Source organism: Bufo bufo, chromosome 1 (assembly GCF_905171765.1).
Source record: "Bufo bufo chromosome 1, aBufBuf1.1, whole genome shotgun sequence".
Classification (NCBI taxonomy): Eukaryota; Metazoa; Chordata; class Amphibia; order Anura; family Bufonidae; genus Bufo; species Bufo bufo.
In genome coordinates, this window is record NC_053389.1 from 405,995,972 (window position 1) to 406,267,921 (window position 271,950).

At 43.6% G+C, this 271,950-nt stretch overlaps 1 protein-coding gene across 2 annotated transcripts; it reads left to right on the forward strand.

Annotated features, from left to right (window-relative positions):
• Nucleotides 1–55,687: 55,687 nt before the first annotated feature.
• On the forward strand, nucleotides 55,688–195,985 carry SH3RF2 (SH3 domain containing ring finger 2). 2 transcript variants are annotated; one of them, XM_040406127.1, is made up of 10 exons: nucleotides 55,688–55,770; nucleotides 63,169–63,603; nucleotides 136,908–137,177; nucleotides 143,632–143,727; nucleotides 144,635–144,955; nucleotides 164,472–164,569; nucleotides 165,446–165,616; nucleotides 187,599–187,825; nucleotides 193,243–193,586; nucleotides 194,544–195,985. In XM_040406127.1, exons 2-10 carry the CDS (start codon nucleotides 63,223–63,225, stop codon nucleotides 194,865–194,867), a joined length of 2,232 nt encoding a protein of 743 aa, XP_040262061.1. In that variant the 5' UTR covers nucleotides 55,688–55,770; nucleotides 63,169–63,222; the 3' UTR covers nucleotides 194,868–195,985. The 2 variants fall into 2 exon arrangements, with proteins under 2 accessions (XP_040262061.1, XP_040262069.1); XM_040406135.1 differs by having other exon boundaries at nucleotides 194,547–195,985.
• The last annotated feature ends 75,965 nt before the right edge of the window (nucleotides 195,986–271,950 follow it).

Sequence of the window (271,950 nt, forward strand, 5' to 3'; positions counted from 1 at the left end):
TGGGGGAGTTGCGGCCTGCCTTGACTTTCCAGGACACCAACATGCAGCGGAGTGTGTCACCTGAAGAACATCTCATTATTTAAGGTAAGACTAAATTATCAGACTCATACATGAATAACCCACAGTTTGACAATATATAGCATTTTGGTCTATGGCCTGCGTATTCCGAACATTACCTGTTCTATGTATAAGTACGTAATAGTAGTACACATGTATTATACAGTACAGACCAAAAGTTTGGACACACCTTCTCATTCAAAGAGTTTTCTTTATTTTCATGACTATGAAGGCATCAAAACTATGAATTAACACATGTGGAATTATATACATAACAAACAAGTGTGAAACAACTGAAAATATGTCATATTCTAGGTTCTTCAAAGTAGCCACCTTTTGCTTTGATTACTGCTTTGCACACTCTTGGCATTCTCTTGATGAGCTTCAAGAGGTAGTCCCCTGAAATGGGGAAAAACATGATTTTCATGCAGGACAATGCTCCATCACACGAGTCCAAGTACTCCACAGCGTGGCTGGCAAGAAAGGGTATAAAAGAAGAAAATCTAATGACATGGCCTCCTTGTTCACCTGATCTGAACCCCATTGAGAACCTGTGGTCCATCATCAAATGTGAGATTTACAAGGAGGGAAAACAGTACACCTCTTTGAACAGTGTCTGGGAGGCTGTGGTTGCTGCTGCACGCAATGTTGATGGTGAACAGATCAAAACACTGACAGAATCCATGGATGGCAGGCTTTTGAGTGTCCTTGCAAAGAAAGGTGGCTATATTGGTCACTGATTTGTTTTTGTTTTGTTTTTGAATGTCAGAAATGTATATTTGTGAATGTTGAGATGTTATATTGGTTTCACTGGTAAAAATAAATAATTGAAATGGGTATATATTTGTTTTTTGTTAAGTTGCCTAATAATTATGCACAGTAATAGTCACCTGCACACACAGATATCCCCCTAAAATAGCTAAAACTAAAAACAAACTAAAAACTACTTCCAAAAATATTCAGCTTTGATATTATTGAGTTTTTTGGGTTCATTGAGAACATGGTTGTTGTTCAATAATAAAATTAATCCTCAAAAATACAACTTGCCTAATAATTCTGCGCTCCCTGTATGCACCTATGAGGCAACACCTGATGAAGACGCCCAAGTAGATAGGTCGGCATCTAAAAGAGACCCTTTTCACCTTGGAAGATCAGGATCTGCTGGACTGAGCGTGAGAGAGTTATTTTAGGATTATTTTATGTCCCCTCTAGGTTATGTCCCTTTCCAGCAGCAGTACTCAACACGTGGAAGGTTGTAATTGCCAGATATTTATTTTTGTAATTTTTTTACAACCTGGATGGTGTTTTTTAGTTAGTTTTTGTATTTTTTAGTTAGGGACTCGCAACATAATGAGGACCCTTGACGTGGGTTGCGAGCTTACATATTTTGCTGACATATATTGTTTAGAACACTATATATGAAATGAAATATGTACTAATACCTCATTACTATAATGTTCAAATTTTAGAACTATATGTATACCAGTATAAGCATCATAGCAGGGCCGATCCTACACGGGGTGCAGTGGGTGCCCCGCACCCCAGCGCTGCGGCCCTGGTGACAAGTGGGGGCGGCCGCGGCCGGCGGCAGGGCAGAGCAGGAGATGAGCGCCTCCATTGCGGAAGCGCTCATCTCCATAGTCATCTGTATTGCCGTCCTCAGGACGGCAATACAGATGCCTGTCTGTGCTGCGGCAGAGGAGGGAGAGGTGTGTCCCCTCCTGTTCCTCTGATAGGCTGCCGGCTTAGTATAAGTGTATTATTTTTTTTAATTTTTTTATATAGGTACAATACTGGGCTGGCACATGATAAGGGGGGCTACTGGGCTGGCACATAAGGGGGGCTACTGGGCTGGCACATAAGGGGGGACTACTGGGCTGGGCTGGCACATGATAAGGGGGGCTACTGGGCTGGCACATGATAAGGGGGGACTACTGGGCTGGCACATGATAAGGGGGGACTACTGGGCTGGCACATGATAAGGGGGGACTACTGGGCTGGCACATGATAAGGGGGGCTACTGGCACATGATATGGGGGGCTACTGGCACATGATATGGGGGCACTCTGGCTACTGGCACATGATATGGGGGCACTCTGGCTACTGGCACATGATAATGGGGGGGATCTGGCTACTGGCACATGATATGGGGGGGGGCTCTGGCTACTGGCACATGATAAGGGGGGGGCTCTGGCTACTGGCACATGATATGGGGGGCTACTGGCACATGATAAGGGGGGCTACTGGCACATGATAAGGGGGCTACTGGCACATGATAAGGGGGTCTACTGGCACATGATAAGGGGGGCTACTGGCACATAGGGGGGCTACTGGCACATAAGGGGGGCTACTGGCACATGATATGGGGGCTCTGGCTACTGGCACATGATATGGGGGGGCTCTGGCTACTGGCACATGATGGTGGGGGGGCTCTTATTTCTGGCACATGATTGGGGGCACTCTGGCTACTGGCACATGATATGGGGGCACTCTGGCTACTGGCACATGATATGGGGGCACTCTGGCTACTGGCACATGATATGGGGGGCTCTGGCTACTGACACATGATATGGGGGGGGCTCTGGCTACTGACATGATATGGGGGGGCTCTGGCTACTGGCACATGATGGTGGGGGGGCTCTTATTACTGGCACATGATTGGGGGCATCTATGGGGGCACATCTTACTGCAGATTATTGGGGGGCACTATAGGGGCATCTACTGAGGCTAAAAAAGAAGATATTTTATATGGGGGCTCTGTATAGGGGCATTTTATACTGGGACACATTATGGTGGGTACTATGGGGAAGGGGGGGGGGCACTATGGGGGTCATCTACGGGGGCACTGAGAAGGGGTATTTTATATTGGCACATTATGGGAACATTAGCTCAACTGGGGGCATTACAAATGTTTTGCATATTATAAGGAGAATTATTACTACTGGGGGAGCATTATGGTGGGCTTTATTACTCCCCCATGGTATGACCCCCTAGTAGCAGCACCAGCCTCTCCCTGCTCTGCTATCCCTCTGCCCTTTCTCCAAATCCTTATTATGAAATCTTTCTCATTAGGTTAAAGCACAACATCAGCTCCGCCGAGCCCCCGGCCAAAGTGTTGAAGTGGCGTCCGAGATCCCCAAGGGCCAAGTCAAGTAACTGTAAGTTTTTATGGGGGTTCTACAAAAGAGCTATCGTGGGGCAAAGTTCATATTCGTGTTTACACACGTGTTTTAAAATGAATGCTTTCTCCTATTATAAACAAGTAAATAATGACGCAATGCTGTGGGGCTGGTGTGCAACTTTTTCCAGGGCTGGTTTTTATCCCCAGTCCGGCCCTGGCCGAGCGAGCCGCCGGGACTTTTTTTTTTTTTACTTTTTTTTTTTTTACTTTTTTTTTTTTTTAAGCCGAGCAGCCGAGCCGCCGATTCGTGGGGCTGAAGTTGTTGCCATAGAAACATTGTAAAGGGGAGGAGTTAGTAAGATAACCACGCCCATGTGGGGGCGCCAGAAATATTTCTGCACCCAGGCGCCTGTGACCCTAGGATCGGCCCTGCATCATAGTTAATAAAGTTAGTTGACCTCATTAATAATTCATCAACACTATCATTACATGTGTCATGTCAATAAACTCCATCTGTATTGTGTTTACTAACGTGTGCATAATGGACATTATACTCACTGATATTTTGGTGGCAGATATGTATTCTAAATAAATATATGTTAAATACATTTTAAAAATTGATTAACCACTTCACGACTGCTATAGCACGTATATAAACGTTATGGCAGCTCTTTAACCACCTCCGGACCGCCTAACGCAGGATCGCGTTCCGGAGGTGGCAGCGCTGCGCACAGTCACGCATATACGCGTCATCTCGCGATGGCCGAGATTTCCTGTGAACGCACGCACACAGGCGCGCGCGCTCACAGGAACGGAAGGTAAGAGAGTTGATCTCCAGCCTGCCAGCGGCGATCGTTCGCTGGCAGGCTGGAGATGTGTTTTTTTTAACCCCTAACAGGTATATTAGACGCTGTTTTGATAACAGCGTCTAATATACCTGCTACCTGGTCCTCTGGTGGTCCCCTTTGTTTGGATCGACCACCAGAGGACACAGGTAGCTCAGTAAAGTAGCACCAAGCACCACTACACTACACTACACCCCCCCCCCCCCGTCACTTATTAACCCCTTATTAGCCCCTGATCACCCCTGATCACCCCATATAGACTCCCTTATCACCCCCCTGTCATTGATTACCCCCCTGTCATTGATCACCCCCCTGTAAAGCTCCATTCAGATGTCCGCATGATTTTTACGGATCCACTGATAGATGGATCGGATCCGCAAAACGCATCCGGACGTCTGAATGAAGCCTTACAGGGGCATGATCAATGACTGTGGTGATCACCCTATATAGACTCCCTGATCACCCCCCTGTCATTGATTACCCCCCTGTAAAGCTCCATTCAGACGTCCGCATGATTTTTACGGATCCACTGATAGATGGATCGGATCCGCAAAACGCATCCGGACGTCTGAATGAAGCCTTACAGGGGCATGATCAATGACTGTGGTGATCACCCCATATAGACTCCCTGATCACCCCCCTGTAAAGCTCCATTCAGATGTCCGCATGATTTTTACGGATGCACTGATAGATGTATCCGATCCGCAAAACGCATCCGGACGTCTGAATGAAGCCTTACAGGGGCATGATCAATGACTGTAGTGATCACCCCATATAGACTCCCTGATCACCCCCCTGTAAAGCTCCATTCAGATGTCCGCATGATTTTTACGGATGCACTGATAGATGGATCCGATCCGCAAAACGCATCCGGACGTCTGAATGAAGCCTTACAGGGGCATGATCAATGACTGTGGTGATCACCCCCCTGTCATTGATTACCCCCCTGTAAAGCTCCATTCAGATGTCCGCATGATTTTTACGGATGCACTGATAGATGGATCGGATCCGCAAAACGCATCCGGACGTCTGAATGAAGCCTTACAGGGGCATGATCAATGACTGTGGTGATCACCCCATATAGACTCCCTGATCACCCCCCCGTAAAGCGCCATTCAGATGTCCGCATGATTTTTACGGATGCACTGATAGATGGATCCGATCCGCAAAACGCATCCGGACGTCTGAATGAAGCCTTACAGGGGCATGATCAATGACTGTGGTGATCACCCCCCTGTCATTGATCAACCCCCTGTAAAGCTCCATTCAGATGTCCGCATGATTTTTACGGATGCACTGATTGATGGATCGGATCCGCAAAACGTATCCGGACGTCTGAATGAAGCCTTACAGGGGCGTGATCAATGACTGTGGTGATCACCCCATATAGACTCCCTGATCACCCCCCTGTCATTGATTACCCCCCTGTCATTGATTACCCCCCTGTAAAGCTCCATTCAGACGTCCGCATGATTTTTACGGATCCACTGATAGATGGATCGGATCCGCAAAACGCATCCGGACGTCTGAATGAAGCCTTACAGGGGCGTGATCAATGACTGTGGTGATCACCCCATATAGACTCCCTGATCACCCCCCTGTCATTGATTACCCCCCTGTAAAGCTCCATTCAGATGTCCGCATGATTTTTACGGATGCACTGATAGATGGATCGGATCCGCAAAACGCATACGGACGTCTGAATGAAGCCTTACAGGGGCGTGATCAATGACTGTGGTGATCACCCCATATAGACTCCCTGATCACCCCCCTGTCATTGATTACCCCCCTGTAAAGCTCCATTCAGATGTCCGCATGATTTTTACGGATCCACTGATAGATGGATCGGATCCACAAAACGCATACGGACGTCTGAATGAAGCCTTACAGGGGCATGATCAATGACTGTGGTTATCACCCCATATAGACTCCCTGATCACCCCCCTGTCATTGATCAACCCCCTGTCATTGATCACCCCCCTGTCATTGATCACCCCCCTGTCATTGATCACCCCCCTGTAAGGCTCCATTCAGACATTTTTTTGGCCCAAGTTAGCGGAATTTTTTTATTTTTTTCTTACAAAGTCTCATATTCCACTAAGGCCTCATGCACACGAACGTTTTTTTTCATGGTCCGCAAAAACAGGGTCCGTAGGTCCGTGATCCGTGACCGTTTTTTCATCCGTGGGTCTTCCTTGATTTTTGGCGGATCCACGGACATGAAAAAAAAGTCATTTTGGTGTCCGCCTGGCCGTGCGGAGCCAAACGGATCCGTCCTGAATTACAATGCAAGTCAATGGGGACGGATCCGTTTGACGTTGACACAATATGGTGCCATTTCAAACGGATCCGTCCCCATTGACTTTCAATGTAAAGTCCGGAGTCCCTTTTATACCATCAGATCGGAGTTTTCTCCAATCCGATGGTATATTTTAACTTGAAGCGTCCCCATCACCATGGGAACGCCTCTATGTTAGAATATACTGTCGGATATGAGTTAGATCGTGAAACCTCATTTCCGACAGTATATTCTAACACAGAGGCGTTCCCATGGTGATGGGGACGCTTCTAGTTAGAATATACTACAAACTGTGTACATGACTGCCCCCTGCTGCCTAGCAGCATCCGATCTCTTACAGGGGGCCGTGATCAGCACAATTAACCCCTCAGGTGCCGCACCTGAAGGGGTTAATTGTACTATCATATCCCCCTGTAAGAGATCAGGGCTGCCAGGCAGCAGGGGGCAGACCCCCCCTCCCCAGTTTAAATATCATTGGTGGCACAGTGTGCGCCCCCCCCCCTTCCTCCCTCTATTGTAATAATTCGTTGGTGGCACAGTGTGCCCCCCCCCCCGCCCCCCCCCTTCCTCCCTCTATTGTAATAATTCGTTGGTGGCACAGTGTGCGCCCCCCCCCCCCCTTCCTCCCTCTATTGTAATAAATCGTTGGTGGCAATCATTGGCCCCCCTCCCTCTATAGCATTAACAACATTGGTGGCCAGTGTGCGGCCTCCCATCTTGCGCCCCCCCCCCCCCCCCCGATCATTGGTGGCAGCGGCAATAGTACAAGATTCATACTTACCTGGGAGCTGTGATGTTCGTCTCCGGCCGGGAGCTCCTCCTACTGGTAAGTGACGGTTCATTTAGCAATGCGCCGCACAGACCTGTCACTGTCACTTACCAGTAGGTGGAGCTCCCGGCCGGACACGAACATCGCAGCAGCAGGTAAGTATGAATCTTCTACTATTGTACTATTGCTAAGTAACCATGGCAACGAGGACTGTAGTAGCGTCCTGGTTGCCATGGTTACCGATCGGAGCCCCAGCGATTAAACTGGGACTCCGATCGGAACTCCGCTGCCACCAATGATGGGGGGGGGGGAGATGGGAGGCCGCACACTGGCCACCAACTTCGGATCCGTCTGTATAAAAACTAACCTACGGCCACGGATCACGGACACGGATGCCAATCTTGTGTGCATCCGTGTTCTTTCACGGACCCATTGACTTGAATGGGTCCGTGAACCGTTGGCCGTGAAAAAAATAGGACAGGTCATATTTTTTTCACGGCCAGGAAACACGGATCACGGATGCGGCTGCAAAACGGTGCATTTTCCGATTTTTCCACGGACCCATTGAAAGTCAATGGGTCCGCGAAAAAAAACGGAAAACAGCACAACGGCCACGGGTGCACACAACGGTCGTGTGCATGAGGCCTAACTTGTGTCAAAAAATAAAATCTCACATGAACTCACCATACCCCTCACGGAAACCAAATGCGTAAAATTTTTTAGACATTTATATTCCAGACTTCTTCTCACGCTTTAGGGCCCCTAGAATGCCAGGGCAGTATAAATACCCCACATGTGACCCCATTTCGGAAAGAAGACACCCCCAGGTATTCCGTGAGGGGCATATTGAGTCCATGAAAGATTGAAATTTTTGTCCCAGGTTAGCGGAACGGGAGACTTTGTGAGAAAAAATTAAAAATATCAATTTCCGCTAACTTGTGCCAAAAAAAAAAAATTTCTATGAACTCGCCATGCCCCTCATTGAATACCTTGGAGTGTCTTCTTTCCAAAATGGGGTCACATGTGGGGTATTTATACTGCCCTGGCATTCTAGGGGCCCCAAAGCGTGAGAAGAAGTCTGGTATCCAAATGTCTAAAAATGCCCTCCTAAAAGGAATTTGGGCACCTTTGCGCATCTAGGCTGCAAAAAAGTGTCACACATCTGGTATCGCCGTACTCAGGAGAAGGTGGGGAATGTGTTTTGGGGTGTCATTTTACATATACCCATGCTGGGTGAGAGAAATATCTTGGTCAAATGCCAACTTTGTATAAAAAAATGGGAAAAGTTGTCTTTTGCCAAGATATTTCTCTCACCCAGCAAGGGTATATGTAAAATGACACCCCAAAACACATTCCCCAACTTCTCCTGAATACGGCGATACCACATGTGTGACACTTTTTTGCAGCCTAGGTGGGCAAAGGGGCCCACATTCCAAAGAGCACCTTTAGGATTTCACAGGTCATTTACCTACTTACCACACATTAGGGCCCCTGGAAAATGCCAGGGCAGTATAACTACCCCACAAATGACCCCATTTCGGAAAGTACACACCCTAAGGTATTCGCTGATGGGCATAGTGAGTTCATAGAACTTTTTATTTTTTGTCACAAGTACGCGGAAAATGATGATTTTTTTTTTTTTTTTTTTTTCTTACAAAGTCTCATATTCCACTAACTTGTGACAAAAAATAAAAACTTCTATGAACTCACTATGCCCATCACGAAATACCTTGGGGTCTCTTCTTTCCAAAATGGGGTCACTTGTGGGGTAGTTATACTGCCCTGGCATTCTAGGGGCCCAAATGTGTGGTAAGGAGTTTGAAATCAAATTCTGTAAAAAATGACCTGTGAAATCCGAAAGGTGCTCTTTGGAATATGGGCCCCTTTGCCCACCTAGGCTGCAAAAAAGTGTCACACATCTGGTATCTCTGTACTCAGGAGAAGGTGGGGAATGTGTTTTGGGGTGTCATTTTACATATACCCATGCTGGGTGAGAGAAATATCTTGGCAAAAGACAACTTTTCCCATTTTTTTATACAAAGTTGGCATTTGACCAAGATATTTATCTCACCCAGCATGGGTATATGTAAAATGACACCCCAAAACACATTCCCCACCTTCTCCTGAGTACGGAGATACCAGATGTGTGACACTTTTTTGCAGCCTAGGTGGGCAAAGGGGCCCAAATTCCAAAGAGCACCTTTCGGATTTCACAGGTCATTTTTTACAGAATTTAATTTCAAACTCCTTACCACACATTTGGGCCCCTAGAATGCCAGGGCAGTATAACTACCCCACAAGTGACCCCATTTTGGAAAGAAGAGACCCCAAGGTATTCGCTGATGGGCATAGTGAGTTCATGGAAGTTTTTATTTTTTGTCACAAGTTAGTGGAATATGAGACTTTGTATGAAAAAAAAAAAAAAAAAAAATCATCATTTTCCACTAACTTGTGACAAAAAATAAAAAATTCTAGGAACTTGCAATGCCCCTCACGGAATACCTTGGGGTGTCTTCTTTCCAAAATGGGGTCACTTGTGGGGTAGTTATACTGCCCTGGCATTCTAGGGGCCCAAATGTGTGGTAAGGAGTTTGAAATCAAATTCTGTAAAAAATGACCTGTGAAATCCGAAAGGTGCTCTTTGGAATGTGGGCCCCTTTGCCCACCTAGGCTGCAAAAAAGTGTCACACATCTGGTATTGCCGTACTCAGGAGAAGGTGGGGAATGTGTTTTGGGGTGTCATTTTACATATACCCATGCTGGGTGAGAGAAATATCTTGGCAAAAGACAACTTTTCCCATTTTTTTATACAAAGTTGGCATTTGACCAAGATATTTATCTCACCCAGCATGGGTATATGTAAAAAGACACCCCAAAACACATTCCTCAACTTCTCCTGAATACAGAGATACCAGATGTGTGACACTTTTTTGCAGCCTAGGTGGGCAAAGGGGCCCATATTCCAAAGAGCACCTTTCGGATTTCACAGGTAATTTTTTACAGAATTTGATTTCAAACTCCTTACCACACATTTGGGCCCCTAGAATGCCAGGGCAGTATAACTACCCCACAAGTGACCCCATTTTGGAAAGAAGAGACCCCAAGGTATTTCGTGATGGGCATAGTGAGTTCATAGAAGTTTTTATTTTTTGTCACAAGTTAGTGGAATATGAGACTTTGTAAGAAAAAAAAAAAAAAAAAAAAATCATCATTTTCCGCGTACTTGTGACAAAAAATAAAAAGTTCTATGAACTCACTATGCCCATCAGCGAATACCTTAGGGTGTGTACTTTCCGAAATGGGGTCATTTGTGGGGTGTTTGTACTGTCTGGCCATTGTAGAACCTCAGGAAACATGACAGGTGCTCAGAAAGTCAGAGCTGCTTCAAAAAGCGGAAAATTCACATTTTTGTACCATAGTTTGTAAACGCTATAACTTTTACCCAAACCATTTTTTTTTACCCAAACATTTTTTTTTTATCAAAGACATGTAGAACTATAAATTTAGAGCAAAATTTCTATATGGATCTCTTTTTTTTTTGCAAAATTTTACAACTGAAAGTGAAAAATGTCATTTTTTTGCAAAAAAATCGTTAAATTTCGATTAATAACAAAAAAAGTAAAAATGTCAGCAGCAATGAAATACCACCAAATGAAAGCTCTATTAGTGAGAAGAAAAGGAGGTAAAATTCATTTGGGTGGTAAGTTGCATGACCGAGCAATAAACGGTGAAAGTAGTGTAGGTCAGAAGTGTAAAAAGTGGCCTGGTCTTTCAGGGTGTTTAAGCACTGGGGGCTGAGGTGGTTAATATTTTTTTATAAAAAAATTTATGATATAAAAGTGGTATACTGGTATAAGTGGTGAATAAAACAATATAAATTTGGCATCGCTATAACTGTATCAACCCACAAAATAAAAGTATCTTATCGAATGTACCACATGGAGAACCCCATAAAAATTTTTTTAAAAAACACTGGCAGAATTGTTAACCTACTTCACCTCATTAAAAAATTTCATAAAAAGCTATTAAAAAGTCATATGTATCAAAATATGGTATCATTAAAAACTACAGCCCATCCCGCAAAAAATGAGCCCCACACAGCTCGGTCAAGCAAAATATTAAAAAGCTATGGCCCTTAAAATCTATTTTACCAAATTCCACGTTAGAAAATGCAGATGCCGCTCCTTTCCTTTTGAATTCTGCCGTCTGCCCATACAGCAGTTTACGACCACATATGGAGTGTTGCCGTATTCAGGAGAAAATGGGTAAAAAATTATGGGGTGCATTTGCTCCTGTTATTCCTTGTTAAAATGAACAACTTGGCCTTAAGGGACTTTTCTTTTAAAAAAAATATAATTTTTCATTTTAACAGTGAAGTGTTTCTAAATATTATGAAAGGCCTGTGAGGTCAAAGTGGTCAGTTATCCCCTCAATGAGTTGTTTGAGGGGTGTAGTTTCCAAAATGGGGTCACTTTTTGGGGGTTTCTGCTGTAGGGGTGCCCTAGCGTGCCTTCAAATATGACACGACACCCAAAAGCCATTTCAGCAAAATCTGCTCTCCAAAAACCATATGTTGCTTCTTTCCTTCTGAACCCTGCTGTGTGCCCATACAGCTGTTTACGAACATTATTGGGGTGTTTTTGTAAACTGCAGAATCAGGGTAATAAATATTGAGGTTCATTTTGCTGTTATCCCTTGCTGTGTTATAGGAAAAATTGGATTAAGATGTAAAATCTGCACAAAAACTGAAAATTTTAAATTTCACCTCAATTTTCCTTTAATTCTTGTGGAACACCTAAAGGGTTAACATAGTTTGTAAAACCAGTTTTGAATAATTTCAGGGGTGTAGTTTCTAAAATGGGGTCACCTTTGAGTGGTTTCTGAAAGGAATCCATGTTCTTTATTATGTCAAAACCAATTCTGCTTTTTGCTGAAGTTTTGTTTCTCTGTTAAGAAGTAACTCTGATTGCTGTGAAACTAATAACTGTAAGGTTTCTATTCTCTGTAACCCTGAATCTTATCTCTTTGGCACTACTCCCGGACAATATTCCTAATATGGAAGTTCCGTTTTTGTTTCTATTTCTCTGACTGTAGAATGAAACGTGTTAATATGATAGGTTAAATACATAACTTACGATGATATGCTAATAAAGAGGGTAAAGCCCCCTCTATATAACCTGTGTGCATTAAAAATAAACCTCAGAGTGTTCATTCAGTACATCACTGTTGTGTCTTTTATTACCTACTGAGTGAAGCGCTCTCCTGACGTCAGAAAGGGACTCAAACCAAGCCGATACTAGAAGTTTGGTGCCAGGGGTACCAAGTGGGACGCTGTGATTCCTATCAGTTTCTATTATATAAGGACCTCAAAGTGACTTCAGAACTGAATTAGTCCTTGAAAAAGTCGGTTTTGAAAATTTTCTAGAAAATTGCTTCTTAAATTCTAAGCCTTCTAACGTCCTAAAAAAAATAAAATGTAATTTTCAAAATTATGCCAACATAAAGTAGACATATAGGGAATCTTAAGTAAAAACTATCTAATGAGGTATCACTATCTGCCTTTAACCCCTTAAGGACTCAGCCCTATTTCACCTTAAGGACTTGGCCATTTTTTGCAAATCTGACCAGTGTCACTTTAAGTGCTGTTAACTTTAAAACGCTTTGACTTATCCAGGCCATTCTGAGAGTTTTTTTTGTCACATATTGTACTTCATGACACTGGTAAAATGAAGTAAAAAATAATCTTTTTTATTTATAAAAAAATACCAAATTTACCAAAAATTTGTAAAAAAATTTGCAAATTTCCAAGTTTCAATTTCTCTACTTCTATAATACATAGTAATACCTCCAAAAATAGTTTTTACTTTACATTCCCCATATGTCTACTGCATGTTTGGATCAATTTGGGAATGATATTTTATTTTTGGGGGATGTTACAAGGCTTAGAAGTTTAGAAGAAAATCTTGACATTTTTTAGAAATTTTCAAAAACCCACTTTTTAGGGACCAGTTCAGGTCTGAAGTCACTTTGTGAGGCTTACATAACATAAACCACCCGAAAATGACCCCATTCTAGAAACTACACCCCTCAAGGTATTCAAAACAGATTTTACAAACTTTGTTAACCCTTTAGGTGTTGCACAAGAGTTATTGGCAAATGAAGATGAAATTTGAGAATTTAAATTTTTTGGCAAATTTTCCATTTTAATCCATTTTTTCCAGTAACAAAGCAAGGGTTAACAGCCAAACAAAATGCTATATTTATTGCTCCGATTCTGTAGTTTGCAGAAACACCCCATATGTGGCCGTAAACTACTGTACGGGCACACAGTAGGGCGTAGAGGGAAAGGTGTGCCGTATGGTTTTTGGAAGGCAGATTTTGCTGGACTGTTTTTTTTTTGACACCATGTCCCATTTGAAGCCCCCCTGATGCACCCCTAGAGTAGAAACTCCCAAAAAGTGACCCCATTTTAGAAACTACGGAATAGGGTCGAAGTTTTGTTGGTACCAGTTTAGGGTACATATGATTTTTGGTTGCTCTATATTACACTTTTTATGAGGCAAGGTAACAAGAAATAACTTTTTGGGCACCGTTTTGTTTTTATTTACAACATTCATCTGACAGGTTAGATGATGTGGTATTTTTATAGAGCAGGTTGTCACGGACAACGATACCTAATATGTATACAATTTTTTTATTTATGTAAGTTTTACACATGTTTTAGTGTCTCCATAGTCTGAGAGCCATAGTTTTTTCAGGTTTTGGGCGATTATCTTAGGTAGGGTCTCATTTTTTGTGGGATGAGATGACGATTTGATTGGCACTATTTTGGGGGGCATATGACTTTTTGATCGCTTGCTATTACACTTTTTGTGACGTAAGATGACAAAAAATGGCTTTTTCTACACCGTTTTTATTTCTATTTTTTTACGGTGTTCACCTGAGGGGTTAGGTCATGTGATATTTTTATAGAGCCGGTCTATACGGACGCGGCGATACCTAATATGTATACTTTTTTTTAATTTATGTAAGTTTTACACAATGATTTCATTTTTGAAAAAAAAAAAACATGTTTTAGTGTTTCCATAGTCTAAGAGCCATAGTTTTTTCAGTTTTTGGGCAATTATCTTGGGTAGGGTATGATTTTTGCGGGATGAGATGGCGGTTTGATTGGTACTATTTTGGCGTACATGTGACTTTTTTGATCACTTTTATTACCTTTTTTGGGAAGTAAGGTGGGCAAAATTTCAATTTCCTCATAGTTTTAATTTTTTTTAATTTTTATGGCGTTCACCGTGCGGGGAAAGTAACATTACCGTTTTATAGATCAGGTCGTTATGGACGCGGCGATACCTAATATGTGTAGTGTATTTTTTTATTTTTATTCAGTGATAAATGTTTTTTTTTATCTTTACTTTTTTCACTTTTTTTTTCATTTTTTTGACACAGACCCACTTGGTTCTTGCAGATCCAGTGGGTCTGATGTCTGTATAATACAGTACAGTACCCTGTATAGTGTATTGTACTGTATTTTACTTACACTTTGTCTGAACAGATCTATGCCTTTAGCACAGATCTGTTCAGCACCAGGGACAGCAGGATGCCTGAGAAGGCGTCCTGTTGACATGGGAACCTTCCCCGTCTGCCACAACTGAGCAGACGGGGAAGGAGGGGCGCTCCCTCCCTCTGTGACCCCATCCTGTCTGGGGGCTGCAAAGGCACAGCAGCCCCCCGATGGGAGAGGGAGGGAGCTCCCTGACTGTTAACCCTTTCCATACAGTGGTCCATACGGACCGCGGTATGGAAAGGGTTAAACGGCTGACATCACAGCACAGATGTCAGCCGTTTTTACCAGAGTGTCAGCAATGTGCTGACACTCTGGTATAACCACTGGACACCAATGAATATTCTAGAGGAGGCGGGCGGGGGATCGCGATCCCGCCTGCCGCACCACCCGCCTCCCGCACCGCCTGCAACTCAGAGGGGGTGAAATAAACTTTATTTTGGGCATTTTAAAGTTTGATCCCCGCGGTCAGGAACCGCGGGGATCAGAAACTGCAGAATTGGCCTGAGGTTTGCTGCGATCGCCGATACGGGGGGGGGTCATATAACCCATCCCCCCCCCCCCCCCCGGCGTTGTGACAGGTTGCCCTCTGAATGATTTCAGCGGGCATCCTGTTCCGATTTAACCCTGCAGCGCTGCAATCTCGTTTTAAACTCATGACGTACCAGTATGTCATGGGTCCTTAAGGACTCGGGAAACATGCCGTACCGGTACGTCATGCGTCCCTAAGGGGTTAAGGCGTAGAAATTCTAATTTAGAAAATTTGTATTTTTTCGAAATTTTCTGTGAATTTGGGATTTTTATAATAAAAAGGTAAAACATATTGCCCCAAATTTGCCCCTAACATCAAGTACGAGATGTCACGAGAAACAATCTCAGAATGGTTTAGATAAATATAAGCATTCCAAAGTTAATAACACATAAAGTGACACATGTCAGATTTGCAAAATTAGATGTCACGAAGGTGAAAAATGGCTTGGTCTTGAAAGGGTTAATAGTGTTTTTAAGAAATGGTATATTTGTGTGTGTAAATTTTTGAAAAATCATGTTTAGATTGTAAGTGTCTTTTGGCTATATTTATGTAGTTTAAACATTTCAAAATATTTAATGTGTTTGTCCTACATAAATATCATTATGAACTGTATATAATAAAGAAAACAAACAATAAAATGCACGAAAATAAAAATTTGTTTATTTATACAGAGAGTCGTCAACTTAACTTATTTCTAAGGTAACACATAAAATAAACAATAAATATAAATAAATAAAAATTACAAGATTGAAAAAACGCCCAAGTGGCGATGGTGAACCCTGAAACTGAGTCCCATGGTAGGTGGTTTGTGATGCGGGCTCTCAGTGTTGAGATGGGTCTGGTTATGATGTGGAGGGGACAGGCTGGGCATATGAGGTCTCGCCATGATAGATTTGCCCATATGGCCGTCTTTGTGGGGCATAATGTTCCCTTGGAGGAGGGTATTGTGTCGGCCGCTCAGAAACCGGGGGAGTTGGCATTGGCCGAGGGCCAGTAAGGTGCCAATGGGTGCGCCAATTCTCAAGTGCCACAAATATTTCTGTGGCCATTCCTATAGCGGCTTGCATTCGCAACAATTGTTCTGGAGGCAGGTTCCTCAAATGAGGCGCCAGAGTCCTGCCGTACAGCTCAAAGTGGTCTTCTTGGCGGCCTCTAGACAAATAGTCTAGGACCTGTGTATTTGCCCAATGCTTCGGCTGTAGGTATATGGCGTTTTCTGCGGCATTGTAAGGTAAAAGTGGGGGGGTAATCCACTCCCGAGGCTGCGGGATGAGAGGCCACTGTGGTGCGAGGTCCTTCACCACTCTGAAGGAGGTTGGGAAGATGGAATCTACTCCTCGCACGTACTTGAGTGGTGCAGAGTGCCCTCTTCTGTTTCCCCCTCAAGGTTGTCCTCCGTTCTTCACAAAAATAACAGAACATGGAAATTAATTTTTTTACAAAATTAGTTAAGTCATATATTACTATCATCAACAAACAACATTTAGCACATTCACTAACCAACATACACTGCTCAAAAAAATAAAGGGAACACAAAAATAACACATCCTAGATCTGAATTAATTAAATATTCTTCTGAAATACTTTGTTCTTTACATAGTTGAATGTGCTGACAACAAAATCACACACAAAAAAAAATGGAAATCAAATTTTTTAACCCATGGAGGTCTGGATTTGGAGTCACCCTCAAAATTAAAGTGGAAAAACACACTACAGGCTGATCCAACTTTGATGTAATGTCCTTAAAACAAGTCAAAATCAGGCTCAGTAGTGTGTGTGGCCTCCACGTGCTGTATGACCTCCCTACAACGCCTGTGCATGCTCCTGATGAGGTGGCGGACGGTCTCCTGAGGGATTTCCTCCCAGACCTGGACTAAAGCATCTGCCAACTCCTGGACAGTCTGTGGTGCAACGTGACGTTGGTGGATAGAGCGAGACATGATGTCCCAGATGTGCTCAATTGGATTCAGGTCTGGGGAACGGGCGGGCCAGTCCATAGCATCAATGCCTTCGTCTTGCAGGAACTGCTGACACACTCCAGCCACATGAGGTCTAGCATTGTCTTTCATTAGGAGGAACCCAGGGCCAACCGCACCAGCATATGGTCTCACAAGGGGTCTGAGGATCTCATCTCGGTGCCTAATGGCAGTCAGGCTATCTCTGGCGAGCACATGGAGGGCTGTGCGGCCCTCCAAAGTAATGCCACCCCACACCATTACTGACCTAATGCCAAATCGGTCATGCTGGAGGATGTTGCAGGCAGCAGAACGTTCTCCACGGCATCTCCAGACTCTGTCACGTCTGTCACATGTGCTCAGTGTGAACCTGCTTTCATCTATGAAGAGCACAGGGCGCCAGTGGCGAATTTGCCAATCTTGGTGTTTTCTGGCAAATGCCAAACGTCCTGCACGGTGTTGGGCTGTAAGCACAACCCCCACCTGTGGATGTCGGGCCCTCATATCACCCTCATGGAGTCTGTTTCTGACCGTTTGAGCAGATACTTGCACATTTGTGGCCTGCTGGAGATCATTTTGCAGGGCTCTGGCAGTGCTCCTCCTGTTCCTCCTTGCACAAAGGCGGAGGTAGCGGTCCTGCTGCTGGGTTGTTGCCCTCCTACGGCCTCCTCCACGTCTCCTGATGTACTGGCCTGTCTCCTGGTAGCGCCTCCATGCTCTGGACGCTACGCTGACAGACAAAGCAAACCTTCTTGCCACAGCTCGCATTGATGTGCCATCCTGGATAAGCTGCACTACCTGAGCCACTTGTGTGGGTTATAGACTCCGTCTCATGCTACAACTAGAGTGAAAGCACCGCCAGCATTCAAAAGTGACCAAAACATCAGCCATGAAGCATAGGAACTGAGAATTGGTCTGTGGTCACCACCTGCAGAACCACTCCTTTATTGGGGGTTTCTTGCTAATTGACTATAATTTCCATCTGTTGTCTATCCCATTTGCACAACAGCATGTGAAATTGATTGTCACTCAGTGTTGCTTCCTAAGTGGACAGTTTGATTTTACAGAAGTGTGATTGACTTGGAGTTACATTGTGTTGTTTAAGTGTTCCCTTTATTTTTTTGAGCAGTGTATTACATATGTGGTCATGTTGCAACATTGGGGAAATTAGAAGTGTCATAGCTGGCCATAGCAAATAATCAAATTCCAAATTGTAATGTTGGTCACCTACTTTTGCAAATGAAAGGAGGAATCTGCTTGGTTGCTATCGGCAACTATGACATTTCTAATTTACAAACATTGTTTATTAACCCCTTCAACCCCGGGCCTGTTTTAACCTTCCTGCTCAGGCCATTTTTTCCAAATCTAACATGTGTCACTTTATGTGGTGTTAACTATAAAACGCTTTTACTTATACAGGCCATTCTGAGATTGTTTTCTCGTCACATATCGTACTTCATGACAGTGGTAAAAATGAGTAAAAAAAAACAACTTTTTTAATCATAAGAAAATATCAAATTTACCAAAAATTGGGAAAAATGTGCAAATTTCCACATTTCAATTTCTCTACTTTTATAATAGATAGTAATACCTCCAAAAATACCTCCAAAAAATTACTTTACATTCCCCATATGTCTACTTCATGTTTGGATCATTTTGAAAATTAAATTTTATTTTTTGGGGATGTTAGAAGGCTTAGAAGTTTGGAAGCAAATCTTGAAATTTTTCGGAAAATTTCCAAAACCCACTTTTTAAGGACCTGTTCAGGTCTGAAGTCACTTTGTGAGACTTACATAATAGAAACCACCCAAAAATGACCCAATTTTATAAACTACACCCCTCAAGGTATACAAAACTGATTTTACAAACTTTGTTAACCCTGTAGGTGTTCCACAAGAATTAATGGAAAATGGAGATGAAATTTCTGAAATTCACTTTTTTGGCAGATTTGACATTTTAATCCATTTTTTCCAGTAGCAAAGCAAGGGTTAACAGCCAAATAAAACTCAATATTTATTACCCTGATTCTGCGGTTTACAGAAACACCCCAAATGTGATCGTAAACTGCTGTACGGGCACACGGCAGGGCGCAGTAAGAAAGGAACGCCATATGGTTTTTGGAAACAAATTTAGCTGAACTGGTTTTTAGATGCCATGTCCCATTTGAAGCCCCCCTGATGCACCCCTACAGTAGAAACTCAAAAAAGTGACCACATTTTGGAAACTAAGGGATAAGGTGCCAGTTTTATTGTTACTATTTTGGGGTACATATGATTTTTAATTGCTCTATATTACGTTTTTTGTGATGCAAGGTAACCAAACAATTTATGTTTTGGCATCGTTTTTTGTTTTTTTTTACAGCGTAGGTTTTTTTTACAGGGATTAGGACATGTGACTTCTTTATAGATCAGATCGTTACGCACGTGGCAAGACCTAATATGTCTACTTTTTCTTATATTTTAAGTTTTACACAATAGTAGCATTTTTGAAACCGAAATAATGATATTTTAGTGTCTCCATAGTCTGAGAGCCATAGCTTTTTTATTTTTTGACCGATTCTCTTAGGTAGGGTCTCATTTTTTGCGGGATGAGGTGACAGTCTGGTACTATTTTGGGGGGGCATACGCTCTGGTACTATTTTGGGGGGGGCATACGCCTTTTTGATCACTTGCTGTTGAAATTTTAGTGATATAATGTGCCAAAAATTGCTTTTTTTTTTTACACAGTTTTTTTTTTTTTTTTTTTACAGTGTTCAACTGAGTGGTTAGGTCATGTAATATTTTTATAGAGCTGGTTGTTACGGACGTGGTGATACCTAATATGTATACTTTTTTATTTTATTCACTTTGGCACAATAATAGTAGTTTTAAAGTAAAAAATAATTATATTTTAGTGTCTCCATTGTCTGAGAGTGATATCTTTTTTATCCAATTCCCTTAGGTAGGGTCCAATTTTTTGCGGGATGAGGTGACGGTCTGATGATTGCTACTATTTTGGGGAGCATATGCCTTTTTGATCGCTTGGTGTTGCACTTTTTGTGATGTAAGGTGACAAAAATGGCTTTTTTATTTTACACATTTTTTATTTATTTTTTTATGGTGTTTATCGGACAGGGTGGATCATGTGATATATTTATAGAACTGATCATTACGGACGCGGCGATACCTGATATGTGTTTTTTTTTTTTTTCTGTTTTTTATTATAAAATAAGGGGAAAGCAGCGTTTTTTTTTCTTTTTTACTTTATTAATTTTATTACTCTATTAATTTTATTAAAAACACTTTTTTACTTTACTTTTTTTATTTACTTTATTTATGATGTTCACTTTTGGGGGTCTGATGCCCTCTGCAATGCATTACAATACATCTGAGTCATACACTAACAGGTTGCCTAGGGGACCCAGCCTGAGGCTGGATCTCCTCGGCACCCGTAGAAGGCAGGTTGTGTTGCATCGGGTCCCAGCCACAGCAGCGCGGGGACTCGATGCGATCACTCTCCCCACACAAACCCCTTTTATGTCGCGGTCAGTGCGGACCGTGGCATAGAAGGAGCTAATCCGCCGGCATCGGCTTTTACAGTGATGCCGGCGGATACAGCAGGACTGCCGGGCCCCTGCAGTGATCGCGTGCGCACTGCTCCGGTGCCCGTGCGATCACTATGACGTACTATTACGTCAAATTGCGGGAACGCAGTGGTTCCCATGACCTAGTAGTACATCATAGGTTGGGAAGGGGTTAAATTACCAACATAGTCAACATACAGTGTATATTGATAAACATGTAGTGGTCATTGTTTAGAATTAACTCACAGACGCAGTTCCATGAGATGTTCCCGAAACATGTAGGGTCTTTTCTTTGGTGGGCCGGACCCACTGAGGCCTTGGTGATGCATTTCTTTGCGGAACTGGTCCCTGCAGCTCCGCCAACGATTCTTGACTTCACCCACTTTTTAAAATAATACAACAAAGGAAAATTTACCCCAAAAAATATCCTAGGGAGGGCAGGTGCTATGCTAGGTAGGACAATATATGACACGTGCTATGCTAGGGAGGACAACGTATGACATGTGCTATGCTACGGAGGACAGCGTATGACATGTGCAATGCTAGAGAGGACAACGTATGACGTGCTATGCTAGGGAGGACAGCATATGACATATGCTATGCTAGGGAGGACAACATAAGACATATGCTGTGCTAGGGAGGACAATGTATGACATGTGCTATAGGTAGTAGCTCAAAATTAGGCAGTCACAGAAGAAACGTCAATACAAGGCGTCTCATGACGAACCAGCTTTTGAATAGAAACAAAGAAAACAGACATAGAAGTGCCAGCGCCACTCTCTACGCAATCAGGGTGGAAAAATAATGGTGGCCCAAGAGACCCGGACAACAAGCCTCCGGGTGGAAAGATAAGATATTCAAACAGTACAAAGAAAATACCGTGGTGGTAATGGTGATATAATTAAAATACTTTGGATATACCAAATGAATAAATAAGAAATGTATAAAAGTAATTAAAACCATGTAACACGTACTTTAAAATTATACTTAAAACAATCCAGAGTAAAACCCTGGTTGACTCACTTCAAGATGATAAACAGCACGTGGGTCAGCACCTCTTCATCAATCGTTTTATTGCAATAGTTAGAGGCTTATTATTGCAATAAAACGATTGATGAAGAGGTGCTGACCCACTTGCCGTTTATCATCTTCATGGTACGATTGGAGCGCTGACGTCAATCTTCAATACACTACAGGTGATCCCGGCTGGGGGGTCTTGCCCCAGGTGTCTTGAGCATTATCCTGGTGGCAAACCCCCCTGTGAAGTGAGTCAACCAGGGTTTTACTCTGGATTGTTTTTAAAGGGTTTCTATCACTTCGTATGACATAATTAGTTGTCAGACACTAGCGATCTGCTAGTGTCTGCTCTGGCCAACCATCCTACTATAATCACTTGTGGGGCAGCGGTTTTGCTAAAAAACTAGCGGTCAGACCTTCAATGCGCATGCGCGGCTGTATTCGGCGCATGCGCATTGAATGTCTGACCGCTCCGAGCTGAGACATCTCAAATGCGCCGAATACAGCCGCGCACGGCGCATGCGCGAGAACTCGTCCGCTGCGTCACACGGAGGAGGACATGGGCGGGCTGGAGGGACGCGCTGGGCGGCGGCTGTGTATGAAGGTAGACGGAGCCTCTAGGTGCTAATGACGCCCACATAGCACCTAGAGGCTCATTAGCATATTTATAAAAGTTAGTTTTTTAGCAAAACCGCTGCCCCACAAGTGATTATAGTAGGATGGTTGGCCAGAGCAGACACTAGCAGATCGCTAGTGTCTGACAACTAATTATGTCATACGAAGTGATAGAAACCCTTTAAGTACGTGTTACATGGTTTTAATTTAATATCAATGATTGTGTAATTATCTAATTATTTATTTAATTACTTTTATACATTTCTTATTTATTCATTTGGTATATCCAAAGTATTTTAATTATATCACCATTACCACCACGGTTACTTTGTACTGTTTGGATATCTCACCTTTCCACCCGGAGGCTTGTTGTCCGGGTCTCTTGGGCCACGATTATTTTTTCCACCCTGATTGCGTAGAGAGTGGTGCTGGCACTTCTATGTCTGTTTTCTTTGTTTCTATTCAAAAGCTGGTTCATCATGAGATGCCTTGTATTGACGTTTCAGCTGTGACTGCCTAATTTTGAGCTACTACCTGTTCACCAAGTGTTTAGCCTCGCTAGCACTAATCACAGCTGCCTTCACTATCTTTCACAATTCCTTTTCCCTTTTCTCTTTCATCTTTTTTTTCCCACTTCCATCACCTTTGGCACCTCTGGTTTAACACTACCTTTGGGCTACATCCTACCCTAGGTAGTTTTTGTTAACCTCATCCTCCTTTTTTTTTTTCTTCTTTTTTTTTTTACATATCCACTGACATGTGCTATATGCCAGGTAGGACAACAAATGACATGTGCTATGTTAGGGAGGACAACGTATGACATGTGCTATGCTAGGGAGAACAGCAAGGATCACACATGTATAGATTGGCCACTTACCTAAACTCTGGCGACCCTGGTCTTTAGTTTTGGCCCATACACTTGCAAACAGCTCCTGGGTAATTTCCAACCATGCGGCATCTTTTTTGTAGCGGTCGTCATATTCCCTAGACCTTGTGTCCCAAATGCAGTGTGTAAAGGGGGAATATTAATTACCAATATTTATGCAAATATCAATAATTAATATTCATAAATAGGAGGAGTCATCTAGTGATGACTCCGCCGATTTATACCTTAAGTAAAGAATAATACTTTCACCTTATTTTACGCTAATCACTAAACTAGCTGCATGCGCCTTACTTAACTAACTACCGCTAGTAACCACACGTTACACAGTAGGTACAAATAACACACAGTATTTATTAACACCTACAGTACACAGCGCACGCAATGCACTACCAATACAGTACTAAAAATACAGTACTATATACACTATTCAATCCCAAGTTCCACCCACAAACTAACTATACAATACACTTACATACATAAGCAGCCCACCCAACCTGGCTCTAAACTATCCCTATGAACGAAGGGTTAATGGTGGCGCTGCAAGAGTAAATGCAGGCCACAGACACAGGGTTACAGGGGTACAGCAGGGATTAATACAGAATAGGGAGCAGGGATGCTCCTACAGGGTTAGGGTAGGGGATTGGTGGTAATTGTTGGGGATGGATGGGATAGGGATCCTTAGGTACCTAGACATCCAGCTTCCTCCAACCTGCCCTTCACCGTAACCCACTCCTCCATCCACAGGATACACCGTCTTCTTCTTCTCGCGGGAACTTTCTTGACATCTTTTGCTTCCGTCTTTCAGTATCAGCCCCTCCTACTGTCGTTTTTTCCGGACTTCCGGAGTGGCTTGACCCTCACAGAACAAGCCTTTCTTTCAGGGAACCATGTTCCGGTGTCGGCCACCCCCAATGAGTTTGAAGTGACCACACCCCCACTGTCTCTCGGTATTAATGCCGATCTTCAGGTGTCGTCCACCCCCAAGGAATCTGGAGCGTTTTCACCCTCACAATCTCAGTATCCGACTGCGCCAACTTTCTTTAAGCAAGACTTCCAACTTTTCTAGTTCCATCTTGATTGAAGGATGGGTGCGGTTCTCCCATGAACAGATAAGTAGGTCTTTACAAGGCAGGTCAGATTTTTCATTAAGTGAGGTGATGTCATGGTACCTAAATTCTAACTGCGGGAAATACCTCCGTCACACTACACCTTCAGCCCTTCCCTTATGAACGTCACCGTTCCAGGGTTCAAAGTGACAAATGGCACCTGTCCCTATTGTGCCCTAATCTTATCCCCATTCATTCAAAACACATCATATATGTACAGTTCCCCTCCACAACCCACCTAAACCCAAGGACATTTATGTACAATACTATGAGGTCTCAAGAAGGCATAGGGTGTACCTCCTAAAACCTCATATGAACCAGTTCAATATCCATTACATGGGGTCTCAGGATAAATTGGAGATTTTCCATCCTGAATTCCCCCCCCCCCCCACATGAATTGTCCTGTCCTTTGGATCTTTTTAGGCTTCAGGACTTTGGTAAAATCAAGTCCTGAGCCTCCGGCGGTTGTGTTCGTGAAGTGCTGTCTGGTTCTGGCTTAGTTGGTCCGCTAGTCTCTTGACCCTCTGGTACATCCACCACAGTCCTAAGTACATGAGTCCAACCAGAACCAGAAGCACTATCACCGGGTGTATCAGTAAATTGAAAAATGAGGTTGCCTTAGGACTGTATCCAAAAAGGCTCTCCCACCATGAAAGAGTCCTTGTCCAATGCTGTGGCAACCGCGGTAATTTTCGTCCGGTCATGGGTAAGTCGGATGGTGGCCTGTTTCTCCGTCTCCCGAAGATGTTTCTTCCTCTTGGCTGAAGTCCAACAGGAGCTGTTTAAGTTCTTTGCCGAAGCCAAGAGGAATCTTCTGGAGTCACACAGGCACATCGGGGCGAATGTCGAGTCTTCTTTCCGGGGTAATTGGGGTTCTTCCTTGCTGCTCTGCGACGTCCAGACCTAGAACGGGACTAAGGGTACATTACGCTCCGGGGAGGAGTACTCTTCGCTCGGTACAATTAAGTCCATAAATTGTATACGATCCATTTCTCCCTTGGTACCAACACCAATACTCCTGTCCCAAGTATTTTAAAGAGGACGAGGGTATTGGGTTGGCCTTCATCTCACAGGTCCCCTCAGTGTTCCAACACTGGTGCCTAAGCACCCAATCCCGACTACCCTGACAGAGGATGGCATCCTCTTTCAACCAACATCCCTCAGTGTCAAACAAAGAAGGATTGCCTTCTTCATAGGTTAGAACGCTCGAGGGGAGCTGGGGATGAAGTACCGTTTGGTTGTTCATCACCGTTCCTAGATTGATGGCACTGTATCCCTGTCTAAAGCGACCGGACACAGGTGCCAAGGACGAAGCAGTGCAGGTTAAATTTCGACATCCATGCCACTGAACCACCCACCAGTTGGTATGATTGATGGCGAAAGGAGAGATCAGTGGACTTATTCGCTGACGGAGGTTGAATGGGAAGTGGCCGCTGTGTAACGCTGAGACAATATGTTTAAGGTTGTCCGAGAGTTCGCTTTGGACCTGCGTACACGCCAGAGCAAGCTGAGCCCGATCCTGCTCACCCAAGAGACCCACAACTAACCTCCTAAACTTCTCACGTATAGCAGAAGATAGAGAGGTAGTGGCATCTATGTGCAAATGCTGTAAACGTTCTAAGAGGTGGTTTACATCAAGCTGGGTCTTGAATCCTTCCCCGGCATGTCGCGCAACCTCCCCAAGCTTACTTTTCAGGACTTCCATATCCATAGTGTTCAGGGTGCCCACTCCCAAAGCACCTCCGCCAAGTCCCATAGCCACTAGATCTCTCCTCCCCCTGTTCTTCCTATGTCCGGAGTCATCTTTTCTTACCTCTTGCCCCGCCTCTATCCAACCTCTTACCATGTCTATTTGGTTCCTAACAAACTCCTCACACCTGTGATCCCAATGGTCAACTCGGAAGTCATCTACGGAAATTCTCCAGGTAAACAGGATAAATTTGGCATCCGTGATGATCTTCCAGGGGGATGACAATTGAGGAGCTATAGGATCTGCCAATTGATGGATAGGGGCAGTGCAAGAGTCCGAATGTGGTTTTACCGGTTGGAGATCTTCTGTATCGTAGGGGACCCTCACCACTGTTACACAGATCTGCCCCCTTCCTTTGAACGGATACCACTGATCGTTTTCTCCAGCCTGTAACACTAGCTTCCCTACAGGTTTGGTTTGGGACAGATAGACCCACTGAGTAAAGGTCCAGCATCCTTCGTCTACTCCCTCGCAAAAAGGCCACTTACACGAACCATCTATATTGATGTCAAAGTTAATATCTCTGCCCCTGGGGTCTTTCCAATCGGAAGACCCATACCTACCCCGGTATTCTTCAGTCATAGGGGTACCATCCATACATACATCAACCGTAGGGGTATCTACCCCGTTGCACACCAAATCCCACCTCCAGGGATTAGTGTCTAACATCACCATCTGGGTTTCTTGCTCCCAGTGGGCATAGGTGACAAAATAGTATCCTGTCACCTCAGGAACACAGTTGTCTCTCATGATTGTGATCATGAAAGACCGTATGGATGGAGATCCCTTTAACTGAACATACCTAGGGTCCTTGGCATCGGTCCGTACCTTTAAAACTGTGACTCGATATAAGCCTTTCAGTTTTACCGGACCACTCTAATCGTTCCAAATGGCCTGACCAGAGTCACTGCAGTTTAACTTTAACATCATTATACTAGTTCGTGGACACATGTCCCTGAACATAACTGGATTCCCTGGTGATAATCATCTGGGAATCCCTCAACATGCAATAAGCCTTCAGGGTGCCTTTTACTGGAATGGGCATATCAAAATACGTCCTAACCTTTAACCTGTCCTGGCTATCCTTCCCCAGGAAGGTAGCCTTCAGGATGTACCAACCGCTGTACTCTGCCCCAGTAACATCTTCAGGACTCAGCATTCCCTCATTGGTACACAACACCGTAGTAGTGTTGGCTCTCACTTGCTGGTAAGAGTGCAAGTGTGGGTCCCTAGATACCCATCTTAAGGATTTGATAGGTGTAGGGTCCGAGTCATGAAAATGTCTGAATTCCTTGAGACAGAGGGCGTGTAAGTCATGTTGTATGGCAGACACATTCTTCACCGGGGTATAATGCTGAATTACACCGTTGGCAAAACCCTCTCTCTGGAAACCATACAGATACCACTGACCCGATGTAAAGGTGAAGTTCTCGTATGGTTTCCGGATTTTGCCACCCAAACATTAAGGTCCATTAAGTGATATGTTGGCCATACCAATGTTAGTCCCCAGGCTCTCCCCTGAAGAGGCCGATCCTGCCATCAACATGCTTACCACCAGTGTCACAAGCTGGAGACGTATCCCGTTCTGAGGACGCCTAGCTCTTCCCTGGCCATGTGGTCCCATGGCATATCTCCCTCTTGTGTTCTGAAATTAGATGGAGTGTGATAAGTGTAATGGATTCGCCATCGACCCACCAAGCCCTTTCCTCCCTCCCTTCACCCAACTCGGAACGGTATGCGTTATTGAGTTAGGGAGGTCCGGGTGGCCTTGACCTGGTCGATGTGAATCCACAAGACTTCCTGCCGGCTACGGGATTTATTTTTGTTTGTGATTGGCCTTTGTACCTTCAGCATGGTGTCTCCCATTACTTCAAGGACCTTGTAGGGTCCTTCCAAGTTTGCCTCCCATGGGCCAGCCCGACGGAAGACTTTCACCATCACCATTTCTCTTACAGCGGGCATTGGTGTTTCCCCCTGTAGATACGGTTTGTGCAACCGTATCGCTGCATGAGGCAGTAACTCCTTCAGGTTCTGTTGAACCTGTTGGAGAAACATGTCTCTGGTGATGGCATTCTTCGTGGATTCCGACACTTGGGGTTCGTTAGGCAGACATAGGGGCATCTTACGTCCGGTCATAAGTTCAAACGGGGAGATACCGGTACTGGAGGCCTCGGTGGCTCGAATACCCATTAGCACGGCTGGAAGATAGGTTACCCAAGAGGAACCCTTCTCCAACAGTGCCTTGGAAAGCCGGGTTTTGATGGTCCGGTTCCTCCGCTCCACGATGCCCGGTGATAAGGCACATGAAACCTTTGCTTTATGTCTAAGAGACCACAAAGCGCTTTCATTACCTGAAATGGGTCAATCTGTCTGATTCTATCACTCTGGGGAAACCCCATCGTGACAGAACCTGTTCCTAAAGAACACGGGCAGTGGTGGTGGCCGTATCGTTGACCGCGGGGATGGCTTCTACCCATTTTGAGAAGACATCCACTATTACCAGTGCGTAACGGCAGTTATGACTTCCGGTCGGCAATGGTCCGATTAAAATCAATTTGTATCGCGGACCACGAACCATCAGCAGGAGGAACTCGCTGCAACACCGGCTTCAGGGCAGACGCCCTTGGGTTGACTTGAGCACACACCAGGCACTGTTGAGAAACCTCCTCTACTGAATTGGACATTCTTGGCCAGTATAATTTGTCTCTCAGGAGAGGCAAGAGTTTATTCCGGCCGAGGTGTCCAAACAGTTGGTGGTTCAATCGCGTCAGCTCTGCTTGCAGATGCTGCGGGACCACCGGAAGAGGAAGTTGCTGAGTACCGGTATCGTAACACAGGATCCCTTGTTGTACAGACCAGGGATATTGTGGTGATTTGATATGTGTCATTAGAAGAGGATCTTTGGCTTGTTCCTCTTCAAATCACAGCGGGCCGTCACTCAGATGGGTACGCGCTGCAATCCGGTGCGTTGGTAGTGGCCCAATGCCTGGTTCCCGGAGGGTACCAGACACTGCCGCTAGTTTAGCCAGCTCGTCTGCCTTGTTGTTACCCATTATCAAAGGTTCGTCCCCTTTTTGATGCGCCGGGATTTTGATAATGGCTGCTTCCGTCATGTGTGCCATGCCCCACTCCCACAAATCCTCTCCTCTTCCATATGTCAAGATGCAGGGTGAGGGAGCGAACTACATATGAGCTGTCGCTATATATAATTCATTTCCCTGGGGGCTGAAGGAGCAGAGCTTCTTTGACAGCCTCTAGCTCTGCCCGCTGTGCCGACATGTGACCCGGTAACCTGACAAGACTCTGGGTACCAGTGGTCTCATCCAGCACAGCAAAACCCGTGACATATTCCCCATCCAGATAGAATTGAGAGCCATCAACAAAGATGACTCTGTCATCTGGACGCCTGTCAGTCCTGAACATCTGTGGTGAGTCGTCCAGTCTGGTTGGCCACAGTCATGTTCGGTTCCAGTCAGGTTTAGCAACTGGGACAGAACATACTTGGCCTACCTGCAGATTCCGGCCACTGAGATCCATGATCCATGTCCCGAATCTCTGTTGGTAGACTCCAGGGAGAGTATCACGGAGCAAGAGGGCTAAAGGAGAATGTAGAGTCTGCAAGGTGAGGGGTCGGAAGCCTACAATATGCTCGGTGATCTTGACGGCATAGTGTATGGCTGCCAGTTGCTTGGCACATTCATCGAACCCTCGTTTGACGGGCAAAAGTAGCCTGGAGAAATATCCCAGCAGTCTGGTCTCATACCCCACTTTCTGTAGAAGGACCGCTGAGATAGACTCCATCCCTGCATGCGCCTGTATGGCCATTTCCCCATCTGGATGTGGAGTGGCCAACACAGGCGCAGAGGAAAGATCCCTTTTCAAAGTTGAAAAGGCCTCCTCCTGCGCGTCGGACCAACCTTTGATTGAGGGTTCTTCTCCTCGAAAGAGCTCATAGAGAAGTTTCGCTTTGGCAGCGAAATCCTCTATGAATTCCCTCATGAAGTTGGCCACCCCCAGAAATTTCCTCAAATCCTGAAGAGTGCCGGGCCTGGGTAACTTCACCATGGCTTCCACACGGGCTGTCATGATTCCTTTGGTTCCAAAGGAAATTTGGACCCCAAGGATGGTTACCTCAGTTTTGGCCAAATTTGCCTTATTGGGACTCAGCTTGAGTCCTGACTTTGCCAGGAGTCCCAGCAGCTCTCTCAACAGAACCAAATGTTCTTCCATGGTTTCTGTATGCAAGAGCAGGTCATCCACGTATTTGTAGAAGGCATTCCGGCCGTGAGAACACACTCAGTACGGCCGCCAATGCCTGATGAAAATACGTGGGGCTGCTGTGTAACCCCTGGGGCAGTACAGCAAACATGTACTGTTTGTCCCCCACCGTAAAGGCAAATTTGTACCGGCATGACTCTGAGTTCGATGGAGATCATGGAGAACCCGTTAGCAACATCTATGGCCATATATCCTGTCTATACTGCTCAATAGTCATGGCCGCATCCGTGACGGATGACTCCCTAGCTGCACTTAGCCAGATTGCAGTATCAAGGTATGGGAACTTTTCCACAAACATGCGCACCATGCCTTGTGGAATCCCAATACCCTGATCCTTACTAACCCTCCTGTACATCGCTTCATACCGACTACACAATGACAAAGGTTCATCATGTATAGTAGGCTTGAACTTTGACAGGACCTCTGGAGTGACGTCCCAATGACCCGTGGCCAGTCTCGTGAGTATGGAGAGGCATTCCTCCTTATCATGAAACTGGCCATTCATGGGTTGCATCCTCCCTGTTACCTCATACCTTTGGTTAAGGTGTGTCAGTAACCACAATTTTAACAGCTCCATGCAATATTCCGGAGCCACTGAATATTTATTACAGTGACCCTCGAAAATATCGCATGAAGTGAACGGATCTACATTGGGATCGTATTTTGGGATCTCCTTGCAGATCCGTAACAGGAAGTTTATCCTTTCCATACTGGAATGGTTTGGATAAACCCCTTCCTGTTTCTCCGGACGTGTTGGTGGATTGGAAGCGGAATATGGCCATCCACTTTCCTCTTCCCATCCGTTGTCCTGTTCCTGGAAACAGCTGCTACTCCTATTCTTCCCGGGTGTTGGGGTGAATCGTAGCGACCGGTCCACCTGTCCCCTAGTATCTACCACTGCGAATGTGTTATCCGCTGAAGACCTTGGCGCTGTCGCCGCTGTCTCCCCCTGCGCTGTTCCCGAAACGCAAACCTGTTTCATGGGCACCATACCGTTGGTACTAGGCCTGGACAAATTGGAGATTGCCTGTTGCAAATCCGCAATGCTTTGCGTCTTTGCAGCCAGGTCCTCCCTCATTTGAACAATCAGGGCATCCGTAGATGCCGCATTGTTCCTGTACTGATTATTCTCAGTGTACAGCCGGAGTAGCTCTCTGTCCATGTCAGTGCAGAAACCCTCCTTGTCCAAGAGTCTCGACTCTAACACGCAGATCTCTCTGCCCCTTTTCGACTGTACACTGGGTTTCTTCTTGTAACTGAGCCTCTAGTGTGTATATTCTCCTAATGTTGTCAACACAACAATTGCAGTGGAAGTTTGCCTTATCAGCAACCTCCCCTGCCTTTCCTGGGTTGGCGAGTGTCTCTGTGTGTTCTGCCTTCCAAATGGTATCCTCAAAGGTGAGAACCAATTTGGCTAACATTTGGAGGCGTTTGTTTGTCTTGTTGAAGACACTCCTACTGATACAAATTTGGTCATGAGCGTATGCCTGGTCCAACAAAGCGGACCATAGCAGCTCAGCGGATTTGTATGTAGTGTGGACAATGGGATTAAAAGTGCTGTGTTTACTCAAGTGTTGCAGTGTGGAGAAGTTCATACTCCCTTTTTGCTGAGCGTCCATCTTCTCGTTGGTGCCGTACTTCTTTGTCCTACATAGCTGCTTGGAAGAAGTCCTTTTTCTACCGGATCGCTTCTTCCCGACCAGCCGGACTTGTACGCTGCTCCAATGAAGATGTATCTCCTCCAATGACGTGTCTTCTACTCCCTTCCCAAGGGGGTTAACACAGAATAGGGAGCAGTGATGCTCCTACAGGGTTAGGGTAGGGGATTGGTGATAATTGTTGGGGATGGATAGGATAGGGTATAGAGGTAATAGGGCAGGTAGGGGTGCGTTGGTGGGATAGGGGTATGGTTGATGGGATAGGGCTAGTATGCGTTGGTGGGATAGAATGTATAAGGGTTGGTATAGGGAGGGTTAAATCGTTGGTGGTATAGGGAATAGGGGTAATCAGAGGGGTCCGTTGGTGGGATAGGGTAGGTAGGGGTTAATATATATGATACTCAGCCTTACAGGGATGCTCGTTTCCAGGGGTCTTCTTTGGGGGGGCGGCTCGGCTCTTCTGCCCAGTGCAGGGGCCGCGGGATATTTATGTCCGGCGGCCCGCACTGCCGCACCGCCCACACGCACCACCATCAGGGACACGTGGGCCGGCGCAGTGAGATGACGTCGGGGCCGCGCCACTTGCTAACAGGCGGGAGAAGCCTTTGATCTCCCGCCTGTAGCACTTTGCATTCCGGGCAGCGTGATGGTAATCGCGCTGCCGGAATGCGCATAATGGAAGGAGCGGAGGTTTCTCCCCTCTTTCTATTATGCATAGTTATCTCCAGCGGCGCTGGAGATAATTAATATAAAGGACTCAGATTCTATTGAATCGAAGTTCTTTGAAGCATACAGGATGACCGGACTCTTGTCCGGTCATTCTGATGCAATTAACCAGATGGCATCAGTGTGAATGCTTGGGGCACATTCACACTAATACCTCTGGTTTTAGGTGACATTTTCCCATCAATGGGGCCTATGGATAAGGGGATATATATAATAAGGGGACATATATTATAAGGGGATACATATGGGGGCACATATATATATATGGGACACATGAGGGGGCACATATTCCCCACAGGGGCCACAATGAGCCCCTGGGGAATATTAAGGACAGATGTGTGCAGATGTTGGGCACATCTGCGCACATCATCCTACAATGTGCCTATCTATGTATGCATATATACAGTACAGACCAAAAGTTTGGACACACCTTCTCATTCAAAGAGTTTTCTTTATTTTCATGACTATGAAAATTGTAGATTCACACTGAAGGCATCAAAACTATAAATTAACACATGTGGAATTATATACATAACAAACAAGTGTGAAACAACTGAAAATATGTCATATTCTAGGTTCTTCAAAGTAGCCACCTTTTGCTTTGCACACTCTTGGCATTCTCTTGATGAGCTTCAAGATGTAGTCCCCTGAAATGGTTTTCACTTCACAGGTGTGCCCTGTCAGGTTTATTAATAAGTGGGATTTCTTGCCTTATAAATGGGGTTGGGACTATCAGTTGTGTTGAGGAGAAGTCAGGTGGATACACAGCTGATAGTCCTACTGAATAGACTGTTAGAATTTGTATTATGGCAAGAAAAAAGCAGCTAAGTAAAGAAAAACGAGTGGCCATCATTACTTTAAGAAATGAAGGTCAGTCAGTCAGCCGAAAAATTGGGAAAACTTTGAAAGTAAGGGCTATTTGACCATGAAGGAGAGTGATGGGGTGCTGCGCCAGATGACCTGGCCTCCACACTCACCGGACCTGAACCCAATCGAGATGGTTTGGGGTGAGCTGGACCACAGAGTGAAGGCAAAAGGGCCAACAAGTGCTAAGCATCTCTGGGAACTCCTTCAAGACTGTTCGAAGACCATTTCAGGGGACTACCTCTTGAAGCTCATCAAGAGAATGCCAAGAGTGTGCAAAGCAGTAATCAAAGCAAAAGGTGGCTACTTTGAAGAACCTAGAATATGACATATTTTCAGTTGTTTCACACTTGTTTGTTATGTATATAATTCCACATGTGTTAATTCATAGTTTTGATGCCTTCATAGTCATGAAAATAAAGAAAACTCTTTGAATGAGAAGGTGTGTCCAAACTTTTGGTCTGTACTGTATATATATATATATATATATATATATATCATACATGCGGGTCGCATGCATATATACATACACAGTGCCTCTCCTGGACTAGGACAATCAGATTCTCCACATCCATGGATTTTGGGGCCTTCAGCATTCTGAAATTTACTCTGCTAGGGCAGGAACCTCTCCAAACAGACTTTTCTCACTCCTCTACCTGGAGCCACATACAGAGAAACACTACTTCCTGTTGAAAATTCCTTCACTGTTGCTAAGTTACTTGCGTTTAAAACGCAACACATTGCTTCCGGATGCAATGTGTTTTTCAAGCAGCCCCATTCACTTCTTTGTGGCCAGGGCTGCGTGAAAAATGTAGCATATGGAACATGCTGAGTATTTCACGCAACGCAGAACTTATGCGTGAAAAAAACCGCTCATGTACACAAACCCATTGAAATGAATAGGTCAAGATTCAGTGCGGGTGCTATGCGTTCACATCATGCATTGCACCTGCGCGGAAAACCCGCTCTTGTGAAAGAGGCCTTAGTAATAGTCATCATTGCTATTACTGCAGCATGTAACGGGTATCACCAGAGAAGCAGTCCACATGTTTTACCCTAAGGGCCTGTTCACATGGCGCACCAAAATTCTACAGAAAACCTGGCCACGGACACATCCTTTCTGTCTCCCATGCATCTCAATGGTAGGCAGCGCTGAGGATCGCAGAGCGCCAGCTTTTTGCATGTCTGCTCTTAGTACGGCCACGATTTTAAGCTGCTGCTCCGCAATCCTCAATTTCCCATTGAAATGAGTGGGAGGTAGAAAGGACGCTGTTGCTAATGTTTTTTCGTGAAAATTTCGACATGGCTGTCCGCTCCAAAATTGTGCTGTAAAACCAGCCATGTGAACAGGCCCTTAGAATAAAACATGTGGACTGCTTCTCTAGTGATACCTGTTACATGCCCTAATGATCCAGTATGGACAGGAGGAACAATGTAACTTTATATAAACTTTACTGATGTTTGTGTGTTTGGCGCAATTAATCTGATGTAGTCAATAAATTGGCCTAATGAGGTGCAGAGGGGATTAGATGAGCATGTACTTATCTTTTCACTCCCGTTCTGGAAAAATAAAAACATCACATATGTGAAAATCAAAAAGCAAGTACATTATGATCTGATTGACAGGGATTGTTTACATGTACAGAAGTCTATGTTAGGTTTTGCCCACATCTGTAATGGAGGATCTATCAGAATCCGTAACAAATGCAGGACAGAATAGCACAGCAAGCTGCTCTTTCTTTTACAGTAAAATGCAGTTGAATAGCCACAAGTTGGAGATCACTGGTCTAGAGTATCGCATAGTATCAAACATTTTGGGACTAATTATAACTGCACCTCATAAGCAGGGGTGCCATCAGGGCGATACTGAGGGTACTGCCCTCAGGCACCCAACCAGAAATTTAAAACACAAGAGACCTTCTCACTCATTGATATGGTCACTACAATTTAGGCCTATAATCTTTCTAAAAGAAAGAATATAGGTAACAAGAAGCAGCACACTATATGTGCAGGGTCTGCTCTCCTGAATGTAGATGCCCAGTGGACTAGAGTAGGTCCTGCCTGATTGAGAGCACCTTGGCCCTGGTAGGCGGGCACAAATGTGTTTTGATCAAAATATATTGGCTGAGAGTCTCAGACTTTAGCATATCAGAGTGAGGGCTTAGTCCATATATAATGTTTGCATCTATTGTGTTAGTGCATTATTTTCTGTGATTTTTTTTAAATAAATGTAGCCATGCACATCCACGTATTCATTTATTACATTGTGCAGGATGATTTTTATCTTTTTCTGTGATTTTTGTTTAGTCTATAATCTTTCTACCAGAGACAAATTATAGGGGCTCCCAAACATACAGGACTGCTGCAGTCTGGACTAGTACCTGGCTGTCCTCCTCTCTCATCTATTCTCTTCCTTCGCTTTGTCATGATGTATGTCATCTCATGGTCATGTGTGAAGGAGGAGATGTTATCATTTATACCACAGTGGCATAAATTCTGAGGCCACTATTTGACATTGGACCAGAAGCCAGCAAGAGCAGCAAGCTTTTAAGGGACGCTAGAGAGATCTCCTGAAGCTGCATCCTGCACATTTTTCTGTACTAGAAGTTGTTTCAGTGCATTTATTATTGGCTTGCTGATTGACAAATAATGCTGCCCCTCAACTCAGGGTCTAATGGCGGGTTTACACAGTCCAGTCATTGGGTCAATTATCAAGAATAAACATTACTACGAACACTCATTCACAATAGTAGGCAGATGAAATGATCTTTCATGCAGCACATAAAAGCATAGTTTCGGGGTAGCAGATCCTGTTGTGTAAATCTGTATGAGGACAAGCGATAGCAGAAGCCATTGCTTGTCCCCATATAGTGGAGCTAGTGACTGCATGTACCTCCATTGATGTGCAGGCAGTTATTGGAAAGGAATGGTGCCTTCCCGTCAATTGCCTGCTCCATTGGGCAGTCTAAGTGCAGCATAAATTGTTTCCTCTCTGCTATCTTTTCTGCCCCCTCCACTGTTACTCCTGCTGAGGTTTGTCTCAATCCAGTTTAGGTGTGGTCTATATTTATTCAGGGTTCTGGTCTTGGATCTGAAATAATTTTGGTGTCTGCTCTGGGGTCTGAATTAATTTTTGGGTCTGAAATGTATTTTTGGTATTAGTATAGGGGCTCTTGTCTGAGGTTTTTATTCATTTTGGGTGTAGAATTAGGGTCTGTAGCTACTTTGGGGTCTGGCCTTGGATTTGAAATTGTGGACTGTAGTTTTAGATCTGAATTTAGTGGTCTGGAGTCAAAATTAATTAAGATGTTTGGCAGAGTTTTTTTATTTATTTTTTATTCACTTTATTGAAGAACAGGACATTACATAAAACCAAAGCAATGAGCAGTCCGCACTCAATTTTGCTGAATTTATCCATATATGGAATAAAAAGCAAATGAATTGAGAAAAAGAAACGACCGCTGAGATTTATTATATTACATAAAACCAGTCAGGACTGAGGCCCTGATAACAGAGGTAGATACTATGGCCCAGATTCAGGTAGATTTGCCCATTACTTACACCTGAGCCGCTCAGCTGAATTTCTCTGCGCTGGAGCAATTTTGCCAAATTGCCACCTGATTCAGGAATCGTTTGTTCATTTAATTTGCTCCTGTTTAAGGCAAAGCTGAGGGCGCAAGGCCGTGCAAGTCAAAGTGGGTGTGCCCCTATGTAAATGAGGAATTTTCGGCTCAGCAGAGGTTTGCTAGCATAATTTCAGGGCAAATCCTGCTCAGCTGCTTGCACTGAGCAAATAAATAGGAGCAGACTTGCGCAGGTTCTTTGCTGAATTTCATCCTGCTTTTTCCTACCCCCCCATAGCAAGGAAATTCAGCCCTTTTGCAAGACATGGCACCTCCCAAAGGCACCAAAATAAGGAAGGCCAACTTTGTGGCTGCAGAGATGGACATCCTGATTGCTGCACTCCAGCAGCATAAGGAAGTCCTATATGGTGCCCAGCGGGCAAACACCACCATTGCCCAAAGGAGGGCTATATATGAAGCCATTGCCCTGGACATCAATGCCCTGGGTAATGAAGTGCGTACCTGGGATGACATCCAGAAGAAATTAAATGATATGAGGCGCAGGGTCCGTGAAAAACTGGCTCTTATCAGGTAGCATACCGGTGGCACGGGAGGTGGTCCGCGATGTATGATCCGGCTCAATCAGGAGGAGCAGCTTATTGCACAAACGTTCGTGCAGGAGCAGGTGGAGGGACTTGAAGGGTACGACTCCACTGTTGGGAACTTGGGGACTGGTAAGTTATTTTTCTTTCATATCTGCTGTGCATCATGGGAGGGGGTACAAGTGAACATATTTGTGGGTAGAAGTGAAGATGTAAGTATTATTTTTCTTTCATATCTGCTGTGCATCATGGGAGGGGGTACAAGTGAACATATGAGAAGTGTGTTGCACCAGCAAAATATGTCGTTTTGGTGTCATCCACAGGTGGTGATGAGGAAGAAGAAGCTGGGCCGTCTTCGGCTGCGGCTCGACCCAGCCCATCCAGACCAGAGCCAGGGGTCCAGTCAGGCCCCATGGACATTCTGGCTATGCTGGTCCAGGAGGAGATCATACCGGGGCCAAGTATGGAGGAGCAAGTGGTATTGGAGGAGGATTCCTTTTTCCTCATCCAGGAGGACTCTGGCTCCCTCCAGGAGGATACCACCATCCCTGTGCAACCCAGCACCCCCCCGCCCAGCACGTCATCCCCCTCCAGGGCAAGCCCCTCCAGGGCAAGCCCCTCCCTTGTGGACCCCTCCCCTTCTCCCTCTGTCCGTGGCCGAGCCTCTCCTCCCAGGAAGGCTCTGTCCAAAACGAGGCATATATCCTCCAGCCTCCGTGACGGTCTGCTGGAGGAGCAGGCCCTGCAGAACCGCCATATAGGGGCCATGGTGGGAGAGGTGCGTCGTCTGGCGGACAGCATGGCATCCACCTCCACCTCTATGCAGCATGCCCTCACCCTGCATGAGGACCGGGACAAACATGTGGCACAGAGCCTGGGGGAAATTAGTGGCAACTCTAAGGCCATAGTCACCTGCTTGGTGGCTCTGGAGACCACACCAGCTTTGTTAAGCAGGATGACAGCTGCGGTGGAGGCCAATACCGCTGCTGTGCAGGCCAACACCGCTGCAGTGCAGGAGGAGGCGAGAGTTACCCGCCGGCATCAGCGGGATACCACCACCCGCCAAATGCGGATGTTGGCCCAGACCAACATCATCCTTGCCCGCCTGGCCAACGCCATGGAGGGCATGCAGCCACCACCTGCAAGGAGTGTGGAAGTAGGGGTTGATGCTCCTCCCCCCCTCCTCCCCCCACCCCTCCATCCCCACCCCATGCCTCCTCCGCACCACGGAGATTGAGGAGCCAGAGCCGGGGCACCCTTGGCCCAAAGAAAAAAACAAATAAATAATTTTATGTCTACATTTTTTTGCTCAACACAATATGATTTTTTTATTATTTTTCTATATGCTCAGGGTATGAGATTATTTTTTTTTTATATGCTCAGGATATGAGTTTCTATTTTTTTTATATGCTCAGGATATGAGTTTTTATATTTATTTGTAGTCCCTACACACGGTGAGGAGTGTATACTACAGTGTGACTGGTGTGTGAATGGGGGGGGGGGTGGCACTCCTGCTGGAAAAGGGGTGTCACCCTCTGCCATGTGAAAGGTGTATGAATGGACAGCAACATAATTGGAGCCTTGACGCGGCGTTGCTGCTCCCTAATACCATGGGGTATTGTTGGGTCTAATCCAATTGGGGGTGCATGTGTCGGGTGTGTGCTAGGGACTACAGTGGTGTACATACATGCATTATACTTGTGACAAGATCAGGGTGTGTTTAATGTGCAAAGAGACGTTCCACAAGACCATTCCGGATTGCTCTTCCCTCAGAAGATCCGGTAGTGTTTCTTGGGGGGGGGGGGGGGGTTGCGGGGGTCGGGGGTAAGGTCATTGCGTAGCTCAATGTGCATGCCCCTTCTTTGAGCTAAATTGTGGAGAATACTACATGCCCCTACGATTTGGCATACAAAGTTGGGTGAATACAATAGGGTCCCCCCTGATTTATCCAGACATCTGAATCGAGATTTAAGGATGCCAAATGTGCGCTCCACCACCGCACGGGTACGTGCATGGGCTTCGTTATATCTTTCCTCTCCTGGTGTTTGAGGGTTACGAAATGGGGTCATCATGTGAGGTCCCAGGGCATAGGCAGAGTCACCTGGAAGGGAAAAGACAGGAGGATGTTAGTCGTGCATGTGCCCCTTGTGATGTGTGCATCATGGGGGGGGGGCAGTCATACCTGACACCCATGTCACTCACCAATCAGCCAGCTGTCTCCATACATGTTCTGGTCAAACTCGGTTGGGATGGGGCTGTGTCGGTAAATAAAACTGTCATGGCTTGACCCTGGGTGTTTGGCACGGACATGCCATATGAGGCCATGTGCATCCACAATCATCTGCACATTTATCGAATGCCAATGTTTCCTGTTGCAGTAGATATGCTCGAGGTGCCGAGGGGGGGGGGGGGAGTGGCACATGGGTACAATCTATTGCACCCACAGTGCGTGGAAATCTGGCTAATAAATAAAAATCACTGATTGCCTTCTGCCGCACGTCAGCCGTGGTTGGTTTGATAAATTGTGTGCCCATTCGTCTGAGTATTGCAGGGATCACTTGGTGCACACACCTGCTCATGCTGGATTGGGACATCCCCGCCACCACTCCACCTGTGCGCTGAAATGAGCCAGTTGCCAAAAAATGAAGGGTTGCCACTACCTTCACCAGTGGCTGCACTGCCTGTCCCCGATGGGTCGGGCTGCTGATGTCATCCTGCAGGATTGTTACCAACTCAAGGATGACTTCAGGGCTAAAGCGAAACATGCGATACACCTCAGTATCAGTCATCTGAAAAAGGTTGTAGCGCCCTCTGTAAATCCTCTCCCGTGCCCTCCTACGAGTCGGCTCAGTCAATAGAATATCAAGAACCATAGCTGCCCCTGGCATGTTGGTGCACAGATGTGAGGTCCCGAAAATGTGGGTGCTCTGCTTGTTCAGATCGTCTGTCTAGGTGCTGCTGAAGTTGCGCGCTCCTTCAGATGACATTTGGCCATCTTTTGCTAACTTGCCCCTGCTTTTAACAGGAGCAAGTTTGCCCAGGGAAAAAAGCTTGCACGCTTCCAGCGCAAGATGCGCATCACACGCGCATGTTTCTGAATCATCGGCAGTACCTAATTTGCATATTCGCTGAGGGAATTCCATGAAGGCGCAACTTACACCCCGCGCAAAATTGCACGAAAATTGCGCAGGAACAGCTAGGCTGCGTGCGCGGGAAAATGGCCACATTTCAGGCTTAACTGGTTTACAGAATCAGCCGCAAATTTGCATAGGAGCAAATCAGTACTTGCGCGGCGCAAATCACACTTGTTCCCGCGCAAGTGCTTCTTGAATCTGGGCCTATATCTATACATTTTAAGTCTTAGATACAGGGGTGGGATTCAAAATTTTAACAACAGTTTCTCTACTCAACGGCGGAAGCACGACATCATGACACATTTTTACATATACATACACCATATATGTAAGACATACTGTAACGGTCACGTCCACACACACACAGGGGGAAGGGTAGTGACCACTGCGCTCCACCCTCACCCCTGGCCCTGCCTACTTGCCTCACGAGTCCTGATGACAGGGGACAACTGGACGGCAGTCCCTAACTTAGGATATGTGCAGGGAAGACAGACAAGACAAAATACGGAACATGAACGGACCGGGTCAGAACCAAGAGAGCTACGCAGTACAACGGATTAAGCAAAGAATGGTCAGGAGAAGCCGGGGTCAAATACCAGGAGAGTAGCGAAGTACAAGAGGAGTCCTAAGAGAGTAGTCAGGTGGGAGCCGAGGTCACAATACCAGGATGTATGCGCAGTACAGGAGGAGCAGGCAGACGATCGTCAGGGAACAGGATCAGGTAAATATTCAGTAGTCCAACAAATAGCCAGGAACCTAGAAATTAACAGGCAACCTGTAGCCAGCAGGCTGCCTGTATTTATAGTGGGGAGTGAGGGTCATGTGACGTGGCCAGCGTCACATGACCGACAGACCAACCAGTCGAGCACCGAGTGATCAGCTCGGCGCTCAAGGCAGACTAGGAGCAGGGAGCCACCCAGCTAGTAAAGCCGCCCTGGGAATGAGGTCAAACACAGAACCTCATTCCAAAAGCTAAGCAACAGTTATGGGGGACCGAGTGCACCTTCGGAACCCCGTGACAGTACCCCCCCTTTTACGAGGGGCCACCGGACCCAAGACTTCAGGCGATGGCTTATCAGGGTGTTCTAAATAAAATTTACGAACCAGTCTAGGAGCATGAACCTCCCTGGCAGGTACCCAAGATCTCTCTTCAGGTCCATACCCCTTCCAGTGAATCAGATACTGCAAGGAGTTACGCACTTTCCTGACATCCACTATTTTAGACACGACATACTCGACAGCATCATTAACAAGAACCGGCGGAGGCGAGGCTTTCGATGGTACTACCGGTTCAAAATATTTTTTAAGTAGAGATTTATGGAACACATTATGAATGTGGAATGACTCGGGCAGCTCCAACCTAAATGATACCGGGTTAATCACCTCCGTGATCTTATATGGTCCAATAATACGAGGAGCAAATTTTCTAGAAGCTACCTTGAGAGATAGATTCTTGGAGGACAACCATACTTTATCCCCAACCTGAAAGTTCACCCCCCTTGAACGTCTCCTATCGGCCTTGAGTTTTTGAGAACTTTGAGCCTTTTCTAGGTTCGATTGAACCCGGGCCCAAACTGTGCACAGTTCGGAGGAGAGTTTATCAGCTTCAGGGTTAGAGGAGGAGACGGACGACCCAGAATGAAAACGGGGATGAAAACCATGGTTACAAAAGAAAGGGGAGACCCCAGCAGAAGAATTGACACGGTTATTCAGAGCAAATTCAGCCAACGGAAGGAATTTGACCCATAATTGCTGGTCATCAGCAACATACAACCTCAGGAATTGTTCCACAGACTGATTAAGGCGTTCAGTCTGCCCATTACTCTCAGGATGGTAGGCGGAAGAAAAAGACAACGAAATTTTACATCTTTGACAGAAGGCCCTCCAGAATTTGGACACAAACTGCACACTCCTGTCCGAAACAATATTTTCCGGGATGCCATGTAAACGAACAATCTCTCTCACAAAAATAGACGCCAAGGTTTTAGCATTCGGAAGTTTAGACAGGGGAATGAAATGAACCATCTTGCTAAACCTATCGACCACTACCCAAACCACAGTCTTACCCTCCGCCAGCGGTAGGTCAGTTATAAAGTCCATCGAGATATGGGACCAGGGTCTACTGGGAATGGGTAGGGGTCGTAGGTTACCAGCAGGGCGAGTCCTAGGTGTCTTAGACCTGGCACAAACCTCACAGGCTGACACGTAGGACTTGACATCCCTAGTCAGAGTGGGCCACCAATAAGATCTAGAAACCAGATCCTTAGTGCCCTCAATACCCGGATGTCCACAAAAGGCAGAATCGTGACACTCACCCAACAGCTGGAGACGAAATTGTATGGGAACAAACAACTTATCTGTTGGGGTGGATGCCGGTGCCAGATGTTGTTCAGCCTTAATGCGAGCCAAGATATCCTGGGTTAGAGCCGCTAAGAAGATGTTTGCTGGTAGGATGGATTCAGGCGGCGTCTCAGTGGGTTGAAAAGCATGGAAGCTCCGAGATAATGCGTCTGCCTTCACATTTTTACTTCCCGGCCTGAACGTAATGGAGAAATCAAAACGGGTAAAAAACAGAGCCCATCGGGCTTGTCGGGGATTCAACCTCTTAGCGGACTCGAGAAACATTAGGTTTTTATGGTCAGTGACAACAGTTACTCGATGCCTTGCCCCCTCCAAAAAATGTCTCCACTCCTCAAATGCCCATTTAATGGCCAACAGCTCCCTATTCCCTATGTCGTAGTTTCTCTCCGTGGGAGAGAATTTCCTAGAGAAGAAGGCACACGGTCTCAGGTTAGTGAGGCTAGCAGGACCTTGTGAAAGGACTGCTCCTGCGCCGTCCTCGGACGCATCCACCTCCACAATAAAGGGTCTCTCCTGATCAGGCTGGATCAGAATGGGAGCGCTACTAAATGCCTTTTTTAATGTTTCAAATGAAGAAATGGCCTTGGTAGACCAATTCTCCAAATACGCCCCTTTCTTAGTAAGGTCGGTCAATGGCTTCGCAATTACAGAAAAATTCATGATAAATTTACGGTAGTAATTTGCGAAACCCAAAAACCATTGTGAAGCCTTTAAGGATGAAGGCCTTACCCATTCCTTAATTGCTAAAACCTTACCAGGATCCATCTTAAAGGCGTGAGGAATCAAAACATGCCCTAGAAACAGTATCTCCTGTACACCAAAGACAAATTTCTCTTGCTTAGCTTATAGCTGGTTCTCCCTCAACACCTCTAATACTTGTTTGACATGGGACACATGAGATTCGAAATCAGGAGAGAATATCAAAATGTCATCAAGATAGACAATAATAAATTTACCTAAGAACTCCCTAAGAATATCGTTCATTAAGTTTTGGAACACAGCTGGGGCATTGCTGAGTCCAAAAGGCATCACCTGATATTCAAAGTGTCCTATCGGAGTATTGAACGCTGTCTTCCATTCGTCTCCCTCCTTGATTCGGATTAGATTGTATGCCCCTTTCAGGTCAATCTTGGAAAACCAGGTTGCCCCCAAAACCTGGTTAAATAAATCCGGAATCAATGGGAGAGAGTATCTATTTTGGACAGTGATTTTATTTAATCTCCGGTGATCAATACAAGGCCTAAGACCACCATCCTTCTTTTTAACAAAGAAAAACCCTGCTCCCATAGGAGAGACTGAAGGTCTAATATGCCCTTTAGCAAGGCTCTCCTTAATATAATCTTCCATAGCCTTGCGTTCGGGCCCTGAAAGATTATAAATTCGACCTTTAGGAAATTCGGCACCCTCAATTAGCTCTATGGCGCAATCATAAGGTCTATGGGGGGGTAGAACCTCTGGAGTAAGGGACGAGAACACATCAGAATATTCCTTAATAACAGAGGGTAATGTATTAGACCTTACTGAAACCCCAGCCTGGACCACGGACAAGCATGAGTCACACTTAGGTCCCCATTTCACCAACTCTCCTTTGGACCAATCAATTGTGGGGTTATGTAAACGGAGCCAAGGCAACCCTAGTACCACCTCAACCGGTAGGTTCTCCAGGACTAGAAGAGAACATCTCTCAGAGTGGCACACACCCACGGACAGAGAAATTTCAGAGGTACATGACCTCACCGTACCACCAATCAGGGGAGTAGCATCAATAGCCATGACATGGATAGGTGTAGGTAAAGCAAACATTGGAATACCCAATTTACAAGCAAACTCAAAGTCAATAAAGCTGGCCGCTGAACCGGAGTCAATAAAGGCCTTACCCGGCCACTTATTAACCCCCAGAGAAATTGTTATGGGTACCAAAAGCTTACCTTTAGAAAAATCAGGGTGTACCTGGTCTTTAGGTTGTCTTGCCTTAGAAGACTTGTCAGAGAGGTCCCTCTTAGGACACTTGATGATCCAATGGCCAGGATCTCCACAGTAGAAGCACTCTCCGCGTCTGCGACGAAGATTACCCCGGGTCATGCCAACCTGCATGGGTTCCTCGGTGGAGACCTCAGTGTTGTCCCTGGAAAAGGTCTCTGGCTGGACCACCATCTGAGAACAGAACTGTTGTTCTTGTCGTCTCTCTCTAACTCGTCTGTCAAGTCGGACAACTAGGGTCATCATCTCGTCTAAGGTCTCAGGAATTTGGTAATTGACCAATAGATCTTTTAAATTATCAGATAGACCAGACCTAAACTGACTTTTCAGGGCTGGTTCATTCCATCCTGAGGGGACACACCACCGTCTGAATTGGGTGCAATACTCCTCCGCAGGGAGATGGCCCTGAACCAGTGCCCTAAGAGCTGTCTCGGCTACCAGGGCCCTGTCTGGTTCGTCATAGAGGGTACCCAGGGCCTGAAAAAACCCCTCCACAGAAGTTAGACAACTGGCCCCAGGAGGTAACGAAAATGCCCAGTCCTGGGGATCACCCTGTAGTAGAGAAATGATAATCCCCACGCGTTGGCTCTCGGGACCGGAGGACACGGGGCGCAAACGGAAGTAGAGTTTGCAATTCTCCTTAAAGGAGAGAAACCTCTTCCGGTCTCCAGAAAAGGGTTCTGGGAGCTTGATCTGGGGTTCAAAATATGGACTGGAGGACAGAGGAGTGGAAGAACCTTGCCCTAACTCACAAGAACGGAGTTTCTCTCCTAGCTCCTGCACCCTCTGTGTCAAGTTAGAGACATGGTCAGTCAGGGTAGTAAGAGGATTCATGATACAGTGGTTATTGGGCCTGTTAATCTGTAACGGTCACGTCCACACACACACAGGGGGAAGGGTAGTGACCACTGCGCTCCACCCTCACCCCTGGCCCTGCCTACTTGCCTCACGAGTCCTGATGACAGGGGACAACTGGACGGCAGTCCCTAACTTAGGATATGTGCAGGGAAGACAGACAAGACAAAATACGGAACATGAACGGACCGGGTCAGAACCAAGAGAGCTACGCAGTACAACGGATTAAGCAAAGAATGGTCAGGAGAAGCCGGGGTCAAATACCAGGAGAGTAGCAAAGTACAAGAGGAGTCATAAGAGAGTAGTCAGGTGGGAGCCGAGGTCACAATACCAGGATGTATGCGCAGTACAGGAGGAGCAGGCAGAGGATCGTCAGGGAACAGGATCAGGTAAATATTCAGTAGTCCAACAAATAGCCAGGAACCTAGAAATTAACAGGCAACCTGTAGCCAGCAGGCTGCCTGTATTTATAGTGGGGAGTGAGGGTCATGTGACGTGGCCAGCGTCACATGACCGACAGACCAACCAGTCGAGCACCGAGTGATCAGCTCGGCGCTCAAGGCAGACTAGGAGCAGGGAGCCACCCAGCTAGTAAAGCCGCCCTGGGAATGAGGTCAAACACAGAACCTCATTCCAAAAGCTAAGCAACAGTTCTGCGGGCAATGGGGGACCGAGTGCACCTTCGGAACCCCGTGACACATACACATAAATACACCAAATATACACTACACACACATACCACCCAACTAAGGAGCTAAACTATCAGCGGCGCGCGAAGCAATGGAAGCAAACATCTCTAGCTGCCCTGCCGCCTCCAGAGCACCAGATTAGGACACAGCCGGTAACTCGGTTCTCCTATCCAGTTGTAATTTCAACAACCGGATCTGGAGAACTGGAGGGAATCGGCTGAATCCCATGCCTGCTTAGATTGTGCAGACAAAGAATGAAAAGTACACAGAAGGTCACAAGTAAATAAACTAATAAATATACAGATGCAATAGCATTACTCATCACTTGAGTAGAATATAAAGTTTGTGTAGAAGAGCACCATGATCCCCAGACCTTAAAGAATTTAGGAGAGGACTCCCTATTCTTGTAGACAATATACTCATATGGAATTATAGTGTTTACCAACAACTTCTACTGATTTACAGAAGAACATCTGGCCCCCATCCACCTGATTGCTATGGCCTTATGTGCCAGAAACAACACTAAAGTGAGAACTCAGAGCATGCCCAAGCTGGAGATATCTATAAAATGCTGTCCTAGGCAAATCACAGTGGGCACGCAAAGATTCAAATGTATTAAATACATTGTCATGATATACATCCTTCAGAGTGTGAATACCATGGGATTTCCAAAATTGACATCCGGAGAATGAAACTAAAGAGGGAAACATGGGGTTATCCCATAAAGGAGTCTCAACCTGTGTAGGCACTCTATGGATCGGTAGAAGCATACGAGGGAATAATTGAGGCCTCTCCAGCACCAGCTACGAGGACCTCAAATTCAAATACATAGCTAGATGTGCTTTAGAATTTTGAAGTGTCAGGCAGCCAAGGAGACAGACGCAGTCTCACTGGAAGCATGTCACCACGCGAAAACGTGTCTCTCATTCTCCCAGGTGGTCTCTAGCGGGACATCCCTCACTGGCCACAATGGGTGGGTTGTCGCCCCCGGAGGGTGGAGCTAGTAAAGGTTTGTGCTTTACGCGTACGTCACTCTGTGAGATCCACTCTGGATCTGGCATGGGTACTGCTGGGAGACGGGACGTGTCATTCCCACCTCTGACTCTGATCAGGGGTCCTGGGGAGCGTGAACCACTAGTGTCAGCTGTTGCCATGGAACTTCTGTTGGCATGTCTCCTGATATGTGGTGGCAGGTTCCTTCCTTTGCACACTCTCGGCCCTCACCTGTGCTTCCCCGGTCTGAGGGTGGAGATTGGGTGTGACCTCAGCAGTGTCAGGTGATCAGGGCCGGCCCCACCCATAAGCAGAGTAGGCTACCGCGTAGAGCGAACTCTGCCTGGGGGCGCCGGCCGCTGCCTGCGCCCCGCCCCCTACTTGTCATCAATCTGACATCATCTCCTTCTGTTCCTGTACTTGCCGGCCGGATGCGCTGCGATGATATAAAAATATAAGACTTCTACTGTAGGTAACTTTGATACCTAGTGTACATCCATACACATGTCAGCTGTCCCAACACACCCAGCTCTGCTACATTTATACACAGTGTACTGGGGCAGCTGTCATCTGTATGGATGTACACTAAGTATCAAAGTTATCTACAGTAGAAGTCTTATATATTTTTTTTTTAAGTAACTGTCTATACAGCTCTCATAGATGTGAGGGTAAATGCCTTGCCTCTGATGTGAAAGGTTGTGAGTTTGAGTCCCAGGAGAAACTTTTCTGAAAGTGTTTTTTTTTTTTTTTTAAATACCGGACTGTTACTTTACTGCCACGGGGGAGGGGAGGGGCTATTGGCGCCATGATACTGGCACATGGAGGGGGGAGGAGAGAGGCACTTGATACTGGCACATTAGGGGGCAGGGGGAGAGGATGGCACTATGATATTAGCACATGGGGGGGCAAGAAATGGACATGAATCATGAGGGGCAGAAATGTGAAATGATGGGGGGGGGGGGGGCAAAATGTAGATTTGCTTCTGTTGACAAAAATCCTTGCACCGGCCCTGACTTCGGGCGCGCAATCCCGCGAGACCAGTGACCTTCAGAGGTGGGTCTCGCGGGATCACGTGCCAAAGACACATGATCTTGGCAAGAGCCAAGGCAATGTGGACCTGGAGCACAGCAAGGAGCAGAACCTGGTGAGCACCCCTGGCAACCGCACTCTGACAACCTGCACTAGGGTGTCAGAGGCTGCAGGACAGTGACAGCAGGGTGGCACACACTTGTGTACAGGGGTCAGGGCACACCTGCTGCTTGACTAGGGGCCATAGATTCTGACTGGCACAGGGTGCCCAGCAGTGGCACATGGAGCCTAATAGGTGGCACAGACTGTCTAAAGGGCTATGAATGGTACAGGGTGCAGGACAGTGCCAGACTGGCAGAGGGCACAAGGCAGCATACTGTTTTATGTTGCCCTGGTGGCACAGGATTTCAGACAGTGGCTGAATGGCGCCTGGCAGTAAATAGGTGGCTCTGCTCGTGTTTGGTGTGCCAACCTGCTGAACAGCGCAGAGTGATTGGCATCACTGGGATGGTACTAGGTGGCAGACAATGGCTGGATATTATATATACATGACCATAGTAAGACTGGCACAGGGTACATGACCATAGACTGGCACAGGGTACATGACCATAGACTGGCACAGGGTACATGACTATAGACTGGCACAGGGTACACGACCATAGTTAAATGTTGCATGCAATAGGTGGCTGAAAAAGGGGCGGGAAAGGGGTGTGGTCAATGGGCGGAGTCAAGGGGCGGCAAAATTAGCTTTTGCCTAGGGTGGCAAAAATCATTGCACCAGCCCTGCAGGTGATCTGTGGAGGGATATTTAAACCTGGTCTTTTCTCCCACTCACTGCTGATTATTTAGTTGCTTCCCTGGTTCTGGATCTAAAGCTATCTGGTGAATGGTTTCTCTAGTTATTGACTCTGGCTTTGGTCTTGGTTATCTTCTGATTCTTGTGCCCTGGCTTGCGTTTACTGGCCATTCTTGTGTTTCCCTATTGACCATTGCATAGTGCAGGGCTTTTTTTCTGGCGGAACGCACCGGAACGGCGTTCCGCCACCTTTTGACATCGCAGCCTGCGATGTATCAGCGGGGAGGGACTGGGAGGAGGAGCTGGGGGCCGGTGCGTTCACTGTGCTCCGGCCCCCAGCTCCAGTAGAGACTTATAAAATGTGTAATTATATGAATAATGATTCCTGCTGCCCCTCAGTAAGATAACTTTCAATATATTGTACTTACAGCCGGCTACTGTTATCGTAATGCAGGCGGCCGGGCAGACGAGCGGCAGCGTCACTGACTGACGTCACCTGCCTGGGCTGCCTGCTTCATTCATAAAGTAGGCGGCGCACGCACGTGACGTCAGTCAGTGACTCTGCCGCTCGCCTGCCCGGCCGCCTGCATTACGATAACAGTAGCCGGCTGTGAGTACAATATATTGAAAGTTATCTTACTGAGGGGCAGCAGGAATCATTATTCATTTAATTACACATTTTATAAGTCTCTACTGGAGCGGCAATGGGGGGTCTGTGGATGACACTGTTATGGGGTGGGGGGGTCTGTGGATGGCACTATTATGGGGTGGGGGGTTCTGTGGATGGCACTGTTAAGGGGGGTCTGTGGATGGCACTGTTATGGGGTGGGGGGTCTGTGGATGGCACTGTTATGGGGTGGGGGGGTCTGTGGATGGCACTGTTATGGGGTGGGGGGGGGTCTGTGGATTGCACTGTTATGGGGTGGGGGGTCTGTGGATGGCACTGTTATGGGGTGGGTGGGTGTCTGTGGATGGCACTGTTATGGGGTGGGGGGGTCTGTGGATGGCACTGTTATGGGGTGGGGGGGTTTGTGGATGGCACTGTTATGGGGTGGAGGGGTCTGTGGATGGCACTGTTATGGGGTGGGGGGGGTTTGTGGATGGCACTGTTATGGGGTGGGGGGGTCTGTGGATGGCACTGTTAAGGAGGGGGGGTCTGTGGATGGCACTGTTATGGGGTGGGGGGTCTGTGGATGGCACTGTTATGGAGTGGGTGGGTGTCTGTGGATGGCACTGTTATGGGGTGGGGGGGTCTGTGGATGGCACTGTTATGGGGTGGGGGGGGGTCTGTGGATGGCACTGTTATGGGGTGGGGGGTCTGTGGATGGCACTGTTATGGGGTGGGTGGGTGTCTGTGGATGGCACTGTTATGGGGTGGGGGGGGTCTGTGGATGGCACTGTTATGGGGGGGGGGTTTGTGGATGGCACTGTTATGGGGTGGGGGGGTTTGTGGATGGCACTGTTATGGGGTGGGGGGGTCTGTGGATGGCACTGTTAAGGAGGGGGGGTCTGTGGATGGCACTGTTATGGGGTGGGGGGTCTGTGGATGGCACTGTTATGGGGTGGGTGGGTGTCTGTGGATGGCACTGTTATGGGGTGGGGGGGTCTATGGGTGGCACTGTTATGGGGTGGGGGGGTCTGTGGATGGCACTGTTATGGGGTGGGGGGGTCTGTGGATGGCACTGTTATGGGGTGGGGGGGTCTGTGGATGGCACTGTTATGGGGTGGCGGGGGTCTGTGGATGGCACTGTTATGGGGTGGCGGGGGTCTGTGGATGGCACTGTTATGGGGTGGGGGGTCTGTGGATGGCACTGTTATAGGATGGGGGGGGTCTGTGGATGGCACTGTTATAGGATGGGGGATCTGTGGATGCCATCCCCAGATCCTCCACCCCATAACAGTGCCATCCTCAGATCCCCCCATTAACAGATTAACAGTGCCATCCCCATCTGGGGGGTTTCTTTGCTGGGCTGGACTTTTATACCCCCCCTCCCCCCCCCCCCAAATTTTACTTGCGGTCCTAGGGTTGGGTAGAGGGGGCGGTCCTAGGGGTGGGTAGGGGGCGGTCTTAGGGGCGGGTAGGGGGCGGTCCTAGGGTTGGGTAGGGGCGTGGCCAGGGGAGGGGGGGTGAGTTCCACCACCTTTTCTCTGAGAAAAAAAGCCCTGGCATAGTGTCACTATATTTACTTTGGGGGTTTTGCCCAACTGCGACCGGTGTGCCCAGCCACCAGCCACCATGCTACTGACACCCGGTAAGGGCTCTGCGAAAGTCCCACTTCCTGCTAGAGGCGGATGAAGAGTACCCTGGCCCTCAAGGGTGTTCAGAGTGTGACGGCTTGCCCAAAGTGTGTCTGGTACACCGTGTTTGCTGGCCGTCAGAGGTTTAAATTAATTTTAGCACTTGGTCTTGGGTCTACACAGATGATGGGGGTGCTGCATGTGAGGAGGAGCTTCAGCTAACCTACTGTCTCAACCCAGGCCCTCGATAGAACTCTGCCAGTTTGCATCTCAACATTGTCCTTCCCGCTTCCATTCTATTGCCAAGCCCCCTTTCGTAGTAAAGGGGTGGTACAGAGACTCAGAAATTCCTTATGGAGGCTCTGTTCATAGGAAACAACACTTATTTGCGAAGTACACATCAAACAGATGAAAAGGTCCACCTTTACCTGCAGATTTTTCCTTTCCCCAGGAATGTTGACCACCGTGGATCCTACTTTGCAACATCCTCATTCATCCATGGGCAACGCAGCCCGACGGAGTCACTTCAGACTCTATCCTCAAACCTTCTCCAATTCCCCTTAAAGCAGAAAGTACATTATTCAAGGGGGAGATAAACTGTCAGAGGTGGGATACATCTGTTGAGTTTAAGGCTACTTTCAAACTGGCATTTTGATTTCCGTTTGTGAGATCCAGCCATTTTTCTTCACTGCTGTAGGCCAGCTTTAAAGGGGCATGGCGCTGTGGAGGACACTGTTAAGAGAGCGGAGTGCTGTGGAGGTCACAGTTCAGGGGCAGGTAGGGCAGCCATTCAGGCCACCCTCAAAAGGCGGACTTAAAAACCCTGCCCCCAGATCTGCTAAGCCATGCCCCCTCCCACTCCGCAGCCCACAGGGATTGAAAAAATGAAGGTAAAAATAAACTTCTGTCAGCTGTAGGGGTGGGAGGGAGGGTAACTTACTCCCTGCAGCTCACGCTCAAACAGCACAGTGCTACTGTCTGAGAGTGAGCTGTTCAAAAGAACATCCCATGTCTGTCCAGGCCCTGTGCCGGACAGAGGACAGGGAGTCTGAAAGATGGACTGTCCGGCCTAAAACCGGACCTCTGGCCACCCTAGGGGCAGGCTGCAGTGGAGGTCACAGTTAAGGGGACAGTCCGTTATGGAGGTCAGTGTTAAAGGGAACCTGTCACCGGGATTTTGTTTATAGAGCTGAGGACATGGGTTGCTAGTTGGCCACTAGCACATCCGCAATACCCAGTCCCCATAGCTCTGTGTGCTTTTATTGTGTATAAAAACCGATTTGATACATATGCATATGCAAAATGTTTTTGCATTGCCACATCCCAAGACCCATAACTTTTTTATTTTTCTTTATATGGAGTTGTGCGGGGGATTGATTTTTGGGGGAAGACTTGTATTTTTCATTGGTATCATTTTGGAGTAAATGACTCTTTTTGATCACTTGTTATTATGTTTTTTCGGTGGCAACTAAGAAAAAATTTGCAATTCTGTCTTTTTTTTTTTTTTTTTTACGGCGTTCACCATAGGGGATAATTTACATGATATTTATGTAGTCCGGGTCTTTACGGATGCGGCAGTACCAAACAACGTATTTTTAATGGAAAAAAGCATAATTTTAATTGTAATTAGTGACCGCCGTAAAAAGGCGTATGGGTGGTCACTAAGGGGTTAAAGCACCATTAATCCCATGGTGCTGTACATATGATAAGAGGTATACATACATAATACAAAAAATTGGAATAAGCATGAACAAGAAGAGTTACAGACTGGTACAGAAGGAGAGAGGACCCTGCCCGCGAGGACTTACAATCTACAAGGTATGGAGGAAGGACACATTAGGTGAGGGTAAAGCTGGTCATGGCAGTAGCAGCAGTGTCACTGGTTGTAGGCTTGTCTGAACATGTGGGTTTTTAGGTTTCTTTTGAAGGATTCTACTATAGGTGAGAGTCTGATATGTTGTGGTAGAGAATTCCAGAGTATGGGGGTTGTATGGGAGAAATCTTGGAGCCGACTTTGGGAAGAGGTTATAAGAGGAGAGGAGAAAAGGAGGTCTTGTAAGGATCGGAGATTACGTGTGGGGATGTATCAGGAAAGTAGCTCAAAGATGTATGGAGTAGACAGGTTATGGACGGCCTTATATAGCAATGGGGGGCCAATGAATGGATTGGCAGAGGGGGGAGGCAGAGGAGTAATGGGGTGAGAGGTGGATTAGTCAGGCAGCAGAGTTTAGGATAGATTGGAGGGGTGTGAGAGTGCTAGATGGAAAGCCACATATGACATACATTTTCTTTAATATTACTCATTTTAAATCTGAAAATGTAAAGCCAAGTTACCACTAAAAAAAAGTTTGTTGGTCTTTTAATATAATGTGGTTATTTTACAGGGTAACTTGAGTAAAAAAAAAACCACATGAAGCCATCAATTAAATTCCCACAGGCATTTCAAATCTATGTATAAAATAAAAAGGGAACACAAACATGTGGAGACCAAGTAGTGTCAATCGGTCTAGTATAGAATGGCTGGTGGTGGGTATAGATGTTCCCAACCTTTGCAGGGTAAAGACAGCCATCCATGTTAGTGGAGTTTGAGTCCTCATGTCATATGGATCTTATGTAGCAGGTTTTCACGTCCCTACAAATCTAAATTAGTGTATATTTGTGTGTGGCAGAATTGTTTCAGAAATTTCAGAGAGTGTCCAATTCATTTCTAAGGAGCTGATTTTAAGTTGCTAAAATTTTTTGCAGTAAATCTAGTGCATGAGAATATACACTTAGGAGCTGTTGGCACTTCGTATGATGCCTCTGTGAAGCATTTAGTAAGTATGTGTTGTTGGGTTCTACAATTTTTTCGTGGAATCTGTGAGGAAGACAACAATATTATCTCTGTGTAAAGTTGGAAGAGGTACACTATGGTTCCACAAGCAGGCTATGGCCACCTTACTAGAGATCCACAGTATTGTCATGTTCATGAGGCCAAAGTGTTGGATTTGTGGAGAAACTCGAGGAGTGACCAGCAGGAGAAACTTACAGTATCCCCTTGCTGAATGGCTTTTTGAGGCCACAGGCTGATACTCCATACACATTTTCTTCAGATTCAAAATACAGTATATTGAACGAAAGGTTGTGTGGTTATGAAGGTGTTTCATAGCCTTTCAGCAGTGCTCAGCTGGATCAATCAAAGGTTAAACACTGCTGCACTGTCTGACATTGGAAGCAGCATTCATGTATTGTCCATCCGTTACACAATACAACACAGTTAAAAAACGAGTGAATAGATGTGGGCGGACAGGTATTTTTGTCTTTTTTAGCCTTATAGTAAACTTCCACATTTGGGTAAATTTTGCCCAAAAATTTAAATTCTATAACAACAAAAATACCTCACATTTTCTACTAACCTTCATTTGTGTCTGACTGCCCACATTAATACCACACTACTAGTGTTGGTAATGAGCACACTTCCCGGAGAGATAGTTCTGAGTGTTCTGACTTCGGATAGGTTGAACTTGAATGTTAAATCCTACAAAATAAAGTCCACAGCCTTTTTTATTTGGGGAAGAGGGTTACAGAAGTAGGTTTACGCCGTGTTCTTCTTTTAAGCTGTATTAATCATAAACTAGGAATTGTGATGGGATTTTTGGGCTGCAGAGCACTACATTGCTAGGACATGTTTTATTGTGAATATAACAAAAAGAATCTAAGAAATCCTCATATCTATAACTTGTAGGTTACTATGCTCATACTAATAGGGACTTGTGTAAGTTTCTTAACTTACTCTGGGAGTCACGCCAATTATGAATAAAGGCAATGCAAGAGTTAAAAGGGCTGTGCATGTGCATAGTTTCAAAGTAATCTAAGTTTCATTGCAGCCGCAGCTCCAGGAGCGAAACTGGTTTCTCCCTTGAGAGCTTTCCAATTGAAGAAGGAAGGTCAGTCACTACAAAGACTTTAGTTGGGGGATCTGCTTAAGATGTTCTTATTGAGTATTTGATCTGTATTTTCATTTTCATCCTTTGTACATGATAAACCTGGGTAGGATGTATGTTTCAAGTAGTGAGATTTTATAGCTTTGAATGTAGATGTCATGGTACAAAACGATGTGCAATAATAATTATTGAAATTCTAGTACGATTACGGCAATCTTGTATAGTTTGAAGCTCTACATTCACTTTGTTAGCAATATTTCCATAGATAAATAGCTTAATATTTCCTAGGTAATCTTTTGCTACTATGAAACCTCATGAGTGGTCTCATGAAGCCCATGAATCATGTTTTGTAGTAGTTTTAAGCAGTGTTGAGTGTAAATTACTTTTGGCAATCTTTTCAACAAACAGCATGTGATATCAATGCCCATGCGTAGACCCCATTAGGGGCCCTGGTTAAGAAACCCTTCTTCCAACTCAGTGGCCTATTTATCTCCTATCTATCTCATATCTATATATCTCTATTTATTATCTATATCTATCTATCTCACATCTATCTATCTCCTATCTATCTATCTATCTATCTATATCATATCTATCTATATCTATCTATCTCACATCTATCTATCTCCTATCTATCTATCTATCTATCTATCTATCTATCTATCTATATCATATCTATCTATATCTATCTATCTCACATCTATCTATCTCCTATTTATCTATCTATCTATCTCCTATCTATCTATCTCATATCAATCTCCTATCTATCTATCTATCTATCTATCTATCTATCTATCTATCTGTCTGTCTGTCTGTCTGTCTGTCTGTCTGTCTGTCTATCTATCTATCTATCTATCATCTATCTATCTCACATCTATTATCTATCTCATATCTATCTATCTATCTCTATCTCCTATCTATCTATCTATCTATCTATCTATCTATCTATCTATCTATCTATCTATCTATTATCTATCTATCTATCTATATATTATCTATCTATCTATTTCATATCTATCTCCTATCTATCTATCTACCATCTATCTATTTTTCCACTGTTGTTCATTGCTGTTTTTTTCCAAGAACCTGTAATTTCAGTTATTCCCTGAATGGGGTCACAGTAATTAACAAATGAGTCACGGATAGTCAGCCAGTATGCTTTTGGGTTGCTGAATACCAGCCTTCCTGATTCTAACAATCTAAAAGTAAAAGATGATTATTATAGGGACATGATAGAGATGGTACCCATTCTGGATCCCACTCTGTGAGCCAGTTGGTTACAGTGCCTTTGTAAGAGTAGCCTCCACTGGGTTGGACCTGGTGCACCCATGCAATACATGGTCAGCCATTCATTTGGACTGCTGGGATGCAGTACTGCATTTCCATTGCAGCGACCATATGTGACATTGCCCAGCAATAACAGCTGATCTTGCTAGGTCCTGCTGTATGTCTGTCTGCCGACCCAATTTTCAGATTGGAGGCAAATAGACACATTAATTGCTAGCTTAGACAATGGCAACATAAAGAATTCTAATCATTTGGGTGTGCCATCTTCTTGATCAACTAGGTCAAAAATGAAGGAAATGTAGTTTAATCCCTTACATTATTGAAGTACAGGTTGTGCAGAGATCTTTAGACTGAACTCATAAAACTGCACAGTGTAGGTACTGTAACAACATTGTCTTCATGTCGCATTAAAGCAGAAAGACTCCAGATATTCTATGTGACGGGCGCCAATGTTTACAATGCCTGTAATGTGCAACTGTTACACTGTGTAAGTGCTTAATCCTTGTACACTTCATACCCCAAGAGACTGAAATGCCTGTGGTTCTATTACCAGTGAACAGACCTCTACACTCAACATCTAGAATATTATTTTTATGTTTTACTTCTGACCAGAGTTGCCAACCAGAATTTTTCTTTTTTCTGTACAACTTATCCCAAAATCACAGACAGCCAACATTTTTTACGGACAAATTTGAAAACAGAATAATGAATGATAAAGATTATAAGTAATTCATGTCTATAGCTCAATATAATGATAAGAACTCATTATCAGCATTTATTGTGAGCTGTAAAATAATGATAATTGCCACCAAAATAATCTAGTCAAGTAACACCAGCCTCAAAAAAATCATGGACACATCTATTTTTTTTCACGTACACAGGAAAAAAGTCACCTATTTTCACGGACTGTCCAGAAATTTCTGCTTCTGACTACCACTCTACTGTATATGTCTCATACTAAACAAACACGCTGTGCCATACAATAACTAGCTATAGTCCCCATTTAAAAGCTCTTTGTCTTAAAGTGGTTTTCTGGGAGCTCAGTATTAAAGACCTATCCTCAGGTCTGACTCCAGGCCTATGTTCCGTTCTGATTGTGTCCCTTTATTATTCTGTCTGGCATCAGTATGTCATACATTTTTGCACCACCAATTTCATAGTATGCGTGCATCAAGCTTTCCCTGGTAAAGTGGAATCTTTACAATTTTGAAGAAAATTAGATAAAAAAATGCAATAAAAAAAAGTTGTCATTGGTGGTTCATAAATACTGTGCTTATTCTGGACACCATATTTTAAAAAGTATTTACACTAGGCAAATGGCGTAAAGACACTGATAAATCTCTTGTTGCCCTTCACATATTACAAAGCTGTCTGTCTGCAGCTACCAGTAGGGGAGTTCCATGCATAGGAGTTTATACAGTTACCATTATCTGCAATGGAAGCTGTAATCATCTCTTGTGTGAAAATGCAGTGTTTTAACTTGGGAACAGAAGAAGGAGTTCAGTACCAGGCCCTTCCTCCCATTGGGCCTCGTAGCAGTCATGTAGTCTGCCTCCCTTGAAGGTACAACACCGCGCATGCGGATAACAAAGGGTGGAATCCATTGTGGAAATCCTTAGCATAATTTAACATACAGTGTATTTAAAATCTGCACCACAGGCGCTGACTTATTCTTTGCATCATGTGGATGAGATTTCTTAAAATCTCATCCACATTGCTGGTACTGTAAAAGGCTATGAATTTGCCCCATGCAAATCCGCAACAGCAAATCCACCGTTTATCCGTCCTACATGGAAGTACCCTTAAAAAGGTTGTCCCACGAGAAATATTCTATAGTTTTGAAACCAGTACCTGGATCTGAATACTTTTGTTATTGCATGTAATTAAACATGTAGTCTAGCTACTGAGTTGTTCAATAAAATGCATTCTTTTTTCTTTGTCCGGGTGACTGAGAAGGCCGCACATGCTCAGTTTCATCCTTTATTTGCATCCTAAGCTGTGATAGGGAAAGAGCTGCATCAGAATGGACACGCCCCCTGAGCTGTGATAGGGAGAGCATGGACACACACCCTTAGCTGTAGCAGAATGGACACGCCCCCTGAGCTGTGATAGGGAGAGCATGGACACACACCCTTAGCTGTAGCAGAATGGACACGCCCCCTGAGCTGCAGCAGAAACAACACTCCCCTTGAGCTGACAGCCTGATACAAATCTAGCAGAGCAATTGGAGCAGTGAATGGGGAGATCTCTGGATCCATGTGAAGTACAGGGCTGGTTCTAGCTTTGTTAGAAAGAGGTTGTCATGTACTATCTGATGTCTGATATTCATTTTTTACATAAGTCATGGGATAACCCCTTTTAATCTTTGTCCCTATGGAAATAAATCTTGTCAAAGATTGGTTGCAAGGTAAAGCTGACAGAGGGGTGTGTGCTTTTTGTCAGGGAACCAGTGATATTAGCGCATGTAGGTTAATATCGCTAACATGACGTTAGCCAGTGTAATAAACTCACTCCAATAAAAGTCTGGCTACCAAATTAATACTGGACAGAAAAAATCGCAAAGAATTGCGGACCCACAAGGAGCCTTAACTATCACCAAAGAAATTGCACAAAAATCTTCGCATAGTAAACATAAATAAACTTTATTAACAATGTAAAATACATACATGAAGATAAAAAAAAGGAAGCACAAAGGTGGAACACGAAGGAGAGGAATAGGACCCAAGGAGGGGCTGGGAGGTCAGCACACCAGGAATCAGGGGAAAATATTATAGTAATCAAATGCTAGTCACCAAGAAACTTCAAGACAATAAGCCCCAAACAATGGAAAATGGAGGCAAATGTGAGGATAAACAGACTATAATATTTTCCCCTGATTCCTGGTGTGCTGACCTCCCAGCCCCTCCTTGGGTCCTATTCCTCTCCTTCGTGTTCTACCTTTGTGCTGCCTTTTTTTTATCTTCATGTATGTATTTTACATTGTTAATAAAGTTTATTTATGTCCAAGAAAAGTCTGAAACATGTAAAGACTGCACATAGTGACTGAACTAAAAATTTCAGGATTGAAGATTTATTGATTTATTTGGAGATACATTTAAAGCAATGATTCTAATAAAAGTTATAGGTCCAGTTTGGAAAACCTATTAGGCTACCTGCACACCTTGCAGATTATGCAGGTTTTTTCTTTGCGCATTCTCACAGCATAATACAGCACCAGCAAATGAGTTTTCATGTACATGCTTTTTTCTTTCATGTGGAAACTGACCTGATATGCAGATTTTAAAATGTGCAGCATGTCAATTGTTTGTGCAATTCCACCCCTTATGTAGAGTGGTTTTCCCTATAGACTTCAACAGGGTTGTTAAAATCTGTACCAAAAACTGCATAAAAACCACACGAGCAACACACCAAAACTGCAATAAATAGTACGGATTTATGTGCAGTTTTGTGTGCAGATACCCAAAATGTTAACTCAAAAGCCTATTTTTTTCTTGCTGCATGTTGTTTTAATTACGTACGGGCCTTTGGTACATGTAAACATTCATGTTAGGTGTGGTATGTAATTAGTTCATACAGTTCCTGTATGGATCTTTCTTGAAGCAGGAAAATAAGGTAAAACCTCTTTGATCTCTCAGTCTATTGATTTAATGCATCGCTGCTGTTTTCTCCGATTTTCTTTGACATGAATTTTTTTTAGAATAGTTTGCATTCAAGTTCCTTGTTTATTTCTATACAGAACATATCTAACCACTGCAATTAAAGGGGTTCTGCAGCTTTTTCTTACTGATGATCTATCCTCTGGATAGATCATCAGAATCTGATCAGCGGGGGTCTGACACCCACAAACCCCACCGATCAGCTGTTTGAGAAGGTATGGCTAAGGCCCATTGAAGTGAATACTAGTAGTGACGTCACTGGGCCTGCATAAAACAACAAGAAAGCCGCTGCTCTACTGCCAGCAGTGCGACATTCTCAAACTGCTGATCAGCAGGGTTGTCGGGTGTTGGATCCCCGACGATCAGATGCTAATTATCTATCCGGAGGATAGATCATCAGGAAGAAAAAGCTGCAAAACCCCTTTAAAGGGAACCTGTCGCCTGGAAAACATATTAAACCAACCACAGTACCTTAAAGTATCCCCCAGTGTGTTACTAATCATGATTTTCTTTCCTCATTCTGTCTCCTCATATTTGTTAAAATCGCAGTTTTAATGTCTGTTGGCGCCTTCTCCAAGTCAGGCACGTGAGCGTGATCACTGGCTTGTGTTCTCCAGCGCCTGAAGCCAATAATCACGCTCACGCTAAAGATGAGAAGCGACGGCCGGGCGCGAGCATGCTGGAACTGAACGGGTCATGTGTAGTCTGCTAAATGAAGGCGTTGAGTGAGGGAGCGCATGTGCGAGAAGAGCGCGGTCCCGGCATCACAGCAAGATGTCCATCACAATGTAGAGAGGAGTAGTAAGGGGCGGGCTTATCGTCACTTGAAGCAAGAAGGCTGCCCCCTTGACTTCAAGCCTGACTTGGAGAAGGCACCAACAGACATTAAAACTGCGATTTTAACAAATATGAGGAGACAGAATGAGGAAAGAAAATCATGATTAGCAACACACTGGGGGATACTTTAAGGTACCGTGGTTGGTTTAATATGTGTTTTCCAGGTGACAGGTTCCCTTTAAGTAAAACATTCAGTGGATTGAATGTGCAAGGTTGGAGTATAGAATTATTATATGGGTCAAGAGTGTTGTGAAATCTGGGACATCTACCATTTATATGCAGTGACTGTTTCCAAGGAAACATTTGACCTACTTTACCTGGTTTATTTCATTTGTTTTGAATAGATTCTTCCTCACATTAGCCTATAGATAGATATGGTGTCAAAATGTTACTATGTCCTTTAGCCCAAAGTGTTTTTTCCAATATCTGATGTTAGGCCAGTGTTATATAGCTGCTTTTCCTGGATTAACTGCACCTCAGCTGACTCAAACTCACTTTCAGGGCTCATGCACAAGAACGTTTTTTTTTTCCATGTCCGTTCAGTTTTTTTGCGGATAGTTTGCAGAACCATTCATTTCAATCGGTCAGAAAAAAAAAACTGAAGTTACTCCGTGTGCATTCCGTTTTCATATTTCCGTTCTGCAGAAAAATAGAACATGTCCTGTTATTCTGCATTACGGACAAGGATAGTACTGTTCTATTAGGGGCCAGATGTTCCGTTCCGCAAAATACGGAATGCACATGGACGTCATCCATATTTTTTGCGGATCCATTTTTTCCGGACCGCAACATTCATACGGTCGGGCTGGTACTTACAGCAGCATAAGACAGTAAGAGGCAGAGAGTTTGGTTCAGCTGAGCCACGGTTGTCCAGGAAATGCAGCTGCCATATGGCATGTTACTAGACATGCCTGTGCAAAACTGACCTCAAGGTTATGCACTATCTGTACATGAGTGTAGCATACCATTTAGGTTAAGAATAAGGGCAGAAATTGCTGGACATTAGCATATGACGCACATTTTTGTTTTTTCATATACCTGTTTTAACAAATTTTTTGTAAACTTTCTGGGTCTTATAGTTATCTTTGTCTATCCACCACTTAGATCATTTAGACTATTTCTATGTACATACACATTCAAGTCTGGCTTATAATTATTTTGCTGTATAAACTTTATTACTTCAGAGTGAAGAGGTAGGAATGAAGCGACATGACATAGTCTTTGCAGTCGGGATCTGTCCACACACAATCATGTTTGATTGCACAGAGATTATATCCATAAATGCTGTTTACCATAAGCAGTGGCTTGGGTGAGGGTCAGTGTTTCGGAATCACCGTCTATACACCAACAACCTGTTATAGCAAAGCAACTTAGATCCTGACAGGAGGATGATGAGAAGCATTTTATAGCTTCCATTGTATTTGTGAATCATAAATGACTCACTTGGAACTGAGCTGTAAAACTAAGGTGCACGTCTTGTGAAGCATTGCTCAGTAACATCTGTGGGGAAGATTTCTCCTCCAAGGAAATGCTGTGAGGTTTGAAAATCCAACGTCTGGTCTGCTGTGAACAGTGCACCTGCACATTTTATATCTTGTAAATTTTTTCATTTTTTTTCCAGTGGGATGATCATGTAGATTTTATCTTCTGGTTCCTAATAAAATCCTTGGCGAAAATGGATGAATTAGTTGTCCTTGACCTGCTGAACTGCCCGGTCTGTTTAGGAAAATTGGATGCCACTGCCAAGGTGTTGCCATGCCAGCATACCTTCTGTCAGCCTTGCTTACAGAGGATATTGAAAGCCCGAAAAGAGCTCAAATGTCCAGAATGCAGGACCTCGGTAAACGGCACTATAGAGGAGCTACCGGCAAACCTGCTCTTGGTCCGTCTTCTGGAAGGCCTAAAGAGTGGGCAAAGCCTGGTGAGAAAGAACTCCTTTCAAAGGGTGGGAGGACTATCTACCTCTGATTCTTTTCGGAAGGGTCCAGAACAGAAGACAAATCATGAATCACAAAACAGACTGTTTCCAAAGACAAGAATAATGCCTATAGAAGGGGTAAGACTAAGAATTTACTATATATATTATATACGGTATATTGTGTGTGAGTGCCTCCCTATTATTAGTATTATAATACATCACATATAATAATATCTGTGTTCCATTCGATTTACAGTTTTTCTCTTTCTCTTCAGTTTTTTTAATTTCCAGTATTGGCAATGGTTGGTGTGAAAATGTGCCAGGGTATGTTTGATTTGGCCTGTGTTTCAGAGAATCCTTTGTTTTAGATTATGTTATGCTTTGTACATGTCTGTACTTGGAAGGTGAATTCCACTTTTTGTTGCAAAACAATCTTCACTTTATTGCCATAAACAAAGTAAAGGCAGATGTGATGCGTTTTGGCTGAGTCTTGTTTGAAAGCTTGTTTGAAGAATTTAGCCAAAATGCGTCACATCTGCTTTTATTTTGTTTATGACAATAAAGTGAAAATTGCTTTGCATCAAAAAGGGAGTGCTGTTCCGCTTCTTCTACTTGGATACATGTTCCGGCAGCCCACCTTCTTCCAGAGTACCCACTGATCATCTCTACTTAATATGAAAATGGTGGGATGTAATGTTGGTGAATCACAGTCTTCGTTAGATAAACCTGAAGGGGTTACTGCACATGATCTCTACACAGTGCTAAGTAGCAGCATTTTGCATTTTCTAGGTCTAGGAGGCTACCCCACACTAAGGCTCTTTTCACATCTTTTTGAGTGTTCGTTCACTGTATGCGCCAGAAAAGCTCATAGTACATCTATTAAAGAGCCCCTAAAATGGATACCAATGAGTAGATCCCAGTGGATGGAACTTACCCATTGCATATGGTACACTAACACTCAAGTATGAAAATAGCCTGAAATGTCTTCTGCCTATACAAGTTGGGCTTACAAGGTGCAGTTTACTGTAAGAGACCTGGCTCTACTTGTCATGTGCAGCGTCATGCTATAATACAAGAAGATCCAGTACTCCTCACTTCTCCTTGCATTGTGGCAGGCTGTGTCCATAACTAATAAAACAGAAAGAGTAACCACTTTGTCCTGTCCCCCAACTATAGAGATAAAATGGTGACGCACTCTCTTGAGCATTAGCATGCGTATTTAATGGAAATCTATTATCATACAGTTGCTTAATTTTAACTGATTCAGTGCATGGTATTGCATCTTCAAAACTGCTCCATACATAGGAGCATGATGTGCCCTTCAAAACTATGAGCTGTATAGTAATTTCAGTGCTTCCCTCTCTGATTAGCCGTAAGGAAAGATACGTTTCTTCCTATCCAATCCAGCTGGCAGGTAGCGTAATTAGTATTTGGTGCTTGCTTTTAAATGGCTCACGAAACTCCCACTCGGGAGCAGTACAGCAGGTGCATGGGGTTAGTATTTGACGGCAACCAGTAGACCAAGGCCACCTGGTAGATCTCTGAGAGTAGATCACCAATGGATTAGTTTAATATCAAGGACTCATTAGTTAGTTGTCTTGAAAAGATCATTACATTAGACTGGGGACTTAAAGTGTCCCTGAACGTTTAATAAAATGTTGATGTTGTATAGCCACATATCAAAGGTTCTGATAGGTGGGGTCCGAGTGCTGAGTACTTCACCAATTGCTAGAACGAGGATTCACATAGAGTACTTTTCTCGCGGCTGAAGATGGGCTCATTAGAAAGTCATGAGCCCATCACTAGTCGGTGTTCTGCAGCAAGGAGAGAGAGTGTTCTATGTGATCGTTTCTCTCTCCTAGTTCTAGCGATCGGTGGGACATTCAGATACCAACTGACCAAAACGTTTAATATGTTGCAATGATATATATAAAAAAAAAAATTAAGTACAGGTGCACTTTAGTACCAGTTTATTGTTACCATGCTGACTGGTACATCTCTATAGAATCTATAAATCTATAGAAATAACGTCTGGAAATGTATTTATAAAGTAACACCCTGTAGAAGTACTTTATGGGGTTCAAACAGGGTCATTGTGGGAAACCAATGAATTTTATTGCAGGAGTTAGATACCTTATATGATTTTACAACAGATATCCACCTCTCCATGGTGACCTATACCTAAGTTAACGAATACATGGTATTTACTATCATTTGCAGGTTTTTCTGAATTTTGTAGAAACTGACCTGAGACCAGGGTTAGAGAATTTCTAAGCTTCTTCTTCCTATCTGTTTAGTATTTAAGCATTTCATCAGCTTCAGCACTAGGTATATCAAATTCTACCTTTTGTATGTGGATAGAATAAAATTCAGTGTAAAGAGATGAGGTTTCCTCCTTTAGCCTCTCCTTTTAACCTGACGTTGTAGTTACTTGTGATGTACCTAAAATTCCCAAGCTGTCAGCAGCTAATTATTCCGTTTTTTGTGTAATGAGTATTGTTGTATAGAAGCGTATTTTTGAGGGCCTATGATTCCTTTAACTCCTTCTTCCTAGCATTATTTAGTATTATCCTGGGGAACATTTTGCACATCTGCTTATTACTGGTAATCACTTTAAATCATACTCTTCCATTGAAGTACGTTGAGCTGTCAAGATATTTGTAATGAGGACAAGTTATGTAATGTATTAACAAAGTTACACAAATTTGTATGGATTATATCTCTACATAAATGTAACTTTGTGGCACACCATGACAGTGCTGTCAGGAGAAATAGACTCCATTACAAGACTCGCAGATTGTCACATTTAAAGGAAAGAATATTACTGTGTCAGTGCTCATGCACACTAGCGTAAGCGCTCAGTGTTTGTGCTGCAGACTGCAAACAGTGGTCCGAAATGCACAGGCATCGGCCGTGTGCACCCCGTGCTGCAGATGTGGACCCATTGACTTGAATGGGTCCATGATCCACAAGTTACGGCCAAAGATAGAACATGTACTTTCTTTTTGCGGTGCAGAGGTGTGGACCCAAAAGCCCATGGAAGTGCTATGTAGTGCTTCTGTGGGCTTGCAATCCGTGCCTTAACTCTGCAAAAGATAGGTGAAGTCCTATCTTCAGGCGTATCTTGCAGATTGCGGACCCATTCAAATCAATGGGGCCGTATCCGCACCAAGGAGTGCACACGGCCAGTATATTGCAGATCGTCAGTTTACAGGCACTGTGCACGTATGGCCCTCACAGACAGCTAAAGGACTCCATGTCTGTCTAGCTGTATTGCCTGTTGATTCTTACATATGGGAAGTAGCTCCTTGTTTACTTTCTAGTACACAGGCTAATGTATGACATGCACCAATATATTATAGTTAAAATATAAATATATCAATTATAGAAAAAAGGGCATAGATTGCACATTCATATGCTATGCATTCATCAAAAGCACAATTTATAAACATGAACATAAGGTCTATTGTATATGTTTTGATCATAAAGGCCCATTCACACGGCCGTATGAAGGGGTCCGCACCCATTCCACAATTGCGTACAAGAATAGGCATTTTCTATGATAGTGCCAGCCATCTGCAGTCCACAGATTGCTGAACACACACGGGCCAGTATCCGTGTTTAGCGGATCTGCAAAACACTGCGGTCGTGTGAATGCGCCCTAATACATAGGCCCACTCACCACGTCAGCGCAACCTCTTTTTAAGTGGGTCTCTACACTAATTTGGTGCATATTACAAGTAGGTTACACAAAACATAGACATACACATAAACAGTAATTAGATGTACTATGTTAAATAGACCCGGAAAAAGTAAGTAAAAACCCACTCAGTGTACATAGATACACCAAACAACGAGAATGAACTGAGATTAGACGGGTATATCATCAAAAATAAATCCTTTATTGAATAAATAACATATATAGACGAGAAGGTGAGACAACAGATAAAAAATGGCTACATCTGAGGAGGCATATCAGCACAGGTGAAACATAAAGGGCAGGGATGGAGTACAAGAACGGAGGCAGAGAAAGAGAGTACAATGCCTCACTAAATTCTGCATGTACTTCTGTAACCACAATTACTCAGTATAAGGGGGCAAAAAAACACCTAAAAATACTATGGTGCAAGTGCAAATGATAAAACACCACATCAATGAATGGTTACAGACTACACCGCAACGTATGGATGTGTAATTGTTCCAATAGATGTATGGGAACATACAACAGCCAAGAGAAAATTAAAGTGCAAGTGCATAGAGAGTCACCACATCAATGGTCCAATATCACAATGGAAACTGTGGTGACAACTTAGAACTCCATATACATAAAAATATGGCTCAGGTGCACGGCAATAGCCACCTATGGATAACCCAAGTGGGTATAGCTAAGCACCAGAGCCAGTAAACTCATCCCCAAAAATCCACAAGAGCATTACATATCTACATACCCATAGTATGAGGATATACACCTCAGGAGAGCCACGTAACCCCGACGCGCATTTCGGCGGATGCCTCCCCCAGAGGAAGGCATCCCCCAGAGGAGGGCATCCACCAAAACGCACGTCGGGGTTACGTGTATACTATTGTGTATACTATTGTTTACAAGCAGAGTTTATAAACAAGAACATAAGTCCACGTCACAGCCACCTCCTTTCAAGTGGGTACCTACACTAATTTGGCGCAGCACCCTATGACGACTGCCACCACCACAATGCAGCACCTGTGGGGGGTTGGTTGTTTGCCAGCCCAACAGCACCCCTGTTGCCAGGGTAAGCCCCCTTGGCTCTAAATATCATGATGAATAAGGAAAAGATAAATAATTTTGACAGTAAATAATTGATATTATTAAAAATATAATAATATCGGGATGACATTTTATGGCCATATCACTGAATGCTTAAATGTCTGCGATCACTTGGTACCATCTTTAAAGAGACAGCATCCGCTTTACATGTACGGCAGATGTCGTCAAGGGGTTAAAAACGGATAAACAGGCTGAAAATGGATGCAAACAATTATGCAAAATGGCTATGAAAAACTGACATTGCATCCATTTTTAACAGCTGTTCATTTTCACTGTCATGTGAATGTAGCCTTTTAGTGATCCCAACAATATTCCATTCTAGAAACCCTAGGTCTGTCGCCTGGGCTGGAGACAGGCTCGTATAGTGAATGCTGGTGCTATGTAATGAGAACTCAAGTTGAAGAATTGGTTGAAGTATTAAGAAGAAACGTAAGAGAAACTTCTCTGTAACTGAACAACGCTTTTAATACTTGTCATGGGGACAGAAAACCACATTTATTTTCTCTGAAGAACCTGCAAGTGCTTGTAAAATATATTGAGAAAGCTCTTTTTTTCAGATCATACAGGCATGTAGTCCAATTATTAGTTTTACTGATACTGTAGAGTGACAGGTAATGAAGTCAGACAGGCAGCAGACATGCCGCTACGAGGAAGCATCAGTCTGAATTCCAAAGCAGGTAAAATTATTCATATGTATGATTCCCATCGTGCAGGTCTTACTAGTGCTTTTAAGCATAAAATTAATTTCATTGAATGACTAGTTTTAAAATACAGCCTTTCAATAGAATGTTGGCTGCTCAATTTCCACTCTGAGAATGTATTAAATAAGCTGTGGAAGATTTCTTTCAGAGTGGCCTGTCTCTCAGGAGCAATAATGAGGGATACATTTTTAGCAGAACACTTCTCCAGAGATATTTCAAGAAGAAAAAAAATCCAAGGTTTGTCAGACAGTAAATTAACATGAAGTGTTGCGGCTTACATAGTGAAGGATGAAGTGCATTTAGGTCAAAGTCTATACCTCTTTAACGTAAGAACATAAGCAAAAAATAACATAAATAAAAACAGTCAGACCCATCACTTGGAAAGTGCTGTCCTCCCTTATGTCTGTTTTAATCAAAGGTCTCCGTAAATCGTGTTTCCGCACAAGAGAAACATTCTCTAAGGCCAGTTTCACAGGAGCATATTGCACCAGTGAAGGTCTAGTGACTCAAACTCATAGCATCATTGATCCTTATGATGCTATCAATTTGAGTCAGTAGTCCCATGGTTGGGCACAAAAATATACTTGTAATACGCTTGTGTGAAACTGGCCTAATGACAGAATGTTTTCCGTCTCCCTTGTGCCATAATCCAGTCTTCCTTTTAATTAACCCATTGAAGACATATGACGAGTATGCTGGTTAGTGGTAAGCATTGTGATGAACATACTCATCATGATGATCAAATTCTTGTAGCTCGATCTGTGCTCATTTTCTTTTCATTTTTTGGCATGCCCTGGATCATTGGAAAACCCCAAGGCTGTTTCAGTCTGTTTCTAGGACATACCTGAATAGGATTAAGAGAAAAAGAACAAATCAGCGTGTTATGATTACTGAAAGTAAAAAAATAAAAAATAAAAATGTACATGTCCTCAAGTCCAAAATTGGCCTTGGTTAAAAGAGACATAAAGGCCAAAATTGGCCTTGTGGGTTAAAATAGACATCAAGAAACTGCCAAATGTGATGTAGAAAAAGCTGTTTTGAATTGCTTTAACTGCTTAGTGACCAGCCTGTTTTGGGCCTTACTGGCCTAGCGTTTTGTTTTTTGTATCTTTGCCTTTTTTATTGTTCTGTCTATGTAGCCATATGGGGGCTTGTTTTTTGCGGGACAATTTGTAGTTTTTAATGGTGTACACACAACCTACCAATTAACTTTTATTAACACTTTCTGGGAGGGGGATAGGAAAAAACAGCAATACTTTACATTGAAAATTTAGCAGTGTTCAATAACATGATGACCTTATTCTCTGGCTCAGTATGCAGAGCAGGAGCACAGCTCACATATGAGTGGGATACCCATGCAGCGCTTAGACTGGGCATCTGTGAAAAGATGGCGGCCCAGCTTTAGGCCCCTTAGTGACCTCCATAAAAAGACGTATTGATGGTCACGAAGGGGTTAACCATTTTATAGAGGATTTCATAGAAATCAATGGAGGTCGAGATCACACATTTTATCAATGTAATCTTCTTACATGGGTCTATTACATATCAGAAGATTATTTTGAGTTACTGTACCTCTGTACATGAAAAGACCATTCATTTATTTCTTCTCAGTCAGGGGGGAACTAACTCTCCTTAGGGAGTGAGCTAATTTGCATCCCTTCCCTCCCTTTATTTCTTCTAGAATGACTCCTTTAAACGTCAGCACTGTATAGCTTGCTTTTCAGTAGGTAAACCAGTTTGAACTGGGCTGGTGCCAAATAATGGAACCAGTATGGCAACTATGGCCCAGACGCCTTGGTTTAGATACCAACATCATGGTATTAATCGGAGCAGCACTTAATTATTACATATATGTTAAATAACTATGTTTAGCACTTTTATTAGCTAGGTTAAAAAAAAGTTATTTAATCGCCAGCTTCATCAGCATTTTTTATATATTATTAAAGGGGACCGGCCTTCTTCAGATAGCTATTAATAAAGTCAAGGTTGCAGCTACGGAGACCTATTATGTGGTAACACAAATTACCCTGTAATTTTAGTCTTCCTGTAAACGCATCGAAACTGATGATATCATAAATCGAATTATCGATTTTCTTAGTATAAACATTAAAGGGGTTGACTCATCCCATATGAACCCTATGAGCTAGAGCTGGTGGACATTGGTCTTCCATGTGTTAAATAGATGGCTGTTCATCTGAATAGTAACTATTTAATGCTACTGTATATTTCATGATTTTAATTCCACCATTAGAATCAAATGTTCACCAGGAGGTTCAGAACATGATAGTCGTAATCGTGGGGTTGTTTGTGGTGAGTCAGCTCCTTTAAAGGAGCTCCATATAAGAGCTTCACCTTTTAGAATATGGAACTGGATGTAAGACTATGATTTCATATATCCAAAGAACACTGATATTATATCAAAGACCTTTTCCGTATTTTCTTTTTAGGTAGGAGGTCTTCAATAAGTTACAGAATGAAATGTGGTTGTTGTGCTAACTGTAATAAGTGAAAATTCACCAAGCAAAATGAGTGTAGAAATGAGAATCTGTCCTGCTGTTCAGTTAATAAAATTCCGAAACAGACATTGTAAAGTAGAAAATTCGTCTTTTTCTGCTTTTTCTAATATTTTGCTCAAATGCTTTAAAGGGGTTCTCAGCATTGGATAATCCCTACTTGCTAGAAGAGTCTGTTAACTGTAAACTGATCACATAGTGTCCCCTAGATGGGACTATGTGGGGGGAATCTGTGGGGAATCTGACAGTAAGGCTCCTTTCACATATGCGGCACAGCAATCCGCAGGCTGTTCTGACAGAGAATAGCCATGCCGGATTCCAAGAACTTTGGCAGGCTATTATCTGCCAGAAGGATAGTGTTACGGTCCCTCCAGTGACAGAGGTTAGAAGATCTGAGAGACTGGCGTGCAGGTTATCTGACAGCCTATCTGTTTTCACTTGTTGCAGTGCTGCTGTTGGTAATGACCACACCTCTTGTCTCAGGTGTAGGTTGTGGTCATTACTGCTCCTCTGTTTAGTCTGGACTCACACTTCATACCATGCGGTTGATATTCTCTGCCTGGAGTTGGAAGAGCTGGTGTGTGGTCCTCATTGGAGTTCCTGCTCATCCATTTTCTATTGAAGATAAGTGTACTTCTCTTGGTATTTTGTTGCTCCCATTTGCTTGTTGTTTACTAGGCCTCAGGAAGATGCTGGTTGGTTCATCTGGGAAGGAACCAGTAGTCTCAGACCCTGTCACTAATCCTAGGGCTTTTCAGGGTTACTAGGGCGTAGGTTTCTGGTGTATGAATATTCCGACCTTCAGGGTCTATTCATGCTTACAGGAGTGAGGGCTAGGTTTAGGGTTTCCTTGGTGGTCACCATTTCCCTTTCCCTAGCCTTGAGGCCTAGTTCCCTTACACTGTGACAGATAGGCCATCAATATATAATCGGCAGTATGCCTGACACTCTACACCCCCTACTGATCAGCAATTTCAGAGTGGTTGTAGCATACAGTTCTATGCATGCACTTGCTCTCTGACATCAGACAGTCTATGAATGGCAAACTTTAATCTACCCGTGCTGTAGGTCCTAATATGGACTTCACATTACTGTAGTAAGTGGACCATACCACCACCATAATAATAATCATCTCTACCGCAAAGCAGTCTCTTCTATGTACAGTCGTGGCCAAAAGTTTTGAGAATTACATAAATATTGGAAATTGGAAAAGTTGCTGCTTAAGTTTTTATAATAGCAATTTGCATATACTCCAGAATGTTATGAAGAGCGATCAGATGAATTGCATAGTCCTTCTTTGCCATGAAAATTAACTTAATCCCAAAAAAACCTTTCCACTGAATTTCATTGCTGTCATTAAAGGACCTGCTGAGATCATTTCAGTAATCGTCTTGTTAACTCAGGTGAGAATGTTGATGAGCACAAGGCTGGAGATCATTATGTCAGGCTGATTGGGTTAAAATGGCAGACTTGACATGTTAAAAGGAGGGTGATGCTTGAAATCATTGTTCTTCCATTGTTAACCATGGTGACCTGCAAAGAAACACGTGCAGCCATCATTGCGTTGCATAAAAATTGCTTCACAGGCAAGGATATTGTGGCTACTAAGATTGCACCTCAATCAACAATTTATAGGATCATCAAGAACTTCAAGGAAAGAGGTTCAATTCTTGTTAAGAAGTCTTCAGGGCGTCCAAGAAAGTCCAGCAAGCGCCAGGATCGTCTCTTAAAGAGGATTCAGCTGCGGGATCGGAGTGCCACCAGTGCAGAGCTTGCTCAGGAATGGCAGCAGGCAGGTGTGAGCGCATCTGCACGCACAGTGAGGTGAAGACTTTTGGAAGATGGCCTGGTGTCAAGAAGGGCAGCAAAGAAGCCACTTCTCTCCAAAAAAAACATCAGGGACAGATTGATCTTCTGCAGAAAGTATGGTGAATGGACTGCTGAGGACTGGGGCAAAGTCATATTCTCCGATGAAGCCTCTTTCTGATTGTTTGGGGCATCTGGAAAAAGGGTTGTCCAGAGAAGAAAAGGTGAGCGCTACCATCAGTCCTGTGTCATGCCAACAGTAAAGCATCCTGAGACCATTCATATGTGGGGTTGCTTCTCATCCAAGTGAGTGGGCTCACTCACAATTTTTCCCCAAAACACAGCCATGAATAAAGAATGGTACCAAAACACCCTCCAAAAGCAACTTCTTCCAACAATCCAAAAACAGTTTGGTGAAAAACAATGCATTTTCCAGCACGATGGAGCACCGTGCCATAAGGCAAAAGTGATAACTTAGTGGCTCGGGGACCAGAGGTCCTGAAAAAGAAGGGCCAACACTGCAAATACTGACTCTTTGCATAAATGTCATGCAATTGTCGATAAAGGCCTTTGAAACATATGAAGTGCGTGTAATTATATTTCACTACATCACAGAAACAACTGAAACAAAGATCTAAAAGCAGTTTAGCAGCAAACTTTGTGAAAACTAATATTTTTGTCATTCTCAAAACTTTTGGCCACGACTGTATATATGTGCTATGAGAACACTGTAACCTTTGCAGCTAGCTGCCTGTCTGCATTCTTCTCCACAGCCTTCCTTCCTTGACTATATGATGCAGTATTTGCCATTAAAAGGTTAATGATCTCCTTTGTGACAGTGGGGGATGTCTGGCAGACTGTGCATCAATAAATCTTCCACAGCTCCTTAAGTCCAACATCTTAGTGCTCAGGAGAGCAAAGAAGTACACTCCGCCTTCGCGCCCAGTCACACAACCTTATATTTGTGTCCGTATCCGTTCTGCAATTTCGCAGAACGGATGCAGACCCATTCCTTTTAGTGGGCGGCAAAAGATGCAGACAGCACACCGTATACTTCCGTTCCGCGGCCTCGCAAAAAAAGAACATGTCCTATTGCGGACAAAAATAGGGTTTTCTATCATAGGGCTGGGGGTTCGGTTCTGCAAAATGCAGAACTCACAAGGCCAGTATCTGTGTTTTGCGGTTCTGCAATTTGCGGACCGCAAATACATACGGTCAGCTGAATGAGCACTTTGTGTGCTGAGGGGGAACCTGTAGGTGCCCATGACCTTCGGGCCTAGTTGCAATTGATGTAATCCATATAGTTAAGCCACTGCCTCCAGATCTGCATCAAAAGCATCTCATCCAGCCACCCAGTACCCTACACTGTACTGACAAGCAGCAAGAACCCTGAAACAGCGATCTACAAATGCAGGATTCTCTTGTGGACATATTAGGATCGTACAAAGGAGTGCTGTAGATAATCTTTTGTTCCATTCTTTATAATGGCTGACATATCAATTGCTTTGGTAAAAGAAAAAGAATAGCTGGTGAACCTGGTGCCTGTGTATTACAGCTCTAGATTTACATTGCTTAATGTGCTAGAAGATTTCATGTTGAGTATTACAGGTTTGTTGTTACTATGATTCAATGGTCTACATTTGAAGATTTTTTTTTTTTGTAACACAGACCTATTTGTACTAATGTTAAACAATTTGAAAGTGCAGATTCCAAATATCAAGTCAGAAATTATGTGTCAGACTCAGGGCCAAATATTTTTCAACTAAGAAATATTTTCGGCATATTGTCTAGATTAATATGAGTTAATACGGAACTTGCGAAAAACATATTAACTCATAATATTGTTGTAGTGTCGTACAAAAAGATTAGTTTTTAAATGAACCAAAAGATCAACAGTTCTGTAAATAACTATTTGGCGCTATCCTTTTTGGATTTTCTTGAAGAGCTATGATCAGGATTGTCACATGGCAAACACCAACAGTAGTCTGGCATCATGTTTATGTTCCACCTGCCTTGATATCAGTTTTCCATGGTCTTAATGCCCTTATTAGGGATGAGCGAACTTCATATTTTGTGTGTTCGGGTTGGGGTATATGCTGAATTGCGTTATGGAATCAGTTACCACAAACCATAGCCCAATTCCATGACGGAATGCATAATGGTATGCCTTTAGAGGTATTCCGTTATTCTAGCATAAGTAACACAAAGGGTTAAAACTGGTACCCGCTCTGGTAGTGGCACACTATTGAAAGTCTTGATTGATAATATTTCTAAAAAAGTATACTTGCCGTGATGGACATATATGGGAGGGAAAAGGGAGACTTGGTCCTGCTTGCACCCGTTGGCAGCGCTCAGCTCCGGCCGGAAGCTAATGCGCGCGTGGGGAAGTCGGCAAGTAGTTGCTGAATGGGAGCTTCTGGGTGATGTCACACTCCTCTACGGATACCCCAAAGGACCAAAAACCTTTGTATTCCTTCGTCAGGGATAGGTGTAAGTCCTCCTCCTTGTGGTTAAATAGGCGTCCGGTTCCCATGGTAACTACCTGCCCCGTTTACATATAGCCCTATGTCTTACTGTTCTTACGAGTTTGCATTGGATGTTTACTCAGACCAGTTGATATCTTTATCTACGTGCAATATGCATCTATTCTTATTGATATTTAGTCAATTTAGCCCTAATACTTACATATGTTACGATTAATAATATTATAATTGTTTTTAATAGTGATCTTTCCTGATGTGTTTCCATGTGTATCTGCTAAAAGGCAAACAACTCTATTTCTTGATTTAATCCATTCGGTGCCAAGCTATTCAGTTTGTAGATCCATCTACTTTCACATCTTGACATTTGTTTTATCTGATCCCCCCCCCCCCCCTCTCATGTCAAATTTCACCTGTTCTATACCTCCAAAGGAGTATCCCTGAAATTTTCCTCCATGATTTTCCCTCAAATCCTTTCGCAATATTATTATGTTCTCTTATTCTTATTTTGAGGGCTCCTTTCATTATCCCTGTATATAGTTTACCACAGGGACATTTGATGTAATAAATCAGCCCCTTTGTATTACATGTCAGATGGTTCTGAATATTAAATTAATTTTGCCCATTTGTTGTTCTTAAAATGGGTTCTTTCTATTTCGCTAGCCGACAATTGTTACACATCTTACATGGAAAAAACCTTTCTTTCTGAAGTTGTCTACACTTTTACTAGTAAATAGTTGGTTTGAACGTATAGATGCAGCCACCAAATTCCATAAATTCTGTGCTTTTTTAAACGTAAATATTGGGTGTTCTGATATCTTTTCCCCTATTAATTTATCCTGCTTCAGGATATCCCAATGTTGTTTAATAATTCTTTTGAAAATCTGCTCCCCCTCACTGTACTGTGTGATTATTGGAATCTTAATTGTATTTGTGTTTAGCATGCATTCCTCCTTTTTTTTAATAGTTTTTGGTGTTTTATTTTGCAGAAGAATGTTGTGGTCCATTTTTATCACTTCGATCGATTCTAATTGATTTATTTTATAGCCCTTGTCTTCAAACTTATTGTGTAGTTATTGTGTAGAGGACTCCAGCATAACGAAAACCGGACGGATCCGTTATGCTGGCCTTAGACTTCTATTATGACGGAATGAATAACGGAATGCCTCTAAAGGCATTACGTTATGGAATTGCTTTATGGTCTAAGGTAACGGAATCCATAACGCAATTCAGCATATACCCCAACCCAAACTCGAACTTCAAAATATGAAGTTCGCTCATCCCTAATCCTTATCCCTGGTTTATGTTGGCACAATGACTATAGGTTTCTACCTGGTAGGCCTGTTTATGTTGTTCGGTTTATATGTAGTCTTGCCTCTTAGCTTCTTCTACAAGATTAACTACCTATTAAAGTAATCATACTGCACTAGGATTGATACAGTATATTAAATCCTATTTTCATCAGGTGGACTTAAGAAAGAGCTCAATATTTATTAGTTCCAACTCTTTGGCCATTTAATCTCATTTGAAAGCACCATTCATGGCTATCTGTCACTCGGCCTTTAGATTTTAGCTCATTCGTCTCATACGTCATTCATGCTGACATGTCAAACATGGCAAATGTACATGTATGTATGATGAACTGTCCAGTTATCGAAAAAAGAAAAAACATCAATTTGTCAAAACATGGACCTCACTAGAATAAACAAATGTGATATCTGAATTCGGCGCACAATAATTCAGAGATCAGATGTTATCATCCAGTCAGCAAAAGTGATGTAGATCCATGATCAGCTCCACATCTATTTTCCAATGCCAAAAAATCGAATTGTGGCCTTTTCCTATATATGACCAAGGCTGATGTTAAGAAGGACCTTCCACAAGAGATGTATTCTTTGTACATGAACAAAGTGAATAAAATACAAGCATGCCTTATTAAATGCAGTAGGTTGTATGAGATTTGAAAAAGGGACTCTTGGGCCTGTTAGGGTAGAGCTGCAAAACCAGGCACAAACTGTGGACATGAGTGGTGCTGTTGCATTAGATTGGAAAAAGTTTTTCCTAAAGTGCTACTCTTGTATATGAGTGAGGCAGAGCTGCAATACAATGGAGTCATAATTAGATCAGTAGTGCATTTTTTAACAGAAAGGAAACCCCTTAAGAAATTTGTACAACCTTTTTTGTGTCTGTTCGCTCAGTACAGCAGCCCAAGATTACACACATACTTTTTGTAGTTGAACATTTACTAGAATGCATGTACTGTACATGTGACTGTCAATAAAAGTTAATAATAGTAATAATAATAATAATAATAAAAATTATCAAAAAGAAAGAAACAGTGACACACAAACAGACACGCAAACACTTTTTGCAGTTGCTTCTGAAGATGTTGTGCAACAAGTCTATGTTTTGCCCTCAGTATGGGCAGAAATTAAAGCAACTGACTATGAAATGCAGGTCAGCATATTTTTTCCCATTTCAAAGCACCACTAGAAGTTGCTGCATAGGTTAAGAAAATATGCAAATATCCGATTATATGTGTCACGGACGTTCCCGCGACAGGTGTCAGGAGATCGTTGAGACTGAACACGTGGTTTGATCTGACGTTTTCCGTTTGGATCAAATGACGTCTGTGTTGTTTCTGGTGCTTGCCACACCTTCTTTCCCCAGGTGTGGCTATTATGGTCATTTAACCTTCTCTATTTATAGTTGCTTCTCCCACAATACTGTATGGTTTATAGCTTCTGTTTGGACCTTTTGGATATATTGTGGTTGGATCTCGGCTGAGTTCCTGGTGCTTCCATTGCTCCTTTAAAGTTCAGTCTTTCCTTTCCCTTTTGTATTTTGTTTGGGTTCTGTGTGTTGCATTTCCCTATTGTTTGTATTAGGCCTGTGGGAGATTCCTGTTTGTCCTTTCTTTTGGAGGAACAGGTAGTCTCGTCCCTGCCATTAGTACCGGGGTCCTATAGGGCTTGATAGGACTCTAGGTATTCCTGCGTATGAACTCCCCTACCTTTGGTGTCTGTTCATACTGGTAGTTAGTCAGGATTTTGGTTATGGTTTTCACTAGGAGGTGTCCATTTTCCTTCCCTAGTTCTCAGTCCTGATTCCCTGTTCCCCCCTTCACTCTTATGCTCGATGTGGTGTTTCCCTCCCACACTGAAGCGTGACAATATGTATATATGATTAGCGGAAAAAAGCATTTGTTGACCATATTCCTGCTATACAAAATATACCTAATGTAATAGTGATTCCAAAAATCTACAGCTCCATAGAGAGTGTGACTATATTAAAAGGGTTTTCCAGAACTGTAATATTAATAACCTATTTTTAAATGGGTTGTGCATCTTTTTACAACTTTTTATGTCCTCCTTTTCCCCTTGTGGACCTAGGGACGGAAGGATACTTATCTGCCTCCATGTTGCTCAGATCTGGTTCCTTCTGTCTGCTCCTGCATTTCATTCACTCTGGTCTCAGCTTGTAAACTTCTGGCCTGGACAAGTTCACATGTTCAGCTGCAGCTAATGACTGTCTGCATTGGTAACATGTCCCCCCCTTAAAGGCCCCTTTACATGGGTCAGCACTCAGGGCAATTATCGGGAATGAGTGTTCCTAGGAACACTCATTCCCGATAATTACCCTGTGTAAAGGTGCCACTAATCAGAAAGCATCATTGACAAGAATACTCCTTTCTGAGGAGTAAACAGGAATCTTCTTCCCCAAAAAAGGGTTGTCACGGCTGAGGATGGGAAAAACCCTCAGCCGTGCGATGGCAGAAGATGGTGGTCGCTACTAGGCCAGGACAGGAATCAGGGAGCAGGTCACCTCCTATTACGTCCCTAATTCTGACCCTGACTCCTAGCTGTATGAGCCAACCCTGATGGTAGGAGGGCTCATACTCCGGAACCTGGGGTCCCTATTAGCCCTCAGGGTGGCCCTTAACTAGGAGCAGGGTAAGATGACCTGTTCCTCCAAGACGAACAGGAGTCTCACTGGCCAAGCTGCAAAGAAAGGGGAACATAAACAGCTTATGGCAATGGCAGGTAAATACAACTAGTAACACCACCTACCTGCCACAGACACACAGCCTGGAACCCATGTACAAGTGCTGCTGTCTACAACAATACTAACAGACACAGCACACACCACACATCACACAGGAACCCAGGAAACCATAGCTGCAATAAACACAGAGACCAAAGAAACATCTTCATACATCAGACATAAACTTATGACCAGAAGGGTGGCCCTTACTGGCAGATGGTATATAACCAGGAGGATGACTCCAGCTAACCATGGCTGAAGTACCCCTCAGAGTCTGGCATCCAGCCGGAGCTAAATAGCCCCAAGTGGCCACACACAGACACACCCAGTGTTCACACACAAGGAAGGGAGTTAACCCTTCCTACACCAGGCAAGGGAAGACTGCCACTAAAAGGGGAAGTGTACAATCCACTATCACACTGCAGCTGTTACCGCAGGCAACGACATGCGTGGCACCCATGTCCTGGGAAACAGCCAGAAGGCCGAGACACTGCCACCACATGTACACAATACCACACGTTGCCACGGGCAGCCACAAGTGAAGGGAAGTGTCACAGTGCACACCTACATAAACCTCGTGCACACCAGACATAGAAAGTGAACACTAAAACCATACTTTACCAGAGGCAACCGCATGCCGTGACAGCGAGCGCCTAGCAAGCGATCAGGCCGCTCTACTGCCAACAACCTTATGTTGCCAACGGCAACCACACGTGAGGCAAGATACAGAGCTCACACCTGTGGTTGACAACATAAAACAAACCGCTGACAACTGCATGCGAACCAAGGAGTCACGACCACAACCATGGTCGTGACACTCCCACCCCTCAAAGCCCCCCCCACCAAAAAAAAAAAAGGGGAAAACCAGTGAGGGACCAAAAACAGGAATGGGAGAAGGGAAATGTAGGGGAATCAGCGCCAGAACATGCGAGTCTCCCCAGGACTGCTGCCGGACCCTGGAGCAACACACAGTAACCAGGGATCTGACTGCTAGGCTCTGGAGCAACACACAGGAACCAGAGACCAGCAAAGAAACAGCCCGGAGAGACCGCACTGACGCTGCGTCCACTCTCTACTCACGTTCCCTCTCCAGTCGCTGCCAACAGATACTCCTAACCAGCACACAGCCGGAACACCAACGGAATGCTGCCAGCAGACGACCAGAGATAGGAACATAGAGAGGGACGAGGGATCACCAACATGGACACGGCAGGTAAGGTGGCGGGGAATAAGCCACCAACCGCGCCGTTAACGGTGATCCCCAAAACGCTCTCCCTCCGGAGAACGCGCATGCACCCCACAAACCGATGTCGATGCATGATGCACCCTCTTCCGAAGGTTACCACGTGAGGAGCCTTTGTGGTCATACTGTCACGGCTGAGGATGGGAAAAACCCTCAGCCGTGCGATGGCAGAAGATGGTGGTCGCTACTAGGCTAGGACAGGAATCAGGGAGCAGGTCACCTCCTATTACGTCCCTAATTCTGACCCTGACTCCTAGCTGTATGAGCCGACCCTGATGGTAGGAGGGCTCATACTCCGGAACCTGGGGTCCCTATTAGCCCTCAGGGTGGCCCTGAACTAGGAGCAGGGTAAGACGACCTGTTCCTCCAAGATACGGACGAACATGAGTCTCACTGGCCAAGCTGCAAAGAAAGGGGAACATAAACAGCTTATGGCAATGGCAGGTAAATACAACTAGTAACACCACCTACCTGCCACAGACACACAGCCTACCCTTCCTACACCAGGCAAAGGAAGACTGCCACTAAAAGGGGAAGTGTACAATCCACTATCACACTGCAGCTGTTACCGCAGGCAACGACATGCGTGGCACCCATGTCCTGGGAAACAGCCAGAAGGTCGAGACACTACCACCACATGTACACAATACCACACGTTGCCACGGGCAGCCACAAGTGAAGGGAAGTGTCGCAGTGCACACCTACATAAACCTCGTGCACACCAGACATAGAAAGTGAACACTAAAACCACACTTTACCAGAGGCAACCGCATGCCGTGACAGCGAGCGCCTAGCAAGCGCTCAGGCCGCTCTACTGCCAACAACCTTATGTTGCCAACGGCAACCACACGTGAGGCAAGACACAGAGCTCACACCTGTGGTTGACAACATAAAACAAACCGCTGACAACTGCATGCGAACCAAGGAGTCACGACCACAACCATGGTTGTGACAAGGGTGTTTTGAGGGAGCAAGCAATGGCAGTAGTGATTGCTCATCCCCATATAGTGGAGGGGATTGCAGAACTGCACAACTGCAATGGGAGCACAACTACTGTAAAATTCACAATTACTACCCAGTGTATAGAACCGTGCTATTCCAGACAGCAGCAGACTGTTCAAACAACTCATTGGGATTTGGTGCTGGGAATCTGAAGCCCTTTGATAGGTCAAGAATAGGCTAAGGATAGGTCACCAGTGTTACAGTTCTGTAAAACCTCTTGAAATTAACATACACTTGGATGTAAAAATGTAAAAAACTGGATTAACTTGAAAGATATTTTACCTTTCATATAATTATATATCAAATAGCTGACCTAGAAACTTTCCAGCTTCAAGTATTCTTGACAGATTTCTAATGATATATCCTCCCAAACTAGCAATTATGAAGCGCACTTATTTGATGAAAACAAGGTGTACCATTCATTATGAGCATGAGTCATTTCTTCAGTCATTCACTAGCATGGACCATGGACACCACCTCCATTGTAGTCTTTCAATAGATGTATTTATCAGCAGCGTTAAAGTATTATGGGTGGATTGAGACAGCTCACGTTTTTATTCGTCAGCAACAAAGAACCCTATTTGTGGCGTCATTTACTAAGCTTCGGAGACAAATTGGTAACTTTAACCATTAAATAACAATTTAGGGAGGGCAGAGTTAACAAACAATTGTCTATGTAGTTGTGTTCACTCTGTAGCAGGCCTCTTGTGCCATAGAAATTGCTTCGGGAGCTACGTATTTTGCAAGATTATTCTTATATGTTAACATATTCCTTTTACAATCCTCTAAAGCTGAAAAAGTTAGTAACGTGCACTTTTTTTTAATAGGTCAATACAGTTACATACAGAAAGTGTTATACTTGGAAGCCATCTATTCTTAGAGGTTGTGTCTCAAGAAGACAATCCCTTTCCGTATGCCAGGGATCCCGCTGTTAGCCAGAGCAGGAGATATGTTCACTCTCAGAAGCATACATCCATGTGTTATGTAGTCGGCCTTACATTTGATAATGTAACGCTGCATATACTCCCCAGCTGCAATATCTTTTAAAGGGTTATTATTCCCATCTCGATATTTATGGCCTATCTGTGTCCAATAAAGTGCAAGTCCTATAGGATGTTGAGAAGGATGGGAATACCCTTTTCATGGGAAGCAGGATCCAGTGATGAAATATATTGTGAATTGAACACCTATGTGATTGGTGCCTATTTATTTTTACACATAAGCTGCAGATCCCTCCAATAAATTGAGATCACAGTGTGATTTTCATACTAAACCTTTGGAAGTCAGTCCACAAAGACCAGATCTTGTGTGATGTACCTTAAGATATGCCTGAATGTAACTGTCAAGCTACAGAAATGGATCTCTGTAAAGATTGCCTAGAAAGGGCACAGACACATGCACTATATGCACTCATCATCTATTTGTAAGATCTGCACCGGGTGCAGAAGGTTTAATGGAAAACTGTGAGCACTTAAAGTGGTAGTGTCACAACACATTCTACAGTTTTCTCCAATTTAGAAAAATCAGCACCTGGATCTGAATACTTTTGTAATTGCTTGTAATTAATAATTTAGTATAGCCACTGAGCTATTCAATACATGACTGTATGTATTTTCCGATCTGCAAAACGCAGATCCGCAAAAAATATGGATGATGTCCATGTTGCATCCATTTTTGTGTGGACCCATTGTAACAATGTGTATTCGTGTCTGCAAAACGGACAAGAATAGGACATGCTCTATCTCTTTTGCGGGACTGCAGAATAGATATATGGAAGCAGACAGCATACTATTTTTTGCGGCCACATTGAAATGAATGGGTCCACATCAAATCTGAAAAAAAAAATGAGGATCGGATGCAGACCAAAATTACAGTTGTGTGAAAGGGGACTAAATTTTCAACTGCCACCAGCCAAATGTTCTGTTAGAAGCTGTGGATTAGGCAGTGGCTGAGGGACAGACAACAGAGGGTTGTAGTCAATGGAGTATATTCAGACCATGGTCTTGTTACCAGTGGGGTACCTCAGGGATCTGTTCTGGGACCCATATTGTTTAATATCTTTATCAGCGAAATTGCAGAAGGCCTCGATGGTAAGGTGTGTCTTTTTGCTGATGACACAAAGATTTGTAACAGGGTTGATGTTCCTGGAGGGATACACTAAATGGAAAAGGATTTAGGAAAACTAGAGGAATGGTCAAAAATCTGGCAACTAAAATTTAATGTTGATAAGTGCAAGATAATGCACCTGGGGCGTAAAAACCCAAGAGCAGAATATAAAATCAGTGATACAGTCCTAACCTCAGTATCTGAGGAAAGGGATTTAGGGGTCATTATTTCAGAAGACTTAAAGGTAGGCAGACAATGTAATAGAGCAGCAGGAAATCCTAGCAGAATGCTTGGGTGTATAGGAAGAGGCATTACCAGTAGAAAGAGGGAGGTGCTCATGCCGCTCTACAGAGCACTAGTGAGACCTCATTTGGAGTATTGTGCTCAGTACTGGAGACCATATCTCCAGAAGGATATTGATACTTTGGAGAGAGTTCAGAGAAGAGCTACTAAACTAGCACTACTAGGCATACGGCCATCCTTAAGAGAGGGCCAGGGGCTATTAATAGTATTCAGTATATTGGGCAGACTAGATGGGCCAAATGGTTCTTATTTGCCGACACATTCTATGTTTCTATGGCGGTTACAGGGAGAAAGTTGCAGTGAAAGGACACAACCCTGAGCTCCCAGCCTGAAGATGATCTAGCAGAGCAACTGGAACAGTGAATGTGGAGATGTCTGGATCCATGTGAGGTGCAGGGCTGGTTCTAGCTTTATTAGAAAGAGATTGTCATGTATATGTCATATATGATATTCATTTTTACATCAATCATGGCATAACCCCTTTAATGTACTCCATCTTTTGAGGGAATATTACTAACCCCTTCCCACCGTAAACAATTTTCATTTTTTAATCCCTGCCTTCCAAAAGACATAACTTTAATGTTTCCATTCATATAGCCATCTAAGGCTGGGTTCACACGGGCGTCACGTTTTGGCTCAGGATGCGTCCCGGGTGCATTGCGGCAAACTCGCGCAAGTAGGTACGCAATGCGTTTTACATGCGCGTGATAAAAAACTGACTGTGGTACCCAGACCCGAACTTCTTCATTGAAGTTCAGGTTTGGGTTCGGTGTTGTGTAGATGTAATTATTTTCCCTTATAACATGGTTATAAGGGAAAATAATAGCATTCTGAATACAGAATGCTTAGTACAAGGTCATTTGAGGGTTAAAAATAAATAAATAAAATTAACTCGCCTCCTCCAATTGATCGCGTAGCTGCCGGTCTCCTGTTCTTTCTTCAGGACCTGTCAAAGGACTGTGGTGACGTCACTGAGCTCATCACATGGTCCAATCACATGGTCCATCACCACGGTGATGGACCATGTAATTGGACCATGTGATGTGACGTCACCACAGGTCCTTTAGCCGGCAGCTCATGATTAAAGAAGTAAGAAGAGATCGGCAACTACGCGATCAAGGGGAGGAGGTGAGTTAATTTTTTTAACCCTCTATTGACCTTCTACTAAGCATTCTGTATTAAGAATGCTATTATTTTCCCTTAACCATAATACAGTGAATAGATTTTCATCTTAGCAACCATGCGTGAAAACCGCATCGCATCCGCACTTGCTTGCGGATGCTTGGATTTTCACACAGCCCCATTCACGTCTATAGGGCCTGCGTTGCGTGAAAAACGCACAATATAGAGCATGCTGCGATTTTCACGCAACGCACAAGTAATGCGTGAAAATCACCGCTCATCTGCACAGCCCCATTGAAGTGAATGGGTCCGGATTCAGTGCGGGTGCAATGCGTTCACCTCACGCATTGCACCCGCGCGGAAATATCGCCTGTGTGAACGCAGCCTAAGGGCTTGTTTCTTTGCAGGACAAGTTGTACTTTCTAATGGAACCATTTTACTATTCTATAAAATGTATTGGGAAGCTGGAAAAACTATGAATCAACGATACGTAACGTAATACCCTAAGGTAAGATATATGATAAAGCAGCGGGGGAAAAAGGAAATAATCAAAGAAAGAAGGAAAAGGAGGATGATCAGGGGACCACAGGGGATGCTATCCCTGTAATACCCTAGTCTGTCCTCAGCCCAGGGTCACCCCCTGATGGTGGAGGTTCCCTGTCCCCGTGCCTAATCCTAGAGCATCCCTGTTAAAAACCCTATAAACAAGGGATATAACATACAAGTTAGATGAATAAAGAGATGTTTCAAAGATATATAAATATATAAATTAAGTTCGGTACACCGCAGATAATCGGATACCGGACACTTATGCAAGCAAAAAACCCCGGGGTTATTTCCTTTTTTCCCCGCTGCTTTATCATATATCTTCCCTTAGGGGATTACGTCACGTATCGTTAATTGATAGGTACTGTTTGTACTAATACCCATTATTTTGATATTAAAGGTATATTTTAGGTCACGTTCTTTTCCTGTGCTAAACCTGACCTAACTTGTAACGTGATTCGGCTGAATCATTTGAATCCCTTTTTTTTGTGAAAAACTATGAATCCTCTTCTGGACCTTGTGATATTCTATGTTTTCGTCTTTCACTTCCTGTTTTTCCAGAACCATAACTTTTTTTTATTTTTCCATTTACATAGCCATATGAGCGCTTGAGACAATTGTACTTTCTAATGGCACTGTTTATTATTGCATATGATGTAGTGGGAAGCTGGAAAAAATTCCAAATTGATGAAGTTAGAAAGAAAATTCACAATTCTGGCACAGTTTTATTGGTTTTGTTTTTAAGGCATTGTCTATGCAGTAAAAGAGACCTATGACCTTCCTTCTCGCAGTCAGTATAAATACAGCGATACCACATTTATTAGGTTTTTCTTGTGTTTTAAACTTAAAATATTAGATTTTTTTTTCTTTGCATCCCCATATTCTGACTCTCAACTTTTTTGTTTTATATTTACGTCTACATAGCTGTGCGAGGGCTAATTTTTTGTGAGTGTGTATGACTTGATCACTTTTTGTTCAATTTTATTTGGAGGTGAAGTGATGGAAAAACAGCGAATAGGCTGTTACGGGATGAGTATGTTTATATTTGAATAGTATGGGCCGTTTGGCCCCAAGAGTGCAGCACTCCCAGGATTAAAGCTACTGAGGTGCCATGGTCACAGTTTACTGTGGCATCTAAAGGGGTTAAATATATGCGATCTGCATTATCACCAATCAGAGACATTAGCCTTGAGTGTCTGCAGTGTAAAACAGCAAGCACCCAGCAACTATGGTGCCCGCTCAGCTTCTGAGCAGGTACCATGTTTAAACATTGGACCACTGCCATATACTGTATGTATGGAAGAGGTCTGAAAGGCATTAATGGGATGGAATTGGAAAATAATGCAATTGTGCCATTATTTCAGGGTTTTTGTTATTTCACCCCTTAGTGTCCACTCATACGCCTTTTTACAGCAGCCACTAAGCATTCTTAGGCTGGGCCATCACCTTTTCACAGTGGCCCAGTCTAACCACTGCACGGGTCCCCCATGCAGCAGAGAATGGGGGCTGGGATCTCACATGAGAGCCACACTCCTGCTCTAGCAGCCCGAACTAGCCCCTTACATGACGTGGGCAATGGCGCCCGCCGCATGTATGTGGTGACAGAGGAATCGGGGGGCCGATGTGTGTATAGGCTGGCTGGGACCTGATGTAGGCCCCAAGCCTGCCTTGAGCAAGGCACAGCCTGCTGGTCAATGTCAGTATAGCACTGACATCAAAATGCAATGCACTATAGGAATAGTGCATTGTATTTTAAAAGCAATCAAAAGATTGCCTGCTAGAGTCCACTTGTGGGACTATTAAGTGGTTAAAGAAAGTAAAAAAAAAAAAATGTATTAAATGAAAAAAATTACACTTTTCAATGAAAAAAAATGAAAAAATAAAATCTCCTCCATATATATAATTTCGCCACATCCGTATCGACCCGCACTAGACAAATATCATGTAAGTTATCCCATATGCTGAATGCCGTAAAAAAAAAGCCCGGCAGAATTGCTAATTTATTGTTAGCCACCGGCGAAAAAAAAAAACCTTAATAACAAGCGATCAAACAGTGTTATCTACCCCAAAATGATGCCAATTAAAACAACAAGTCATCTCACAAAAATCAAGTCCTCACACAACTACAGTACATAGAAAGAAAAATAAAAAAGTTATGGATGTGGCAATGCAAAAAGATTTTATGCCTTGTGAGTAGCCAAAATCCATAAAACTTCCAGGATAGGTTTGGGAAGCTGAGATCTTAGGGTCCATTCACACGTCCGTAGCGTGTTTTGCGGATCCGCGGATCTGCAAAACACGGACACGGCAATGTGCGTTCCGCATTTTGTGGACCGCACATCGCCGGCACTAATAGAATATGCCTATTCTTGTCCGCAATTGCGGACAAGAATAGGACATGTTCTATTTTTTTCGGGAACGGAATTACGGACCCGGAAGTGCGGGTCCGCAATTCCATATCCGAGCAGCACATCGCAAAATGCGGAACGAAATTGCGGATGTGTGAATGGACCCTAAGGTTATGCAAAGTTTTAAGGCAATTGATTGAGGTTTAGGCACATTATGGTACATTAAGGTACATTAAGCCATTTTCACATTAAATGTTTTAGGATGTCCCTTATTAGTGATGAGCGAAGTTATAACATTTTTTATTCGGCTGCTTTGGCTCCCCATCATTGAAGCCCTCAGATGCCGCATTCATCACTGGTTGCGGCTTCTGACACTAAAATTGAGGCCTTTCAGGGGTTAATCAAGGTGAAAAAAAAAACATACCTTATTCATTTGCTCGCGGAGAGGCCGTCGCTGCCATCTTGATTGGAGAAACCACGCGAAATCTACAGTGCAGTAGCGAGCAGGTGTAACTACAAGCTATCCCATTCACTTCTATGGGACGGCTGTGTAGTATACACTTGAATAGAAACGAGCTGAAATTGAAGTGAATGGGACGACTTGTAGTTATACCGGCTCACTGCTGCACTGTCGCCGGTGAGCAGGTAAACAAACAAGAGAACAGGGCGCAGCCTTCTCTTCAACCAGCAGAACGGTGTGGATGCCGGGTGTCGGACCCCCGCCGATCTGATATTGATGACCTATCCAGAGGATAGGTCATCAATATCAAAATCACGGAAAAACCCTTCAAGGCATATATGTGTTTTTACAATGGAAGTCAATGAAATATAGCTGTATTGTCATATAGTAGCATACATTATTTTGCATGCAGTTAAGCATACTTTTATTACGAAGGAAAATAAACATATAGCTCAATTGTATGGCCCAAATATAATGTGAACAGAACCCTAGCTGATTCGTTATTAAACAATGCAATTTTTATACTATATTTCAAAGCATGATGTGTACTGTACTTGCCCTATTATATGGTCATAATATATCATGTACATTAACAGTACTTAATTTAAATGCTTTATATCTGCACAGTCCGGCATTGTTGCTCTGATTGGACACAGACTGTAAGGACACAACCCTAATTGGCACCTTTATATTATTGGAAAGTCTGAGGCAGAAAGTAAATTTGTGCTCCCCTTCCCCTATGGAGATTAGAAAATGATCTTAGTGCTGGGATTGACTGCATATCTTCCAAAATTCTACTAAAATGTAGTGCTTATCTTGTCTCTCATACAGTGCACCCTTGCAGCTAGCCAAAAATGATATACAATTAGATATGTAGTGATGCTATCATTCACTGTGTAGTGGGCAGGTCTGGTTACAGCAGCACTGCTCCCATTCACTTGAATGGGAGTAGAGCTGCAGTAATCAGTCCTGGCCACAGTAGATGCAGATGTGTAGTTCCAGTGCCAGGAGTCAGGAGCCTGCCGGTCTGATATGAGTAAGGCCAGGAAAACCCCTTTAAACTGTACCTATTTTTATGATCTAGATTCAAATTCTTTACTGATTAATTATATATTTTTAGAGTACCGTATATTCTTCACAGAACTCCAGATCCCCTGATTCCTTTCATGTTGCACAATATAACTTATTTGCAAATCTGTTAAATAAAAAAAATTATTAACAGTGATGACAGGATCACTTTTTAGGGAAGACTTAATTATAAGTATTGGATTCTTAAAAAACAAAACATTTAAATACACAATTACCAATAGTTATGGGAGTAGTCCTCAGCGATCACCTTGTCCTGGATATATGTGTTTGGATTCATGCTCGTTCTTGCCAAAAGGAGGTTCTTGGAGTCTTGCCAGTCAATATAAGCAAGGAACGACATTAATGTTTGAGAATGAGTCACTACGAGGAAGATGTGATCTGGCCATTTTGTTTATTGCATCATTTTCTTTTTAATTGATATTTAGGATTTTTTCAATTCTAGGAATAATGGTGCCCATGCTCCTTCAATAGTTGTCTGTCAAATGTTTTCTCCAGCTATTCCTTCCAACTCCACCATACATGTGCAGGCTTACTTTGGTCAAACATACATGTGTTTTCAATGGCAGAAGAGGAGAAAGCCACAGTCAGACACTTCTTGGGGCAGCTTATCTCCTGCTAGAACAAAAAGATCAGGACTGATTCTTCGTTCTTCCGACATCATCTTTTGGTGGAGAGTTGGGAGGCCCCATATTACATACATGTATGGCCATCAGTACCGCCATACAGTGAGCATATAACAGTGCCATAAAAATGTTACTATTTATTGGCCAAGCTAGAAGCTAAGCTCCTAAATATTAACCAACATAGAGTCATGACCCAAGCTAAGGCCACGGTTAATTCCGGTGCAGGATATTGGAGGCCTCAAACTCATAAATTCTGAAGGAATACCATCATGTAATATGTGTAAATATGCAATACTATCCTGTTCTTTTAGAAAAGTCAACAAGCTGACCACCACAGCCTTTTTTCATTCTTGGCACAGTGAAGTTCTATGAACCAAGAAAAGTCACATGAATACTAGACCAGGGTTCTTTCAGAATCTGGTACTGTGGGCATCTGGTACTTTGCTATTTGAGTTATTAAGTGTAACCATTATTCAATGCCTTAAAAATTACTGTGTAGTATCTGTTAAACTGTACGACTCACAAATCTGCTATCCTATACATAAGTGAGAAGGTCCAGAGAAATACAGTGATTCTATAATACATTCATAAATATGGGACTAGGAACATTTAGCTTTCATACACAGGAGATATAAATACACCTGTCATAAAATGCCATTCATTTAAAGTATTGCAATAGATTTTGCTGTGAATCCAATTATCCTGCCGAGGTCCTGTATGCTAGTAAATGTGTCATTTAAGAGTTTGGCACTGGCTTGAGGCTCTTGTGCTCCATAAAATTAGTATTATTCTACAATGTGTCCATTGTCTGATGGTATAACTAGCTACTAGTTCATGCACTCCATGTAACTCTTTTCTTTCCTCATCTGTAGTCACAGCACAAAGCAATAGAACATTTTACATGCCCCTTGGCGGCAATCTTTTTACATAATTTAGAGGATGCTAATTAGTAATTCTGTATAGAAACAATTGAATTACTTTTGCAATAAAGTAGTTGTGGAATTTTCAAAATGAAAACCAATTATATAGGAGACCTATTAATAATTGAGGAGTTTTCACTTCTGCCTCCAAAAGAACAATTTCAGGGCTCTAGTTTGTTCTGTTTTGGACCCACTCTTACAAAAAAAAATATTAGGTTTAAAGTCTGTACACAGCAAAATCCACAAAAGGTCCACATGTATTAACATGTATACTGATTTTGACATAGATTTCTACCATGTGTGCATTTTCCAAAGTGTGTATGTATAGAGTGAGTTGAGCACATTTTGCAATTTTGTCAGTGGACATCTTAAATGCCTTGACCTGCTCCCTCTGCAAAAGAGAATAGTGCCAACTATACTTAATATAACTGTACAATGCCTTAATGAACCACCATATAGTGGGTGTGGAACCAACCAATTTGACTGAGTGCTAGTCCTTAGGGGTGCTATCCTAGCAGTCCCCTTGTTTTCAACCTTTAACCCCTATACAGGGAACTAGGCTTCGCTGCAGGGGAGCTATAGACAATCACCTTTTGGAGTGACCCTGTGTGGTTGGCTGCTGACCCACTGGGGTCAGAGACACAAATGCGAAGCACTCAGGGGTCAGGTAATACTTATAGTCAGGAACCAGCAAAAGTCAGGGCAGGCATAGTATGTAAGAATCCGTGAAACGAATCCAAGGTCAGGGCAGTTAATAGAGGGTCGATATAGTAAACAGGTAAAAGTCAGAGAGAAGAGTGTCAGAATCGGTGCGGTGAACAGGCAGAGGTCGGTTCACAGGCATACCAACAGAACAGCACACCTTTGCAGGAAACTAGCAAGCTAGACAACCTAAAACTCAGACACCTTCCCCTAGGGGAAAGTGTCTTAAAAAGGTTTTCTGGTAATAATGATTTTTTAACATACAATGACTGGCTTCAGTGGTAATGTAACCACAAGAAGCACCGCCTGCTGTAGCCAGGCATTGGCTGGAGGGGTATAGGTGACCATGCCCATTACTCACTGGAAGACCAGAAAATTGACACAACAGAGGCAGCTAGGAAGACCAGAGCAGTGTGGAGCAGACAAGTATGAATCTTCTGTTTGAGACAATCACTTTAAGTGCACAGGGGTGGCCAGCCATTAAGTGAAGATTATGGCGGACATGTGTTGGCCCTTTGACAGCTGGAGAGTGTGCATGCCCTAGGGATAGATCTGAGAGAACTGGCAAGGAAGTGCAAGCCGTGGCCTGCAACGGAAAAAGACACGTGAGAAACTGGAGGTTTGAAATGCTGCTGGCAAGTAGAGGGGGGTAAGTATACCTGGACCTCTGGGACAAAAGAGAAGCCAGCTGGGTGAGTACATGAAACACTTGCCCACCAGCGCAACAGCTTCCTAAACTGTAAGCCCCTACTCCCCTCAAGGTACTGGCGAGGCACTTGGCAAGGATGTGCAGACCTCGACCTTCAGTAGTAGAAGATACATAAGACACCAGCATTTGGCCCCACTACTGGTGCGTAGAAAAAGATTGAGAAGCCCTACTATTGAGTGACCTCATAATTCTGCCTGATGGTTTTACTGCATGAAAGTGCCACATAACCAGCCAGGCATAACACAAAACTATTTACTACTAGCACTACATCCTCACCACACATGGAGGAAGCTTAAAAGGGGGAGCCTTTTGTACAGTATTGGACCTCTGATGACAGAGACTTTAGCACCAAGTTGCCATACAGTATGCATCTGGTCAAGCGGGTTGCAAAGTAACAGTACAAGTATTGTCCATACAAATATTAGAAAATAATCACTTGATTACTTGGTTGATTCCTTCCTAGTATTTACTATGAAGTAAGTATTTATGAAAATTCTCAATTGTTTGTATTGGAGACTGCCTTTTACACTCTGCATTTTATTTTAGCTGAGGAGATGATCAATAAAAGTGTGTGTAAAATATTGAGAGAATACTAAGGTTTTGTTAGTTAGCTGTGCTGACCCAGCTGTTCATCAATTGTTCCTTGACAAAAGATTTAATGAAAACCTAAGATAATCTTTCAGAATAAAATGCTGTATTCACTGAACTGAGGTATTTGCAATGTCACATTCAATAAATGTATACATATGTTATATGTGCAGGAACTTTACAACTACAGGAACTTTTCTGACAACCAATTCTAAATCCATAGACATAAATATAGAGTTGGGCAGCCCCCCACCACCTTGCTTCTAGAAGAGCTTCTTCAGCTTCCTCTCTTCTGGGAAGGCTTTCTACAAGATTTTGGAGTCTGCCTGTGAGAAGTTTTGGTCATTCATCAAGGAAAGCATTTGTGAGATCAGCCGCTAATATTGGACAAGAGAGCCTGACTTGCGATCTCTTTTCTGGTTCATCCCAAAGGTGTTCCATGGGGTTGAGATCAGGGCTCTGTGTGAGATAGCCAAGTTCTTCTACACCAAGGTCACCCGTGTTTTTGTGGATCTTGCTTTATGTACTGGGGTATAGTCATGCTGGAACAGGAAATGGCCTTCCCCAAAATGTTACCACAAAGTTAGAAGCATGCAATTATCCAAAATGTTGTGGCATGCTGAAGCATTATGATTTCACTTCACTGTAACTAATAGGCCTTGTTTAATTCCTGAAAAACAGGCCCATAGCATTAGAACTATAGCAATGGGAGTGAATGCAACACCTGAATTCACTTATTAGGAGGTGTGTCCTAATACTTATGTCTATATAATGTAGATTTATTAAAAAAAGGAATTCTCTTCCATGGCCTCCTACGCATATTGACCTGTGATGTATAATGTAAAGCAATATACTTTGCAATGCTGCATTGTTTCTCTTGACATTTTGGCCTATGTACCAACTTTTTTTGCTGTGCTTCCCTATCCCCAACCAAAACTTTTTACGTTTTGACTAGATTTCATTTGTGGCATTTAAAGAGGACCTGTCACCACTCCTGACATGCCTGTTTTAATAGCTTCATGCATTCCCAGTGTATTAACAATTCTGAAGCATTTATTCTTATGACTCTATGTTCTGCCATTCCTTTATTATTCCTTCTAGAAGTTATGAATGAATTACTATTAGCCTTCAGTAAGGGTACAGAGGGGAGGTAACCAGTTTGGGGGGGGGGGGGTGTACCTGCACAGTCTCACTCTATCCAATCAGTGCTGCCATTTTCAGACTGTGCAGGTACACCCCCCCCCCCCACCCCCAACTTGTTACCTCCCCTCTGTACCCTTACTGAAGGCTAATAGCAATTCATTCATAACTTCTAGAAGGAATAATAAAGGAATGGCACAACATAGAGTCATAAGATTAGATGCTCCAGTATTGTTATTACACAGGGAATGCATGAAGCTATTAAAATACAGACTTGTCAGGAGCAGTGAAAGGTCCTCTTTAAAACCTAATTCCATTGGAAATAATTCCCTGCTTACTACATTTGTACCATGATACCTTAGGTTTATTTCATGAATAGAGCATTCCCTGCAGGTGATATGAACAGTATAATGAGGTCATGCTATGCCATACAAAAAAAAGCTTGCAATTTAACCTGTTTTTCAGCTTTGTTGGAGAGGGTGTGATCGCAGACAAGTAAAATTGACTTGCCATGACTTTTAAAAAAAAGGGAGCAAACAATGCGAGTATTGTCATGAAATAATAATGCAGTACAATGAGAATCTTGTAGGAGTTTCTGATGACTACCACAACCATGCCACTTGGGAGTACATCTTTATAAAAGTAGATGCAGTCCTCAAGTTGGAAATATCAGTGAATTATGAAATATCAGTTGGCTCATTATTTGAAATATAAAATCATGATATGATCTCCACCATCTACACTGACACACAGTTGTCTTTGTAACCTTCCATCTGGAACACGGGATGTATGAGGCTATGCTAAAAAATCTCCAGTACTATCCCAGGCATTACCATGTACATCCCTCTGTCTGGGAACTCCCCAATCCTGTTTTACAGACCAATTTATTTTTCATTAGTAATAAGAAACTGTTTTTCTAATGATAAATTTCAATCCTGAAACTTTTTGTATTCAAATTTGTATTTTGGGTCCACACCAACAATACCAATTTCCATCAATGAGGATAACGAAAGTGACAGATCGACGCATAACTGAACCATATAGACTATAATGGGGTCCATTCCTTTATCATAAAAACTTCCTGGATGCAGGACTTTTCTGTCCGCTGGTTTTGACGAAATCTGCAATGGAACTGAGCCTCTTACGCATATGTGAATTTAGCCAAAGATTATTAATATTATTTATTATTAAAGCGCCATTCATTCCATAGTGCTGTACATATGATAAGAGGTATACATACATAATACAGACAATTGCACTAACCATGAACAAGACGAGTTACAAACTGGAACAGAAGGAGAGAGGTCTCTGCCCGTGAGGGCGTACAATCTACATGGTATGGGAGAAGGACACAGTAGGAGAGGGTAAAGTTGGTCATGGCGGTATAGAGGCAGCAGGGTCACTGGTTGTAAGCTTGTCTGAAGAGGTGGGTTTTTAGGTTTCTTTTGAAGGATTCCACTGTAGGTGAGAGTCTTATATGCTGGGGTAGCGAGTTCCAGAGTGTGGGGGATGCATGGGAGAAATCTTGGAGGCGATTGTGGAAAGAGGTGATAAGAGGAGAGGAGAGAAGGAGGTCTTGTGAGGATCGGAGATTGCGTGTGGGGATGTATCGGGGAAAGTATCTCAGAGATGTAGGGAGGGGACAGGATGTGAACATCCTTGTATGTATTTGTTAGTATTTTGAACTGAATTCGCTGTGCAATGGGGAGCCAGTGAAGGGATTAGCAGAGGGGAGAGGCAGAGGAGTAACAGAGTGAGAGGTGGATTAGGCTACTTTCACACCTGCTTTAGGTGCGGATCCGTCTTGTATCTGCACAGACGTATCCGCACCGATAATGCAAACGCTTGTATCCATTCAGAACAGATCCGTTTGCATTACCATGAACAAAAAATAAATAAAAAATAAATATTTATTTATTTATTTTTTGTTCATGATAATGCAAACGCATTCGTTTTGACTTACACTGAAAGTCATTGGGAGGCGGATCCGTTTTCAATTTCACCATATTGTGTCAGTGAAAACGGATCCGTCCCCATTGACTTACATTGTAAGTCAGGACGGATCCGTTTGGCTCCACATCATCAGGCGGACATCAAAACGCTGCAAGCAGCATTTTGGTGTCCGCCTCCAGAGCGGCATGGAGGCTGATCGGAGGCAAACTGATGCATTCTGAGCAGATCCTTATCCATTCGGAATGCATTGGGGCTAAACTGATCCGTTTTGGGCCGCTTGTGAGAGCCCTGAAACGGATCTCACAAGCGGACCCAGAAACGCCAGTGTGAAAGTAGCCTTAGTTGGGCAGCAGAGTTGAGGATAGATTGGAGGGGTGCGAGAGTGCTAGATGGAAGGCCACAGAGGAGGATGTTGCAGTAGTCTAGGTGGGAGATGATGAGGGCATGTACAAGCATTTTCCCAGACTCAAAGTTGAGGAAAGCGCGGATGCGGGAGATGTTTTTGAGTTGGAGGCAGCAGGTGGCGGAAAGGGCTTGGATGTGCAGTCAGAAGGAGAGGGCAGAATCCAAGGTCACTTCAAGGCAGCGGACTTGGTTGACCGGAGAAAGTGTGCAGCCATTGATCGTGATAGATAGGTCTGTTGGGGGGGTTGAGCAAGATGGGGGAAAGATGATGAATTCTGTTTTATCAATGTTAAGTTTTAGAAAGAGAGAGGAGAAGAAGGAGGATATGGAAGATAGGCATTGTGGGATTCTGGATAGTAAGGTGATGATGTCTTGACCAGAGAGATTGATTTGTGTGTCGTCAGCATAAAAGTGATACTGAAAGCCATGGGACTCTATGAGTTGTCCAAGGCCGAATGTGTAGATAGAGAAGAGCAGGGGTCCTAGGAAAGAGTCTTGCAGGACACCAACAGAGAGGGAATGAGACAAGGAGGTGGTGTGAGAGTGGGAGACGCTAAATGTCCGCTCTGTGAGATATGATGTGATCCAGGAGAGGGCCAGGTCAGTGATGCCAAGAGATGAGTTTTTAGCAGAAGGGAGTGGTCGACAGTGTCAAAGGGAGAGGACAGGTCAAGGAGAAGGAGGACATAGTCATGTTTTTTTGGTTTTGGCTGTTAGTAGGTCATTGGTGACTTTGGTGAAGACAGTCTCAGTTGAGTGGTGGGGTCAGAAGCCATATTGTAGCCGGTCAAAGAGGGAGCAGGAGGAGAGATCAGAGGACAGTTCAAAATGGACATGTTGCTCAAGTAGCTTTGAGGCATATGGAAGAAGTGATATGGGGCGATAACTGGACAAAGAAGATGAGTCAAGTGAAGGATTTTTGAGGATGGGTGTAATGGTAGCATTTTTAAAACCAGAGGGGAAGACACCAGAGTTTAGTCATAGGTTGAAGAGATGAGTTAGGGCTGGGATAAACAATGTGGTGAGGTTAGGGATGAGGTGGGATGGGATTGGGTCAAGTGCACAGGTGGTGAGATGTTATCTGGAGAGTAGAGTGGAGTGTTTTTCTTCTGTAATGGTGGAGCAGCGGGTTTTGGGAGAACTGGACTGAGCAGTTGTGTAGAGGTTCTATGGGGACTGTGCACTGAAGCTTTCTCTGATGTTGACTATCTTTTGTTTGACGTATGAGGCAAAGTCCTCAGCTGAGATGAGAGAGTGGGGGCGCTGGGGGACGGAGAAGGGAGTTAAAAAGTTGTTTAGGGCTGTGGGACAGGGAAGATATGAGAGATGAGAAGTAGGCCTGTTTTGCATCAGCGAGTGAGGATTTGAAAATGACGAGGGATTGCTTGTAGGGGGTGAAGTGATCCTTAGAGTGGGATTTCTTCCATCGCCGCTCAGCAGCCCTGGAAGCTTGTCTGAGTTTTTGGTCAGGTTGGTGTGCCAGGGTTGTCTGTTAATTTTTCATGTTTTGTTGTGTGTGAGGGGGGCAACAATGTCCACAGCTGTACTTATTGTGGTGTTATATAGGGTGGTGGCAGTATCTGGATCTTGGAGGGAACAAATGGTAGAGAGTGGCAGAACAGAGTCAGAAAGCAAGCAAAAGTCGAGATGTTTAAGATTCCTGCAAGGGGGAAGGTGTTAGTGTGTGAACCGGGGGAGCAGCAGAAGAGACCAGTGAAGAGAAGGTGAGTAGGTTGTGGTCAGATAGGGGGAGAGGTGAATTTGAAGGGTCACACAGGGAACAGAGGTGGTTAAAGATAAGATCCAGAATGTGACCATCTCTGTGGGTGGGAGCGGAAGACCACTGTGAGAGGCCAAAGAAGGAAGAGAGTGATAGGAGTTTAGAGGCAGGTGTCAATAGGGATGTTGAAGTCACCCATGATGATAGTAGGGATGTTGGCAGAAAGAAAGTGTAGGAGCCAGTTGTTAAAGTGGTCAAGAAAGATGGTGGCTGGACCTGGGGGGGCAGTAAATGACAGCTACTTGGAGTTTGGAGGGAGAGTAGATGCGAACAGAGTGTGCTTCAAATGAAGTGAGTGTAATGGAGGGTGGCAGTGGAGTTGGGCTGTAGGAGCAGGTGTCTGATAGGAGAAGACCAACTCCTCCACCATGTTTGCTGCCGGGACGGGGGGTGTGAGTGAAATGAAATCCGCTATAAGAGAGTGAAGCAGGGGAGGAGGTGTCAAAGGGTGTCAGCCATGTCAGAAAGGAAAGTTTTCGAGAGATGAAGAGGTCATGAATGTAGGACAGTTTGTTACAGACAGAGCATGCAATCCATAATGCTCCTGCAAGCGGAACCAAAGAAGCAGGGGTCAGAGGAATGGTTATTAGGTTTAAGGGGTTGCAGAAATTTGTAGAAGGATATTTTTAGTAGGTGGTAGAGGTGATAGTGGGGATTTGCTGAGGGGGGCCTGTATTTGGAGAGATATCACCAGCAATAAGGAGAAGCAGAGAAAGTGTTAGAAGGTGAGAATAAGAGAGGGCATGAGGTATCTGTATGTGTTTGGGAAGGAAGTGTTTTACATTACCAAACAGGTTTGTGCAAGCTCTCAGGTGAGAAGGTAAGATGGAGGGAGAGATGAATAGTTCCTTGCTGGGTGAATAGATGTGGGGGTATTTCAGTAGGTTTTGGAAAAGTGGGAAGAGTAAGATGAAAGATTGAAACATTGTCTGCATTAACTATTACTGTAATTAACTTTGGTCCCCTTTTGGTTTCATTCTGGTATAATTCGGTATGTGCACTTTAAAAGTTGCACTTGAAAGATGTTGCATTGAAAAGACCAAGGTCTGAAAGACCTAAGGACTTAGATTTATACCACTGTGTTCAATCAGGTGTGAACAAGAGGGGAGGGGGCTACATATGGCCTAATCGAGGGAGAACCAGATACAGGGGTGAAATAGTCAATGTAAACAAATACTCAATAAATCCAGCAGGGAAAGCGACATTAAAAGATCAATGCAGACATACCAGGGGATGAGAAGGAGAGATTAGGGGTATGCTCAATATCAGACTCTGGAAAAGTTGGGTGCAGCAGTTAGGTTCAATGCAGACATACAAGGGGATGAGAAGGAAATATCAGGGTTGTGGACAATATCAGACTCTGGAAAAGTTGGGTGCAGCAGTTAGGTTCAATGCAGACATACCAGGGGATGAGAAGGAAATATCAGGGTTGTGGACAATATCAGACTCTGGAAACATTGGGTGCAGCAGTTAGGTTCAATACAGACATACCTGGAGAGGAGAGAATTGGGTGATGGTCAGTAGGCAGTGATGACAAAGTGGATTCCATATCCATAATATTACATTCTGGTGTAATTCGGTATGTGCACTTAAAGAGTTGCACTTGAAAGATGTTGCATTGAAAAGACCAAGATGCAAATATGTAATGTTCTGTGATACTATGAGACAGGTAATACTGTAGATATAGGCGAATTGCTGTGATTCAATGTCATTTTTTTCATTTAAATGCAATATGAGGGACTTCATATCTAAGGAAATAATTAAAGTAGTTTTTCAGAATGAGAAACTTAAGGCTGCAGGGTCACACACAGAGCAGCAATACATCACTGATACTACATCCTAAACTTATATAATTAGCTTTTCTTCTCACATTGTTGCTTATTTGCTTCTCCTCGATGCAAGGGTGGGCTTGTCTTCAGCAGCAGCCCATGTGGGTAGCAGACTACAGTCCCCATGATGTATTGCTGTCATATGTTCCTAGCTCCTTCCCCGTATTCACCTGGCTGCCGAAGGGCAAGTCTCCCCCCTTTTATGCACTTCATATTGTGCTCCTTCACTGTTGAACTTCTCCGTTAGTTCCCAGTTACAGCCTCCTATAATTCCTAGAGAGGAGTATGCAGCTGCCATGCACTTCTGGCGGGTTTTCTTCCTGAGAAATAAAGGATCAACATATTGAAATCCAACTGTCCAATCCTTCTCTCCCCTGACATCTGCCATCGAGGGAGAGACAGGAGCCCCCACCATACACAATAAATGGTCAGTCAGTTCCACCAAAATCGATGGTTTGACTGGCATTTATCTAATGTGTATGGCCAGTTTATACATCACAGTTTGTGCGAGTAAGTAATGAGTGATGATATAGGAACCTACTGAAAAGATTTTATTACTACTTACGGAAGATTTTTACTTTGTACTATATACTTTACATAAGAGTCAAGTTCTTTATAAAAGAATTCCCCTTTAAATTTTTCTTATCATCTTTTTCCTCATTATATATATAGTATGTCCCTCACAAGGTCAGATTGAACGTTTGAATGGGAATATAATTGCATATAATTTAGTTTTTCTCTGTGCCTGGAGTTCTAGCAGCCCAATTTACAGATGAAAACTGTTGTGACATAGAAGTTAGGTAACAACTTCTTTTGTCACTGATCTGTATGTGTAACAGTCAATGTGGGTTAAATATGTCTGTTTTAATCTTTTTTTATTATACATTGTTTTATGCTGAAAGGAGTTTTTTTTTTTTTTACTTTTTAAAAAACACTTTTTTATTTTCGTCCCAGTGTGGGATTTCAACTTTTCAGGGTTTCATCCCTGTTTCAATGAAGTACAATAGATGCTGTATTGTGCTGCATAGAACTGTCAGTGTCTCTCCTGGGCTTCCGTAGCTAGCAGGCTCCGATGCCTGTGTAAGGGGGGGCTGGTGGGGGTCAAAGGGAGCCCCCTCCCTCTGTAAACCCTGCACGTGCTGCAGGTCAGTGCTGACCTAGGCATGTGAAGAGTTAATCCACCGGTATCGGCAAATACAGTAATGCCAGCAGGTAAAGCAGGGGCCCAGCTGACAGTAACAGCTCCTGCACCCGACCGATCTGAACACGTACATGTTCGTGGGGATGCGTCAAGAGACCACATGTACATGACAATGCAGGAAGGGGTAAAAATGTTTATGTGATCCATCTACCTGACTGCCTCAGTAAAGTACAAAGAACTGTTCTCACTAAAACCCGCATTATCATTACGTACACCAACACCTGCATCATTACAGTATTGCATTGTATCCCACCATAGGGGAACCCTGCATGGCACCTCATGATACTTCACTAATACCAAGGGCACCCCGAACTACCACCAGGCCGAAGCCCCAAGAAAGGGCGCACCTTTTCCATCACTGCACAGCCCATCGAGCGGCAGAATTATGATTGCCACCGTGTGTGCTAGTGTCATTGCCACTACCCCCACTCCTGTCCTCCACCCTACTCCATTTCTGGGCCCCTTGCACATACAGGGATAAACTGGTCCCAGGAGAATCTTTCAGACTTGACCATGTTGATATGGCCTGTCCAGGGCAGAGCCTTGAGGTCCAGCAGTAAACACCCCTATATGAAGCCAAAAGTAGAGTGGATCACTTTCAGTTGTGATGAATCCCTTTAATGGAGGTTTGTTCCACAGATTACACCCTTAACCCTTAGGTTGAGACCAAACAGTATGGTTGGTTACATGCAGCCATGCCATTTCCATGTGCCATGGTGAATGGGTGTACGATTTTTAGTGCTAAATCAGGTGGCCACTGGCTCCCGTGGGTATGTTTGACTTAAATACGTGCAGCTATCGTCTGATCTTATGCTCACTGATGACATGGTCTGCGTGTGCAACAATAACTGGACAGTTTACAATGACAATAAAAGGGGACATTAAACTGGAATTGGCAAGTACCCTATGCAGTGGCACATGAAGTCCATCTGGGCACGACTATCCCTGTAAGGGAACCATAATCTCCCAGCGCGAGGTATGCTTCTTTAGCATCAATTCGAGCATGGCAAGTTTCTTCTCTGTGAAAAAAAAAATGTCTCTGGTCTTCTAAGAAGGTTTCATTGTACAACAGAGATGCCTAGTAAAGTGGTGCGCTTGAGCCAGAATCCTATGTAAAGGTACCAAAATTCTGAATTGTCTACATAACTATTGAGAAAGTTTGTCCATAAAGGTCCTCTTAAGACATTTTATAGACAGTAGTTTGTGTACATTTCCAAAGTTTGCCTACAACACTGAATATTACGCTGAAATATATTAACTGTGCAGTAGTTTTATCCACTCCCAACTGATATGCCAATATTAGGAAATGCTCCCCTAAAACCTATTTTACAATTGCAAACAGAAAGTGCTTGGTTAATTTATTTATACATTTTGCCTTGGACAGGCAATGTAAATTTTATTCCTAATACATTCAGGAAGAGGCCCAGTTTTCAACCTTGTCAGCGTCTAGACATTCATTTTTAATGCAGGTGAGGCATATACTGTACCTTGTCTTTGAATCAACAGGGATTGGCGGTGGTTTTGTAATAAACCAATTGATGTTGTTTTCTTCCTCTCCTGCAGTTATTCCATAAAAACTGGAAAATATCTTGTTTAATAAATGATGTAGACATTTTACATTAATAACATTGAGTGCGTGTACAATACAGTCAACAAATGTCTGATTATGCAAAATGTAAGGGAAGAAATGTCCCTTAGGCAGCTGAATAATGTATATGAAATAAGTATCTGTGCTGTTCCATGGATCACTTTCTTAGGATATTTTACTAGTCAAGCCAGAGGTCTACTTCATTACAGTCTTCTGATTAGAACCGTGGTTGCCATTTTCATTTACAACATTGAAGAATAGTAAACTTTTTATTATCTGCAACTATTAAGCAAGATTATGGCCACGTTCAGGCATGATACGATGTAAGTGCATGATGGGGTTTTAGAAAATCCCATTGAGACCCAATGCTACAAATCATCTCAGATTCTCAAATCTAAAGCATGCCTTGTATGTTACAGATTAGTGTGGATTTTATTTCCAATTTGCAGACAACTTCACAGCAGACCTATTCCACTACATCGGGTAACAGATTTTCTAACTTTTAGGTATACCAGTTCCCTACATCATAATTCTACACAAGACAACAATTGTCAGATTACAGATTGGAACAGCAAGCTCTATGTAGTGTAGCTGCTGAATAAGCAGGGAATGTCGGGAGATTTTAAGTCAAAATCCTGCAGAACTGTGAATATTTTTTTGTATTTTAAAAGGTTAAAAAAGCACAGTGCAAGATAGGTAACGCAATGTATTTAACATTTTGCGTGGACTACGGCTACAGGTAAACTGCAAAATGCTGTTACTGGCCTAAGTAATGGTGTTTAGGGTCTGTAGCCATCTCATGCCAGTATTGTCTATTCAATATTCTACTAATGATTGGATCTGCTTGCCTATTATCTTTTTATAACATAAAAAGAAACATGCTCTGTATGACGGCAAACATTGCTGCTTTCAACCATGCTGCCAGCTCCTGACCAACCGTGGGTCTGCTGTACTGTACTCGCATAATGCTGTGAGTACAGTACACAGGGCTGGTGCAAGGATTTTTGCCACCCTAGGCAAAAGCAAATTTTGCTGCCCCCTTGACTCCGCCCATTGACCACACCTTTTTACCCGCCCCTTTTTCAGCCACCTATTGCATGCAGCATTTAACTATGGTCGTGTACCCTGTGTCAATCTATGGTCATGTACCCTGTGCCAGTCTGACTATGATCATGTATATACACTCACCTAAAGAATTATTAGGAACACCATACTAATACGGTGTTGGACCCCCTTTTGCCTTCAGAACTGCCTTAATTCTAAGTGGCATTGATTCCACAAGGTGCTGATAGCATTCTTTAGAAATGTTGGCCCATATTGATAGGATAGCATCTTGCAGTTGATGGAGATTTGAGGGATGTACATTCAGGGCACGAAGCTCCCGTTCCACCACATCCCAAAGATGCTCTATTGGGTTGAGATCTGGTGACTGTGGGGGCCATTTTAGTACAGTAAACTCATTGTCATGTTCAAGAAACCAATTTGAAATGATTCGAGCTTTGTGACATGGTGCATTATCCTGCTGGAAGTAGCCATCAGAGGATGGATACATGTTCTCATTCTGTTTACGCCAAATTCGGACTCTACCATACCATTTGAATGTCTCAACAGAAATCGAGACTCATCAGACCAGGCAACATTTTTCCAGTCTTCAACAGTCCAATTTTGGTGAGCTCGTGCAAATTGTAGCCTCTTTTTCCTATTTGTAGTGGAGATGAGTGGTACCCGGTGGGGTCTTCTGCTGTTGTAGCCCATCCGCCTCAAGGTTGTGCGTGTTGTGGCTTCACAAATGCTTTGCTGCATACCTCGGTTGTAACGAGTGGTTATTTCAGTCAACGTTGCTCTTCTATCAGCTTGAATCAGTCGGCCCATTTTCCTCTGACCTCTAGCATCCACAAGGCATTTTTGCCCACAGGACTGCCGCATACTGGATGTTTTTCCCTTTTCACACCATTCTTTGTAAACCCTAGAAATGGTTGTGCGTGAAAATCCCAGTAACTGAGCAGATTGTGAAATACTCAGACCGGCCCGTCTGGCACCAACAACCATGCCACGCTCAAAATTGCTTAAATCACCATTCTTTCCCATTCTGACATTCAGTTTGGAGTTCAGGAGATTGTCTTGACCAGGAGCACACCCCTAAATGCATTGAAGCAACTGCCATGTGATTGGTTGACTAGATAATTGCATTAATGAGAAATAGAACAGGTGTTCCTAATAATTCTTTAGGTGAGTGTATAATATCCAGCCATTGTCTGCCACCTAGTACCATCCCAGTGATGCCAATCACTCTGCGCTGTTCAGCAGGTTGGCACACCAAACACGAGCAATGCCACCTATTCACTGCCAGGCGCCATTCAGACACTGTCTGAAATCCTGTGCCACCAGGGCAACATATAACAGTATGCTGCCTTGTGCCCTCTTCCAGTCTGGCACTGTCCTGCACCCTGTACCATTCATAGCCCTTTAGACAGTCTGTGCCACCTATTAGGCTCCATGTGCCACTGCTAAGCACCCTGTGCCAGTCAGAATCTATGGCCCCTAGTCAAGCAGCAGGTGTGCCCTGACCCCAAGTGTGTGCCACCCTGCTTCCAGTCACTGTCCTGCAGCCTTTGACACCCTATTGCAGGTTGTCAGAGTGCGGTTGCCAGGGGTGCTCACCAGGTTCTTCTCCTCGCTGTGCTCCAGGTCCACATTTCCTTGGCTCTTGCCAAGATCATGTGTCTTCGGCGCGTGATCCTGCAAGACCCACCTCTGGAGGTCACTGGTCTCGCGGGATTGCGCGCCCGAAGTTAGGGCCGGTGCAAGGATTTTTGTCAACACAAGCGAATCTACATTTCTTGCGCCCCCCCCCCCCATCATTTCACATTTCTGCCCCTCATGATTCATGTCCATTTCATGTCCATTGGCGCATCCTTCCTCTAGCGGTACAACCGCATGTTTTTCTGATAACTGCGTCCACACCCTCGTGGCTCCCTCTTCCAAAAGCGGCATTAGTCTGATGAAGGCACAGAGTTGCCGAAACGTTACCTCGCCGCAGCAACCAACTTTGAATACCAAATAAACAAGTTGCATCCAATACGGTCTAACTGGAGTTTTTGTATTAACTTTTTTATCATCAGTGATACCCCACAAGGTGAGATCTTGCATGGAGCCACAGTCTGAGGGAGACTGACAGTCGTCTTTAGCCTCTTCCATATTCTAACAATTGCTCCAACAGTTGATCTATTTTCACCAAGCTGCTTGGCAATTGCCCCGTGGCCCTTTCCAGCCTTGTGGAGGTCCACAATTTTGTCTCTGGTGTCTTTTGACAGCTCTTTGGTCTTGCCCATGGTAGTAGTTGGCGTCTGACTGACTGTGGGGTGTACAGGTGTCTTTAAAGAGCTCAGACAGGTGCTACTAAGTTAGATAAATGAGTGGAGTAGAGGTGGACTTTTTAAAGGCACAGTAACAGGTCTTTGAGAGCCAGAATTCTTGCTGTTTCTCAGGTGTTCAAATACTTATGTTCAACAGTGCAAGACAAATAAATTCTTTAAAAATCATACAATGTGATTTCCTGATATATATATTTTTTTAATTCTGTCTCTCAGAGTAGGAATGCACCTACAATGTGAATTTCAGACCCCTCCATGAAGTGGGAGAACTTGCAAAATCGCAGGGTGTACAAATACTTCTGTTCCCCATTGCACATTTCAGTCACTGGAAGAGTAATGTGCTGAGTCAGCTAGGAAACCATTATTGATTGTGTGTGTTTTTGTTACGAGCAACAGAGATTTCCCTATTGCCTAATGATCATTTAGTTACTAATTCAGTTGGTTTTGAATATGGATTATGTTATTGCTTAACTTGCCCTGCTTAATTAGGGTAGAGCTTTTGATTGCTGGGCCTTGATATGTCATTCTGGTTTCTGGGGATGACGTATGGTACGTGCATATCTTTCCCCATTCTTAGTATATTTTTCTAGTAGTGAATTATATGTGTATTTTGGAATCTGTAGTCCTAGAGTCTTTCATTGCTGTGCTTTGAATCTTGTCTGTTACTGAGCTGTTGATTTGTCATGGCAGTCTTGATGGGTTGTATTTCAGAGCAGGGTCAGTTTAGTATCTTGTAATACCTGTGATATTGAATGCATAGTTCAAAGACATTTTACCGTAAACATTGCATTATATACATGTTAGGGGCAGGGGTAGAAAAAGACTGGTGCCTCTTCATAACTTCAGCAGATCCACCGCCAGCTATGGGCCTTTATAAAGACTGGCGTCTAAAACTCTGGTCTTAATTAATGTTCCCCTATATGGCTTTAATGGCTCACCGAGTCAATGTTTTGCACAGCAGCAGAGAGGCATCACCACAGCAAGAAGGCCGGGTCCTATTGATACCTCCACGTTTGTGTTGGTCTGGTTCCCACAAGTGGCACTTATCCGCCTCCCTCCTATCATATGTGTAAAGTAAAGTGTTGTCATCTCCGGTTAGAGCTAATCGGCGTAGACAAGAGTAGCCACACAGCCAAAGTGCATCAAGTAGCAAAAATCCTGCTGGCTTTCTTCCCCTCAATCCCAACTGGGCAAAGTGGATAGAAACAATGGCAGGAACGACATGACTATGCTACATTTTGGGGGAATAACACATGATCCCTGCATGGCGCACATGAATTTAATCATGCAACGTTTTTTGAAAAAGTACATTACTTGCAGAGGGTGCTGGCCATGTCCAAGAGACTGTCCTTGCATTTCAGCCATTCTTATGTAGCAATGAATTCTCTCCTGGACTATCAGAGACAGAACAGTCTGTCATTGCAGCCATTGATCCACAATATTCCAACTCGCTGGAATTTCACCTTGCATATGCTAGAGAAGAAGACACCAAATTTGGCAGTAGGGACAACTGCAACATCCATGATGTCATCCCTTGATATTTATTTTGGAGCAGACTCTCACACTGATGACCAATCATCAGGGGGCAGAGGTGGAAAGAACTGGGTCCTCAGGTACGTTGTTGAGAATGGCAAGCTGTGTGACATGTCACTCAAATTAAGCAATCTGATGATTACTGGATAGCCATACTTTCAGACTCTCGCTATCAAAGAAAAATGGGATAATATTTTCCTTTTGCCAGAATTACTTTGTTACCAGGGTACACTGTGTATGCAGCTTGCCGCACCCCTCGCCGTATCATCCACCTCCCGCCATCTCCATTACCACAAGCAGAAGAAGCCACAGCAGCCAGTTTAATATCATCAACATGATGGAGAATTATTTTCATGTGCCTCACCAGGCTGAATGAATTCAGCAAACAGAGATGTACAGGGTGGGCCATTTATATGGATACACCTTAATAAAATGGGAATGGCTGGTGATATTAACTTCCTGTTTGTGGCACATTAGTATATGTGAGGGGGGAAACTTTTCAAGATGGGTGGTGACCATGGTGGCCATTTTGAAGTCAGCCATTTTGAATCCAACTTTTTTTTTTTTCAATAGGAAGAGGGTCATGTGACACATCAAACTTATTGGGAATTTCACAAGAAAAACAATGGTGTGCTTGGTTTTAATGTAACTTTCTTCTTTCATGAGTTATTTACACGTTTCTGACCACTTATAAAATGTGTTCAATGTGCTGCCCATTGTGTTGGATTGTCAATGCAACCCTCTTCTCCCACTCTTCACACACTGATAGCAACACCGCAGGAGAAATGCTAGCACAGGCTTCCAGTATCCGTAGTTTCAGGTGCTGCACATCTCGTATCTTCACAGCATAGACAATTGCTGTCAGGATTCGAACCAGTGACCAGCCATGTCCCAGGCAGTAGCTCTAGCCACTAGACTACCAACCCTTCTGGACATTTCCTTCTACTGAACTCTTTGATCTACCTTGTTCCAGCCTTGCCTTGTTAATCTCTGTGATTCCTTGCACCTGCTACTTCCTCTTTATAAGCCCAGCCTCTTGCACCAGATCCCTGCTGGTTATTGTTCTTCTGGACTTGATCCTGCTGCATCTACTGCTGTTCCTCTGTTGCTACTGCTACCAACTTGACTGCTGCCGACCTTGGAATTGTCCCCGACTACTCTTCTGCTTGTCCCTACCAACTGAACTGCTTCCACCGTTCCCGATCCGGATTGTCTGACCACGCTCACTGCCGCCTGCCCTGACCCACCGAATGCTAACCGATTACGCCTCTGCCTGACTTCCTGCAACTACAACCTGCCTGCGGTCCTTGCCACTGGGCTCCACCTCCAGCCAGCTGTCCTCTGACTCAGGTGAGCCTGTAGGATTGCAACAGAATAACCAGCCGGGATCTGGTGCAAGAGGCTGGGCTTATAAAGAGGAAGTAGCAGGTGCAAGGAATCACAGAGATTAACAAGGCAAGGCTGGAACAAGGTAGATCAAAGAGTTCAGTAGAAGGAAATGTCCAGAAGGGTTGGTAGTCTAGTGGCTAGAGCTACTGCCTGGGACATGGCTGGTCACTGGTTCGAATCCTGACAATTGCCTTCAGATGACCCCAAAGATAAAAGTCTAAGGGGTCACTGGATATGCGAAATTCCTACATGATGATGTGTTTCCCTCTTTATACACTGAAGCTGGCACGTTACCTGAGTTTTTCCAGCAAGATGGTGCACCCACCACCACATTATGGGTGTCAGGTCCGAGCATTCCTAGATGAACAGTTTCCTGGAAAGTGGATTGGTCGTCGTGGGCCAGTTGAATGTCCTCCAAGGTCTCCCGATCTGACCCCCTTAGACTTTTATCTTTGGGGTCATCTGAAGGCAATTGTCTATGCTGTGAAGATACGAGATGTGCAAACTACGGATACTGAAATCCTGTGCCACAGAGTGGCAAGGTGACATAGTGTGAAGGTGGCAGCAGCATCAGGAGACCACAGAGTGGCAGGTGACATAGTGTGAAGGTGGCAGCAGCATCAGGAGACCACAGAGTGGAAAGGTGACATGGAGTGGAGGTGGCAGCAGCATCAGGAAACCACAAGGTGACCCAGTGACAGAGTGGGAAGGTGGCAATACCAGTACCAGCTGAAGATGGTGGGTGAAAAAAGGAGCACTTGGCATCAGATGTGTGGCATCAGGCGGGTGGCAGCATCAGAATAGTAACCGAGGCAGGTAGCCAGAAGAAACCGGTCTCTTTTGTCAAAGTGTTGGCCAACCGCTGACGTCACAAGCAGCGGCAGCGCCTTCCCGGCCACGTGATCGTGTAAACACCGGCCGTGCCTGCGCAAGGATGTGGTTACTTCTTCCACTTGATGGTCCTATCGAAGCCCTATATGGTCTTTATATCCATGACCACACGGGTTTCTATATCACCATTTCTTACATGTTTGTTTGTCTGTAGGGGCCTTTTTTACCCTTAATACGATTAAAAGTGATATTTTACTTAGTTACTGCCCCCTTAATAGTTTAATTCTCAGCCTTGGAGCAGTGTTCAGGAAGGACCCTAACTGCCCATCCTGTTTGACCTTCTTTATTGTCGAGTGGCTGAAGTGCGTGCAAAGTTTCCTGGCCATTTTTAGGATGTCTTGCAGATGGGTGGAAGACTTCAGAAACCGCTTGACAGCCAGATTGAACACGTGTGCCATGCAGGGCGCATGGCTCAGCCCTCCTTGATGCAGCGCCGACATCATGTTCTTCCCGTTGTCAGTCACCATGGTTCCGATTTTGAGTTGTCGCGGAGAAAGCCAGGCTTCGATTTCTTGATGAAGGACATGGAACAGTTCCTCCACTGTATGACTCCGTTCGTCCAGGCAAACTAGGTGCAGAACAGTGTGACACTGCTGTGCCCTGCACATGTGGTATGCTGGAGGGGCACTGCAATGGAGGCTGAGGACACGGTGGAGAATGAGAAGGCAGAGGTGGACATTGTCGGCTTGGCAATGTGGAGACGGAAGCGGCGTCACCTGGCTAAGTTGCTGGTGTGGCTGTGCACGAACCACATTCACCCAGTGGGCTGTAAAGGACATGTATTGTCCCTGATTGTAGTTACAGCTCCACACGTCTGCATTGCCTTGCACTTTGCAGACACCGACAGGCTCAAGGACTGGCCCACCTTCTGTTCTACATACATGTGCAGGGCTGGTACTGCCTTTTTAGGAAAGAAACGATGGCTTGGGACTCTCCACGTCGGCTCGGCACAAGCTATCAATTCTCTGAAAGGTGCAGAGTCCACCACTTGGAAAGGGAGGGACTGCAGCACCAGCAACTTAAAAAGGAGCACATTCAGCTTATGCGCCATTGGATGAGTGCACGCATACTGTTGTCTGTTGGCAATCGCTTCGGTGATCGATTGCTGACGGAATGACTGACTAGGAGAAGGAGGAGGAGCAGGAGCATCAGGATCAGCAGATGATGGGAAGGACAGACAGCTCCCTACGGCTGAGGTGGTGGAGCCTTGACTTCCTGAAATCGGGTGCGTTCCACTAGGTGATGCAGCAGTTGCTGCGGCAGGCTGGACCACCACATCGGCCACGCTTCACCTTCTGCCCACAGATTCTACAAATGGTCATGTTCACCTCCTTCGGTGGCTTAACAAAAAACTGCCACACCGCCGAGTAGGTGATTTTACCACCAACACTTTGCACTGACTGACTGCTACCGCTGCTGCTTCCGTGAACCCCTGTACCACTTCTTTCCGGGCAGGTAGGCTCCTGCGAAGCGGGTGGTCTACACCAGGCACGTTTGGCTCCCGCCCTCCCACTGCTGCCACCCTGCTGACTCCTGGCCACACTAGCGACTTGCTGGCTCCGCCGCTGCCTCACGGACAAGCTGCCACCCTCTTCTCCCAATGATGATGAAGCCCCTAATTCACCCGGCTCCCAAGTGCGATGAGCTACATCATCGTCATCAAATACTGTCTGCACGTCACTGATGTCCTCCTCAACAGTCTCTGGGTCAAAAGCTTGACCGCTCACAACACCAGCTCCCACGCCACTTCCCTCATCACTACTTGTCCACCTACCGGAGGAAGCGGCGGATGTCTCCTCCACATCTTGGCTAGCCAGTAGCTGCTGACTGTCCTCTAGTAGCTTGTTCTCGCTGTATAGTGGAGCTGAGCCCACAGCATATAAAACTTCTCTGGCTGAGGGAACAGAAAAGGATAGAGAAAGGTTGAGGACAGGTGAGAGCACAGGGCCTGCTCTCGGGCTATGCCAACTAAGGGTTGTGTCTTACGAACCCACCGACTCTTGGCTGGGGTGTCTAATGTCACTTGGGACGAAGTGGATGACCGAGTCAACCATTCAAGAACCACTGGGTTGCTGGTCAAGACACGACCGCTAGATGACACCGAGAGCTTAGGTCTCTCGCTGCGACTCCTGCTGCCACGCCCCCTTACTCTGCTGTATCCTGTGCCTGCACCAGAAACATTTAACCTCTTAAGGACATAGGGCGTACAGATACGCCCTTGTGCCCTGGTACTTAAGGACACAGGGCGTACATGTACGCCCTGTGTATTTTCGATCACTGCCGTGCGGCTGGCAGTGATCGGAACCCGGTGCCTGCTCAAATCATTGAGCAGGCACCTAGGCTAAATGTGCGGGGGGGTCCCGTGACCCCCCCATGTCGGCGATCGCGGCAGACCGCAGGTCAATTCAGACCTGCGGTTTGCTGCGATTTCTGCATTTTCTGATCCCCGCGGTCCCTGACCGCGGGGATCAGAAACTTTTGTATTCCTAAAATATATCTGTGTCCCCCCCCTGCACCCCTGAGTGATTTTAGCTCGGTGGGAGGTGCAGGAGGAGGGTTGCGGGCGGTGCGGCAGGCGGGATCGCGATCCCCCGCCCGCCTCCCCTTGAATAATCGTTGGAGTACAGTGGGTATACCAGGGTGCCAGCACATTGCTGACACCCTGGTATAAACGGCTGACATCTGCGATGCGATGTCAGCCGTTTAACCCTTTCCATATAGCGGTCCGTACGGACCGCTGTATGGAAAAGGTTAACAGCTCAGGGAGCTCCCTCCCTCTCCCACCGGGGGGCTGCTGTGCCTTTGCAGCCCCCCGATGGAGAGGGAGAGAGCCCCCAGACAGCCCCCCATCAGCCCCGTCCTTACCCTTCCCCGTCTGCGCAGTTCTGGCAACTACTGAGCAGACGGGGAAGGTTCCTAATGCAACAGGACGGCATCCTGCTGTCCATGGTGCTGAACAGATCTGTGCTAAAAGGCATAGATCTGTTCAGACAAAGTGTAAAATACAGTACAGTACAATATATATTGTACTGTACTGTATTATACAGACATCAGACCCACTGGATCTTCAAGAACCAAGTGGGTCTGGGTCCAAAAAAAAAGTGAATAAAAGTGAAAATAAAGTAAAAATCAAAAAACACATTTATCACTGATTAAAAATGAATTTTTTTTTAATTCCCTACACATGTTTGGTATCGCCGCGTCCGTAACAACCTGATCTATAAAACGGTCATGTTACTTTACCCAAACGGTGAACTCCATAAAAAAAAATATAAAAAAAAACTATGATGAAGTTGAAATTTTGCCCACCTTATTTCCCAAAAAAGGTAATAAAAGTGATCAAAAAAGTCGCATGTACGCCAAAATTGTAACAATCAAACCGTCATCTCATCCCACAAAAATCATACCCTACCCAAGATAATCGCCCAAAAACTGAAAAAACTATTGCTCTTAGACTATGGAAACACTAAAACATGATTTTTTTTGTTTCAAAAATGAAATCATTGTGTAAAACTTACATAAATAAAAAAAAAGTATACATATTAGGTATCGCCACGTCCGTTTCGACCGGCTCTATAAAAATATCACATGATCTAACCCCTCAGGTGACCACCGTAAAAAAATAAAAATAAAAACGGTGTAAAAAAAGCCATTTTTTGTCATCTTACGTCACAAAAAGTGTAATAGCAAGCAATCAAAAAGTCATATGCACCCCAAAATAGATGCCAATCAAACCGCCATCTTCTCCCGCAAAAAATGAGACCCTACTTAAGATAATCGCCCAAAAACTGAAAAAACTATGGCTCTTAGACTATGGAGACACTAAAACATTTTTTTTGTTTTAAAAATGAAATCATTGTGTAAAACTTACATAAATAAAAAAAATTGTATATATATTAGGTATCGCCGCGTCCGTGACAACCTGCTCTATAAAATTACCACATGATCTATGAAACACAGAGAGGAAATGCACCAACCAGAAATGCTACTGACTATACTGGGAAGTCATAAATGCAGGTATTAAAAGCTGAGACTTTCGCCAATATGTTCCAGTCAGGAAAATATCGGAGCCCATCATGCACCACGTCACGGTCACTCAGCATGGCAGAGGGTCCTAGCCGCTGCTCTAACTATGGTGTGAACACGGTCTGGGGGTGATATAATTCAGCTCACAGCCAAGCTTCCACACAAAAGCCCAGCATGAATACTGTGGTAGTACAATGTGAATGAGGCCAGGCTGTGAGCCACACCTATGCCAGACCATGTGATGGAGGTTACCAGGTGCAACAGAGTGTTTGAACACACTCAAATCTAACAAGACAGAAACACAGAAATGAAGTGGCAATTCTGGAGGAGCTGCTCAGCCCCTGACACTGTGGCGTGTCTTTTATTGGGGGAGCAGCCCGACCGCATGCTCCCCAAATAAAAAAAACGCCACAGTGTCAGGGGCTGAGCAGCTCCTCCAGAATTGCCACTTCATTTCTGTGTTTCTGTCTTGTTAGATTTGAGTGTGTTCAAACACTCTGTTGCACCTGGTAACCTCCATCACATGGTCTGGCATAGGTGTGGCTCACAGCCTGGCCTCATTAACATTGTACTACCACAGTATTCATGCTGGGCTTTTGTGTGGAAGCTTGGCTGTGAGCTGAATTATATCACCCCCAGACCGTGTTCACACCATAGTTAGAGCAGCGGCTAGGACCCTCTGCCATGCTGAGTGACCGTGACGTGGTGCATGATGGGCTCCGATATTTTCCTGACTGGAACATATTGGCGAAAGTCTCAGCTTTTAATACCTGCATTTATGACTTCCCAGTATAGTCAGTAGCATTTCTGGTTGGTGCATTTCCTCTCTGTGTTTCATATGTTTATTTGCTCCATTCTGTGTAGTTTGCTTCTTGTGGTGCATGTGGACCGCGTCGACATCCTCCATTGTATGCATATTTTGCTGGGGTGAGTCGATTACTGCGGTCCACATGCGGTCGGGCTGCTCCCCCAATAAAAGACACGCCACAGTGTCAGGGGCTGAGCAGCTCCTCCAGAATTGCCACTTCATTTCTGTGTTTCTGTCTTGTTAGATTTGAGTGTGTTCAAACACTCTGTTGCACCTGGTAACCTCCATCACATGGTCTGGCATAGGTGTGGCTCACAGCCTGGCCTCATTCACATTGTACTACCACAGTATTCATGCTGGGCTTTTGTGTGGAAGCTTGGCTGTGAGCTGAATTATATCACCCCCAGACCGTGTTCACACCATAGTTAGAGCAGCGGCTAGGACCCTCTGCCATGCTGAGTGACCGTGACGTGGTGCATGATGGGCTCCGATATTTTCCTGACTGGAACATATTGGCGAAAGTCTCAGCTTTTAATACCTGCATTTATGACTTCCCAGTATAGTCAGTAGCATTTCTGGTTGGTGCATTTCCTCTCTGTGTTTCATATGTTTATTTGCTACATTCTGTGTAGTTTGCTTCTTGTGGTGCATGTGGACCGCGTCGACATCCTCCATTGTATGCATATTTTGCTGGGGTGAGTCGATTACTGCGGGCCACATGCGGTCGGGCTGCTCCCCCAATAAAAGACACGCCACAGTGTCAGGGGCTGAGCATCTCCTCCAGAATTGCCACTTCATTTCTGTGTTTCTACCACATGATCTAACCTGTCAGATGAATGTTGTAAATAACAAAAAAAAAAAACGGTGCCAAAAAAGATATTTCTTGTTACCTTGCCGCACAAAAAGTGTAATATAGAGCAACGAAAAATCATATGTACCCTAAACTAGTACCAACCCAACCTATCCCGTAGTTTCTAAAATGGGGTCACTTTTTTTCAGTTTCTACTCTAGGGGTGCATCAGGGGGGCTTCAAATGGGACATGGTGTAAAATAAAGCAGTCCAGCAAAACCTGCCTTCCAAAAACCGTATGGCATTCCTTTCCTTCTGCGCCCTGCCGTGTGCCCGTACAGCGGTTTACGACCTTATATGGGGTGTTTCTGTAAACTACAGAATCAGGGCCATAAATAATGAGTTTTGTTTGGCTGTTAACCCTTGCTTTGTAACTGGAAAAAAAATATTAAAATGGAAAATCTGCCAAAAAAGTGAAATTTTGAAATTGTATCTCTATTTTCCATTAAATCTTGTGCAACACCTAAAGGGTTAACAAAGTTTGTAAAATCAGTTTTGAATACCTTGAGGGGCGTAGTTTCTTAGATGGGGTCACTTTTATGGAGTTTATAATCTAGGGTTGCATCAGGGGGGCTTCAAATGGGACATGGTGTAAATAAACCAGTCCAGCAAAATCTGCCTTCCAAAAACCACAAGGCGCTCCTTTCGCTCTACGCCCTACCGTGTGCCCGTACAGTAGTTTACGACCACATATGGGGTGTTTCTGCAAACTAAAGAATCAGGGCAATAAATATTGAGTTTTGTTTGGCTGTTAACCCTTGCTTTGTTACTGGAAAAAATTGATTAAAATGGAAAATCTGCCAAAAAAGTGAAAATTTTAAATTGTATCTCTATTTTCCATTAAATCTTGTGCAACACCTAAAGGGTTAACAAAGTTTGTAAAATCAGTTTTGAATACCTTGAGGGGTGTAGTTTCTTAGATGGGGTCACTTTTATGGAGTTTCTACTCTAGGGGTGCATCAGGGGGGCTTCAAATGGGACATGGTGTCAAAAAAACAGTCCAGCAAAATCAGCCCTCCAAAAACCAAACGGCGCACCTTTCACTCTACGCCCCGCTGTGTGGCCGTACAGTAGTTTACGGCCACATATCGGGTGTTTCTGTAAACAGCAGAGTCAGGGCAATAAAGATACAGTCTTGTTTGGCTGTTAACCCTTGCTTTGTTAGTGGAAAAAATGGGTTAAAATGGAAAATTAGGCAAAAAAATTTAATTCTCAAATTTCATCGCCATTTGCCAATAACTCTTGTGCAACACCTAAAGGGTTAACGATGTATGTAAAATCAGTTTTGAATACCTTGAGGGGTGTAGTTTCTTAGATGGGGTCACTTTTAGGGAGTTTCTGCTCTAGGGGTGCATCAGGGGGCTTCAAATGGGACATGGTGTAAATAAACCAGTCCATAAAAATCAGCCTTCCAAAAACCAAACGGCGCACCTTTCACTCTACGCCCCGCTGTGTGGCGTACAGTAGTTTATGGCCACATATTGGGTGTTTCTGTAAACGGCAGAGTCAGGGCAATAAAGATACAGTCTTGTTTGGCTGTTAACCCTTGCTTTGTTAGTTGAAAAAATGGGTTAAAATGAAAAATTAGACAAAAAAATGAAATTCTCAAATTTTCTCCCCATTTGCCAATAACTCTTGTGCAACACCTAAAGGGTTAACAACGTATGCAAAATCAGTTTTGAATACCTTGAGGGGTGTAGTTTCTTAGATGGGGTCATTTTTGGGTGGTTTCTATTATGTAAGCCTCGCAAAGTGACTTGAGACCTGAACTGGTCCTTAAAAATAGAGTTTTTGTAAATTTCTGAAAAATTTCAAGATTTGTCTCTAAACTTCTAAGCCTTATAACATCCCCAAAAAATAAAATATCATTCCCAAAATAATTCAAACATGAAGTAGACATATGGGGAATGTAAAGTCATCACAATTTTGGGGGGTATTACTATGTATGACAGAGGTAGAGAAACTGAAACTTTGAAATTTGCTAATTTTTCCAAATTTTGGGTAAATTAGGTATTTTTTGGTGCAAAAAAAAATATTTTTTTGACTTCATTTTACCAGTGTCATGAAGTACAATATGTGATGAAAAAACTCTCAGAATGGCCTGGATAAGTCAAAGCGTTTTAAAGTTATTAGCACTTAAAGTGACACTGGTCAGATTTTCAAAAAATGGCCTGGTCCTAAGGTGAAAAAAGGCTGTGTCCTTAAGGGGTTAAACAGCACTTGCACCCCAATAACAAGAACGGTTTGCTGGAATTACAGAGCTGCATAATGGCAATTTGGATCCGCAGTCAGTGCAGCAAGGTGTAATAGGATTGTTCCTATTACCTAGGCTGTAAACTCCCCTACTGAACCCTGTTCTGCTTCAATACTGTGGAATGATTCCTCCCTATCCTTTCCCTGAACTTCTATACAGCAAAATAAAAGTTTTAAAGTATTTTCTACCACTGCCCTAAGCGCCTGTTGACTTCGTCAACTTCGATTCGCTCATCACTATTTATTTTCATTCTTTATTATTTATCTGCTGTCAATATGCATGCCATATCATCTCCCATCTACATCACCAGACTCCTATCTTCTTATCTCCTTCATCCATGGCTATCATCATTCAGTACCTATAATCTATCAGTGAGTTTAGTTTAGCAGTTTATTGTCTGTCAATGCTGATTCATGCTTCATACAGTGTATGTTTCTTTCAAGCATCTGGGTGTTGTGTAGTTCAGCCCTATTGTAAGTCCTGGTAACCCCTATAGGTGAAATCCAGTTCTGCACTCTTACTAACAACAGTTGTCCATTATAGTTTTATGCATTTTTATAGAGGTTTAAAATAAAATCCAAATGACATCGGGTTTTTTTCGGTTGCAGAGGAAGTTGTGTCCAGAACTTTGCATGTACGGTAATTGTCAGCGCAAGTGCATGACACTTCTGGACATTTTGTACCGAATAAATGTCATTTTTCCACTTCACTTAACAGCACTTTCTTTCTCGTCTGTGACATGTAAAAGGGCAGATTGGAAATGCAAGTATAAATCAAGTCCTTGATAGCAATTTTATGGAGACACCTGTTATTTAGGCCAGGTGATGGATCAGATATAGTTTGCTTCCCTTTGGGAAATGTCTGCATTTCATGGCAAAGTTATTTCCAGTGCTATGTAATTTTCTAAGCATGTGTTGTCTAAGCTTGTGATCTCCATCTAAATTTATACGCATTAATTTACACGCAAAATTGTTTATTCTACAGTAATGTTCTGGAAATAGAGATGATATCTGGAAAAAATAAACTGCTGCTTCATTTCATTAGGTGACAAGCATGAAACGTCTCGCTGGAGGGCTTTGTTTCCTTATACCACAATGCCATCATATCAGATACAATTTAAGGCACACTAGTGCAGAGGCGCATGGCCTCCATTGGGCACCATATGTACAGAGATATTCTCCTCTACAATTGGAGGCATACAGATGCACGGTAAAGGCCCCACACACTTCTATGGCAACCCTAATATGTCTTTGAGCAAAGTGAAGCTGTAATGACAAGTGCAAGATCATTTTAATAAAATATTTATAACTTCATTTGACTCCAGTATATCAACTTCTGCTTGTTTCCTGGATCCTGACCCCGTGCTGCCTGAGCTGAACTGTGCCTGTTCAGTGTATTGACTATAAGCCACCTGCCTTGACCTCTGGACTGTTTCACGGATTTGCTTGTACTCTCCCTGCCCTAACCTCTACCTGTTTTCTGACTATGTTTATTGCCTGTTCCCCAACAGCCAACCAAGAGGTAGTTGCCTGGTAGCTCACCTGCAGCGAAAGTCAGATCACTGTATAGGGGGTTAAAGGGTGAAAGAGGACCGGCAGGATAATAGCCTCAGGACTAGCCCATAATCAAACCAGTTGGTTGGCACAGTGGGTCCACACTCGCTACCCATTACATGTAGTCTGTTGTAGTTATTTAACAGTCCACCAGACTACGTGGTTGCCTAGGATTAAAGGGGTTATTCCACAAAGTCAGGATAGGTTATAAATAATGGATTGTAGGGGTCTGACTATTATGATTTTGACAATGAAGGATTGCTGAATTCACTCTCTGAATAGAGCATGTCTACATCAGACCCATAAAAGTGCATGGAGCAGCAGATCAACATGCACTTTACTGCTCCATTTAGAAAGGGGCTTGAAGAACCTTTGTCCTTGGGATTGCGGGAAGAAGGGGGGTTCCAGCGGTTGGACCCACATGACCCACATCTGTCCTGATGTTAGATGAGTAATTTTTGTGGACTAACACCTTTAACCCCATAATGCAAAATAACATACAAGTACATGATCAACATTAGGAGTATGTATGGAGTGAGCTCACATACTGAGCTTCTCCACAGCCGATACCTGGCCACAATGACTGGGATTGGCGATGATGCCAATCCTGGTCATTTAACCACTCAGATGCTGCTATCAATCGTGACCACAGCATCTGTGGGGTTAGGCTGTGGGAGGGGAATTCCTCTGCCTTTTGATCGGAGCCCCTACAGGAAAATCATGGGGTTCCAATCAGTTGCCATGACAGCTTGGAACCTTGTGGAGTTTCCCAGGCCTGTCATGGCTAACTGCCTGAAAATCTCTGCCTGAGGCATGTCTTGGCAGGCAGTGTCTCAGAATCCCATATACTGCAGTAGTATTCTATTGCAGTCCATGGGACAAGCGATCAGAAGATTGCATGTTCAAGTGCCCTAAGAGAACTAAAAGCTAGTGTGTAAATTATTTTAAAAAGTCAAAAATATTAAAAAAAATAAAAATACAAAAATGTCAAATCTCCCCCTTTTCTCCAATTTTACATATGAAAAAAATAAACAATAAATGAACTATTAAAATATATAAACCTATTTTTCCTGCACAGTGAATTCTATAACAGGAAAATAAATAATAATAATTCACAATTCGCCATTTTAGTCAGGAGATGAGCAAAGTTTAGAAAAATTTGATTCAGTAACTTTGCCGAAGCACGCCAAGAAACTTGATTTGTTCCGAATTAATTAGTCATGAATCACTATAAATCAGGTATACTCAGGCCACTCTGCCTTAGGGTATGGCCACTCAGAGTGGCTGTGCTGCGGGCGGGTTGCAACCATGCTGCGGTGAAGAAATATTCAGCCAGCTGCCTTTTATTTAATAATGAAGTCATTCTTCATTGTTAATGGCTGCGTGTCACCTTTAAACAGGGGCTGTTTCTGATATGGGGTTTGGCTGGTAAGGAGGGGGCATAATATGCAAGTTATTGCTGTGCTTGCCTGCAATCTCCTGCAGGTTATTTAACAGTAAACACAGAATATTAATCAGCTCTGGCATACCCACTTCTCCAACCCGGGCACTCTCCTGCCCTACAGGTGGGAGCCCTTCTTCTGCCATCTGCTTTTCCTCCTTTTTCCACATCATCTAATATTGATGAGAATGTCATCAGGAACATCCAGCTCCTCCTCTCTCTGCATCTTGATGACCTTTCTAGGACATGGAGACTGAAGAATGATTTGGAAGAAGTAAAGCCAGGAAAAGATTAGGATGGTGATCATTAAGACCTAGCCCCCCTAAGCGGTGCAGACTGGATGATATTGGTTGGCATGCTGGCAGTGAAATAATAAAGGTTTCCATTTTATTGGTATTGAATTACATATCTTAGTTTGTGCCTGATGTAGGAATAAGTTAATGTAAATAAATGTAAATAAATAAACCTGACCAGAACAAGTCTCTCTGCACTCTCCCCGCACTCTCCTTGCACTCTTCTTGCACTCTTCCTCTCCAATATTATTCTATTAATGGCTTTCAGCAACACTGTCCCTGGCGCATGAGTGCTTGCCACATCTCTCCCTATGCTCAGCACACAGGACAATGGCAGAGACCACGCGGGATGAGGGTTTTATAGAGCTGTGACATCACAGGGGATGGCTGGCTACACTGCATTATGGGTGATCTTGCGTTCCTGTTCTTGTCTACTTTACATTTAGTTTCGCTTTGTAACACATGCAGCCGCCATTTTAGGAAAACCTGATTCATTACCATGAAGCGCGAGAAACATCGGATTAGTTACGAATCAAAGTTTTCCTAAACTTTGGACCGAATTCCACTTTGAATGCTTCGCTTCGCTCAACACTAGTCACAATATCTTTAAGTGATTAAAGTGAAAAAGTCATATGTACCCTAAAAATGGTACCAATAGAAACTACAGTTTGAACCGCATAAAAAATCTCTCAGAGAAAAATCTTCTGTAGACAGAAAAAATAATAATTTAAGAACCTAATAAACCATGTTAGAATTCTGAATTCATGCTAGAATTCCAATACACGGGCCACTGTGCCATTAAAAAATACAATTTCTCCCTCAGAAAATACGCCTTCAAATGGCCATGCGAAAAGAAAATTTTAAAAGTTATTGCTCTTAGCATGTGTGGAGCTAAAATAAAAAATGAAAATGGACACTACTACTATGAGCATTACTGTGCTCCATGGGATGTGTCTTATATTGCAGCAAAGCCACAGTGATTTCAGTGGGAATGAGATGTAATAGCAGACTCTATGGACAAGTTTTGGGGAAAAATAAAAAAAAATTTCCCTCATACTGGACGATCCCTTTAAAATCATTTTTGCATTGTAGGCCACAACCCTCATATATCCAGGACACTGGTGAATATTATGCATATTTGAAACATTTGGGGTTGTTTATTTGAAAACTACTATTCGGCTGTTCTCAGTTTCCTTTAAAAAGCAGTACACATGCCTTTTAGCAATGATTTTTTGGCACTTGAAGTGCCATTTATGGTTCAGTTTTAACTGTTCACAAGAACGGGGGCCACGTAGCCCCGTAGCCGCGTGTGGCCGCTCCATTCATTTTTATGGGAGCACTGAGCATTGTATTCGGCTATCTCCGGAACTCCCATAGAAATGAATGGAGCAGCCACGCGCATGCCCAACAGGCATCTCTATTTATTTCAGGGGGCTGCAGGAAGTAGTACCTCCCCCAATCTAACAGTTATCCCCTATCCCGTGAATAGCGTTTTTGCACCAAATTTGTGTGTGAAGGAAGCCTTGTATACGATATCATTATATCATTTTTCATGCATATTTCTTCATTATCTACACTGAAATGTGTACATCTAGGTGATCCTCTAACCAAGCCAAGTCACATGAATTAACAAGTGCGTTCTTGTCTGTCTGAGCTAAGCCAAATGAAAATAAAGTGATGAGCTTGCAAAGCTAAAAGCATTAATCACTGGATATTAATTAACCTGATGCAATAGTGAATACCTTACCTAGTGAATACCTTTTTCCAAATGCCACCACTGGAATCTGCTGTATTGAATGAATAGTGCCATATTGTTGGGCAACCTCTTTAACAACACACAGTGTAACCATTTCTTTAGATGAAGACTGGTCATAGGAATGCTGACACTGTACATCTGGCCATGCTAGACACAATCTTTTCTTAAAGGGGTTATTCCAAAGGACAGCTCCTTCTCAAGAGCAGACCTCCCCAGCGATCAACTGACTGAGGCAAGTCTGGCTTCTCAAATCCTTTGTGATTACCACAGGCTTAAAGTTTTTTTTCCAGGATTTACATATTGATGGACTATCATACTGGGACCCCGATTAGCTGTATGGAGGGACCACGGCGCTCTGAGTGCTTAGTCCTATTCCTAGGCCATGTGATGTCATGTTTATCGTCACATGGTGTAGGCGCAACTCGGCCTTATTCAAGTGAATGGAACTGAGCTACAATACCAAGCACAGCTGCTATCAAATGGACGGTGTTGTGATTTTTAAGCTGCAAGGAGGCCGCTGCTCTCATCAGAGCTCCAGTGAGCACCACGTCTTGCTAAAACAGCTGATCGGCGGAGGTGCCACGAAGCAAAAACCATAGGTTATCAGTATGTAAATCCCAGAAGTTTTCCTGGGGGTAAATATTGATGGCTTATCCCCAGTATAGGTCATCAATATCTGATCTGTAGGGTTTGACTCTTGATACCCCTGCTGATCAGCTTTTTAAAGGGCCCTTGATGCTCAGATGAGTGCTGCGGCCTCTTCATGCTATACCAAACATGGTGCCATATATTGTATAGCGACTGTGCTTAGTCTTGCATCTCAATCTCATTCACTTGTATGGGATCGATTGGCCATGTGAATGATGGTTGTGACATTACAGGCCTAGGAAGAAGCAACGATGTTCACCAGGGTTCTGCAGCTCTTTAAATATGTAATGTGCAAAGGTGTCTAGAGTAGGACCCCAAATGATCCTGAAGATAGGTCATCAATATTTACTTACAGGGGTTGTCCAATGAAAAATATTCTACACTTTTCAAACCAGCACCTGGATCTGAATACTTTTGTAATTGTAATAAAAAATTTAGATAGCTACTGAGTTATTCAATAAAATTTATCTGTATAGTGCCACTTAATTTTTTATTTCTTTGACCTGCACTATGAGATGGCCACACATGCTCAGTTTGATCTTTCAACTGCTTCCTGAGCTGTGATAGGGAGAGAGCTCCAGTAGAAGACACGACTCCTGAGCTGTGATAGGGAGAGCATGGACACACCCCCTTAGCTGCAGCAAAAAAGACACTCCCCTTGAGCTTTCAGCTTGATATAAATCTAGCAGAGCAATGAATGGGGAGATCTCTGGATCCATGTGAGGTACAAGGCTGGTTCTAGCTTTATTAGAAAGAGATTGTCATGTACTATATATTGTCTGATTTTCATTTTATACATTAGTCATGGGATAACCCCTTTAAATGAAAACCCCTTTAAGCAGAGGAAAACCATTTGATAGGGGAAATATAGTATTAACCTATTCAGATGCATGCATTACCATAGTACAGGACATGGACATGCTGAGTCCTCCAGAATATAATTCGCTCTTTGTAGTGACCTGCACAAGAGAATGACAACCAGAGGACTGCCTCCAAGATAGTCAATATACCATGATAAGCCATATGCATAAGACAAAGATTAGACTAAACTTTCTTAGAAGTGCAACAAATAATTCAGATAAACTATTCGAAAATCAGTGATAATACCATAATTGCTGGCTGCGTTGGTAGCCGGATGTCTTCGGCAGATAACAGAAAATTTGGCACTGAACCCAGGCATTGGGGTGTGTCTGGAAAGGTAGGAGACATCCTATTATTGGCAGCGGGCAGATATTATATTAAAGTTATTTACCAGACTGGTTCATTATAAGTTTATATGGAGCCCAGATCAAGAGATATTAGAGTACACAGAACTCCCTCTCCCTGAAATAGCTGGATTATCCTTATAGACTCTGTGCTGAAGAAACATAAAAAAAAAAAAAAAAACTCTGGATCCGAAAAAATATAACCTATACTATTTATTACACTGCCTAAGGACATTTTTGCAACAGTTTTTTATCAATCAATGTGATAAGGTATAAAAGAAAATAACTAGAATTAAACAAGGCCTTCACCGTGTCATGGAAAAGTGCAGTGGAAAATTGGATGATTGGTGCGGGGCAGCCTCCTGTAATCTTTGTCTGCCATCAATGGATCACTTTGAAGATGCTTCTCTCACATCTTAGCAATAACTGCCTCCCACTTTCTATTTTCTGATTACATGGACGTCTGGAAGGTATGATTGCACCCTTGCCATGAAGCATTATTAGAGGACAGCATTTCTTAAAATGTCACTCAGCAGATCCCTTTATCGAAAGGAAGTCTATGAGACAATTACTAACAAAAATTCTGATATAACCTAGACAACATATAATGTTACTCTTTTCTTCTGTTGATTATAAAAGCCATTCATGGGCTGAGGAAGCAACGATTTACGTGTAAGCAGCTGCCATGACACTGATCTGCCATTCCTCCACATACTTAAAATCCACTGGCACCATCACGAGTTTTATCCCTGTACATTTGTAAGGGGGCGTTCACATCACTGTTTAATTTTCTGTTCTTCTGATCCGTCAGAACAAAAGAAAAAAAAGCAGGATCCTGTAAAAAAGAAAACAGATCCTGACGCATCATTTGGCATCCATTTGAGCCATTTCCATCTGAGATCCATTTTTTTTAGATGGGAAGAAAAAGTCCTGCATGCAGCACTTTTTTTCCGTCTAAAAAAATTATCTCAGATGGAAATGTCTCAAATGGATGCCAACTAATGCATCAAAATCCTTTTCTTTTCTTTTTACAGGATCCTATTTTATGTTTTTTCTCGTCTTCTGACGGATCAGAAAAACAGAAAATGAAAAGGAGATGTGAGCTCTCCCTAAGCAGTTCCTGTTCACGTCAATAGGTGCTGTGTATGGGAAGCAGAGCACCAACCTTTCATTAAGGAGAACCTGCCATCAACTCTATGTTGACTTCATGGAGGGCAGCATACAGCAGTGGTAGAAATGTTGATTTCAGCTGTCACTCATGAGTCAATCTTAAAGGGAATCTGTCAGCAGTTTTATAGTGTCCTCACTAAGGGCAACATAAACTAGTACAGATCCCCTTAGCAAAATGCTGGAGAGAACTGTGGGAAAGGGGAAACCAGCTCATGACTAGTAGGGACTCTTCTCCGGCAGCCGTGACTCTTCTCCAGCAGGGGCTGCAAATATTATACAGCAATTTCACTCCAACCACTTAATTTTAACTCATGAGTGGCAGACCACTGGAACTCAATGCTGCCCTAACCTAAAGCTGTAACGTGTCCGATATCCACACGTTACAGGATCCACGCCTCAGGAACAACCAGAAAGTTTTCGGGGGGATAAGAGAATTCTTCCCAGTGAGGAACAGCTGCTATCCCATGAACATTCCACAGATTTAGCCGTCCACTATCACTATTCACTCACAAGATAAAAGCTTGTAAAACTGCACATAAAATATCATTGTGGACTTTACAGGAAAGTCTGCAAGGATTATTTAATATGCTGTTTTACAAGCTTTTATCTTGTGAGTGAATGAAAGTGTTTTGCTTATTTTGTGCATTGGGTACGTCACTATTGCGGTATTCTTTTGATCGAGGGATACCGCTGAAGTCATAGGCACAGAAAAGAAAGAAACTGACGCCAACGATCACTTGCAGCGCAGAGTAGTGGAGATTGAAGCTGGTGAACAGCGCTTCTGTGAAATGTTCCTGGGAGAGCAGCTGGTCCTCGTTGGGAAGAATTTTCTCATTCCCACGAGAACTTTCTGGTTGTCCCTATGGTGCAGATCTGGTAAAGTGTGGATATCTGACTGTGGGAATATACTGTAGATCTATTCTCTTTTTTAGGACCCTGCAGCCAGTGGTGCACAGAAGAAAAGGGATTATTATATAAGCAATGTCTGCCATAGACATAAGAACCATTAAAGATGATTCATGGCCAAGATAGGAATAACCTGGGTAAGCACCTGCTGGGGGTGGCAGGGTTTACAGAAATATCCAATCTGCTGCACTCCATTATTTCCATAACTTCCTTTGCAGCGAATGGAAGTAACGCAAATGGTACAGCACAGCAAGTTCCGGAAATGGCATAGGTAGCTGTGCTACAATGTTTTGGAGCTTCCAATCATTACAGAACTTTAATCTCCCATATAACAGATCCACATGAGAAGATTTGTGAAGTCTGATATTGGAACGAAAGCGCTCTGAAGGGTGTTCAAACAAATCTGACACAGCATTGTAATCAACTTGCCATTATTTCCATTGTGTGAGACTTACTTAATGAGCAAAGGATAAGGGATTTGATAGTTTTATAGATCCCTTTCATTTTGACAATTGATGGAGATCCTCTTTACAGGGTTGTCCAAGTTATTCATAAAGCTACCCAAAGGCAGAATTAGTGATAAAATAATGAAAAAAGATATGCTCACCTATTTTACCCCCTTCTATTTTAGCACCACTGTCCCCGACCTCTGTGCTGTATAGCCCATGTGATGCGCCTGTAAACCCCATGTGATCACTGCAGCCAGGGCTAGCCTCAGTTGTGTAGGGCATGAGACCACAGATCAGATGTAAGTGATTGACTGCAGCGGTCACATGGGGTATACAGCTGCAGCTATGTCAACATAGTCTAGTGGGGAGTACCAGAACTGCAGTGGAAGAAGTATTAGGGAATGAAATAAGGTGAGTATACCTTGTTTAATAATTTTTTCATAATTCCTGGATTTTTTAATACCTCTGACAACCCATTTTAAACAGCCAATGTTGGCAGTAATCACTATGGTCTTGGTTCTTTATCATGGACGTTTTTCTACCAGTTAGAAAATGATGGGATCCAATTTAAAAAAAAAAACTTAATTAATACTGGGGTCACTATGATTATAAAGCCATACTTCATATGAACAGTATTTTCAGATTTGGGTTTGAGTTCATCCATAGAATATGTATTGCCATTGTTTCATGATTTTGTGCATTTATAGCCTTTAAGCTACACCTGGAACTTCAGGCTATCCTTTTGATAATTTGAACATATTGCCCTTATGATATCTTCTAGGGGTGTATACAGGTATACATTGCGATCATTCCATTTTCTTTATAGGGCACATTCATTTTTAACCAGTATTACTGTACTAATACTGTTTTTTGACCAACACAGCCACCAAATGATGTTCGACAGTGAGGGTCATACATGAAAGTGCTGATGAAGTGTGTGGTGTTAAATTGTTTCCTGATATAAATGTATGGAGGTTGTTTGTCTTGAGCTCAAAATCCCCTGCTTCCCTTCAAATACAGTTAAATAATACAATTGCACTTGCCTGGTTCCACCACTAGGTGGAGCTCGTGAGCTTCCCGAAGACTGATTTATTATGGAAACACATTGGAGTGACTTATATCCATATGCCATGAGCCCCCACTAGTGGTGGCCATGAGCAGCCAGATTGTAGTTTATAAAATTCTACATATTTGGACCTATTATGATTAAAAAATGTAATGATATGTGGACCTTAAATTGTATAAATGCATATACCTTTCATGAAAAGCAAGACACTTATGTATTTGTCTGAGGATGAAATTACAGTTAAACAGGTTATCCCATGTTTAATGTAAAAAATGAAAATCAGACGTCTTATACTGTAGTACATGACTGTGGTACATGACAGCCTTGTATCTCGTATGGATCCAGAGATCTCGACATTCATTGTTCCGATTATACCGCTAGATTTATATCAAGCTGTCAGCTCAGGAGGCATGTCCTTTCTGTTGTAGCTAAAGGGGTGTGTATTTTCAGATTCAACTCTCTCCCTATCACATCTCAGGAGGCAGTTGTAGGATGGAATTGAACATGTGCATCAACCTCAGCGAGGTGGACAGAGAAATAAAAAAACAAACAGCAGGTGGCGCTATACAGATACATTTTATTAAATAACTCAGTTGTTATACAAATTTTTTAATTACATGCCACTACAAAAGTATTAAGATCTAGGGACCAGTTTGAAAACTGCAGAATATTTTTTGCTACAACCCCTTTAACACTTCACTAATCATGTACTTGCCCCATTTATTGTTGAGCTGCAGTGTCTGTCGTCATGTTTTCTTATACATAACATGCATAAAATGTAATACTAGCACCAGCAGATGACTCAGGATGTTTTTTGATTGCACTTCTTTGCATTTCCTACACTGTGATCATTATAAGATGTTTTAGTCATCTCTATGCAAAATGATCAAACAGATGATACTTGTACAGGACATGTGCAGTATCATTTTACGGGCGTTAGCGACAACCAGCTTAATTGTCATTGGTGTGTGCGTTTGGATAGAATTCAGTGTTTATTTAAAGTGAAGACAAAGTGTGAACATGTAAAATGTGTACTGAAAGGTAATCTGTCAGAACATGCCACAGAATACAATGCCAAGAAAATAGTACTCTTGGCCAGCTCTGCCTAAATCCTTCCTTGACACTCCCATTACTTATTTCTTCATAAAATTCATAAATGCAGGTTCTTAAAAATATATAATTCTAATTATTTCCGCTTCATATAGAGTTTTATTATTGTCATGCCTTTATGTGCTTATCAATGTTTTCTAGCCCCTGAAAAAAAATTATGCAAATAAGTTGACAAGAGCCTAAGGGGCTGTACTTATCTGTGTTGGAGCCCCGCTCCTCCCACCCTCTTGTTCTCTCCACCTCCCTACCTTGGTGATGTCATCATGAAGCCAACTCTCAGACAGACGCACATCTCCTTTTTGTGTCTGCCTGCGCCATCTGTTACCTGTTGTTGGCAGTGGCTTCAATAATTAAGATGGTGAAAAGAGGTGAAAACAACAAGATGATTAGAGGAGCGGGGCTCTGTTTGGATGGGCACGGCTGGGCTCCAGCCCAACTAAGTTCAGCCCCTTGGGCTCTTTTCAACTCATTTCCATAATTATAAAAAGTTATTTTTTTTCTTCGTGGGCTAGATAAGATTGATAAGCACAAAGGCATATCCCTAAATAACATTAAGAGAACTATACAGACATCCTGGTTGGTGACAGACTCCCTTTAAAGGGCAGAATGGCCAGAAAACACAGAGAAATGTTAAAGAAGGAGAAGGCAGGCTGAGCATGCATATGGCTGTGAACAAGTGTCCTGGAACCCCCTTTATTTGGAGGTCCCACAGATCACCATTGCATTTTTATTACTTTATAGGGGTTGTGTCATCTGAGACATTGGTTGCTTATCGCTAGGATATGCCACCAATCTCAGACAGGTGACGTTCCCACCTCTGGCCCAATAACTGAGCGACAGCGCACCGCTTATGGTATATGTGGGGTGCTCTCCATTCACTTCTATTGGACTTCCGAAAATAGCCAAGCGAGTGTGCTTTGCAATTTTTGGAGGTGCCATAGAAGTGCTTGGCTATTTTCTGGTCTCCCATAGAAGTGAATGGATGGTGGTGTGCTCTCATTTATTTTGGGCCCCCATTTTAGAGATAGATGCTTGTCCCAGAGATGGGACATGTACCTATCTGATATTGGTGGTATATCCTACAATGTAGTGGGAAGCTAGAATAAAATTCCAAATTGTGTGAAATTGGAAAAAAAGAAGCAAATCGACCACAGTTTTACAGGGCTTGCTTTTATGGCATTACATATGTGGTAAAAGTGAGCTGTTCCCTTCATTCTCCAGATCCGTAAGATTACAATGATACCAATTTATATAGTTTTTCTTGTGTTTTAATATTGAAAAAAGAAAAACTTTGAAAAAAAAAAAGTTTTTGAACACATATTCTTAACCCCAATATCTTTTTAGATATTACCCCCATATCTTTTTAGATTTATTAGGTCTGTGGAGCTGTATGAGGACTCATTGGATGATCTGAATCTGTAGTTTTTATTTATAACCTTTTGGCATATGTATGATGCTTTTTATTCAATTTTTTGGGGAGGTGAAGCAATGAAAAATGGTGAATCCGCCATTTTAATTTTTTTTTCTGTTATGCCATTCGCCATATTGGATAAATATTTTTACAGGTGATTTTAATTTTAATTTTTTTAAAAACTTTTTTTAAGTGACCCTAGGTAAGTATAACAAGCAATCATTACATTTGCCATTTCTGTTTAGTAATGGTAATTGATCCATTACTCAATATGAAATACAGTATATTCCAGTGCAGTGCTGCCTCCTACAGGCCTGTATTGGAGAATACCTATGATAGGCATTGGAGCCTCCAGCAAGTTCCGGCCTATCAATACCAGGCAACAGCTTCCCCAATCTCAGGCAGGGAAAGCTGTTACTGCTGCGGGAGTGCTTCACTCCCACATTTCACCACTCAGATGCCATGGACATTGCATGTATGGTGGTGATCGCCTAAGTGTTAGGCCTCGTGCACACGAACGTGTGCGCCCCGTGGCTGTATTGCGGGCCGCATTTGTGGATCTGCAATACACGGGTGCCGTTCCGTGGGCATTCCGCATGACAGATGCGGACCTATTCACTACAGTGGGTCTGCAAATCCGGAAATGTGGAATGGTGCAGAACAGAAGCACGGAACAGAAACCCACGGAAGCACTACGTAGTGCTTCCGTGGGGTTTTATCCTGTACTTCCATTCCGTGAAAATATAGAACATGTCCTATCTTTTTGCGGAACGGGCAGATCACGGTCCCATTAAAGTGAATGGGTCCGCGATCCGCTGCCCCACGGTATCATAAGGCCTCATGCACACGACCGTTGTTTTGGTCCACATCCGAGCCGCAGTTTTTGCTGCTCGGATGCGGACCCATTCACTTTAATGGGGCCGCAAAATATGCGAACAGCACTCCGTGTGCTGTCCGCATCCGTTTCTCCGTTCCATGGCCCCACAAACAAAAATATAACCTGTCCTATTCTTGTCCATTTTGCGGACAAGAATAGGCAGTTTTATCAATTGCTGTCCCTGCTGTTCCGCAAATTGCGGAACGCACACGGATGCCATCCGTGTTTTGCGGATCTGCAATTTGTGGACCACAAAACACACTGGTCGTGTGCATGAGGCCTAAGTCTGGAACGGAGCATCAGATCAACAAAAGAAAAAACGCGTTTTAATCAGGTGAACCACAGCTATGCAAACAGTTTGATAGGGATGTTGCTGGTGACAGATTTCCTTTAAGCTGAGGGTGCAGCATTTTTAAGGGATTTCCAATTTATCTTTTAACATATAATTGTGTCAGATACGTGAGAACGCAGCCATAAAAAAACTATAAAAAAAAAATAGAATTAATATAGCAGCAGAATTTATTATTAAATGAGATGGAGCCAGCGAGGTACAAAATGGAGCAATTAGAATATAGGATTGTAGTAAGGGCATGATGAATTGTCCGCTGAGCTTTATAATTCATATCTAAACATGCATTTTATTGCAGCAGTAAGCCATGGAGCTTTCCTTTATCCCAGAAGACTTAAATAGAGCACAATATATTTCTCGTTCCAGACAAGAGGAAGAGTTGTTACAACCTGTCTAGCCTTCACCACCAAGCACTTACTGTGCCAGCAGTTGGTTGACTTTTTCCCCTACTTAGAAGCTAGCTAAAAGCCTAACAGTGTTATTCTTGCTATTAGCATTATTATATCGTTGGGGGTGAGCGCCGTGCAAATATTCTTGAATGCTGCTTATTATATCGTATGTTTGTTGTGTAATCTCTGGAACATGTTTAGTGTGTTGCGACACACTGCAGTCTTTTCCATATAGTGATGTCAATGATGATGGTAAAGCTAAAGGCAAATAACATAGTTGATGTGTTGTGTCTGGCACAGAAAGGTTTACATAATCGAATCTGATATGTGTGGCATGGTGCCAAGTGGATACTCCCTATACAAGAGAGATATATGGCATATATGGCTCTGTCAATCTAAAAGGAGATGCAAAATAATCGTGGAGCCCCAGTTATGGGTCTTCAATACAGTGAGGTGTGTGCAAAGGGGTGTGCCCATTTTTGAGATCACCAGATCCACCATATTAAGTGGCCCCTGTGTCAAGATCCAGCTCTGTTACCAGCCTTAAGGATGTGACAAGGTAAAAACCTAGGCCAGTTATCCATCCACAGACAGCTGTTTCTGGGTGTTGCCTCTCATCAGAATGTTGTAGGATTCTGTCTAACCGAGAGCACTGCCTAGGTGACTACTCAAATAATAGCTCCTCTTGGCGAGACCAGCTATAAGTAGCTGGTCTCCCCAAGATCAGCTATTGTTTGTTTACTCTAGAAGGAGAGGGAGGGGCTGGCAGAGGAAGCAAGAAGGGCAAGGGTGCACAAAGTGGCTTGGGCCCACCCTCTGTGCACTAAACAGCTAATTTGCATATGTATTAAGGGTATTTTTTCTCCAGAATGAAGCAACAGATAACTGAGTGAAAGATTGATGATAGGTAAAGTCCACTGTGCATTAAATACACAGTTACATACCCCACTTTTAACACAAGAAAATCCATTGAAAAAGTCTAGTTAAAATTTGCTGCAAATGTTTATTTAACACCATAAAGAATACCAACACGTTCATATTTTATTAATTTATTTACTTATATATAGCACCATAATAAGCTGTTGTGTGTGTCATATGAGGAATACCATATATCTTGTGCCATTATATGATTTGTACTCTGCATTTATCACCCGCTTTCCCCTCTGCAGGCTCTATCTCTAATTCACTGTTGAGCTGGTAGGTGGAGACTAGTTGCTATGATGTCTCCTATACACTACACATGGGGCAAACAAGAGCATCTGTGCCTCTGTCACTATTTTTAATATGCAGAGAGTAAGTGGTCACCTCTTAAATAGACAGTACTATAGTTACACCTGTGCCCTCAATGAGAATTGTAACCATTATCTTGTTGCCCCATGTGAGACTGTTTTTAACCACTGAGCCAGTTAAAGTGAGACCAGTAAAAGCCATTGTTCCTGTTACATCTGCGCCCGCTTGTTTCCTTCCGCCACCCTAAAGTGGTGTATTACCTCTCAGAGGACAAAAATCAGGCTTGAGATTTAGCCAGTTCCCTCCAGTTCTCCAGATCCGGTTGTTAAAATTACAACTGGATCGGGGAACCGTGTTACCGGCTGAATCCCGATTTGGTGCTCTGGCAGGGGCAGGGCAGCTAGAGATGTTTGCTTCCATTGCTTTGCACGCCACTGATAGTTTAGCTCCTTACTTGGGTGGTATGTTTGTGTAGTGTATATATGGTGTATTTATGTATGTGTACCATGTATATGGTGTATTTATGTGTATCTGTGTTGCATATATATGGTGTATGTATATGTAAACATGTGTAGTGACGCCGCATGTCCGCCGTTGAGTAGGGAACCTGTTGTTAAAAATTTGAATCCCACCCCTGACAAAAATCCTTTCTATAAGGCCTCTTTCAGACGGGCGTTGCGGGAAAATGTGCAGGTGCGTTGCGGGAACACCCGCGATTTTTCCGCGCGAGTGCAAAACATTGTAATGCGTTTTGCACTCGCGTGAGAAAAATCACGCATGTTTGGTACCCAAACCCGAACTTCTTCACAGAAGTTCGGGCTTGGGTTAGGTGTTGTGTAGATGTTATTATTTTCCCTTATAACATGGTTATAAGGGAAAATAATAGCATTCTGAATACAGAATGCTTAGTAGGTGATCAATTGAGGGTTAAAAAAAAATTAAAAAATTAACTCACCTTCTCCTCTTGTTCGCGTAGTTCCCGGTCTCTTCTTTACTTCTTAAAAGATGAGCTGTGGGCTAAAGGACCTTTGGTGACGTCAGATCACATGCTCCAATCACATGGTACATCACCGTGGTGATGGACCATGTGATTGGAGCATGTGATCTGACGTCACCACAGGTCCTATCCGATAGTTCATCTTTTAAGAAGTAAAGAAGAGACCGGGAACTACGCGAACAAGAGGAGAAGGTGAGTTAATTTTTTTATTTTTTTTTAACCCTCAATTGATCACCTACTAAGCATTCTGTATTCAGAATGCTATTATTTTCTCTTATAACCATGTTATAAGGGGAAATAATACAGTGAATAGACTGTCACCTAGCAACCATGCGTGAAAATCACACCGCATCCGCACTTGCTTGCGGATGCTTGCGATTTTCACGCAACCCCATTCACTTCTATGGGGCCTGCGTTGCGTGAAAAACGCAGAATATAGAGCATGCTGCAATTTTCACGCAACGCATAAGTGATGCGTGAAAATCACCGCTCATCTGAACAGCCCCATAGAAATGAATGGGTCGGTATTCAGTGCGAGTGCAATGCATTCAACTCAAGCATCGCATCCGTGCGGAATATTCGCCCGTGTGAAAGGGGCCTAAGGCCTCCTGCACACGACCGTGTGGCTTTTTCAGTGTTTTGCGGTCCGTTTTTCACGGATCCGTTGTTCCGTTTTTTGTTTCCGTTGTGTTTCCGTTTCTGTTCCGTTTTTCTGTTCCGTTTTTCCGTATGGCATATACAGTATACAGTAATTACATAGATGAAATTGGGCTGGGCATAACATTTTCAATAGATGGTTCTGCAAAAAACGGAACGGAAACGGAAGACATACGGATGCATTTCCGTATGTGTTCCGTTTTTTTGCGGACCTATTGACTTGAATGGAGCCACGGAACGTGATTTGCGGGCAAAAATAGGACATGTTCTATCTTTAAACGGAACGGAAAAACGGAAATACGGAAACGGAATGCATACGAAGTACATTCAGTTTTTTTTTGCGGAACCATTGAAATGAATGGTTCCGTATACGGAACGCAAAAAACGGCCAGTAAACGGGGAAAAAAAACGGACGTGTGCAGGAGACCTAAGGACTGGACACCCCACACACATACACTTTCAGATTCACACAAATATCAATTAGCTGTATAAAATAATGTAATCAAGTATATTCCAAAAATATAATAACACTTAGTGGGGAAACATTTCATAATCCTGTTTGTAATATAGTGTATTTGCTTGACCATTTCTCCTGTTAGTACAGCATGGTTGCATTTGCCCATAAATTCAAAATGGTTCTTCATTTCATGTGTTTTTTTTTAATCAGATTACTGAGATTGTAATTACTATTATAATTTTTCAATTCATAGTAAATTATATGATTTTTATTAAAGAAAAAAAGAATAAAATCAGGTTAGCAGCGAATAAGCCTTCCTGTTTAACCTGATTGTTTTCCCTTTAATAGGTATCATGTGCTAAAGCAGTGTCAAGCTACAGAGGGCAAAACCGCAGTAACCTTTCCTTTAATAAAGGAGACATAATAATCCTGCATCGGCAGCTGGATGATCATTGGTATCATGGAGAAGTTAATGGGGAAACCGGTATCTTTCCAGCAAGATCAGTGAAAATTCTACAAAAAATAGATCAACCTCCCGCTCTTTGCAAAGCTTTGTACAACTTCGAATCGAAAGACAATGGCAAAGGAGAAAACAAAAATTGTTTGAAATTTGCAAAGGTATGCTATGGAAGAAGCACATATCATTATGAAGTATACTGTAAGGACTCCTGCAAATGACCGTATCCGTTTTGCGGTCTGCAAATCACAGATCCACAAAATATGTCTGTGTGTATCCTGCAATGACATCCATGTGCTGTCTCTTTTATTTTGTTGCAAACTTATATAAATTAATGGGTCCATTTGCAATCTGCAGAAAATGTGGATTGGACAAGGACAAAAAATACGATCATGTGCATGAGGCTTAAGGCTGGGTTCACACCAACACTTTGATTTCCATTGTTAGGAGCAGGACAGGGAAAATAACAAAAGCAGCAGAAGTGTCAAATAACAGAAGTTTACTACAATAGGATGCATCAGGTTTCTGTCATAAAACCCATTTGGCCAGACAAAACTGTATTTTGTCCCCATTTTTTACTAAATCTAAAAAAGCCTACAGCCATATAATGCCCTGCAATAGCAGTACAGTTATATTTGATTTACTGACATAGAAAAGTAAGTGCTACCCGCCTAACCTACCTTTTTCAGACAATTTTTTTTTTAAATAAAATTTCTTCAGCTTAAAGGACACTGACAGGCCCAATAAGCATATTTAGCTATATATATGACTGCACAGGTCTTCTAATGTGTATTAAAATCGTATAAGTATACCCCCTGTCCACCTTATAAATACAGTAAACTCATGTTTTATAACCTGATAGAATCGTCTTCTTTCTGCCCAAGGGGCGGCGTTTCAGCTTCACTTGCGCCCAGCCAGCTGCCCCCAACCGCCGTTTTGAAGCGCCGCCCATCTCATCAATATTCACTTCGCTGGGCGGCTTCTGCTGTCCCCGACGTTACGAGATCCGGCGCATGCCCAATACAAAGCTATGGGCATCGGACTCCATTTCATCTTCAGCGCATGCGCCCGACACCCTCACTGGCCAGGATCACATCGCGCCTGCGTCCCCTCTGCTTCTTAGAGGCCGCTTCAGCCTCTGCGTTCTGCGCCTGCGCCGGGCACTCTTCTGAGCAGCGCTTCAGAGCGCTGCTCTCAAAGACATCGGGGACATCAGAAGCCGCCCAGCAAAGTGAATATTGATGAGCTGGGCGGCGCTTCAAAACGGCGGTTGGGGGCGGCTGGCTGGGCGCAAGTGAAGCTGAAACGCCGCCCCTTGGGCAGTAAGAAGACGATTCTATCAGGTTATTAAACATCAGTTTACTGTATTTCTAAGGTGGACAGGGGGTATACTTATATGTTTTTAATACACATTAGAAGACCTATGCATTCATATATATAGCTAAATATGCTTATTGGGCCTGTCAGTGTCCCTTTAAAGGGAATCTGTCACCTGCTTTTACCATTTTAAGCTGTCTCCATCGCTATGTTCACTAAAGTACCTTATTTCCAGCAGTCTTCTTTTTACTTTATTTCGTTTTGTCCTTTTGATATAAAAGCCCTTTTTATGATATGCTAATTAGGCTCCAAGGTGCCCAGAGGGGCGTTTTTTTCCCTCTTCGGTGCCCAGTGACGCCCCCCTGCAGTGCCCAAGAACGCCTCCTGATCCTGAAATAACCTCCCACAGCCCCCTCCCCACGTCATAGTCTACCTTCTAGAAATGCCCCGTCCTTCTTCCTGTCGGCGGCCAGAAAACTCGCGCAGGCGCAGTACCGCCTGCGGCCTGCATGATCATCAAGCTCCTGAGGGCAACAGCCTCAAAAGTCTCACTGGGCATGCGCCGAGCCCAGTGATGTAACCTGAGCGCTGTTGCCCTGAGGAGGTTGATGATCGCGCAGGCCGCAGGCGGTACTGCGCCTGCGCAAGTTTTCTAGCCGCCGACAGGAAGGAGGAGGGGGCATTTCTAGAAGGTAGACTGTGACGTGGGGAGGGGTCGGAACCTTTGCCGGGGCTGTGGGAGGTTATTTGAGGATCAGGAGGCGTTCTTGGGCACTGCAGGGGGCGTCACTGGGCACCGGAGAGGGAAAAAAACGCCCCTCTGAGCACCTTGGAGCCTCATTAGCATATCATAAAAAGGGCTTTTATATAAAAAGGACAAGATGAAATAAAGTAAAAAGAAGACTGCTGGAAATAAGGTACTTTAGTGAACATAGCGATGGTGACATCTTAAAATGGTAAAAGCAGGTGACAGATTCCCTTTAAAAGGGTTCTCCGGGAATTAAGAAAATTAAAATACTTATGAATTAGTTTATTATAAATATAATCCTAAATCCCTTTCATTAGTTATAATGGCTTCTTTTTTCTAGAAAAAATAAAACAGCCGCTGTCCTATTAGTACACACAAAATCTGTCCTAATCACACAGCAGGACAAGTTACTCGACAACACTGAGCTAAAGAGCTGCCTCACCCTCCTCTGTGCTCTACTTGTCAGGGATTATGATCCTGAATACAGATGATAAAATCTCTGTAGGAATGGCGTTCATGAGCAGATGGACAGGACAGACTGTGGTAATGTGTGGCTGTGGTAATGGAGACTACATACAAGTGCTGCTACTTATTAGCCACATCCCTACCCTCCTCTCTGTACTTCATGTCTCCTCATGAACTCCATTCCTACATTCAGGTGAAGATAATATTAAACTGTATTCATTATCATAATACCTGACATGTAGAAGAGGAGGGTGAGGCAGTTCTTTTGCTCAGTGTTGTGAAGTAACTTGTTCTCCTGTGTGATTAGGACAGGTTTTGTGTGTACTAATAGGAAGGCGGCCATTTTATTTTTCCTAATAATTGCTCCATAGACAAGCCATTATAAGTAATGAAAGGTATTTGGAAATATATTTATAAGTAATATTTAAATATTTTTAGTAATTTTATTTTCTTAATTCCCAGAAAACCCCTTTAAAAATGGTCAGAAATCTAGTTAGTTGCCCTTTGTATTCTTTTTGCCTGGGAATGTTTGATGCATGCATGGTGTGAAATGAAACTAGTTGCCCCTGCATGTAGCTGCAATGAACTGCACTGCACTGTACTTTAAAGTCATGCCAACTTAGCTACATAACTGTGCTATTTAGTTAAATCAGCATGTCACAGAAACTGCAGCAACGCATATGCTGCATGTGAATTTACTCCAATACCTTAATCAAGCCCTAGGGATGGAAATCTGTTAGGCCTCTTTCAGACAGGTGTCCCGGATTTGCTCCGGATGCGTCCCGGGTGCATTGCGGGAAGCCCGTGCGAGTGCGCACACAATTTCAGTAAATTTTGACTGTGATTGTGTTGCGTTGTTCAGTTTTTATCGCGCGGGTGCAATGCATTTTTTAACCCCTCAATCCACATTTTAGTAAGCATTCTGTATTAAGAAAGCTATTATTTTCCCTTATAACCATGTTATAAGGGAAAATAATACAGTAAATTGACTTTTATAAATTTACTAACATCATCTCCTAGCAACCATGCGTGAAAATCGCATTGCATCTGCACTTGCTTGCGGATGCTATGCGACTTTCACGCAGCCCCATTCATTTCTATGGGGCCTGCATTGCGTGAAAAACGCAGAATATAGAACACTCTGCAATTTTCACGCAACGCACAAGTGATGCGTGAAAATCACTCTGTAGTGCTTCCATGGGCTTCCGATCCGTGCTTCCGTTCCGCACTGCACCACATCTCGCAGATTGCGGACCCATTCAAGTGAATGGGTCCGCATCCGTGATGTGGGGTGCACACGGCCGGTGCCTGCGTATTGCAGACATGCTGTATGTGAGCCACAATACAGCCACGGCCGGGTAAGGGCCGTGGGCATGAGCGCCTAGCCATAGGAATGTGTTCACACACTACTAGCATGGCCATCTACAGTTTCCATTATACAGCACATGTGCTTTGAAATTATTCCCCTGTCCAACATATTTAGAAAATAGTATATCAAGAGAATTGTTCAGAGGGTACCTGTCAAAACAGTTCCTTTGACAACTGTAGATGTGTATTATGTGTAGTGCAGGCTGTTCATTACACAGTATGCATATTACATTTCTGTAAATGTACCTTTTATTTTTAACCCCTTAATGACTAGCCTGTTTTGGGCCTTAGCGGCCAAGCAATTTTTAATTTTTTTTTTATTCTATAACTTTATTTTTCCGTTGATGTAGCAGTATGAGGTCTTGTTTTTTGCAGGACAAGTTAGTTTGTAATGGCATCTTTTTGGGGTACATATTACCTACTGATTAAGTTTTATTAACTCTTTCTGAGGGAGACTGGAAAAAACTGCAATACTGCCATTGAGTTTTTACATTATATATTTCGTACTGTTCAACTTTTGGCATAAAAAACATGATATCTGGGTCAGTACAGTTACACCGATACCAAATATTTAGTTTTTTTTATGTTTTACGACTTTTGCGCAATAAAATGTTTTTGCATAGCTTTATCCCAAGACCCATAACTTTTTTATTTTTCTTTCTATGGAGCTGTGTGGGCCAACTTTTTTTTAATGTAAGGTAGTGTGAATAGACAAGGCACCACAATGCTCCACCAAATGCTTGTTTGCAACACAATGCTCCACAGGATTTTATACTACCAGGAGGATTTCACACCCTATTTTTAGACCACCATGGAAGTGGTATAGTTTTTGAACACAGAATGCACTAAAAAGACTGCAACAAAAGAAGGCTAAAAAAAGGACTAGAGTCACAAATTTGCCTTGCATATAGTCGTGTTTATCATGTCACAAATGGTTTCAAATTCTGGAGCACGCAATTAATATATTTGGCACAACAAGCTTGTACCATAAATTGTGGTGAAAGTAAAGAAAGATTCTAGGCACACAAACATTAATACATTTCCCCCTTTGTTCTGATTTTTGTGGATTTTTTAAGGGGTGAGCTATGGTCCAAGTGTGTTCATATTGTTTATGTCTGAAATAGAATATTATCAGTGAATTCCAACAGAACAGAGCACTTGTCTGAGGAGTCCTAGAATGAACCAGAGGTGAACAACTTCACTGCTCAATTGAAAACCTGATTGCCAAAAATTTCATTTAGACATGATAACTGTTGTGATGCAAGGCCAAAACATCATACCTACACTAAATAGCTACCCATAGGTATATGAGAAACATCTGCAGCCCAAACCAGAGCAGTTTTACAGCCTATTATTCTTTGGGTCAATGCCTCCAAAAACATGGCAGATTAAAGACCAGGAAATGAAATGGCATATACTGTAGTAAATGATATAGGTTACACAACCTACCAGCTGGGCTGTATACACATACTGTATCTGCAGTCCTGCTTCTAGAAAACAGTGTGCATTTTTTGGATGTTGGTTCTAAAAAACGTTGATGAAGCTTCAAATTAGGCCTCTTTCACACGATCGTGTGTCTACTGTGGCTGTGCTGCGAACCTCAAATTGCGGTCCACAATGCACGGGCACCGACCATGGGCCAGTTGCATGCCGATCATGACCCAATTCACTTGAATGGGTTCCGCGATCCCTCCGTTCCGCAAAAAGATATAACAAGTTCTATCTTTTTGCGCAACGGAAGAACGGAATGGAACCCCATGGAAGCATTCCGTAGTGCTTCCATAGGGTTCCGTTCTGTGCTTCCGTTACGTTCCGCACCGCATCTCCGGATTTGCCCCGTGTATTGCGGACCCGCCATATGCGGGCTGTAATACAGCCACGGGGGACACATGGTCGTGTGAAAGAGGCCTTAGGCTACTTTCACCCTAGCGTTCAGAGCGGGTCCGTCTGATGTCTGCTCAGACGGATCCGCTCCTATAATGCAGACGTTTGTATCCGTTCAGAACGGATCTGTCTGCATTATAGTTTGAAAAAAAAACTAAGTCTGAAAGTAGCCTGAACGGATCCGTCCAGACTTTACATTGAAAGTCAATGGGGGCGGATCCGTTTGAAGATTGAGCCATATGGTGTCATCTTCAAGCGGATCCGTCCCCATTGACTTCCATTGTAAGTCTGGACGGATCCGCTTGCCTCCGCACGGCCAGGCGGACACCCGAACACTGCAAGCAGCGTTCAGGTGTCCGCTCACTGAGCGGAGCGGAGGCTGAACGCTGCCAGACTGATACATTCTCAGCGGATCCGCATCCACTGAGAATGCATTAGGGCTGGACGGTTGCGTTCGGGGCCGCTTGTGAGCCCCTTCAAACGGAGCTCACGAGCGGACACCCGAACGCAGGTGTGAAAGTAGCTTTAGAAGAACGACCTGTCTTAACAAAGACATGAACATGAGATCTTACATGACTAGTACATCAGTATCATTGACCGCATTTTTCTACCGGATATGTCTACAGTATGCTCACCTTTATAACGATATCAAATGTTAGTCACGTATAACTTATTACCTGCTTGAAAGTTTAAAGGATGAACATATGTAATTCTTCTGGCTTTCAAAATGTACACATTATACTCACTGAAAAGGGTTTGTGTCTTTTCTATGGCACTTACGCCATGAAATGTATTCCAATTTCTGATCAACAATTCCATATCTGTTATTACAGGATGATATAATCAGTGTAATCAGACGAGTAGATGACAACTGGGCTGAAGGCAAGATGGGTGATCAATTAGGAGTTTTTCCTCTTCTCTTCGTAGAGGTATGAAACACAAACACATATGAAATGTCCTTGGAGAGCAATTTTCCAACCATGTGGAATCCAAGCAACTTATAATTTGTAGTCATTGGTGCTCAGGCAGTATTGACTAGAAGTTTATTCACTTTTCTGTATTGTTATTTTGGAGCTGATTCACCTTGTAGAGATGACATTGAGTAAAAGGTAGGAAGAATTTAAAGCAATGGTCTCTGGGAAAAATATGCAAAATAGATTTGACTCCAGAAGATAAAGGTGGGCAAGTGCATTAGTCTAAAGCTGATCAAAATGAATGATTTCACAATCATTCATTTTTTTAATGTTACAATGACTGATAGATTTAGCTGACTGATGACGACTAACCCTGTCTGGAAAAAAGTTGATTGTGTTTAAGATTTGCATCTGACACTTGCTAGTCCTTGACTATATGTGGTGCAATCACTGAAAGGAAGTACCCAGTGAAATATTGTTTCATATTCACCCATATCATTGAACATGTATGGCCAGTTTACTACTGTAATAGCCAATACGAACAAAAATGTACTGTTATATGGTTATGTTGCAATCGTTCATCAGAAGATTGCTCGTTCAACAGCTTACTTCTGTCTAATGTGCATGGCCACCTTAAAGAAGCGTTCTATCATGGGTGTATCTGCTCTTTAATGGGCTGCACACCTTCTATAGGAGTGTCTTGCTTCTATAAAAGAGCTAATTTGGGGCATAAATATACATAAGATACATAAAACAGCATTCCACTAAAACTAAACAATACATTTTTTTTACAATGTGGAAAGATAATTAATAATTATAGTAGATAACTCACGGTCCTAGCAATTGATCTATTATGTTTAGCATGTTTTTATACTTTTTGTAAAATAAAAGAGCAAATTACCAATGACATATTTACTTGCAGCTAAATAGCACAGCCAAGCAACTGCTGGAGTCAAATAAATCTAGAAAAAAAGATGTGAAGAATTTGCCTTTTACTTCTCCATTGAGGAAATCCCCCTCAAATGTTCAGTCTTCTGAACCAGAAACAATGCAACGAATACCAGACAGACGAAGAAAGACCCCAAGGCAGTTCCTAATTACCAATGCTCTAAATAAATTAAACAGAATTGTACATTTTCCATCGGGTAGACAGACTCCAGAAATTAGCACGCCTATATTGATCAGTTCAAGTAACACAGCCATAATTGAGAAGGCCAGATATTTACCAAGCTCATCAAATCAGGTAAGAAAGCATATTCATGTTTTTGTCACATAATTACAAGCAATTATTGATAAAATGTTTGACTGATCCCCTATTCATTTTTTTTAGGAATATGAATCTTAATTGTAGGCTAGTATCTTCTAATGTTCTATTTCTTTAAATATAAAGTCTTGTCAAAGTTGTAATTTTTCTGTGCAAACGGCAGGAAGGCTAATAAAATAACTTAAATGGGGTTGTCCAGGATTAGGACAACATGACTGCTTTCTTCCATAAACCGTACCACCACTGTCCACAGGTTGTGTGCTGTATCGCGGCTGTGTTCCCACTGACTCCAATAGAGCTGAGCTGCAATACCAGACACAACCCATGGACAGTGGTGGTGCTGTTTTTGGAAGAAAGTAGTCCTGTTTTTCTAATTTTGGACAACCCCTTTAAAGGGAACTCATCACCATGAAGGCTGAGTAGGACCACTCTTATGACTCCTAAGCATAGAAAGTCCAGACGTTTAAATTAATCTTTTCCCATAAAGTACTGCAGCCATGATGTAACTTTTTTGTCTGCAACAGTGGTGTCCTGAATTCCATTGCAGCCATCACTGCGTCACTGGTGACGACATGAGACTTTTTATCCCAGTAAATGGCTGCAGCGGTATACAGGACATCACATCAGCCAAAACATTTGATCATGGCTGCAGCCTGGCTCAGAGCACATAGCAGCAGTGTTAGACCGCAGGAGGCATGTGAAGTTGAGTTTAAGTTTTTTTTATTTATTTCACCAGCCTCCATGTAGTTTGCCACAGAAAAGCTTGAATTTGGACAACCCCTTTAAGTTCTGTAGAGCTTTGTTGTTACGATGAAGTAACTTCTGGCCATGCAGGTATCTATAGGAGGGTTTTGGAGAGATAACTATGAAACTATTTTCTGATGACACATTCCCCCTAAAACCACAAGGAGCTATCTAGCTAATGAACCTATTTTTTTCTGGCTAGCCGATATAGAAGCTGTGCCTTTAGGAGGTTCACGTCCTTCCAAATGTCCTTTTCTAAATATGAAAGCCAGAGGTGTGACTCATCCTGAGCTACGATTTTTTTTATTCTATGGTATAAAATATTATTTGCCTATAACACCTATAACTTTTTTGGTTCAGCCACAGTCCAACCTTCTGAAAGATATTATAAGGCATGATAGGATGTTTAGCATTGTATACTAATATATGCAAGGCTATGCTCCCACCTTGCTTCTGTGATACTTTGCCTTGTTGGCTGGCACATAAACCAGATGTATTTCACTTTTCTTCAGAGAAGAAAGCAATGCATATGGCATGGTATACAATTTTAGCATGAAAGATTATGGGCAACCATCTTCAAACTGAGAGACTGTCCTGTAGGCACATCATGTTGGTACAAGGGAGTATAACAGTGTCATCCACAGATCCCCCCCCCCCCCATGACAGTGCCATCCACAGATCCCCCTCCCATAACAGTGTCATCCACAGATCCCCCCATGACAGTGCCATCCACAGATCTCCCTCCCCATAACAGTGCCATCCACAGATCCCCCCACCCCGCCATGACAGTGCCATCCACAGATCCCCCTCCCCGACGCTCAGAGGAGTATACATTTATTAACTGTAATCTGTAACTTTCACTTTAAATGAGCTCTCATCTCTTTACTAGGGTACCTTACTCTCAGCTCCGCTAACAGGCAGTGCGGGCGGCGCTCACTCACTGACGTCACGCGCCTGCGCCGCCTAGTGGGAGGAGCAGGCACGTAACGTCAGACGTCAGTGAGTGAGCACCGCCCGCACTGCCTGTTAGCGGAGCTGAGAGTAAGGTACCCTAGTAAAGAGATGAGCGCTCATTTAAAGTTACAGATTATGGTTAATAAATGTATACTCCTCTGAGCGGCGGGGCCCTGTGTATTCTAACCCCCAGGCAAGCGTCCCCGTCCCCATGGGAACACCTGGGGGTTAGAATATACCATTGGATCTGAGTATACCCGGCGTATAAGACGACCCCCGACTTTTGAAAATAATTTTTAGTGTTAGAAAGTCGTCTTATACGCCGGAAAATACGGTACTCTCCATTCAGAATGCATTAGGATAAAACTGATCAGTTCTTTTTCGGTATAGAACCCTTAGGACGGAATTCTATGCCGGAAAAGATAAACGCTAGTGTGAAAGTACCCTCACTACCCACTGTTGTTAAAGTATACCGTCATTAAAAAATCACATTGCGCCAGAATCCAAATATGTAGAAGGTGTTCTAAAGTACAGCTATTGGTCCCCCAGTTCTGTCCATGTCATTTTTAGTGTGTAATCAAGTGGGGCTAGAGTGCTGGTATCTTTCTCAGCTAACAATCTTACATCCTCCTCTCTCTCTGTACCTTATTTCCTAGTTTGTAAATGTAAGTGCTCGCCCTTTCTGCTTCGTATAGAGTGCAACAAAACTTGTACGGATACTGATAGGCAGTGGCCCCATTCTGCATAACTAGTCAAAGCCCCGCACCAAAAAAACAAAGACAGGTAGATCTGTGCTGATGTCATTGGGAATGAAGGTCCTAATAAAAGCTTCATCCCGCCCTTTCTCTGCCATTTTACTGTGAGCTGAACATAGGGACAGACATATCAAATCCCTGGACAGTGGTTAACAAAGCTTTTAATTAGAATATTGGATAGGATCAGTGCAGGGACAGTGTAGGGAGATCATAGGAAGAGTTTATACACAATTTAGTGAGAACATAGGTAGAGTGCAGGGACAGTGCATGCCCAGTGTAATCACCCTGTGCATCTTGTTCATCTGCTTGGCCATTCATTCTTAATCTGTTCTGTTATACATAGACTTACTGTGCATCAGACTTAGTCTTAACAGGCAGTACAATATATTGACATGTTTACCTGGGTGATCTGCTGCGCCATTTATACCTAATCTGCTCAGTTATACATTGGCTTAGTGTGCATCAGACTCATTGTCAAAAGGCGGTCTAATATATAAGCATGTTTACCTAGTTCATCTGCTGTGCCATTTATACTTAATCTGTTCTGTTACACATAGACTTACTGTGCATCAGACTCATTGTCAACAGGCGGTCTAATATATAGGTGTGTTTTTCTAGTTCATCTGCTTTGCCGTTCATCTGCTACATTATTGATTCAGTTACTGTACACTATGGCCAACAGACAGTTGGGCAGTAGCAAAAATGTTGCTGCAGCCAGCACAAATAGCAGCATAAGAAGGGATGGTGGTAGCAGCAGCCTAAGCAACAGACCAGAGATGCCACTGTCATCCAGCGGTCGTGTATTGACCAATAATCCAGGTATACTGGAATGGTTGACTCGCTCTTCTACATAATCTCAGGTGACAACAGAAACAAACAGCCAGGAATCGGTGGGTTCCTCTGACACCACACGTAGTTGGTATGGCCCAGGAACAACCTCTGTGTCCTCACCTGTCTTCCAACTGCCTCTTTCTTTTGCTGCTTCTTCTGCTTGGGAAGAATGCTGCCGGCTCTTCTCCACTTTTCAGCGAGGACAAGCTTATTGAAGACTTGGAGGAGAGATCTGCTGCATCCTTCTTTTTGTGCGCCGATTACACTTGGGGGCCGGGTGACGAGGGGGCATCACCATCAGTGGGTTAGGGTGGCAGCAGGCACATGAGTCAGCAGCAGGGTGGCAGCATGTCGATAAGCCAGCAGAGTGGAAGCAGTGGGAGATCTGGAGCCAAACTTGCTCGGATAGACCGTTTGCTACTCAGGAGCCTACCTGTCAGGAAACAACCAGCGGTGCACGGGTTCATAAAGTCAGTGGCAGGCAGTCAGCATGAAGTGGTGGGGGTAATATGCCATACTCGGCAGTGTGGGAATTTTTTATCAAGTCGCTGGAGGACATTAGTGTGGTGATATGCAGGATATGTAGGCAGAAGCTGAAGCATGGTCAGGGTGCTAATGTTGACACCACATTGCCTGCGTAAACATATGGAGTGTCACCATAATTGGCCTGGGAAAACCGGGCACTAATGTAATGGTACAGCCTGATGCAGCAACTGCTAAATCTCCCAGCGGTCCACACACCTTCGACAGCAGTCAGGGCTCCTCAACCTCAGCAGAAGGAAGATGTTGTTCCTTCCCTTCTTCTATTGTTCCTGATGCTCCTCCTCCTTCTACTCCTCATAACGTGTTTCACCAGCAATCGATCACCGAGGCAATTGCAAAGAGACAACATTATGTGTGCACTTCAATGGCGCAAGAGTTGAACATGCACCTGGCGAAGTTGGTGCTACTACAGTCCCTCCCTTTCCATATTGTGGACATGTCAGTGTCTGGTACAGTTAAAGCAAGTGCTGACGTGTGGAGCTGTAACTATGGTCAAGAACAATATATGTCATTTACAGCCTACTGGGTAAATGTGGTTCTGGTTCAGGCACACCAGCACTTGGTCAGGTGATGGCAATGCTGTCTTGATGGCAATGCTGTCTCCGCATTGTAATTGTGGCATTTCTGTGCCAATGTCCTCTTCTGCCTCCTCATCCTCCACCTTGTCCTCACCCTCCACTGTAGGCACAGTTCAGAGTGGTCTTCCAGCATACCACCTATTGAAAATGTGAAGGAAACTGTGCATGCACTTCAGCCACTCTTACCGTGAAAAAAACAAGCCCTCCTTGAGCTGCAAAGGCAACATTTCTACATGTTGGAACTCCATGCTCCACATGTTGGACCGACTGTATGAGCAGAGGAAACCTGTAAACGTTTTCTTGAAGATACAGACGGACTGGACTACTCCCCATTGTAACTTAGACGTTAGACATTGGCAGTTCATGCGTGACATCTGATATTTTCTCAGGCCCTTTGAGGAGGCCACTTTATTTGTCACTTGCCAGGACTATGGGATGAATTATGTCATTCCACTCCTTAACGTCCTGGAGGGGATTCTGATAAACCTGACTGGCGAGGGTGGTAGCATACTTGGACTGCACCCTGTCACTCCAGATCCAAGATTCCCTGAACTATTAGGCAACCAAACTTGAATTTTCCCCGCAACTGGCCCAATTTGCCCTGGGCAAGCTGTCCTGCCTGGCCAGTAGTGTGGCATCAGAGCGAGTGTATAGTGCGACGGATCTGACTGTAGTGTGCTGCCACACTGGAACATTTTGACAAATAGAAAGGTACTTCTGGCTACGTGCAGCTGCCACTATTCTGATGCTGTCACCCGCCTGATACCACATGCCTGCTGCTTCTACTACCATCTGCTCCTACTGTGATCTGCCACCACCTTATGCTGCTACTGCAACTGCTGCTGCCCCCCCTCACTCTGTTTTGGGGCCACTATTGTGACTCTTCATGCTGTTGCTACCCTCACCACTTTGTTATGGGGACAGTATTGTGACTTTTCATTCTGTTGCCACCCTGACCAGTCTTTTCCAGAGCCACTATTCTGTTCCTTGTTTAGCCGTGTTGACATCATCGTTTATTTTTCCGTTCTTCTGATTCGGACGAAGAGAAAAATAACAAAAAATAAATAAAAACAGGCCCTGTCGTTTGAGTTTCCATAAGGCCTGTATCACACGGTTAGTATTTTGCATCAGGATTTGATCGTGATTTGGAAGCCAAAAGCAGGAGTAGGTCTAAAACACAGAAGATATGCAAATATTTCTATCATATGTCTATCAAATGCTAACCAAATACTGACGGTTTGAAGGCAGATGCTCAAGCTACAGGATATGCTTTTTTTGGGATGTTCTTTTGACGGACCAGAGAACAGGAAATAAAAAGTGATGTGAACAGAGCCTTAGGCTTCGTTCACATCACCGTTCAGCATTTCCGTTCTCTTGCTCCGTTTAGGAGTAGGAGAACGGAAAGGACGGAGAAGGCACATAACTGAGTTGAACGGAGTCTAAGGACCCCGTAGACTATAATGGGGTCTGTTGTGTTTCCGCTCAGAAGACGATTTTGGAGCAGAGACAAAAGTTGTGCATGCAGGACTTTTGTCTCCGCTTCAAAATCATCTTCTGAGCGGAAACATAACGGACCCCATTATAGTCCAAGGGTCCTAAGGGCTCCGTTTGGCTCAGTTATGTGCCTTCTCTGTTCTTTCCGATCTCCTGCTCCTAAACAGAGCAGAAGAACGGAAAGGCTGAATGGTGATGTGAATGAAGCCTTACTGCGGACACCTTCTCCACTGTCATTGGGCAACTACTTGAATTTTGGGCCACTGTATGGTTAAGTCCACACAGATAAATTAGAGCTGACGCTAACATTGACCAGTAATTTGGTCAGTTATTTCCATCACTTATTGGGAGGCAAATTCAGGAGCCAAGCCTATTCTCAGATTAGGTATCATGAATAGATCTGCACCTATTCTGTGGTTTTGACCCGTACCTGCTTTGAGCTGATGATAACTGATGAGAATAATTGACGAAATAAGTCAAGTGTGAACTAAGCCTAATAGTGAGGTCATTCTACAGCAAACAGAAGGGATTCAAGGGATTCAAACACATGTGTTTGCACTGCCACAATATGGATTAAAAGAACTACTTTATTGCTGCTGCCTCCATGTCCTTATTTTGTTCCATTAAAGAGTCATTGGGACACCTGCAGGGGCGTGCCACATCTATTTTTTTTTTTTTTTGCTTTACTGAAGGATGCTGTATCATTTTTTTATTTATTATTTAGCTAAGGGTTAGGCTACTTTCACACTAGCGTTCTGCTGTCCGCTCGTGAGCTCCGTTTGAAGGGGCTCACGAGCGGAGCAGAACGCTTCCGTCCAGCCCTGATGCAGTCTGAATGGATGCGGATCCGCTCAGACTGCATCAGTCTGGCGGCGTTCAGCCTCCGCTCCGCTCGCCTCCGCACGGCCAGGCGGACAGCTGAACGCTGCTTGCAGCGTTCGGGTGTCCGCCTGGCCGTGCGGAGGCGAGCGGATCCGTCCACACTTACAATGTAAGTCAATGGGGACGGATCCGCTTGAAGATGACACAATGTGGCTCAATCTTCAAGCGGATCCGTTCCCCATTGACTTTCAATGTAAAGTCTGAACGGATCCGCTCAGGCTACTTTCACACTTAGAAAATTTTCTAAGTTTTAATGCAGACCGATCCGTTCTGAACGGATGCGAACGTCTGCATTATCGGAGCGGATCCGTCTGATGAAACATCAGACGGATCCGCTCCGAACGCTAGTGTGAAAGTAGCCTTAGCTAGGAATGTTGGTGGACTGTACAATGATGTGCACATCCATATATGTGACCTCCCTGTTATTCTGATGCACAGTAACTGTTTCACTACCAGAAAGGACTAGCTATTCATGATACTGCACTGCATAGTGTTGTACACCAGGATACATTCTCCCTAAAGTTTAACTGCAGGCCGCGATAGACCTGATTGAATGCGCTTCGTGACTAATTTATTCATAACAAAGTGAATTTTTTCCTGATCTAACCACACAGGATATGATCCTGTCCTTGGGTCCGTATGTATGTCTTAAGCATTGATCCATAATATGGCCGTGTACAGAGAACCTTACAAACATATATTTCTTTGAAAAGTGTCTACAATAGCTGGTAATGCAGTGTTACATTGCATTGTAAACAGTAATTTTCTCTATATTTTGTACCAAAAGTTAAGCTTCACTTTTGATTGTGTGTTCAAGTCCCCTGGCCTAAGGGACCAAAGATTACAGTAAAATAAAAATGTAATGTTTTTTAATTTTTTATTTAAGGGTTGCAAAAAAGGGTGATGCAAATCATTTTTATTTTTAAAAGGTTTTTATATTTTTAAAAGAAGTAAAATATTATAAAAATCTATACACATTTGCTAGTGCCGTAATTATACTGACCAGCAGAATAAGGTTGTGGAGTTTTTTTCAATTTCACCCCAATTTTTTTTCCCTGTTTTCCATTATACAACTTGTCCAACAAAAATTAAGCCCTTATATGGATATGTGAACAAAATTAAAAAGTTGCCGCTTTTGCAAGCTAGAAAGAAATAAAAAAAAGATTTGCCCGGTCTTTTAAGGGATAAACAAAGCATAGCAATCCACAGCCCAATTGTTCTTGTTTGTAATCTTCCCTGTTGTTGTAGCTACCAGACTAAATGGAGCATGCATGCAGCACGTGGAGGGTTAAAGGCGAGCCACACTGTCTGGTCTGTTGGCTCACTTCCTTCTTCTGAGCCCAGCTAATAGGTGTTTCTGCAAACCTCAGTTACGCTGTAAGAGTTCCAATTTCACGCTGGCAGCTTCCAAGGCAGGGTGGGACAGCTCATCATTTCTATCTACCCCCAACAGCTTGGGATGAGTTATAATGCAGCACACCATAGACAAGACAAGTGCATTTACAATGAATAATGCACATACAATTATGACATAGATTAACCATATTTCCGATGTTTTGGTAAGCAGCCATAAAGAATAGTCTACTTTTTATACACACGTGGTGGGATCCCACTGGAGCTTGGCTTTATTTTAGAGGAGGATACCCTTTATGAATCAACGTTAATCAGTGAAGATTAACTTCTGACCTTTGTTAATGGCCGCTCACCAAAGTACTGATCATTCATTTAAATAGCCATTAACAAGCAGCACAGGCTAATGTATTTTTCTGGTCCTTTAACTATACAAGGAGTTTGTGATGAGGAATAGGAAGAAACAAAGATGAATTTACTAAACAGGCACAATTAGCGTTCAAATAGGCAGAAGATATGTTTTGCTTTAATCTAACCTTCTGGAGAACGCATCCTATCTATTTACTTTGCGAAGTCAAAGGTATTGTCTAAGAGCAGAAAACATGACTGCTTCCTTCTAAAAACAGTGCCCCTTTTGTCTGTGGTCAAAGTCTTTTTTTGTGACTCATCCCTAACAACAGATACTCTTATAACATAAAAAAAATAACTATGCTGCAAATGCGTAGTAGAAAAAGTGCCATCATGTGTATGGGAATCTCATCTATTCTTATTCAGCTCATTTAAGGAACACCCCAGGCAAAACTGATATTGGACCTGAACACATGATGACCATTTGAAAAACACCAAAGTGAGAATTTAAGTGTCTCACACTCAACCATCAGGCACTGCATATTTTGCCCAGAATGTTCTTTTAAATACCACCAGCAGTATTGTAATCTAAACAGAGATTGATCTGGACATTGCAGGTCCATCAGATATGCTTCAAGGAGACCCAGGGAAAAGCTATGTGTGTTTTGCAGGCAAAATTTTATTCTTATTGCAGTACCCCAGTCTTATTGCAGTATCCCAGATCAATGGGGTATCGGCAAATTGTTCATTTCTTTATGTTATGTAATGCTATCTTACATCATGGCTCCACCCCTAGTTCTAGTGATAGGAAGAGAGAGGAAGATGTGACTCGTGCTCTCTTCTTAAGCACAAAAAGCTATAGTGACTCAGAGACTCCCCAATCTCCACATGATCTATAGAATGAGAGAAGGAGTAAGACAAAGGAGAGAACTAGAGAACCTGAAGTCTGTATGACCGTGCATTGGAGTCGGTAAGATAACCTGCTACCAAAAGCTGTTAAGACTTTACTGCAGCGAAAGACACTGTTAACATACCTTTCACACCTGGATACGACCTGGCCTTTTGTATCTCTAAAACCCTATAACCTTCAGTGGACATTACAGCCACCACTGCAAGAGTACAATTGCCCAGCATTGATTCTGCAGGAAGAGACTTGAGACCGAGAGGGAAGAGGGTCATAACTCCCATCCTTGTCTAAATCCATAAATTGTTATCTCTGAGAATCGCACTGTATACAGTTGGAACTGTGTTTTGCTGCTGGCGCGTGTACTACAACTCCTATTTTTCACTTCAGTAAAGAGAGTCATTTGTTCTGCGGCATCTAGCCTGGGTACTGACTCTTGGACCATACGCTGGCCATTGTACTCTACATGCCGTACTTTGCACCCATATAAAACTCATAATCACCGGCATCCCAACTACCATAGGCAGGAACCCAAACATCAGGGTGTGCCCAGGGAGAATAAAGGGTGCACCCGCCTTTCACTGCACAGCCCTAGGGAGCAACGGTGTGAGGAAAGCCACTGTGATTGACTGTAACAGCTAAGCCACTACCACTCCCACCCTCCGCCCCGGCTCCTTCTGGGGCACTGCATTATGATAAAGACAAGTCTGAATGGATGACCATGTGCTACAAGAAAAGTTTGTATCAGCCATAATGAGAGCCACTCTTTATGTCCTAACTGGGCATATGGACAGGGGGTTACATTTTAAGGTGTGATATACTGTAAACCTGCCCCATCCCATTCATGCACAGAAAGAAAGGATAAAGTGTGTAAAACTCTCAATACATGGTCTTGTCATAATAGCATATTTTTATTCTTAAACAGGTCTAGGAAATTTTGATATGCGGTTGCCCATTTGTGTATACTGCACCAATATCAAGGATAGGACATGCTAAGGTTTAAAAAATAAATGTCCAGGATAATTATTTTTGTTTTGTACAGAGACATAACAGGGCTGTAATGTCATGAGCAGTGATGGCCAGTTCGCAGTGCTTCGCCAGCGAACACATGCGATCTGCTATCTTAACTGACAAGTCCGGTGAGGCACAGGTAAGTCCTTACCTGTGCCTGTGCGCTAGCCGGTCTGAAATTAAATGCGGTCTCCGGGAGCAGGCAGTTCCAAGAACAGCCTCCGGGGGCCGTTCTCGGAACTGCCTGCTCCTGGAGACCGCATTTCATTTCAGACCGGCTTGCGCACAGGCACAGGTAAGGACTTACCTGTGCCTCGCCTGACTTGTCAGTTAAGATGGCAGATCGCATGTGTTCGCTGGCGAACACTGCGAACTGGCCATCACTGGTTATGAGGCCTCTACTGTACAGAGGCACACCTAGATTTTTCTGTCATGGTTCATCAAATGTGGCATGTACAGAGGTATACTCAGAATCCAGTGGAGCCGGTATGGGTGCTCCATGCCCTGCAGTTGGGCTCCATGCTCTGTTGTTTTTGCGTAGGACCTTCTGCAGCAGACGTAAGGCAAGAAAAGCTCAAATTGACAAATAACTGTACTACAAGGTCTTTAGTAGTGTTGGGCGAGCATGCTCGGCCGAACACCATTTTGACTTGAGCATCGCGATGCTCGGCCCAGTCTCCTCCGATGCGATGCTCGAGTCTCCTCCCCGCACATTCTTTGGCTGCTACTCTGCCAATAAACATGCAGGGAAGTGCTGGCACTCACTGTAATGCCGTAGCCATGTTGGTTACTGGCATTACAGTGATTGGCTGGCGATGACACGTGGTTCGGCTCAGTCTTAGTCAGAGAGAGCTTCAGCAGAAGGGACAGATAGTGTAGGGACTTGAATAGGTCTGTGAAGGTTCTCATTTATCCAAGTCATGGTATATCCAGTACGTCCAGTTGCCTTGATTTATTCTTTACAGATAGGGACATGAATAGTTTTTTTGTTATTTTTTTCAGGCAGGGTTTACTGTTGAAATGTGTTAGAGACCCAAAAGTCCTTTTAAGGACTATTGTTTTATCTGGATGCAATATATATTATTAGCGCAACCTGCACTAAATTGCGTGCAATTGTTTGGCCTCTGCTGACAGTGACACAACCTCTGCTACATCTGTTGTGTTACATTTGCGCATACTAAATATCTGTGACATTTAGCACAATTGTTTGGCCCCTGTTGACAGCGGCATTACCTGCGCTACATCTCCTGTATAATGTTTGCGCATCCTAAATATCTGTAACGTTCAGTGTAATTTTTTCTTAGCCGCTGGTGACAGCGACATTACCTGCACTACATCTCCTGTACAACATTTGCGCATCCTGTATATCTGTGACATTCAGTGTAATTTTTTCGCCGCTGGTCTCAGCGACATTACCTGCGCCACATCTTCTGTATAACGTTTGCGCATCCTAAATATCTGTGACAGTCAGTGTAATTTATTTGTGCATACACTTACAAAACCTGCGATACTGTACATGTGACATATGTGCAAGCATATACAGTGGGATGCGAAAGTTTGGGCAACCTTCTTAATCGTCATGATTTTCCTGTATAAATCGTTGGTTGCTGCGATAAAAAATGTCAGTTAAATATATCATATAGGAGACACACACAGTGATATTTGAGAAGTGAAATGAAGTTTATTGGATTTACAGAAAGTGTGCTATAATTGTTTAAACAAAATTAGGCAGGTGCATAAATTTGGGCACCACAAAAAAGAAATGAAATCAATATTTAGTAGATCCTCCTTTTGCAGAAATGACAGCCTCTAAACGCTTCCTGTAGGTTCCAATGAGAGTCTGGATTCTGGTTGAAGGTATTTTGGACCATTCCTCTTTACAAAACATCTTTAGTTTATTCAGGTTTGATGGCTTCCGAGCATGGACAGCTCTCTTTAAGTCACACCACAGATTTTCAATTATATTCAGGTCTGGGGACTGAGATGGCCATTCCAGAACGTTGTACTTGTTCCTCTGCATAAATGCCTTAGTGGATTTTGAGCAGTGTTTAGGGTCGTTGTGTTGTTGAAAGATCCAGCCCCGGCGCAGCTTCAGCTTTGTCACTGATTCCTGGAAATTGGTCTCCAGAATCTGCTGATACTGAGTGGAATCCATGCATCCCTCAACTTTGACAAGATTCCCAGTCCCTGCACTGGCCACAAAGCCCCACAGCATGATGGAACCACCACCATATTTTACTGTAGGTAGCAGGTGTTTTTCTTGGAATGTTCTTTTTCCTCCATGCATAACGCCCCTTGTTATGGCCAAATAACTCAATTTTAGTTTCATCAGTCCACAGCACCTTATTCCAAAATGAAGCTGGCTTGTCCAAATGTGCTTTAGCCCACCTCAAGCGGCACTTTTTGTGCTGTGGGCGGAGAAAAGGCTTCCTCTGCATCACTCTCGCATACAGCATCTCCTTGTGTAAAGTGCGCCGAATGGTTGAACGATGCACAGTGACTCCATCTGCAGCAAGATGATGTTGTAGGTCTTTGGTGCTGGTCTGTGGGTTGACTCTGACTGTTCTCACCATTCGTCGCTTCTGTCTATCCGAGATTTTTCTTGGTCTGCCACTTCGAGCCTTAACTTGAACTGAGCCTGTGGTCTTCCATTTCCTCAATATGTTCCTAACTGTGGAAACAGACAGCTGAAATCTCTGAGACAGCTTTCTGTATCCTTCCTCTAAACCATGATGGTGAACAATCTTTGTCTTCAGGTCATTTGAGAGTTGTTTTGAGACCCCCATGTTGCTACTCTTCAGAGAAAATTAAAAGAGGAGGAAAAATTACAATTGACCCCCTTAAATACTCTTTCTCATAATTGGATTCACCTGTGTATGTAGGTCAGAGGTCACTGAGCTTACCAAGCCAATTTGAGTTCCAATAATCTAAAGGTTTTGGAATCAATAAAATGACAACAGTGCCCAAATTTATGCACCTGCCTAATTTTGTTTAAACAATTATAGCACACTTTCTGTAAATCCAATAAACTTCATTTCACTTCTCAAATATCACTGTGTGTGTCTCCTATATGATATATTTAACTGACATTTTTTATCGTAACAACCAACGATTTATACAGGAAAATCATGACGATTAACAAGGTTGCCCAAACTTTTGCATCCCACTGTATACCATTTAATATGCTCAAGGCGAGCAGTAATGGACGGGGAAGTGGCCATGCTGATGGTGCACGCAGAGGCTGTGGCCCTGGGCGCGGTGAAACTATGCCTGCTGCCAGAGCACAAGAAACACACTCTTCCATGATACCTAGCTTTATGTCCCAGTTTGCAGGGCGGCGCAGGACACCACACTCGAAGTCACACCAATGCGACCGACCAGGTGGTCGGTTGGATTGCAGCAGATAATGCTTCCAGTCGGTTAAGCACCACCCTGTCTTTCACAAGGTTCAGTCTCAGTAGCCAAGAGTCTGGTCAACAGAATCCTCACCCTGATCCTCCTTCCTCCAACCATGGAGAGTCTTGGCAAACAAGTGATCCCACACTCGGATATTCCGAGGAGCTCTTTTCATCGCCATTCCTTGATTTGGGCCTCTCGCAAAGCCCTCTTGAAGAGGGACATGAGGAGATCTGGTGCATTGATTCCTAAACTCTTGAGCATCCACAGTCAGAAGAAGATGACGGTGGGGAACGGCAATTATTGTTTCAAAAGGTGGATGATGATGATTAGTGTCTCAAGAGGTTGATGATGAGCATGAGACACAGTTGTCAATAAGTGAGGTTCTTGTTAGATCAACAAGTCGGGAGGATGACCAGAGTGAGGAAGTGGAAGAGGAGGTGGTGGACAATGAAATCACTGACCCAACCTGGGAAGGTGGCAAGCCGAGCGAGGACAGCAGTACAGAGGGGGAGGGATCCGCAGCACAGCAACAGGCTGTAAGAGGCAGTGAGGTAGCAAAAGGGAGAAGGCGGGCCATACCAAACAGGCCCGCAACTGTTCCCCGAAGCACCCCATTGCGGCAAACTCCCTTGCCAAGGGGTAGGTGTTCCGCAGTCTGGCGCTTTTTTGAGGAAAGTGCGGACGATGAAAGAATTGTCATTTGCAACCTGTGCCGTACCAAAATAAGCAGGGGCGTGAACACTAGCAACCTCACCACCACCAGCATGATCTGCCACATGGCATCAAAGCACCCTATTAGGTGGGACGAACGCCTGGGTCCACAATCAGTGTCTGCGGGTCACACCACTGCCTTGTCTTCCCATGTGTTACCTGCTGGCCAATCCCCTGCCTCCCACCCTGCACCTGGACCTTCGCAAGCACCATCAGCTAGGACATTCACTTCAGTGTCCCAGTGCAGCGTACAGATGTCCATACCCCAGGTCTTTGAACGAAAGCGCAAATACCCAGCCACCCACCCACAGGCCATAGCACTAAATGTGCACCTTTCCAAATTGCTGGCCCTGGTAATGTTGTCATTTAGGCTTGTGGACACTGAGGCTTTCTGCAGCCTGATGGCGGTCGTCTCCCCTCTTTACTCAGTCCCCAGATGCCACTATTTTTCCCGGTGTACCGTCCCAGCCCTACACCAGTATGTGTCCCGTAACATCACCCGTGCCCTGACCAACGCAGCTTTTGGGAAGGTGCACTTAACGACTGACACATGGACAAGTGCTTTTGGCCAGGGACTCTACATTTCCCTGACGGCACACTGGGTGAACGTTGTGGAGTCCGGGAACGAGTAGTACCCTGGGATGGCACAGGTGATACTGATGCCCAGGATTGCGGCCCTACTTCCATCAGGATTTACGCCACCACATACATTAGTGGCTCCAACCCACCCCTTCTCCTACTCCGCCTCCTCCTCCACTTCCACCTCTGAATTCTCATCTTGCAGCACCAGTCAGCCATCAGTCAGTAGCTAGAAGCAGTACTGCAGTGGGGAAGCGGCCACAGGCCGTGCTGAAACGAATTTGCTTAGGTGACAAACAGCACACCGCCGCAGAGCTGTGGCAGGGTATAAGGGACCAGACTGAGCTGTGGCTCTCGCCACTCAACATACAACCAGGCATGGTTGTGTCTGATAATGGCCGTAACTTGGTGGCAGCTTTGGAGCTCGGCATACCCACACACATACCATGCCTAGCCCACGTGTTCAACTTAGTGGTTTAGCGGTTTCTAAAAACCTACCCCAATTTGCCTGAGCTACTGGTGAAGGTGGGCCGCGTGTGTGCCCATTTCCGAAAGTCATCTACAGCTGCCGCCGGTCTGGCAACGCTGCAGCAGCGCTTGCAATTGCCAGCTCATCGACTGTTGTGCGACGTGAGCATGTGCTGGAACTCCACGTTCCACATGTTGGCCAGGCTTTGTGGGCAGCAGAGGGAAGTAGTGGATTACCAGCTGCAACATGGTCGTTGCCTTTCCAGTCAGCTTCCGCTCTTCACAAGCGATGAGAGGGCATTGATGTCTGACCTCTGTGAGGTTTTACGCAACTTTGAGGAATCAACACAGATGGTGAGGGGCGATGCTGCTATTATCAGCGTAACCATCACACTTCTGTGTCTACTGAAACGCTGGCTGCTCACAATGAAGGTGGACACTTTGCATGTGGAAGAGGTGGAAATGGGGGAAGACTGTACACAGGGTGATAGCCAGACCACCCTCAGGTCCTCTTCTCAGTGCAAATTGGATGATGATAAGGAGAAGGAGCAGGAGACGGTTGCCTCCGCTACAGAGGGTAGTACCCATAGCAGGTTTATTCCATCTGTTCAGTGTGGATGGGCCGAAGAGGTGGATGAGGATGAGGAGACTGAGAGTCATCCTCCTGATGAGCACAACGAAGTCTTGTCTGTTGGGACTCTGGCACACATGGCTGACTTTATGTTATGCTGCCTTTCCCGTGACCCTCATGTTATATGCATTTTGGCAAACACCGATTACTGGTTGTTCACTCTTCTCAACCCCCGCTACAAAGAGAACTTCTCATTTCCCATTCCTGTATTGGAGAGGACTAGCAAAATGGTGCAATACCAGAAGATCCTTGTGTAAAAATTGCTCCTAAAATTTTCAGCTGACAAGGCTGGCAGCAGAGTACTTAGTTCCTTGGGCAACCGAGGAGGGGAGATGAGGGGAACACACAGCAGTTCTAACAGAGGCAGGGCAAAACTCTCCAAGGCCTCAGACAGTTTCATGACACCCCATCAGCACCCTCATCCTGATGCGCTGCCTAGTGTCACAAGGAGGGAAAAGTTTTGGAAGATGGTGAAGGAGTACGTAGCAGACCGTGTCAGCGTCCTCAGTGATCCCTCTGTGCCTTACAACTATTGAGTGTCCAAGCTGGACATGTGGCACGAACTGGCGCTCTACGCCTTAGAGGTGCTGGCCTGCCCTGCCCCCAGTGTTTTGTCAGAGCGGGTATTTAGTGCTGCTGGGGCATAATAACTGATAAGCGCATCCGCCTGTCAACTGAAAATGCTGACAGGTTGACTCTTATTAAAATGAACAAGGCCTGGATTGCCCCTGACTTCTCTACTCCACCAGAGGAAAGCGGCTGAACATAAAGGCAATTTAAATGTGGCTTTTATGGTTTATTGAATACACTGTATTCCCATGCACCCCTTCCACCACAAAAAAGGGTATATGGTTCAATCTTCCTTTTCTCGTCCTCGTCCTCGTCCTCCTCCTCGCTCCTAATGTTTTAGAGGATCAGCTCAGCAGCAGAACCTCACCCCTAATGTTTTAGAGGGTCACCAGCAGGCCCTCACCCATAATGTTTTAGATGGTCAAATCAGCAGCAGGCCCTTGCCCCTAATGTTTTAGAGGGTCAGCTCAGCAGCAGACCCTCACCCCAAATGTTTTAGAGGGTCACCAGCAGGCCCTTGCTCCTAATGTTTTTGAGGGTCACCAGCAGGCTATCAATCATAATTTTTCAAGGGTGTGTATGATGCCCTCCTTTATGTGTAATAAAAGGTGTATTGGAGTGTCGGTTCCTTGTAATTTTTGGCAGCCCTTTCACTTAGTGCATAGGCTTTATAAGTGTAGGAGTCCCACTACATGAACAATTGTACCACAATGTGAATGAGGCCCTCCTTTATGTGATATACCGGTTGTATCGGAGTACTTGCACTTTATATACGTATAAAAATATACAGGAATGAATGTTTTCGAGAAAAAAAATCCTCTAAAATCGATTTTGTCTTCGGTTTTGTGCGTATTATTGTCATTCTGTCAAAGTGGACAACATGGTTCCCAGCAGCGACCTGGGAGTCTAAGATGCATCCAGACATCATCCCCATGCTGTTCCCGAGCCATTTCAGTGCCGGGGGTGCCTGGTTTAAAGGGAACCTGTCACCAGGATTTTGTGTATAGAGCTGAGGACATGGGTTGCTAGATGGCCACTAGCACATCCACAATACCCAGTCCTCATAGCTCTGTGTGCTTTTATTGTGTTAAAATAACGATTTGATACATATGGAAATTAACCTGAGATGAGTCCTGTACGTGAGATGAGTCAAGGACAGGACTCATCTCAGGTTAATTTGCATATGTATCAAATCGGTGTTTTGACACAATAAAAGCACACAGAGCTATAGGGACTGTGTATTGCAGATGTGCTAGCAGCCATCTAGCAACCCATGTCCTCAGCTCTATACACAAAATCCCAGTGACAGGTTCCCTTTAATGATCTGGTTCTCCCATTGACTTCGATTGTGCTCGGGTGCTCCCAAAGTGTTCTACTCAAGCACCAGAGCACTTTGGTGCTCGATCAACACTAGTCTTTAGAATTTATAAGATCAGGCACATAGAGCATATAATAAAATATGCTTTATTTAGCAATTTACCCTCTTTCATGCATTATAACGTCACCTTTAAGAGACAGGCTGTTATTTTCAGGCCTTTATTTTTAGTGGTGAAGAAATGTCTTATCACACACATTAGTATTTATTGTAACATAACTTTCATTTGTTTGGTACACTGTTTCAGAAGATACAGTATCTCTCTTTCCATTGATTCGGCCCAGCTTTGGTGTTATTTTTAACATGCTCGACCCTGTGAAGTGGCCATTTAAAATGTCTGTGTGATAACGTTGAAATCTGTGCAGAGTAAACAGACATTTCCTAGTTATCAACTGGCACAGACTGTGTTGCCGGAGGCTTTGTACCTTATCAGTAGCACTTAGGGTCCAAGAATACAAATAAGCCTGTTGACAAACATGCTCTGCTAGCCCTGGAAACTTTCATTGTGCAATCCACTCTGCAGCACAATAGCATTTTTCTATAATTTTACACATTTGTGTTTTCTAGATCGTTTTAGCTTTTAGAAAATATACCAATTATTTGCTACAATGCAGATAGTAGTTGAATGTGTAGTGTGCAGACTGGATTGAGAAAGAAACTGAATTGTGAACTTGTGTGCATAATGGGAATTTAGGTTGAAAAAAGGTACCATGGAGTTGGAGTTTTGAGGATGGAGTTTTTGTTTTCTTTCTTTATCCAGTAAAGCTTGCATTGGCACTCGGTGGTGCTGAAGGCATGGGCTAACTGCACACCATTTTCATGGTTGACCACTCACAGCTCTTGGAAATCTTGCCAATTATGTTCTGTAAATGCATCACAGAGGGATACAGCAACAAAGCATTAGGAGTAAACGTGGAAAACCATACTTCTGGTCAACCGACGGCATAACATAGAGTTTTCTGAAAAGATGCTGTTTCATGTAGAAACACCATACAATTGTAGAGCAAATTATCAAATAATACATAAGATAGCTGTAGGTAAAATAAACAGACCTGGAAACCACTGAAACCAACACCAAAAATATTATTCAATTAATCATAGTTAATGGTTAATCTTTTGGAGCCATTAGAGTCATCAAATGTTAAATCCTTGCGAACCCAATTGAGAATAAATACAGCTTTATGTGTAGTATCTGTTACCTTTTATCTGTATACCTATGAAAAATATAGAATCCTATATTTCAAAAATTGTAAGAGTGTAATCCAAAAGAATGTGCATCTTCTGTTGTATGTATGTATGTATATATTGATTAATCATGTGCTCGATGTGGAAAACTATTTTTACATTTAAATGCTTAAATATCCTTAGATCAATGCTTCATTTTTTTATGCCACACTTGGACCACAGGGGACGGGGCCCTCTCTAGTGGCATTCCCAAGTTCTCATCAGAATATTCTGGCTAATATGTAAGTAAAAGGAAACTGATGATTTTCTTTATTGTGTCATTTACTGTGTTGTTTTAAATTATAGTACTTCCATTGATTTGTTTATAATACTGCTATCCTGAGGCATGGATGTGAAAAGGAAGAACTGTGTAAAGGGTAGATCAGTAACTCATTGCAGATCTATTCGCCGTTAGCACACATTAACTTAACAACAGTAAATTACATAAAAAATTAAAGGGGTTGTAAGGTGGAAATTCTGAAAGAAGGGCATGGGTTGAGAAAATAAGACCAGCAATTCTCACCTCACCAATCCCCCACCGCAAGCATTCCAAATCTTACCAGAACCCCTGCTGGTGTCTGCTTCCAGGTGTCTCTCAGCATGCAACAAATGTGGCTGTTAATTGGCTCTTGAGTAGACATTTGCTGGATGATGAGAAATGCCAGGAAGCCTAAACAGGCCAGCGGGGGACTGGGTAAGTGCCATGGAATTGACAGCGGAATGTGAGGTGAGTATTGCTTATTTAATCTTTTTAAAACCAATTTTCTCCCTTTTCTCATACTTTCTTAAACCACGAACGACCCCTTTAATGACCCATGTGTTATATAAATCAAACATTTAGTGAACTTTTGTTCAGTATTTCAATTTTTCTTAGGCTAGTCAAGACTAATGTCAGACTAGCAATGTCTTTTTTTATTCAGATGTAATTAAATTTACTAGTTAATTTAAAATAAAAGTTAAATTAAGTTTAATATCAACTCTTTGGTTATTCTTTTAAGAAAGTAGCACATTAGAGGTTCAGCAGAGTTGCCTTAAAAGTACATTTCTATCAGTACCTTGATTTTGACATTATGTGTTAGAACATTTCTTAGATTTCCTCCGTTTTGGCTTTTTGACAGGTGTGTAGCAGTTTATCCATACAAAGCTCAGGGTCCAGAAGAGATTGACCTTCAAAAGGGAGAAGGTGTCCGTGTCTTAGGGAAAATCCAGGAAGGCTGGCTTCGTGGGGTTTCACTGGTTACTGGAAAAAGTGGCTTCTTTCCAAGTCATTGTGTTAATCCTGTCTATAGGTTAGTGTAACCAGACTGCATTTTCCTTTTCAAGAGAATGATACTTTCAATAAATACTATTAAAGGAGTCTCGTCTGTCTATGCATTACCTGCAGAAGGAGGTTCATACTAATTCCTGGATCCTGTTTCTGGGCTATCTGATCCTAATATTGAAGCAGCACAAGTGTCCCTTAAATGCCAGGATGTACTAGTCCATCCTAGATAGATCAATCCTCGTCCATCCATCTATTGGGCCTGTCCAAGGCTGTACTATCATTGCATCTGCACTACTGATGCCAATCCAGAACAACAACTTATCTACAGGATAGAGAAAAGTGGTCTGACTGTTGGTGCCCCCACCGATCATTAGAACAGGGTCATATTCCTATGGAACGGCAGACACGCATGTATGTCTGCTGCTTCATTGTACTCTATGGGGCTGCAGTTGAATGAAGCGGAAGACATGTATGCAAGTCTGCTGCTCCATTCAAAGGAGAAATATGGGCCATGTTCTAGTAATGTTCCCCTCACAGACCCCCACACATAAGACACTTAACCCCTATTGTGTGCATAGAGGATAAGTTGTAGTCATGGGGCGAACCCTTTAAGGGGTTTAAGGGAGAAGATCAGGTGTTTTCAGACCCTACACCCCAGTCTAGCCAGCGCCAAAGTGATCACAGCTTAGAGAATTCACATCTCCAGAGGTGAATTTTATCCATGAGACATGACTGTCTGCTGTGTAGATCAAAGAGGAAGCAACTATCTAGGATGAAGAATAACATACAGAAGAACTGGGCAGTTTTCTTCCTTCCAGTCTGCCTTTGTTTGCGTCTTTGTTAAGGATTACCTTGCATTATGATTTGATATCTACCAATTTCTAATTTCTTATATAAGATATTGCAACTGCCCACACATGCCAGTGGTGGACATAGCTGGTGCCATCATAAACTTGAAGCAGAGCTAGCAGGTTTCACTTACACTTATACCCCACTTCCAAAGAAATACAAATACCCTTTTGCTACATATGAAGACCTATAAATGGTATGTGACTACTCAGGAACATTGGTACAAATGTTGTTTCAGAGTCCATGATCTTTATGCAATGCCTCTGGTTATGCTACGTGCACAACCTAATCAGGTATGCAGTCTTGCAGATAGATTAATCTGATTGTAGATTGCTGATTAGGCCCAAGCTCAATATTGTCCCATGAGGCACATCTCAGTTTTTTTTTCACTTGGCTCAAGACGCTGTGTGGTCTAGGCCTAGAACAAAATAGAGTATTTATTTTGAACTGTTTTTCAGTTTTTTCTTCAAAGTTTAGTGACATTTCAGAATTAAACTTTGGAAAACATCGATTCACTTTTCAAACTCACTGCTATTCCTACATTTGCATTTATAAACTCATATATATGTTTTTGAAAAGCTCCTATGGCTTTTAAAATGTCTTTCAGCTGCTATAAATGCTAGCACATTGAATTGCTTTCATGCTACATGCTAAAAGGCCTAGAAATTACATACCTGGATTGTGTAATTACACAGTCTGGTTGGCTCACTGCCTTCTAGAACAACCTTGATTCTTTTGCACTCAGCTGGAAATGTAAGTTTATGGGAAGAATTGAGCTCTATCTTGTGAAAATGCTTAAGGAATTATATGTGAAACATGAAATTGACAGGAAAGAAATGCATTAGTTGGATTTAAGTGGTTTCATTACTAGGTGGAGCGCTGGGTGTTGGTAATATGGTGCCGCTGTTATAATGGCAAACAGCTAATGTTAGGGAAGGTAAGGAAAAACTCCTTGGCGATAAGATAAGATAAGATATTAGCATGAATATATTAAAATATTGTTCTTAGGATTGGAGCATATTTTCCTTTTGTTCAAATCATGATAACTCAGTTCATATTTATGCTTGAATTAGTGTTATTAAATGGGCACTGTGCGCCAGAGGTCACAGCGTAGCTGTACAAACTAATTACCATGGATAGAAAGTGGATCATTTATAAATTACAGCTCTGCTGTACAGTTATTCGCCCTCAGTTTTCCCTATTCAATGTCCATTTTTGTGTATTTTGTGGTACATATTCTGTTAACCATTTTGACTTCTACTGTATATGTGGTCGCTAGTATAATTGTATCTACTAGGGTTAATGTGCACTTTAACCTTTAGTGCTTCAGTCACATGTAATCTATACTGTATAAATTGTACCTGGACATCATTAGCTAGTCTAATGAAACGTTTTGGGCAAGCTGTCAGTCAGAACAAAGCAGGAAGATGAATGCCATTTACCGTATACAGATGTTCTTCCTTATGTTTCATCTTGCTTGGACATATCCTGAAATGTGTGTCAAGAGACAACCATCTTTTCAGAACAACTTTAATTTGTGATATTGTGTCACAAGATATTTATCCTACGTATGTCTATGGTCCTACATGTGTCTATGTGGTTGGGAGCCTGTCAGAGACACTTCTCATTATTGGTTATAATTGGTTTAATGAGAAACTGGAGTCCTTAACCAAATTAGAGCTAAGGTAAGGGTGGACACATCTGTCTCTTGTACATTATCGATTATCATATAATAGTAACATAGTTTGTAAGGCTAAAAAAGTCATCTGTCCATCCAGTTCAGCCTGTTATCCTGCAAGTTGATCCAGAGGAAGGCAAAGAAATACTAATCAAGGACCCCTCTCTAGTAGCTATAAACTGTAATATTATTACGCTCCAGAAATACATCCAGACCCCTCTTGAATTCCTTTATTGTACTCACCATCACCACCTCCTCAGGCAGAGAGTTCCATAGTCTCACTGCTCTTACCGTAAAGAATCCTCTTCTATGTTTGTGTACAAACCTTCTTTCCTCCAGACGCAGAGGATGTCCCCTTGTCACAGTCACAGTCCTGGGATAAATAGATAATGGGATAGATCTCTGTACTGACCCCTGATATACTTATACATAGTTATTAGATCTCCTCTCAGTCGTCTTTTTTCTAACGTGAATAACCCTAATGTTGATAATCTTTCAGGGTACTGTAGTTGCCCCATTCCAGTTATTACTTTAGTTGCCCTCCTCTGAACCCTCTCCAGCTCTGCTATGTCTGCCTTGTTCACAGGAGCCCAGAACTGTACACCGTACTCCATGTGTGGTCTGACCAGTGATTTGTAAAGTGGTAGGACTATGTTCTCATCACGGGCATCTATGCCTCTTTTGATGCAACACATTATCTTATTGGCCTTGACAACAGCTGCCTGACACTGGTTTTTACTGCTTAGTTTGCTGTTTATAAAAATTCCTAGGTCAGTGTTTTCCATGTCAGTGTTACCCAGTGTTTTACCATTTAGTATGTACGGGTGACTTGCATTATTCCTTCCCATGTGCATAACCTTACATTTGTCAGTGTTAAACCTCATGTTCCACTTCTCTGCCCAAGCCTGCAATCCGTCCAGATCTCTCTGTAGCAGTATACTGTCCTCTTCAGTGTTAATTACTTTACACAGTTTAGTGTCATCTGCAAAAATTTATATTTTACTCCCCCAAAGAGTTCCCCCCAGTCTATTGTGTATTTGGCCCATTTGGCTACTATAAAGCATTTATATGCTGGTAACAATAGTTCAGGCAAGAGGGCTGATCCCTGGTAATCTCACATAAAAAATAAAAACAAATTTAAAAAAGTGTCACTTTTTTAATTGGCAAATAAATTGTGTGCCATACTCCCTGTAATGATTAGGGCCCCTTCACACACACTTTTTCAATGTTTAAATGCACGTAGAAATGTGTTTAAAACCTTTTTAATTAACCTTTTTAATTCTTTAACTTTTTCTGGAATCTGAAGATGTCAGAAGAAAAATTGCCATGTCTAGTGCATGCAAAAATGCCACAAACCAATGTGCTTTGCATATAGACTTTTCAATATTCTACTATAGATTTTACAGTAGCGCCTGGCCACAGTATTTTTGAGATCTATCTATCTATCTCATATCTATTATCTATCTATCTAAATGCTGTGAGAATGCAACTGAGAATGTATCCAGGCACTACACAGTATGTGAAACCATCTTTACTTTTTTATTTCAGATAAGCACGTTTTCTACCATATATAAAATATTTTTCCAGTTTCCATTTGGGAGCCTGGAAAGTATTACTATACAATACATTAGTTATAATCAGATCACACAGAAACCCAACACAGACGTAGGAGACCACTATAGATGTATGCATTGGTAAATTCTCTGCCATCTAAACTATTATAGCTCTGTCACTCAAGGCTTTGACAGGGAATGCAAAATCTTGATCAAAATTGAATTCTCCCTTCAATTAGTGTAGAATGGTCGCTTTGCTGTAGTTTACAAGACTTACCTTCTTTAAATCAGCAGAACACTTCTTCCTCTTCTCATATTCATGTGGCTATGCGCTATGAATTCCTATTGACTAGTGTACTTGAAATATTCCAGCAAGGGAATGGAAATTGTGGTTTGTGTTCTTAGTGCTCGTTTTGCAGCCTCTTCATTGTTCTCCCCCAAACCATAACCATAAAACGTAACTACTAGAGAAGACGTAAATAGCACTGTAATAAGGAGTACGATGCAGACGCCGAGCAGGCAGATCTACATTACAGAGCCTATTCCGTACTTTCCGAAATGTCTCTACTAATGAAATGAATTGGTGTGTTGGGTGCTTTGCCACAGACTAGCTATATTATTAAACTATAAATCAGGCTCACTAGGCAGCAGCATATAACACAAGCCAAGAAAGTTGGAATTGTTCCGTATGGCATAGTTTAAGTTGAATTATGACAAGTTGGATTTTAACTGCATCCTTCAGGGACAGACGCATGGTTGTGCATCCTTACTACTAATGCATACAGATGTCTCCTCCAATTAAAGCACTGATGGTAGGAAGGTACAGTATAGTTTCATTTTATTACCCCGAGCTTAAAGCAAATATATATTTGTAGGCTAGGTTCACATCACATTTGGGCATTATGCTTTTCCCTACCATCTGCAGTGTCCCGCTGAACATATGGCCCAGACGTTTACATCTGTAGGCTGTACAGTTGCATGTGTCTGCAGTACAGTGCATGTAATTGTGTTTTTTCCCCCTTATAGTTATATTGGAATGTGTACTTGACTACGCTTTTTACTGCAGTCGAGACAAAGGTGTGCTGATCAAACATATTCCCTGGATAATGATAGCCTTTGAGTACATTAGGGGGGAATTTATCAATGCTATTGTTACAGCAGCGTCTTATGCCCTCTGCAAGTCTGATCACTCAGTCCGGTCTCCGGCAGTGCGGACCCCCGTCATCTCTCCCTTTCTTCCTGGCCTGAAAAACTCCGTCCCTCCATGCAGCCAGCGGCCTCTAAATCTGTTGATAGGGCGCGAGTGCTTCCTCCAGCTCTTGAAGGGCCAGTGCTCTTGCACCCTAATGTTTACCAGCCAATGGCTGGCCACCTTGGGGTACATTTGTTAAGGCACCTTTCCCTGTGAGAAGTTGCCGAAGCAATAAGTTGTAGTCTACTAGTGTCGTGCAAAGGTGTGCTGTTCTACAGTTGTCTTCCTATTTTCTGACTTCTACCTGTTCCCTTCTCTGCTAGACCTGACCTCTGCCTGATCTCCATACTAACCCTGTTGTCTCACTTCAGAAAATGGCATTTACCATGTAGGTATAGTTAATACAAGGCACTTACTAATGTATTGTGATTGTCCATATTGCTTTCTTTGCTGGCTGGATTCATTTTTCCATTACATTATACACTGCTCATTTCCGTGGTTACGACCACCCTGCAATCCATCAGTTGTGGCCGTGCTTGTACAGTATAGGAAAAAGCGACGGCCTCACGGGTGGCCGGGACCATGGCAGTGCACATAGGCCATTTTCCTTTAGTGTGCAAGCACGGCCACCACTGCTAGATTGCAGGGTGGTCTTAACCCCTGGATACTGTGTAATGTATAATGTGATGGAAAAATGAATCCGGCCAGCAAAGGAGGCAATATGGACAATCACAATACATTAGAAAGTGCCTTGTATTAACTTTGTCTACATGATAAATACTATTTGCTGAAGCAAGACAACGCCTCTTTCAAACATTCTCTTTACACTTATTTCATGAATCATAAAGAAGTGCTTATTTGTATGGCTTTGAAGGACACTGGAGACAAGATACAACTGTACTTTTTTTTTATTGGTGGGTCACTTTTACAAGAAATACATTTGTACACTACATTGCAGTTCCATCCCCGACAGCAGCACAACATTTGGTATTACCAGATCTTCCACATTTTTGTAGTAGCTTAAAGAGGACCTTTCATGTTTTTTTTTTTAGTTTAGATAAATACATTTACTTGTGGGGTACCCCTCGCTGAAGCTGCCACCCTGCCTGTTTTTTTTTTTTTTATATCGCTCCTATGCCCCTCTTTGCCCCCCTGCAGTTTTCTCACTCAGTATGTTAATACTGAGCATCGGTACAAGGAGGAGACGCCAGGGTTTCTCAATGGGCGTCTTCTTCTCCGTGGCTGTGCCTCAATCCAATCACATCGGAGAGCCTCACAGCCAGGGAGAAGAAGACGCCCATTGAGAAACCCTGGCGTCTCATCCCTGTACAGATGCTTAGTATTAACATACTGAGTGAGAAAACTGCAGGGGGGCACAGCGGGGCGTAGGAGTGATATTTTAAAAAAACAGGCAGGGTGGCAGCTTCAGCGAGGGGTACCCCGCAAGTAAATGTATTTATCTAAACTAAAAAAAAAACATGTGAATTGCATATTAGATGATATAAATACTGTTATATAATCCTCCTGTAGTTTTATCTATAACATAGGAAACATGGGTTTAAGTGACAGCTTACATATATTCCACACAGAATAACCAAGTCTGCTAACCTCAGGGATAAACCTCTATTTGGATCAGGATATGGGGCAACCTTTAAATTATAGATATGAAATCAAAATAAATTACTCATTCCTAAAGAGAATCTAAAAGGTATAGAGGATAAAGAATGCACAGACTAAAGCAACGCTAATGAATAATTTATCAAACTATTATGATGACATGTCATTCCTTATATTAAAGCTATACCATCAATGTAGCCAAAGTTGCATAATTCCATATTTCATACTATTTCTCATCTCGGTAAACTTCCTTCTTTCTTCCTTGTGGGAAAATCCCATGATATAATAATAATGGATGGATAGACACAGAGAGATGTAACCAAATATAGATGCAAGATAGTCAGATGTAGATAATACAATATGGATGATAGATAGATATGAGATAGATATGAGATAGATAGCCCTACCTGGAGAGGATACCCAACCCCAAACACAGACAGACCCTGAGCCTGTACAGACTGAGCGCCCACAGCCTGGAGATGGAGACCGGGCAGCACAGGTAGATACACTGCGTGCAGAATTATTAGGCAAATGAGTATTTTGACCACATCATCCTCTTTATGCATGTTGTCTTACTCCAAGCTGTATAGGCTCGAAAGCCTACTACCAATTAAGCATATTAGGTGATGTGCATCTCTGTAATGAGAAGGGGTGTGGTCTAATGACATCAACACCCTATATTAGGTGTGCATAATTATTAGGCAACTTCCTTTTCTTTGGCAAAATGGGTCAAAAGAAGGACTTGACAGGCTCAGAAAAGTCAAAAATAGTGAGATATCTTGCAGAGGGATGCAGCACTCTTAAAATTGCAAAGCTTCTGAAGCGTGATCATCGAACAATCAAGCGTTTCATTCAAAATAGTCAACAGGGTCGCAAGAAGCGTGTGGAAAAACCAAGGCGCAAAATAACTGCCCATGAACTGAAAAAAGTCAAGCGTGCAGCTGCCAAGATGCCACTTGCCACCAGTTTGGCCATATTTCAGAGCTGCAACATCACTGGAGTGCCCAAAAGCACAAGGTGTGCAATACTCAGAGACATGGCCAAGGTAAGAAAGGCTGAAAGACGACCACCACTGAACAAGACACACAAGCTGAAACGTCAAGACTGGGCCAAGAAATATCTCAAGACTGATTTTTCTAAGGTTTTATGGACTGATGAAATGAAAGTGAGTCTTGATGGGCCAGATGGATGGGCCCGTGGCTGGATTGGTAAAGGGCAGAGAGCTCCAGTCCGACTCAGACGCCAGCAAGGTGGAGGTGGAGTACTGGTTTGGGCTGGTATCATCAAAGATGAGCTTGTGGGGCCTTTTCGGGTTGAAGATGGAGTCAAGCTCAACTCCCAGTCCTACTGCCAGTTTCTGGAAGACACCTTCTTCAAGCAGTGGTACAGGAAGAAGTCTGCATCCTTCAAGAAAAACATGATTTTCATGCAGGACAATGCTCCATCACACGCGTCCAAGTACTCCACAGCGTGGCTGGCAAGAAAGGGTATAAAAGAAGAAAATCTAATGACATGGCCTCCTTGTTCACCTGATCTGAACCCCATTGAGAACCTGTGGTCCATCATCAAATGTGAGATTTACAAGGAGGGAAAACAGTACACCTCTCTGAACAGTGTCTGGGAGGCTGTGGTTGCTGCTGCACGCAATGTTGATGGTGAACAGATCAAAACACTGACAGAATCCATGGATGGCAGGCTTTTGAGTGTCCTTGCAAAGAAAGGTGGCTATATTGGTCACTGATTTGTTTTTGTTTTGTTTTTGAATGTCAGAAATGTATATTTGTGAATGTTGAGATGTTATATTGGTTTCACTGGTAAAAATAAATAATTTAAATGGGTATATATTTGTTTTTTGTTAAGTTGCCTAATAATTATGCACAGTAATAGTCACCTGCACACACAGATATCCCCCTAAAATAGCTAAAACTAAAAACAAACTAAAAACTACTTCCAAAAATATTCAGCTTTGATATTAATGAGTTTTTTGGGTTCATTGAGAACATGGTTGTTGTTCAATAATAAAATTAATCCTCAAAAATACAACTTGCCTAATAATTCTGCACTCCCTGTATACAAGCCGCGGGAGAGCAGACTGTGCCAGCACTGTGGGCAGGGGGCCCTGGAGGATGAGGCCCACTTCCTGCTACACTGCAGCAAATACTCACCTGTGAGGGCTTCTTACTTCCAGAGACTCTCCGCTCACATCCCGGATTTCACCTCCATAGATGAGCAGACGAAACTCCACATCTTACTGGGGGAAGAGGCGTCCACTGTGGAGATCGCTGCCCAATATGTCTCTACCCGTCACCAACTGAGAGGAAGATGAGACACCATGGACTATTATACCCCCAGACTGCCCCTTTAACCTAACATCCACCCCCTTTAATTCCCACATCAAACCCCCCTCCACAATACCTATTATGTTTTTTGCTTTGGCAATGCTAAATGTTTTACTTGGACGTGCCAATAAAGCTTTATTGAATTGAATTGAATTTATATGAGATAGAGATAGATAGATAGATAATTCCAAAAAACGAGGCAGCACTCCTACATCAGGTGAAAAGGTGATGACCCAATTTATTCTCAGGCAACGTTTCAGCCCACTCAATGAGGCCATTGTAAAGCAAAATAATAGTGTCACAACTGGGTATATATACCCATGATTCCAAGTGGAAAATTAATCACATATTACAAACTAAGTGGATAATTAAACACACATCAAATGAGAACATGATGCATAAATTTGTTGCAGAGAATAAAGTTTACAAAACTAGTGCAAAAAATACCATGAGTTTCACTTACGTAAAATCAAATCAGATCACTACTCACAAGGTAATAAAGCCTCAAAAATTTTAGCAAATAGAATTATAAAAAGAGAAGTCAAGACAAAAATTCCCTTCCTATTTGACACACAAGGCAAAAAACTGTTTAATCCCAAACATATAGCAGAGGAATTTGGCAATTATTACGCAAACCTTTATAATTTAGAAAAATCCCCCGATACTTTCCAACCTACTACTGAATCTATTAACAATTTTCTTAGTGGCATCTCCCTCCCGACCTTAACTCCATCCCAAAGTCAAGTCCTCAATTCAAGGATCTCACATTTGGAAATATCTGAGGCAATTCATTCCCTCAAAAATAATAAATCCCCTGGTCCAGATGGGCTTACAAATGAATATTACAAGAACTTTTCGCACATTTTAAATCCCTTCCTGAACAGAGCCTTTAACTTAATAGCAATGCAGAACTCAATTCCAAAAGATATGTTAAACGCATTAATTATCACCCTCCCAAAACCCGGCAAACCTGCAGATAAACCGGCTAACTTCAGACCCATATCTTTATTAAACTCGGATATAAAGATTTAGCGAGAATCTTGGCAAAAAGATTATCCAGCATTCTACCTTCTCTAATTTCCAATGATCAGATTGGCTTTGTACCCAACAGACAGTCGTCGGATGGAACTAGAAGGTTCATAGACTTGTTGGATGTGACATATGACACTCGGATGCCTTCTCTGCTTCTTTCCCTGGATGCGGAGAAGGCGTTCGATAGAATACACTGGGACTACATTTATGCAACACTAAAAAAGTTTGGTTTTGGGAATTTCTACCTATCCGCAGTTATGTCTTTATACTCTAACCCCAGCGCCTCTATATATTCGTCTAGTTTTCTGTCAGCTCCATTCAATATAAAAAATGGGACTAGACAGGGATGCCCTATGTCTCCCTTGATATTTGCTCTCGCAATGGAACCTTTTGCGGAGCATATTAGATCTTCCCCGCTCATTAAAGGGATAAAGGTAGGAAACACAGATCATCGTATTGGCCTATTCGCGGATGATGTTCTAATTATAACATCAAACCCAACATCTGCACTATCTGCAATTAATGACATTATTACCAAATTTGGCAAAGCATCCTTTTATAAAATAAATGTTAACAAGTCCCAAATGCTTGATTTGGGTCTATCTCCGGCTAACAAACGCTTAATTACCAATCTATATAAATTTCCTTTGGCTGATGATTCTTTGACATACTTGGGCATTCAATTAGCATATCCCACCAACAAACTATTTAAGGTTAACTTTTGGCCTCTATATAATAAAATTAGTGACTCACTAAATAACCTAAAGATGGAATCTCTTTCCTGGTTAGGGAGAATAGCTGCACTTAAAATGGTCATTCTCCCCAAAATTATTTACATGTTTCGTAATATTCCAATTACCATTCCCAATGTTTATCTATCCAAACTACAATCTTTAATTAATCGTCACATTTGAGGGAAATATAAATCCAGAGTGAAAGCACCTATCCTTATCAAACCGCTCAAAGCTGGCGGCCTAAATATCCCCTCTATCAAACATTACTACACCTCATCTATACTTGATCAATTGAGATATTTGATTAAAGGAGACCTCACCAAAAAATGGGTCTTGTTGGAAAAGAATTTAATGGGGTCCCATGATATACTGTTACGCCTTTCCGCTACAGCGGCCATTGGCATTAAAAATAATTCCCCATTATCAACCCTGACATCAATTTATAACACTTGGTATTCCCTTGCTAGAATAGAAAAATTAGTTCCCACTTGTGTGTCCTCAGCTCCTCAGGAAATTTGCGAATTAGATCTTCCAGATCTGCGTGTAAACAATTGGGTGTCCTCGGGCATCTCTGATATTAGGCAATTATGGAAGGAAGGTATTTTTGTTGAATTTGCTCAAATTCACAGAGATTTCGATATTCCCAATTCGGATTTCTATAAGTATCTAAGGATAAGACACTTATTACAATCTCCATTTTTTTTAGCTTGGATCCACATAACTATTCCCTTCTAGAATGGATACATATGTCCAAAAACTCGGACAAAGGTATCACTAAGGGTTACCAACTTCTGAAATTGGGCTCTGTTCTCTCAGACTCAGAATGGGAAGAAGCATTTACTTGTGTTTCTAAAAGAAAGGGGCAAGAAAAATCCTGTATAGATGGTACAGAACCCCCTTCTATTTAAACAGGATATTCCCAGATTTTCCCCCAGAGTGTTGGAGATGCGGAAAAGTTCCAGGCTCTTATATACATATGTGGTGGGAATGTCCTACAGTTAGAAATCTATGGAATTCGGTATTTAAGTTTATTTCATCTATTGCAAGTTGCCCTATTAAACCTTCATCTAGGATGGCTCTCTTGTCTATTGGGCTTATAGACCTTCCTTATCACATTCGATCGATAGCCAGTCACTTAATATTCGCCACTCGACTAAAAATCGCTAATTGCTGGAAATCTGGTAATCTCCCTAATATTAATAGAATTTTCAGAACATTGGACAATAACTGCTTATATGAAGGTTTATGGGCATCTTCTCGGAACTCTAAAGCCTCGTTTCTGAAAAACTGGGAAGTGTGGCTAAACCATAATTACTGTAAAATACCTCCTAATGCTGCCATTAGACTATAAAGTTTTGTATTCCACAATGTTATGTATTTGTGCATATAACACTTTACCCCGATCTGTATGTACCTGACGAGTTCTTCTTATTGTTACATAATCTTGTCACACACTGTGTATTGATATCTATTGTCTATAGATTTTACACGATTATCTTCTATAACTTTGATTTAGTTATTTCTTTGTGATTGACATACATTTATACTGTAACCTACTATTTTATAATTTTCAATAAAAACTATATACAATATAAAATCATTCAACCCATGATATTTAGTCTCCATAATTGTGATGAATTTGTGTTGTCTAGGACACAAAATCAGAAAATTGATATGTGAACTTGTGCCTCGGTGCTAAAGTGCAAATGCATGTGAAGGGTTAAGAACTTTTGCCAATTGACTCAAACTCAGCTGTACTGTATTTTATAATCTCCAAGCCTAAAAACCAGCTTACCATTAGTGGTTCAGTGTGTCCGCGTGTAATCAGCGTCCCTGTGTGCCCATTGCGCAAGCGCAGAGCCTGACAGCCCGCTCCACCCTCCCAGACCTGAGCGGCTTGCCTCCCAACCCACGTCTACGTGATGACGGAGCTCGCGTCACCCATATAGTGAGGAGGAGAGCAGCGGACCATGTGACCCCACACAGGTCAATCCACCACAGGGGCGTGTCTGGTCACCACAGTAACCAGACACGTTTAATAACTCGCTAGGAAAGACCATTATGTGTGTCACAACAGGGCATCAGTGGAGTCCATCCAGGTTTCCAGCTGACATAAAAGCAGGGGGCGAGGGGTCCATTGCAGTGGCCCTCGCCCCAGGCTGCACCACTATACACTGTCTTTATAGTTGTTTCACTATGTGTTAGTGGGTGGCACGTCACCCTGCGCCTGGCCACTCGACATTGACAGGTTGAGTGGCACACCGCACAAGTGAGTGTCGTGTAGTCACCGTGATACTTGTGGTACCACCCATGTAATCACAATATCACATGTAGCATATATAATCTATGATTCTTTATAGATTGGTCATTTATTGATGACTAAAACTGGATGGACTCCACTGATGCCCTGTTGTGACACATATAATGGTCTTTCCTAGTGAGTTATTAAACGTGATAGATATGAGATAGATAGATATAAGATGGATAGATATGAGATAGATAGATATGTAAAAAAAGAAAATTCCACGGCACTTCCAACAAAAACGTGTGTATTTTATTTCACCAGATGCGACGTTTCGGTCCTCTCAATGGAACTGCTTGAAAAAGGTTCCATTGAGAGGACCGAAACGTTGCATCTGGTGAAATAAAATACGCACGTTTTTGTTGGAAGTGCCGTGGAATTTTCTTTTTTTACATATCTGGTTGGTGGATTGCTTCTACAGCCGCTGGCACTCCATTTTCCTACTTTGTCTGCAGTGCTGGCCAGTGTTATATTTTTCTATAGATAGATAGATAGATAGATAGATAGATAGATTGACACTATACATGGACAGACACTAGACAGATACTATACACAGATACTGTTAAATAAATACATAGACATTTATTTACTCCATCAATTTTAGCAAGCACTTTTTAACCCTTTATTGGCTTTACAGTGGTATAAGCTGTTATACTATGCTCCCACTATTTTAGGCCCCCTTCACATATGTCCAGTGATCCGGTTCAGTTGCCCTCCGGTGTGGAGCAGAAAATGCTAGAGGGGAATTGAAGCCAGAACTAATCCCATAGTTTTCTAAGGGATAGTTCTCATACATCCAGCATATCAGCATCCAGCATATCAGTTGTGATGCCAGATACCATATCTCTAAACTACTAAGAGGTCATAAACACTTATTTACCCACTTCCAGACCGGGCCATTTACCCCCTTCCTGTTTAGGCTGAATTTTGCAAATCTGACGTGTCACTTTATGTGGTAATAACTTTGGAACGCCTTTACTTATCCAAGCCATTCAGAGATTGTTTTCTCGTGACGCATTGTACTTCATGTTAATGGTAAATTTGAGTCAAAATGTTTTACCTTTATTTTATAAAAAGAAATCCCAAAGTTAACGAAAACTTCACTGTTTTCACAATTTGAATTACTTTGCTTTTAAGGGCTCATACACACGACCGCATGTATGCAAAAAAATACGGATAACATCTGTGTGCATTCCGTATTTTAGGGAACGGAACAGCTGGCCCTTCATAGAACTGTACTATCCTTGCCCGTAATGCGGACAATAATAGGACATGTTCCATTTTTTTGCAGAACGGATATACGGAAAGGGAATTCACACGGAGTAACTTCCGTTTTTTTTGTGGATCCATTGAAGTGAATGGTTACGCATACGGTCCACAAAAAAAACGGTACAGACACAGAAATAAAATAAGTTCGTGTGCATGAGCCCCAAGACAGATAGTGATGCCTCATAAAATATTCATTAATTAACATTCCCCATATGTCTACTTTATGTTAGCATCATTTTGGTAATGTAATTTTATTCTTTTAGGACGTTAGAAGGTATAGAATTTTAGAAGCAATTTTTGAAATTTTTAGGAAAATTTCCAAAGTCAACTTTTTTAAGGACCAGTTCAGTTCTGAAGTCACTTTGTGGGACTTACATAATAGAACCAACCCATAATTGACCCCATTTTAGAAACGACACCCCTCAAACTATTCAAAACTGTTTTTTAGGAATGTTGTTAACCCTTTAGGTATTCCATAGGAATTAAAGCAAAATAGAGGTGAAATTTCAAAATGTAACTTTTTTTTCAGATTTTCTATTTTGATAAATTTTTTCCTGGAACACATCAAGGGTTAACAATAAAACAAACCTCAATATTTATTACCCTGATTCCGCAGTTTGCAGAAACACCCCATATGTGGTCGTATACTGCTGTTTGGGCACACGACAGGGCACAGAAGGCAAGGAGCGCCATATGGTTTTTGGGGAGATTTTGCTGGAATGGTCTTTGGGCACCATGTTGCATTTGAAGAGACCCTGAGGTTCCCCCACAGCCAAAAACTTCACTCAACAGGTGTTTCAAAAAATATTTAATACTTGGGTGTGAAAATGAAAAATTTTTTATTTTTTATTTTACAAGAAAATGGTGCTTTTGGCCCAAACTTTCTTTTTCACAAAAGATAACAGGAGAATATTCCCCCCCCACACACAATTTGCTACCCACTTTCTCCTGAATGCAGTAACACCCCCAATTGTGGTTGTAAACTGTTATTTGGGGATACGCCAGGGCTCAGAAGGGAGGGAGCGGAATCTGGATTTTCTTACATGGAATTTTCTGTCAGGGTTTTTAAGGCCCCTTTCACACGAGCGAGTTTTCCCCGCGGGTGCAATGCATGACGTGAACGCATAGCACCCACACTGAATCCTGACCCATTCATTTCAATGTGTCTGTGTACATGAGCGTTTTTTTTCACGCATCAGTTCTGCGTTGCGTGGAAAACGCAGCATGTTCTATATTCTGCGTTTTTAACGCATTAGTTCTGCATTGCGTGAAAAATGCAGCATGTTCTATATTCTGCGTTTTTTCACGCACCCCTTGCCCCATAGAAGTCAATGGGGCTTCAGTGAAAAACGCATTTTATCCAGAAGCAAGTGCGATGCAATGCGTTTTTCACTGATGGTTGCTAAGAGATGTTGTTTGTAAACCTTCAGTTTTTTATCATGCACGTGAAAAAAATCTATCAAAACGCATTGCACTTGCGTGGAAAAAACTGAACAACTTAACGCAATCGCAGACAAAATTGACTGAACTTGCTTGCAAAATGGTGCAAGTTTCACTGAATGCACCCTGAACGCATCCGGACCTAATCCGTCACGCTCGTCTGAAAGAGGCTTAAGGCCCCTTTCACACGGGCTGGTTTTCCGCGCGGGTGCAATGCGTGAGGTGAACCCGCACTAAATCTGGACCCATTCATTTCTATGGGGCTGTGCCCATGAGCGGTGATTTTCACACATCACTTGTGCGTTGCGTGAAAATCGCAGCATGCTCTATATCGTGCGTTTTTCACGCAATGCAGGCCCAGTAGAAGTGAATGGGGCTGCGTGAAAATTGCAAGCATCCACAAGCAAGTGCGAATGCGGTGTGATTTTCACACATGGTCTCTAGGTGACGATCGGGATGGGGACCCGATCATTATTATTTTCCCTTATAACATGGTTATAAGGGAAAATAATAGCATTCTTAATACAGAATGCAAAGTAAATTAGGGATGGAGGGGTTAAAAAAAATGTAATAATTTAAATCACCTCATCCACTTGTTCGCGCAGCCCAGCTTGTCTTCTTTCTTCTTCTTTGATGACCTGGGAGAAAAAGGACCTTTGGTGACGTCACTGCGCTCATCTCATGGTCCATCACATGGTCATGGACCATGTGATGAGCTCAGTGACGTCACCAAAGGTCCTTTTCTCCCAGGTCCTCAAAGAAGAAGAAAGAACACGTGGATGAGGTGAGTTAAATTTTTGTTTTATTTTTTTAATTTAATTAATTTTTTAATTTAATTAATTTTTAATTTAATTAATTTACTTTGCATTCTGTATTAAGAATGCTATTATTTTCCCTTATAACGATGCTATAAAGGAAAATATTAAAATCTACAGAATAGCTAACCCAAACCCGAACTTCTGTGAAGAAGTCCAGGTTTGGATCTGGGTACCACATTCAGTCTTTTCTCACGCGCATGCAAAATGCATTGCACTCACGTGGAAAAAACTGAGTAACGCAATGCAATCGCATACAAAACTCACCCCACTCGCAGGCAAAATCGCACAATTTTTCCGCGACGCACCCGGATCCTATCCGGCCCTCACACGTAACGCCCGTGTGAAAGAGACCTAAGAGTGATAACTTTTTTATTTTTTGTTGAATGAGCTGCATGAGGGCTTATTTTGTGCGGGCCAAGCTGTAGTTTTTATTGGCACCATTTTGGGGTACATTTGGCTTTCTGGTTGCTCATTTTTTGGGAGGTGAAGTCACAAAAAAAACTGTTTGGTGTCATTTAAAAAAAAAAATGTTATACTGTTTACTTGGTGGAGTAAATCTTCTGATATTTTTATAGATTCGGTTATTACGGACGCAACGATACCAAATATGTCCAGTTTTTTTATATTTTTATGTTTTACACAATGCTCATTTTCCTGGCGATAGTCTACTGTGAGGGCTTGTTTTTTGCGGGACGAGGTGACATTATTATTGCTACCATTTTGGGGTACATACGACTTTTTTTTGATTGATTGATATTATGTTTTTTGTGAGGTAAGGTGACAAAAGCTGTTTTGGCATAATTTTTATTTGTTTTTTTACACCGTTCACTTGATGGGGTAGATCATATGATATTTTTGTAGAGCCAATTGTTCTGGACACGGCGATACCAAATATGTCTATTTTATTTTATTTTTTTTAGGTTTTACACAATAAGAGCATTTGTAGAAAAAAATTATGTTTTTGTGTTGCAATTTAGAACCATATTTTTATATTTTTCTGGCTACGGTCTTGTGTGGGGGCTCATTTTTTGTGGGATGAGGTGATGTTTTAATTGCTACAATTTTTGGGTACATACGACTTTTTGATTGATCAACATTATGTTTTTTGGAAGGTGAGCTAACTAAAAAAATCAGTTTTGGCGTAACGTTACATATTTTTTTAACGGTGTTCATCTGATGGGGTAGATCATATGATATTATTATAGAGCTGGCCGTTGCAGACGCAGTGATACCAAATATGTCTATTTTTTATTTTTGTAATTCTATTTTTGACATTTTTTTAATTACGGATTTGGGGGAAATGTTTTTTTTTTAAATGTTAAACTTTCTTTTTCAAAACACTTTTTATTTTTTATTTTACACTTTGTGTCCCCCATAAGGTCATACAAGACCTCTGGAGGACATTTAACTTCATTATTTTTCTTTTAACTATTGCTTTTCTCTTGCAACTGGGGCTGACATAGTAGCCGCAGTTACAGGGAAAATACACGCCCCAGAGAATCTGTACAGCATAATACTGCGCTGTACAGCCTCAGTGTAGGGCTGATCGAGGTCTGTAGAAGACCTGACAGCTCCTGCACTCCCCCGGCCCCGGCGGTCACATGACCACCGGGCCGGGACAGGAAGCGGCATAGCGCTTCCTAATCTGTATACATAGCGCTCGTTGAGCGCTGTGTATACAGCGATCTAGAGGGCAGGGACCGTTCCTGGGTGCCCCCCGCTCGGTAGCTGCACAATTAGCTTGCAGCTGTCATCTCTGAATGGACGTTCAGAAACGTCCGATCAGAAATAAACCTGACCGCCCAGGACATTTATAGTCAATGGGCGGTTGGAAAGTGGTTAAAGGGGTTGTGTCACTTCAGCAAGTTGCATTTATTATGCAGAGAAAGTTAATACAAGCACTTACTAATGTATTGTTATTACCCATATCGCTTCCTTCGCTGGCTGGATTCATTTTTCCATCACATTATACACCACTCATTCCATGGTTATGACCACCCTGCAATCCATCAGTGGTGGTCGTGCTTACACACTGGCCCATAAGCGGTGGCCTATGTGGTCTGGGTTCAGCGTCGGACTGGGGTACCTAGGGCCCACCAGTAAAATTTATTTTGGGGGCCCACCGTATGCATACATTTAAATATAACTAGAGTGGTCAGCACGTTTTCCTATAATGTGCAAGTACGGCCACTGTTCTGTCAGAAAACCTTAACTCGTCAGATTCCCTTACCCCATGTGACTTCCGGGGGTATGCCGGGGGGTGTGCGCCTCCGCGCAAGCGCAGTACCAGGGCATGGGTAAGTTAAAATTACAGTGAGCGTTGAATCATGGACGCGCGCACGGACACCGAGCGTGCACCCAACCGTGTGTGCGCTCCCAGGGGTAAGGAGATCTGATGGTCTTTTGTCTTGTTAAATCTCCTTAACCTCACACTGCGCACGCGCTGATTGAAGCCAGCAATGAATCTGAAGCGCGCTGTGTAGTGAGGGTAAGGAGATATTACAATCGGCATTGTACACAGAAGCTTCCCCCAAAATTACTGGGGTGATCCCTAGGGTTCCCAGGCGAAGTAACTTTTACAATCTGGTAGATTTGTGTTGTTCATACCCGGATGGCACTTCATCAGTAAATCAGTAAACATTTGCATGTTTGTGTAGTCTTTCTTTTTTATTCTTGTTTTCCTTGTCCATAAGAGACTTTTCAATATGTAGCCTGATGCATCCAGCCTTTTATCTGCCATTTTTGCTTTCTCATAATCAGAAGCCATTTTTTTATCTACTAAAATGTAAATGGGTAAATCAGTTATGAGATTATTAAATATATTGTCTATTTAAAAGATAGTTATCTTAATAATAATTGAAAGGTATTTACATGATACCCGGCATTATGGAGAGGAGCATAATTACACATTCATACTTGTTTATTACAATGATATAGAGATATGTAGATAATTAGCTGCTGCACCTCATTAACGAAGCTAGTTGTTATCATCATTTTATCACATCAAACGTAATGAGCTGCCTAGTTAATTCTCGGATTTGCAGGGGATCTGTGGCCATGTGCACACTGTTTAGAATAAGCCTGTTCAATAAATGTACTCACTATAATGCTCCCCTAGGTCTTAATGAGTTATAGATATCTTGGGTATAAGTTACAAAAACCACTCGGCTTCTACCCTAGGACAAAACAAGAAACTGACAAAAGTTTAAACATTCTTAAGATGACATTTCCATTCTTGGAAAGGTGGATAGGATTCTTCCTTGTTTAATACTGTGTGGCAGAATGAATGCTGGAATTGCTAGTTGTCCAGATACGTCTGTAAATAACGCCCCTGGCTTGTCAGTCGTAGGCTTAAGTTAGAGGAGTTGATTATGGGTCTGTGCTATGTTTCAGTTTCATGTGGTTTTGGACTATCAAAACAGCACAGAAAACTTAATTTAGCATTTACGGCACATCTGATTTGCACTTGAGAACTTCTTTTCTTCTCATTCTTCATCCATGCTGAGTGATACACAGTTGATGAATCATAATATGTATTTTAACTGTTCTCTATATGAACAATTGATGTATTTTAATACTTTAGTACATTAAAGAGAACCTGTCACCTCCTTCATGCTGCCTGCTCCGAGTTTACAGCTTAATTCTGGTAGAGCACGCTGGAGCCTCACGACTTACTCATGATTTCCTCCTCTTTCCACCCACCCGCTGATGAATATTGATGGTTATGAGCATTAAACTGTAAGTTCTCAGAAGCGCTTTTACTTTATAGCTGGCTGTGCCTGGAAATCACATTGAGATTAAATAGAGCAGCATGGTACATGCTCAACCTGCTGCTCCAATGAGGATGGGTGAATGTGACCAGCATTTTCAGGAGCAGTTGGATCTACAATGATCCACAGGAGAGGGGATAACTTTAAAGCTTGGTACATCAAATAAGGATTAATGGCACCATTTTGGGACTATTTTTTAAGGGGGGTTGGCCCCACCATGCCCACAACATAACTGTACATTAGGGTGTGCAAACTTGCACCAAACCTCTATGTACAGTTAGGTAAATGTGCAGCAAAGGGTTAATCTATACCCTGTTTTCTATGTTAATATGCACATTTCTTAATCTGAATGTAAAGATTGTCACAATTTACCATTATTTCATACAATACTAAATAGCAAAACACTGGGTTAAACTGACATGGAAAAGGATATGGTTAAATTGCTTGACAGGATACAGAATTTTAGCAACAAATAGCAAAAGCTAATATGGATTAGAAGATGCATATGATGAGAATATACTGTAGTTTTACTGTTTTACACATCACTCGTCAGAACACATTGGAATTTGGGAGATATATTCTGGATGCCGATTTAGAGTTGGGAATGATTGTGTTTTTACTCGAAGATCAGTAGATGGCGTTGAATCCATCTAAACTCATTGAAAACAAAAATAGTGTAACTCTTGGCGAGAGATTGTTGACGGCTAGACATGCCTTTACAATGCACTGGAAGACATTTTGCCCAGTTGACAGACTCAGAGGGGGCACATCACTGGACAGAGAGAAGCAGTATGTTCATGTCAACAAGTTACCCACCATCAAGGCCGTTCTGACCTAGCTGTGAGGAGGTATTGGGAGCAATGGTTACGTGAGGGCACATGCACAGAGTTAACAGGCTCCAGATGGCCCAGATTGGCCACCAGTAGAGAGGATTGTTTGATCCGTTGAGAAGCATGAGCAGCTCCCATGGCTTCGTTGTCATCCAGACAGAGGTGTGACATTTATTACTTACCCCTATCTCTGCCCGTACCATTTTTAGGTGGTTAGCAGAAGGTAATTTGCTCCATTCCCGGCCCCCATTTCCCCACGTGACCCCCACTCTGACTTCCCGGATTCACACAGTATCTTTAGGAGTGGACCAGAAGTCAGGCTCTTTATTCATTCCTGTGCGACTGACATTGAAGCTCTCATAGGAATGAATAGTCAGAGTAGGGGTCACATGGTCAGTGGGGGCCGGGAACTAAGCTTATAATTCTAAGGTGCAGCAGCCAGTAAGCTCAATCATTGCACTACCCCATCCATGTCTTATGTAGTGTTCAAATGGAGGCAAAAAAAACGAAACAAAAAAAAAAAACGGAATACTTCTTTTGGACAAGAATGTTATATAACATGAAATGTTTCCATTTCGTTGCAGAAAATACTCAAAATATCCTGATCCAAGACTCCCTTCTCATCAGAGCAACTGGATTTCAAGCAATGCCTCAGTCTCCTCACAGAGCAGTGTGTCTGAAACGGGTATAAGTAAGCCTGTTAGGTCATTTTTTGTGCCAACTGCTGTGGTAGAACCATTGAAAAGGAATCCACCATCTTCTTCAGCAGTTGTACCCACTCTCCGTCGAAGGAATGACAGCTTCAAAAAAAGTATGTCCTAACCTCTGACACTGAGGTTCTATGTATTGGAAGGGTCTATAGCTGAGATTTTATCATTCCTGTTTTATGTTTTGTATCGAGATTTGTATCTGGTATGATGGCATTAATGTTCTAACCAGACACTGAGTATTTTTTCTAGCTGCGATACTTTTAGCATTTGCTTTTGGCCTTGTACCTACAGTATTTCAACTCCCATAGCTCACATAGTAGCAATACATTTTTTAACCTTTGCCACTGATAAATGGGCCTAAAAGTAACTTAACAGCTTTAGGGTACTTTCACACTAGCGTTGCATGATTTCGGCAGGCAGTTCTGTCTCCGGAACTGCCTGCCGGATCCGGCAATCTGTATGCAAACGGATACCATTTGTAGACGGATCCGGATGCGGATCCATCTCACAAGTGCATTGCAATACCGGATCCGTCTCTCCAGACTCTCCGGATCCGGTATTTATCTTTTTCACATTTTTAAAGGTCTGTGCATGCGCAGACCACAAAACCGGATCTGTTTTGATGGAACACTTGGGGCCGGATCCAGCATTGATGCATTTCAATGGAAAATAATGCCGGATCCAGGATTCCGGCAAGTGTTCCGGAATTTTGGACGGAGAAAATACGGCAGCATGCTGCCGTATTTTCTCCGTCCAAAAAAACGTACAGTGACTAAACTGAAGACATCCTGATGCATACTGAACAGATTTCTCTCTATTCAGAATGCATTAGGATAAAACTGATCCGTTTTTTTCTGGTATTGAGCCCGTAGGACGGAACTCAATACCGGAAAAGTTTAACGCAAGTGAGAAAGTACCCTAAGCTGCCCAAGGACACTTTTCCAACCTGTTTGCCTTTTTGGAGTAAAAAAAACAAATGTCAAAATTCAAAAAAAAAGTTGCTACAAGTTTAGTGCAAATTTTAGATGTAACTTTTTTTTAACCTGTGCTAGTCCCGCTAAAATCACTTTACAATAAAAGCATTAATCAGGATAATGTAAAACATTTTGAAATTGAAAAAGAAAATACATTTACTTTGGTAGAAACTTTTTCATAACCAGTTTACAGTGCCTAGTGCTCCATGCTATTTTTTGTATAAACTGTACAAACTATAAAAATGGGACATAGTTTTTAATGTTTTAACTGTATATTAACCTGCTAAAATCTGTAAATGTCTTCATGTCTAATTCATGCTCTTCACTGAAGAGGCTGATTATTAAAAGCTTTTATTGCAGGTCTAAATAAAATAAATACATTCGCCCAAATTGCACAAATTAAAAACTTAAAATGTAAAGGAACAGATCCGTTAACATATAAAACAGATACTTCCTTGGCAAAATTAAAAGTGACACCCCAAATTCTGAAATATTGTATAACTATTGTACAAAGATCACAATTAGCTCTAAGCGAATTTCATATTATGAAATTCGTTCACGCTTAGTTTGGTGGTAAAAGCAGAATTGCGTTATGGATTCCGTTACCACGGACCATAACGCAATTCTATGACTGAATGCTTAGCGGAATGCCTTTAGAGGAATTCCGTTATTCATTCCGTCATAATAGAAGTCTATGGGCTGAAAAACTGTCCCGTTTCCGTTATGCAGGGAAGTCCTCTAGACTTCTATTATGACGGAATGAATAAGGGATTGCCTCTAAAGGCATTCCGCTATGCATTCAGTCATAGAATTGCGTTATGGTCCGTGGTAACGGAATTCATAACAGAATTTTGCTTTTACCACCAAATGAAGTGTGAACGAATTTCATAACATGAAATTCGCTCATCTCTAATCACAATGTACTGATCTGTAAAACAGGCTGTGACAATAGCCTAGCCTATAAATATCTTAGTAAATGCCTGATGTTGAGAAATATGTTTAATGCTGTGATCACACTTTGTGGGCCTGCAACGAGGCTAAAACCACACTACATGCATGTCGGCAGAATTTTCAACTTGAGTGCTGCTAGCAAGATAGTAAATAGCCATACGGTACTGCAGGTATAAGTGATGATATACACAGAAATGGGTACACCAAGCCAAACTTATACAAAAGAGTTTCCTATTGCCTTATCTCTGAAAGCTTAAAGGCTATGTACACCTTTGGGGTTGCATTTTACTCATTTTGGGCTAAAATCATTATTTCAATTGGTCTTTATTAAGAATATTCAGGCGTCCTGTCTCAAAGGCTTAACTGTCTAGCTGAATCGTACTTTCACTTTAACTTTGTGCCGGTCATCTAATAACCCTTATCTTTAAATTACTAAAGCCTGTATTACACTGGCAGATTTTCTGCCAGATGATCTCTAACGAGCATTCGTAGTAACCCTCGTTAGCGATGATCTGGCAGTGTAATAATGCTGACGATTACCTGATGAACAAGCAAACGCTCGTTCATCGGGCACTCATGATCTTTCGGCATGCATGTAATAGCAGAGGTCTCTTCCGCTAGCAAGCAGGCGATTCCCAAGAAGCAATGCCTTAAAAAGGTCACACTTATTCAAGCCACATTCTTATCAGTAAGATAAGAGTTGAGCTATAACAAGTGTTTAGGAGGTCAGAGATCAGCAATAAAGAGCCATCAGCTAAGCTGCCCGGAAAGAGTAGAAATTCAGACCCTGCTTTTAGAGAATCTTGGGGCTGTACGGAGAAAAGGGCCCCAAAGTTTTAATTAAGACAAATTGAAAAAGTGATTTTTAACCTCAAAAATGCAACAGTAACAAAAAATTGTACCCAAAGGTCTAAATAGCTTTTAATATCAGGATACTGCTTTCTGACCATAATGAAGAACGCAGTCTATTACTATATTCGATAAAGCAAAAAAATATTATTTTTTTTACATTGACAATCACATACACATTGGCATGCAATTGAAAACATTTTTCTAAATGTTTCATCACTTTAAGAAAAGAAAAAACGGGTACCATGTTCATCAATGACAAACATGTTGTGAATACAGCCTAAGGCTAGTTCCACTCGTGTGGTAAAGCTATCCAGCAGGCTGTTCTAGCAGAGGAACGGCCTGCTGTTCACCACCAGACACCATTGACTATAATAGTTTTCCGACATGAGTGCCGGGATTCAACCAGACAAAAACCTGTGTGCTCACTCATACTGGAAACTGGCCGGATCTCCACCGGATCCCATTATAGTCAAAGAGGTCTGGCAGTGAATGACACTATCCGGCTAGTCCGGATACGGTGAACTCCAGCAGACTATTCCTCCGCCAGAAAAGCCTGCCGGATACCTTTAGCGCAGGTGTGGAACTAGCCTAAGGCTGCATCATGGCTCCTATAATTACATACTATTCTGACCATGAAAAAGCTAATACCTGATGAATTAAAGTCAGACACAAAGAATATGACAAATGTATCAGATTTGATAATGGCAAAGATTCTGCAATGAAATCTGTATCAAATCCAAGGACAATACGCATTCCATGCATTCACATGCATCAGAAAAAATCGGGGTGGATTTTTGGTGTTTCCACAGCTAGCTGCTTTTTTCTGCAGGTTCAGCATTGAAAGGCTGACCCTAACCTCCATGAATCACAAAGAGGCTAAACCTCATGCGGATCTGCTGTACAGCCAGCAGCACATCCGCAGCAAATCTGTCAACCACAGATTATATTTTTAGCATAAATATAGGTTGACATGTGAACATACCCTAACATAACCTATGTTTAACATGTACACATGACGTGTACCTTAAACTGATTTCTCAGATAGTTGCCATAAAATGCCATTTGACGCCATAGGGTTCCATTGTTAAAAAAAAAAAAGTATCCATTGACGTATACATTATTATTTTTTTTTTTTATTCTATATGTTAAACTTGACATGAAAACCTGAAAGCCTCTTACATACACATTGGTTAAACTACATTTTCACATCCTGCAGAATCAGGCAAAAAAACATCAAATCATTTTTTGGGACAATGGAACCCTATGGTGATGGATGCCACTGTATGGTATCCATTGGAGGCTTCAATTTAACATATACATCGTGTATACGGTTAAATGTCGGACAAAACAGTGATGTAATTTATTTTGTAGCATTCAAACATACCATATATCACAGCCCTCACCCCATCTGAAGATGTCCATTTTATTTATTATAAAGTGCACGATACAGGGAGTAAAATGTAGCACAAACAGCCAGCCAACGGCCGCTTCTCGTCATGTGACGTTTTCTCAGGCCTTGAGAAAGCGTCACACGAAGTGAAATGACCGTTGGCTGGCTGTTTGTGCTACATTTTAGTCCCTGTGTCGTGCACTTTATAATAAATAAAATGGACATCTTCAGATGGGGTGAGTTCAGTGGATACATTCTTGAATGCTGCATTTGATCGACATGTTTTTCTAACACCGAGCATTGCCCTCCTATGGTGTGGATTAAAGTGGTTTGTGTGAGTGGTGCTGACCATCTATTTTTCTTTTGGAGTTTTGTAATTTATTTTGTGCCATGACATTGTTTGCAATTACTAAAAAAAAGATAAAATTATACTTTTGCTTTTTATAGTCAGATAGAATTTTCCTATTAAAAACAGTGGGCACTATGGCTCCCTGCTTAGATCACCTGCCTCCCATACAGAAGAGTCTGAGTTCAAGACCCAGCAGCAACAAGTTAAAAGTAGAGATAAAAGTTAAATATGCTGGAGTACCTCCAAGCACTGTTAGAAAGAATACTTCTTTGTCTTACTGAGTGCATGCCTACGGCGTTTGGCACCCGGGGGGGTCCTTTCTCTGCCCCCCCACCCATACTTTAAAACATTCTGCCTCCTCACAGTAGTTATGCCCTCATTGTGTTCCCCCTAACAGTAGTAATGCCCTCATTGTGCCCCCACTCACAGTAGATATACCCTCTTTGTGCCCACATAACAAATATTATGCCCCTTCACAGTAGATATGCACTATCTGTGCCCCATAAAAGTTGGTATTCCCCCTTTCCCCCTTCACAGTAGTAATGAAAAGGAAAAAAAGGAGGGAAATGCAGGATCCAAACCAACTCGGTGCTTGTCTGTGAAGTATAACAAATTTGAATAATCTTTGCTTTCCCCTATGCTGTCCCCATGCTGCTATACTGCATGTGCTTGTGTGCTGCTCTCACTATGCCCACTCATACTTTAAGTATCTGGAGTTAGGCTGCCCTATATTGCCGTTTACACTATGAAGCTCCAGGCTTCCATCTGCTCCACTTATCTCATGGTAGAAGTGGCCATGAGTAGAGAGACCTGGACAATTAACCATGTTTGCCCCTAAGGCCAGTCCTGGGCAGGGAACAGAAGACTACTGAAGCTTGGGAAAGATGGCTCTTTCCATACAGTATTGCAACATTTTACATATTCACATGTACTACTGATTTAAGAAAAAAATGTATAACAATGAATAGAAACATTTTGACATCTGAACATTTTGTTTTACAGGTATGCCTCCCCAGAAGAATATACAAAATAACACTACAACACAGGCTGTGACTACCTTCAGTAGACCATCATCAGGCATTGTTCAACCACAACAACTTTTCATCAATGCCGCTTATTCTCAAGTAGGAGCCAGTGCTGATATCCGGCTGAGGCCCAGCTCAATGTGTGATGTTTTGCCTATCTCTGGTAGACCAGTGGATTATAGGAGATACTCTGCAGCTAGTTCTATTGCTTTTGACCCTAAAGAGTTCCCAATGAAAATAGATTCACCAGCAAAACCACTATCCACTGCTCCTCCATCTATACTGGTGAAGCCAGACACACCTAAAAATAGTTCTGACAAGGTAACTGTTGTTATAGATCATATAAACCAGTAAATATGCAGTTTTATATACATTGCCCTATTAAGAAATGGTATCCTTGATCGGGACCCTTCTTTCTCTTTGGAGGGCTTATCATGTTTGGACATTACACAGACACCTAGGTGCTGTGAAATGGTTCATTTCACTTTTAATTCCTACCTGATATCTGAGATTGTGCCCACTCAGGAGCTTTACAGTAGTAAAGAACCAAACACCCGTTAATAAGGTTCTGTAGAAGATATAAGTAAGCAAATGTTTGTGCCACTGTATGTTACTATAAAGACACATAAGAGGAATGAAGCATTCCCAGAATGCACTTCAGTGAATTGGTCACTAACTTTAGCTGCAATTTATTGGGGGGCGGGGGGAGCATTCAGTTACTGGAAGCAGTCCGTTACTGGTAAATGACCCACAAAGATACAACAAAGCAGGAGATCAGTTATGTATGCTTCCTTTACAGGTCCAGCAAGGAGTGAGTGGAATATTTTTTTTTAGCTCAATCATAGACAACTCCTTTAAGGACAAATGTGGATATGTATTTTTCTAGTTAGTGAACATCATTTATGCTGTGAGGTTGGCATATTAATACATACAATAGATGCAAAGTTTTATTGTCTTTAGACGCATGATTTGGTAAAAATAGCCCAATTTCACCTTCAGGTTAAACAATCTTGTGATCATATTGGGATAGATATCAAAATCCTCCAATGGTCAGAATGGCATAATATCACATTTTTTTCTGACAATTTTCCATTTGACAAAACCGGGTATTCTCCAGACTCATTAAGATGGCTCCAGGTCTGGAAGATTTGTCATTCAACATTGTTGTCATTCAGACATGTTCTTGTCCATGGGTAGTCTCACCTTAAATTAGTTTAGTTTATTGCAATAGGCTAGATCTTATTTCAGTATAAAAGTGAATAATTTTCTCTTTTTCAGCAGGTGAAGACTGTAAGGTTCATGACTTTTAGTCCACCTACGTTGAAACGTCAAAGTGTTCATCTTGATGACAAATTGGAACAGTTATCCAGTCAGCCACCCACACCAACCACGCCAGAGAACTCTTCCACATCAGACGCTTTGGTAACTGTATCGTTAAGACCCAACCCTAGCTTGGCTCAGCTGGCAGAAGGTCGCAAAGTACAGAAGCTCAGGAATATAACTCCACAATCAACTTTGTCCTTTCCCTTCAAAAAAGCCATAAGCGATAACCCAAATAGGTTGACTGCAATTCATCAAACCCAAGATATGCTGTCAACTTAGTGCCTCTGCCTTGATTTAACTTGTACTCAGCTTTTTCCTTCCTTGGCACATTAAATTAGATTTTGTGTCTCAGAGTTTCTCTATAATTTTCTCATCAATCCATTTTGTCATATGGGACAGAGTTACCATGACAAACAAAGGATCACTGGCACCTTCAATTATGAATGGTTCTCTTACCGATCCTTCTTATTATCCAGACAGGTTTGTATCAGACATCCTGTCATACTCATTGCGACATGAAGATATATAGTGGATATTTTTGACATATTGACTGTTTTTTTTTTCTCTTTAAGAAATAAGGTCACTTACTCAACAAGGTGAAAGACAGAAACTAGTTTGATATTGACATCCCCAATTGGAAGCAGGACATTTAAAGCTTTCACCTTTTTTTGTTTGGCATTTGTATATATTATGTTTTTGTTTTCCAATGAAATGTAAAACTAACTCATATCCAACATACTGACTATGTTGACTTGAGTTTCGGTTGTGAGGTCTCAAATTCCACTGACCAACTATAACTATTTTTTTTTCTTTTAGACTATTTTTTTATATCAGCGCTTATGTTCATATGGTCAAAATACTTGTATCCATCAGAACCAGTCAAAATTTGACCAGAATAACGTTTTTACAGATTCTTTCAGGAGTACTGTTTCTCCTCATGGATACTGTCATTATGCTTCCTGGGAAAAGGTATGAAAATGAGGTAGCTACGCTGTGACCCAGTAATGATTCTTGAAACATAAATAGGAGCCTCTGGTGTGGATAAAATCCCTAATCATGTTTCAAAGGTTTTTAAAGGGGCTGTCCGACCCCAAATGCAAACTTGGTAGGGATGGGAAAATGTTTAAAATAAAGAATAAAAGACAATCACTTGGTTATTAATGTCTTATTCCAGCAGCATGGGTCTCATCCCCCCTCCTTCTGTCTCTTGTGGACGGAAAGTGTGGCGTCCTATCCATGGTCATGTGCACCACTACATCCAATCATTGGCCTCAGAGTTGACGACTGACCTTCTGTTAAACTGTTACAAATTTTCTAGTTATTATATTTATGAATTTGCTGTAGACTCATAAATTATATAGAAGGTATGTTATCTGTACATAACTCTACATCTCAGTATTGGCTTGTAAGTAAAATAAATCTTAACATTTTGGATATCAACTTCATGACTGATATTTTTTTAATGGCAAAATTATTTGTACGTCAGTATATGTCACAATATATAATAACCAAAATCATCCCATCTATCCTGGTTCACTGTGCTTTAGGCCTCATCTAGAGAGCTGTAATGCAGCCACATTGTTAGTGTCTATATTACAAGGAAGATACTTGGAAGCCCTGCCCCCTCCCACTAAGCCCTACTACTTTTCTTGCCACTTTAGAAAAGTGGCGAGAAGATCAAAAAGTGGCAGATTATGGTGCAAATAAGCAGTGCCCCACAATTTGCAACTTTTTTTTTATGTCACAATAGTGGTGTAATACCTTTGATATACCTTTGATATGGGGGGTTCCGGTCGTGTGCATCAATACTGATATTAAAAGGCTTGTTCCATTAAGACAACTTATCCTGTGGATAAGTGTCTTATTGGCATGGGTCCCATGCTTACCCGTTTGAATGGAACGGCAGTCATAGTCAAACACTTATACTCTGCCATCTCCAGCAATCGCAAAGAATTGAATGGACGGGGAGCACACTCCAGTGATTGGCGGGGGCAACCAGACACTGTGGATAGGGGATAAGTTGTCGTAATGGGACAATCCTTCTAAATGATATCTACCACCAGTCACTTAGAATTTGGTGCGCATGACACCTACTGTAGTTTATGTTTGAAGCTAAGGTTGTTTGCACATTGTTCTTTCTGTTGCAGTAATTTCCCACATAGTTTTCATAGGTAAAACGTTAAATATCTGTTTTGCCTATATAAGCTACATGGGCAATTTCTGAATGGCAGAACTCTGGCAATCGAAATGAAAATACCAGCTGTTTTTATGATGCATTTTTGGTTGCCTTTTTTATCACATTAACAGCATTAAAGGCATTAATGAAATTACATTTACTCTAAACTAATCCTGAATACAGAATTTTTGGACAAATATTTTTTTTTATTGAATCACTCTTCCTTATACCACCTCATTCTAGACCAAATAAAATGGTGCTAGTCTATGATAACTGTGGCACTACCATAGTAACATAGTATATAAGGCCAAAAAAAGACATTTGTCTATCCAGTTCGGTCTGTTATCCTGCAGGTTGATCCAGAGGAAGGCAAAAAAAAGCTGTGAGGTAGAAGCCAATTTTCCCCACTTAAGGGGAAAAAATTCCTTCCAGAAGGCAATCAGATAACTCCCTGGATAAACAACCCATCTCTAGTATCTATAACATGTAATATTGCTACACTCCATAAACACATCCAGGCCCTTCTTGAACTCTTTTAGTGAACTCACCATCACCACCTCCTCAGGCAGAGAGTTCTATAGTGTCACTGCTCTTACCGTAAAGAATCCTCTTCTATGTTTGTGTACAAACCTTCTTTCCTCCAGACACAGAGGATGTCCCCTTGTCACAGTTACAGTCCTGGGTATAAATAGATGATGGGAGAGATCTCTGTACTGACCCCTGATATATTTATACATAGTAATTAAATCTCCCCTCAGTCGTCTTTTTTCTGAAGTGAATAACCCTAATGTTGATAATCTTTCCGGGTACAGTAATTGCCCCATTCCAGTTTTTACTTTAGTTGCCCTCCTCTGTACCCTCTCCAGCTCTGCTATGTCTGCCTTGTTCACAGGAGCCCAGAACTGTACACAATACTCCATGTGTGGTCTGACTAGTGATTTGTAAAGTGGTAGGACTATGTTCCATTGGCAGCCATACATGCCCACGCCATGACACTACCACCACCATGCTTCACTGATGAGGTGGTATGCTTAGGATTATGAGCAGTTCCTTTCCTTTCTCCATACTCTTCTCGTCCCATCACTCTGGTACAAGTTGATCTTGGTCTCATCTGTCCATAGGATGTTGTTCCAGAACTGTGAAGGCTTTTTTAGATGTCGTTTGGCAAACTCTAATCTGGCCTTCCTGTTTTTGAGGCTCACCAATGGTTTAGATCTTGTGGTGAACCCTCTGTATTCACTCTGGTGAAGTCTTCTCTTGATTGTTGACTTTGACACAAATACACCTACCTCCTGGAGAGTGTTTTTGATCTGGCCAACTGTTGTGAAGGGTGTTTTCTTCACCAGGGAAAGAATTCTTCGGTCATCCACCACAGTTGTTTTCCGTGGTCTTACGGGTCTTTTGGTGTTGCTGAGCTCACCGGTGCTTTCCTTCTTTTTAAGAATGTTCCAAACAGTTTTGGCCACGCCTAATGTTTTTGCTATCTCTCTGATGGGTTTGTTTTGTTTTTTCAGCCTAATGATGGCCTGCTTCACTGATAGTGACAGCTCTTTGGATCTCATCTTGAAAGTTGACAGCAACAGATTCCAAATGCAAATAGCACACTTGAAATGAACTCTGGACCTTTTATCTGTTCATTGTAATTGGGATAATGAGGGAATAACACACACCTGGCCATGGAACAGCTGAGAAACCAATTGTCCCATTACTTTTGGTCCCTTAACAAGTTGGAGGCACATATTCAAACTGTTGTAATTCCTACACTGTTCACCTGATTTGGATGTAAATACCCTCAAATTAAAGCTGACAGTCTGCAGTTAAAGCACATCTTGTTCATTTCATTTCAAATCCATTGTGGTGATGTATAGAGGCCAAAAAAATAGAATTGTGTCAATGTCCCAATATTTATGGACCTGACTGTAGGTGTTTGTATTTCAAATTCAACAATCAAGAGAAGGCTTCACTATAGTGAATACAGAGGGTTTACCACAAGATGTAAACCATTGATGAGCCTCAAAAACAGGAAGGCCAGATTAGAGTTTGCCAAACGACATCTAAAAAAGCCTTCACAGGCTGGAACAACATCCTATGGACAGATGAGACCAAGGTCAACTTGTACCAGAGTGATGGGAAAAGAAGAGTATGGAGAAGGGAAGGAACTGCTCATGATCCTAAGCATACCAACTCATCAGTGAAGCATGGTGGTGGTAGTGTCATGGCGTGGGCATGTATGGCTGCCAATAGATCTGTTTTTCTTGTATTTATTAATGATGTGACTGCTGACAAAAGCAGCAGGATGAATTCTGAAGTGTTTCGGGCAATATTATCTGCTCATGTTCAGCCAAATGCTTCAGAACTCATTGGACGGCGCTTCACAGTGCAGATGGACAATGACCCAAAGCATACTGCAAAAGTAACCAAAGAGATTTTTAAGGGAAAGAAGTGGAATGTTATGCAATGGCCAAGTTAATCACCTGACCTGAATCCGATTGAGCATGCATTTCACTTGCTGAAGACAAAACTGAAGGGAAAATGCCCTAAGAAAAAGCAGGAACTGAAGACAGTTGCAGTAGAGGCCTGGCAGAGCATCACCAGGGATGAAACCCATCGTCTGGTGATGCGTTCCAGACTTCAGGCTGTAATTGACTGCAAAGGATTTGCAACCAAGTATTAAAAAGTGAAAGTTTGATTTATGATTATTATTATGTCCCATTACTTTTGGTCCCTTAACAAGTGGGAGGCACATATGCAAACTGCTGTAATTCCTACACCGTTCACCTGATTTTGATGTATATACTCTGAAATTAAAGCTGACAGTCTCCAGTTAAAGCACATATCGTTTGTTTCATTTCAAATCCATTGTGGTGGTATATAGAGCCAAAAATGTTAGAATTGTGTCGTTGTCCCAATATTTATGGACCTGACTGTACCTCTCACAATTAGAATTTAGGATGCTTTTAAAAATATCCCATTTTGTGGCTGTATTTTTATTTTTGAGGACTTTGTCCCAGTTAGTTAGGGCTATGGCCTCTCTTAGTTGGCTACATTTAGCATTTTTGAAGTTTGGTATTTTTGTTCCTGCCTGAAGAAACACTCTTTTGAATCATAATTGGAAGGTTATTACTTTATGGTCACTATTTCCCAGGTGTCCCCCGACCTGCACATCTGTTGTTCTGTCAGGCCTATTGGTTAATACTTAGTCCAGTATGGCCGTCCCTCTAGTCGGGTCCTGAACCAGTTGGGAAAGGTAATTGTCTTTGGTTATTGCCAAGAACCTGTTTCCTTTATGAGATATACAAGTTTCAGTTTCCCAGTCTATATCTGGGTAGTTGAAGTCCCCCATAATAACCACCTCATTATGATTTGCCGCCTTGTCTATCTCGTTTAGTAGCAGATTTTCTGTTTCATACATTAGGTGGTTTACAATAAACTCCTATTAGTAACTTATTATAGTTTTTGCCTTCATGTATTTCCACCCACAGTGACTCCACATGTTCATGTCCCTCACTTATATGATGAGTGTGGGCTTTAGACAAGACTTTACATAAAGGCAGACCCCTCCCCCTCTCCGGTATTGGTGATCCTTTCTAAACAGACTGTAACCCTGTACTTTAACCATTGTGAGTTGTTTGTTAGGCCTCATGGATACAGTGAGCTTTTTGAAACCTGTTGTACATGTCATGGAACAATAATAAGAATGTTTTTTTTTTGTATATTTTGACCCTTCCCTTCTTTTTGTTGATGTACATTTCTACATTCACATTCATTGCCAGCATAGTAGAAGTAAATTCTGTTACGATTTAGGCCCAGAACCTGCGCATGATATATGCGGTTTACAATACATGTTGGCACTGTGGATTTCTGCTGAGGATTTGTGGTTTGTCATGCCACAGATCAGACAACACCATAAGCTGATCTGTGTCTGTTTACGAATTTGACATGTGTGGCTACCCTGCCGCGGTTTCCAGATTCTACATTGAGAACCATGTGGGGCTATCCAGTTGTGGTTTCTGAATTCTACATTGAGAATCATGTGTGGCTACCCAGCCACGGTTTCCAGATTCTAAATTGAGAATCATGTGTGGCTACGCAGTCTCGGTTTATAAATTCTACATTGAGAATCATGTGTGGCTACCCAGCTGCGGTTTCCCAATTCTACATTGAGAATCATATGTGGCTACGCAGTCGCAGTTTCCGGATTCTACATTGAGAATCATGTGTGGCTACCCAGCCACGGTTTCCGGATTTTGCATTGAGAATCATGTGTGGCTACCCAGCCGAGGTTTCCAGGTTCTACATTGAGAACCATGTGTGGCTACCCAGCTGCAGATTATGGATTTTACATTGAGAATCATGTGTGGGTACCCAGTCGCAGTTTCCAGATTCTACATTGAGAATCATGTATGGCTACCCAGTCACTGTTTGCAGATTCCATTTCAATAAGGAACATACTGTATCCCTTATTGATATGTATTTCAAATACACAAAGAAAATTACACATGGCCTTAAGAATAGCAATGAAGACTCCCAGTGAAAACGATGGGATGCGGAATTACTGCGGTTAAGGCACGAGATCATACCCTTAATCTTCAGCATGTGAACAGCCCATAGACATCTAAAAATACTGTAGTACGTGTTTATGGCTCCCAGTGCTATTGGTGCCTGAGGCATGGGCATTTTCCAACTACTTTGGCTTGAGGTGTGGCATCTACTTAGTACTAGGCTTCTAGTTTCAGTCACAGGTGAACAACTTTGAGGTCTGCACCACCCAATATGTTATCTGAGAGGTCTAATGAATCCTTCCTTTCGACTTTAGCTACTAAATATTGCCAAAAACATTCCCGAGTCATCCAGTGACTAATACTCTCTGGCAGCATTTCCCACAGAATGGTAGAGTAAGGAATTATAAATACTTAATTGAGTGTTTTATTATGCATACATTATGGGCATAGAGAGATTTATTTACCACACCCTTATTTTACAATTCTGTTTGTGTGCTAGAATTTCGTTCAGCCCATTATGTTTCTGTCTAATAGTTCCCCTATGTGCCATTATTCAGTGGTCACATTCCACTGAGACTTAATGAAATTGTGGAAAAGTAAGAGCTTCATGCTTGCTTGAAGAATTGTATTAGCAGAAACATAAAGAAGATATATGTGTGTGTGTTCCTGAAGCCAAATAGAGGCAAATATACAGAGACATTTCTTGTCATGTTGTCGCTGATTCTCCAGGTTTTATTTCTCTTAGCACCTCATTTCATTTCCCTAAATTTATGGCATTGTTTGCGCACAACGGTCTCCTCTCTGTGATATCATTATTGCTATGACAGATTGATATTGCACTTTACAGGGTGAATTTCTCACTTTCCACTCAAGTTAAAACTGTTCTTTTCTGTAGTTTCTTTATTTTATTTTGCGGGAAGCAACAAGCATTTAGCTTTATGATGGGAAATATTTCAGTCCAATGAAATTGTTTTAGAAAATACCTGACACACTGTTGTGTAGGGGCCTTATGTGGCCACCAATATTTTTTACACATAAAGGGTCAAGACTGGTTTTAATTATTTATATTAATAGGATATTAGGTCTATTGTCTGTGTTTTAAAGGGACTTCAGCAAAATGAGAAATATTTTATCCACAGTGCACAGTGGAGCAATAGTCGAAAGCAACCAGATTGCCTCTTTCATTTTTAAAAGAACTTGATAGTATGAGAACTGGAATGCTTTTTAGAGAAACTGCTTAAAGGGGTTATCCAGGACTTATCTATTGATAACCTATCCTAAGGATAGATCATCAATATCAGATTGGCCGGGGGATGACACCTGTCACTCCGTCCAACCAACACCGCTCCATGCACTGTGTAGCGACTGTGCCTGGTTACTGCGGCACAGCTCCCGCTCAAGTAAGGGAGAGTTCACATCTCCATTTCATTTTCCCTTCTTCTGATCCATGAGAAGAGCAGGAAAAAAAAACAGGATCTTGTTGCACATTTGTCATCCGTTTGAGCCATTTCCATCTGAGATCCATTTTTTTAGATGGAAAAAAAGTCCTGCATGCAGGACTTTTTTTCCATCTAAAATAACAGATCTCTGGTGGAAATGGCTCAAATGAAGGCCAAATGTGCATAACTGATGCACATGATCCTGTGTGTTTTTTCTCTGTTCTTCTGACAGATCAGAAGAACAGAAAATGAAATAGAGATGTGAACTTTACCTAAATGGCAGCAACACTTTAGTAACCAGTCATGGCTCCTGCTCCTGCTCTATAACATGCCTGTTCACAGTTTGGATGGCATGTTCAATGTGATAGGTTTCCTTTAAAATCTACATGTGTATATGTATGGAACAACTAGGTCAGCATAACTATTTTAACATTTTATAAAATGAGAAGTATGTAGAAAGCCATAAAGATTTCTTCTTTATAACTTACACTTTTATTGCACCAACTAAAGAGCTTTAAATGAAGATAAATGACGCCATTTTTTTGCCACTTTTGGCAGAAGTATTGCAGCTAAATATGTCTTTCTGCATTAAGTGATTGTTTTTGCACACAATGATTATGTACTGATCTCCTGCTCTTAATTTTTACTGGTTTTGAGAATGAAGGAACCCACAGTCACAGTGTTATTCTTACTAGAGATGAGCAAAGTTTTCAGAAATTCGATTTGGACGCTTCACCAAATTTCACCAAGAAATTTGCTTCGTTATGAATTAATTCATCACGAAGCAATTTAAATCAGGTCTATCCCGGGCCGGAAGTTAAACTTTAGGGAGAATGTAACTCAGTATACATTAGTGTGCATTGCACCAACAAGCATAGCTAATCCTTTCTGGTAGCGAAACAGTAAGGCCTCTTTCAGACGGGCGAGATTTCCGCGCGGGTGCGATGCGTGAGGTGAACGCATTGCACCCGCACTGAATCCGGACCCATTCATTTCTATGGGGCTGTGCAGATGAGTGGTAATTTTTACGCATCACTTGTGCGTTGCGTCAAAATCGCAGCATGCTCCTCTTTGTGCGTTTTCCACGCAACGCAGGCCCCATAGAAGTGAATGGGGCTGCGTGAAAATCGCAAGCATCCGCAAGCAAGTGCGGATGAGGTGCGATTTTCACGCATGTTGCTAGGAGACAATCGGGATGGGGACCCGATCATTATTATTTTACCTTATAACATGGTTTTGGTAAAAATAATAGCATTCTTAATACAGAATGCATAGTACAATAGGGCTGGAGGGGTTAAAAATAAATAAAAAATTATTTAACTCACCTTAAGTGATGGACCATGTGATGGTGGCAGTGACGTCACCACAGGTCCTTTTCCCCACAGATGAAGACAGAAGAGAAGCGGGGCTGAGCGAACAAGTCCATTAAGGTGAGTTAAATTATTTTTTTAAATTTTTTAACCCCTCCAGCCCTATTTTAGTAAGCATTCTGTATTACAAATGCTATTATTTTCCCTTATAACCATGTTATAAGGGAAAATAATACAATCTACACAACCTTGAACCCAAACCTGAACTACTGTGAAGAAGTTCGGGTCTGGGTACCACATTCAGTTTTTTATCACGCGCGTGCAAAACGCATTGCACCCACGCGATAAAAACGGAACAACGGAACGCAATCGCAGTCAAAACTGACAGCAATTGGGTACCTACTCGCGCGAGTTTGCCGCATTGCACCCGGGACGCCTCCGGAGCCAAAACGTAACGCCCGCGTGAAAGAGGCCTTACTGTGCGTCTTAATAACAGGCAGGTGACATCTGGATGTGCACATCATTGTGCAGGCCACCAACATTCCTAGGTAATCCCTTCTGGTAAAACAAAAAAGCGCTGCTCACCCCAGTAGGTGCTGTGTCCAAATGATTCTTTAGTAGAATAAAATAAAACTAGGCAGTGCCAATAAAGTAGTAGTGCATGTTGGGGCAGTCCAAGCACATGCTTTTAAATAGAATGACGGTGTGTCACTATTACACTCAGTTCACACTTCAGTTATTTGGTCAGATATTCTCATCATCTATTGTCAGCCAAAAGCATGTGCAGGTCAAACCCAAAGAACAGGTGCAGATCTATCCATGATACTTAATCCGATAGTAGGCTTGGCGCCTGAATTTGGCTCAAAAAAACTGATGGAAATAACTGACCAAATAACTGAAGTTTGAACTCAGCCTTACAGGTCAATGTTAGTGTCAGCAAAAAATTTTTGGTGTGGACTGAACCGTGCAGTGGCCCAAGATTCAAGTAGTGGCCCCATAACAGATTGGAGAGGGTACCGTAGCAGCAGTAAGGTTGTGTTGATGTCACTGGTTATTTTTTTCCCTTCTTCTGATCTGTCAGAACAGACAAAAAAAAAACTGATCCTGTATTTTGAGTATCCTCCTTAACATGGTCGGTCAGTATTTGGTCAGCATTTGATCAGTATTTGTAAGACAAAAACAAAGATAAAATGTCATGGAAATATTTGCATCTGTTGAGGCGTCATGCTCAATTTGCATGTTTTTTGGCCATTTGCATCTGAAATTGGTTTTATTCAGATGGAAAAGAAGTCCTGCATGCAGGACTTTAATGGCCTCTATCACACGGTCAATATTTGGTCAGTTTTTTGCATCAGTGTTTGATCAGTATTGGTAAGACAAAAACAGGAGTGAGTCCTAAACGGAGATAAAATGTGGTGGAAATATTTTCATGTCTTCTGTGTTTTGGACCCACTCCTGCTTTCGGCTTCCAAATCATGATCAAATCCCGATGCAAAATACTGACCGTGTGATAGAGGCCTTATGGATGCTCAAATGACAGGATTCGTTTTTGTTTTCTATTTTTCTGTTCTGATGGATCATAAGAACGGAAAAATAAACTGATGTTTTTTATCTTTTTCTGTGATTTTTGATTAGTTTGTGGTATACACTTGAAGTGGCACCTTCAAGTGTAAATGTGCTTCTATTTTATCTTGGAAGTAGCATTTTTGTGTACTTTTGCCCTGCCTATCCCAGAGACGACCTTGATAAGGTGGTATATATAAGTCCTCTTCCTTTTTTTTTTTTTATAAATTCTTTATTGTTTTCTTAGACAAATGTATAAATTTCGTAACGTACAGTTTGCAAATAATAAATAATAAAAAGTGATTATACACAAGATTGATACAATTAACCCCATAACCCCCCCAACCCCCCCCCCCCCCCCGCCCAATTCACTGTTGCGAGGTCCGACCATACCTTTGTTGATACTTTTATTTCAGTTACCAATACTACAAATGACCGGGGATTAAGGGGCGGAGATCCAATCCATTCTAGCTACGCTTTAATTTTCTTGCTATTCTACCATAGACATCGATGGTGTCCATCAGGGCCAGCCACTCGGAAAAACTAGGGCTATTATTGGTGCCCCAATATTTGACTATCAGGGCCCTTGCGCCCATAAAACCCTCCAAGCAAATTCGTATCTGGTGAGACGTTAAATCACTAGGAGAGAAAAAACACAGTATTGCCTGCATAAAGCAACGGTCCAGTTGGACCTTGTGTCTTCTAGATAATTCCTCATAGATACAGGTCCAAAAACGACTTATTTCTGGGCACTTCCATAGTATGTGACTCAGATCGGCATTTTCTGCCGAACACTTCCAACACTCATCCTTTTTTTCTTTATATATTTTGGCGAGGAAGGCGGGGGAGTAGTATAGGCGATGTACAGTCGTGGCCAAATGTTTTGAGAATGACACAAATATTAGTTTTCACAAAGTTTGCTGCTAAACTTCTTTTAGATCTTTGTTTCAGTTGTTTCTGTAATGTAGTGAAATATAATTACACGCACTTCATAAGTTTCAAAGGCTTTTATAGACAATTACATGACATTTATGCAAAGAGTCAGTATTTGCAGTGTTGGCCTTTCTTTTTCAGGACCTCTGCAATTCCACTGGGCATGCTCTCAATCAACTTCTGGGCCAATTCCTGACTGATAGCAACCCATTCTTTCATAATCACTTCTTGGAGTTTGTCAGAATTAGTGGGTTTTTGTTTGTCCACCCGCCTCTTGAAGATTGACCACAAGTTCTCAATGGGATTAAGATCTGGGGAGTTTCCAGGCCATGGACCCAATATTGTGAATGTTTTGGTCCCCGAGCCACTTAGTTATCACTTTTGCCTTATGGCACGGTGCTCCATCGTGCTGGAAAATGCATTGTTCTTCACCAAACTGTTGTTGGATTGTTGGAAGAAGTTGCTGTTGGAGGGTGGTTTGGTACCATTCTTTATTCATGGCTGTGTTTTGGGGCAAAATTGAGAGTGAGCCCACTCCCTTGGATGAGAAGCAACCCCACATATGAATGGTCTCAGGATGCTTTACTGTTGGCATGACACAGGACTGATGGTAGCGCTCACCTTTTCTTCTCCGGACAAGCCTTTTTCCAGATACCCCAATCGGAAAGAGGCTTCATCGGAGAATATGACTTTGCCCCAGTCCTCAGCAGTCCATTCACCATACTTTCTGCAGAAGATCAATCTGTCCCTGATGTTTTTTTTGGAGAGAAGTGGCTTCTTTGCTGGCCTTCTTGACACCAGGCCATCTTCCAAAAGTCTTCGCCTCACTGTGCGTGCAGATGCGCTCACACCTGCCTGCTGCCATTCCTGAGCAAGCTCTGCACTGGTGGCACTCTGATCCCGCAGCTGAATGCTCTTTAGGAGACGATCCTGGCGCTTGTTGGACTTTCTTGGACGCCCTGAAGCCTTCTTAACAAGAATTGAACCTCTTTCCTTGAAGTTCTTGATGATCCTATAAATTGTTGATTGAGGTGCAATCTTAGTAGCCACAATATCCTTGCCTGTGAAGCCATTTTTATGCAACGCAATGATGGCTGCACGCGTTTCTTTGCAGGTCACTATGGTTAACAATGGAAGAACAATGATTTCAAGCATCACCCTCCTTTTAACATGTCAAGTCTGCCATTTTAACCCAATCAGCCTGACATAATGATCTCCAGCCTTGTGCTCATCAACATTCTCACCTGAGTTAACAAGACGATTACTGAAATGATCTCAGCAGGTCCTTTAATGACAACAATGAAATGCAGTGGAAAGTTTTTTTGGGGATTAAGTTAATTTTCATGGCAAAGAAGGACTATGCAATTCATCTGATCACTCTTCATAACATTCTGGGGTATATGCAAATTGCTATTATAAAAACTTAAGCAGCAACTTTTCCAATTTACAATATTTATGTAATTCTCAAAACTTTTGGCCACGACTGTACAATCTTGAACTGGATCAGTCTATATTTCTGGGAGATCGATACTTTTTTATATTTTTGTATACTATATCCCAATCCAAGATACTCACCTAGTTCAGCTTCCCAGCTTCCCTCGCTTTTAAATATTATTATTTCACCGAGAGAGTCCCGAAGTCTGTGATATATTTGAGAAAGTGTGAGTTGTGTATCCTTAAATTTAAAACAATAATCCAAAAAGGAGTTTGCCCTAATAGTCAAAAGGCATTTATCCTGAGTGCTCATAAATGCGTGACTGATTTGTGCATATCTATACCTATCTAAAAAAGTGGCAGTTGTGCCTTTTATTAATTTATCTAAGGGGATAATATTGCCATGTGATGAAATGTGAGTTAAACGATTGATACCACGTGAATTCCAATATTTGTAATCTGCAATTAACATAAATTCATTTAAATTATGATTGTGCCAAACTGGAGTAAAGTGAGTGGGATATGTTATGCCTAGTATCTTTTTAATTATATTCTAGACCTTATTTAACGTATCACTAATTAGAAACAGTTTTTTCCTTTTCCCCGGGTGACCGGTCTCCAAGATAGAAAAAATATCCCCATACAGCCCCTGAAAGTCCTTTGACAGGATACTTAACAACAGGGCAGGTTGGTGATTTCCCCCCCCCCCCCAACCCACCACATTATCTGAGCTGAAATATAATATCCCCGAAGGAAGGGAAGGGAGAGACCACCATCTCGCTCAGAGAGCCAAAGATATTTTTGTTTGATCCTAACCCTACCCCCTCCCCCAGATTAACTCATTCTGCAGACCAAAGAATGAGTCGTCGATCCATATCGGACACGCAGTCAGAGGGTATAGAGCGATGGGGAGGATCACCATCCTGACTAATGCGATCCTTTCCGCCTGTGACAGAGGCAGCTTCTGCCAAGTGCGGATCTTCTCCCTCACATTGTTGATCATAGGGGTAATGTTTAAATGATTGTATCTAGTCAAATCCGCGCTAATTCTAATACCCAGATATCGAATAGTGTCGGTGGGTTCAAGTGACCTAATACCTAGAGGGCCATCAGGAGGTGATCGAACAAGGGGGAGAAGTTCAGAGTTATCCCAGTTGACTTTATATCCCGATAGTGAGCCATATTCTTCCAAGGTGTTCATAACAGATAGAACTGCCTTCCATCCTTGTTTCAAAAAGACTAGAATATCGTCTGCATAAAGACAAATTTTATCTTCCTCTTCTCTCCCTCCAAGCCAATAATCTTATTAGACTGTCGGATTCTGCATGCAAGGGGCTCTAAGGCCAGGGCGAAGATTAGAGGTGAAATAGGGCAGCCCTGCCGAGTGCCTCGCTGTAAGGGGAACTGTTCGGAATCAATCCCGTTAATCTTAACGCTAGCGGTAGATCCACAATAGAGCAATTGCACCCATTTAATAAAGTGTTCATCCAGGTTCATTCTGTCCATAATTCCCCACAGAAAGGACCACTCCACCCTGTCAAAAGCCTTCTCAGCATCCAAAGACAGGATGGAGCGGTCCTCCCCGTCCCCAATATAAATGTTAAGGAAGGCTCTACGGATGTTAGATTGTATATTTCGTTTTGGAATAAACCCCATCTGATCCGGATGGATCAGACAGTGACTAACCCCCCTCAACCTATTAGCAAGCAATTTGGCTAATATCTTGTAGTCGGTATTGAGTAATGAGATTGGGCGATACGACCCAATTTCAGGCTTATCTTTATCCTTTTTCAAAATCAGAGAAATGGAAGCCTCCCTCAAAGAAGGAGGGAGTAGACCACTCCTCCAAGATTCATTAGGCATTTGAAGAAGGAAGGGCAGTATAACTTTGCGATATGCTCTATAAAGTCCTCTTACTTTCATTGCTTGCTTAGTGCACACAGAGGTAACAAGTAGTGTTGAGCGAACAGTTCGAGCATAGTTCGGGTCCGTACCGAATTTTGGGGTGTTCGTGACACGGACCTGAACCCAAACTTTTTCGTAAAAGTTCGGGTTCGTCGTTCGGCATGTATTTTGGCGCATTTTGAAAGGCTGCAAAGCAGCCAATCAACATGCATCATACTACTTGCCCTAAGATGCCATCGCAGCCATGCCTACTATTGGCAAGGCTGTGATTGGCCAAGTGCAGCATGTGACTCAGCCTCTTTATAAGCTTGTGCGCACGTCGGGACGTGCTCACTCCCGATGTGAATAGAACAGGGATAGACGCAGCTGATGCTAGGGCGAGAATAGGCAGGGATAATTGAATAACTGGAAGCAAATTTCTCTCCTCCACCTGTGATTCATCTGAACAACTGCAGCTGAGCTGCTTTTTTGATAGGGATTGGCTATTTTTAGAGTGACCAGAGTGATTTTTTCCATCCACATGTACCTGGGCTGACCGCCGGCCGCCATTTTGCGACTTGTAGTGCTGCAGCAGAAGCTGCCACAGTGTGCATTCCAAAGCTCCAAACAAGTCAGACATCTACACCTGGGATTCAGACCAATAGCGATTTAGCAGCACAGTCCAAGGCTATTTTTTTTAAAGGTTGTGCAGACCATTTTGTGGCACATGTTACTGGGCTGATAGGCGGCGGCCATCTTGGGACTAGTGCTGCAGCACAATCTCTCCCAACGTCCATTAATCACTTGTAATAGTGGTCTGTGCCATAGAAATCCTACATCAGGGACTTGGGTGTGCTTGTGTCACCCCTACTAATACCAGTCCACCTGTAATCCATACAGTGAAAAGCCATAAAGTATTCCAGTGAGGGAATTTTTTTTTTATTTAAAAAAGGCCAAGTTAGTTTATCTGGCGTTCAATATACTAGATACAGTTAGGCCTGCGTTTCATACATCTGGAATTAGCAAACTTATGTGCTGGGGTTGGGAAAACATATATGTACCCATACTAGAATCTGTCAAAGAAAGCGGTACTCACATATAACAGTCATTCCATCTGTAATCCATACAGTCAAAAGACTGAAAGTATTCCAGTGAGGGGATTTTTTTTATTTAAAAAAGGCCAAGTTAGTTTATCTGGCGTTCAATATACTAGATACAGTTAGGCCTGCGTTTCATACATCTGGAATTAGCAAACTAATGTGCTGGGGTTGGGAAAACATATATGTACCCATACTAGAATCTGTCAAAGAAAGCGGTACTCACATATAACAGTCATTCCATCTGTAATCCATACAGTCAAAAGACTGAAAGTATTCCAGTGAGGGGATTTTTTTTATTTAAAAAAGGCCAAGTTAGTTTATCTGGCGTTCAATATACTAGATACAGTTAGGCCTGCGTTTCATACATCTGGAATTAGCAAACTAATGTGCTGGGGTTGGGAAAACATATATGTACCCATACTAGAATCTGTCAAAGAAAGCGGTACTCACATATAACAGTCATTCCATCTGTAATCCATACAGTCAAAAGACTGAAAGTATTCCAGTGAGGGGATTTTTTTTATTTAAAAAAGGCCAAGTTAGTTTATCTGGCGTTCAATATACTAGATACAGTTAGGCCTGCGTTTCATACATCTGGAATTAGCAAACTAATGTGCTGGGGTTGGGAAAACATATATGTACCCATACTAGAATCTGTCAAAGAAAGCGGTACTCACATATAACAGTCATTCCATCTGTAATCCATACAGTCAAAAGACTGAAAGTATTCCAGTGAGGGGATTTTTTTTATTTAAAAAAGGCCAAGTTAGTTTATCTGGCGTTCAATATACTAGATACAGTTAGGCCTGCGTTTCATACATCTGGAATTAGCAAACTAATGTGCTGGGGTTGGGAAAACATATATGTACCCATACTAGAATCTGTCAAAGAAAGCGGTACTCACATATAACAGTCATTCCATCTGTAATCCATACAGTCAAAAGACTGAAAGTATTCCAGTGAGGGGATTTTTTTTATTTAAAAAAGGCCAAGTTAGTTTATCTGGCGTTCAATATACTAGATACAGTTAGGCCTGCGTTTCATACATCTGGAATTAGCAAACTAATGTGCTGGGGTTGGGAAAACATATATGTACCCATACTAGAATCTGTCAAAGAAAGCGGTACTCACATATAACAGTCATTCCATCTGTAATCCATACAGTCAAAAGACTGAAAGTATTCCAGTGAGGGGATTTTGCTTATAAAAAATAATATATTTCATTGTGGTGCGAGTTGAATCGCAACAATGAAGAAAAATACTATTAAGGGACGAGGACGCGGTCGTGGTGGTGTCCGTGGAGCCTCTGTTGCTGGTAGAGGACGTGGCCGTTCGGCCCCAGGCGCACACAGTAGGGAACGAACTCCCTCAACTAGCCGGCAGAATGTACCGCAATATCTTGTGGGGCCCAATGCCGCTCTTAGGATGGTAAGGCCTGAGCAGGTACAGGCATTAATCGATTGGGTGGCCGACAGTGCTTCCAGCACGTTCACCACATGGTCTTCCACCCAGTCTTCTGCGGAAAGCGCACAGGTGGCACCTGAAAACCAAGCCCATCAGTCTGTCACATCACCCCCAAGCATATCAGGGAAACGGTCTGAGCCACAAGTTATGCAGCAGTCTCTTCTTCTGTTTGAAGACTCTGCTTCCAGGGTTTCCCAGGGGCGTCCACCTAGCCCTTCCCCAGTGGAGGAAGACATACCATGCACTGACGCACAACCACTTATGTCTCCAGATGAAGAGGACATGGGAATACCACCACAGCAGAGTCACCGACTCTCTGATGATGACGAAACACAGGTGCCCACTGCCGCGTCTTTTTGCAGTGTGCAGACTGAACAGGAGGAGGTCAGGGAGGGAGACTGGGTGGAAGACGATGCAGAGGACGATGAGGTCTTAGACCCCACATGGACTGAAGGTCGTGGCGATGACTTTCACAGTTCAGAGGAAGAGGTAGTGGTGAGACCGAGACAACAGCGAAGCCAAAGAGGGAGCAGGGGGCCAAAGCAGACGAGCCGCCGCCCCCAGAGTTCGCCTGCTACTGGACATCGCCAACAGGGACCCAGCCCCACAAAGGCAGCTTCAAAGAGTTCCCTGGCATGGCACTTCTTTAAACAATGTCCTACCGACAAGACCCGAGTGACTTGCACGCTCTGCCATCAGAGCCTGAGGCGAGGCATTAACGTTCTGAACCTCAGCACAACCTGCATGACCAGGCATCTACATGCAAAGCATGAACTGCAGTGGGGTACACACCTTAAAAACCAGGCACTCGCTGAGGCTCCCCCTGCTCCCTCTACCGCTGCTGCCTCGGCTTCCGCCTCGAGAGGAATGTTGCCACCTGCCGAGCAGCAAACAGAGGATGTGCCACCGACACCACCACCACCGCCACCGTCAACTAGCGTCTCCACTATATCACACAGCAGCGTTCAGCTCTCAATATCTCAAACCTTAGAGAGGAAGCGCAAATTCCCCCCGAGTCACCCTCGAGCCCTTGGCCTGAACGCCAGCATTTCTAAACTGCTGGCCTTTGAAATGCTGTCATTCCGGCTGGTGGACACAGACAGCTTCAAACAGCTGATGGCCATGGCTGTCCCGCAGTATGTGGTTCCCAGCCGCCACTACTTCTCCAAGACAGCCGTGCCTTCCCTGCACATGCAAGTGTCCGATAAAATCAAGTGTGCACTGCGCAACGCCATTTGTGGCAAGGTCCACCTAACCACAGATACGTGGACCAGTAAGCACGGCCAGGGACGCTATATCTCACTAACTGCACACTGGATGAATGTAGTGGCGGCTGGGCCCCCGGCGGACAGTTCCTTGGCGCACGTCCTTCCGCCCCCTAGGATCGCAGGGCATCATTCTCTGCCTCCTGTAGCCTCCTCCTCCTACTCGGCTTCCTCCTCCACTGCTTCCACCAGCTCATCCGGTCAGCCACACACCTTCACCACCAACTTCAGCACAGCCCGGGGTAAACGTCAGCAGGCCATTCTGAAACTCATATGTTTGGGGGACAGGCCCCACAGCGCAAAGGAGTTGTGGCGGGGTATTGAACAACAGACCGACGAGTGGTTTCTGCCGGTGGGCCTCAAGCCAGGCCTGGTGGTATGCGATAATGGGCGAAATCTCGTGGCAGCTCTGGGACTAGCCGGTTTGACGCACATCCCTTGCCTGGCGCATGTGCTGAACTTGGTGGTGCAGAGGTTCATTCACCACTACCCCAACATGTCAGAGCTGCTGCATAAAGTGCGGGCCGTCTGTGCGCGCTTCCGCCGTTCACATCCTGCCGCTGCTCGCCTGTCTGCGCTACAGCGGAACTTCGGCCTTCCCGCTCACCGCCTCATATGCGACGTGCCCACCCGGTGGAACTCCACCTTGCACATGCTGGAGAGACTGTGCGAGCAGCAGCAGGCCATAGTGGAGTTTCAGCTGCAGCACGCTCGCGTCAGTCGTACTGCCGAACAGCACCACTTCACCACCAATGATTGGGCCTCCATGCGAGACCTGTGTGCCCTGCTGCGCTGTTTCGAGTACTCCACCAACATGGCCAGTGGCGATGACACTGTTATCAGCGTTACAATACCACTTCTATGTCTCCTTGAGAAAACACTTAGGGCAATGATGTTAGAGGAGGTGGCCCAGGTGGAGGAGGAGGAGGAGGATGAGGGCTCGTTTCTAACACTTTCGGGCCAGTCTGTTCGAAGTGGCTCAGAGGGAGGTTTGTTTAAGCAGCAGAGGACAGGTTCACAAGTCGCCAGCCAAGGCACTGTACTGGAGGACGAGGAGGATGAGGAGGAGGAGGTGGAGGGGGACGAGGATGACGCAAGTTCACAGCGGGGTGGCAGCCCAGGCCCATCACTGGTGCGTGGCTGGGGGGATACGGTGGACGATGACGATACGCCTCCCACAGAGGACAGCTTGTCTTTACCCATGGGTAGCCTGGCCCACATGAGCGAATATATGCTCCAATGCCTGCGCAACGACAGCAGAGTTGCCCACGTTTTAACGTGTGCAGACTACTGGGTGGCCACCCTGCTGGATCCCCGGTATAAAGACAATGTGCCCACTTTAATTCCTGAACTGGAGCGCGACCGTAAGATGCGCGAGTACAAGCGCACGCTGATAGAGGCGCTCTTGAGAGCATTCCCACATGTCACAGGGGAACAGGTGGAAGGTGAAGGCAGAGGAGTGGCAAGAGGTCGCCAACGCAGCTGTGTCACGGCCAGCTCATCTGAGGGCAGGGTTAGCATGGCAGAAATGTGGAAAAGTTTTGTCTCCACGCCACAGCTATCTGCACCGACACCTGATACGGAACGTGTTAGCAGGAGGCAGCATTTCACTAACATGGTTGAACAGTATGTCTGCACACCCCTCCACATCCTGACGGATGGTTCGGCCCCATTCAACTACTGGGTTTCGAAATTGTCCACGTGGCCAGAGTTAGCATGTTATGCCTTGGAGGTGCTTTCCTGCCCGGCGGCCAGCGTTTTATCTGAACGCGTATTCAGCACGGCAGGGGGCGTCATTACTGACAAGCGCAGCCGCCTGTCCACAGCCAACGTGGACAAGCTGACCTTCATAAAGATGAACCAGGCATGGATCCCACAGGACCTGTCCCTCCCTTGTGCAGAGTAGTCCTTATTAACTGCCTAAAACATGTCTTGTTGTGCTACGGGCCACTTCTTTATTTGATACAAATTTTATGAAACCCACAGTTGAATGAAACTCTTCTCTGTCTGGGCGCCGGGGCCTAACCAGATGAAAGTGGCCGGTTAAACTAACGGGTGACATGAAGCCATAACCTCTGCCATGCTACCTCTGTCTTCTGTCTGGGTGCTGAGGCCTAAGTCAAATAAAGCGGTCTTCTGCTGTGCTGGGGGATATGAAGCTAATCTCTGACCTCTCTCCTCTGTCTGGGTCCAAAGGCCTAAATCACTGAAAGAGGCCTTCTCCTGTGGTGTGTGATATGATGCCAGAATATGTGCTGTGGGGCCTCTCTCCTCTTCCTGGGTGCAGGGGTCAAATAAACTAAATTGTGGCCTACTCCTGTGGTGGTTGATATGATGCCTGATTCTCTGATGTGGAACCTCTCTCCTCTGTTTGGGTGAAGGGGTCAAAGTAACTAAATGGTGGCTTCTCCTGTGGTGGCTGATATGATGCCAGAATATGTGCTGTGGTGCCTCTCTCCTCTTCCTGGGTGCAGGGGTCAAAGTAACTAAATGGTGGCTTCTCCTGTGGTGGCTGATATGATGCCAGAATATGTGCTGTGGGGCCTCTCTCCTCTTCCTGGGTGCAGGGGTCAAAGTAACTCAATGGTGGCTTCTCCTGTGGTGGCTGATATGATGCCAGAATATGTGCTGTGGTGCCTCTCTCCTCTGTCTGGGTCCAAAGGCCTAAATCACTGAAAGAGGCCTTCTCCTGTGGTGTGTGATATGATGCCTGAATATGTGCTGTGGTGCCTCTCTCCTCTTCCTGGGTGCGGGGGTCAAAGTAACTCAATGGTGGCTTCTCCTGTGGTGGCTGATATGATGCCAGAATATGTGCTGTGGTGCCTCTCTCCTCTTCCTGGGTGCGGGGGTCAAAGTAACTCAATGGTGGCTTCTCCTGTGGTGGCTGATATGATGCCAGAATATGTGCTGTGGGGCCTCTCTCCTCTTCCTGGGTGCAGGGGTCAAAGTAACTCAATGGTGGCTTCTCCTGTGGTGGTTAGTATGATGCCAGAATATGTGCTGTGGGGCCTCTCTCCTCTTCCTGGGTGCAGGGGTCAAAGTAACTCAATGGTGGCTTCTCCTGTGGTGGCTGATATGATGCCAGAATATGTGCTGTGGTGCCTCTCTCCTCTTCCTGGGTGCGGGGGTCAAAGTAACTCAATGGTGGCTTCTCCTGTGGTGGCTGATATGATGCCAGAATATGTGCTGTGGGGCCTCTCTCCTCTTCCTGGGTGCAGGGGTCAAAGTAACTCAATGGTGGCTTCTCCTGTGGTGGTTAGTATGATGCCAGAATATGTGCTGTGGGGCCTCTCTCCTCTTCCTGGGTGCAGGGGTCAAAGTAACTCAATGGTGGCTTCTCCTGTGGTGGCTGATATGATGCCAGAATATGTGCTGTGGTGCCTCTCTCCTCTTCCTGGGTGCAGGGGTCAAAGTAACTCAATGGTGGCTTCTCCTGTGGTGGCTGATATGATGCCAGAATATGTGCTGTGGGGCCTCTCTCCTCTTCCTGGGTGCAGGGGTCAAAGTAACTCAATGGTGGCTTCTCCTGTGCTGATTGATATAAAGCTGATGGTTGTGCCATCTGACATGGTTGCCAGGGTCTGATTCAATGGGGGCCTACTCCTGTGGTGGGTGATCTAAATGCCTGATTCTCTGCTGTGAAACCTCTCTCCTCCGTCTGGGTGTAGGGGTCAAAGTCTTTCAAAGTCGCCTTCTCCTGTGCTGATTGATATGAAGCTGATGGTTGTGCCATCTGACATGGTTGCCGGGGTCCCATTAAATTGTGGCCTACTCCTGTGGTGGTTGATATGATGCCTGATTCTCTGATGTGGAACCTCTCTCCTCTGTTTGGGTGAAGGGGTCAAAGTAACTAAATGGTGGCTTCTCCTGTGGTGGCTGATATGATGCCAGAATATGTGCTGTGGGGCCTCTCTCCTCTTCCTGGGTGCAGGGGTCAAGTAACTCAATGGTGGCTTCTCCTGTGGTGGCTGATATGATGCCAGAATATGTGCTGTGGTGCCTCTCTCCTCTTCCTGGGTGCGGGGGTCAAAGTAACTCAATGGTGGCTTCTCCTGTGGTGGCTGATATGATGCCAGAATATGTGCTGTGGTGCCTCTCTCCTCTTCCTGGGTGCGGGGGTCAAAGTAACTCAATGGTGGCTGATATGATGCCAGAATATGTGCTGTGGTGCCTCTCTCCTCTTCCTGGGTGCAGGGGTCAAAGTAACTAAATGGTGGCTTCTCCTGTGGTGGTTGATATGATGCCTGATTCTCTGCTGTGAAACCTCTCTCCTCCATCTGGGTGTAGGGGTCAAAGTCTTTCAAAGTCGCCTTCTCCTGTGCTGATTGATATAAAGCTGATGGTTGTGCCATCTGACATGGTTGTCAGGGTCTGATTCAATGGGGGCCTACTCTGTGGTGGGTGATCTAAATGCCTGATTCTCTGCTGTGAAACCTCTCTCCTCCGTCTGGGTGTAGGGGTCAAAGTCTTTCAAAGTCGCCTTCTCCTGTGCTGATTGATATGAAGCTGATGGTTGTGCCATCTGACATGGTTGCCGGGGTCCCATTAAATTGGGGCCTACTCCTGTGGTGGGTGATCTAAATGCCTGATTCTCTGCTTTGAAACCTCTCTCCTCCGTCCGGGTGTAGGGGTCAAAGTCTGTCAAAGTCGCCTTCTCCTGTGCTGATTGATATAAAGCTTATGCTTGTGCCATCTGACATGGTTGCCGGGGTCTGATTCAATGGTGGCCTACTCCTGTGGTGGGTGATCTAAATGCCTGATTCTCTGCTGTGTAACCTCTCTCCTCCGTCTGGGTGTAGGGGTCAAAGTAACTAAATGGTGGCCTACTCCTGTGGTGGGTGATATGATGCCTGGTTCTCTGCTGTGGGACCTCTCTCCTTTGTCTGGGTGCTGTGGTCAAAATAATAGTAAGTGACCTTCTCCATTGGTGGGTGACTTGAAGCCTGATTCTGTGCTATGGGACCTCACTCCAATTAATATTGTTTAATTTTTATTTATTTTATGTTAACTCATCATTTCCCTATCTACATTTGTTTGCAGGGGATTTAACTACATTTTGCTGCCTTTTGCAGCCCTCTAGGCCCTTTCCGGGTGTGTTTTACAGCCTTTTTAGTGCCCAAAAGTTCGGGTCCCCATTGACTTCTATGGGGTTCGGGTTCGGGATGAAGTTCGGGTCGAGTTCGGATCCCGAACCCGAACATTTTTCGAAAGTTCGGCCGAACTCGTCGAACCCGAACATCCAGGTGTTCGCTCAACTCTAGTAACAAGAAGCAGCACACTATATGTGCAGGGTCTGCTCTCCTGAATGTAGATGCCCAATAGCATAAATAGGTTTAGAGTAGGTCCTGCCTGACTGAAACCACCTTGGTGCTGGTAGGCGGGCACAGATGTGTTTTGATCAAACAAAGTTTGGCAACTGCCACACTGAACACCTGCTCCGATGCCACACTACTAGCCGAGCAGGAAAGCTTTCTCAAGGCAAATTTGTCCAGTTACGACCACAATTCAAGGTTTGCTGCCCAATAATCTAGGGGATATTGGATCTGGGGTGACAGGGTGCAGACCAAGTATGCCACCACCTGCTGGTTCAGGTTCTGCTCCACATCCTGCTGCTGCTGGGTGGTTTCTTCAGTAGGTGGTTGAAGAAAAGTGCTCATCAGAGACTCAAGACTTAGGTTGCTGCTTTTAGAGCTGGCGTTGCTCCTAACCCCCTCCACCAGCCCAGCAATCATGGCAGTGGAGTGTGAGCTCAGAGGGTCCACCCCAGTTAGACCTTCATGAGGATGGGCGATGGTGCATGTGGGCTCTCTTCCAGATCATGCCTGTGGCCTGTAGCTGCTGACTGTCCTCACTGAAAAGTGGAGCAGAGCCGGCAGCATACATTACGTCCTGTTCAGAAGGAGCAGCAAAAGAAAGAGGCAGTTGCAGGACAGGTAAGGACACAGAGGTTGTTCATGGGCCATGCCAACTAAGTGTGATGTTAGAGAAACCCACCGATTCTTGGCTGTGTGTGTCTGATGTCACAGATGATGTTGAAGAGCGAGTAAACCATTCCAGTACAGCTGGAGTGTTGGCCAAAACACGACCATTGGATGACAGTGGCAGCTCTGACCTGTTTCTGCGGCTGCTGCTACCACCATCTCTTCTTCTGCTGCTACTTGTGCCAGCTACAGCAACATTTTTGCCACTGCCCGTTCCTTTTGAGGGCCCAGGCAACTGTCTGTGGGCCATAGTGTACAGTAAAGGAATCAGTAATGTAACTATGTAACTAAGTATGAATGGTGAAGCAGGTGAGCTAGATAAACACACCTATATATGAGACCACCTGTTGACATTGAGTCTGATGCACAATAAGTCTATGTATAACAGAACAGATTAAGTATAAATGGCACAGCAGGTGAACTAGATAAATGCGCTTATGTATTAGACCGCCTGTTGAGACCAAGTCTAATGCACAGTAAGTCTATGTATAACAGAACAGATTAAGTGTGAATGGTGCAGCTGGTAAATGCGCCAATATATTAGACGCCTGTTGACACCGAGTCTGACACACAGTAAGTCAATGTATAACAGAACAGATTAAGTATGAATGGCGCAGCAGGTGAACTAAATAAACACGCCTATGTATTAGACCTCCTGTTGACACAGAGTCTGACGCACAGTAAGTCTATGTATAACAAAACAGATTAACTATGAATGGGGCATCAGGTAAACTAGATAAACACGCCTATATATCAGACTGCCTGTTAAAGACGTTAACTCTTGCAAAAAATGTTATTATCTGACCTGCTATAAAGGTACATGATGTAATCTCTAGTGAAGGTAATATTTTTATCATTCTCGGTATTTGTAAGTTATTCCCTCCCTTCTGCTTCTCGGCTGTGTCATGTGACCAGCAATAAGACTTTCCAAATAACAGCATCTTAAATGTGGACAGGAAGTCAGTTTCTCTATGTATGGGAGTCTCAATGTCAGTCTCATAGGAATGACTAGTGAAGTAACTGACTTCCTGCCCTCTGTCAGTTGGAGATCAGAGGGTTGGTCACATGACACAGCTAAAATTTAAAAGGGAGAAGATGAATCACAAATATAGAAGATTACATTCACTACAGATTACATCATGTACCTTTCTAGCAGGTCAGAGAATAAAAATGTTTGCGGGAGTTCTGCTTTAAGACCGAGTCTGATGCACTGTAAGTCTATGTATAACAGAACAGATTAAGATTGAATGGCGCAGCAGTTTAACAAGATGAATAGGGTGCACTGTCCTCGCATTCTCCCTATGCTCTCCCTACAGTGTCTAAAAAACTCTTAATACAACCTCCCTACGTTGTCCCTGCACTCTCCCTATCCAATATTCTACAATCAAAGGTTTCTGAAACTCTGTCCCTAGCTCTTTCCATGCCTCTCCCTATGCTCAGCTCACAGTGAAATGGTGGAAACCGCACGGGATGCGGCTTTTATAAGGCTGGGACATCACAGGGGATGGCTATCTGTGGGTTGGCTGGCTGCACAGCATTATGGGTGATCTTGCATTCCCAGGCTTCTTGCTTTCACTTTGTAACATGTGTAACCGCCATTTTAGGATTTTTCCTAAACTTCGGATTGAATTCCACTTTGGATGCTTCGATTCGCTAAACACTATTTCTTACCTCTGGCTCTGTCAAATGCCTTATATGTCTCTTGGGCTTTCTGGAAGCATATTTTTACTTGAATTTTATTTTATTTTTTAAGTTTAGTTTTACAGCCCCCAAAATACCTTGCAATAGTACAGTATGCACACTGGCCATAGAGTAAACTCAGTAGGATAACGCTTCCTGGTTTCTATAGCTCATTTGTCGGCTTTTCTTTACAGACTGGGACTGGGTGTGCACAATCACCTCATCATTATTGATTGTCAGAGTTAATGAAAGCTCTATTATACTGCTGAAGGGCCACAATAAGGCAGAATAGTAACACTATACACACAGATGAGATCATCTCCCCTGTCACTCTTTTGTCTTTGAGAAGGGGGCTGTTTTCCATCACTTCCTGGAGGCTGTAATGGTCTATAACATTTCTCAGGATAGGTCATCAATATCTGATTGGTGGGGGTCCGACACCCCTGCTGATTAGCTGTTTGAAGAGGAGGCGGTGCTTCGTGTGAGGACTGATTCCTCCTCATTACACTGCCTGTCATCTCCCTTGCAGTGGCGATGCAGCATAATTAGAAGTACTTGCTCCATTCAATCTCTTCCGAGACAATGCTCAGTGTAATAGAAGAGGAAGCAGTGTTCCTATGGTGCGCCGCCTCCTCTTCAAACAGCTGATCGGCGGGGGTTCAAGTGTTGGACCCCCACCAATCAGATATTGATGGCCTATTCTGAAGATAGGTAATCAATATATACTGCCTGCACAACCCCTTTGAGGAACATATGTAAACTTTTCTGATATGTCTGTTTTAGTAACTACAGGTGTGTTAAAAAAAATAGCAGTCTAACATCATTAACCTGACTGTTTTTCATAGAACTCATATTTCTACATAGCAAAGAATGTAGTGCAAATGTAGCAAGGTAATAGAAAAAAAGACAGACCCAACAATTAGGACACGCAGGCCGCTCATTCTGAGTAATTGAACACTTAATTGAAAGGGGTATGCTCAAAATAATAGCAGTGAGGAGTCTTTCATTCTGTGGAATAACAGCTGTTAATTTTGGCCCGCTATTTAAGGAGGATGACAAATGTAGCTTATAGTGCATTCCCTTCATTGTGTCCTTCCAGTGTTTGATTAAAAAGTTGATTAAAGTGCAATGGGCTGCTCAGTTAAAATTATATCAATTGCCTTGAAGTTTCAACCAAAACCTGAAAGCGGTCTACTACTGTTCAAATTGATTAAAGAATAGCCAAAATGGCAAAGGCTCAGTCAATGATCACTTCTAAAAAGATAAAAGAAGATCTGAAGTTACCAGTGAGTACTGCTACAAACAGAAAATGATTATGTGATGATTACATTTTGTGGACTGATTGAAGCAAAATTATTCTTTTTGGGTCTAATGCCCACAGACAGTATATCAGACGACCCTCGAGAACTGAATTCAAGCCACAGTACACTGTGAAAGCGTAGGCCTCCTCAGTCATAACTTCAGCGGATCCACCGCCGATTCTAAATGTAAGACAGCTTCCTATTCCAGGCTTAGAAAATAATGAATAAGATGGGCCTGCCAGCCCACCCCCTTACCTGCTTACACCAAGCCCACTTTTTTTTTAGACCTGGCATGAGTGGGGAAGAAATCGCAGATTCTGTTGCACCATGTTGTGCGACAGAATCTGCACCAGATATACACCACAAGTGGCGTATATCTGGTCATAAATGACCCCCTAAATTTTTGAGTATTTAAAAAACAAAACAGACTTAGGCTACTTTCACACTAGCGTTCGGGGCTCCGCTTGTGAGCTCCGTTTGAAGGCTCTCACAAGCGGCCCCGAACGGATCCGTCCAGCTACCAATGCATTCTGAGTGGATGTGGATCCGCTCAGAATGCATCAGCTTGGCACCGTTTGTCCTCCGCTCCGCTCAGCAGGCGGACCCCTGAACGCAGCTTGCAGCGTTCGGGTGTCCGCCTGGCCGCGCGGAGGCAAACGGATCCGTCCAGACTTACAATGTAAGTCAATGGGGACGGATCCGTTTGAAGTTGACACAATATGGCTCAATTTTCAAACGGATCCGTCCCCCTTTGACTTTCAATGTAAAGTCAAAACAAATCCGTTTGCATTATCATGAACAAAATTTTTTTTTTTTGTTCATGGTAATGCAAACGGATCCGTTCTGAACGGATCTAAGCGTTTGCATTATAAGTGCGGATCGCAAAATCAAAAAACGTCTGTGCAGATACCAGACGGATCCGCACCTAACGCAGGTGTGAAAGTAGCCTAATATTACCTTTTCTTTACACTCTGTAAAGGATTCATGCAAATTGGATACTTTTTTTTATCGTTTTGAATTTGGAATTGAATGTGTAGTATTACCAGTGCACTTACATTTGTGGAAATAAAAGTGATTATAATGATTTTGCGATTTATATGCTTTTTTAAACTCACTGCTATTTTTTTGATCACTACTGTATTTGCATCACCCTTGTAATAGCAATTAAGGAGCATCTAATATTATGCCTCTATGATTTGTCCTTCCTTTGCAATAAACATCCAGATCAGTGTTATTAGTTTGGGTGTGTCCTTGCACAGTCTGATGTTATCAATCAGTGTTGCTAGTGTGTGATACTGTGCAGGGACACCACCCAACTGGTAACAGCCATCTAGACCTTCATTGTAAACTGCTTGCAAGGGCTCATGCACACAAACCTATTTTCTTTCTCTGTCCATTCCGTTTTTTTTTACAGACCTTATGCGGAACTATTCACTTCAATGGGTAAGCAAAAAAAACAGAAGCCCGTTCCGCAAAAAAATACATGTCCTATTATTACAGTACAAAATTGACAGGCACTCAATCAAATAGAACTACTAGACTGCGTAATCAATTACGGACAAGGATAGGACTGTTCTATTAGGGGCCAGCTGTTCCTGCCGCAAAATACGGAATGCACACGGATGTCATCCATATTTTTTGTGGATCCGTTTTTTGCGGACATGAGCATGAGCCCTAAAGGTGGATTTACACGAGCAAATAATCGTTACGATTCGAATGCAGGCAATGGAAGATGGATGAGAATCATGTAAATGTTTCTAACGATTGATCTGACCAAAAACGCTTGTTCAATGTCTGTGAAATCGTTGATGCAAACAAGTACAATCATCGTTTATCATTAATGAATTGCTTTATGTAAATGAGCATTGTGTACCTTCTTGACGATAGAGAGCCCTGTGTAGGCAGGCGTATCAACGATTATATGATCGAAAAAATCCTTTCATTTAAATGCTAGTTGTCTGCTAGAATGTTCAGTCGGTAGGTAGTTGCTCGTGTCGTTGATCGCTTAAACGATTACATTCATTCATTCATAACTTCTAGCTGGAATAATAAAGGAATGGCACACCATAGATGCTCCAGAAATGTTATTACATGGGGGATCAAGTAGTTACTAAAGCAGAGATGTCAGGAGAGGTGACAGGTCCTCTTTGACTGGAGTGACTTGTGGTCGTGCACCAGTAAAATTACAAATGTCATGCTACCAGTAGCACCTAATGATAGTGAATGTGGTTGCACAGAATGGCAACACGTTTGGATTTCAGCTGACTACAGTGTCATAGTAACAATGTGACAACATTCACTATGATTAAGTGCGATGGAGTAGCACAACATTGCAATCTTATGTTGCATGAGAACATGCATTGACATTCACCATGTGGGCTATTAAACATATGAGGCATTATCAGTTCACTACAAATGATTTCTTGGTAATTATATGTTTAACTAAGTAATTTTATGTGACCTACAAGTAAAAATATATAAATTATTTTTTTCATCATCCTGGATTATGTCACCATGACAACATGAACTAGTAAGAGCTTGCCGTTCAAGCTGTTGCACTGTATGCTATCTTACTATTGCTGAAAGTGATTTAAAGGGTTCTCCAGGATTAGGATAAGTCAGATCATTAATAGGCCCCCTGCACGCCCGCCATTAGCTTTGTCAGAACTACACTGCTTCACACGTTGTCTCGTGGACAATCATTCCGACTGAAGTGAATACAATGGACGCAAGTGTGTAATTCTAGAGCTACTCCCAAACAGGTGAAAAGCTACTCTGTACACCGTTGCTCCCCCCTTCCTCTGCCAGACCCTCTCTGTGCTTTATTGACAAGGCCGGTTTCTTGCAAGTCATCTATCTTGTCTTTTCAATAAAGAAGGAGAGGGAGGGGCTGGCAGAGGAAGCAGGAGGAGTAAAGCTGAACACAGACGATTGGGCCCGCCCTTTGGGCCCTTAACTGTTCATTTGCATATGGATTAAAAGTAATTTTTCTCTGGAATGAAAGAAGCATATTACAGAGTGAAATGTATTATTACATTCCATCAGGGGTGTAGCTATAGGGGGTGCAGAGGTAGCAGTTGCTACCGGGCCCAGGAGCCTGAGGGGGCCCAAAGACCCTTGTGCCGCATAAGAAGGCACCAGTATTATAGAAAGAGCATGCTGGTCAAGTTACATCTCTGGCTGGAGTAAAGGGGTTTGGTCAAGAATTTGCCATGGGGTGGGAGGTGCTGTTTCAATTTTTGCATCAGGCAGCACAAAGGCTATGTGTTTCCCAGCCCCCAGCCAGAAAGCACTGAGGAAAAGGGGGCCCAAGCTGAACTCTTGCACCAGGGCCCATGAGCCTTTAGCTACACCCCTGCATTCCGCTGAGCTGACCCTACAAGGTATTCTGCATGGCCTGTAGTCGTCTGATATGGAGAGCAAGTTTATGGAATAAGATTTGACCTACAGCACGCATGGATATCATAATGTCGGTATATTGCTCTACATGCCATAGCCTGTTGGGAGTTGTAGCTTCATCTAGAGACTTTGTAATAGAAGGAATTCTTAAATCATTGAAATATCTATAAAGACAAACAATTCATATTAACGTTGATATCAAACATTGAATAATATACACACATGCAGCACTAATATGTCCCTACCTGACATCTAGACATGCTGGGAAATGTTAAGCAATGACATCATTTAGGGGAAAGAAACTGCCTGCAAGGCATTAAGACAAGGTAAACAAGGCAAACGAACTAGCATATAAAAAGAACAACTATTGGAATCTCGTTGTAGATCTAATGATACACTATATGGACCAATGTATTAGGGCACACCTCTTTATCACTGGATTTAGGTGCTTTATTTAGTCCCATTGCCACAGATGTATAACGACCAGTCCCTAGCATGGAGTCTGCCTTTACTAACATTTGTGAAAGATCTCCCTGAATTCCAGCATGGTACTATAGTCTATAATACAACGATCCCCAACCACTGGGCATCAGACCAGTAGCAGGTGTGGGGGGTTAGCTCTTCTCCGGGGTCATTCACACAAGTATCTTTGGCAGACACCAAGTTTCAGGTCCAAACATCACTTTATTTGGCAGCTCAGCAAAACAAACATAAATGATACAAAATAAACACCTGCCCGGCTGGGCTCTAACTAAACATAACATAACCTGACTCACCTAAAGCACCGTTCACACACGGTCATAACATGCGGCTTACCTAGCCCAATGTCCATCAGCCTCCTTGCTGTACAGAGCACCGTTTACACACGGTCTAAAGTCCAGTGCCTTTATGGGGGAGTGTGGCCCAGTACTCCTCCGACTCCGGCCTTGTAACCACCTGTGCCCAAGCGTCACGGCGTCCCCCAACAATCCGGCTAGTACCTAGCCCTGTGGCCCCTCAGCCAGCCCAGCTGAGACCACTCTTCCAGAGCCTCCAGCAGGACTGTGTTTTACAATAACTCTGTCTCCTTCCCCAGACTGGGAGCCACACCCAAGTCCAGCAACAGGATTAAATACCATCCCTGGACATGGGCATATTCCAAAATCCCGCACTGGAGCATGGGGAACAGGCACCCACCCAACACATTGCCTGTTCCCAGTAAAAGCCCGCCCCAGACTAACCCTAAGCTAACTGTCTTGGTGTCTACCAACCAACTAACTTGGTGGCCACCTATATCTAGGGCCTTTACTCCACCAAGGCCGGGCCCCTTGGTGACACGCTCCTGGTGCAAACAACACCCCTTTTTCATGCTCCCCCGGGACTTTACTGCACCCATCAATATTCACATTGCCACATAGGCCAAGAATCATCTGGCACTGATCTGCTGGTTGCCGTGGGGTTGAATGGCGGGGACAGGAACTATTGGCTCCTGTGCCCTCCATTTAGCCTCATGGGCTAAAGACCACAATGCCTGAGGCCTATGAGGCAGTGCTATGGTGCAGGGTGGTCCCAGGTCACAGGTGGCATGAAGTCATCACACTGCCAGAGACCCAGTGTAGGAGGTTGCGATGAAATCACAGACAGTAGGAGTGAGGTATTTCTGTTCTTTTTATTTATTGGTTTGTGGACACTAAATGGAGGCACTAAGATGGAGGGGTTGGTGCATTATATATACAGAAGACATTAATTGTAAAGAGGTCACAACTTGTAAAGAGGCCACTACTGGGAGGCATTATATGTGAGGGGGGCACTATATGTAAAGAGACCACTTCTGTGGGGCTTTATACGTGAAGAGGGCACTATATGTAATGAGGACACTACTGGGGGGCATTATATGTGAAAAGGGCACTACTGGGGGGCATTATTTGTGAAGTTGGTACTACTGGGGGGGCACTATATGTAAAAGGATATTATAGGAGGGCATTATATGTGAAGACTGCACTATGTAGGGCACTATATTTAAAAGGGGAGCTACTGGGGGGGCATTATATGTATAAAGGGCACTTCAAGGGGAACTATATGTGAACAGGGCACTACTGGCAGGGGTATATCTACTGGGGCCTACATGATACTAAGTTGGGCATAAAATAAGGCATTATTACTAAATAGGTGTGTACTGTGTGTCCAATTTTGCAGAAACAAGTTGTGGTAAGGATAAGTCATAAGTATGATCTGTACAGGACTTAGAAAATAGTGTGGGCTTTATTTTTATTAATGACTGGGACCTACTTGGGTATGGTCATGGTGGAGCCGTATTATTTGGCCTAGTGTTATTATTGGCAATGTTGGCCACTTATTCTGTAATATGCACTTTATTGTGTTTTTCTATGCACGTGATTCCATTCAAACTCCCCTCCCCTTCGGTCCTCAGGAAAATTGTCTTGCATGAAACCGGTCTGTGGCGAAAGTAGCATGCAGATCAGTTTCCCATGTTTTAAGAAAGGTCAGGGTTCTAGGTCTAATGCTCGCTACTAAACTCGCGTATATAGTAGATATCTTTTTCCTAGGTTCTCTGTAGATGAGAGCAAGTTTTTCAAAAGTAGTGGGAAGAGGGAATTGGTCAGTAATATCTATCCTCTTAACATAGTGTAAGATATGTAGTAATTGTTGTAGAGTAGTGAGGGGCTTCAGTTGTGGATGTGATTCCTTTCAAAGAGAGAGAAGTTTGCATCTAAAAGATCTGCCAAGGGCAGTGTAATAAATTTACCTGTCTCGAAAAGTGACATTCGAAACAGTAAGGAGGAGTCCCAGAGCACATCCTGTATTCTCACTAGTGGGAATAGAGGGTTGGACAGTAATACGGATGGCTTGAGGGTGTGCCATATCTTCAAGGTGTTTTTGGGGAGAGGGTTAGATATTTCCTTAAAGGCGTGACGCTCCCCCAGCCCAGGAAACAGCAATGACAGAAGTGGTACATTCACCATCGAAGCCTCTGCTTTAATGTCTAATCTGTCTCTCTGAGGATCTCCTCCAAGGTATCGGGAGATGATTCTATGTAATTGAACAAAGAAACAAGCAGGAATAAATATTGGGAGGGTCTGTAGGTAGTACAGGATCTTAGGGGATATGATAGCTTTGATTAAGGCATGTCTGCCAAACCATGATGTGTCCCATGAGTCTATAAGCGATGAGACTTTCTGAGGAAGATCTCGGAAATTGGCATTGTATAGCGATGTTTGGTTCGAGGTGAGGTTGATGCCAAGAAACTTAATTGACTCACTTGACCATTGATAGGGCAAACCTGAAGCTAGAGTCTGTTGGGTTAGGGGGTATAAACGTTACATTAAGGACTTGGATTTGGATGGGTTAATTAGGAAATAAGATAGTACCTGGTGGGGATTTGTGATAAGAATCATTAAGTCATCAGCAAAAGCTGCTGCTTGCTGTTGGGTTCCTCCCATGCATAGTCCCTCAATTCTATAGTCTTGTCTGATGTTTTAAAGCAGGGATTCAATGACTAAGACAAAGAGTAAGCAGGATAGGGGCATCCCTGTCGGGTGCCATTTTTAATTGTAAAAGGAGAAAGAGAGTGGTGTTTACTAAGACACGTGCAGATGGGTCATGGTTACCAGGAACTGACTTTTGATATCATCAAAACATAATTAATGATACTAGGAACTGTGCTAACTGAAATGCCTAATTCATGAGCTATAACACTGATCTTCCAAAATCATGGCCTTCACTTTAGAGCACCTTTTCTCTAAAGATGCTTGTACTGGTCGCCCTGAACGGAGGTAAAAAGTAGGAGCATCACTATATACGGCAATCATCCTTTCATGGATTTCTTCAGGCTTCTTTTCTTCCTTTGTCCCTCACTTTCTATGCAGACTCGCACTGCAACTATATATCAATATGCACACTTAGGTCCTTTACATTATAGTATGTGTCACTACCAGATCTTCAAGGTAGTCTAAGTCATTCAGGGGTGGACTGGCCATAGAAATTTCATCTTCAGGGTGGCAATACAGTTGAATACTGCAGTGAGGAAAGCACTATTATGTGTTTCACTGTTAAACAGTTGCAAGAAAAAGTATGTGAACCCTTTGGAATGATATGGATTTCTACACAAATTGGTCATAAAATGTGATCTGATCTTCATCTAAGTCACAACAATAAACAATCACAGTCTGCTTAAACTAATAACACACAAGCATTAAATGTCTACCATGTTTTTATTGAACACACCATGTAAACATTCACAGTGCAGGGTGGAAAAAGTATGTGAACCCCTAGACTAATGACATCTCCAAGAGCTAATTGGAGTGAGGTGTCAGCAAATGGAGTCCAATCAATGAGATGAGATTGGAGGTGTTGGTCACAGCTGCCCTGCCCTATAAAAAACACACACCAGTTCTGGGTTTTCTTTTCACAAGAAGCATTGCCTGATTTGAATGATGCCTCGCACCAAAAGAGCTCTCAGAAGACCTACGATTAAGAATTGTTGCCTTGCATAAAGCTGGAAGGGTTATAAAGTATCTCCAAAAGCCTTGTTGTGTTTATCAGTCCACGGTAAGACAAATTGTATATAATGGAGAAAGTTAAACACTGCTGCTACTCTCCCTAGGAGTGGCCGTCCTGTAAAGATGACTGCAAGATCACAGCGCAGACTGCTCAATGAGGTGAAGAAGAATCCTAGAGTGTCAGCTAAAGACTTACAAAGTCTCTGGCATATGCTAACATCCCTGTTAGCGAATCTACGATACGTAAATCACTAAACAAGAATGGATTTCATGGGAGGATACCACAGAGGAAGCCACTGCTGTCCAAAAAAATTGCTGCACGTTTACAGTTTGCACAAGAGCAACTGGATGCTCCACAGCAGTACTGGCAAAATATTATTTGGACAGATGAAACCAAGTTGAGTTGTTTGGAAGAAACATATAACACTAAGTGTGGAGAAAAGAGGCACAGCACACAACGTGAAAACCTCATCCCCAACTGTGAAGTATGGTGGTGGGGGCATATGGTTTGGGGCTGCTTTGCTGTGTCAGGGTCTGACGGATTGCGATCATCGAGAAAAATTTATTCCCAAGTTTAAGGCCATCTGTCCACCAGCTGAAGCTCAACAGAAGATGGAGTTGCAACAGGACAACGACCCAAAGCATAGAAGTAAATCGACAACAGAATGGCTCTTAAACAGAAGAAAATACGCCTTCTGGAGTGGCCCAGTCAGAGTCCTGACCTCAACCGATTGAGATGCTGTGACATGCCTCAAGAAAGCGATTCACACCAGAACATCCCAAGAATATGCAGAACTGAAACAGTTCTGTAAAGAGGAATGGTTAAGAATTACTCCTGACCGATGTGCACGTCTGATCTGCAACTAAGGAAATGTTTGGTTGAAGTTATTGCTGCCAAGGAGGTTCAACCAGTTAGTAAATCCAAGGGTTCACATACTTTTTCCACCTGCAGTGTGAATGTTTACATGGTGTGTTCAATAAAAACATGGTAACATTTCATTCTTTATGTGTTATTAGTTTAAGCAGACTGTGATTGTCTATTGTTGTGACTTAGATGAAGATCAGAACACATTTTATGAGCAATTTGTGCAGAAATCCATATCATTCCAAGAGTTCACATACTTCTTCTTGCCAACTGTACATATCTAATATATAAGCTGAGTGTATATATGTGTGTATGTATGTATGTCCGCTAAAGGAATTCAAACCGTCGCATTTACAATCACGAAATTTGGCACACAGGCACATCAAGTGTGGGAAGGTTATCTAGGATGTACGTTCCTGAAATATTTCCAAAAATGCTTAGCCAATAGAAACTTGGTCACATGACCCTTATCAGCCAATAGACGCGCAGGTCCTCCAGCCTTCCACATACACAGTTTTACTCCAGGTTTACATAAACAACCCAGCCATTTATCTTCACTGTTGTAGGTGAGCTTTAACCACCTCAGCTCCCCTAGCTTAAACCCCCTTAATGACCAGACCATTTTTACAATTCTGCTCTACACTATTTTCACGGTTTTATGCGCGGTCATACAACTTACCACCCAAATGAATTTTACCTCCTTTTCTTCTCACTAATAGAGCTTTCATTTGGTGGTAATTTCATTGCTGCTGACATTTTTACTTTTTTTGTTATTAATCTAAATTTACGAAATTTTTGGCAAAAAAAAGACATTTTCACTTTAAGTTGTAAATTTTTTCAAATAAAACTACATTTCTATATAAATTTTTCTCTAAATTTATTTTCTACATGTCTTTGATAAAAATGCAATAAGTGTATATTTATTGGTTTGCGCAAAAGTTATAGCGTTTACAAGCTATGGTACAAAAATGTGAATTTCCGCATTTTGAAGCAGCTCTGACTTTCTGAGCACCTGTCATGTTTCCTGAGGTTCTGCAATGCCAGACAGTAGAAACACCCCACAAATGACCCCCATTTTGGAAAGTAGACCCCTAAGATATTCGCTGATGGGCATATACCTTTCAGGGGTTAAAAAAAATTGCATCTACAGCCTGCCAGCGAATGATTGCCGCTGGCAGGCTGTAGATTAGCTCGTTTACCTTCCGATCCTGTGAACGCGCGCGCGTTCACAGGAAATCTCGCGTCTCGCGAGATGACGCGTCGGCGCGTCAAGGAGGAATGAATCGACCGCCTCCGGAACGCAATCCTGCGTTAGGCGGTCCGGAGGCGGTTAAAGGAAATCTGTCACCAGGATAATTGCTATTGAAGTAAAGCCATGGCCGAATAGCACTTAGTACCTTATTTCCAGATATGCCTTTGTTCCGGCAATAGATGTTTTTATCCTCTGAAAATCCAGTTTATTTGGTATGCAAATGAGCAGTAAGGTGCCCAGAGGGGCGTCACTCTTGCAGGAAGGAGCCCAACACACGCCACACCTCACTCCTCAGCCGACAGGGATGAAAAATGAAGATAAAAATCAACTTTCAGCTGCAGAAGTGGGAGGGAGGGTGACTTTCTCCCTGCAGCTCACACTCAGACAGTACAGTGCTGCTGTCTTAGAGTGAGCTGTTCAAAAGGACACGCCCCAAATCCAGTAAAGGCCACTATAAAGGGGGCGGGCCCCTGTGGAAGTCATTGTCAAGGGCGGTGGTATGCTGTGAAAGTCACTGTTAAAGGGGAAGGCTGCTGTAAAGGTCATAGCTAAGGGGGTGGGCTGCTGTGGAGGTCCAATTTTAAGGGCTGTGGGGGGAGTCAGTGTTAAGGGGTGGGGGCTGTGGAGGTCACTGTTTTAGGGGCGGGTGCAGTAGATGTCACTGTTATAGTGGATAGCGTTGATATCTTTTAACGACACACACAAACATTAAATGAAATAAATTAAATATACCCGAGTGAATCCGGGTCCTTCAGCTAGTATATATAGGAGGGATAAGGGTAGACACATGCGCAATGGACAGGGGTAGACGCGCTGAATGAGCGTGAACCACCGTGAGTTAAGAAGCAAGTTTCATTCTCGTTGTTCGTTACATACAGCTTCAATCTCCCAGCAAGGTACATTTTAATGTACAGGGTGGGCCATTTATATGGATACACCTTAATAAAATGGGAATGGTTGGTGATTTTAACTTCTGTTTGTGGCACATTAGTATATGTGAGGGAGGAACTTTTCAAGATGGGTGGTGACCATGGCGGCCATTTTGAAGTCAGCCATTTTGAATCCAACTTTTGTTTTTTTTCAATAGGAAGAGGGTCATCTGACACATCCAAGAAAAAACAATGGTGTGCTTGGTTTTAACGTAACTTTATTCTCTTCATGAGTTATTTACAAGTTTCTGACCACTTATAAAATGTGTTCAATGTGCTGGCCCATTGTGTTGGATTGTCAATGCAACCCCTCTTCTCCCACTCTTCACACACTGATAGCAACACCGCAGGAGAAATGCTAGCACAGGCTTCCAGTATCCGTAGTTTCAGGTGCTGCACATCTCGTATCTTCACAGATAGACAATTGCCTTCAGAGGACCCCAAAGATAAAAGTCTAAGGGGTCAGATCGGGAGACCTTGGGGGCCATTCAACTGGGCCCCGACGACCAATCCACTTTCCAGGAAACTGTTCATCTAGGAATGCTCAGACCTGACACCATAATGTGGTGGTGCACCATCTTGCTGGAAAAACTCAGAGGAACGTGCCAGCTTCAGTGCATAAAGAGGGAAACACATCATCATGTAGCAATTTCGCATATCCAGTGGCCTTGAGTTTCATGATGAAGAATGGCCCCACTATCTTTGTACCCCATATACCACACCCATACCATCAATTTTTTGTTCAACAGTCTTGGAGGGATCTATCCAATGTGGGTTAGTGTCAGACCAATAGCGGTAGGTTTTGTTTGTAACTTCACCATTCACATAAAAGTTTTGCCTCATCATTGAACAAAATCTTCTGCGTAAACTGAGGGTCCTGTTCCAATTTTGTTTTGGCCCATTCTGCAAATTCAGTGCGCCGATTCTGGGTCATCCTCGTTGAGATGCTGCAGTAGCTGGAGTTTGGAAGGGTGCCATTTGTGAGTAGCTAATATCCTCGAAGGGATGTTCGACTTATGCCACTCTCCAGTGACATGCGGCGAGTGCTACGCTGTGGGCTCTTGCTGAATGAAGCTAGGACAGCACTGATGTTTCTTCATTAGAGACAGATTTCATGCGTCCACATTTGGCAAATCCAACACTGAACCAGTTTCACGAAAACCTAGCAAGCAGTTTGCTAACTGTAGCATGGGAGATGGGTGGTCTCGTAGGGTGTCTTGCATTGAAATCTGCTGCAATGACCCGGTTACTGCGTTCACCAGACATCAACACAAATTTCTATCCGCTCCTCACGTGTTAACCTCGGCGACATGTCAATGGCTGTAAACAGAGAGAAATTGTAAATAACTCATGAAAGAATAAAGTTACGTTAAAACCAAGCACACCATTGTTTTTCGTGTGAATTCCAATAATCTTATATATGTTTGTAATAGGGATCTATAGTTAGTGGACCTCCTATTTGTAATCTCAGTGGTCTCAAAATAGAATTATCGGAACTGAGGATGCCTTAATATATTTAAATTAATTATAACTTTTATTTTGTCATATAAAATAAGTGAGACAGTTAGGTGTAGTAGTACCTGCACTATAGAAGATAGGGGGCGCACTGGGTCTGTAATAGCAAATAAGGCCCAATATCCTAGTCTATTGGGGGGGGGGTTACTATGGAGGAGCCTATTAGTCAGGACCCTAACTCTCCCTAGATGCTCACCCTACTTGGCCTAGTCTACTGGATGTGGTTACCTCAATGGCTGTAGTCGGGGAACTCGTCCTGATAAGGACGACCCCCAGCCTCAGGAACCTCGGGCCTGTGCTATACAGCCCTATGCTCTTACCTCCCTAATGGTTGTCGATTGTACCTTTATCCAATGCGTTTCACCAAGTGTAGACTCGGCTCGTCAGGGATATTGGTGGACAGAGCACCGGATGCAGTGGCTGTGCGTCTGTTCTCTTCTTGTGGCAGTGGCCACCCCTTGCTGTTTTTAATCAGAGTAACAATAGAACTGGACCCTCCGTGTTAGAGTAGGTCCCACCCCATAAGAAGCTACCTTGTCATCTGGTAGGTGGGCCCGACCTATTTTTGATCAATAAAATGCGCTAAGAGCTTCTTCACTGCTTTGCAGTACTATATGGCGTCATGTATTTGACCCTGTTCACACATTCACACTGTTCACTCAGTCTTGTGCATTCAGTGGTGTGCTGCTACTTTAATTTGTTTGCTGTATTATGCGGGTAGCTTGCACCTGCGATTTTGACTCTGGAGGTGCTGTTCTGTTTTTTGGTTATATATTTATATATATATATATATGCACATACATATATGTGGTATATATACACATATATAATTATGTATATACTGTATTGCAAACCGGATTCCAAAAAAGTTGGGACACTATACAAATCATGAATAAAAACTGAATGCAATGATGTGGAGGTGCAACTTCTAATATTTTATTCAGGAATAGAACATAAATCACGGAACAAAAGTTTAAACTGAGGAAATGTACCATTTTAAGGGAAAAATATGTTGAATCTGAATTTCGTGGTGTCAACATATCCCCAAAAAGTTGGGACAAGGGCCTTTTTCACCACTGCTGTGGCATCTCATCTCTTCTTACACACTCAACAGACGTCTGGGGACCGAGGAGGACTAGTTTCTCAAGTTTAGAGAAATAGGAATGCTCTCCCATTCTTGTCTAATACAGGCTCTAACTGTTCAATCGTTCTTGGACCTTCTTTGTTGCACCTTCCTCTTTATGATGCGCCAATGTTCTCTATAGGTGAAAGATCTGGACTGCAGACTGGCCATTTCAGTATCCGGATCCTTTCTCTACGCAGCCATGATGTTGTGGATTGATGCAGAATGTGGTCTGGCATTATCTTGTTGAAAAATGCAGGGTCTTCCCTGAAGAGATGACGTCTGGATGGGAGCATATGTTGTTCTAGAACATGAATATATTTTTTCTGCATTGATGGTGCCTTTCTAGACGATGCAAGCTGCCCATGCCACACGCACTCATGCAAACCCATACCATCAGAGATGCAGGTTCTGAACTGAGAGTTGATAACAACTTGGGTTGTCCTTGTCCTCTTTGGTCGGATGACATGGCCGTCCAGATTTATCCAAAAGAACTTCGAATGTGATTGTTGACCACAGAACAGTCTTCCATTTTGCCAACTCCATTTTAATGATCCTGGCCCAGTGAAATCGCCTGAGCTTGTGGATCTTGCTTAGAAATGGCTTCTTCTTTGCACTGTAGAGTTTCAGCTGGCAACGGCGAGTGTCAGATGGCCGGTGGATTGTGTTCATGACAATGGTTTCTTGAGTATTCCTGAGCATTCTGTGATTTCCTTTACAGTAGCATTCTGTTTGTGTTGCAGTGTCTTTAAGGGCCCGGAGATCACTGGCATCCAGTATGGTTTTACGGCCTTGACCCTTACGCACAGAGATTGTTCCAGATTCTCTGAATCTTCGGATGATGTTATGCACAGTTGATGATGATAGATGCAAAGTCTTTGCAATTTTTCGCTGGGTAACACCTTTCTGATATTGCTCCACTATCTTTCTGCGCAACATTGTGGGAATTGGTGATCCTCTACCCATCTTGGCTTCTGAGAGACACTGCCACTCTGAGAAGCTCTTTTTATACCCAATCATGTTGCCAATTGACCTAATTAGTGTTAATTGGTCTTCCAGCTCTTCGTTATGCTCAAATTTACTTTTTCCAGCCTCTTATTGCTACTTGTCCCAAATTTTTTGGGATTTGTTGACACCGTGAAAATTGGAATCAACGTATTTTTCCTTTAAAATGATACATTTACTCGGATTAAACGTTTGATCTGTCATCTACGTTCTATTACAAATAAAATATTGACATTTGCCATCTCCACATCATTGCATTCAGTTTTTATTCACAATTTGTTTAGTGTCCCAACTTTTTTGGAATCCGGTTTGTATATAACACACATTTATATATATTTATATACTGTGTGTTTATATATTAGTTGGTAACATCTAGGCCCCATGTACTTTTAGTTAGCCACGCCCATTTTCAGGTCGGGCCAGCAACCCGAAAAAAATCTATCAAATGCCTACTGTATGCAGGGGCTCAGGAGGGTTTATGGCAGGGAACTTCAGGGAAGTGCTTGTCCTCCTTCTCTACTAGCTGCTCATATCTTATAGACTCCGAAGTCATCACTGACAGGAGCAGACTGTGCATGCTCTGCTCTTACAGGTGAGGGAGAAGAGCGCATCGCAGATAGACTTCACAGATGATCTGGCATGGACCAGCTTGTTGGGAAGCTCCTCCATGTTATGTGCAGCCATGGACGGATTGGGCTGCAGGGCAGAGAGGGCTCAGGGGCGTGGCTTCAGATTATAGAAAAAACAGGCAGATCTGCTTGATGACACATATTTGGAAATTTACTTTTTCCCTGCCTCCCACACAGTAGTAGCAAATACTTGGATAGTGGCCAACCCCTTTAAGGAGTGAATGTAATGTTCCCTGCTGGTCTACAGCATTGAAGGTGTTAATGTCAGTATACTTGATAGTCTATATCAGTAAAGGAGTATAGGTAGTCAATTAAAAATATAATTAAAGAGAATCTGTCACCTGGTTTGAGCATATTAAGGTGTTACTACTGCCATGTACAATAAAATACCTTATTTCTTGCTGTAGTCTTCATTTTTTGTTTCATGGTTTCATTAGCGATAAAATCCACTTTTTCTGTTATGCAAATGAGTGTCCAAGGTGCCCAGAGAGGCGTTATTATCCAAATTTGGAGCCCAGGAACTCCCCCGTAAAGTGCCCAGCCCGCTTTCCTTTAGAGCCAAAGCACTCCTCTTCCAGCATAAGTTACTGCCCACACCCGAACTCTTTGCCGCTGCCCCCTCCGCTATGTGAAATCTCACGCAGGCGCAGTACCGCGCATGCCCAGTGACACATTTGAAGCTGTTTCCCTCTGGAGCTTCTACATCGCGCAGGCAGTCCACGGTACTGTGCCTGCGTGAGATTTCACATAGCGGAGGGGGGCGGCGGCAAAGAGTTCGGGTGTGGGCAGTAACTTTTGCTGGAAGAGGAGTGCTTGGGCTCTAAAGGAAGGCGGCCTGGGCACTGTACGAGGGAGTTACATTTTAATGTAAAATAATGCCGGGGGCGTGGCCTGACCGAGCTTGATGGCGGCTGCTTGAGAGCGGAGCTCCCGCTACTAGACCCTGTTTTAGCCTATTTCAAAGCGCTACCCGGCAGAAGGGATGAAGATTCAGCCTAAGGAGCTGTCCAGAGCCGCCACTGACCAAAAGAGAGACTTACCGCAGCTCTCTGACATGGAGAAGTACCTCCAGAAGCCTGCTTCTCAGACAACCGCGCGCTCAGCTAAGATGGCGCAGAAGCGGCATGGGGATGAAGAAGCCTCTGAAGACGCGCACTGTGAAACACCCTGTGAAGATTCACTTGAGGTGAGCGGTTCGCAGCTACGGGACGAGCAGACAGTACTTACCTGTGACTTTCTGGAGAGAACCCTGCAGAAGGCCTTGGCCTCGATTGCAGCAGACTTAGCCATTATAAAGGCAGATGTCCGCCATATTGGGGACAGGGTTGAATCCCTGGAACAAGTACAGGACGCCATGCTCTCCTTTAATACAGCGGTTAAAAGCTCGCTAGGCTCTCACACCAGGGCCATGAATAACTTATTACTCCAGATGGAAGATCAAGAAAATAGGAGCCGGAGACGCAATATTAGAATACGCGGTCTTCCAGAAGCGGATGACAGGGAAGACCTCCTGGCTGTGATGGGTTCCCTTTTCTCCTCCCTGATAGGCTCTGATAGAGCCAAGAGTGTCACGATAGAGAGGGTGCATCGAGCACTACGGCCTAAACCTGGCACATCTGAAAACCCTAAAGATGTTATCTGCGGCATATTAAGCTACAGGGACACAGAGGAGATTCTGCAGAAGGCGAGAGAGAAGGGTGATATTAAGCTACAGGGAAGAAGCATTCAATTGTTCCAAGATTTAGCAGCTTCGACGCTTCAGAAGAGAAGAATGCTGAAGCCACTCACAGATCTCCTGCGCACTTCGAAAATTCCGTATAGATGGCTATTTCCATTCGGATTATTGATCACAGCAGGGAACCGCAGATTCACCATTAGAACCCCCCCACAGACCTACCACGCATCTGGGACATGCTGGACTTGACACCGGTGGAAATAACCTCCTGGCTCCCTGTTCCCCTGGAAGAGGACCTGCCTCCGCTCCCAAAGATCTCCACCTGGGTAAAACCGAAGCAGCAGAGAACCGGGCGTAACAGAAGAGCCGCGAATAAAGAGATGGACACTTGAACAACAGATCATTTGCATGATGAGTATTGTCTTGTTTAAATTAATGATCGCCTAACTATGAAGCTACGCATCTAATGTTTCTGGCAGATGCAGGGATTGCTTCTAGTTTGTTGTTAACACTGTGTTATGCGATCATGATGGGCTATATGTGTTCAAGGGCTCCTCCTAATATGCTAATATGATGTTGATATAACTTCTGTACAAGGTATACTGTTCTGCTATGACTGGGTAGTTTAATAGTCAAGTGTATTACCACTAAATAGGTTAATAGAGGGATCTAGGCCGATCAGGATATCATGGTGGCAATAGACTCCCTCCCCCCACTGAAAAGAGTCTCATGTGAGATTCAGTTGTTATTGTCCTTTTTCAAAGTACATATGAAGTTTATGTTCCATCATTGTTGTATTTGCCAAACGTCTATTTACTCCATCCTTTGGTCATATATACTACACATAGGGTACTATTATATATGTAACACGTAAATGACACCTTTAATACTTAATATCGCCACCTTTAACGTACATGGCTGTAAAAGCCCTGCTAAATGAAGTCGGATATTCCGTATAATCAAGAAGGCTGCAATAGATATAATAATGCTGCAAGAAACACATTTTACACCTAACCACACTCCTAATCTAAGCAACTCTGCCTTTCATTATTGGTATCATTCCTGCTCTGATAATGCCGCATCAAAAGGAGTTAGTATAGGTTTGAAGAAGAGCGTCCCTTTCACCCATCACTCTCAGCTATCAGACCCAGAAGGCAGATATTTATTATTGAACTGTGAAATAGGTCATACAAAACTCACCCTCTGTAACCTATATGCGCCTAATGCGAAAACGGCCTCACGGTTAATAGAGATCTTAGATAAGCTAGCTAATTTTGCATCTGGCTGGATTATAATAGGGGGTGACTTCAATTTAACCCTGAATCCACTCTTAGACTCTTCTTCCCAGAGGTCAGCTATTTCTTTTAAGGCATTAAAATCCTTGCAGACGCGATTAAGGGACTTACACATGACGGATGTCTGGAGGTCAATTCATGGGGAACGTAGAGATTACACGTTTTATTCAAATCCACACAGATCTTACCAAAGATTGGACTATCTGATGATTCCAGAGAGAAATCTGTCTTTGGTGAAATCTGCAAACATTGACAGCATAACAGTGTCCAATCATGCTATGGTTTATTGTGGTGTACAACTTCCTACCTTATGCAACAGAGAGTGGACATGGAGGCTTAATCACTCAATATTGGACACACCAGCACATGTAGACACTATTTCCAGCAAACTAAAAGAATACTTCGAACTGAATGCAAATACAGCGTCGTCTGACCCAATAACTTGGGAGGCACACAAAGCTGTGTTGAGGGGTGAATTTATAGCATTAGGTTCCCATATCAAAAAAGAGAGAACTAAATGTTTGACAGAGCTATTAACCCGTATTTCTCATATAGAAAGAGCCCATAAAAAATCATTGGCATTGAGAGAGTTTGAGGGACTGGTCTCATTGAGACAGGAACTCAAGTCTCTCCTCAATGTTAAGGCAGCCAATGCGTACCTCAAAGTCAAACACAAACACTATGTCCATGGAAATAGAGGCAGCAAAATTTTATCGGCAATGATCAAAAAACGGGTAGAACAAACTTACATCAAGGAAATGATGACAAAAGAGGGCACACTATCTACAGATGCCAATGAAATTTCTAAGGTGCTCAAAGAGTATTATCATGATTTATACAACATAAGGAAAAATGATACTACTGAAGCACTACAGGATAGACGAATAAAGACTTTGTCGTACCTACAGAAACTTAACCTGCCAATGATATCTGAAGTAGATAAAGAAAAGCTGATAACCCCAATAACACTTAAGGAAGTAGAAAAAGCACTAAAATCAACCCCAAAAGGCAAGAGTCCAGGACCTGATGGTTTGACGGTTGCCTACTATAAATTTTTTTTTCCCATTTTAGGCCCCCAATTAGTATCCCTTTTTAATTCCCTACTGAGTGGTTTATCTCTAACTAGGCAATCACTTGAGGCACATATCACAATCTTGCCCAAACCAGGCAAAGATCCTCATTATCCAGCTAGTTACAGGCCAATATCTCTGCTGAATGCAAATATCAAGCTTTGGGCGAAAATATTGGCCTTTAAAGTTGCGTCACTACTTGGTGGATTGATTTCTCAGGAACAGTCTGGGTTTGTGGGGGGCAGACAGTGCAGAGACAGTACATTTCGGGTTATCCAAGCTCAGCAATTTGCCTTGTCTCATGGTCAAAGACTTACCTTTCTAAGCACAGACGCAGAAAAGGCATTCGACAGAGTTGATTGGCAATATATGGAAGCTACTCTGCATAAATTTGGCTTCCCTCCTCAATTTATTACCTCTTTACTGTCTCTGTACTCCTCACCCACAGCGAAGATACGTGTAAATGGGAACCTAACACCCCACTTTGACATATGCAATGGGACCAGACAGGGGTGCCCATTATCGCCAACCCTTTTCATATTGTGCCTAGAAACATTCCTACAAGCTATTAGACAGGACAGGGAAATACAAGGACTCCAGATTGGCCCCCACACGCACACAGTGGCAGCATTTGCAGACGATATGCTATTGCTATTAACATACCCTATAATGGCGTTTCCTGCGCTATTGCGACAATTAGATAGATTTAGAGTTTATCTAACTTTAAAATAAACCTAGCAAAATGTATAGCTCTTGGAGTGAATACCCCTCAAGCGACAATAACTCACCTCAAGGCAAACTTCCCCTTTCAATGGCAGAAGGAGAGTATTAATTATTTGGGAGTACAAATAACGAAAGACCCAGATCTACTTTTCTCGAAGGATTATCCCAAACTCTTACATCACATTAAGCTCCAATTACAGGACTTAAAAATACCATACTTGTCCTGGATTGGTAGGAAGAATGTAATTAAAACCTATATCCTACCCAAATTGCTTTATTTAATGCAGACTCTGCCAGTATTGCTACCTCGTCACTATCTAGCTCAGATCAGGAGGGCCTTTTCTGCATTCGTCTGGAACCAATCGAAACCTAGACTAGCGTATAATGGGTTAGCACTACCTAAGTACAAAGGGGGATTTGGACTACCAGACGCTCAGGGATATTATAGGGCGATACAAATAAGGCTTCACTCAGAGATAACTAACCCTAAAATTGTAAAACTAGGTTGCCTGATAGCCAGGAAGGTATTAGGGCCAAAAGCACTTGCCGCGCTCTGGGATTGCCGCAGAACCCCTCATCATAGACAAGGAATGCCCCACTCCCTAAAAGGCATTTTGGACTCTTGGTCCAGAGTCTCAGAACACTTACATCCCATCGATCACCTTTCGCCTTTCACAACTATTAGGTATTTACCTTATATGTTTGATAAGGATTTTAGGGATGATATGGGGCTGTGGGCGGCGTTAGGAGATGTAGCAATAGGTGATTTTCTAGAAAATAGATGTGTTCCCAACATACAATCTTTGAAAGCCAGATTTAGACATATCCCCTGGACCCTGACACATTACTCCCAAATGAACAAATTCTGTATGAAATATTTGAGTACCACCCCGAGTAACTATAATCCCACCTGGTATGACAAGATGTGGAATCAAAATGTGAACAAAAGAGGAGTTGTCTCACAAATCTATAATAAACTCCTGGAGAAGAATTCAGACACCAGGCCATTGTTTATAGAACAATGGGGTAAAGAAATGGGTCAACCTCTTGATGAAGACACAATGGGCAGAATATTGGCTCACTCACATGGGTACTCAAGATGTATAAAAATACAGGAGAATTCCTTCAAATTAATCACTAGGTGGTACAGAACCCCTGACAAATTGCATAATATTATACCCTCTTATTCGGAAGATTGCTGGAGGTGTGGCGAGTCTAGAGGCACCATGTATCACATATGGTGGTCGTGCCCGTCAATTGTAAAATATTGGGATATGATATCTAAAGAAGTCCAGGGCATATGTTCTATAAAATCCCCCATTACGCCACAGGTGGCACTATTCAACTTATCAGATTGCAATTATAAACTGGCGAAACATTCCCTTATAGCACAATTGATAGCAGCTGCTAAGCTCCTTATTCCAAAATATTGGCTGTCTAAAGATACTCCTAGTATAACGGAATGGAACCAAAATGTCCAGGAAATTTGTCAGTTAGAGGAATTGACAAGCTGGGAATCATTATCGCACGACAACTTTTTACTGACATGGGGCAAGTGGTTTGAGTGGTGTAAAAACAGAGTGAAGTAATTATACACTAGATAACAGGTCTGTCCTGGAGAACTTAAAGGGACACTGACAGGCCCAAAAAGCATATTTAGGTATATATATGACAGTACAGGTCTTATAAAGTGTATTAGAATCATCTAAGTATCCCCCCTGTCCACCTTATAAATACAGTAAACTGAAGTTTTATAACCTGCTTGAATCGTGTTCAATCTGCCCAAGGGGCGGCGTTTCATCTCCACTTGCGCCCAGCCAGCCTCGCCCCAACTGCTGTTTGAAGCGCCGCCCAGCTCATCAATATTCACTTCGCTGGGCAGCGCACTAATCCGCACTAATCATATCGCGCCTGCGCACTAATTAACCCCTTTTGAGATGTAACAGAGCAGCGCTCTGAAGCGCTGCTATGAACTGTGCCCGGCGCATGCGCATAAAGGAGAGGCTGCATCGGCCTCTGAGAATCAGACTGTGCGCAGGCGCGATGCGATCCCGGCCAGTGAGGGTGCCGGGCGCATGCGCTGAAGATGAGCCGGAGGCCGATGCCCATAGTATTGTATTGGGCATGCACCGGATCTTGCGTCGGGGACACTAGTAGCCGCCCAGCGAAGTGAATATTGATGAGCTGGGCGGCGCTTCAAACGGCAGTTGTGGCGAGGCTGGCTGGGCGCAAGTTGAGATGAAACGCCGCCCCTTGGGCAGATTGAACACGATTCAAGCAGGTTATAAAACTTCATTTTACTGTATTTATAAGGTGGACAAGGGGGATACTTAGATGATTCTAATACACTGTATAAGAACTGTACTGTCATATATATACCTAAATATGCTTTTTGGGCCTGTCAGTGTCCCTTTAAGCCATACTAGACTAGGTTTATATTTCAAGTATTAATAAAAAATATACAGATGATCTGTCTTTGGTTCTATGGGAATGCTAACATGTTTCGTATGTACTAGTCAAGCATCGAGCATGCATATGTTAGGGTGGATATATGTAAGTCATGAGATTATGTGTCTTTATAATATTCCTGTACTCAGCACTGATTATTGCTCATATGTGACCGATATGGATGATGGAGCAGTTTATTGTTAATTGTTATTACTAAACAATTGTCTTATTATTTGCTGGAATCTGATGCCAAAATAAAATAAAGATTTGACAAAAAAAAAAAAGTTAAAGGGAACCTGTCACCGGGATTTTGTGTAGATAGCTGAGGACATGGGTTGCTAGATGGCCGCTAGCACATCCGCAATTCCCAGTCCCCATAGCTCTGTGTGCTTTTATTGTGTAAAAAAAACGATTTGATACATATGCAAATTAACCTGAGATGAGTCCTGTACGTGAGATGAGTCAGGGACAGGACTCATCTCAGGTTCATTTGCATATGTATCAAATCTGTTTTTTTACACAATAAAAGCACACAGAGCTATGGGGACTGGGTATTGCGGATGTGCTAGCGGCCATCTAGCAACCCATGTCCTCAGCTCTATACACAAAATTCCGGTGACAGGTTCCCTTTAAATAATGCCGGATCCGGCATTCCGGCAACTGATCCAGAATTTTGGATGGAGAGAATACCGCAGCATGCTGCGCTATTTCCTCCGTCCAAAATGCCGTTCAGTGACTGATCTGAAGACATCCTGATGCATCCTGAACGGATTTCTCTCCATTCTGAATGCATAGAGATGAAACTGATCAGTTCTTTTCCGGTATTGAGCCCCTGTGACGGAACTCAGTGCCGGAAAAGAAAAACGCTAGTGTGAAAGTACCCTAATACTATAAAAACACTGCTAGGTTGTTTTTATCATTTAACCCCAGATGGCCCATGGCTCCACTTTTTATAATCCAGGCTTTTTTTTTTCTGGAGTAAAATACGACCTCTATCACAGCTCTATTAGGGTCTGGACAACTTCAATCCCTGCACATTTTAAAACGTTACTATTACCTCCATGTATTTCATGTACGTGATCAATCAATCTACTAGCCCCAATTCTTATCACTATAGATCTCCTATGTTCTCTGAATCTGATGTAAAAACATCTAATGGTTTTACCAATGTAGAACCTCCCACAGGGCCAAAAAATTGCATAAACTACAAATTGCGTTTTGCAAGAGATAAATTAATTGACCACGCACTCAGTACCTCCTAACTTGAAAAATCTCTTTCTATGCATGTATTTACACATGGAGCAGTGACCACATACAAAGTTACCTGTTGGGGGGGGGGGGGGGGCCTAATACGGGATGGTGATAGAGGTCATATTTTACTCCAGAAAGAAGCAGCCTGGATTATAAAAAGTGGAGCCATGGGGCCTCTGGGGTAAAATGATAAGAACGACCTAGCAGTGATTTTATAGTAATAGTAGTTTCTGTGTGTGTTTTTTTGTTTGCCTTGTCTTCTGATTGGTCTTCATACGTCTGTCATTCATTTAATCAGTGACGAAGGTGGGGGAGTATTTATGAATAGGGATGAGCGAACCCGAACTGTATAGTTCGGGTTCGTACCGAATTTTGGGGTGTCCGTGACACGGACCCGAACCCGAACATTTTCGTAAAAGTCCGGGTTCGGGTTCGGTGTTCGGCGCTTTCTTGGCGCTTTTTGAAAGGCTGCAAAGCAGCTAATCACCAAGCGTCATACTACTTGCCCCAAGAGGCCATAACAGCCTTGCCTACTATTGGCATGGCTGTGATTGGCCAGTGCAGCATGTGACCCAGCCTCTATATAAGCTTGGGTCACGTAGCGCTGCACGTCACTCTGCTGATTCAAGCATAGGGAGAGGTTGCAGCTGCGACGTTAGGGCGAGATTAGGCAGATTAACTCTTCCAAAAGACTTCATTCTGTGATCGATCTCCAGCTGTGGATCATTGAAGTGCTAATATCGAATTGCTCACTTTTTTTAGGCTGCCCAGAGTGTTTTTATATCACTTTTTTCTGGGGGTGATCGGCGGCCATTTTGTGGCTTGTGGTGCGCCAGCACAAGCTACCACCAAGTGCTTTTAACCATCAATAGTGTGGTTATTTTTTGCTATATCCTACATCAGCTGCAGGCTGAGCCTGTGTCACCGAAGTGCATTTAACCATCAACAGTGTGGTTATTTTTTGGCCATATACTACATCAGGTGCAGGCTGAGCCTGTGTCACCCAAGTGCATTTGACCATCAACAGTGTGGTTAATTTTTGCCCATATACTACATCAGGTGCAGGCTGAGCCTGTGTCACCCAAGTGCATTTAACCATCAATAGTGTGGTTATTTTTTGGCCATATACTACATCAGGGGCAAGTTGAGCCTGTCACCCAGCGCCTAAAAAATAGACCTGACATTTATATTCCTCCAAATCAGTACTGTTTTATCTGGTCAAGTTATTTGTAGTGACCGTAAAAGCACAGTTTTTGTTCTGGGTTGAAAAACTATTCCCAAATTTGCCATTCTCAAAATAAGTAGTTTATGCTATATCAGGCCTACTTGAAATCTATCCCAAAAAGGATATCTTAGATTCAAGGTGCTGATAGTGTCATTCAGAAAAACTTAACACACATGCTACCGTGCAGATACAAGTCTAATTCTGTGATTAAACGTATACCTGTCACACAGCGCAAAAAAAATAGGCCTCACATTTCTATTCAACCAAATCTGTACTGTTTTAGCTGGTCAAGTTATTTGTAGTGACCGTAAAAGCACAGTTTTTGTTCTGGGTTGAAAAACTATTCCCAAATTTGCCATTCTCAAAATTGTGGTGAACGGGAACAATGAGGAATACATCTAATAAGGGACGCGGACGCGGACGTGGGGGTGTTAGTGGACCCTCTGGTGCTGGGAGAGGACGTGGCCATTCTGCCACAGCCACACGTCCTAGTGAACCAACTACCTCAGGTCCCAGTAGCCAGCAGAATTTACAGCGATATTTGGTGGGGCCCAATGCCGTTCTAAGGATGGTAAGGCCTGAGCAGGTACAGGAATTAGTCAATTGGGTGGCCGACAGTGGATCCAGCACGTTCACATTATCTCCCACCCAGTCTTCTGCAGAAAGCGCACAGATGGCGCATGAAAACCAAGCCAATCGGTCTGTCACATCACCCCCATGCATATCAGGGAAACTGTCTGAGCCTCAAGTTATGCAGCAGTCTCTTATGCTGTTTGAAGACTCTGCTGCCAGGGTTTCCCAAGGGCATCCACCTAGCCCTTCCCCAGGGGTGGAAGAGATAGAATGCACTAACGCACAACCACTTATTTTTCCTGATGATGAGGACATGGGAATACCACCTCAGCACGTCTCTGATGATGACGAAACACAGGTGCCAACTGTTGCGTCTTTCTGCAGTGTGCAGACTGAACAGGAGGTCAGGGATCAAGACTGGGTGGAAGACTATGCAGGGGACGATGAGGTCCTAGACCCCACATGGAATGAAGGTCGTGCCACTGACTTTCACAGTTCGGAGGAAGAGGCAGTGGTGAGACCGAGCCAACAGCGTAGCAAAAGAGGGAGCAGTGGGCAAAATCAGAACACCCGCCGCCAAGAGACTCCGCCTGCTACTGACCGCCGCCATCTGGGACCGAGCACCCCAAAGGCAGCTTCAAGGAGTTCCCTGGCATGGCACTTCTTCAAACAATGTGCTGACGACAAGACCCGAGTGGTTTGCACGCTGTGCCATCAGAGCCTGAAGCGAGGCATTAACGTTCTGAACCTTAGCACAACCTGCATGACCAGGCACCTGCATGCAAAGCATGAACTGCAGTGGAGTAAACACCTTAAAAACAAGGAAGTCACTCAGGCTCCCCCTGCTACCTCTTCTGCTGCTGCCGCCTCGGCCTCTTCTGCTGCTGCCGCCGCCTCGGCCTCTTCTGCTGCTGCCGCCGCCTCAGCCTCTTCCTCCGCCTCTGGAGGAACGTTGGCACCTGCTGCCCAGCAAACATGGGATGTACCACCAACACCACCACCTGCGTCACCAAGCATCTCAACCATGTCACACGGCAGCGTTCAGCTCTCCATCTCACAAACATTTGAGAGAAAGCGTAAATTCCCACCTAGCCACCCTCGATCCCTGGCCCTGAATGCCAGCATTTCTAAACTACTGGCCTATGAAATGCTGTCATTTAGGCTGGTGGACACACACAGCTTCAAACAGCTCATGTCGCTTGCTGTCCCACAGTATGTTGTTCCCAGCCGGCACTACTTCTCCAAGAGAGCCGTGCCTTCCCTGCAAGACCAAGTGTCCGATAAAATCAAGTGTGCACTGCGCAACGCCATCTGTGGCAAGGTCCACCTAACCACAGATACGTGGACCAGTAAGCACGGCCAGGGACGCTATATCTCCCTAACTGCACACTGGGTAAATGTAGTGGCGGCTGGGCCCCAGGCGGAGAGCTGTTTGGCGCACGTCCTTCCGCCGCCAAGGATCGCAGGGCAACATTCTTTGCCTCCTGTCTCCTCCTCCTCCTACTCAGCTTCCTCCTCCTCTTCTTCCACCTGCTCATCCAGTCAGCCACACACCTTCACCACCAACTTCAGCACAGCCCGGGGTAAACGTCAGCAGGCCGTTCTGAAACTCATATGTTTGGGGGACAGGCCCCACACCGCACAGGAGTTGTGGCGGGGTATAGAACAACAGACCGACGAGTGGTTGCTGCCGGTGAGCATCAAGCCCGGCCTGGTGGTGTCCGATAATGGACGAAATCTCGTTGCAGCTCTCGGACTAGCCGGTTTGACGCACATCCCTTGCCTGGCGCATGTTCTGAATTTGGTGGTGCAGAAGTTCATTCGCAACTATCCCGACATGTCAGAGCTGCTGCATAAAGTGCGGGCCGTCTGTTCGCGCTTCCGGCGTTCACACCCTGCCGCTGCTCGCCTGTCTGCGCTACAGCATAACTTCGGCCTTCCCGCTCACCGCCTCATATGCGACGTGCCCACCAGGTGGAACTCCACCTTGCATATGCTGGACAGACTGTGCGAGCAGCAGCAGGCCATAGTGGAGTTTCAGCTGCAGCACGCACGGGTCAGTCGCACTGCGGATCATCCCCACTTCACCACCAATGACTGGGCCTCCATGCGAGACCTGTGTGCCCTGTTGCGCTGTTTCGAGTACTCCACCAACATAGCCAGTGGCGATGACGCCGTTATCAGCGTTACAATACCACTTCTATGTCTCCTTGAGAAAACACTTAGGGCGATGATGGAAGAGGAGGTGGCCCAGGAGAAGGAGGAGGAAGAGGGGTCATTTTTAGCACTTTCAGGCCAGTCTCTTCGAAGTGACTCAGAGGGAGGTTTTTTGCAACAGCAGAGGCCAGGTACAAATGTGGCCAGACAGGGCCCACTACTGGAGGACGAGGAGGACGAGGATGAGGAGGAGGTGGAGGAGGATGAGGATGAAGCATGTTCACAGCGGGGTGGCACCCAAAGCAGCTCGGGCCCATCACTGGTGCGTGGCTGGGGGGAAACACAGGACGATGACGATACGCCTCCCACAGAGGACAGCTTGTCCTTACCTCTGGGCAGCCTGGCACACATGAGCGACTACATGCTGCAGTGCCTGCGCAACGACAGCAGAGTTGCCCACATTTTAACGTGTGCGGACTACTGGGTTGCCACCCTGCTGGATCCCCGGTACAAAGACAATGTGCCCACCTTAATTCCTACACTGGAGCGTGATAGGAAGATGCGCGAGTACAAGCGCACGTTGGTAGACGCGCTACTGAGAGCATTCCCAAATGTCACAGGGGAACCAGTGGAAGCCCAAGGCGAAGGCAGAGGAGGAGCAAGAGGTCGCCAACGCAGCTGTGTCACGGCCAGCTCCTCTGAGGGCAGGGTTAGCATCGCAGAGATGTGGAAAAGTTTTGTCACCACGCCACAGCTAACTGCACCACCACCTGATACGGAACGTGTTAGCAGGAGGCAACATTTCACTAACATGGTGGAACAGTACCTGTGCACACCCCTCCATGTACTGACTGATGGTTCGGCCCCATTCAACTTCTGGGTCTCCAAATTGTCCACGTGGCCAGAGCTAGCCTTTTATGCCTTGGAGGTGCTGGCCTGCCCGGCGGCCAGAGTTTTGTCTGAACGTGTATTCAGCACGGCAGGGGGCGTCATTACAGACAAACGCAGCCGCCTGTCTACAGCCAATGTGGACAAGCTGACGTTCATAAAAATTAACCAGGCATGGATCCCACAGGACCTGTCCATCCCTTGTGCAGATTAGATATTAACTACCTCCCCTTAACAATATATTATTCTACTCCAGGGCACTTCCTCATTCAATCCTATTTTTATTTTCATTTTACCATTATATTGCGGGGCAACCGAAAGTTGAATGAACCTCTCCTCTGTCTGGGTGCCGGGGCCTAAATGTGTGACAGTGGCCTGTTCCAGTGGTGGGTGACGTGAAGCCTGATTCTCTGCTATGACATGAAGACTGATTCTGTGCTGACATAAGGCCAGATTCTCTGTTACGGGACCTCTCTCCTCTGTCTGGGTGCCGGGGCCTAAATGTGTGACAGTGGCCTGTTCCAGTGGTGGGTGACGTGAAGCCTGATTCTCTGCTATGACATGAAGACTGATTCTGTGCTGACATAAGGCCAGATTCTCTGTTACGGGACCTCTCTCCTCTGTCTGGGTGCCGGGGCCTAAATGTGTGACAGTGGCCTGTTCCAGTGGTGGGTGACGTGAAGCCTGATTCTCTGCTATGACATGAAGACTGATTCTGCGCTGACATAAGGCCAGATTCTCTGTTACGGGACCTCTCTCCTCTGTCTGGGTGCCGGGGCCTAAATGTGTGACAGTGGCCTGTTCCAGTGGTGGGTGACGTGAAGCCTGATTCTCTGCTATGACATGAAGACTGATTCTGTGCTGACATGAAGCCAGATTCTCTGCTATGGCATGAAGAGACTGATTCTCTGCTGACATGAAGCCAGATTCTTTGCTATGGCATGAAGAGACTGATTCTCTGCTGACGTAAGCCAGATTCTCTGCTATGGGACCTCTGTCCAATTGATATTGGTTAATTTTTATTTTTTTTATTTTTATTTTAATTCATTTCCCTATCCAAATTTGTTTGCAGGGGATTTACCTACATGTTGCTGCCTTTTGCAGCCCTCTAGCTCTTTCCTGGGCTGTTTTACAGCCTTTTTAGTGCCCAAAAGTTCGGGTCCCCATTGACTTCAATGGGGTTCGGGTTCGGGACGAAGTTCGGGTCGGGTTCGGTTCCCGAACCCGAACATTTCCGGGAAGTTCGGCCGAACTTCTCGAACCCGAACATCCAGGTGCTCGCTCAACTCTATTTATGAACCACGCCGATTCAGTCACTGATGGCTTGAAAAAGCGTAACAAGTGCGAAACGGCTGTTGCCTTCTAGCTGTGTTTTGCCCGCATGACGCTGGCCTTTTCATGTGAATAAAGTGGCAAAGAGTAATTTTTGGTGAGTAACAACACGCTGAAAAACTGTTTAAGTGGCACTGCCTACTGGTTTCCTCTAATCCCCTGTGGGTACACAAACGGTCACTCAATTTGCAAAATGAGTGTACAGTTGCAAGAAAAAGTATGTGAACCCTTTGGAATGATATGGATTTCTGCACAAATTGGTCATAAAATGTGATCTGATCTTCATCTAAGTCACAACAATAAACAATCACAGTCTGCTTAAACTAATAACACACAAAGAATTAAATGTTACCATGTTTTTATTGAACACACCATGTAAACATTCACAGTGCAGGTGGAAAAAGTATGTGAACCCCTAGACTAATTACATCTCCAAGAGCTAATTGGAGTGAGGTGTCAGCCAACTGGAGTCCAATCAATGAGATAAGATTGGAGGTGTTGGTTACAGCTGCCCTGCCCTATAAAAAACACACACAAGTTCTGGGTTTGCTTTTCACAAGAAGCATTGCCTGATGTGAATGATGCCTCGCACAAAAGAGCTCTCAGAAGACCTACGTAAAGGAATTGTTGACTTGCATAAAGCTGGAAAGGGTTATAAAAGTATCTCCAAAAGCCTTGCTGTTCATCAGTCCTCGGTAAGACAAATTGTCTATAAATTGAGAAAGTTCAACACTGCTGCCACTCTCCCTAGCAGTGGCCGTCCTGTAAAGATGACTGCAAGAGCACAGCGCAGACTGCTCAATGAGGTGAAGAAGAATCCTAGAGTGTCAGCTAAAGACTTACAAAAGTCTCTGGCATATGCTAACATCCCAGATGTTAGCGAATCTACGATACGTAAAACACTAAACAAGAATTGATTTCATGGGAGGATACCACAGAGGAAGCCACTGCTGTCCAAAAAAACATTGCTGCACATTTACAGTTTGCACAAGAGCACCTGGATGTTCCACAGCAGTACTGGCAAAATATTCTGTGGACAGATGAAACCAAAGTTGAGTTGTTTGGAAGAAACACACAAACACTTTTTGAATCCAGAGGGAAAACAAACCAGGCTGGTGTAGTGAGCTGCATTTATATTTATATAAGGAGATATATAACGCGAGTTTGACCGCGACGCGTGGTTGATTAAGTGTGGTTGCATAAGTGTGTGACTTAAGATTAAGTGACTTTAGATTCAGGGACTTCAGAGGGGGACTGCAATTAGCCAGTTTCTTAGTACTACATAATATTGTATTTTTCGCTTTTGTGGTGTAATCCCCATTTAGTATGTGTTGCACAATTGACAACGCAGTCCAGTGCACATCTTGCATGATGTATGCAGTCCTGGAACAGCCGTTCAAGGGTGTATATCTTTGTTCAAGATGTGAGCAAATTACCCGTTTGGAATCGCAAATCGAGTCTCTAAATGGGCAAGTTGCAACACTGAGAGGCATTGACAATTTGCAAAAGAGTTTGCTTCTCACCGAGCAAGCACTCTTTGGGGTAGATGAGGGGGAGGGAAACAGAGAGGAGGCTGAGGAAAGTGAGGTAGCTAGCTGGGTAACTGTTAGAAAGCGGGGTAGAGGGAAGAGTGCCAGGGAGGCTAGCCCTGATCTGACACACCCCAACAAGTTTGCACATTTGGCAGATGAGGGGGATATCAGTCCAGGGACGGCACTGCCACAGCCGGACACTTCCTCTGCCAGTCAGGGGAATGTCAGCTCCGGTAAGCAGGGGACCAGGAGAGCAGGGCAGGCCAGACAGGTGCTGGTAGTGGGAGACTCAATTATTAGGGGAACAGATAGGGAAATCTGTCACAAAGACCGTGATCGCCGAACAGTGTGCTGTCTTCCTGGCGCTAGAGTTCGACACATCGCGGATCGGGTTGACAGATTACTGGGAGGGGCTGGAGAAGATCCAGCGGTCATGGTCCATATCGGAACCAATGACAAAGTTAGGGGTAGGTGGAGAGTGCTTAAAAATGAATTCAGGGATTTAGGTCAAAAGCTTAGGGCAAGGACCTCAAAGGTAGTATTTTCCGAAATACGACCTGTACCACGGGCCACACAAGAAAGGCAGCAGGAGATTAGGGAAATTAACAAGTGGCTCAAAAACTGGTGTAGGAAGGAGGGGTTTGGGTTCCTGGAGAACTGGGCCGACTTCTCTATCGGCTACAGGCTCTATCGTAGGGACGGGCTGCTCCTCAATGGGGAAGGGGCAGCTGTGTTGGGGAAGAAGATGGCTAGAAGGTTGGAGGAGTGTTTAAACTAGGGACTGGGGGGAGGGAAATTACATTACAGGATGGGAAGATAGTGCAGATAGAGACCGGGGGCAAGGTAGTGGGACTGGGGGAGGAATGGAAGGAGGGACTAGAACAGTTCAGAAAGAAAGGTGTAGGGTAAAAAATATACATAAACCTCTCAAATGTATGTATACTAATGCCAGAAGCCTGACTAATAAAACTGGTGAATTGGAATTAGTGATGTGTGAGGAGGACTATGACATAGTGGGAATAACTGAGACATGGCTGAATGATCGCTATGACTGGGCAGTTAATGTACAAGGTTACAGTCTGTTTAGAAAGGATCGTCAAAACCGGAGAGGGGGAGGGTTCTGCCTTTATGTAAAGTCCTGTCTAAATCCCACAGTCCAAGAAGATATAAGTGAGGGACATGAACATGTGGAGTCACTGTGGGTAGAAATACATGGAGCTAAAAACAATAATAAATTACTAATAGGAGTTTACTATAAACCACCTAATATAACAGTCCACAGAAAATCTACTACTAAACGAGATAGACAAGACGGCAAATCATAATGAGGTGGTTATTATGGGGGACTTCAACTACCCAGATATAGACTGGGAAACTGAAACTTGTATATCTCCTAAAGGAAACAGGTTCTTGGCAATAACCAAAGACAATTACCTTTTCCAACTGGTTCAGGACCCAACTAGAGGGACGGCCATACTGGACTTAGTATTAACCAATAGACCTGACAGGACAACAGAAGTGCAGGTTGGGGGACACCTGGGAAATAGTGACCATAAAATAATAACCTTCCAATTATCATTCAAAAGAGCGTTTCTACAGGGAGGAAAAAAAATACCAAACTTCAAAAAAGCTAAATTTAGCCAACTAAGAGAGGCCATAGGCCTAACTAAATGGGATAAAGTCCTCACAAATAAAAAATACAGCCACAAAATGGGATATCTTTAAAAGCACCCTAAAAGCTCATTGTGAGAGGTACATACCGTATGGGAATAAAAGGTTAAGGAACAAAAAGAAACCAATGTGGATAAACAGAACTGTAAAGAAAGCAATAAATGACAAAAAGAAAGCATATAAAACACTAAAACAGGAGGGTAGCACGGAAGCACTGAAAAACTATAAGGAAAAAAATAGAACATGTAAAAAACAAATAAAAGCGGCCAAACTAGAGACCGAGAGATTAATTGCCAAAGAGAGTAAAACTAACCCTAAAATGTTCTTCAATTATATAAATGTTAAAAAGTATAAATCTGAAGGTGTCGGCCCTTTAAAGAGTAAAGAGGGGGGAGTCGCAGAGAGCGACGAGGAGAAAGCAAAGCTGTTAAATATTTTTTCTCTCCAATGTATTCACTGAGGAAAATAAACTGTCAGATGAAATGCTGAATGTTGAAATAAATTCCCCATTAAAAGTGTCCTGTCTGACCCAGGAAGAAGTACAACAGCGACTTAAAAAGATTAAAATAGACAAATCGCCAGGACCGGATGGCATACACCCCCGTATCCTAAGGGAATTAAGTAATGCCATAGCCAGACCCTTATTTCTGATATTTGCAGATTCTATACTGACAGGGAATGTCCCACAAGATTGGCGCATGGCAAATGTGGTGCCAATATTCAAAAAGGGTCCAAAAACAAAGCCTGGAAACTATAGGCCGGTATGTTTAACATCTGTTGTGAGTAAACTGTTTGAAGGTTTTCTGAGAGATGCTATGTTAGAGCATCTTAACGGAAATAAGCAAATAACGCCATATCAGCATGGCTTCGTGAGGGATCGGTCATGTCAAACTAATTTAATCAGTTTCTATGAGGATGTAAGTTCTAGACTTGACAGCGGCGAATCAATGGATGTCGTGTATCTGGACTTCTCCAAAGCATTTGACACTGTACCACATAAAAGGTTAGTATAAAAAATGAGAATGCTCGGACTGGGAGAAAACGTCTGTAAGTGGGTAAGTAACTGGCTCAATGATAGAAAACAGAGGGTGGCTATTAACGGTCCATACTCAGATTGGGTCATTGTCACTAGTGGAGTACCTCAGGGGTCAGTATTGGGCCCTATTCTCTTCAATATATTTATTAATGATCTTGTAGAAGGCTTGCATAGTAAAATATCAATTTTCACAGAAGACACTAAACTGTGTAAAGTAATTAACACTGAAGAGGACAGTATGCTACTACAGAGGGATCTGGATAGATTGGAGGTTTGGGCAGATAAGTGGCAGATGAGGTTTAACACTGACAAATGTAAAGTTATGCACATGGGAAGGAATAATGCAAGTCACCCGTACATACTAAATGGTAAAACACTCGGTAACACTGACATGGAAAAGGATCTAGGAATATTAATAAACAGCAAACTAAGCTGCAAAAAACAGTGTCCGGCAGCTGCTGCCAAGGCCAATAAGATAATGGGTTGCATCAAAAGGGGCATCGATGCCCATGATGAGAACATATTCCTACTACTTTACTAAATCATTAGTCAGACCACACATGGAGTACTGTGTACAGTTCTGGGCTCCAGTGAACAAGGCAGACATAGCAGAGCTGGAGAGGGTCCAGAGGAGGGCAACTAAAGTAATGACTGGAATGGGGCAACTACAGTACCCTGAAAGATTATCAAAATTAGGGTTATTCACGTTAGAAAAAAGACGACTGAGGGGAGATCTAATTACTATGTATAAATATATCAGGGGTCAGTACAGACATCTATCCCATCATCTATTTATCCCCAGGACTGTGACTGTGACGAGGGGACATCCTTTGCGTTTGGAGGAAAGAAGGTTTGTACACAAACATAGAAAAGGATTCTTTACGGTAAGAGCAGTGAGACTATGGAACTCTCTGCCTGAGGAGGTGGTGATGGTGAGTTCACTAAAAGAGTTCAAGAGGGGCCTGGATGTATTTCTGGAGTGTAATAATATTACAGGCTATAGCTACTAGAGAGGGGTCGTTGATCCAGGGAGATATTCTGATTGGGGAAGGAATTTTTTATCCCCTAAAGTGGGGAAAATTGGCTTCTACCTCACAAATTTTTTTTTGCCTTCCTCTGGATCAACTTGCAGGATGACAGGCCGAACTGGATGGACAAATGTCTTTTTTCGGCCTTATGTACTTATGTACTATGTGTGGAGAAAAAGAGGCATAGCACACAACATCAAAACATCATCCCAACTGTGAAGTATGGTGGTGGGGGCATCATGGTTTGGGGCTGCTTTGCTGTGTCAGGGCCTGGACGGATTGCTATCATCGAAGGAAAAATGAATTCCCAAGTTTATCAAGACATTTTGCAGGAGAACTTAAGGCCATCTGTCCACCAGCTGAAGCTCAACAGAAGATGGGTGTTGCAACAGGACAACGACCCAAAGCATAGAAGTAAATCAACAACAGAATGGCTTAAACAGAAGGAAATACGCCTTCTGGAGTGGCCCAGTCAGAGTCCTGACCTCAACCCGATTGAGATGCTGTGGCATGACCTCAAGAAAGCGATTCACACCAGACATCCCAAGAAAATTGCTGAACTGAAACAGTTTTGTAAAGAGGAATGGTCAAGAATTACTCCTGACCGTTGTGCACGTCAGATCTGCAACTACAAGTTATTGCTGCCAAAGGAGGTTTAACCAGTTATTAAATCCAAGGGTTCACATACTTTTTCCACCTGCACTGTGAATGTTTACATGGTGTGTTCAATAAAAATATGGTAACATTTAATTCTTTGTGTGTTATTAGTTTAAGCAGACTGTGATTGTCTATTGTTGTGACATTTTATGACCAATTTGTGCAGAAATCCATATTATTCCAAAGGGTTCACTTACTTTTTCTTGCAACTGTATAATATTGCAGCCTGGCGGTGCTCAACTCTGTGTAGACTGTATACGATGTGTGAACTGTTACACCTTCCTGCGGGGTTGTTTTGGGCACAAACAGGAACAATCGACACCTTTGTAGCTTGTGCTTCACACTGTTGCTAATTTATTTTTCAAGTTGCTCAAAATAACAAACAAAAACCAAAATAACAATAGCCGTCTGGCTCCTGCCTATCTCACTCGGCAGCCCTAGCTAAACTCATAACACAAAACACAAAGAGCATTTTCAAGGAGAAAACAGAGCAACTTACAGTTCAGTAGTTAGGTGGAGAAGCCAACCGCTCTCAGAGCTCCTAGTCTTGCAGCTTCTCAAACAGACTGCCCAGACTCCCAGAGAGAGAGAGCTCCTGGGTCAGGGCTGCTGACTTAATTAGTACATCTGTGTGAGCAGTCCCCCAGGCAGGTAAAACCCGGACTGGCCCCGGGTGGTCAGGGAACCCACCCAACTCTTCCCTGACCGGCTCCAGGACCCTAAACTGGCTTGCTTTTTCCCAGGAAGCTTCTGAATACAAAGAAAACCAAACCTTCCTGGAGCCTTTTAACACATGAAGTGCCGGAAACTTGCAATGTACACACCATCCAGCACTTTCTCTGCAAAACATTGTGACACCCTGTCACATACCCCCTCTCTCTGTTCGAACCTGTGAGTACGGACACTTTCCGAGAACATACAATGAGTTCGGGAGAGAGCGTCAGCATTGGCCTGCAGCTTTCCTGCTCTGAGAAATTATATTTCTGTAGTGACAGGAACCAGCGGGTCACCCTTGCATTATGATCTTTGGCCCGTGACATCCAGGTAAGAGGGGAGTGATCTGTCACTAACTGAAATTGACGGCCGAGCAGATAGTATCGCAGAGTCTCTAAAGCCCACTTGATGGCCAAACACTCGCGCTCCACACAACTATAGTTTTTCTCAGCCGGGGTTAGCTTCCTACTCAAATATATCACTGGGTGTTCTTCTCCATGTACCAACTGTGACAACACAGCCCCTAGGCCCACATTGGAAGCATCTGTTTGAACAACAAACTTTTTTTTGAACTCAGGAGCGATCAAAACTGGCCTACTGCATAACACCTCCTTGAGTTTACAGAACGCAACCTCAGCATCTTTGTTCCAAGAAATTCCCCCTGAGCTTTTGCCCTTGATTAGGTCCGTAAGTGGAGCAGCTATGGTGGCAAAATCTGGAATAAACCTCTGGTAATACCCTACCATGCCCAGAAACGTCCTCACCTGTTTTTTTGTGCAAGGTTGAGGCAACTCCTTAATTGCCTGTACCTTTTGAGCCTGATGCTTGATGAAGCCTTTACCAATAATGTACTCTAGGTATCGTGCCTCTTCAAGGCCCAGGGCACACTTCTTGGGATTGTCCATCAGACCAGCCTGCCGAATTGAGTTTACCACCGCTTGGACCTTGGGAAGATGACTTTCCCAGTCCGAGCTGAATATCACCACGTCGTCAAGGTAGGCCGACGCGAAGTGCCGGTGTGGCCTGAGGACTTCATCCATCAACCTCTGAAAGGTGGCAGGGGCCCCATGAAGCCCAAATGGCATTCTCACATACTGGAACAGGCCCTGTGGAGTAGAAAATGCTGTCTTTTCCCTAGCCGTTGAAGTAAGTGGAATCTGCCAATAACCTCTGGTTAGATCCAGGGTGGTAATGTACCTGGCTGGACCTAACCTTTCTATCAACTCATCCACCCGTGGCATGGGATAAGCGTCAAACTTTGAAATCTCGTTTAATTTGCGAAAGTCGTTGCAAAACCGCAAGGACCCATCCGGTTTTGGTACCAATACCACAGGGCTACTCCAATCACTATGGGATGGCTCAATAGCACCTAGCTCCAACATTCTCTGGATCTCACCGGCTACTGTTTGTCTGCGGGCTTCAGGAATGAGATATGGCTTCAAGCGAACCCGAGCTTGTGGATCTGTAACAATATCATGCTTAATTACATGAGTGCAACCTGGCCACTCTGAAAACACATCAGCATTTCTAAGGAGGAATTCCTGTAACGGTCGCGTACACACACACACAGGGGGAAGGGAAGTGACCACTGCGCTCCACCCTTACCCCTGACCCTGCCTACTTGCCTCGCGAGTCCTAATGACAGGGGACAACTGGACGGCAATCCCTAACTTAGAATAAGTGCAGGGATGACAGACAGACAAACAACAGGACGTGAACGGACCGAGTCAATACCAGGAAAGCTACAAAGTACAAAGGGAGCGAGCAGAGAATTGTCAGGAGAAGCCGGGGTCATAAATACCAGGAGAGCAGCAAAGTACACAAGGAGCAGGCAGAGGATCGTCAGGAATTCAGCAGGAGGTAAGTACGCCAGGAAAGACCAAATCACAGGTGGAACCTAAATTAACAGGCAACCTGTGGCCAGCAGGCTGCCTGTATTTATAGTGGGGAGTGAGGGTCATGTGACGTGGCCAGCGTCACATGACCGACAGACCAACCAGTCGAGCACCGAGTGATCAGCCCGGCGCTCAAGGCAGACTTAGGAGCAGGGAGCCACCCAGCTAGTAACGCCGCCCTGGGAATGAGGTCAAACACAGATCCTCATTCCCAAAGCTAAGCAACAGGTCTGCGGGTAATGGGGGACCGAGTGCACCTTCGGAACCCCGTTACAATTCCTTTACCTCTTGGGCTTGTGCCCTTGACAAAGTCTCCGAGACCTTCATCTCAGTAACTCCCCCCTGAAGTGTAGGGCTGAGAGGCTCAGCCGCCATAGAAACTAATGGTTCCTTCCAGGCATTTATTAAATTGACATGATAGATTTGCATTTTTTTTCGTTTGTCAGGTTGGTGGACTTTATAATTCACATCCCCTATTTTCTCTACAACCTCATAGGGCCCTTGCCATTTCGCTAGGAATTTACTTTCCGCGGTGGGAACCAGAACCAGGACCCGGCCACCCGGCTGAAAATCCCTGAGTCTGGCTCCCCGACTTTGGGCCTCTTGAGCCTGTCTCATATGTTCTTGTACTATGGGCATTACAGCTGTGATGCGATCCTGCATCTGTAGAACATGTTCCACCACGGAGTGGTGGGGAGAGGGCTCCTCTTCCCACGACTCCTTTGCAATATCCAAAAGCCCCCAGGGGTGTCGCCCATACAAAAGCTCAAACGGGGAAAACCCAGTAGACGACTGAGGCACCTCACAAACAGCAAACATCAAGTAGGGGAGCAGGCAATCCCAATCTCTCCCGTCTGCCTCAACGACCCTTTTTAACATTCTCTTGAGGGTTTTGTTGAAGAGCTCAACCAACCCATCAGTTTGAGGGTGATAGACAGATGTCCTTAACTGTTTTATACCCAGCAGCTTACACAAACCTTTCATTACATTTGACATAAAAGGTGTTCCTTGATCCGTCAGGATCTCTTTGGGAATGCCCGTTCTAGCAAACATATGAAACAGCTCCCGGGCATTTGTTTTAGCTGACGTGTTCCGCAGAGGAACCACCTCGGGATACCTAGTGGCATAGTCTAAAACCACAAGAATGTATTGATGTCCCTTAGCAGACTTCACCAGGGGCCCCACCAAATCCATTGCAATCCGGTGAAAAGGTACCTCAATGATGGGTAATGGTACCAAGGGTCCCCGGTAATGAGGCGCAGGGGACGTCAACTGACATTCTGGGCAAGACGCACAGAATCGTTTGATTTCTGCAAATAAGCCAGGCCAAAAAAACCTCTGGAGTACCCGTTGCTACGTTTTCTCAGCTGCCAGGTGTCCTCCCATGGGGTTTCTATGAGCCAGGTCAAGTACCACTTTCCTATGCGATTTGGGAACAACTAGTTGCTCTACGACTTCACCCCTTATATTATCAACACGATAGAGAAGATCATGGTTGACAGAAAAGTGAGGGTACACCTTCTCCAAGCCCGTACTGTGGTCAACCTCATTAACCACAGCCACATTTTCCCAAGCATGAGCTAACGTTGTGTCCCTCAGTTGGGATGTGCCAAAGTTATCTTGAGAGCAGTTTATTTCTGGCACAGGTAACTCTTCCACAGACTCTTGAGGTCTCTCGGATTCCCCCACTAGCACAGAGAAGGGGAACTGGTCAGGCTCAACTGGGGCCAGTCCACTGGCTGGTACTTCAGAACCGGAATCCCCAAAGTTAGGCAGGCTAGCCGGAGTTTCATCCCTCACACTTAGGGAAACTTGAGGTGGAAACTCGACCGCCCACAGGTCCCAGAACAAAAGGAAAGTCCCGCCCTAGTATGACACTATGCATCAGGGATTTAGATACTCCAACCTCATGGGATGTCACACCAAACTGAGTCTCAATGGGGACCACCGCTGTACCATAACTTTTTGCATCACCATGTATGCACACAACACCCATGCACTAGTTTTTCAGCTGGCCTGGAGCTACCAGGTCTGAATGTACAAGTGTAACGAGGCTCCCAGAATCCAGCAAGGCCTGGACACCCCTTCCACCCACTTTGACCTGTGCCATGTGAGCCAGCGCAGATGTCAGACACGCTGGATGAGCAAAGAAGGAAAGGCGCCGAGCGGCTCCACACACCATAGGTACTGGGACGTCAGGACATTTAGCAGCCACATGCCCCCGGGCTTTGCACCTCCAGCACTGGACCCCGGAGCCTGGTAGGGTCTCTTTCAGCAGCCTAGTATCCATGTTGGTCTTCACCCACGTTTTCAAACCATGATCAGCATTTAAGGTTGAGGCGCCTCTCCCCGCCACTGCGGGCAGACGCCGCTTTACAGGCAAGTTCTCGGGGTCAGACCCCCCTGCCAAAAACCCCTCTGCTGTGAGGTAGCGTTCAACCATCTCAACTAACTCATTGGCAGACTTTGGATCGGCGTGACTGACCCATTTTCTTAATTCATACAGCAGCGCTGTCAGGAAGCGATCCATTGTGACTCTTTCGACAATCTGGGGTGCCGTGAGTATCTCAGGTTGCAACCACTTTTGTACCAGATAAATGAGGTCATGCATCTGTGACCTGGGAGACTTATTAGATTGGTAATTCCAGCGGTGCACTTGTTGGGCCCGCACAGCAGGAGTGACACCCAAACGGCAGAGAATTTCTAGCTTTAGCTTCTCGTATTCCTGGGCATCCTCAGCAGACAAATCGAAATACGCTTTCTTAGAGTCACCCGTTAGAAACGGAGCAACCAACCCTGCCCACTGATTCTTAGGCCACGCCTCCCTATCTGCGGTACGTTCAAACATATTCAGAAACGCTTCCACATCATCGTGTGGGGTAATTTTCTGAAGAAAGTGGCTTGCTTTGATCAACCCACTATTGCTAGGTCGATCCTGACGCGTATTCGCCAGCTGCTGCAGAACCTCTGTAAGAGTTTCTCTGTCTTTCCTAGCAGCTTCAGCTTGTGCCGCCAAAGCTTTTTCATATCTGGCATTAGTCTCTCGCTGGACTGCATTTGCTTCTTGTTGGGTTGCACAGGCTTGTGCCAACCTCAACACCAGGTCTTCCATCGTATTGGGTGATAAGATGAAATACAATTCAAGTTGCTAGATGGATGGTATCTGGCAGGGATCAGTCTGCCCGCATCCAACACCAATTTGTGAACTGTTACACCTTCCTGCGGGGTTGTTTTGGGCAGAAACAGGAACAATCGACACCTTTGTAGCTTGTGCGTCACACTGTTGCTAATTTATTTTGCAAGTTTCTCAAAATAACAAACAAAAACCAAAATAACAATAGCAGTCTGGTTCCTGCCTATCACTCGGCAGCCCTAGCTAAACTCATAACACAAAACACAAAGAGCATTTTCAAGGAGAAAACAGAGCAACTTACAGTTCAGTAGTTAGGTGGAGAAGCCAACCGCTCTCAGAGCTCCTAGTCTTGCAGCTTCTCAAACAGACTGCCCAGACTCCCAGAGAGAGAGAGAGCTCCTGGGTCAGGGCTGCTGACTTAATTAGTACATCTGTGTGAGCAGTCCCCCAGGCAGGTAAAACCCAGACTGGCCCCGGGTGGTCAGGGAACCCACCAAACTCTTCCCTGACCGGCTCCAGGACCCTAAACTGGTTTTCTTTTTCCCAGGAAGCTTCTGGATACAAAGAAAACCAAACCTTCCTTGAGCCTTTTAACACATGAAGTGCCGGAAACTTAGTGCAATGTACACACCATCCAGCACTTTCTCTGCAAAACATTGTGACACCCTGTCACAGATGTCAAACATATGTAGCTTGAAAAGAAGAGGGATTCAGTGGCCCTCACCATTAGTTGCATTCCTTCTTTATTGACTCCATGGTTAGGATAAAAAGTGCAGGAACATCATTGGCAGTGGACGGACAAACGTATATGCAGTGCAAAAAGATATGTGGCGACAGCCGTTTCACACTTACAGCGCTTTGTGCTGGCCCAACGAAGCGCTGTAAGCGCGAAATGGCCGTCGCCACATATCTTTTTGCACTGCATATACATTTGTCCGTCCACTGCCAATGATGTTCCTGCACTTTTTATCCTAACCATGGAGTCAATAAAGAAGGAATGCAACCAATGGTGAGTGCCACTGAATCCCTCTTCTTTTCAAGCTACATTTTTGGGTGAGTGCCGCATTCTTTTTTCTTTTCTCTCCTTTGTTGCAAATACTACTTGTTTTTTATGCTGAGCACCACCACTACTCACATTCGATCAGTGCAGCACCAAATTAAATCCCACACCTACAGCAGTGCCGACCGTATCCTCTACATATTACTAAATCTATTTTTACATGGAATTACAAAAATGTAACCTGACCCAGCATAACTCTCAGGAGTTTACCCAGGGGAATAGTTAAAGTCTCTGGTGCAAAACAAATTGGAGCAACAGTCACATATGTACATTGCCACTCCATTCACAGTCTGTTTGACTGTTGGAGACAGCTGAGGGCTGTAGTTGGCTATCTCTGGCAGTCCCTATGGATAGGGGATGTTTTTTGTGGGACAACCACTTTAATGGAGTTAGGCTTTAACATGTGTGTTGCGTATAGGCATTTGTTTGTTTTTAACTTGATTATTACATTGAGTTATTACATTTAAAACACTAAAGAACCAACGCCCTTTAGGCTACTTTCACACTTGCGTTTAGGTCGGATCCGTCTGGTATGTGCCCAGACGGATCCGCACCTATAATGCAAACGCTTAGATCCGTTCAGAACGGATCCGTTTGCATTACCATGAACAAAAAAAAAAAAAAAAATTTTTTTTGTTCATGATAATGCAAACAGATCCGTTTGGACTTTACATTGAAAGTCAATGGGAGACGAATCAGTTTGAAAATTGAGCCATACTGTGTCAACTTCAAACGGATCCGTCCCCATTGACTTACATTGTAAGTCTGGACGGATCCGTTTGCCTCCGCACGGCCAGGCGGACACCTGAACGCTGCAAGCTGCGTTCAGGTGTCCGCCTGCTGAGCGGAGCGGAGGACAAACGGAGCCAGACTGATGCATTCTAAGCGGATCCGCATCCATTCAGAATGCATTAGGGCTGGACGGATCCGTTCGGGGCCGCTTGTGAGCCCCTTCAAACGAAACTCACAAGCGGAGCCCTGAACGCTAGTGTGAAAGTAGCCTTAATCAGGTTCTGCATTAATCTGGAGAGGATGTAAGTAAGCAAATGTTTGTGCCAATTAAATTCAGGTCTATTGTATGTCAGAAAATAGAAAAGGAAGGGTCCCGGAGACAAATAATATCCTCTTTCAGCTCTTCTTTATTGGTTATGGACATCAACAGACATGACCATCAGTTGCACGGCAAGATTGACGCGTTTCGGGTGAGTACCCTTAGTCGTAACAAATTGCTAACTGTGGCCCCTCAATATAAAGGGGTTGAAAGCACTCCTCCTCAAATGGGGAGGAACCGGTTTCAAGCAACATCCGTTGCACCACACCTAGGAGGAGTGCTTTCAACCCCTTTATATTGAGGGGCCACAGTTAGCAATTTGTTACGACTAAGGGTACTCACCCGAAACGCGTCAATCTTGCCGTGCAACTGATGGTCATGTCTGTTGATGTCCATAACCAATAAAGAAGAGCTGAAAGAGGATATTATTTGTCTCCGGGACCCTTCCTTTTCTATTTTCTGCCTGCCACGGGAACACTTCCCTAGGGCCTCTGGAGCCGGGATTACATGCAGACCAGTTAGGTGAGCTGGAATATTTTTTCCTATTGTATGTCACTATAAAGAGGAATGAAGTGTTCCCAGAATGCACTTCAGTGAATATGGCCACCACCCTTAGGCCTCATGCACATGACAGTATTTTTTCACGGTCCGCAAAACGGGGTTCCTCTGGTCCGTGATGCGTGACCGTTTTTTCATCCGTGGGTCTTCCTTGATTTTTGGAGGATCCACGGACATGAAAAAAAAAGTCGTTTTGGTGTCCGCCTGGCCGTGCGGAGCCAAACGGATCCGTCCTGACTTACAATGCAAGTCAATGTGGACGGATCCGTTTGATGTTGACACAATATGGTGCAATTGCAAACGGATCCGTCCCCCATTGACTTTCAATGTAAAGTCAGGAGTTAATATACCATCGGATATTTCTCCAATCTGATGGTATATTTTAACTTGAAGCGTCCCCATCACCATGGGAACGCCTCTATGTTAGAATATACCATCGGATTTGAGTTAGATCGTGAAACTCAGATCCGACAGTATATTCTAACACAGAGGCGTTCCCATGGTGATGGGGACGCTTCAAATTAGAATATCCTACGAACTGTGTACATGACTGCCCCCTGCTGCCTGGCAGCACCCGATCTTTTACAGGGGGCTGTGATCCGCACAATTAACCCCTCAGGTGCCGCACCTAAAGGGTTAATTGTGCGCATCATAGCCCCCTGTAAGAGATCAGGTGCTGCCAGGCAGGAGGGGGCAGACCCCCTCCCTCCCCAATATTATATTCATTGGTGGCCAGTGCGGCCTCCGCTCTCCCCCCCCAGTTAAAATCACGTTCCGAATCCCTCATCATTGGTGGCCAGTGCGGCCTCACATCTCCCCCCCTTGTTAAAATCACGTTTCGAATCCCCCATCATTGGTGGCCAGTGCGGCCTCACATTTCCCCCCCCTTGTTAAAATCACGTTCCGAATCCCCCATCATTGGTGGCCAGTGCGGCCTCACATCTCCCCCCCCTTGTTAAAATCACGTTCCGAATCCCCCATCATTGGTGGCCAGTGCGGCCTCACATCTCCCCCCCTTGTTAAAATCACGTTTCGAATCCCCCATCATTGGTGGCCAGTGCGGCCTCACCTCTCCCCCCCCTAGTTAAAATCACGTTCCCCCATCATTGGTGGCAGTGGAGAGTTCCGATCGGAGTCCCAGTTTAATCGCTGGGGCTCCGATCGGTAACCATGGCAACCAGGACGCTAATGCAGTCCTGGTTGCCATGGTTACTTAGCAATTTTTAGAAGCATTATACTTACCTGCGAGCTGCGATGTCTGTGAGCGGCCGGGCGCTCCTCCTACTGGTACGTGAAAGGTCTGTGCGGCGCATTGCCTATAGCACAGACCTGTCACCTGGCCCTGATCCCGTCTGCAGCAGCTGGCTTCTCCTCTGTGTGGCCCTGGTATCTTCTCTCTGCTTCAGACAATCGCTGGTTTGAGGACTGTATTTTTCGCCCTCTAAGACGCACCTAGGTTTTAGAGGAGGATAATAAGAAAAAAATATTTTCCATTACACCTCAGGTCAGACCAGCAATCAGACCCCCAATGTTAATCAGACCCCCAATGCCTCAGATCAGACCCCATGTGAGACATCAGCCCCCGATGTCAGCCATCATGCCCCCATGTCAGCCATTAGCCCCCATTTCAGCCACCAGCCCCCCATGTAAGCCATCAACCCCCCATGTCAGATTTCTCCCCCTCCCTGTCACATTTCTCCCTCTCCTTTTTACATAATCCCCTCTGTCACATCACCCCATGTGACATTTCTCCCCCATGTTACATTTCAGCCCCTCCATGTCACATTTCTCCCCCTCAAGGCCTCAATGTCACATTTCTCCCCCTCCATGTCAAATCACCTATGTTACATCAGCCCTCCATGTCATATTTCTCCCCCTCCTTGTCACATTTCACCACCTCAATGTCACATTTCTCCCCCTCCATGTCACATCACCCCCTTTGTGTCACATCATGATCACATCATTACCCCCTATTGTGTCACATCTCCCCCTTCCCGGCCGGCCCTGGCCCCATACCCATGTCACAGACTACAGACATTAGTACCCCGTTAAAGATGCGGCCTACCAGGGGCTGCAAAGACACTGCTGTTTTTTAATCTCCACATTGTGAAAGCCATAACTATTTTACTTTTTTCTGTATGAACTGTTTTTGTGTTTTAGAGTACATATAATGAATTGAATATTTTTTTATTACTACACCCTTTGCTATTCCTCCATGCTGTATAAACATGTAAACATTATTCTATTAGTAGTTCAGCATACAGCAATACCCTTTTTTTTTTTTTTTTTTTTTTCGGTTTTCTATTTTTGTACAAAAACACTTTAATTCCAACATAATGTTTTTGTGAACATGCGTTTGAAGGGCCATAACGATTTTATTTTTCCAGGGTGCAAAATGTGCTTTATTTACATGTGTCTGTACAAGTGATGTTTCGGTCCAATTGGGTCCTTTTTCAAACTATAACAGCATAATATACAAACAATTAAAAAATATACATATGCTACATAGATAAGCTGATAATCCCTAATACCGTATTTTTCACCCTATAAGACGCACCTAGGTTTTTGGGGAGGAAAATAAGAAAAAATATATTTTTAACCAAAAGGTGTGCTTTTGGTGGGTTTGGAACTAATGGTGATCTGTGGATGGCACTATTACTAGGGATCTGTGGATGACGGACACGGTTATGGGGGGATCTGTGGATGACGGACACTGTTATGGGGGGATCTGTGGATGACGGACACTTATGGGGGGATCTGTGGATGACGGACACTGTTATGGGGGGATCTGTGGATGACGGACACTGTTACAGGGGGGATCTGTGGCTGGCACTGTTACAGGGGGGATCTGTGGCTGGCACTGTTACAGGGGGGGATCTGTGGATGGCACTGTTACAGGGGGGATCTGTGGATGGCACTGTTATATATGTGCCATCCACAGACCCCCCCAGCCCATAACATTGCCATCCACAGACCCCCACCCCTTAACTGTGCCATCCACGGATGTTATCCACAGATCCCCCCCGCCCCCCCAGTATACAAATATAAAATGTCTTATTCAATTAAAAATTATCATGCCCCCCAACTCCTAATAGTACCGTACATCCTAATAGCTTCTGTACAATGCAGGCAGGCAGGCCGGGCGGCGCTTCACTCACTGACGTCACTTGCCTGCGCCGCCTGCTTCATTCATAAAGTAGGCGGCGCAGGCACGTGACATTAGGGAGTTACGCTGCCGCCTGCCTGCCGGCATTGTACAGAAGCTATTAGGATGTACGGTACTATTAGGAGTTGGGGAGCATGTTTAATAACTTTTAATTGAATAAGACATTTTATATTTGTGCAGCACTGGAGCGGCGGGGCGGGGCTATAGTACAGTGACTGCACCGCCCCGCCGCAATTGCCGGCCCCCAGCTCCTCCTCCCAGTCCCTCCCCCGCTCGCTCGTACATCACAAACTGCGATGTTAAACTGTCAGCATTCGCCCCATAAGACGCAGGGGCATTTCCCCCCCCCATTTTTTGGGTGGGAAAAAGTGTGTCTTATGGGGCGAAAAATATGGTAATTATTAAAAAGATACAGATGTATCTCAAGCAAAATAGCTGAATCATTATAATACATAGAAAGAATGTGCGTCATAGTGATGGACATATCTTATCGGATCCAGAATATGTTGGTAAATTCCAAATAATCTGACATGTAACATTAAGGCTGAACCGTATTGCATAAATTAAATTCCATGAAAAGGAGAAAAGCTAAGGTATAATTAAGGAAAAATACACCTGATGGTGTTACATAAAAGGAAGCCACAATAATACATGTTCTCAAAAAAAAAAAAAAAAAAAAGAATATCAAAAGAACTATAGTAAAGAAGTATCAAGATTATCCTCCAGGTCCAGACACTTATCTAATTGCGCTTGTGAGAAAAAGGGAATGTAGTATAGATGTGCTATGACAGACCCAGTACAAGGCTATCTGGTTGACGCGTTTCAGAACCTTACTCATAACAAGACCATGGATTTTACATTTATTGGTGTGGTGCTGAATTTTCTACTTGTTGCTGCTGAAAAGAGAGGGACAAGTCACTTCACTAAGAATGTTCCTAGTGGTATGGGCGGGCCCTAAAGATCTGATCAACTACAAAATAGAGGTGGTATCAAGTAGGAAGGATTTCATCTCCTTTACTTGAGGTGTGAGGATTTTTTTTATAACACTAACAAAGGTAACAGAAGTCAGAGGAGGCGACTATTGGGCGGCCTGGTGGATTTTCCAGACGCTTGTAGACTTTGGGCAAGACCTAAAATACTGGTCTTCCTGGATTATCATTGGAAAAAAAATCTTATCATTGACACCTAATTTTTCATAATGTCTTAATGTGTTCTAAACCTTAGTGGCAATGGTATTAGTTGGATTGTGTGTGAGGTTTTGGTAATCTGTATGTCCTGTAATTGTCATTTTATTTCTTTTATGTAGTCTGATCTATTCATCACAACTAAAGCTCCCCCTTTATCAGCTGGTTTTATACTGAGCTCTTTGTTCTCTAATAAAGATGTCAAGGCCTGTCTGTCTAGGTTACTTAGATTATGGATGTATTTATAAGATCCTTGATTTAGGTCTAATATATCACTGTGTGCATCTTGTTCAGCTGCTGCAGCATTCATAGTTAATCTGTTATTTGACACAGACGTGCGTCAGACTCAGTATTAACCCCTTGAGGATTCTGTGATTTTTACTTTTTGGCGTTTTCGTTTTTCGCTCCCCGCCTTCCCATAGTCCTAACTTTTTTATTTTTCCATTCACATAGCCTTATGAGGGCATATTTTTTGCGGGACAAATTGTACGTTCTACTGGCACCTTTTAGGCCTCTTTCACACGGGCGTTGCGGGAAAATGTGCGGGTGCGTTGCGGGAACACCCGCGATTTTTCCGCGCGAGTGCAAAACATTGTAATGCGTTTTGCAATCGCGTGAGAAAAATCACGCATGTTTGGTACCCAAACCCGAACTTCTTCACAGAAGTTTGGGCTTGGGTTAGGTGTTGTGTAGATATTATTTTCCCTTATAACATGGTTATAAGGGAAAATAATAGCATTCTGAATACAGAATGCTTAGTAGGTGATCAATTGAGGGTTAAAAACAAAATAA

Coding starts and splice junctions, on each gene's coding strand:
- SH3RF2 (XM_040406127.1), top strand. CDS start 63,223: ATGGATGAATTAGTTGTCCTTGACCTGCTGAACTGCCCGGTCTGTTTA. Junction 165,617..187,598: donor TGTGTTAATCCTGTCTATAG/GTTAGTGTAACC, acceptor ATTTCGTTGCAG/AAAATACTCAAAATATCCTG. Junction 187,826..193,242: donor GAATGACAGCTTCAAAAAAA/GTATGTCCTAAC, acceptor TTTGTTTTACAG/GTATGCCTCCCCAGAAGAAT.